The sequence below is a fragment of the Paralichthys olivaceus genome, chromosome 7 (genome assembly GCF_024713975.1).
Source record: "Paralichthys olivaceus isolate ysfri-2021 chromosome 7, ASM2471397v2, whole genome shotgun sequence".
Classification (NCBI taxonomy): Eukaryota; Metazoa; Chordata; class Actinopteri; order Pleuronectiformes; family Paralichthyidae; genus Paralichthys; species Paralichthys olivaceus.
The window spans coordinates 14,461,928-14,715,181 of record NC_091099.1 but is presented as its reverse complement, the minus strand read 5'-3'; the positions used below and the strand labels follow the sequence as shown (position 1 = coordinate 14,715,181).

The 253,254-nt window shown below is 41.2% G+C and overlaps 14 protein-coding genes, 1 long non-coding RNA gene, 7 other non-coding genes and 1 pseudogene across 34 annotated transcripts; 16 read left to right on the top strand and 7 right to left on the bottom strand.

Annotated features, from left to right (window-relative positions):
* Window positions 1-5,374: 5,374 nt before the first annotated feature.
* On the bottom strand, window positions 5,375-25,032 carry smad6b (SMAD family member 6b). Its single transcript, XM_020078891.2, has 4 exons — window positions 23,429-25,032; window positions 20,514-20,570; window positions 19,802-19,876; window positions 5,375-6,277 (listed from the first exon to the last, which is right to left on the bottom strand). Exons 1-4 carry the CDS (start codon window positions 24,225-24,227, stop codon window positions 5,736-5,738), a joined length of 1,473 nt encoding a protein of 490 aa, XP_019934450.1. The 5' UTR covers window positions 24,228-25,032; the 3' UTR covers window positions 5,375-5,735.
* A 55,143-nt stretch (window positions 25,033-80,175) lies between these two features.
* On the top strand, window positions 80,176-82,551 carry snapc5 (small nuclear RNA activating complex, polypeptide 5). The gene is made up of 4 exons (XM_020078894.2): window positions 80,176-80,336; window positions 81,045-81,173; window positions 81,263-81,346; window positions 81,912-82,551. Exons 2-4 carry the CDS (start codon window positions 81,084-81,086, stop codon window positions 82,101-82,103), a joined length of 366 nt encoding a protein of 121 aa, XP_019934453.1. The 5' UTR covers window positions 80,176-80,336; window positions 81,045-81,083; the 3' UTR covers window positions 82,104-82,551.
* Window positions 82,552-83,354: 803 nt separating this feature from the next.
* lctlb (lactase-like b) lies at window positions 83,355-88,462 on the top strand. 6 transcript variants are annotated; one of them, XR_011243358.1, is made up of 16 exons: window positions 83,355-83,498; window positions 84,255-84,442; window positions 84,567-84,727; window positions 84,832-84,919; window positions 85,011-85,120; window positions 85,204-85,332; window positions 85,441-85,536; window positions 85,622-85,676; window positions 85,758-85,919; window positions 85,999-86,276; window positions 86,384-86,510; window positions 86,625-86,824; window positions 86,953-87,016; window positions 87,255-87,325; window positions 87,832-87,876; window positions 88,060-88,155. XR_011243358.1 is itself a non-coding variant. In XM_069527780.1 (15 exons), exons 2-15 carry the CDS (start codon window positions 84,316-84,318, stop codon window positions 88,173-88,175), a joined length of 1,758 nt encoding a protein of 585 aa, XP_069383881.1. In that variant the 5' UTR covers window positions 83,355-83,498; window positions 84,255-84,315; the 3' UTR covers window positions 88,176-88,462. The 6 variants fall into 6 exon arrangements, 5 of the variants coding, with proteins under 5 accessions (XP_069383881.1, XP_069383884.1, XP_019934448.1 ...); XM_069527780.1 differs by lacking the exon at window positions 87,255-87,325 and having other exon boundaries at window positions 88,060-88,462; XM_069527783.1 differs by lacking the exon at window positions 87,832-87,876 and having other exon boundaries at window positions 88,060-88,462.
* On the bottom strand, window positions 88,232-93,842 carry zwilch (zwilch kinetochore protein). 2 transcript variants are annotated; one of them, XM_069527779.1, is made up of 18 exons: window positions 93,501-93,842; window positions 93,337-93,379; window positions 92,540-92,632; window positions 91,975-92,132; window positions 91,682-91,872; window positions 91,502-91,581; window positions 91,267-91,422; window positions 91,057-91,128; window positions 90,874-90,967; window positions 90,733-90,785; window positions 90,537-90,639; window positions 90,368-90,447; window positions 90,030-90,186; window positions 89,738-89,766; window positions 89,522-89,658; window positions 89,317-89,412; window positions 88,965-89,086; window positions 88,232-88,851 (listed from the first exon to the last, which is right to left on the bottom strand). In XM_069527779.1, the coding sequence occupies exons 1-18, from the start codon at window positions 93,548-93,550 to the stop codon at window positions 88,763-88,765; spliced, it is 1,803 nt and encodes a 600-aa protein (XP_069383880.1). In that variant the 5' UTR covers window positions 93,551-93,842; the 3' UTR covers window positions 88,232-88,762. The 2 variants fall into 2 exon arrangements, with proteins under 2 accessions (XP_069383880.1, XP_019934447.2); XM_020078888.2 differs by having other exon boundaries at window positions 88,965-89,080.
* Window positions 93,843-94,020: 178 nt separating this feature from the next.
* Window positions 94,021-97,942, top strand: LOC109624328 (large ribosomal subunit protein uL4B). Its single transcript, XM_020078893.2, has 10 exons — window positions 94,021-94,176; window positions 94,870-95,041; window positions 95,167-95,273; window positions 95,537-95,675; window positions 95,944-96,068; window positions 96,519-96,648; window positions 96,983-97,139; window positions 97,348-97,431; window positions 97,619-97,739; window positions 97,820-97,942. The coding sequence occupies exons 1-10, from the start codon at window positions 94,174-94,176 to the stop codon at window positions 97,889-97,891; spliced, it is 1,110 nt and encodes a 369-aa protein (XP_019934452.2). The 5' UTR covers window positions 94,021-94,173; the 3' UTR covers window positions 97,892-97,942.
* On the top strand, window positions 95,349-95,447 carry LOC138411010 (small nucleolar RNA SNORD16). The gene has a single exon (XR_011243653.1). It is a non-coding gene; the product is annotated as a small nucleolar RNA SNORD16 (small nucleolar RNA).
* On the top strand, window positions 95,766-95,865 carry LOC138411009 (small nucleolar RNA SNORD16). The gene has a single exon (XR_011243652.1). It is a non-coding gene; the product is annotated as a small nucleolar RNA SNORD16 (small nucleolar RNA).
* Window positions 97,198-97,268, top strand: LOC138411006 (small nucleolar RNA SNORD18). The gene has a single exon (XR_011243649.1). It is a non-coding gene; the product is annotated as a small nucleolar RNA SNORD18 (small nucleolar RNA).
* LOC138411008 (small nucleolar RNA SNORD18) lies at window positions 97,480-97,547 on the top strand. The gene has a single exon (XR_011243651.1). It is a non-coding gene; the product is annotated as a small nucleolar RNA SNORD18 (small nucleolar RNA).
* map2k1 (mitogen-activated protein kinase kinase 1) lies at window positions 97,645-108,664 on the bottom strand. 2 transcript variants are annotated; one of them, XM_069527785.1, is made up of 11 exons: window positions 108,395-108,664; window positions 103,822-104,032; window positions 103,193-103,339; window positions 102,986-103,063; window positions 102,762-102,813; window positions 102,040-102,164; window positions 101,376-101,583; window positions 101,169-101,233; window positions 98,635-98,693; window positions 98,476-98,521; window positions 97,645-98,397 (listed from the first exon to the last, which is right to left on the bottom strand). In XM_069527785.1, the coding sequence occupies exons 1-11, from the start codon at window positions 108,475-108,477 to the stop codon at window positions 98,284-98,286; spliced, it is 1,188 nt and encodes a 395-aa protein (XP_069383886.1). In that variant the 5' UTR covers window positions 108,478-108,664; the 3' UTR covers window positions 97,645-98,283. The 2 variants fall into 2 exon arrangements, with proteins under 2 accessions (XP_069383886.1, XP_019934451.2); XM_020078892.2 differs by lacking the exons at window positions 97,645-98,397; window positions 98,476-98,521; window positions 98,635-98,693 and adding exons at window positions 100,280-100,738; window positions 100,817-100,862; window positions 100,976-101,034 and having other exon boundaries at window positions 108,395-108,659.
* Window positions 98,437-100,283, top strand: LOC138410777 (large ribosomal subunit protein uL4A-like). Its single transcript, XM_069527786.1, has 4 exons — window positions 98,437-99,485; window positions 99,694-99,777; window positions 99,965-100,085; window positions 100,166-100,283. Exons 2-4 carry the CDS (start codon window positions 99,701-99,703, stop codon window positions 100,235-100,237), a joined length of 270 nt encoding a protein of 89 aa, XP_069383887.1. The 5' UTR covers window positions 98,437-99,485; window positions 99,694-99,700; the 3' UTR covers window positions 100,238-100,283.
* LOC138411004 (small nucleolar RNA SNORD18) lies at window positions 99,544-99,614 on the top strand. The gene has a single exon (XR_011243647.1). It is a non-coding gene; the product is annotated as a small nucleolar RNA SNORD18 (small nucleolar RNA).
* LOC138411007 (small nucleolar RNA SNORD18) lies at window positions 99,826-99,893 on the top strand. The gene has a single exon (XR_011243650.1). It is a non-coding gene; the product is annotated as a small nucleolar RNA SNORD18 (small nucleolar RNA).
* Window positions 108,665-119,937: 11,273 nt separating the features above from the next.
* Window positions 119,938-196,977, top strand: megf11 (multiple EGF-like-domains 11). 5 transcript variants are annotated; one of them, XM_069528716.1, is made up of 27 exons: window positions 119,939-120,227; window positions 136,518-136,647; window positions 140,020-140,127; window positions 141,247-141,348; window positions 141,753-141,853; window positions 146,943-147,035; window positions 147,198-147,218; window positions 169,757-170,003; window positions 170,168-170,288; window positions 171,160-171,296; window positions 173,192-173,404; window positions 173,887-174,061; window positions 178,092-178,212; window positions 179,806-179,969; window positions 180,074-180,176; window positions 183,055-183,201; window positions 186,365-186,499; window positions 188,950-189,078; window positions 189,603-189,731; window positions 190,247-190,375; window positions 190,515-190,643; window positions 190,746-190,979; window positions 191,316-191,479; window positions 191,565-191,628; window positions 193,162-193,206; window positions 193,850-194,056; window positions 194,782-196,977. In XM_069528716.1, exons 3-27 carry the CDS (start codon window positions 140,021-140,023, stop codon window positions 194,955-194,957), a joined length of 3,393 nt encoding a protein of 1,130 aa, XP_069384817.1. In that variant the 5' UTR covers window positions 119,939-120,227; window positions 136,518-136,647; window position 140,020; the 3' UTR covers window positions 194,958-196,977. The 5 variants fall into 5 exon arrangements, with proteins under 5 accessions (XP_069384819.1, XP_069384817.1, XP_069384816.1 ...); XM_069528715.1 differs by having other exon boundaries at window positions 190,743-190,979; XM_069528718.1 differs by lacking the exon at window positions 193,850-194,056 and having other exon boundaries at window positions 119,938-120,227; window positions 190,743-190,979.
* Window positions 155,665-160,768, bottom strand: LOC138410854 (uncharacterized). The gene is made up of 2 exons (XR_011243476.1): window positions 156,549-160,768; window positions 155,665-156,416 (listed from the first exon to the last, which is right to left on the bottom strand). It is a non-coding gene; the product is annotated as an uncharacterized lncRNA (long non-coding RNA).
* Window positions 183,208-186,350, top strand: LOC138410853 (uncharacterized; annotated as a pseudogene).
* A 2,914-nt stretch (window positions 196,978-199,891) lies between the features above and the next one.
* Window positions 199,892-199,963, top strand: trnaq-cug (transfer RNA glutamine (anticodon CUG)). Its single transcript has one exon. It is a non-coding gene; the product is annotated as a tRNA-Gln (tRNA).
* Window positions 199,964-203,501: 3,538 nt separating this feature from the next.
* On the top strand, window positions 203,502-228,317 carry dennd4a (DENN/MADD domain containing 4A). 2 transcript variants are annotated; one of them, XM_020079388.2, is made up of 31 exons: window positions 203,502-203,692; window positions 207,974-208,305; window positions 208,501-208,747; window positions 208,840-208,909; window positions 209,010-209,179; window positions 210,580-210,818; window positions 210,902-210,968; window positions 211,117-211,175; window positions 211,282-211,426; window positions 212,125-212,300; window positions 212,665-212,765; window positions 213,824-214,042; window positions 214,441-214,586; window positions 215,209-215,229; window positions 216,629-216,762; window positions 217,045-217,177; window positions 217,530-217,736; window positions 217,848-217,976; window positions 218,080-218,224; window positions 219,420-219,542; window positions 220,204-220,314; window positions 221,014-221,091; window positions 221,194-222,032; window positions 222,121-222,337; window positions 223,248-223,339; window positions 223,447-223,622; window positions 223,958-224,327; window positions 225,153-225,270; window positions 225,549-225,711; window positions 225,797-225,861; window positions 226,527-228,317. In XM_020079388.2, the coding sequence occupies exons 2-31, from the start codon at window positions 207,998-208,000 to the stop codon at window positions 226,661-226,663; spliced, it is 5,205 nt and encodes a 1,734-aa protein (XP_019934947.2). In that variant the 5' UTR covers window positions 203,502-203,692; window positions 207,974-207,997; the 3' UTR covers window positions 226,664-228,317. The 2 variants fall into 2 exon arrangements, with proteins under 2 accessions (XP_019934947.2, XP_069384549.1); XM_069528448.1 differs by lacking the exon at window positions 215,209-215,229.
* A 387-nt stretch (window positions 228,318-228,704) lies between these two features.
* On the bottom strand, window positions 228,705-233,740 carry LOC109624251 (sodium/potassium/calcium exchanger 1). The gene is made up of 9 exons (XM_069528449.1): window positions 232,554-233,740; window positions 231,974-232,033; window positions 231,606-231,714; window positions 231,184-231,264; window positions 230,325-230,398; window positions 229,944-230,189; window positions 229,775-229,864; window positions 229,191-229,357; window positions 228,705-229,105 (listed from the first exon to the last, which is right to left on the bottom strand). Exons 1-9 carry the CDS (start codon window positions 233,598-233,600, stop codon window positions 228,856-228,858), a joined length of 2,124 nt encoding a protein of 707 aa, XP_069384550.1. The 5' UTR covers window positions 233,601-233,740; the 3' UTR covers window positions 228,705-228,855.
* Window positions 233,741-235,848: 2,108 nt separating this feature from the next.
* On the bottom strand, window positions 235,849-238,888 carry LOC109624512 (sodium/potassium/calcium exchanger 1-like). The gene is made up of 6 exons (XM_069528218.1): window positions 238,748-238,888; window positions 237,396-238,468; window positions 236,923-237,180; window positions 236,754-236,843; window positions 236,339-236,499; window positions 235,849-236,210 (listed from the first exon to the last, which is right to left on the bottom strand). Exons 2-6 carry the CDS (start codon window positions 238,359-238,361, stop codon window positions 235,994-235,996), a joined length of 1,692 nt encoding a protein of 563 aa, XP_069384319.1. The 5' UTR covers window positions 238,362-238,468; window positions 238,748-238,888; the 3' UTR covers window positions 235,849-235,993.
* Window positions 238,889-239,069: 181 nt separating this feature from the next.
* On the top strand, window positions 239,070-245,127 carry ints14 (integrator complex subunit 14). Its single transcript, XM_020079236.2, has 12 exons — window positions 239,070-239,190; window positions 240,048-240,334; window positions 240,424-240,531; window positions 241,359-241,514; window positions 241,867-241,985; window positions 242,082-242,224; window positions 242,315-242,407; window positions 242,586-242,730; window positions 242,842-242,975; window positions 243,294-243,409; window positions 244,159-244,224; window positions 244,324-245,127. The coding sequence occupies exons 2-12, from the start codon at window positions 240,113-240,115 to the stop codon at window positions 244,555-244,557; spliced, it is 1,536 nt and encodes a 511-aa protein (XP_019934795.1). The 5' UTR covers window positions 239,070-239,190; window positions 240,048-240,112; the 3' UTR covers window positions 244,558-245,127.
* hacd3 (3-hydroxyacyl-CoA dehydratase 3) lies at window positions 244,789-248,602 on the bottom strand. Its single transcript, XM_020079237.2, has 11 exons — window positions 248,461-248,602; window positions 247,892-247,934; window positions 247,726-247,799; window positions 247,466-247,630; window positions 247,280-247,325; window positions 247,002-247,112; window positions 246,768-246,895; window positions 246,552-246,664; window positions 245,787-245,893; window positions 245,571-245,702; window positions 244,789-245,475 (listed from the first exon to the last, which is right to left on the bottom strand). The coding sequence occupies exons 1-11, from the start codon at window positions 248,536-248,538 to the stop codon at window positions 245,399-245,401; spliced, it is 1,074 nt and encodes a 357-aa protein (XP_019934796.2). The 5' UTR covers window positions 248,539-248,602; the 3' UTR covers window positions 244,789-245,398.
* Window positions 248,603-248,674: 72 nt separating this feature from the next.
* ppcdc (phosphopantothenoylcysteine decarboxylase) lies at window positions 248,675-252,738 on the top strand. Its single transcript, XM_020078687.2, has 5 exons — window positions 248,675-248,966; window positions 249,885-249,980; window positions 250,369-250,497; window positions 250,589-250,757; window positions 252,068-252,738. Exons 1-5 carry the CDS (start codon window positions 248,823-248,825, stop codon window positions 252,205-252,207), a joined length of 678 nt encoding a protein of 225 aa, XP_019934246.1. The 5' UTR covers window positions 248,675-248,822; the 3' UTR covers window positions 252,208-252,738.
* Window positions 252,739-253,254: the final 516 nt, after the last annotated feature.

Genomic DNA, 253,254 nt, shown 5'->3' with positions numbered 1-253,254 from the left:
ACTCTTGTTTAATGAGAGCGAGTGCAGACCACAGTCCCGCTCACATTCTTTCACTGAATCAAATACGTCCCACTTTTTACAGAACGGCCATGTGTGTCATTTTATGTGGAATCACTTCACATTTGACCACTTTTTCGTTTTAAACACAGGATGATAATCTACCACAGGATCTTTCTGAAGTCCAGCGTTGGTTACTAAAGGAATAGATCAACATTTTAGGAGAGAGAGAGAACTAAGAAGAGATGATTGAGATCACTGTCATGTCTGTACCCTAAATAATGACAGGAAATCGACAGGAAATCAGTGAGAAACCCTCTGTTTCTCACTGATTAATATCAATAATAATACATGTCACATGCATTTTTGTGTAAAATAAAAAGTTCAGGGTTTCTGTGCGTCTTAAAAAGTAAAAAAAAAAGTCCTAAATGTGTTAAAATGTTATCTACTAGGTCTTAAATGTGTTTCTAGGTCTTAATTACATAATTTGTGTTTTTTTAATGCTACTTTTGACCATATGCATAGTTTGTGTGCTGTAGTTCTTTCTCATCCATGCAGATATTAACCCTCTATAGTTAAATCACAAACAGAAATTATGGCAGCACACTTTGGCTGGGGTGAAAACTTTATCTTCAATTACAGGGACGTGTAAATTATTCTTGGACTCTGATATTCCTTCACATCTGTCGCATTTGACTTAAATTTCATTCATTATGGTCTTAAAACGTCTGAGGTTGCAGTTTTATTGTGTTAAATGGTGAGCTTAAGAGCTGTTGGTAAGAAGATTTTCATATTTTCAGACAGAACCAGGCTGTTCCCAGTCCATGCTAAACTAAGCTTATCTACAATAAGCTGCTTGTTAAAGACGTCGGAGTGGTATCAGATTTTTCATCTGACTCTTGGCAGGAAAGCACATCAGCGAGTTTCACAACATGTCAGCCTATTTTTCTGTGTAATGAACCGGCAGAATGATTCAGCTTTCTGAAAGTTACACCGTGTCAACTAAAGTGTGAGAGCAGGCCTGAATGAAAGTCGTTGCTCTGCAGTCGACATGAAATGGGGCTCCAGTGCAGGCAGAGAAACATAACACAACAGAACCATCGACGTGGACATCTCGGCTCCTGAGGAGCAGAGGAAGAAAGCCCACATGGCTGAGCCTAACCACCTCGGCAGCTCCAGCAGCCCAATCAGCCCCAGTCCACAGAACCACCGGCACTGCAGGCCAAACCTCAGACTGGAAGCTTGGAAGGCAAAGCAGTGTGACTGCATTTCCTGAGTCCACCCCATTTAAACTCACAATATGGAACATATTAGGAGCCCTGCAGAAAAAAAGGGGGCCGCGTTCCTAGATCTTCTCTTTTACAGCCCCTCGGAAAAAAAAAAACTCTAAAAGGACAAACTGGGCCTGTGGAAAAAAGTTGTTGAGCTCTTGGAGAGATCAACAGGCACGACATACTTCAATATAAAGGATAACTTCTCAAAACATGTGAGACTCTATTCAGAGAATCACATTTCCAAAAAAACAAAATCAGGCACAACCACAACCATGCAGCCATAAAAATATGTATCAGCAGAAGTGCAGCACACTGCATTTATGTGCCACTGCCTCAAAATGTAGATGGAGGGGTTTGGAGGGATTTGATTAGAGCCAATAAGGCAACTTTATCAAAGGCTGGTATTAAATTATAGGGACTTCTTTAGACAATATCACACAGAACTGAGCAAATACATATTTTCTTCTTATCATGAAAACTCCTCAGGCGGACGGACAGAGGAAGACAAACCCTCTGTCTCTTAAGCCTGAGTGAAGCTTTAAGTAATGTCAGGTAGGATGTGTTATAGTAAAGAGAGAGTGTGACTTTACTCTGCCTGCTTCAACTTATTTATAAGCAGAATTTAAACAAGTGATCATCGACATCAGGGTTTTGTAGAAACGTCTGGTAGAATCAGTAAGGACGACTGTGTATCTATGATCTGGGTTTGACGGGGGGAGGACGGAATAGGCTGATAAATGTTGTCAGGATTGAGCCTAAGGGAGTGTGTGTGTGTTTGTGTGTGTGTGTGTGCCCATGTGCTCACTGTGGCATTCTTTTAACCTCTGTGGAAACTCACTAAAATAAATCCTTTTCGTACGTCAGAGAGGCCCCTGTGCACCCTGTAATTACCGAAGGGAGGGTGGGATCTGCAGAGGAGCATCACAACCGCGCTGCTTTTGGCTTCTGAAAAAGAAAAACCACCTAAATGCTTACTCAATGGTCTGTTCCAGGCTCGGTTCAAAGAGGCCTGCACAGTAGCAGAATCATGGTTTGCCATCAGGGAGACGCAAAAACACGAAAAAATTTCGTCCTGGAGGCAAAATGAAGCAGCGGGGGGGCGTTCAAATGCTGCCTCTGATCAACGTAGAGATGAGATGCACACCTGAGTAGGAACGCAACCCACACCAAAGCACAGAAACATCAGACACGCCACGTCCCATCTGCTGTCTTAAACACAAGTCTATTAAAGGTGGAAAAGAAAACCACCCAAAAGAAAAAGTCGTTCCCATTTCCCAACTTACCATCACGCCGGCCCATAATCCCCTCTGAGAGCGTGGATCCCCTGTGCACTGGCATGTGTCAGCACGCCCTGTAAGTGGCTAGCATGGCAGCTGCGAGGAGCCGTAATTAACACCCTCAGCCAAGGTGAGAAGACTTCCATGGGCCGGTGTTCACGAGAGAGAGAGACAGAGAGAAGAGAGGGAGAGCAGGAAGTGTTTCAGGAGCTCTGTGTAATCTCTGCCTGTGTTTCAAAAGGTGCTATTACCTCACTGTGCTTTTACTGGGGCCAGATGTGCAGGACGGGGTTAATCAGATGGAGCGAATAGAGGCGAGCTGCAGTGGCTCCACATCGGTCTGGCTCCAACGACCTACTAACTTTTCACCACTGGCTTTTGTGTTTGTTTTAACTCTTAGAAAACTATTCCAAATGATTCTTCTTCTTAGTTTCATAGTTATTCTCACATTTAACCGAGTTCATCTGCTCGCCTTTAATTCAAAGGGAGCAGATGAACTTAGCAACTTGATTGTTGCTATCAGAACTCAGTGCTTTGCTGCCAACTGTGAATGCAGAACCAGGCCTTAGGAGAAGCTCACAGACAAGAAACTACAGTTGGAGGAATGTAATGAGGCTTTGGCAGGACACAAGCCATAATAACAGGGTTTCCAAATTCAGAGTTTAAAAAAGACGTTGTCCGCGCACACACTCAGACTCATATTTGCACACGGACATGCATAAATGCAGATATATGTCCCTGTGTAGCATTTTCGTGCGCTTCGTGTTTTGCGTTGCTGTGAAAAGTAGCAGCCACGGTTGTTTTCTCCCCGACATCCGTTTCTAATCAGTGCTGCGCTGCAACTACAGCTCTGCGTATCATAAACAGTGGAACAAAATGGCGGCTTGGGGTTTGGAGGGCCGAGAACGACACAGACCGACTTCTCCAGAAAATGATTGAGAGCTGCAGCCTGTTAATCAATACCATTCCTGAGCTCATGGAGCGCACAAAGCTGCTTACATGGCTTCCCCCCCACTCTCCTACATCTTGCCCAGAGTTGCAGTCGTCCTGCCACAACTATTCCAGCTCTGGAGAGGAGTGGAGCAGGCGCCTTCCCGGAGATGCAGCAGCTTCAGTCGATGTGTATTGTCGCCTGGCCTCTCCCCCAGGCCTGCCTAATTAGGCCCCCTCTCATACCCTCTGTGGTGGCTTGTGTAATCTGCCCACTATGTGTCTTAGCTTCTCGCCACCCCATATAATTGTCTGCCAGTTCCTCTCCAGTGGTGATGTGGGCCCTTTTCCCATAACAGAGACACAAAGGAGCGGGATAATGGCCCCCAGTTGCAGGGAAGAGAGCGGAGGCAGAGGCGGAGTGGAGCCACTCCTCTCTGCTGTTTGAACTCTGCACAGTCTTGGCTCCAGACAGGCAGCGGGCCTGGAGGAGGCTGTCTGAGCCCTCATGAAGGAGAGGAAGGACAGAGACGCTGCACTCAACAGCACACCTGACTGGAAAGCAGCATTTTCAATGAAAAAATATGAGAGAAAAAAGAACCTCTTCTCGTCATCTCTCTGCTCGACGCACGCCTTTCACAAACTGCTCACATAAAAAGCTCATCCAGCAGTTTTTAATGCCCACTTCTAAAAAAAAACGCACATCCTTGTAACGGCACAGTTCAGCGCTCATTGAACCAGAATTAGTGTGTTACTGAATGCCTCTATTGCTGAATGTTGGCAGAGACCTCCGCCCCCCTCCTCCTCCTCACTACCACCACCGCCAATCTGACAACCCAACACCAGCAATTATGAAGGAAGCCAGCTAAAACCACATCCACCTTGGCTGTAGTTTTTAAGATTCCAGTAGGCTTGTAAAACTCCTTGGTTTCTCTGCATACATTCCAGTATCACTGCGCCGGTTTCACGGTGCCGCATCCCTGCTCGGTTATAACACCATCCATTGTCAGACACGCTGGCTGCAGAGGCCCGAGCCCGGCGACCGCGAGCCAGCGATGATGTGCTGAATTAGGAACACCTTTGGGAAGCATGGCCTAAATTGCTGAGCTCGAGGAGTTTCATCATTTCCTCCTACACTGTCCTCTACTGCTCCATCTCCTTAGTCCTCGTTACTTGGGCTCCTTTGGACCTCAAGGACATGTGGATCAGCTGAGATCGAAATATAAACATCAGTTATCTGCTTTGGTCTTTTTATTTACCCCTCTGTACCTATAACTACTAACTATATCACTCTATTGCTGAAAATAATCATCCTGATTAAACACCTCGGATCGTTCTCTGACTCGCAAAGTTTAGTAGTTCAGCTCTGTTCTTTATATCATCTGCTCACACACTAAGCAGGAAAAGATGATCTCAACCCTTGACCTACATGTCACAAAAGATCATCCACTCTGGACATCCATCCTGCTTCATCTTCGCTTGAAAATGTATAGACTCTGCTGCAGATATGCGTGGTGTCCACACTACTCTGGAGTTTTAGAGCCGCTAAAACAGAAAAGCTTGGAAATGCTGCTGGCCCCGTTTTAGTTTGAAATCTCTCTTGGCTCCATTTTAGTCTAAACGGGAAGAAGGCAATCACTAGCTAATTGGGTCTGTTTGGTTAGGACATAGCCTTCACTGATTCATTAGACTCCTATCACACGACGTGGTGGATTCCGATTTGTGATGGTTTTCATTTTAGACAAATCACAACAGGTAACAGGTTAGTATACTGATGTCTTCTAAAATTGTACATACCAATACGCTTGTTAATGTACCTTGAAAAAAAAAAAAAAAAAAAGTAAAAGGTTGAGCATGTAATAAACCAAGTGCTAAAGATACAGACCAAACAAAGTATTATTATGCGAATACTTTATTATCAATGTGTGAATGGTGTTAGCTTTTTGTCTGGATATTAATAGTATATGAAAACTATACATCAAATCCAGGCTCATCCTAATTTTGCTGTATAATTTCTCAAGTTGGTATTGAAAGATTCTTTATCTTTATATATATTTATATATATAATATATATAAGCCAAAGTGCATTTTCCATTTTTTTCCTCTTGTCCATATACACATTGCACCATACATAAATAATTACATTGTAAAAATGACTCCGTATTTACAAGTATAATATATATTTCATATAATATATAAAACTTTATATTAAATCTAGGTAGATGATATTTGGGATAGTTTATGGGGTCCGTCTGTGTTATCTATGGTTGTTGAGGAGGATCTCCAGCCAGCAGGGGCAGGAGGTGATGAACTGTCTTGAGTAGCAGGGGCCCCAGCCCTTAGCAAAGCTGATGCGCACACTGTTGGGGTCGTAGGGTCCATCCAGGAGGTCCGCCTCTGTGGTGTGCCTCAGGAGGCACGAGCGCTCATAGTCAAATACCTTGATGGAGTAGCCTGGCATCACCTTTCGCACCACCAGAGTTCTGCTGTTGGGCATGTCCAGAGTAGGGGAGTTGACGAATATAGGGTGCTCGCTGCGGTTATATGCCCACACGCCGTCCGGCTCTTTGCTGAGGAGGATGCCGTAGCCGATTTTGCCTCGTGTGCGCTGTACGGTGCTGCTCCGGTGTTCCAGGTTGAGCTGGCCCAGGCAGAAGCCCGTGCCCTGAGGTAGATCGTAGAAGATGCTGACGGAGTGCTCGTACACTGTGTAGAGGCGACCCACACGTGTGCGGTGCTCCCAGTACGCCACGTTACACCAGTGGCTCTGCTTAGGGGCATCAGGCGACATACTGGCATCTAGAGGAGCCACAGAGAGAGAGAGAGAGAGTCATTAAACAAAACATAAACAAAAGCAAACAGGGCCAGTAAAAAGGAAGGCTTGAGTTTTAAGGGATTAGCTATCTCTTTTTATTGTTCAGAGCAGATGACCAAACTATAAATACTGACGGAGGCACTGTATTGAAATCTAAGCCTTGTATAAATACCACTGCATGCACATCCGTCTCACACACACTCACACACGCAGCATTCTATACATATCCTGGCGGTGGAGGGTGTAGCGAGGTCAATCTGAAGTCCTAAACTTCCTTGCTCTGCCTCAGGAGGGCACTGTAACGATTAAACTCTGACCACCCAGCACAGAGCCCTGTTTCAGCTGCTCACACATGCACTTTCAAAACACATCATGTTTAATAGAATTAATTCAGGATTACACTCAGTGTTTGGACTGAAACTTGACAAAATAAGTAACTTCAGTTGTGTGACAGACTGACGATGTTCTTACTGTCAAATCTTTAAAAAAAACAGCATTTTGCCTGTGCACTCTTAATAAACCCTGCACTGTTCAAAACAAAACACACTTTTCTTTTTACAGTGGCACAAAGTTGGCATCTCATTCCTAAACATCTCTGTCCAGTAAATTAGCTTGTTAATTCAGTTTTCATGGCTGCAGTCTGTGAACTCTTTTCAGTGACAGCCCCCAGCACTTCACAGTGAGTTACTGCTCCCTAGGTAGACTTCTATTTTCAACATTCTGAACAGACACCACTGCTGACTGCTCTCAGACGCTGCTACAGCCGTCATACACTCATATCGCTCATAAAGATCTGCCATATTGCGAGCAGAGAGAGGCTGGAGGATGAGGAAGAAAAAGTGAAGGAGTTCCATGATCTCACATCCGTCTCGTCACCCTTTCCTCCTGGAGAATGAAGGTGCCTCTTTCTCCTCTTCCCTCATCTTCTTCACATTCCACAAGAGTGGGGGTGACGGCAGAGGGCCAGGCAGGGGGTCCCCCTCCCCCTCCACCCAGCTCTTCCCCCTACTGTGGGCCCAGGGACGGCATTCAGCTCCCTGACAACTTAGCACAAGCCCGTGACCCGCTGACCCCCCAGCCTTCATGCTATCAGCTCCCATTAACTCACACACAGAGTGATGCCATTATTTTGCTTCAGAGAGTCTATTGGCACAGAGGATTTAAAGCCTGGGCCTGTGGCCCCATTCCTTTCAGTCTCTCTGCTCTCAGGGCTTAATGACCGCCCGCCCCATTAACAAACGCCTTTAAGGTGGAGCATCACAGATCCACACAGAAACCAAATGTCTCACTCACCTCCCACCCAACTAAACCTTTCTGCTGAGTGACCCACACAAGTAAAGTTTATTCAGAGATTAGCAAAAAACTTTGACCAGACCTGCACAGACAAAGAGCCAGCTGGTTCAAGGCTCTCTGTGAGTGAGTGAGTGACTGACTGAGTGAGTGAGTGAGTAAGTGATTGGGAGAGACAGAGAGAGAGAGAGAGAGAGAGAGAGAGAGAGAGAGAGAGAGAGAGAGAGAGAGAGAATGTGTGGGGGTGCGGGGGAAGCTGCAGACAGACTCTCTGTGTGTTTGCGCACACAGTGATGGCTGAAATGACCCCCTCTCTTCAGGGGCCCCAACATGCATGTGCCATTAGTGAATTCCACACTCCAGCTCCTGCACTCTGAGCTCAGCTTTTACTGCAGTGTGGCTCGGCCGCTCAAAGAACTCAGCCCCAACTTGTTTATGGCCCTCTATTGTCTCAAATCAAATGGAGCCCACACATCAAGGTAAACTCACTTTGAAACTGTGCACACAAACACAAAGAACCAAATGGCTACTGTCTCTTCCTTTTTTGAGTGGGAAGACTAAAACATAAACTATTTGGTTGACACTATCTAGTTTTCACACGTAGCCTGCAACGGAGGTAGCCAGTGAGACTGCGAGGACCAGGAAGAGGAATGAGCAGGACAAAGGTTAGAAATGTACCTAATGTTAAGCCTGAGGGAAGACAATGAGCACACCATGAGCCAGGCCTTTTCCTGTCGCTCTGTTCTGTCGAGCGTCTACGTGTGCCTCTGCGCACATGTGTCTGTTTGGATGAGGAAGAAAATCAGCCAGCGTGTTTGTGTTTTCATCCTGAACTTGTGTGTTTTGTCTAGGTGGGGGCGCTGACAGAGGAACTCATTAGGATCTATTTTACAACACAGAGAGACCATCAATAGTCAGGCTGTTTGGACAATATCACCACAGCAACTAATGCCTCCACGCCAGAGCTCACGCTGGCTTCTGCTCAGTCTTCTAGGTTTTTAAGGAAGCATTGTTTCTTCAGCCATGTTTGGCTGTTCGGTAAATATTTATCTCCTTTTTCCAAATTGACACAAGACAGTATGAAGCCAGGTTTAATTATGAGTATATGACGCAGATATAGGTTTGGCGAGGGCTCAGACTGAATCAAAAGTCAGACATGAGGCAAAGGGAGGGCGTGCATCTCCCTCCTTCTGACCACAGCAGCGACACCCAACTCCCTTTGACTTCATGTTGGGCTTTTTGAGGGTCTGTTTAGGGCGGAGCCACGATGGACTGGAAGCAATTACTGGTGCTCTGCATCCATTTAACCCTGCCACCTTTTAACAGCTCCGTTTACCCATTAGAATAGTGGCGCATGTTATTATTGTTATTTTATTCTCAAAAGCCTCTTCTCTTAGTGTCACTCTCAGAGTCAATGGATGCAGCCACAACATGGCTGCTCCACTTCCTCTTCCTGTAGTCACAGGCAATGATCTGAACTCAGATCAGCTCCCACGGCATTAGTATCACAAAACTGTAGATACATACAGTAGCTCTGTGGCTATTTAGTCTGAAAGTTTCCATAGCCATACTGATTGCAGAATAAAGTGGCTACTAGTGTTCTAGCACCATGATAAGGACAGTCTCTGTTTGGCTTCATTTAAGTGTTAGGAAATAAGCAAACACCATATAAAAAAAGCCCACTCACACATTTCATTGAATTAAAAGTAGCCTTGGATGCCTGTAGCTGCACGTACTACATGTCTCAGTACAATCACACAGTAAACAAGAGATATTTAACCAATGCTACTCCAGCTACAGAAAGCATTCGGTGTGGGGCGTTTGATTTTCATGACAAGGCATGAACTCCATGGAAACCATGTGAAAATGTTGATTTTTCTGTTTCCCTGTGGTCGGCCTGATTGGAGGAATTCAGAAAATCAAAAGCAGGAAATCAGATCTGACAACAAACACACAGAGAAAGCAAACAGTGACACACGCAGAAAGGATTTGAAAGGTCGGCTACAGGTGGTCTAGGTTTAACAAGTCACTATTCTGCATGAAAAATAGGAGCACACAAGGAGGTTCAGATTAGAGCCTAATTTATATATTGGTATTGGCATTTATTGTTTTTAAGTTTATTTTTTCAGTTTTTAAAACAGAAAAAAATAGGTTACATATATTGTATTTGGTTACATTTGTGTTTCTTTTTATTTATTTAAACATTTGACCACTTTAGGATAATACATTTTATGGTTAAACTGTAAAATATCAAGCCTTGATCCCTCACTTCAGTAGCTGCACTGTCCTATTACAAGATTACAGTTATTATTATTTCTTTAAATCATGAGACAAAGACCAACATACCATTAATTCAGCCCTTAAATATTTCTCTGTTCAACACAACCTGCCCAAGTCCTTTTCACATGTTTACATGTTGAAATAGGTAGATCACACAGCTATGAGTCCCTTGCACTCCAGGGCAAGTCTAGGAAGTACTGCTAAGTACACAAAAATGGGGGTTTGAAAGTTTCAATGGCAATCCTTGATGATCATCCAGTAATGCTTTTAAAGACAGCATGAAAAGGAGGAGGGGGAAAGGGCAGGGGGAGAGGCAGAAAAGAGCTGCCCCGGGGTAAACACAGCTCTGCAGCCTTGGAGTGAGATGAATGGGAGGCCGAGTGTCAGGGACAGGCAGACAAACAACAGCTTCCCCTCCGTGCTAACATTTCCCCACCAAGCTCTGGGGCCACCTCCATTATACTTCATTTCTCCTAATCCAGAGCGGGGAGCAGAGCTGAACTCCAAAACTTTGCTGAGGAGGAAAGCAAAATAAAACCACTATTTCCAGTCCCTTTAAGCAGCACATTCAAGAGGAGGGGAGCAGCAAGGAGAGAAGGGGGAGCAGCAGTCTCTCATCCTGTGCCAAGGATTAGATTCCCCTTCAGCTATTAGACTCGACCAATGAACTGGTCTCGCATAGCCGGACCTATCTCCATAGCGCTGTGTCAGCGCTAGAGAATGATCTGACTGCACCCAATATCATTCTGCTATAGAAAAAAACAATCTGGCTTGTTTGTATTTCTTTAAACCAATCAACATGCAGGATGCAGTGACGGTTCCCCTGCAAAACAGTGTTGAGGTGGAACTTGTTCAGGTGGAACATTTGCCCTTGGGGAGGTGAGCACTTTTGTAAAAATGCCTGATTCCTCACAAAGAAAATAGCAAACAAAAACCAGTACAAGACGTATGCTAATGGTGTCATTGCACAATTCAAATCTACAACCCATCTTGCAATCGTCAGTGTGTAGGTTGTTAACTTGGAGGTTGATGTTGCTTCTCAAGCAAAGAGGATTTGATTATGCTGCCAGGCTGGAAGACGAAGGGGAGGATAATGACACCTGATATAGGTGCAGGCTTATATGCTTTGGATAAACTGAGAGGAAAACTGTGTCTACGTTTTATTATTTGTTAGATTTTACCTTCATTTACAAGCAAACTACAAAGTGGAATAAAAGCAAAAGCCCCCCCCCCCCCACAATACCCGAGTATAATATGCCTTTAATTCTGCAGACAAAGGTTCCTACAGACTGACTGTAACCCCTGAGCAGGCCACATTTAGGCTGGCGTCTGAGCTATCGCTGCCATCAAAGTCGGCTTTATCAGACAGACACGCTAACTGGAGCTGCTCTTATATGTCTATGGATTTTTCTCCCTGAGGTCTGGCCTTTCTCTGCCTAGAGAGGGAGAGAGAGATAGCAAGAGAGCGAGAGAGAAAACACTGTGGGAGCCCGAGAAACTGAATCCAGTCACTAAGCCTGGCTGGTCACAATGGGAAAGCTTTACATTGTCATCCACTTCCTCTCCACTTTCCCCCTGTTTCTGTTTCGGGATGACCCCATGAGGGAGGAAAAGTGCTGTACCCTTGATAAGAGATAACAGAATCCATAAATTAAATCAATAAACAACGGAGAGTGTAAAAATCACAGGAAGCTAAGGAGGCTAATATGGAGGAGCCGCCTGGGTGCGTGAGGATAAGGCCGCTGGTTTGAGGGTGTTTTGAGGCGCTTTTTATTTTAAGGGGAATAGAATGTGCTACTCATTTCCTCCAAAGCTCTGCAATGTGTCAGAGACACAGAGCACAAGTGATGGTGGCAATGCAAGCAAGGCCTTATGCGAGTCTTTCAGGGCATGTAAAGGCTCAGTGAGAACTGTGGGGGATGTTTGTGGATGTCATATCCACAGGCAGCGTTAAAGGCCAGTGGAGTCTGCGAGAGCACCGAAAGCAAAACACTCAGTGAACATCCTGCTGGGTGGCTGTGCCCTTTCACCTCCTCATACAACCTATCTGCTTGTGTGTGCGTGTGCACGCGCGAGTGTGTTTGTTTGTGAGCGTGTGACAGAGTTTCTAGCCAAGTAGGCTGGAGTGTTTGAGTCGTGGAGACCATGCACATTCCTGAACACCCCCCCCTACCTCCTTCTCTCGCTGTGCCTCCTAACTTCCTACTCTGGTTAGGACTGTGGGGGGTTGGGGTGCAGCAAGAAGGTTGCTTACTTTCTCGTCCTTCAGTCGCCTTGTTTGGTGAAAACATCTCATCATATCACTACATGTGAGAAGATGCGTCGATTGTTTGGTCTATTAACTATTCCTCTGTTTTAATTGATATTTGTCTTCAGAGTAGACACACTTTTCTTCTGGGAAAAGCACGACCCTACAGTAAGGGAGGAAGCCAATGCTAGCTGGCCTGTATACTCAAGCTATGTTCAAGACTTGGTTTCAAATGAACAATAACAAGGAACTCTATCATTACAACTTGTATTAGTCTGACTAATTTAAGGCGAAAGGCAGGTATTTGGTTTCCACCGGACCGGGAGGTGGAGCAGCTATGATGGACAGAGTTGCTGTTCAAACAATGGTTTCCTATTGATCGGCCCAGTGGATCAGAGTCTGTGAGGAGAATGTGTTCTGTCAGGATAATGTGGCACCAGAGTTTCTGTTTCAATCACAACACTTGCTGGGCTGTAACCCACACTGCTCCACCGCGGGCACCCAGACACCAGCTCCCCAAACAAAGACAACTGTTTCCCTCATCTCCGACAAGTCGGCCCGTTCACGACAAGCAAGACATTCATTAAAAATGCAAGAGTGAACATTTCCAATAATTCACAAAGTCCTTCCCTGTCAACATCTGCAAAAAATCTTGAAGTTAAAGGGAATGGCAGGATTTCATTAAGTAAATTATGTGCTGGCAGTCACAGAGAGGGGAAGAGGGGGAAGCTACAGCCAGACCTCTAATCTAAACCGTACCCTGAAATGCGACAGCCTGACTGCACGTACTGAGCTGCACAGCCAAGACTTCAGTAATACACACAAATAAAAGATAAGTAAAACACACATTACAAAAGTCAATGCGATTTTCCCTGGTGAACATTATCAATGAGAAATTTCATATGAGCATGTTTACGACTTGTTATTACAACTCCCAAAACCCTGGTCCAAGAATATAATTTACTTTGTCGAGTTGTACTATGTGTAGAACCTGAGGACACAAACAGTACATACCCTTGAACGTTTCCAATACCTTGGGGTCAAAAGTGAGGTTAGCCACTGTAAACAATGTATTATCAGCATTGATTTGTTGGACCATCACTCAAAATTAAAGTTTTCTGTGAAGATTTAAAAGGCTTCAGCTTTTAGGAAAAAGATCAAAGGGAAATGATGTCTATCATTCTTGGCTCCATGTTCGGACACAGGAGTGGAATGAAGACAGCAGATCGAGTTCAAGATAAGGACAGAGAAAAAAACTTGAGTCACTGTCTCTCAGTTTACACGTGTGTAGTGGTGAGAAAATGAACCAGACCTCGATATGCTGGGAGTTTACTGTTCATCCATCCACAATGAGCTCCTCTCCTTTCCCTCTGGCTGTAAAAGGCTTGTGTAGAGATGTCGAATGACATGGGCCCCTACAGTTAATCCACACACAGCTTTCTGGAGGCTCAAAGAATGCACTGTCTATTCTGAGTTTTAAAAATACTGTCAACCAAAGGTTCAAGCACAACTGTCAATGCTCCTCTGGGGAGAAAGGGGGAAAAACATCTTAAATCTATTTTCACCGGCAATCAAACCACAGGCCTAAATCATAGCTGGCCAAGGCCAGTGTCTGGATTTATAATTGTGGGTAAAACATTTAGAAAAAACAGCATCCACAACTGGCATGTCCTTCACTAGTCTTTGCCAGTCAATGCAAGGCTAGAACATTTACAGTGGCGAGCTCAAACAGAGTATTGTTCCCCCTCTCAGTCTTGAGAGGAGGCACACTATAACACTAAACCAACAGTTGGACATTCCATACATTTTTAATGGCATTGCACGCTCCTTATTTGTTGCTGTAACCCTGTGCCCTGAGCTGAATGAATGGGGCTATTGGTGGCGGCTGGAGCTGCGCTGTGGTGTGAAGAGGGAGAAGATGGCAACAGCAGTCTTCCACAGGATGAGCTCACTCACTTTGTTTGCTAAGGTAGAATATGGGGCAAGAATTATAGCCCGAGCACACGTCCTGTTATTTCTACTGACTGTATTTTCTCTCTGTGTGGCAAGTCCCAAAATGAAACACAGTCCACATTATCCTGCATGAGCACAGCACACTGTGCAAATTCAGATGACAAGCACAACACTGTGAGCCCAGACTCACAGGCACGTATGAGGCTGTAGATTAATCTTTATTAATCTTGAGCCCTTCAGAAGTCAAACACCCAGCAGCACTGGCACCACACGGGTTTGCCAAGCAGACACAGATAAATACTAAGCTCAGCAGGTTCGTTTCTGTTGACATGTAAGTTTCGGGCTACTCTGCTTTAGATTAGCACGGCTTTCACTCTGCACATAGAGGTCACATTACCTCACCACGTCTAGGAACTGAGTCGCTGGTTCTGACGGGAAAGTCAACTCGAAGAGCAAATTTAGTGTAAAAAAACACAATGACGAATGCACTCCCGCCTTTCAAGTCTATGTGACAATTTAAGATGATGAAAAGTGCTTAGTTCAAACTCACATTTCCGCCATCTTGAGACAGACAGCGCACACTGTAAGTAATTTTCATCTATAAACCTTAAGTAAAGCTTGTTGTAAATACCACAAAACTTGGAGCCTTTACAAAACACAAAAAAGGGAAGCAAACTGCACTTCAAAAATATAAAAAACACTTACATTCATAAAAACACATATGTACCCCCCCTTGTTATCCATATTATTAATGAGCTAATACGTCACACATTTTGTTGGGCACCCTGCGGAGGATCTTCAATGTCATAACACCTTCCTGAAAAAGTTGAAAGTGGATTTCTGACCCTATCAGACAATGCTGAGAAAGGGAAAAAAAAGTGTCCTTATCGCTCTTATCAATGGCACTTTTTCTATGTGTATGTGTGTTACATAAGGGGAAATGGAAGCCAGCCTCCCAGGAGAGGAACGGATACTTAAGACGAGGATTGTGGGTACAAGCTCTACACCACTACAGAGCGAACACAGCACAAGACCCTTCAGGATGTAAAGCAACAATGCTCCGCCCTTAAAATGGACTCTTGCAAACTGGATATGACAAACGGGTGAGGAGAGCCCCCTCACGTCCCCCGAGATGCTGGCCTTCTCTTCAACATTCCTCAGTCTCCCCCCGCTGTCAAAGGGGCAATTCACCGCCCTGCGCTGCTACAAAACCCAGGCAGCTTTTTAAAACAGGATGTTTGTCTGAGGCCTCCTTCCCCTCAAATAAACAATCCGCAAAACCTGATTTCGGGAGGCAGGGTGGAAGCACTCGAGTCACATTATTTCCACATCCCGTATCCTGGAGCATTGGGGCTCCTGAGGGAGTGTGGGCGGCCAGGCGCTGGGAAGGCTCAGGGCTGCGGTGGAAACCTGAGGCCATGTGCCAGGCTGCAGGGGGAGATGAACCCAGGCTGCATCGCTCTGGGGTCTGTGGGACAGAGGAGGGGGATCATGCCTCGAGGTGGGGAGGGGGACATTGCTGACATGTTGATGCAGTTGTCACTCCACCTGATCGTACCGCTGCCTGCGCATTGCAGAGTCAGAATACAGCCATGGCAAAAAAGCATGTCTGCACAATGGGAAAGAGAAACCGTTTGTACTAACACATTATAAATTGATGCACAAAGAATATAGTTACAGGATGACTAACAGTGGTATTGAGCTGAAGATGATGGTTCCTGAGCTATAAATGTATCATTATCCCACCTTATGTCACTCAGCATCACACTCACACCCAGAGGAGACATGAAACAGACTTCAAAGATCCATTCATAAAACACTGAGGCCCCTGCAACAAACTGAAGACATGATCTGACATGGATAAAGCACAACAACATATTTCAGAGCAAATTAGAGGTGCAATCTATCCCAAATCTTTTCGGATGTGTACAGTAGATATGGTATTTAATTAGTGCTGTGCAGAAGTGGAATCACATGCCTTCAAAGTCAGATCAAAAAGTACAGGTCCAGTCTAATCTGCCTCAATCAAGAGAAGCATCACATGCCTTAATTAGACTGTCTGATTATTCTTTGCATTTTCACTGACTCTGTTACAGACAGAGGGAATGGTTTGATGTTTAGTGCTGGCCTCTTCCTGACACAGACAGGCGGGCTGCGATTAGTATTGACTGCACAATTTAATTTGCTTTGCTCTTGCTTGTGAATGTATGTCAGTATGCATCTGGACTTATATGAGGAGCATAAGGAAGAAACATGAACTTAAAAACGTATAAACAAAAGCTTTACAAATGTGTTTTTGTTGTCCCAGTGCCTGCATAAAACTGTACCTTCCCTGAGCAAATGGTTAACCCCCTTATATAAGGTCCTTCCCATCCATCTGCTAACTGGCTTGTTCTGCCTGGAAGAACCAGTCAATACCAGAATGGACCTAACATAGTGTCGGTCTGCATAAGAGACATCCAGACAGACAGCGCTGACCCCTTCTCCAGAGACTGGCCAGCATATGGAGGAGAGCGCTGTATGATAACTGTGTGGAAACCCTGACTACCTGCTGTTGCCCCTCTTGTATTAAATATAGTCTGTGAGTTTGGCTCAGGCTGCAATTTTCTGTCTGAACCTGTCTGAGCCCGAGAGAAAACTAACCGAGTCTGAAACGCACTCTTTTTTGTGTGTCCAAACCCGACTTGAGCCATTCTCTTCCTCGATTACAGGCATATACAGTGTAAAAAAGAGTCCTGGTGGGCTCGGGTCAGGTGTCCACACTCTACTTTGTGTAATCTAAGTTGTGCAACTGTCATACTTCCACCTCTCTGGTCCAGAAGAAAATAAGAAAATATGAAATGGAAATTGACTCAGGTCAACATGCAGTTACTCTGTTCTCTTGATCCTACAAATCTCAGTGAGCCCTAGATTCTAACCTGTGATGTAAACTCACACCAACATGTACGCAACTGTAATGCTGACAAATTCCTCTGGGTTGATTGAGGACACATCCTCAGATGACAGAAGACTGCAGTCAGCCTGGAGCCATGATCTTATACTGGTCTGAGCCGGGAACAGATGAAAGCTCTGCATCATTAATAGTACATTAATACATTTAATAAGAGTAATCACTACACAAAGTGACCCACATCTTCAAAGCCTGAAATTCTTAAGTAGAAAACACAAAGTCATCTTGGCATGGCTCCTCATAATAAAGATAATGAAAACATAGAAAGGAGCTGACCAAAGCAGCATTGTAATGAAGAAGAGCCCCCAATGTCAGAGACAATATAAGTGACATAATGAAGTTAGTGTGTAGGGGGAAAACACCCCCTCAGACAGTCATACAGGAAGCAATGAGACCTGCTTCAAAGAGCTTCACTCTGATGACCACACAACCAGGCCCAGGCTGTGAGGAAACAGGTGTGTGGACAGACACCAGCACAGCCACATTCCCTCACACACAGCACTGAGCTACTATTGCAAAGCTGTGCCCTCTCGTGACGTAAAAAACACACCACAGAATGCCTGGTGCCGGTGTTTGTGACACAGCAATGTTTGAATAAATAATTGGGCATATTCCAAATGTGCCACACAGTAACTAAAAGTATGAGTATTAAGGTTAATAAATTAATAAAATAATGTGCACGTGAGGAAGCTTTTTAAGGCTGCATGCTTAAGAACATTTTTAAACAACTGTAAGAATCTGCCAGAGGAAGCAATCTAAGCTTAACTCTAACATTAACATAACACTATAAAGAGTATTGATTTCAAGGCTTATTTTTGTATTAACATGGTACCAAGTGATGCAAAGCAGCAGGAAAGCTACTTTTCACATTTCCATGAAATGATATCTTCTCGACACTGACTGAAGCGGTAGAACAAGCTTGTCTACAAAACCATCCCCTCTGATCAGTTTCTCTTCCATTGTGTGCTGCTCAGTGGGTATTTATGTAGCCCCAGGCTGCAGACTGAAGATGATTATTTGACTCCAACACACCCACCCACCCAGTGCCCCCCAGACTTGCTTTTAAGAGGTTTACTTGTTCCTGCACGAGGGGTGGAGTCTGGATCCCATACAACTCTGGTTACACGCCCTCTCTACTCGTGCTGAGGGGGAGATTCACAGGGAAAGTCATCTCCAGCTACACGCATTCAGCACAGGATAACCTGAAAATATGCACTACAGGCCTGCATGCTAAAGCAGAAATAAGCAGGAGACTTCAGGCTCCTGGTTTGGCAAAACTGGGTGAAATACTTAGTAGGGATTCTGCATCATGCTCATGTTTTCTTTCACTCAACCTGGACACTCTTTTTGTATCTAAAATCAAAGAACTGTCACGCAGTCTAAATGCAACACGATCAGAGACGAATTGACTACACAAATTAACTCGCAGCACAGAAAACTGACACCCCGCAGAGTGCTGGTCATTCTCTTTCCCTTTTCCAAGTTGCTGAGTGTGTCACAGCCGCTGCAGAGCGACCTGGCCTCTACAAGCAGCAACACAGTTGGAAGAAACCAAAGCCTAGCATGTCTAGATCCTCCCTCCTCACCACAGTCTCTGAGGAATTGTGGTGCGGGCTCTGACAAGCCCCTCATTTGTTGACTCAGGGAGTGTCGCAGAGCCATGCTGAGGTGGTGACAGCATGTGTACCGGGGAGGAGGGGGCCCTCGCTGACTGAATACTTCACTGCCAGGTAGCCATGTCAACTCCTCAGTGTCGAGGCCTCGGAGCCATGGCAGGAACTTTAACAGCGAGCTCCAAAAGGAGGGCTCTGACTCCCCCTGTCCACACGATACTATGCATGCTGGCTGTGGCCCTAGCAAGGAGGTGGGAGGCGTGCTTAACTCTTTGCCATGAGAAAGGAGAGTTTCATTTCAAATCAGAGGACAGGACTGTTTCTACTCACTTCCTCTGGTGTGGCCCCATTCACAGGAGCAACTCCATTTCCCTGAACCCACCCCTCCCTGCAGCCCACTTACAGCCAGGCTAGATAGAGTTGTACGTGTGAGTGTTCGTGCACATGCACATGCATGTGCACAGCTATGTGTGCTTGTGTGTTTCTGAGTGAGCTTGGATCTTATTACAGTTTGATCCCACTCAAATATTTCTGAAAGAAAAACAGAGGAGGGGAGCCCAGCTCTGTGGCCAACGCACACGCCCCGCTGAACCTCTGCACCGCTCACAATGAAACCTTTATCTTAAAAGCCGGGACTGTTCATAATGGCCCTTAATGAGAAAGAATAAAGAACAACATCTAAATGAAATTACCATTGAAAATGTGCGCATTCATCCAGATACACTCAACAGCTACACAGAGTGGAGCTCTGAACTGTTATTAAAGAACACTGGGAGAGGATCTTAATTCCAGCCATTTAAAGAAAAACAAGGTTCTGGCATGAATGATTGATAAATTGCTTACTAGTTTGTATTATTCTTACTCGAAAATCAAGTTCATGCAAGTACTTGTTTGTGTAGAAATGAACATGTCTTTTATTACTCAAACTATCAAGTTGTTGAAATATTAACATCAAATATCCCATAAACACACTCACTTCTATGCATCACATATAATGCTAAATTATACAGCATACCAAGAACAGTTACAACGTAAAATTGGCTTCAGTATTTACAGACGGGCTCTTCTGGGTTGATAAACCTTTGGTAATCATTTATGTCTATCATCAGAGTGAAACATTTCGGATATAAACTCCTTATATGGAGACTGACAACGGTTGGAGTAACACACCCACCTGAGAATTCCCCCGGTGTGTTTGGTGAGCTGGCGGCCTCAGTTTCAGTGTAAGACAATGTGGAGTCTGACAGATCTGTGGAGGAATAAAACAGAAATTAGCCCTCCGTTTTCTGACAGTATCATCTGCTTCTCCTAACAAAGTGGTTACTCCTGTGTACGTCTGACAATGATTCTTATTTCCTATCAAATTCAAAACAATTAACACCATGTTGGGCTTCATCCCCACAGTGGATAACCTGGCAACTTCCCTGACAGGCTTCACCTGATGACACCCTCCACCAAATGCCAGCAGAAACCTCAGCTGTACTCAGGCTTGCAGCCCCAGCTCGCAGCCAGGCTCCAGAGTCCCAGCAGCCCACAGTACATACTGCCCACACCATATTGCCCACACTGGCTCTGGCTGGCATGCTGACATTATGCCACATGCTGGCCCAGGTCTCATCTCAAAGCTACCATGCAGTTAGCTTCTAACTGTGCCCAGCTACAGCCATTAAAATTCTCCACATTGCTCGTATGCCTGTTTCTTTCTGTCGCAACGGAACAAAAGACTCATATTTACTTCTGATGATTAAAAATACAAGAATCAAGTAATTACAGCTCTGCAACCTATCAAATATTAATATCAAATCCAAATGAAAATCAATAACACAGGATGAGATGCAAGGCGTTGTTCAGGTGCCACAGAGTTTGTCTTTGTGTTGGTCGCTTACCCAGTGGCTTGTGTTCTTCATTGGGGGAAAGCCTCGAATATGGAGGTGGGGGTGACTCTGTAACGGAAAACAGTCAGGTTAAACTCACGCCCTGATATACATCAAGACACACACACGCAAGCACAAACACACACACTAAAAGTTGAAGTGTTTGAAAGTCTAAGAGGAGCGATCCGACATATGTTTATGCGGTGAAATCCTCAGTCTCTGGTAAAAATATTCAGCGGCTGATTAACTTTGAGATAACTTTGATAAACGTAGACATTCATTCCTGCTATTGTACCGTCAACTCCACATTGTACTTGTGATTCATACTGCAGTAATACAAACATAACCGAGTATTGTCTTGATATCTTGTGTGAAGTTATTGTCAGAAGTCTTTGACAAATGCCAACAGAACCAGCCACAATAGGATCTTCAACTCACAACAGATCCATTTCAGAGTCGACAGCAGGACACATCTTAACTCTTATAGCCTTGTCTGCACCAGATCATTTTGTTCAGAATCTAGTTAAAAAAGCTAATAAAGCCGACACAGAAGTGCACGTCTGCTGCTGTTATTTAATCTCATATTATTTAACCGAAGCAGTGATTACTACGACCACGCACTAACCACAACTTTTAGTTAGTAGTTTAGTAAATCTGAGTCAGTCTCTGCTTTTTAACTTCACTGTGTTTAAAAGCCTTTGACTTTATCTCATAAAAAACAGGCGAAATGAAGAGAATAACTTGCACAAGAAAGAAAAACTTTGCGAGCACACTGTGACCTCGCCTACAGGGAAAAGGGGAAGGAGAAAAGCATAATAGCAGCGGGTCCTTTAAGAGTGGCGGCAGTAATTGCCAGGATCTGAACTCAGTCACTCAGATACACAGCTAGTCAGTCTGGCGCCAGTAGTATGCAAACTGTATATTATCACCACTCCTTCACCTAAATAGCATGAGGGGACCTTCTTAGGACAAAAGGGCTTTTAAAGCGCAACTTGAAACTGATCTCATTTGAAAAGTATAATGCCTGGCTAAATAAAAGGAAAAAGTTTTTGTTCGCTTTAATCCAAGCTTTCTGCCTCACATTGTAAACTGTTTAATTCTTTTTTATATGAAACTGATGCCTGTGGTTCACTTTCAAATAATTAAAAAACCAAACAAGTAGATTTAATTACAGTTGAAAATGTCTTGTTTTTAGGAGAGGCTTGACTTTGTTTCACTAAGAGTTAAAAGGTTTTACAATTAAAATCTGTCTCATGAAATGAGTGTTATTCTTTTACAATTCCATACTTACTTTCCCTTGTGCAAACAACGTAAAAAAACAGTGGTTAAGGTCTTGATTCACAGCCCCCCTTCTTGAATAGCATGAAAGAAATACCAGCTCTATTGGGCCACGCATGAGCGCATGTGAGCTATGTGTACTACAAGCCTTAGTCCCAATATGGGGTATGTGCTTCTCTCCCTCTCCTTATAATTCATCTTGCTAGTTTCAGTGGAAAGAAACACACACAGCATCGCCTGACATACACATCAGTAGGGGCACTAACCAAACCCTCCGTCTATCTAACGCAGCAAACACCGCACAACCTTGGAGCTCTTTATAATCCCATCCGATAAATTTGTACTGTGCACAACATACTCCCCACATTTGCATGCTCCAGATTCTGATATTGCTGGACTTCTGACTTTTAAGAGCGTGTCGCTGCCAGCTGGCCCTAGAAAACAGGAATGTTATGGAAAATCCTCCTCCCGTGCCAGTGAGAAAGCAGAAATACTGACGCTTGCGTCTTTACACATGATACCATGCGTTGTCATCAGGTCAGTGGGGTCGAGTGGCCCAGTGTTTAAGGTGTGCCAAATCGCAGGCCTGTCCCCTGCCAAAATTTAATCTGTTTAATATAGGTCAGGAAGGTTCTGCCATAGAAAGCTCATTGATGGTGGAAAACAAAGCTCTGCTCTTTCACCACACCACCAACTACACTGACACATACGGCACCGAATCTCAGTGTGTGTCTATACATTCAAGTAGTATACATGTCATACCCTGTTGATGGTATTGGCCTACCTGGCAATTACCCTTCAGGAAGGAGAGGTAAGAACAGCTGTATTGACAATCACACTCAAAGACATATTCACATATAGACGTCATGTACTGTGTGTTATCAAGGAATTCATTGAAGATTCAAACAGAGGAGCTGTAAAGACAAGACAAAACCAACACTCCTTATATGAAGGGTCCAGTCGTCACAGGGCAGTGTGACTGATACTATTCGAATGCAACTAACCAAGCAGGTTAATTTAAAAAGAGAACTTATCGTCTTACCTGCATTTAGATTTTTTTCACTCTCAAATATACCGAACACGAATACTCCAGACAGCATCAGAATAATACCCAACTGACTGTCTCATGGTTATTATGTCAACCTTGGCTCAGAGTGATATTATTATTACCTTGCCATAAGGATAACCTTAATCATTAACTATCTAATCAAATGACCAGCCATTCTCTATCTAGGGGTGTAAAAGTAAGCCAAACAATAGCTTATAAAACAGCATAGGAGAAGACTGCCTGAATATATATACATTTTTACATCTTGAAAAGTTCATTTCTGCCATGGAGTGATTAATATGACCTTTTGAGTTTTCTTTGTAACATCTCGGGTGTGATAATTTGGAAATATCTGAAATGCAAATGGACCTAATTGGCCTGATGTAAAACTGCATCTGTAGGATTTACTTGTGCGTTTCTAGAACATGAGCATTTTAGAATAAATGTGTCCTAAATGAACACTGCAAAGAAAGTAAGAGGAAACCTGGAGCAAAACATCATATACCCAGAGGCCTTCCAGTTGTCTGTTGTTGGGACTATGGAAACAGCATGGAGCTGGGTGCTGCATGCAGACAGTGTGTGTGTTGGCTGATGCTCTTACCTGGCCCACAGAGCCGGCTGTAGTGAAAGGGGTTGCAGCAAACTGTCGGACTGTCCAAGGCCCCAAAACTCTTACACTCACAGAGCGGTTTGAGCTGGGCCGAGTGCTGGAGGTCGGACCAGCGGTACAGTTTACACACGAGCAGCTGTGGGGATGCCACATGGCCGCCCAACCTCAGCTCTGTCCGGGCTATCATAACACAGTCGCTCGGCATCCCTCCCCTGGACTCCACCGCCTCCAGCAAGGTATCCAGCGCCCTCTCCTTTAGCCGCTTCAGAAGAGAGTATGTGGCTGACTTCAGTTCTTGATCCAACACCGTGCGCGGCATCGCCTCCTGCGCCTCAGGAGCGCCGCTATTCCGAGGTGCGAGGCTCCTCAGCGCGAAGTGACACGACCCCGGATCCGCGGTACCCTGAGCCGTCTCCGGACCCCTGAGCTCGGAGTGGTCCCGGTCTTTAAACAAGCAGCACGTCACTGTCCTGCACTCGCTGTCCTGCACGGATCGGGGGCTCCCTTGCTCCTGGACGCACACCGCGCCCCCATCTTGGTCCGACGTGACCCCCGAGCCTCTGCTCTCCGCGGGGCTCCGAGTGCACACACCCCCCGTGTCCCCTGCGTGAGACCCGCTCGGGGTCATCGGTCTGAGCTCCGTTTTGGGAATCTTCTCCGGGTTGTTGCCGAACAGATCGTCCCTGCAGCCCTCACCAGTTTGGCCATTTCCATCTTCCCCTTCTCTATCTGGGATCAAACGGCTTCTCCAGAGTCGCCGCACAAGACCTGAGCGTTTCGTCCTGAACATACGACAACTTGAAAATCTAGATGTGGTCTTTTTATTAATATTATTATTCTACAGATATCCGGATATTACAGACACTTAGACGGTCGTTGCAAAACATTAATGTGTGCGGAGCGCCGTGCAGTGCATGCACAGCCGAGCGACGAGCAGTGCTGGCAAAGCCGCAACATTAGACTCAAGGCTGTTTTGTTGCATCTACAACAACACAACCGCGCAATAAATGCACCGCAACATTCCGATCACAATGCATTCATTTAGCCGATTAATCCGATTACACCCAAATCGGCTGAAAAGTGTGATTTTATAATCCAGGACCGCAGTGGAATGGACTCGTTAAACCTCTGTTACGCACGAATGAAAAAAGCAAAGTACACAATAAGATAACATAACACACTTAGAAGCATGATCCAGAAGCAGCAGCCTTCACCGTGAGACCAACTCGAACAGTTCAGGACTTTTAACAGCCCCAGGATCTACTTTCTAACCGGCACGCAGCGCATGAGGTACTTCGAGGAGGTTTAATCCCTGGAAAATGCACTAGAAGTCCGGATCCTTCAGAGGTCTGTGCACCTCTTCTTCTTCTTTCTGAAACAATCCCAACAAAATATCCATGCGAGCTGAAACTACACGAGGAGGATCAATCCGGGGCCGAGTCTCGCTCCTGCTGCTCCACTCAGATCTAAAGCAAACTGCAGCACGGATCCTTTCTTTCTCCGTTTCTCTCTTTTTCTTTTTTTCCCCCACTCTTCCTCACACACACGCATGCACACGCACGTACACACACACTCGCACACACACATACACACACACGCGGGGCCCCCGAGGAGAGCGGTGGAGCCATTGGCTGACTACCATCATGTGCTAGTCTAGACACTTTGGCGGCTGTGAGCTGCACTGATTGTTGCGCAAACAAGGTTTCAAGTTTCTTAACTCTTAAAGGCGAAACACCCACCTCTCGCGTTTTAAGTTAAAGTTTCTGAAACTTATTTACATCCACTGCATCCGCTATACGTGTAGGATGTGACAGGATCTGAGCAGGGAGGGGAAAAAACCTTTCAAGTGGAGGAGTGTGTTCTTTTTTTTAAAATCACCACTGAAAATGTGGAGTTCATCATTTATTTTGTACTTAAACTTTAGGTATTGGTTGGGAAATGTGGAAGCAAATCTTTGTTTTGGTCATGTAGATTGTTTATTTAAAGGTTTTTTAATTGATTATGAAGAATTAAACAAATGAATAACAAATCATGAATATATATTAACAATACACTTCAAAGATAGCAATTACATTTCATATTTCTCTCCTTCAACCCACTGAACTCATGAAAGGACAGTGTGGATATTGTGTTAATACTCTTATTAAAATACCCTTTAGGTGTGAAAATATTTCTATAGTCAATTTTAACTATAAATAGTGAATAATAGTCATTTTAACGACAGGCCCAGGGGTGCAGCTGAAATCTGAACCTCAAGTGCCCCCAAAAAACAAACAACAAAAAAACGTAAAATAAATAACAATTTGTCCAAAATAATTATTTTTTAAGTGTACCTCGAAGTCCACAATGTGCTTGAACAAGGAACAATTTTAGAGTATATTCAATGATGTGTGTCTCTGCTCAAATTCATAAAGCCAACAGTTAACAAGGAATGACTTAAAATCTTGACCTTACTGAATGAGCAATTGTGCATGGATGTCCGACATATAACTGGCCCCTCTGTGTCAATTGTGGCCCCTTAATGGCCCCTGTTGTAGTGTCTCTGTGTGTGTATGGCACAGCATTTTTTTAAAGAATAGTTTAAATTGAATAACGCACTCAAATATACATGTATATGTAGAAAGCACCAAGAATTGTGTGATTTTTGCAATTGGGAAGAATGAGAAATGAGATCAATTTCAAGTCTTGCCCAACAACACTACTGGGCTCTGACTCCTCGTAGTGGCAGTACTAGCTTGATCATGCATTCAAATGAATAAAAGTAATATGGCTAAATGCGTCTTCTAGCTGAAAAACAAGTGTAAGTTCCCGCAGACAACCGTATCTGCAATCTTGCCTGATGTGTGGACCCTGTGCACGTAGCCTGAAATGAAGGTCAAGAAATCAAGCAAACAGCAAGGTCGTCATCACGCTAACCACGCATGGCTCACTGTTGCTCATTGGACTGTGGGAACACTGACACCATTCATTTTCCGCCTCCTTCTTGAACACAACATAATCAGATATGAAATGTACATGTGTTCGCGTCTGGGAAGGCACATTCAAATGGTTGTCACCGCAAAAGTGAGTCCTAGTGGTCGGTTGGGGTTCTTCTCTTGTCGAGGTTCGGTTAAGAGTGCGAAGTAGAGGCAAAAAATTTATTGATATAAATGACAATGCAACTACTTAATAATCAACACATTTGGCATTTCTGTACTGCAAGCTTTAGTAATTTATTGGTTGACAAATATGCTGAAAGGTTTTGCAAAAAGCTAACATCAGACCAACAGATTTATCAATCGGGCTCCACTGTAAACCTCCCTTCCAGTTCAGCTTATTTTTGGCAGATGTTGCTGATGATAACCGTACAATAAATCAGCAAAATGAGATTATTTATCTCCTAAGTAAAGAGTTAGGTGGACTTGGAGGATGTCACAAATTGGGAGGAAATGAGGAACGATAATATTATCGTTAAAGATATTACTTTCATGCCTTTCCTATGAATCAGAAGTACAGCAACGTAGCCATAATGTGAAAAAATTATGTGCGTCCATATGTGGAGGTGGGAAGAAACTGGCGTATGCACTGAGACGCTTTAATTGATTAATATTGGCTGCTGTGCTTGGATCCCTCATCCATTGTTTCTTACATCCTGGAGGTAAATAAGCAGGATACTGTAGGTTGCTACAGAGCAAAGTAAAGCTCTTCAGTACGATAAAGACGTGAGAGGCTAAAGAACAAGAAGAGGCCTGCACCAGGTCAACAGCAACCTACAGTGACATAATAGTGACGACACAGCATTACTATGTTATCACTACCGACACAACACACAATAGCATATTTCAGAGTTTTCCAGCCCCTACAGCAGCTTTAGGTGGCACAGAAAAAAACAACACTCCTGCCCTTTTTACCACTGTGAGAGCCAACAGCCTTTATGGTGGCTGGAGACACAACAGGTGAACTCTTGCTTATTGATGTCTGCCTTCACCTTATCTCATGTGACTTGTTTTATCAGGGCAAACAGTAAATAACAGGGAACTCCAGTTTCTGTTCTCTAGATCACCAGCTACTGATTATAATGGACATGCAAAAGACAACATGCAAATCTTATATTCCATCTGGTACTAAACAGTCTGAACTACATGTGTATATTATGGTGACAAAGTGAATTTGAGTTCTATTTCAGGACTTCACTTGAATTGCCTTTGCCCTTGTAAGAGTTAAATGATCCTGGCTCAGAACCCAGCAAGGCAAAGCCACACCCCAAGATATATTAACATGATCCAAGAAGCAAATGTTCAGCAGTAAGCGCTGCTGATTGGTGGAAAGACCTTGAAGCCTCGCCCCCTGGTGAAAAGCAGTCACACCCAGTATTGAATTTGTAAGTTGTCATGAATGAAATGTACTTATTTGATTTAATCCCTGGTGACGTGAAAAATATATTCCACGTAAAGAAGACTCTTCTCTAATGTTACTCTTATGACATCTATTTTATGCTGGTGAGTCTTTGAAGTCTGTAATCTGTAACTCTACATATAAAACTGTATCAGGAAATGATCATTGCATGTGATGCCTACTGAGTCAAACCCTGAGGCTTGGATGAATTGAAATGAATCCAGTATAAATAATGAATGTTTTGTACGTTTCAGATTTGGTGGATAGGAAAGATGAATCTTAACGAATGTTCTAAAACACACTAATATACATTTATATTGCAAACATGCTCCCCCACTGGCTTCCAGAACCTCTCAGGGTTGCACCAGTGGAGACTTGGAGGGCTGCAGCAGCACGGTGTGCCAGTGTCTGAACTGGAATCAGGTTTCTCTGGCAGGCTTGGGGCTCAGGGGCAGAGGGAGGTTACTGAGGGTGGACATGGAGGCCCTCATGCCTGCACTGTGTTAGAGGCACCTGTTGCAAATGCATTCCCCTTTGTAACTCAATCACATGTCAGACAAGGAAAAGAGAACTGTTATTACAGAGTACCGCTTCATTTAAATCAGTGTCATGCAATTTTCAATTAAGTCAAAAGAAAACCCAGCTGGCTCATAAGTCACTGAGGCTGTCGGCTCTGCTATCCCCGCCATTGGAAATGATTCACGCGAGACAAATGTTTGGAGGCATCAGCAGCGAGCAGATATATTAGATGCTCTCGATCTGGTACAGCATGAGTTACATGCAGATGATCCAGCGAGGGGGTCTCGACTCAGTCACTGTTGCAGTTAGCTGAGTGTAAACCCAGCACATAAAGGGACAAGTACAGTTTGACAGGCTGCTCAAAAGTAGTGTTATTAAAACAGAAGCAAATGTATGAACTCCAAACAAATCCTCATATACAATAATTCAGGTGCAGGATCCAAATTTTATTCAGACTGAGGCTTTTTGAAAATAAAATTTACTCTGACAGTCCCTGGCCTCCATTATTCAATGAAAAACTGGTCCAAAGAGCTTTGGGCTTTTATCAGCGATGACAAAACCTTGAAACATTTTTAATATTTATCATGTTTAAAACATGTTAGTTCTGAATAAAGTATAAGTATGGGTCAATTTAAGTTCATACTATTTTGAGCCTGTTAAGTCATGTTCTTAGTTCTAAGTTCTTGTTGTAAACCCCTGAGCCTCTGAAGCAATTATGGATGAGAAATCCAAATTTGTGCTAAAAGGGCATAAGTAGAGAATATTTGTATTTGTAAACATACAACACATGAATAAAATCAGTGAACAAGTTGTTGAAGAAACATCTGTGTGCTAATGCAAAGCAGAAAACGGTGTCAAAAACCCAATAATTCCAAAGTGTGTGATGCTCAAGTTACAAAAATCTGAATTGTGACCCTGTTTGTAAACATGAATGTGACTGGGTTCATCACCTTCATCTGTGCTGCAGGTCCTGACAGGCTGCAGCAAATTTTCAAGATGATGGCACAGGCTCCTCTGCAATCTGTTGGTTTGCAAACATACAATGTTTGCCATCATTTTCAACATCATCGTGAAACATTATTTAATCACACATTTTATTCACAGTCTCTCCTTTTTAAAATAAATACAATAGAGTACATATTCTACAGGATTACAAAGTTTGATTTACAACTAGTAAATAAATAACTAATGATAAATAAATAAAACATTTCCCTGACATGCACTTTTTTAAAGATATGCAAAAGGTGGAATAAACAGCTACTTTCTGAAAACCTCCCACCACAACTATGCTGTCTTTGCTTTCGAGGTTTTGCTGATGCGAAGGACAAAAACAATAAAAAAGATTTTGGTGTAGCTTGAAATGTTGTAGGTACATCAGCTAAAAAAATGATTTGTGAATCAGTGATAATAACAATAACTGATAATAAATAAAAGAGTAGCAAAATAGACATCACTTAATTTTCGATCTTGCAGAATGATAAAATAAACAAAGAACCATTAAAGCACCAAGACGGATTGTAAGATGGAAACATTTTGTGGTTTCTGACATATATTGGAATTCCTTTATCATGTAGTTGACACAGAACTGTAAAGCTAACCATTGCTTAAAATAGAGTTGAGGCCATCTCTCCGAAATGTTGCTGTGGCAGCTTAGTATGAATGTACAATCTTTTGTACCACATGTGCCCCAGTGTTACAATGCAATGAAAACCACTATGGCTGAAACACAGAATGAATTGTGGTTCTACAAAGAACTTTGTGGTTCGAAATTGGACGATTATGAACTGACAACTAGTTCCTGTTGCAGCAAAGAGACATATTTTTCAAAAAGTTTTTTAGACACTAATGATTCTATAAACTCAATTTGAAGAAACTTTGAAGAGCCATAATTTTTTGAAAGTGCATTTAAAGAAAAAGAAAGCCACCAAAACCATCTGGCTCTTTTTTAAATTGAGAAATCAAAGTTTAGGCATTTGAACTTTTCATCTTGCAGCTATGCCTGAGCCATACTCCACTAATGTGAGCTGCATGTGTGAAAGTGTGTAAGGAAAGACTTCTTCAAAGAGTAAGACGTAACTGAGTATGAGGATCTAAAACAGGGCACAGCTGTTCACACAGGCCTGTCCCCTTGTCTGCCCCTCTCCCTGTGAAGGGCCAGGCCCACGCACCCCTGTAGACTCCTGGGTAATAATGCAGTGGTCACGCCAGTCCAGCTCCCGACTGACACTTCAGACAAAGTTGGTGAGCAACTCAAATTAATCATGACTGAGAGATAGAATATACAAACTGAGGCAGTGACAAATCTAGGAAAAGCCTTAGAAACAATAAGTACTGTTTCTATTATGTCCTATAGTCTAGTGTAAAACTCTTTAGGCCAGACTAAGGAACACACTAGCTTTGTGTAGCACCTGATAATTAGTGCTTTAACCCCATTACTGCAGTGACTTCATCTCTGTGACTATTTGTATTCAAAGCAGGCCTCTGCTCCAAAACAAATCTCTTAATGGAAATATAACATACCATCTTAATGACACTGTATGCTGCTGGGAACTGAGGTGATACTGCAGCAACAACAGAGATACTGGTGCCAAACAGTGATCCGAGTCATTAAAAGCATTAACCTGTGATGGAAGGTGAATACAAAGCCACAAAAAGCTTCTTTTACGAGAAGAACATGTTCTGTGGCAAAACTGTGCTGATGAAATAAGAACCTAATTAACAGGCAGTTCATTTGAAGGTGATCTCAGCTCTGTCTCACTAATTGATCATCTATGTTAATGTCCTCTTTGGAGAATACAGTAACATTAGACTGCCACGCTTGATTGAATCCATGTTAAACTAGAATGACACTCAGTCGAGCTCCACCAAGGCCCAACACAAAAACTGAATGTTCAAAGTTCTTTGCACAGTAATTTTTTGCAATCCTGCTAACTGACAGACAAGCAAATAAACAAACGCAGATGAAAACATAACTCCTTAGTGGAGGTAATGATAGCAAATATGCCTCAGAACACATAACTCACCTACAGAGACTCTGAACAACATTGTCATTTATAAATTTGAAAAAAAAAAGTCTGATTAATATCACACACGAAAGTCATTACTATTCCTTTTATCTCGGTAACTAAGTTAAATGGCTGCATGTGTGGTTACAATTAACAAAATGTATCCAATGTCCTTATTCATTTCATAGCTGCATATGATTCATAAATTGTGCCAAATTATATTAATTCATCATGGATGTGACTGGCAAACATGCAATACTACAATTTATTCTTGCTTCCTAAACAACAGTGCCGTGCGAGATTTTAAAGGGAAAGAAAACCAATGAAATAGACAGAATTAATGATTTATGGATACAGAATATTTTACAGCACATGTGGTGAAATACAGACGGATGAAATAAGAGCGAGCCCGACTGACACGGCTCCTGAGGATCAAGGCATTGCAGAGATTGTTATGTGGTTAAAATTTCCAAAGTACTCAAACTATGGATGAGTGGCAGTTTGAAGAGTTAGGGGCACTTAAAAGGGGTGTGGTTTAGGTAAAATTAGCTTTGTAGATACATTATGTGTGGTGAAACATTAACATCTCAAAGCACAAAACTGTACTGCTTGAAGACGATATCTTTATAAGTCGATCATTGCTGTTTATTGCAGATCAACGCTGAATTTTTTCCATAACTCATATTTATTACCTCTGCCAAGGAGGTTGTGTTTGTTTGTCTGTCTGTTTGTTTGTTAGAAGGATTATGTAAAGACTACTGGATGGATTTCCAAGAAACGTGGTGGAAGGATGGGGTATTGGCCAGGAAAGACACCATTACACTTTGGTATTTGTGAGTGTGTGCAATTTGTTGCAAATCCAAATAAAAAATCTTGATCTGGTGAATTCTAATCTAGTTTCATAAGAGGACTTGGGCCTTCGCAGAGGTATATTCGAGTTTAACTTATATAACCATTTCTTTAAACGAAATTCTGGTATAAAACACATTCACAAATAATACTTTGTAAACATTATGAAACTTATCTAATGTCTGTTAATTTCAGTGCAGTATTCTTGTATCCCAAAACTGCAGGGAGCGAAGATGGAACGCCGATGGGAGAGAAGTATAGTTAAATCTTTAATTGGAGGCAATTTGATTCATTTAACTGTGTTGGAGACAAGGAGTCCGGGTAGACAGAGCCTGAGGCAGTGTTTTTGTCATCTTCTTTTTGTATCAGTCAGAGTAATTCATGTCCCCAGGGGCCGGCTGTCAGTAGCAAGGCTCCATGAACACATTCCTTCTGATCCAGCCCATTATCGGGCCCATTCAGCAGCGCCGCAGCCTGCTTACGCGGGCCTCTCTCCGGGCTGACCTTCTGGGCCCTCGTCTGGGCCTGACTCAACACTCCCACTAATCCACACCTCAAAGACTACACACACAAATTTTGATTAAAGTCTGGGGATGGAGTCACAACCAGCCACATGAGCACAACGTGATCAACACACAATCCTGTCCATAGTCCACAAGTGTACACACGTACACCCTCTCACACACACACACACACACGCTAAAAATAATAACCTTGGCAGTTGTCAGTCATTGCAATGACTTCATACCATGAGAGGGATCCTGACAATGTTCTTGTAATCATGGATCAGATGTGATGTAATGTGCATCATGTGTATCTTTGTCTTCCATCAGCAGAGCTTTGAAAACACGATAAAGACAAAACTTTATCATTAATATTATTGACAATAACAAGAGAATCTGTTTCTATCAGCAGTTTTTTTTATTCCAAGAGTCAGAGAGAGAGCTTTATTATACATGTATTATATTCAATTTTCTTCTTCATCACTGCTACATTCCTCTTGGCTGCAAATTAGAGGCGTGTCTGACAGCAGAGGTAACAAGACCTGTGGTGGGAGCCACACCTCGTCTCGGCCTAATACAACCCCCACCCTTCTATTATTGTTTTGGAACATCTCCATGTGGTTAGAAGCTTTTATGTCAATATGAAACATAATCACTGGCTGCCACATCCAAGTGGTGCCACAGGTTTTCTCGTGTGGGCGCCATCTTGCCCCAAGGGTCCAAACTATATCCACAGGGGACTTTCCTGTTTCAGGCTGCTTCCATCAAGCCCTCACTTAACAGCACGCTCATTGAAAAGTATTAAACCATTGCCGATGTTATGTATTTTTAATATGTTTCTGTAACTTGCCTACAGCAAATAGGAGCTGACTGCAATTACAAAATTATAACCAACACGGGATTATAACAGGCTGCATATTTGCACTTGGTTCATTTGAACTGTCTCAATGTGCTTATTGCATTCATTTATTTCTTGTTGGATCGCCTGTGGCCCTCCACACATGCCATGTAAAAGTAAAAATACAGCTCCCAAAGAGAAACACTTGAAACAAAACCATGTGTCAGTGAGCAGATTTTCACACTTCAAGAAGACATTGTACACCCACATTCACATGCAAATACTCTACTGCATCATTTCCACGTTTACGCTTGACAGACGATGGTGTTTCAAGAACAACGAACTTCAATCCTGCTTGAAAACACACTTGGTTTTTATCTTTGAGCTTCTTTTATATATGTTTTTACTGCTCTGCACCAACAGTGGCAGTATATTGCATGAATACACGAGAGGGTCGGGGATTCACTACAGAGAGCACAGGCACTTAGTGTGAACCACTGTACTTTTTTTTTTAATGTTTCCCGAATGCTAGTAAATCTAACCCTCCTAAAATCCACAGTGAAACACTATTCCAAGTATGACATCATCCCCGCACAGACCCGTTTTATGAATTTTAACTTCATTTACAGAGACCAGGGCTGGGCAGGCCACAGAGTCCAGTTTAAAACTCAGATGCCACATTAACGGCAGAGAGGAGTCATTCACTCCAGATTTGACTGGCAAGCACAAGAGGTGGGAGAGATTAGTCGCTGTTTTCTCATCGTAGTTTGTTGTGCTCATGTATAAACATCTGCTGGAGTTTCAGTTAAGTTCAGTTGTGGTAGAGTTTCTCTATTCTTACTAATTACCTAGAGTCAGACAAATGCTTTGGTGCTTTTCATGTGTGTACAGTTTAAAATTTCCATTGTACACTGTTAACCTCACTCTGCTCAACTAACACGTCTATGTCAGATCAAGAAGGCCACAAAATACACCATGTCCAATGTGGAGTGTTTAATACTCTGTAAACGGTAGCATTAACAGTATGCTGTTGGCTGGTGCTGTTGTCACATGGTCAGTTTGTGTGTGTGTCTGTTTGTGTCTTCCTTATTGAGACGAAAATCCCAGTTCCCAGAGCATAAAGCAAGTTGTAGTTATTAACTAAGTTTATGTCAAGTCCCCAGGAACTGAATGCAAGTGAATGTAATGTTCCCTGAAGTCATTTAGACTCAACTGTGTGTATGTGTTTGTGTGTGTGTGTGTGTGTGTGTGTGTGCGTGTAATCATTGCAAAATGTTGTCCACTTTAGGAACTGTTAACAGAATATACCAATCAGCTGCAACATTAAAACTGGTTTTAAAGTTGTGGCGTATTGGTGTATTTTTGAATAAGTTAAGCCATGAGGCCATGGAAAATAACTGGAACCACAAAACAAGTTTTAAATCAAATTACCAATGGGCTAGAATGAACTCTTTCATAACAGAACACAGGCCACAGTTATACACTGATCGACCAGTTACTATTTTTAATGTAAAGCTGTAAAATCTGTGTAGATTTCATTACTGCAATAGCTAAACAACTGTGCAAGATCCAGTCAGGAAACTTTGGTGTGTAACTGAGATAAAAATAATAATAATAATGGTTCCCCCCAGGAGTAATTATGTAAAAATATGGTAAGGATTATGTAGTAATTATCAAAGAATCTATTAGAAATTTAGTCTTTGCAGCATATCACAAATTAGTGACAAAAAAACAAAACAAATAAGATCTTAAATCCCAAGTTAATGTCTTTGAATTATTAATTTGTGTCGACCAACAGTATAAACACCAAAGAGGTTCAATTTCTCACTTAAGACATTTTAACCAGTTTTCTTTGTATTGAGCTTTGTAAATTACTTTTTTAATTGCATGAAACCTGTGACTATTGACATAAACATACAAGATAACTCCATCAGTGGTGGAATTATCAAGATGTGGCAACTGGACTGAACCTAAAACTAGAAACGTGGATTTAATTTATATGCTCTAGACGTCATCAGAAACAAGCCTATGTGAAAGAGCATTTATTCAAAGATAATAGTTTGTTGAATATTTTGGCAAGTTAATGTTTAAGCTTTGTGCCATGCATTCTTTTTTTTGAGTTCCTTATGCCATTGTATATTGTTGAGCTGGAGAAATAACTTGCATTCTCTCTTAGATGGTGTATTATGTGGAGTATTTCCTGTTCTGTCAGGACCATGGATAATAGTGTTATTATTGTGCTCTGTGAGCCCCCCTCCATTTCCCTGTTCAAGGATGCTCATTAGAAGACCAACTAGCTAATCTGGTGTTGGGGTCCTGATAACCGCCTGGCTTGGCGTCACTCTAGTAAATTGCCATGGCTCCCTGTTAAAAGCCAGCAGTTGATAGCAGTATCAGGAGACAGGCTGCGTCGGGGAGACAGAGTGTCCGGCTCCAAATGACCTCCGAAAATAGACAAGTGCCTCAAGACCAGGGGCCACAGGCACCTCCAGCTGCAGCATGGGAGCTCAGACGAGGCCAGCTCAGGAAGAACATTTCATCAGAGCTATTGCTTTTAATGGCATGCAGATATTCAAGAGAGGCGGCAGACGCTGAGTGACCCCAACCCTCAGTCTCCCACCGAGCAGATCCTTGCCACACCACAGACAGGTCAGACGTGGTGCCGCCTGTACATAGTGGGAGCCACTCACTACCACAGAGCTGATAATGATGATGGCCAATTCACTATTACTAACAGCGTGAGGCCTTCTGTCTCCACAGCATTACATATGCTGACTGTCAACATGCCGCTCAAATATGTTGAGCTACGATGCAAAGCTGAGACAGTAGGGAGGAAACAGTTACGAGTTTCATGGTACACCGTAGTAAAGTGCCTGATGGTTACTTGCACCAATTCAATAATTACAATGATTACTGTGGTGATTTGGTTGGCACTGTAACAGCATGAGCTGCTAGTGCTGTGACCATAGCTTACGACTGCTAGGATCCGCATTTGTTTAGCAAACTGATATTTTGTTGTGACTCTCAGACATTGGGGGTTCACATCTTCACTTAATGTCATCAACCTTCTCTCCTCTGCTTCGGCTCCACTGTGCTTGTTTTGTGTTGTAATTTTAAAAGTCATCAACACTGGGCTCTTTTTGCGTATGGTGTTATTGCTCTTTTCATGCACAAACTTAGTTCATAATGCTTGAGTTGATTTTATTAAGGTTTTATTTAAATCTTTATTATGGGAAGTTTCATATGGTGTCAGTGCTACATTATAATTTTTTATTGGTAGTAAATATATTATTTAAATATAAAACTTGGTGAAACTACTGCAGTTATCAGTACTTTTTCAACCTTTTAAGAAAATCAAATCGTAACTTTTAACACTGTCTCATATTTTAGTGACAGCAGCCATGTCTGACACATAGATGGTATGATTCAAGCCTTGCCGGTGCAACACGGTCAGCTCTGTGTAAGAACCATGATTTAATTGTGCACAGAGGGCACACTTTCTACCCTGTCCAAGCTCTACCTTGTCTTCGGTCCTCTATTCTAAGAGCAACTTGTTGAGGCCCTCACATGAGGGCTAATTACGGTCCCCAATGCTACACTTCCAGAACCAGTCTGAAGGCGTAAATCAATAAGAGAGGAGAAAAGAAGGCGTCAAATACAAGGCAGCTCCAGTGTATTCAAAGTGGAGCTGTGTGAGGGTCTGAGACAGGGAACATGAGAGGAAGTGAGTGAATGATCCCTGTGAGTCCCTCTGACAGGTCTGAGAAGGACCACATTGTGGACGACCCTAACAGCAGGTTTGAAAATTCCTCACGTACCTGTAGCTCAGTTACACATTACAGATAAGTGAAATTTAATGTTCCATGGCAATGGACTAACTCAGCAGATCCAATGAGATTATACTGTGAACTCGTTCCAAAAAACATAGCGAATACTGTGACAAAACATATGGAATTAATTATTCTAAATGAAGCCCTGTGCCAAGAGGGAAACTGGAAGAGTTATACCCAAACTCTTTCTCATTTGGTGCAGAAAACAAAAGGTTATTAGCCTGCATTTAAGAGTTTAAAGCACTTTTCTTAAGATTTGAAGGAGATGCCTTTACAGTGTGTTAAGAGCACACACCCATCACTGGCAGTTGTTTAATGCGATATCCTCACAGATCCAGGGTTAAACAACACTAAAACTCTGTGTGTACAGTCAGATTACAGTAAATCAGTTCCATCACATCTTTTATAGCAGTGCACATTATTCAATGACTGCATGCTAAACCACTGGAATCTGGGTTTAATGGGTTCAGGGACAGAGAATTGAACCACAGCAAGTTTGATCCAAGGTGATTCCTTGTGTCTTTAGTGTACAATACCAGGATGGAAATTAAGTATGAAAATGTGTGATACTCACTGTTGCTATAATTCCAAATTCCAAAATTTGTAAGCTGAGAAAACACTGTCCAATATCCATCCTGTTAGCTACAATGCTTATTCTTTGATGGTGGCGGGATGAAGCCAATCCCAACTGACAATAGGCAAGTGGCTACGAACACCCTGGGTAGGTTGCCTGTTTATCAAGCTAATTCCAGAAATGAACTGAAAATTGGTTCTGGACGTTGAGTAACACAGCAAGACCTTGTACAGGTCAAACGTCTTCACAATAATAGGAAAATGTCTAGGTTGAGAATTGGCGCCTGAATGTCATTGTCACTCCAAGTTGACATCTTTGTCAGCATTTTCTGTGTATGGCACAACTTTTTCATCCAGAGTTATTACTTTTTGTGTCGTTTTGTTTCTTCAGTTTTGCATCTGTCGCATGTTAAACATCATCAACACACCCAATTGCTTGCTAAGAATTTTCTGAAAAATGTTCTTGCTGTATTCTCACATGTGCTCAATCGGCTAAAATATCTGGAATAACCAACTCAGATTTTTCATTCTCCCATGAAGCCCCTCTTCAGGAAAATGGACTTCAGTGCATGTCTTAAAGCATCTCCACAAGAGCTGACGCATTTAGACACATTGACACCTATGGGCAATTTAGAGTCTCCATTTAACCTGCATTGCTCTGGACTGTCGGAAGAAGATGAAGTACCCAGAGGAAACACAAGCACAGTGAGAACATGCAAATTTCAGAGAACCCCAAACCCTCTTGCTGTGAGGAAATGTGCTAACCACTGAACCACCACGCCGCCCACTGTACAATATAAAGACTGATTACAACACTGAAATGACTTGGCAACAAACTTTTAAGACTGCTCTGGGAAAAATAAAGCAGGTAAGATTAAAATCCCTGACCTCCCAACGGGGCCTCAGACCCATGAGAGCTGGTGTGACCAGATCAAATATGTTTGATATTTGATATCAAATGGAGGTTATCTGAGTAGTTGATCCTGTAGTTATAGTTGATCATTGATGCAAATGTAAACATAAATAGCAGTAAACACATTAAATGCAAGAGCTATTCACCAACATTGAGGCTTCTGAGGGTTGTGTAGTTTGTTTCCAGCTTAATGTGAGATTTTTTTTTCCACAGATTTAGAAACCGCTATGTAGTGTTCTCACTTGTCCTGGCAGCAGGAGCAGCAATGTCCAAATCAGCTAGTTGTCATTACAATCTTGTCATTGCTCGTGCTTCGGGAGATGAATCTCCATGTGTCCATTCCAACAAGCTCCCCTGACACTGCCAACGAATTAAAATCAATTGGTTTGTCTCTTGTCTTTATAGCCCTCGGCAGCCTGTGAAAAATGGATCCTCTTAAGAGGTAACACAGTATCCATGTGGGGCATAAGTCCAGAGCATGACTAATGGAGCTCCAGTCTATATGCTAATGCTACATAACACAACACTAATACTGGCTGCATTAAGTTAGCCATGATACCAGGATGATATCATGTTTGCTGAAAGGAGAGCCAGTCGATGAAAAACGGATGATAGCACAAAATACCATCTTCATAATGCTCCTTGTCTCAGACATAGCTGTGTGCGGCAGGGAAAGCAGCAGTGGTCATTAAGAAGCTTAAAAGGTAAAGACTCCTAACTCTAATTTACTTCATCTCCTATCTTGGAGGAAACCATGGATCGCCTGCCAGTCTGGCGCTCTCAGACTCCCTGTGACCTCAGAGAATAAGCCTGTTCAGTGCTCACAATAGGTGGCCCAGTGTGGCCCACGTCCCTGGCGCTTCAGTAGATGACGGCCTGGAGAAGGGAAGGAAATCCTGGTAGGGAGCATAGCCGGAAGACTGTAGCCATTTCAGTTTTTCAGGTCTGTCCTTAGAGGTCAAACTGAGCTTTTCCCCCACGGGCCTCCACATAGTCTCCTTCCCCTCAACCCCCTCCTCCTCAAAGACATTCCTTTCTCTAAACCTTGTTCAGATCCATCAACATCTCAATACTTTCCCCTTGTAGGGCCTTTCTCTTGGTTATAGCAAAACCATGGTAAACATGAGTGTTAATGTCACAAGTGAGACAAACATACAAGCAGAAAAACATAAGTTTTCATGAGCTGGATTTTCCCAGGAGGACGTCCCTCAGAGACAAGCATGAAAATAAATTTGCTATGGAGAGAATATATGTTTGTAATCATAGTCACGCATATGTTTCATGGAATTCAAACATGAACATCCAAGCTATGACAGACGTAACTAGTGCAGGTCCTCTGGAGAGATCTTAAGAGAGTGCAGAACAAAAAAATTGGCCTGAGGAAAATTATTGATCAGCAGGATACACAAGAGGGAAGCACAGTATAATACACTTTTCAATGAGGAGTTGCAACAAACTTTTCTTTGCAATGTTGTCCTTGAGGCCATCTCTGTATCCTCAAACCAAGGGTTTTCCCAATGTGTCACCCACTCGAGGGGTATTAGTGTTTGTGTTACAGTATCTCTCTGTTCTATAAACAATGTGTCTCTTGTGACAGTGAATCAGACACGGCCTGTCGGCTAGCCTCTCCAGCATGAGGCCTGCTTGCCAGAGATTGGTTGGAGGACTGCTGCAGAGCCATGCCATTTGTCATGCTGTATATTTACAGGCTGTGTCAGCACAGGGCGGGTGGAGCGAGACGTCTCCGCTCTGCGCCTGACTCCATGGACGCCAGCCCCAGAACCTCCCCTCATTCATCTGTTTACTTTCTAAATAGGCCTCTGTTTGGACTTACATCAGTGGGTAGAGAATATCTAAGAAAACGAGGAAGGAAATCTGTGGAAAACAAAGGAAAGGGAAAGAAACTCTCTGTGATAGAGACTGCCCCTTGCTGTTCCTGATTACGGCAGAGTTGCAGAGCGCTTGGCGCCATCAAAATCGGCCATCCAGGCAGCTGGGCAGGCCAGACAGGGGAGGAAGACTGGTGGTGACGCTTGCAAATACCAAGTAGGGGACCGTTAGGGAGCTCTTTTGGTGTTTATGTATTTTAGATGGCTGTTTTTGATTTTGGTAAGCAGAAGAAAGATAGACGCCTCCCCACCGTTAACTGGTCTGAACATCTTATTGTTGAGACATGTTGTCTTAATGTATATATTGTATAGGATTTGGAATCACATCAAACATTATAAGCAAACAAAGGAATCCATGTGCATAAATAAATTGGACTTGAAGCAGCTACCTGCTTTTTAGCCACCAAGCAAGGAGCTTTCCCAGAGAAGATTTTTTGAACCTGGTTTTGGAAATTAACTTAGAGAAGTAGAATTTATTTATGCATGTTATTTGGTCTGAAACACATGTTAACTTGGTTAATAATTCAGATACATAGCCGCTGAAACATACTGTGCATTTTCCAGATCTGATCTCAGACAAGGCAATTTCAGTGTTATATGACAACTGATGGAAAAAAATGCACCTTGCTGAAACAGCAGAAACTGGCTGCTGAGATTATTTTTTAATATATGCCTTTCAGGTTATGTAAAATCAATAAGTGCAGAGACCATTAAACGTTTTACCAGGCTTAAAGTAGGTTACTTATGGTCATGGAACTTGCACAGCATTACAGGGTAAGCACAGCACACTAATGTCTAACCACAGCTGAGAGGTTTACAGGTTGTACTTTGTAAAAATCATGGAGTCGGCATAAATGCTCTGAAATACAGGATATCTAATGTATGTGTGTTGTCTGTGTTCTCAAAAGCTCTTGAAGCAAAATGCGATTAATTATGCAAAATCTTATATACTGTTCCAATATGGTCACTTGTTTATGCTTGGCACAAACGACTTGTCATACACATTTATGGTCAATGGTTATTGTCTATAGAGTATGAAGTATAGGAGTGGGAAGCTAGAGGAGAATGACTTACAATCTGACACTGAACAGCTGAATGTTAAAGCTATATACCAATATAACTTCCTATTGCTCAACAAGTTCCAGAGCTACTTCTTATATGAACTTCAACCATTTTCACTTTGAGAAGATACTCAAGTCTGTCTGATCCTTCATGATAAACCACGTACTGTTAAAAAGCTGAGTCAGATGGAGACCCCATCATCCCATAGCTCAGTAATAAACCTGGAATGTAAAACAACAGAAATGTTGACCAAAATTATTAAAAAAACTATTCAAGTTATTCAATTCAATTCAAAAAATGTGTTAAACTGTAATTAACACTTCAAATGCTCAATATTACCTCATAACTTCAGTGCAGTTTTTGTATATTTTGCTGCACATAAAAAAGACTTCAAACTGCAGTTGTACTTTTTTTCTAGACTTTTTTGCTCCTGACTGAATTATATTGTTAAAACAGAAACAGTGTTATTCATGTAATCAAAACATGTCATTTGACATTTTTGAATCAATTATTAAGAATCCTTTAATAATTGTAGTTCTAGTTCCCTGATTAAGAAAATCTTCAAAAGTTCTAAAAAAAGGCTGATATTTTGTTGCTTATCACTTTTGCGTGCATTCAACCCAGCAACGCTTCTGTCTCATGTGTCGCCACAGCAGCTCTATCTAATCTCTATTAAAACAGAACAAGAACACCAAAAAACAACAGGACTGGCTGGGGCTGAGGCAGGAGTGAAGAGAAAATCAGCAGTAAAGATTTGAAACAGGAAGAGAGTGGCGTCAGTACAGGCGGGAGATAAGAGCACAGCGCTCCATACACAAACACAGGGTTTCTGTGGCTGAGTGACTCCCAGCTCTCTGGGCGCCCTCACAGTAGCTGTCCTCTCCCCCCTGGCTGGCTCCGGACCATGGCCCGTCACCCAGCCTTGCACACAGCAGATCCAGAGGCCTGATACACTCTAGGTGACTCCGGGGGTTTTAGAGGGATTTGTGCAAGTCCAAAGGACTGACGGCCCCCCCAGGCAAACATGGGGGAAACATGATGGGAACTTCTATTGCATGCTGTATTTTAAACAGCTCCCTTGGTTACATGTCATTACAGCTAAACTCCAATGTAACTAATTAACACCAAAGCCTTTCTATTTCTTATTATGTTCCCGACTGTGACAAGCTGAGAAAGGTAGTTTTTTAAATCAATACTACAAGACAAAGTTGATTCTTTAATAAAACCCCAATGGCTTTTGCCAGAGTGAAACTAATCACTACTCTTCACAAAACCTAAACTAATTGGCTCTCACATGATCTGATGTTTCAGGAATAAAAGAAGAAACATCGTCATCTTGGTAGCACCAACAGAAAAATAGCTTTACAATGAAGTAGGTCTGTGGTGTGAATCATCAGTTGGAGACCAATCAGCAAACTGAGTTTCTTCAAGTTTAGCATTTTTTCTGTCAGACAGTGTGCTTATGACATTTTGGTTCCTCGTACTTGGTGCAGAGTGAGCGCTCCTCACTTTCATGCTTCTTTACAACATAAAATCATTCCACTTTCTCAAGTCGTCCTGTGCACTCGGTGAAGATGTTGGCGACAGGTGTGGCAGAAGGAAGCAGCTGCTTGGTCACTCTCAGAGAAAACTCTATTTTCAGCCTTTATATTGAAGTGGTTAATTAACATCTCATAGCCTCCATGTGTCATTACTGAAGTTAGCACAATTAGGTTGAGGGGACAACTTGACTTGTTTATCATATTGCAGTAATGCTATTGTCACCCTAAATGCCACACCAATCTTTGATTTAAAAAAGGAACAAATCATCAAGTATTAGTACTGTACAGCTAGATCTGATTCAAATGACAAACTTCTTAAAGCCCTGATTTCACAAACGGCTGCTGTATGAACATACAGGAGCTACATCACACACTAGTTTCCTTCACCACAAAAACCACGATCTGTTGCAAGCATGCTTCAAATCCTATTATCGGAAAATCCTGAGTCAAATATCCTCCCCAGTGAATCTCAACAGGGTCATCATTCAGCAGGGCTGTGTGTGTTGTGACAGAGGTAGAGAGAGAGCAAAGACAAACAGCGGAGCAGACAGAGGAGCTTCTGCATGACACATATAAACAGCTAAAAGGGTTATAGCATCTAAACCCCATGTTGTGCAACAGTTTTGTTCTCAATTAACCTTGCTTGTGAAAAGAGCTTTGCTAATTTTCTCACTGCCACGAGATGAGAGTCTCCAGAGAGACACCAGCATGCTGCTATAGGTTCCAGGCTCGACATGACGAAGTTTTTACCAGACACAGTGTGGGCGTGTGTGTGTGTGTGTGGATGAGAAACGAGGAAGCCTTTTGGCACAGGGTTGAAGGCTGGGAATCCTAGCCGGGTTAATAAAAGTGGCCCGTGGGGCACTGTTTTTCCAGGCGCTCTCTGTGATGTTTGAATGTGAACTCAAACAAGCCTTCATTATGTGGCTACAGCTCTGGAGCCCCTGGTGCTGGGAGAGAGGCCCTGCCACTGACAGCCATGGCCTGCTGGCGGGTGCAGACGCCTTCCTCTCAGCTATGTCTCTTTCTCCTTTTTCACTTCCCCCGGCCTCTGATCCCTTTCTCCACACTGCTCTTAGGCTATAATCCTGCACTCCCTCTCTCCTTCCACCTCAGTCCCTTTTATACCCCCCCACTCTTATTCCTCCTTCACTACTCTCTCTTTCCACGCATTTTTCCAATCATCCTCCATGAAGCACAACTTTTACAGTGGCCCTTGCAGAACCTGCAAGCCTCTAATCCGCCATTTTTGTCTGTGGGTTAGTTTGGTATGAATGTAACTTCTGACCATACAATGACAGCTGCCAGAGGTGCACGGCTGTATGCGTTTGGAGGTACTTCAACATGTTTGGTGGTCGACAAAATGCTGACCCCTGCATAAAGACCAGCAACTGATTTTTTTATATCACACACTCGTCCATCATAGTTTGGAGCAGTACATCATAATCTCAAATTGACACTGAAAACAGCCATTATTGCTCAAACACAACATTATCATTGGCTTGGTGTGCGGCTGCAGATGTTGTTTCCTGAACAGATTGAAGCTGAGCCACGGCTTTCTCTCTATGAGTCAGTTTCTCCAAGATCTACAGTAGAGCATTACAGTGCTCTTAAAGACTGTTGTTTTCGTGTCTAAACTAAAAAAAAAAGCCACAAAACAGCTGAAACACAGAGAGAATGGAGAGATCTGTAATTAGGACCATCTTTTTTGCCCAATGATTGCAGCCCAGTGTTTCCCCAACCAGAGGTAAAAATAGGCCCTCCTCCTCCTCTAGATACAGAGAGACACCCGCTGGGTGTCTCAGGCCACATTCAGACAGAAATGGTTTGAAGCACTGACAATATTACACTTCTGGGAAATAAATATAAACTGATATGACATGAACGACAGTGTGTAATTCACTACAATATGTATACTTTTACTGAAACATCTATTAATCTAGTATACCTACTGGACAGAATAATGTATATAACACAATCTTTTATGACATTATCTTGAACTTGAACCATTGAAAACAGACATTAGTCCCTTTCATTCAGAAATCGGAGCACTTGGCCTAATAACAGGATAATCTGCATGCTATGATGAGAACTTAAAACCACTGGAGCAATGCTAACACTTGCATACATTGAGTGACACTAGCCTAATCCTGAGTAAAATGTCTAACCCTTATTGAGGAATTCAGAAGAGGTTACACACACAAAAATAGTCTGTGGATACACTGTGGGGTGTGGGTTTCCGTCTTAGGGAGAAACTGTGGTTTGTATGGTGCTGCCTCAGCAGGTAACAAGGTAATTAATATTAATCTACTCATGGTTTTCATTCCTGTGTGACTGCACACCACCAGGAAATTCTATCAGTAGTTTTTTCGTGATCTCGCTAAAAATCAATAAAATCAACCAACAAACAAATGGACTGGAACAAAATCCTAACCACCTTGGCAGAGGTAATAACTCAGTGAAGCTAATGCATATAACATTACAGCAACATGCTCTGGACACAGGTTAAATAGTCCAGCATACAGTCACTCTCGGAGCATCAGAAATGAATGTACTGTGTTGAAAAAACCCATACAAGACCCAAAGATCATGTACATGGGGTCAATTTTAGTGGATACATGTGCAGCATGAGTACAAGATGAAAAGGAGTGACGGCCCATATAGAAGGTCAAGGGGTCTGAAATTTTGAACTCCACTATTTTCAGATCAACTCATTACTGTAAAAAAACATCCCACGGAACGATGTCATACCACACTATAATTCCGTACAGTGTTATTTTGCCAATAATACGTAGTTGCTTGTTATTTGCAAACACCAAACTACTGTGCAGACACAGTTAGCAGGGTGCACAATATGATCTCGCAACATTGATAGTACATTGATGGCCAAAGGGCCATTTTCCAAGCGAAGTAATTCAGGCTACATAATGTTATCTTGGGCAGCTTGTCCAATTGTTGGTTAGCTCTACTTTCCCTGTCACAATTCTTGAAACTTTGGTCCAATACATCCTCACCCCTACACTGGAATTAATGGAATTTGATCAAAGCCAGTGTGTGCATCTATCTGTAGGACCTCTGTAATGTCTATGTAGCCAGGGGCAGCAAACAGACTTTACTCTACTCCACATAGCTCTACAACAACAAAATGATTCATTACCATAGAAACCACTAATGTGAGTCATCTTTTGAATAATCATCAATTATTCATGGAGCGAGGCTCTCAGACGGTTTTGGCTGCTTTGTAAACACAAAGTAACTAACTTCCTCCGTTTGGTTACCAACAATGAAACAACTGGCTGGTCCGCATCCTGCTCTGATTTCACTGATGGAGTTTGACTGAAGTGCTTAATGAGAATATATATTGCCATACTTTTTGTCCACATTTACTCCCTTTAAACCCTAAACAAGCCTAATCTCTACTGTTACTAACTCTTCTGACTCACAGTTAAATTAGATTTTTATGCTATTTTCATGAATTTGTAGCAAAAGAATTATGTATTTAACAGTCATGTCTCCTTCCTCTGGAGGTTGGGACACAGCAGCGGAGTGTTTGATTCGTAGCTATGCTGAAACTGTGAGAGCTGTGACACCTCCTGTAGTGATGAGTCTGACTGGCATGGAAACACTAAACACTCTCCAGGAATCTGAAACGTGTGTTTCATCAAGTGGTGTTGATAAGTCAGCATATTCTGCCATGAGGATCCTGGGAGTATCGGTGTCAAAGCTCTCCCACTGTGCTGGGTCTCGCATCGGGCTATTACAAGGAATCTTGCTGATCTCTCCTGTGGTGAGCACTTGGGACAGGTCAGCTAAAAAGTTGGGGTGAGTACCACACAGGAGTCTGGGCAACGTTAAGTCAACACCACTGAACAGTTTGTCCTGTTGAGAGGTCAGCCATCCTCACTTCCATGTGACCTCTGACCCCTGACTCCTTGCTTCCAGCACTGCTTCGTCTGCTCTGCCTATCTGTCAGTCTGCCTGTGTCAATCTCAAACAAATCCACAAGCTTAACACAGACTGAGATGTATTTCACTCTGAGCAGATCATCTCTAGGAACAAGGATAGAGGATTGGAAAACCAGCTCATCTAGAGAAAAGTCTAATGTCTAATAAAATGCAACAACTTGTATTATACTTCAGTGATGCTCAAAGGAATAAGAGGAATTTGTTCTCATACTTGAAATGAAAAGTGTTTCTGTTTTTTATTTCCAAAAGAAGTTGTGTATGAATTGTCTCAGGCTAAATTAGCCTTTCAAAATATGTTTTTCTTTCCTCAGCTCAGGGCCAGGATGTCTGCAGCAGATTTAATTTCTGCATGAGGAGTAGGTGATTTCCTTGTGTATACAGAGACATGGCCCAGTTAGATAGCACTGTCTGCACAGGCTGGAGTCAGGGCTCCTCAGCCTGCAGATAAGAGAGGGATGGTTTTGTGTGTGCATGTTTGTGCGTGTGAGAAGAGAGCACTCACAGATCCTGCATATCTGAGCAGCCCTCTGGACAGGCCCTAGATTCTGAGTTTTCTGACACTAATGGTTATTGGAAATAAGGACAAGAACTGAATAGAATTCAGCATTTCTGGAGACTACTTTCATCATTGTCATGTTTCTCCTCTCTGTTGACAATACTGAGTTCTGGCCAGCGCCTTTGTGGTTGGTGAACATTTCTATGATAACCAAATGATGGTAACGACAGAGGTAACTAGTAAGTAGAGTTTCTCAAGAGAAAATCAGTTCAACTGTTTGATTAAGTTCCTTAAAGTCTAGGTTATTAATTCAACAACAAAGCACATTGAACCTCTGGGTGAATGCTGTGATTGCCATATCAATGCAGCATTTTACTGACTGAGACACTAATAATGAGTAATCCCAGATCATTATTAAGAAAAGCACCTCCAGTGGAAAGCACCTCTAAATGTCTAATTCAGGGATAAATATGGATGCATCATGCTGAAACTGAATAAGAAAGGGGTTTTGGTGGAGGCTGCTGAGGAGAGGTGGGGTTGTTGGGTTTGCAGTGTCGGACAGAGCTGGGACACTGTTGCCTATTGATCTGTACCCCTGGCACCTCTATGCAGACTGTTGTTGAGAGCAGGTCTGTCGACCTTTTCTTTGCAGAGCCGGGCAGATTTGAGTGGTGCCGCAACCCAGCGGCTGGGATGTGCAGTGAATACAGTCTGCACAGATAAACAGTGCTTTGTTTAGCCGTTTCTTTGCCGCTGCTGAGCCAGCTGATAGCAGTGGCGGGAGGGCAGGCAGCCCTTGGCGGCAGTGGACAAGGCCTGGGGAGGCAGACACTCTGGCAGCAGCAAGCTCCCTTCCCACATCCCTCACTCCCCCTCCCAGCATGACTAATCGCACCTCTATTCTGTCTCTTTTCACAGAGGAAGACTGCATCAGTTAATAGCCATGTGAGTGGGATCAGTCAGCATGGTGAGCAGACAGAACAGAGAGTGAAGGAAATCCAGGAGGCACTCATTTAATACATCCTCACACACACACACACACACGCACACACACGCACACACACGCGCACACACGCGCACATGAAGAAAAGGTACATTCATGTAAAGGATTTCTCTGTCCCAACAAAAAACATTGCAATAGAAGGCATTTATTGGGCTATGGTGTTTTGAAAGCGACTGATCTAAATACCAGATGGAATTATGTTCATTTTGGACACAGTTGGCCTCCATGTAGAAGTCTGAGAAACAATGTTACTGTGTAGAGATGTCTAGTGGGGACCCACAGCACACAGAAGAAAGATGGGAGTTGAACTCTCCCTCTCAACACCATAAGCTATCCTCTCATTGTCTTGGCTCAGTACCAGGCTCTGGAGTAATTGCAGCAGTGTGGCATTGTGGGGAATACTTTGCATTCCTACTTTCACAAGGACGTTGTTCTTCTCCTCTCACACTGCAACCTGCCACTGATAAAACGTGTCTCCAACAGTGTTGTTTCCACTATCGCTTTGAGACAATGCGGGCATGTGTGTCTTTTTTTGTGTGTATTTGGGGCAGAAGAGTAACAAGAGTTTCCTCCTACAACAGTGAATCCCATGTGAAAAGTGGAGGAAGTGATGAGTGAGTGAGTGTGTGCGTGCGTGACTATGGGTGGCGGAGGTGGTGTCAGGATTATCAAGAGTCACAAGAGATTAATAGAAAAAAAAGACATAAAATGTTGGGGTGTGGCGTATGAAATCTCTCAGTGTTTTGGAAAGCCTGTTAACAGCCTTGGCCTCTAATTTTAATGGAGCAAGAGTAATATCAAATGCAATAAAACAAAAGTAGGAAGTAAAAAACAAGCTGGATGAACTCTTTATTTCCCATATCTTGTTATGAATTGAACCCAGTGGTGTTTTCCATTCTCTCGTTCCCATCTACCGCTTCCCCCTACCATTATAATTTATCATCTCAGCCCTCAGAACCCTGCTGATAGCCCAAACATACCAGAGGATCAGCAATCAATAATGGGGGAACGTTTTTGCCCAGAACCCAGGCCCACCCCCCGCTTTCAGACTAACCCCCACCCCAGCAGCAGCATCTCCCCCATATTCTCAACTTAAGAGGCCACATCTGCTTTTAATATCCTTGCCTCTTTGCTACAGAGTTACACAATCACGGTCAAGTGTGCTTTCTGAAAGGCTGAAACACTCACAAATACAGACAAGGATTCACGCCAATACCAACACAAACATCACCCTTTTATGGCACACCAAAGGAATAAAGGATGAGATGACACTGTGGTCACTGGCTCGGTGGATAGCAAGCACATGGGAAGTTGTCAGACCCCTTCAACTTTTTCACATCTTATGTTGCAGCTTTAATTTGAAACTAAAATGAAATAAAATCTACACTCAATATGCCCCTGGTGACAAAGCAAAAACTTAATTTTAGAAATGTTTGCAAGTTTAAAGGAAAAGCTATCTGGAGGAGATGATCAATGATCGAATTGGGAGAACATGTTTTAATATAGAAATGAACAGATCATAAGCTGCAAATGAGGATGGAAGAAATGACAGCTTCCCAAAAGTGAAGCCAAAGCATCATGATTGCTACCTGGTGGCCGCAGTGTAGATCATAAACCACACCTCTTCCATGTTAGTGGACGGGACATGGACCAAACTAAAAAGTCACAGTACATTTTAAATACATATTTCTAAAGGTGGGTTCTGTCACTTTTAGTCGTTCTTATAACTGATTTATGTGTTCATGTTTCCAATAAGTTTGGTTTGCTACTAATTCTACAATTACGTAAAAACATATGAAACATCACACAGTTGCACAGTCTCACACAAACGGCAGTGTTCGTATCTGGGCTATTTTGGCTTCATTCCTGGAAGTGGAGATGAGTGGTCCATCTTTATACACAGTCTATGGTAGAGACACTGAAAGTGTTATGACACTGGTGGAACAGTGTTTTTCAATGGATGTTGAAGATTTAACTTATTTTCCTTGTCTCTGTTTTTGTTATTAACACCAAGGGAGAAAAATATATTCATGAAATTATCTGCCATTGATATTTCAGCATTACAATTAAAATACAAATCCCTGGTGGCCTAGGGTGATTCAGAGTTATGATTTCCACAAAAGATAATAAATGACTAGTAAGGAAAAGAGAGGAACAGAGGCATCCTGTTGCACTTTGCTCCTTGTCCTATCATCAACATTATCTTAGTTGTTTTCCACATTTTAAAACCATTTCATTGGAAAGAATCTCTGACTTCAAATTCCCTGATATGTTACAAAACTGGAAAGATGCCATCAGCTGGTTGGTCCTAGCTCTAAGCTACTCAAGCGCGGTATGACAGCCGTTATGACTCCAGATCACCTTACACTGCACTTCCCAAGTGGCTCCAGGATTCCTGTACTTACACTTGGATGTCAAACTTATGAGCACCTTGGAGAGACAGTGGAATTTTTCAAGAACTTGTGTACCTCACTGGGGGGTGCTGGTATGCTTTTGATTACCACAGCTGTAGATGAAGATAATTTCACAGCACAATATTTTACTCTGGATTCACAAGTATAAAGCAAAAAGGTCCAAAGTCATTGTAAGTTAACCAAAACAAATATATAAAGAAGCTGGACAATAAAAGAAGTTTCATTCAATGTCTATACAAACAACAGTTAACTAATAGGTACTGGTTACTGCTCCTGACATAGCTATGGTGACCACATTTTTGTGAGTTTTCCTCTCCTCCATTGTGATCCTATGCTGGCATTCCTTCGGCTCTTTTAACGACCATGCCAGCTCAGACTGACTCAGCTCTGCCAAGCACCGACACAGCACTGTTGGTTTATGGCAGTCTCCTATTCTGTACAAGCACTCCATTATAATTATCAGTGCAATTATCTGATTCACAGCATTTTAACACTGTGCCTTTTGAGATTTTCTGTCTCAGTGGGAAGATATTCAGCAAAACTCCTCTGGTCCTTTGCCGTTAAAGCAAAGTCATGATCCAGAGACTCATATGCATAAATTACACCGTCTGGAGGAATGCATCACACCTTTCCATATTTCATGACTCATTTGGTTTGTTGTGACAGGCACACAGGCAAACACTCAAAGATGTTGCCTTTAGGTTGGAGCCCCTTTTCCAGTGCTCAAAAATCCACTTTACACCTGCTAATATCTGGCTTTTGTCTGCAAAGAGAATGGGTTTGATCGGCCTTCACTCCCAGGTCAGGGGGCGGAAGAGAGGGAATTTTTCTTATGCAATGGGAAAGGGGTCAATCATCCTGTTACCTGCTTTTAAAAAACCTGCTTACACTCGCTGATTTTGGTGTCTAAAAAGGTGTGAAAGATGAAGAGATTCGAACAAAGTGAAGTGTGCGGTTTTTTTGTCCATGTGTGCTACTATACCCCCCCAATCGCCCTACTCCAAACCTGTTAAAAGGATAGATAGCAGAGAATATTGTATCTTTTAAGTACTAAAATTGGATCTTACACTTTTAAAAGATTAAATACAAAGTTACATGGACTGGCTCAGAAAAAGAAAATCACAATAGAGCACCTCATACGTAATTTCTGAAGAAGTTCAATGCCTTTGCCTGAAGTCTAAGGCTAATAATTACCATAGGATTCACACGAAAACAAACCTGCTCGTCCACTACTACCAGGAATGGGTGCTGGCCATGATTCATCCCCATGAGAAGGCAAACAATGACCTGACCTTGATGATGGAGATAGAGTTAGTATGTCACTGGAGGCTGGGTGATAACATTCGTGACCTATGCCTCTGGCCAGCTTTGTGGCTGGCTGGCGCTCTGCTGGTGCCATTCTGTCTTCTGCTCACCGGCTGATTGAATGCTTCTTGTCTTTTTCTCACAGCAGATTGCAAACTGTCTAGCCATCCTTGAATACACCCCCCCCCCCCCACGCCCTCAACTCCACCCATATTGCCACGCACGACTGCACACTGTGAAGCAGCGAATGCTCCCTGTGCTATCTGCTTCATCAGACCCTGATGATAGTGTACAGACTGGCGTCTGAGCTGGCCGATAGCCGTCGGGTGCGCTCTGTTCATAAATAGACATGTGCAAGAATGGAAAATTATCAGGAATCCATCCATTCTTTCCAGTCTATCTCTACTGCCGTTTCATCATCCGTACATCATTGGCACATTAACCTTAATCATGGTTTGACTCACACATGATCATTTTGTTTTTATGTAAAAAGGAAAGACGTAAAAAATATTGTTACAACCCTAAGCCAAAATTGTTACAAGCCTGCTGGACTTCATCTATCTCCAATGTGAATTCCAATAAAAAAAAAAACTGTGTGCACAGGAGAACGTGCGTGTCTCCATGTGTCTCTCTTCCTCTGAGTTGAAAGGTGAGGTGATTGCAGTTCAGTTTGAGTACTGGTGTGCTCTGCATGTGTGCTGCTGCTTCCTGTCGACTGAAAGTCTACTGGTAGTCTGACGAAGGGGTCACCGCACAGGACTTTGCATTCAAAGCGGAGAACAAACAGCAGAGACCTTGACCCTCCAGACCTTCCCCCACTTCACCTCAGTCTCCTTCCAATGACAATGCTCATGTTCACGTCAGCGAAGTGTGTGGGCAGTGACACTCCTCCCTCCATTCCCAAATGAAGGTTGAAGAGCAAATGTTTAAGAGAATTAGCCTTATTCCAACAGCTTCATTAGCTTATGAAAAAAGAGTGGATTTGTTGTGAGATAAATCCACAGCAACTCTGCAAGGCAGTGAATCTTTAGCTTTTCCAGCTGAGTGGCTGCTCTGAGTGTAGCCATGCAGCAGGGTCAGTGGAGACTCCCAGTAAATGGCCGTGTCGCCAGTGCTTTCTGCTGCTGAGTCGACTGACGAAATAATGAACCGCACAGGCTTGTTTGATTTCCTCTGGAGACAGCTCAGCAGGAGTCTGATCCACATACAGCCCTGGCTCCCACTAACCCAATCTGCTTCACCCCGCTCGTTCTCTCTGTCTCTGACTGAGAGACGGCATCTATGCGAGCTTTTTTTCGGGTACATCTATTCACCGTGATTTATCGTAAATTAAAAAGCTGGGAGCTCAGTTGCACAGCTAAAACGCCCTCTCTGACTGCCTGGCCATGCTACATGCTGTCTGAGCTGGTTTCCATTTCCTCTCATGTTCATTTAGCTTCCATTGTTGCAGACGAATAATTCATATGAAATTGTGTGTTTCCAAGGAAAGGTTCTTTTCGCTCTGGTGTTTTGCGGTGCATACTGATCATTACTAAAATTACACAGCTAGCATGTATGAATATTTTATACACCACAATATATCATATCCGTACATATAGACTGTACTGTTATAGATAGATATAAAAAGTGAAAATAGGGATTTTTGGAAAGAATACACTCCACCATGGTCAGTGGTGTTACAGTTAAAAAAAATCTGAAAGACTGGTAAAGGCACAGTCGTGAAGGGACACTGAATCCAGTATTTTTCTGGGAAACAAGGACACTGGCTCACATGCAGGCAGTCAGTGGTGATGTGTCTTGGCAGGCACAGATAGGGGCAGTGTAGTCATGGACCCAGTCATCATCATTTGGCCGCACATTCCTTCCCTATCTGTGCAGTAAACTGGATCTCCTTCTCCCTCTTATCAGCTGTCAGGAATTTTCTATCAGAGGCCCTCTTTCTCTCGCTCCCTCACTATCTATTTTGCTCTCTTACTCTGACTCCCTCTCTCTTTTCTCTTTTCCTGTCCCTTCCTTGAAGCTGTAGAGCTGACACAGAACAGAAACGGTTAATGGTCATTAAGATAAGGAAGCAAGGAGAAGTCAGGTGGCTCCTAGGACAGACTGGAACCCAAACAGCCCTTGTGCCTCTGCATCACTATGGCAGGAGGCAATCTGCCATCAGGAAGCACCATATTATTATATATTCATATAGCACATTCATTGGTATACATATGTATTTACATAGACACATGTGCGGTGGACCTATTAACAAAATTACAGATTCAATTGAAGTAAAATAAAATATGAACATTTTATGAAGCAATATTAACCCATTAACTCCAAAAGTATTTTTTCAAAATACTGAATAAAAGTTCATTCAAAATTAAACATTTAATTGATTTTCTTGTTGTCGTAAATAGCTGTGGTTACATGGACTAATTTTTTAATTCTCACTGAAATCATTCCGAGTTGATATTTTCGGTTGATGAATGAGATGACGTCATTGAACATGGTCTGGTGTTTATTTGCAGTGTATTTAATCGAAACAGCTGTGTGACATAATAACTGTATTTGTATAGCACTTATCGAAACAAAGTTACAAAGTGCTTCACAAGAAAGGCAATGTGTCCTATGTCATGCATTCGTCTTTCTTGACAACTATCTTATCTCCATGGTGTGTGTTCTGTCGTTGCTCCCTGAAGATCTTAAGAAAAAAGTAATCCTGTAAATCTTTTTAACTTGATTCATTGTTTGCATGGTAGCATTTCCTTTGGACAGGTTCATAAACTCTCACTTGGAAAAAGATTGAAATTAACAGTTGAGGCCTGTTTATTCTGATTTAAATGTTTGTATGGAGGCTTTGTTAACACAAGATTCTATGTCTTTAAATCACTTAAAAGCTAATTTAACTGCCTTTACAAAGAATTGTACCATCCAAATAACTGTGGGGCCAACTCTTCTTCTTCTGAGATAAACGCTCATGAAACGAAATGATGCATGCAACTTTATTTCTAATCCTTCTTATTTCTTTGTTCCACCTCAAAAGCTATAATACACAGCTATAGAAATGAATAGCAATATTTGATTAAGCATTTAAGAACTCAATGTTGATGTAACTCCAAAACAGCCAGTATTATGAAATCTTCACGTTTAAATGCAAATTAATGAACAATCATAATACATTTTACAGTACAACTTCATTGAAGTTCATGTTTATTTCATTGTAACTATTCTATTACTTTATTAATGGGATTAAAGGAAACCACAAGAGAAGAATTTAAATAGCCCACAAGTACAACCGGAAGTTTTTAATTCATAAAATGGATATTTTATGTGGGCATTTCTGTTCTGCACAAGTAAAACATATTGTGTACCAATTCAATATACTGTCCAGGTCTGCATGTCATCTTAACATCTGGTCTCCACACACAGCAAACTGAAATATGGCTACAATTCATGCCACTGTGCCTATAATCCTGTAGTATCAAAGCACAGGCAAAGGGGTCTCTCTTTCCTCCCGCTCCCTCCCAGTCACCCCCCCATGTGATGACAGACCCCTGAGAGGAGCCCTTTGTTGGTAATTGAGCTTACCTCATTTTCAAAATACCAGGAGCCCTGCTGGATAATAAAAATGTGCCTATACTGGGGTACATATTTCTGGCAGAACCCAAACAGCTCTATGTACAGAAGACAGAGCTCTACTTGTTGAATTAGACTAGAAAGAAGGAAAAGGTTTATTTTTTTCATTCCCCGACTTTTCTTTGGTCATGACTTTTTTTCCCCTGCTGCCTAAACTACAGTGGGAGAGTGGCCTTGCATGGAGTCTGGATCACTGGGACCTTAGTAATATCTACCAGGGAGCCTGTAATTACTCAGACAGCACTGCTGCCATCAGGCCACGCCTCCAGCACTCGGCAGGCCTGGCAGCCTGAAAAACGTGTCAGTGGCAGGATGTCCCCCTTCTTCTTTCATACACTCTTACACACAAAAGGGAGGTCAAATACACTTCATCAAAGAACACAAAGTAGGGAACCGACTTTAAGTGTTCACTTACTTGTGCTGGATGCTTATAAACTGCAAATATACAGTCCTTTATGTCACTTCTTGCCTTTTAAGGCTCATTTATGCTTTACGTAGAATGAGAAATACATTCAATTCAAACAACGTAAGCCCAACACAATGTAACTCTGCAATACATCCACTAGACAGCACTGCAGAGTCGAGATGTTCTGACAACAACACACATGGCAAAAGCAGCTGTTTGTAGCCACGGGCGAAGTAACATCATATAGAGGCCTGTACTTCCTTACCGACTCGCAAAGTTCCCTCCTAAAAATGTTCTGCCATTGTTTATATTTTTTCCTCATGCCCTATGGTCGTCTCGCTCAACCTATTGTCTACACTGCCCCCTGCAATTTCCAGTGGTACAGCTCCATTGCATCTATTTCAGCCATAACCGTAAACTTTCAGAAGACCTACACAATACGAATGTAATTAGTGCAGAGTGCGAATAGAAGCTGTTGATATTTATTGCAATGCTAGGTTTGTACCAAGGTGACAACAGCTCCTGGGTCATGCATAAAATAAATACACAAAAAATTGTCAGGAATGTTGAAAAGCAGAAGAACAGAACACATTGGAAGGAGAATATCCTACACACTACTGATCCAGTGATAAAGTTTTCCATGTGATTATACATAGGGACACCGGAATACTTTTCTCCCTCTAACTTGCACACAGTCTAGAAGTTCTGGCTATCTTACCATCGCTGTGGAGGCTGGCAGACACAAGTCTTTGAAATGCGATCCTCGCCGAGTCCTGCCTCTCTGTACCTAATTGGATGATTATAACCAGAACAACATTATTTTAACTTGGAGTGAGACGGGGGAGTCTGTTAATGTTGAGTAAATTCCTCTTGACTCACTATTTGTACCCAAAGAGTTACCAGCTTCACACTGTTAAACTAATGCCAGACTGTTTGACTGTGTTAAAGAAGGATTGATGTGCCTCCAAAGCCTTCGCGAACACAGCTCCTTGGATTAAGTCCACACGTGAATGGATGTGGTATTCTATACACGGTTTATTTCAGATGAGTATGCGATAAAGCAACATCTGGCCACAGAAATTGTTAGAGGTTATTATTGTCCAGTTGCATACAAGAGGATTGACATCACACTTTAATCATATTCCTCAGCATGACACAAGGTCGCCTTGGAATGCAGGATGTGTGCTGTGCAAATGATTCCCCTCATAGCCTCAAAGACTGAAATATTGTCAGTGCTGGTCAAAGTGCACAGCTTTTTTCTTTACATGAGCTGGCTCTTTAGTGGTCTAGGGAGAAGGCAGATTGCAGGCCATCTTGGTTATTCAAACATTCATCTGAAGGCCAGGTCAGAACTGGGAACAAAGCGAGGCTTCGCTGGGCCTCGTCAGCACTTTAAGTTATTTCAGTGGTCATTCGTATTTCAAAAACTCCTAAAGACAGACAAAGCCTCTTGAATATTTGCTTAAACTTTCAATGCTCCATAATCATGCCAGTAATGATAGTGTGTTTACTTTATCCAAACACCAGGGGCTCTATTCTAAACACACAGAAACGCACGCATACATACAGACATGGTGACGAAGAAGGTGAAAACTCTTTACTCACCATTTGTCCCCGCCATATTAAATGAACACATTACACTATTTGTTTCGTCACGGTTAATTTTACTCTAATTTACCATTGCTTTTGTAACATTGAATGTTTGTGTTTTGCAACATGTTACAGCTGACATTTAAGTACATGAGAAGATTGAAGTAAACACATAGAAATAAGATGATTGATTAGAAGATACTTCAATTGCTTGTTCCTTTGTTCAGATCATAGACTGTATATAAAGATTGAAGATGCGTCTTCACTTCCTCCTACTATTCAGAAATGAAGCCAAAATTTCCCTGACACTGACGCTGTTAACTTATCACATAGAGCCCACAATCTAGGCGGTAGCAATCAGAGGATGGAGTCACATTATCCAAATCCCACAGACACACGTGCTCAACCAATCACAAGTCATTCTCAGCTAACATTTATAACATTTCACACTATTATTATGTCATCAAATCACCACTAACCAAAGTTAAAATAAAAATTTGTACTTGGGCATACATATATGTACTACCTAAAATAATAGAAACCATCTTTTTAACATGTTGGACTTTTTAGTTTGGCCAATATCCTATCCATTAACATGGAGGAGCTGGGGTTTATGACCTCTACTGCAGCCTGCCACCAGGAGAGGATGTAGACTTTTGGGGAGCTGTCATGTCATCCATCATCATATACAATCTATGGTTCCTACTTTAAACATGTCCCTTTGTTCAGACCCAATATGCAGGACTATTGTTTGGGAAGGGGCCATCCAGCATTTCCTGATATTTATACTCTTAGTCAGGCCAAATTAAGTTTGTATTATTCTTTTGATTAGGATATATTTTTTTCGTTATATTAAGGAATTAATTGTAAACATGCAGAAATATATGAAATATGAAATATACTGAAATAGTGGAATAAAATATTAGCAACTAGGATGGCACTTGGTAGAGCACATACCTCCACCAAGGCCCAACAGTCCCCTTAAATCAAGCTGCACAAAATTACACACACATATATATCAGTTCCCTAAACATGCCTAATTTATTCATCAAGATCCATGATTTACTCCCTTGGAAATTGGTAAAGATGCCAAAAAAAACTCTACTTCTCAAGGTTTAAGAAAGAAATTTTTTTTCCTGCATCCGCCCCCTTAATCGAATCTGCTCCAAAAGTTAATGGGTCCTGTCTTGGCCCATAACCCACCCTTCCACAAAAATTCAGTAGTTTATGTGTAGTCCTGCTAACAGGCAGACAAACACCAATGAAAACAAATGCTCCTTGGTGGAGGTAATCATAAAGTTTGCAACATGGGCAGTCATTTGTTGGCCGTTCGAATCACTCAAAAGTGACACACACACACACACACACACACACACACACACACACACACACACACACACACATTACTTGAGTTATGTTTTCCTACAAGTCATCAAATAACTTCATGCAAGTGTTTAATATTCTTTCTAATGAGAAACACCCTGACGTTATATGGTCCAGGGATGCAAATACATTTGACTCAGTGGTAATGTATTCCTGAGTTATTTTGTTGGGAGACATTAAAAGCTTGAATAAAAAGAAGCTGAAATATCAAAGGCTTCGGTTAAGAAAAAAAACAACATCTACCCGAAGGGGAAAATTACCTACAATGTGCCAGGCTGCTTGCCAGTTGAAAACCAGATCATGGAAATTGTACATATACAGCACAGAGAACAGACAAAACCACAGAGTTACATAAGCAGTCCAATAGCATTGTCATTCTTCATTTAAAAAAAGAATCTGTTTTGTTTACGATGCTCAGAAAATCTGCTGAGAGTCAGTGTGTTTTTGAATTTGTGTGTGCAGTGGCATACAAGCAAACTTCAAGTCATGCACGGTCATTTCCTTGCTGTTGATTTAAGTGAGTCAGAATTAATTATAGTGACACAAACACATAAGCTGGATAAAACCCTGCTGTATCCATCACCCTGTCACCTGCATGCAGCCTGTATCAGACTAAAGTGTGCCAGGTCATTAATATAACAGCAGTCTAAAACTATGCTATAACCTGGTTTTCTAATTAGAGCGCGTCGCTCAACTTAGTGTGAGTGAGTAAGAAAATGGGAACTTGTTTCCTGAACGCTCCACAAAGGGAATTAAAATTAACCTTGTCACGAGGTCAGGGTTCACATCAGGGCCACGATAGCAGGAGAGAAGTCACATGACCGCCTTGCTGGAAATGGACATTTGAGGTTATTGGCTGCCACGGCCTGCCGCAGGTGAACAAACACTTCTCTCAGTATTCTTCATAACATGCAGCAGCTTCTGGGGAGGTGGAGCTGTCATCACCTGGCTCAGAGCTGGAGGTAACGCTGCTTTTAAAGTAACATTTTCTCTCACATTCAAAATTTTCCTAGTGGGTCTGTGTTTAATTAAGATTTAAAACCCTGAACCTACTATAGCATCCTAAAAGGCAAACTGCTAAATATTAGCAAGATGGATCTGGAACTGGATGGATAAAACAATGAGCAGATACAAATATCCCATCTGCTGCATAATAAATGACCTTCAAACCATTTTCACACTGTAACTATGTTTTCTTATCCAGACATAGGTGGTTGCCAGAAATGACTCGTGGTTGTCCAATATCAACCAAAATGTAAAAAATAAAATTATATTTATTTATTAACAATGGCATGTAACTGCCTGTATTATTTTACATTTGAATGAAAATGGCAGCTAAGCAAACACAATAAGCGCTCAGAGACTGTACCTCTTCCAAGGGTGATATCCTATCGCACCTTGTTAAAGAAAGGGTAAAAAAAAAAAAAACTCCCTGTATCCAACCATTTAACTGGGTCTGCTCCAAAATGTAATAGATTCTTACTTGGGTAATGCGGAGTGGTTTGCGGAATCCTGCTGATGAAAACATAACCCTCATATTATTAGCTATGATGTAGCATAACTAAAAAAGCTAATGAGACTTACTACATATATTCATATTAAATCAACAGAGTAATGATGAGGCTGTCAGTGCAGAATAATATAAACTCACATGTGTACTGGTTGAGTAAGAACCATAGCCAGTATTGAGGTCTTACGGATACACATGCTTAATGAATCCGGTCAGTCTCTGCAGTCAATCGTGACGTTTCACCCAATTTTTAAACATAAAATAAGTAATTAAAACCAGACTCATTGAAAATCTTCAGTGTGATAGAACTACCTAAAATGACAGACACCATCTTTGAGAAACATATAATTTGACATGTACTTTGACATCTATTTTGGCCTACCTTCCATTCACCAACATTGAGGAGACGACATTTATGACCAAAAGTGCAGACAGCCACAAGATGGCGATCAAGATGCCTTGATTGTACTTTTGAGGAGCCGTCATGTCGTCCATCTTTACATTTAGCCTATTGTAAGAACATATATGTATTAGGGTGGTATTTTCTGTGACTGCAGCACTAAGAATCTGGCTCAATGGGCACATGATGCAGAGCAAAATATTAATCATGAGTGAGGGCCTATATCGACTGAAGAAAATGTCTGTCATTCATGGCCTTGTTTGTTTGTACTCTTTCCCAGGCTGGCTGGATTCATTAACACTTAGCCTTTGGCAGCGCCCACTTTGGCACAGGGATAAGCTGGAGTATGACCATGGCTGTGCAGGGTACGCACAGGAGGGGATGAGGACATGTTGTCTCCACTCATCCACACTCAACCTTACACCACCCTGCACAACTCCCTGCTCTGGAACATATCAGTTCCCTGCACTCTCTTGCCAGTACAATCTGGCCAAGTCCTGAGGGCAAATGTATTGAATATTTGTATGCTTTGGTTCAAAAGAAGAAATTAATGCTGGGTAAATCTTGAGAAAAGTCTGCAGATTTTAGATCACAGGCACAGCAGACAGGGAGGGTGTTGGGTGGGAGTAGACAGGCATTTACAGCCCAAGTCCATAAGATGTTGTGTTTCCAGTCATTACTGCCTTGCTTTGTCTAAACCCCCTCAGCTGGCCAGGTACTCCCCTCCTCCCATCCTCCAAACCTTCCATCTCACCCACAATGCACCTGGAGCAAGGCCAGGGCTGCTGTTAATTTGGCCTCATTATTAAGTTAAATGCAGCGCGGGCGGCGGTGCTGGAGCTAATGAGCAGTGCAGAGCTGGCTGTGCTGCTCCCAGCCTCCTGTCCCAGCCATTAGAAAAATTAGAGAGTGGAAAATGAGTCAAGGGTTGTGGAGGCTTTAATTGAAGTCTTGAATGAAACTGTCTCTGATCTGAGTAAACCCTGCACTGACGTGGAAGGTCTCAACCCTCAGAGCCAGAACAGCTCCAGTTAGGGGCAGAATGTACACTTATGTCAACAACATCAGCTAGATTTAGGTCAAAGTGGTACAGATATATGATAAAAGCAATGTTTCTATGTATCTCTGACCAAGTAATTAACCTACAATATCTTCCAGTGAATGTATGTACATATGTAGTGTATTTGTGTGCGTTAGAGAGACCCCTTATGCTTGTGTTTGCGCATGAGATGGTATCTTAGCTGTGTGGGTGGCAGGGTTTTTGCTCAGGGGGATCTGTGGCTGCAGAGGAGGAGCTGAGAGCAGGGCTACTGCAAAAATACACTTGTGAGACACAAACAGGGCACTCAGCATATAGACAGACAAAGTAACACTTACGGCTTTTAAACAGTGGGGGAAAATAGCAAGTTATATGCCATAAACTCTTCAAATCTGTCCACTACTCATGAGTACTATCCATCTTAAGTCACCTCAGAGATTGTCTATCATCTAGCCACTCAGTCAAGACTGTGAGAGACTGGGAGGTTGAGGAATCCTTGTGTTTAGATGACTTTGAGGGTTCTTACTCCGTAGCCTTGCTAAATTGTCCAAACACGACCACACTGGCATTCATGTGCACTTCATCCCAACACAGCTTATCCTGACCACACAGGGACAGTGTTTTTCTGGGAGATACTGCAGAGATAGCTGGCCAAATCTTTGAAGCCAAAGCAGCAGCTTACAAAGCAAGGCTCCATTTCGATATTAAAAGAGAGAAAGATCAGTTCTCTGTTTGGGTTTGGTTGAACTCCACTCAGATGAGAGAATGGCCCGAGGTTGGAGGGGATGCAGATAATGACGATGAAGGCGTGTGAGTATAGTTTGTGGGTGTTTCCAAGAATCTGACAGACATCTCTGGTAGAATTGTTGCAAGGGTCAGAGGGTTTGGTAACTGAGCTGTATTCAAGTGTCTCATCCAGCCTCTTGTCTCCCTCTCCCTTTTGCTCCAGTGCGTGGTCGGGGACAGTGTGCTGCAAATTCCTGTCACAGTATTGTCCTGCAGCAAGCCTGCTCCTGATGGAGAGCACTTAGCCATGTTTATAGCTGTACAGGTTCAAAGAGAGGCCAGCAGCACAATGGAGCAGGGCAAGTTGGCTGCAGCACCACTGTGTGGGAAACATCATCACAGGCCGAGGAATCAAAACAAAGACACAGAAAGGGAAAAAGCTCTGTGAGGATTAAGGAAATTGCCATATTTTCCCCATTCTTTTTCTGCCAAGTTTCAATTCTGCAGAAAACATTTCCTCAACACAACAGCAATATTAGCCAAGAGGTCATGTGGCACAATAACGCACCTTTAAGAAAACTGACAAAATACTTTCAGTTCATTAGTGCATCAGTGCAGGAACCTTTTGTATTCAGTCAAAAATATTTTCCAAGGAAATGAAGCATCTTACTGATACAAAAGCTGGTTACTTATTGGGAAATGCCTTCTTCTCTGAGAACTATTTTGGCTGAGTAGATGGGGCCATAACAGCATCTATAGGGCAGTGTTCAATGACATTGTGCATGACACTGCTGACCGGTTGTAACAGCTCTCACTTTATATTGGCTTCCCGTCATAAGAACAGAAATCTATGCATACTTGGCGTCAGTGTAGGAGAAGGGCAGACATGAACTCCACATTAAAGGGATAAAACTGGAGTTTGGGTTTTGAGTAAATGTTTGGCTAGCTCAGCTTCATCACATGTCCAGCATTTAACTAAACAGTGTGCTGAAATTGACCATCACATTTAATAAAGGCAGCCAGTCTTCTCATGGTGGCCTTCTCACCCCAATGAGACCCTGTGACCTGTCCTTCAGCCCCATCCTCCAATGGTTTAATCCAGCTAACCTTGTCAAAACCACCAGACCTCATTCAGAACAAGCAGATGACTCTCTGCACGCCAGTGGCCTCTATAAATAGACATTTCATTGAGAAGCAGCAGCCTGAATGGGAGGTATTGTAAACAGTGAGCCAGCCTAAAGCCTTACACAGGGCTAACCTGGGAAACTGATGGAAAGTGGCATGCTGCAACCATGAGGCAAACAGCACAATAACAAACTGACACCACCGTACCTCTGCCCTTCACTTCCCATATTAAAAGTTTTTACCTCTCACTGCCCAAACCCTACCAGAATAAAGCATACTAAGAACATTATTTTGATGAAGCAACAAAACAATGTGGTTTATGTTTATTTCTAAAGTCAGAACACATGTTTATTTATAAAGTCAGAACTCTGACAGTTTTCAACTTTCAAATCTTTCCTGTGACCCCCTAACCCAATACAAAAAAATGTAATGTTTGTGGGAAGACAAAGTGGACTCTCATGATGCATTTTGTATATAAAAAAAACAAAACATCCAGCATACCAACCTTATTTCTCTATGACGCAGACAACTTTTCTTTAACGCACATAATATGTCTGGTTTTACTCCATAGATAATAAGTAAACAGTTTTTTATCTACAACTCTAAATTAACAAGTTTAGGGTAGAGACCCAGCCTGTCAGTGAGCTTCCCAATTCCATTAATTCAATTTCTACTTTTATTTTATATATGTGGCAGTGTAACAAGCCCATTCTGGCCAGGGTTAAAAGGTGATGCTTCCTCTGGAGTGTCATTCAGTGATGTCAAAAACTGACTGACAGCTCATTCACTCAATTTAGCTATTTGCAATGATGGATGCTGAAGTCTCACATGACAGACAAGATGATAAAAAGGCTGAGTACAGTAGAGTCAGCTCAGCCCATAATATCTGTGCAAACCCGACCACGGCAAAAAGGAAATTAGCCAAGCCTGACCGCAACAAGCATTTTGTTGTTCTTTTTCCGAAACTGACCCCCGCCCGATATTTTCCCTGATTATAGGCATGTGTAGAGAGTCCAGCCAGTGAGAGGTAACCCCACCCAAACCAGAAAATCATTTCAAAGTTTTTATCTGGACCTGCCCTAGTCGTCAGATATAGCTTGAATAATAGCTCATCTCCTGCGCATGTAAGAAGTTGTATCATTGTTTCCAAACATCTCAGTTTCTGCCCTTCAAGACTAAAACACAGCCCTGGAGTAAAATTAAAATGGTGCCAGAACTGTTTCCAAACTTTCCTTTTTAGCGGCTCTAAAAATCCATAGTAGTGTGGAAGGCAGGTGCATCTGTAGCAGAGTTGTTGCGTTTTCAAATGAAAACATAGTAGTATGGATGTAGCCTGAGAATTTTAGGATCGTTAGTGAGGAGGCATTCTGTAGATTATTGGTGCTTCTACACACCCCTGGTTCTTTTGTTCTCAAAATCTTTAACACATGGACAGAATAAAGGAGTCAGACAGTCACATATCAAACTACACTGAGAGAGAGAGACAAGGAGAGAGTGGGTGCGAGAGAGAGAGAGAGAGAGAGGCTGAACCATTTTTAAGCCACTCATTTGATTCACAATTCACACACAGATCCCAGCCAGGGGGCAGGGATTTTGAGGAGGAGAGATCAGTAGCCAGGCTTAACTTAAAATGTCAAATGCTTTACTTTGACTTCATGGAAAAAAGACAGTTCAGAGGAACCGACAGACCACATGCTACCAAGCGTTTTTCTTTCCTTACTTAAAAAAATCTTAGAAGCAACAGGTACAGACTGGCTCTTTCACACAGCTGTAGCAAAACAACGAGGTGCTTCAGCCCTGAAGGCCGGTGATACCTGATCATCAAACTGCCACCAATTAGAGCATTAGGAGAAGCCATTTATTTTGCCTATGTTAAAGGAGGTGCTAAACTCCAGAAAGAGGGATATTTAGGGGCTAAGTGAGAGGATGGCCCTGGAGACCAGCTCGCCAGAGTAGACACTGCCAGTCCCAGGGCAGCCCAAGAAACGACAGCCCCCCCCTTCATCATTCCCCCCTCTCTCCTCCTCCTTTCCTCACAGGCCAACTGGGGAACTACAAATTCATTGTTCACGACAGAAAAAGAAATGTGTATTCTCAGTACAATCGGTCATGCAGGGGCTGCCAGAGCAAAGGGGGATGGAGGTTGTGACTGAAGCCCTACTCTTTTTCAGTCAATGACCTAATGCAGGTAAAGAGTGAGGCTTTGGTGTTTGACTGCTCCCCTCTCTTCAGCCCCACACCCAGTTCTCCCCATTTAGGTATTTGTTGAACCTCCTGCACTGAAACCATCGCCTGTACAGGAGCAGATTGGGTGATGGGCAGCGCACACACATTTCCATCCATGGCAGGAAAAGAAAGTAGAGCTCAATGAGCTTTCAGTCAACACAGCCACACAGCTATTGAGCCATTTTCAGACATGAAAGACTAATGGGTCCGGGCATTATCCAAACTTTGCCTTTCACATATGAACTACACAGGAGGAAATTGTCCAGGTCAGAAAGAACGTTCAGATGAGGGGTAGAAGCTGTGCAGAGCATACAGGAGGCAGGACATAACGTATAAATCACAGATTTTTTACACCAGCATCAGCCCCCATCCCCAAAAACTCTTGAATCTCGTATTTACAATTTGACGTCTTCATTTGCGTCTTTGTATATATATATGGCATCTCTTTTTAATCTTTTTGCATTTGCTGCATGTTAGAATTGTCATCCACGTACCCACTGGCTCACAGTGAATCCTCCGGACATGTTCCTGCTGCATTCTCATATGGGCTCATTCTGACATTCCTCTGGAGTTTTTACTGAGGGACTGGCAGGCAAATCTCTGGCAAATCTCAGGAGCAACTGACTTAGACATTTGTGTTCTCACATACTGCCCCTCTGGATAATTTCAGGAGAATATCTGCAGTTCAGTGCATGCCGGACAGTAGCTTTACCAAAAGTAACAAATTACAATAACAAAAATAAGCAGCCACTTCGGTTGTTTAATTCAATAGATCTGTCAATATCATAGCATAAAAAATGTTAATAAACTATTGATTTAGTCCCAAATCAACGTTTAGAAATGGAAACTCCAATAAGTGAAAACACAATGAACAAACCTACGTGATGGAAAGACAAATTATGGAGTGGCTGCAGGCTGCCAGCCTGTGTGTTTCAGAGGAACAGGAAATCGTGTGTTTGCATGGTATCTCATCTGAGTGGTGTTTCCAGGTGCTGTTCAAGTGGCTTCCTCTGATTTAGGCACCTGAAGCTTGTCAGCTAACACCTCCGCTGACGTGGGTTTACCCAGCTCAAATTAATACATCACCCATCACATCCTCACACTGAATGTCTAACCCAGCAGAGTGAAGACAGTTGTATCCTGACTGCTGCAACTACCACATTTTGTCAAGTAAAATACTTTCCTCATTGAAACATCAGCTTATTTCAGTCATTCTTTACAAACATGCTGCAATTGGTTCACCCCTTTCTGATAAACAGCACCCTCTGCTGCTTAGCCTCTGAGCTATCTATCGGTTCTTTTCTCAAACAATGTCAACTGTTCATGTTCAAGGGGCTAGAAGCCTTTAAGGCATTGGGTGAACAAGTGAACAACTCATCAGAGAAGTTCACACTCATATTTACACTAATTTACTGAATTTGTTTTGGGGGAATTCCGACAATGTAAAAGAGGGAAACATGTTTTTCAAAGCAATAGTGCTATAATTAATTTCTGCAATCTGATAATACAGGCCAATTAAAACATATCAATGTTGCCTGAAAGCTGTAACTACATGAACATGTTTAAACCCTCTCATGACAAACAAAAACACACTTGACATTTTGTCCTCCCTTTGGAACACCATCAATCTCAATTCTTAGAAGAGAGCAAGACAAACACCCAGAAAATAAAGTCATATAAAGTACACCTTATCATTATTGACAAATCTTATTAGTTATGACATCCAGGTCCAAGAGCAGAAATCTCTGGACTAGTGGAAATCTGTGTAATTGTCATTTTTCTCTCATTAAAAGCCGCAACAGACATGACAGACATATGTCGGTCTATCTTACTTTAGTCTGAATTGCTCAACAGGATTTGGCATGATTCCCTGCAATCAAAAGTGGTGCTCTTGTATTAAGAGTCAATCCCATACAGGGGGAAGAGGATATTTCATCCTGCGACTCTGCACAGGGATCCAACAATAACACCTCCCCAGTGAAAGGAAATTCCTCCGCCTCCTCTGCTCTCGGCTGGAACACACTCTCTTAATCCTGCTCTGGTAATGAGGTCATTTCACAATATAATTTGCTCCCTTCTTTTTTTCCCCCACATTTTAACAAATTAAAATCTGAAGTTGTGCAGTTGCAGGACCATAACTTTGTGACTGATCTTTACCTTTAACATGATACTTTCCTTACAAAACTATAACTGATTAAATTATCTCAATAAAGTCATATGTCAATGTGACAGTCTTTGGTCCTCTAGATATAGTCTTTCAGAGCCTTCGGTGAGGAGGGAGTGAAGGAAGAGGAGGTGGTGTGGCAGTAATCGAACAGACGGAGATGTTGCTGAGAGCTGTGCTGCCAAAACTAACTGTGATCACTGCTCTGAAACCATCTCCCAGGAACAGCCAATCTGGCTTCAAGTGAGGGTGACGGTGTGTCCGGGAGACACGTTACAAGTCAGAGGAAATTGGAGATAAACAGATAAAAGAATGCAATCTCTGCTGGAAGTAATAAGGCATAGGGGGCAGGAAATAAACCTGTATTTAAGCTGATTACCCGAGCTGTGTCCCAGGCCCCTTTCAGCAGTTCTGCACAGCCCGGCCTCACCACTACCAATGTTATTAATTAGAGATTGGCTAAAGGGAAAAAAGGCAGCCTTGTCAGACTTGCAGGAGTGTTAGTGATGGCTGGCTGGAGGGGGACATGCAGGGCTCTTAATTGGGTCTGTATGCTGTATCGGTGGCTGGCCGGAGCACTGGTGATGATTGCTGTGAGCAGGTGGCCGTGGTGGCAGCTCCATGCAGGCCGTCCAAGGCCAGCCTGTCTCTTCTCGTCAGGACCTGGAACACTGAGCAGACAGCTCCTGAGCCTCACGCTCATTACGTCAAGTTGCCCACCCCGTTGCCTAGCGACGCCCTCATAGCCCCTCCACAACACTTCCTCCCTCGTCCCACAATGTAACCCGCAGTCGTGGAGGACTACTGCCAAGCTATGGGAAAATAGGATGAATACACTCCTATGTAGCACATACGAGCCATAATTCATTAACTTTTCCTGTTGCAACCAACAATGTAAAGTAAATAGTATGTCTGTACCACTGGAAATATAAGCTGCAAAACCACCCTGATCATTATTTATGAGAAAGCCTCTTTAAATATATTGCATAAGCTGCTACAACAGAAAAATGACGTTGAGGACTTAAGAGATTCAGAATCCACTCCCTTTCCTTAACTAGTACATGTCTGGATTTTAATCAGGCAACGTCTCAGACACGCCACAGCTGGTCATTCACGACATTTGCGATTATAATCTTGGTGCTAACAGGACTTCAAACACACAAGCGTACAAATGCAGAGAGGAACATGTACACGCTTCCACGCACACACAGGAGTATAGTTAAGATCTTGGAAGCATTCTTGCTAAATCTGCTGCCGTCTTTTTCTGGCAGTAATCTCCATTTGCACCAGAGTGTAGCGAAAGCAAGAGTGGGGGGGGGGGGGGGCAACTTAACTGCTTGTGACTTCAACTGCAATCAAGCAACCTAATACATGACTGTGGAGAAAGAAATGCAGCCGTCTGAAAAACACAGACGTACACCTTTTCCTCTTCATGCAGTTCTGGTGACAATATAAGACTTGTGAGCAATATTTGAATCTCCTAAAATTTTGAGTGACACCACTCGACCTCCTTAGGCAAAACATTTTAATGTTGGATTGCACTTGGGGCAGAACATTTTCAATGCGGCAGATTTGTTGTCTTTGTATCAACAAATGTCCTCAGATCACTGGGGAAATCCATGTCCCACAAGGGCAAGAGTATTTCTTTTGCTGTGGTTAGATTACTTTGGACAGTAGTCAGCCCAAGTTTCATGATTCAGTGAAAGTTTGATGAATGCTCCAAATGAAGTGTAAAAGAATCAATCATGTCAGGCTTTGACTGGATGGACTCTGGAGAAGGGCATGTGGAGCTGTGCCCGAGCTGGAAAATGACAGGAAACTGTAGAATGACATCAGCTATGGCACACTGCGAGCCCTGTTTAATGAAATGGAGAAATCAGTGGGCTTCTATAATGCCTTTTAAAACATGTAGCGCACCTCAAGGTTCCAGTTGTGAATTGAAAAAGAACATATTTCATTCGACCACTGAAGAAATTGGAGTAGAGTTGGAGTCCAATCAAAACCAACATCACCCCCTCACACGCAGTGACTAATCTGGCAGTGGTAGATGTTATTTTCACCCCTCTCTTCTTGAAACTAAAACGAAACCAACTCTGTTTTGTGCAGTACCTTGGATATAAATTATTTGGCTGATTTAATCCAGTAAACAGTCCAGTAAGTGACACAGAGTCCTTACTGTCAGTGCACGCTGTCCGCTGGTGAAAAGGTCAATATTAAATCATCACCCCACCCTGGAGGCTCTCTCGAACATAACAGTCCACAGCAGGACTCTTCCACAGCAGGAGTGAGGGACAAACTCTCAGCTCTAAACCCTCTTCACTGTGCCAAGAAGGCCGCAGCACGCCAAAGTTGAAAACCCAAAGGGCGATCACTTGTCACAGGCAGTTTGCATGTCTGGAATGTCTCAGTTTGTGCACTCGGAATATCTAACAAGATGGGTGGTGTTCTTTGAGATCATGGCTGCCCTCGTGTCGAACGAACAAAGTGAGTGCGGCTGGAGCTTCACCATTCGCACGCAGCTGTGTCTTCCCTTGGGTTGCACTTGGGCTGCGGGTGCTAGATCTCACCGTGGAAGTGCCTGAAAATAAACGGTTTTGTCACTGTGTTCACACATTCCTCCAACCAATGGGCCTGCTCTGCCTTGTACCTCCATTAGGCTGCCATCCTCACAGCTGACTGGTGACATCACCTCCTCATATACACATGGACCTCACAGAGAGGAACGAAATGATACTCAAAATATAACTCGATCATTTAGATGGCATGGAAAGGGACTCCACTAATCTCTACTGGAGCTAATGTTCTACAGTCTTTAAAATCATTGTTGAAACATTGTTTAAACATTTTGGGAAATAATAATTATCATTCAATTTCTGCAAAGAGGGAGAGGAGAAGATTCAACAGAAACTACAGCTCTGAAGTTATTGTTGACAGCCAAGAAATCATCCAATACCTCCTAAATCCACAACTTGCAGTGTTTACACGAGCCGGACCAACTGAGGATTTTAGTGAATGCTGAAATACTTTTAGAAAGAGAAGAATGACATAATGGCTGATATTTGAATGATATGAATGAAAATGATATTTTCTCTGAGCTGTAGTTTCTGCACTTCATGTTTTTGTACCAATTAAACAAATGAACCATTAAGCGTTGATGAAAAAGCTTTAAAAAGTATTTGTGTGTGAATTGTGTTACCTTTGGTCAGGCAGAATTGCTGTTTCCACACTTTTTAGGTCTTAGTGCTAGGCTAACTTACTTAGCTAACTGTCTTCTCACAGGAATGTCATATTTAACACTCAGATATAAGAGCAATATAACGCTCAGAACAAACATAGATAAGTAAATTTCCAAAAATACTGAACTACTTCTCTAAATGTCACTATAACCTCAGCAAAGGTGGTGGACCTCTGTAAGGCTTTGATTGAGGTATCAAAACAGGAGCAGAGCGTTTAGTTAATGACAGTCAGGAAATAAAGGAGAAAGTCAGGAGTGCAGTGCCTGTTCTAGGAATTCAAAGAATGGCCAAACCTCTGCAGTCAATATTTGTTTTAGATGAAATGACAGGGACAGCTCAGTCTCTCACAGGCAACAACTGCAATGTCAGCCAAGAAACGCGTACCTGCAAAACTGACTGCAACAAACAACAACAACCTGTAAATAAACAAGCAAAACATCAGTCTCACACATTACATTTAGAATATGACACATGCACAAACACTGATTACATTCTAGCTGCTGCTATGTCATGATCACACAACCAGTCCTATGGGAGTAATCTGACCTGCTCCAAAACACTTTCACCACATCTTGTAGGCATTTGGATATTTGACATTGAAAAGGCTCAGCAGGACAGGAACACCAGCCTGTGGACTTACTAATAATGAATCATTATGGAAAGAAGAAATGACAGCAGAAAAGGTAAACACAGTGGATTTCCTTCTGGCTGGTCCGACATTACAAGGATGTTTAACTTAGGGCACAGGGGGAGGCGGACAACACAGACCAATACACCAGGCTCTGGAGAGCGAGAGACTGAGCAAGAAAGAAAGAAGGGGGGAGAGAGAGAGGAGGAGGAAAAGGGAAAATGTAATTAATCACACTACAGTCAGATGGCCTGGTCTGGTGGAGGTGTTCTCAAGTTCTGGGTTTGTTTGTGGGCCCTGAGAAAAAAGCCTGTGGAACAGGAATGCTGTGTATGGGTGGTCAATTAGTTTACAAATCTCAGCTGTGACAGAAGCATTCTCCTCAGCCCTGGCCCCAAACTCGCCCCCGCCGTCCCTGACCAAACCACATCATATCAGGGCCCAAACCTCATGCCGTGATCTGAGGCATTCCCTGGGCTGCGACATAAAGAAGCTCACTCCATTTAGCCCAACCTAAATCAACAGGCTTTTACTGTGGTTTCATTGGATTGCCTTACAACCAGGATCTGCCAGAGCTTTTAGCCTCTTCAGTTTTCCATGCGTCCTGACGTACTTCACAGAACCAGACCTCCACGACACTGTCACTCTGCTTTTTCACTTCCATGGGATGACATGTACATCCACTCTGATCGAATGTTCTTTCTTTCTGGGCAGGTCATTTTAACAAAAGCCAAACAAAAGCCACATGAGCAGACTGAAATTAAATCTGAACACGGGATAAATACGCTTTCCCGAGCTTGTCATGAATAGGACACTCAATCAGGAGTGTGTCCTGGAACGCAAGCGCTTCGGATAATAAACTGCTGACGGCAACGATGATCAGGTTTTCCAGTTGGGCAAGGGAGTAATGCTTTTACTACGCTCGTTTGACGAATGAGGATGGCATCATAGTTGCAGCGGGCACCGAGCTATACACTTACACACACACGAACACGCAAGTGTTGATAGACAAAAACCGCACTGTGGATCATGCCATACTGCTGTGGGTAATCTGGTGATTAACACTATTATCAATCATGCTCTGTGATCTGGTGACAGTGTGCCCGATGGGATTAAGCATCTGACCGATTATTGTAAAAGGTTTCGATGCGCCAAGAACTAATGCATATTGGACCATTACTCTACATCTTCACTTGCATATAGATGATTTCACTCACTGCTGACACTGTACACAGCATGAAAGGGTGTGATTGCCTATAGGATTATTTTTAACCACATAATGTAATCAACAAAGTATGCATCCATATCTGTCTGTCTCCGTGTACGTGCAGAACATTGTGCTGATTACAATGAATGAACTTAATATATCTGTCCCACTGTGTGTGTATGTGCCAATGTGCATGAACGTGTGTGTGTGGGAGTTCAGGACGGGAAATGTAAAGGTTGAGGTACTTCCTTGGAAACAAAGGCTCCAGCATCTCCTCGTGAGTCCTTTCCTTTCATAGGCGCCCGAGGCTCCTGTCTAGCTCACTGTAACGCTTAAGAGGGAACATCCTGGAACGGCCACCCCCACTTTTCCCATCACCTTCTAAAAATGGAAAAATACAAATCTTTCAGATTAAAACTCTTTTCATTCTGGGTGCCTTGTCTCTGAACCAGTGAAGAATGATCGTCAATGCTGGTTTTCCTCAACTGTCACTGCAAGAGAACCCACAATCCCACACTCACTCATGACCCCATTGACCAGGGTTTTCCCTCTTATTATTACACAAAGACACAGCGCCAAAGCCCTTTTGCTCAGCACCTGAAACAAATGAACAAAACTTTGCTAAAACATCTCTATTCTGAAGAAAAAGGAGAATGTTTTACCTTTGTGTCAGGGCCAGAGTATTACATGTTCTTTCATTACATCAGATATTCTTTTGCAATGAAGGGTGAACTGTGCTTATAAAACACTTCTAAGGCTGATTGAGTCTGAAAGACTTTCTGTAGATAAACTTGAAAACACTCAGTAGCCTAGCAACATAATGAGGATACACATAACACACAATGCATGACTGTAGGTACACAGGAGGTGTACCATTTTCTGCTGAGACAGGAGAAATAAATTAATGATTCACAAAAACAAGCATGCGCACCTCAGTTGACAGGCGCAAAGAGAGGGCTGGTAAAGAGACTGAGTGAGCCAGTAAAAACTTTACAGATTTTTCTTATGGTCCACCAGGAGGAGAAAAATCTGCCAAAAGATTATTGAAAAAAGTTAACTCTCAGGGAAAATAATTATATCAGAAGAATGAGAGAGAGAGAAGAATCAATTCAATACAGAAAGTTGATGAGCCAGTGAGCTGTGTACAGACTCAGACAGAACAAAACTCTTGGTAAGCAGCCAAATGCTGCTTTATTGTCAGATATGTAAAGATAAGAAAATTGCATTTCAAATTATTATAAGTCTTGTTTTACCAATGTTGTTTTGGATTATGCAAAGTGTGATAAATGGGAAAAACCCATCAATTGATTTTACAAACCTCTGCTTTCTGGCAAATTCTGGGCCCCAACATATTATCTTTTCTTTTTCTCCATCTTTCATCTCTCCTCTATTTCAGTGCTCTTGCTCTCTGTTTTATTGCTCCAAATGAAAATTGAGTCATAACTTCCTGACGGCACTGTTCAAAGGTCTCCCCCTCCTCTCTCTTTCTCCCTGTGTACCCCACCCCCTTTCCTCCTCCGCCTTTTTGGAGGCCCCTCATCCAACACGCCTTGTGCTGCATTCCACAGACAGTGGGAGCATTTTCAAACACTGCAGAAGCACTGCAGACCACCACTCGCAGCGGCACGTAGGGCGGATGAGCTGCGGCCTCAGCTGCCACTGGGCCTCACCAGGCTCAAAGCCCTGCCATGGAGAGATTTGACTGGGGAGAAATTGCAATGTAGAAGCAACTAAGTCTATGTGATGACAAGGAGAAAGCAACTGTGCAGCTTGAGGAGGAGAGTGATAACTGTACAGTATTAGCCACCTCCAAGCTGCTGATACCAGCTCCAAGTAAAACCCTCGTGCCACAGTGGGGCCTCGCATGTCTGTGCCGGGAGGCTGGCAGCTGCGATAGTGGGGCGCAGGCCTCACAGCACCTTTTCGTCTGACCCCCAAATCCTTGAGGTCTCTACTAGACTGACACACAGCTCCAGTTTCTGCCTCCCAAGACTCTCTACGTGCTTGGCCCTCAAAGCAATAATGTTCTTGTACTCAGTCAAATTCCACAACACAGCAAATGCACAGTGCTGTCATGAAAATTACATTGATCCATAAGTCAACTGGCACAAATTGAATGGATTCCCATTCTTAACCATTTCCTTAGGTAGCAGCAGAAAGGCAGACACATCAGAAATCTCACAGCACCTCTTATTTCATAATAAAGAACATGAAGCATTTTGTGTTGTTAACTGCTGTGTTAAAGCTAAACTTACTGGAAGCAAATGACCTCATCTTTTCACACAGTATTGTTTATATATATCTTTATAGTAGATTTTAAGAAATGAATTAATTAAGTCATAACATGACAGCATATACAACCATACATTTGACATAAAGGTTGCACTATAGTACTTACATACTATAGTATTTCTTGGTTAAATTTTAAAAAGGCACCTTCCACCCCAGCTGTAATGACAGGAATATATCAAACCTGTATGAGATACCTGGGGCCTGTGCTACAACAGCGAGTTCAACATACCCAGGATATCTTTCCGAGATCCAGCTGAACTTAACCCAACAATCACAGTCATGCTAAGCGTCCACACGAAGCTGGTTATTATTAACTCGATAAGTCAACCCAGGTTTTCCTCATCAAGATCTGAGTGGAGGCAGATAAAATGGGCGGTGTTTACTGCATATGACCAATCACAACTGTGAACTGACAGCAGAGCCACATAATTCACAAACGAGGAGCAAACTGTTACATTAGAAAAATATGAGGAGAAAAAACATTATCCAGACTAAAATAAACAGTTACAGCTGCTAATTGCAGAAATGGCAACTGGTAAAAATCTCTGATTTTGTCAGTGTGTACGTTAGAGGGTGCCCTGGTGAGATTTGGGAAAAAATATATGAAGTGACCACAATACAATAATGCGTGGGAATGAGATAAATAACTCAGGACCACAAGATATGAATCGTTCCTGTTCTTTACTAACGAGACCTGTCAAACTGAACTGAACTGAAGAAGTCACTTGGATGAGACATGAATCATTTCACTTAATCACATGGTCACAAGGTAAAAACTATCCCCCATTCCAAACAAATATTACATTTCATAGAATAAACCTACTTAAAGGGAAGAATAAAAGTATAAAACTATGTCTGGTTATCCTGCTGCTAACACACCCAGTAAATCAATATCAGTAACTCCCACAAGTAAAGAAACATAGATAAAAGTGTTCAGTGTTACTGTGAGCACATTGCTCTTAGTGTCAGGTTGGTTATATTCAGCTCCAGCAGTTAACAGAGGTTTATCATTCCCTCCAATGAGAATCTATATCTTTAATAAGGATTATTTTGTCATTCTCTGAAGACCCTTGTCCTCCAAACCTAGCTCCACAGGATCCTCTTCATGTTATTGTTGTTGCTCCACAGGATCCTTTAAGAACGGTGCTGTTGTGTTTCAATGGAATTGATTGATGAGTGGACTCTGCTTTTATACTGCTTGATCTTTTACCTCCAACTTAACCTGCTCTGGAGCAGGTTAGCCGTTCAGCATAAGTTACCATGGTGATTTACCCCGATAAGAAGTGAACGAGCTTCATAGGAATGAAAACCCTGAAGTAAACCAGGAGTTACCCTGATAACTGCAAAGAGTTAGTGAGTAAGTTTCAGTTGGTGAATGTTCAAATGTTGAGGTGCTATATGAAAAGTGCTGGTATATTATTGTAATTATATATGATATGTATGTATGTTTATTTATATTTTTACATATTCCATTTAAGTCAGTCCGATATGAAGATACTGAGGTTGATCTAGTATGTTGGATGTGAAGAGTAAATGAGCAATATCTTAACATTTTTTACAGATTCACTGCTTGTTGGATAAGATGCACCATCACAGTTTGATGGTCCTGGTAAAACATTTCACCACAGATTAATGTGCGATAACACAATAACAGAGGGGATCTGTTCTAAAATTTGAGGAACCTCTATCCTACAGAAGTCATTTTTTACGTGTGTGTACGTGTGTGTGTGTGAACAGAGACAGGTATTTCTCCTGTTGGCTGGCCTCCATTGTTGGTCTCCAGTTGTGCCTGGGTGCTGTGATTATCAGTGCACACATCTGGATGGACTTAGTCGAGGAATTCTATAAAGAACCTAATGGGCTCTTCTAACATTTTTTAAGAAGCCTGATTATGAGCCGTTTCAGATCTTAATCACATCAATCAGTTCCATCTGTGATTTATTTAACTTTTCACTGAATTTGTTATCTGTGTTGCTCGCTCCCTCTCTGTGTAATGGGGAGGTGGGGGTGGGGGGGACTTAAGGTGGGACTTGCATGCTTTGGAGGTAATGTGCAAGGCTGCAGAATATTTTCTTATGGGGCAGGTCGGATACCTGGATAAACACAGGGCCGCTCAGTCACTGACAAACTGAGCATGCATGGAAATCCTGGGTGTTTCTGTGGCGTGTGTATGATCCCAGCTTCTGTAACATGCATGCAAACGCTCCAAACTCCCTCGGATGCCGTCATAAATCTGGATTTAAAAAGAACCTCTCCTTAAAAAATGCTTGCAAACCTTTTGCTCCTGTTATACAGAAAATAAAACCCATTTCTTCAATCACACCAGCATGAATGTATTCTTAGCACATTAGCTGCCTGCACACAGTGTGATGAGACGGCAAACAGAGGCAGGTTTTAAGGCCTTTTTTACCTTCCAGTAGTGTGACCCTTGTGCTTTTATGAGAAAGACTAACACCATGAACTACATTTGTTACAAATTAGGCTTCCTGGTGCAGTAAAGTTGACACCTGCCACTTCAAACCTCACTTTGGAGAGGAGGACGGCCACTGGGGCCTTTGCTAACTGGTAGAAATACGTTTATTAGCTAAATGAGCTAACTCATGTTCACCTGGTCAAACTGCTACTGGCTGCTGGACTGCGGTCAAGCCAGCTTCGACTCCAAAAGACACAGTCAAACTAGCCCCTGCTCATTCTGTGGTGGATATTTTCTCTAAACATTACATTACAGGCGTATGAAGCATTATATTACAATCACGTTAAAGTGTTTTCAAAATAAAGGTGACCATCCTGTAAATGGGACAGGACACGTGAACAGTTTGTGCAGGAAGGAAATATTGAGGGAACAAAATAACAATAACAATTGAAAAAGAAAAATACAGAAGAACTATTTGAACTTTATGAAGATGTTTACTGAAACAGATGACATATTGTCATATTGACTTACTTGGGCACTCAACCATCTTTTTATATAAAACAATCTTTATATTTGAAACGCATGTAAAGCTTTCTGAAATTCCGATTTAAGAAACTTAATTTCGCTTAAAAAGTGTTCAACACCATTTCTTTGAATTTTCATTTTTCATTCACAGATTTAGCAAATCATTTTGTGTAAGCACTGAATTTCCTTTAAATTGCAATATACACTATATTTGTCTGAAATACATTTTGTATTTGCTTTATTTGAAAGTAGTTTTTTTTATATTTTCCTTCTTTTATCTACAACGTGTATTAGGTCAACAGAAAGAAAACATAATATGTAGCTGAAGACATTTTACAAAAAGCTGCAACAAAGAATATAAACTATACAAAACACAGAAATATAGTTCAGGTCATTTAACAACTGATAAATGGTTTAGTTGATATATTTGGCTCATTTAAGCTCATTACAGAGTTATCAGTGTTGTTGTATTTTACAGCTAATATATAAGAATGAAATGTAATTACAGACCTTACAAAGATATGTTTGCATTATTCGAAACTTTACACACAGATGCATTGTTTATCCAGCAATGAGATCTCAGTTATTCTGTCTCAATTCACTGGTTCTAATTATTTGATGCAATCAAATGCTTTCTCTATAAACAAGTGTCCTGGATACTGTGCAGCAGCCTTGGGTGATTTCTCTTCTCCTCAGACAGTAAAACACTGACGGTGGAAGTACATTCTGTGACATTTGACAGAAAATGCATGAAATGGGAAACTTTACGTCCGCTCTGATCTTGTGTTTAACCACAAGATGTCGCCAGAGGTAACGTTGCTCCCACATTAGTGCTGCCTTTACGTAGTCTGTTTATGAATATGAAGACACGCGTGTGATATGTGTGCAACTTTTACACCTATCTACCGCTGAATGATGAACAAAATGTTGAATCGAACCAAATTATAATAAGTCGGGGTTTGATGAGTTTATCATTCTTCATATAAAGATATTTCAGTTAAAGTGCCGTTATCTCATAGAACACTTTGTAACAGCAAATAACTTCAACAGTCTGACGTTGTCGTTCGTGGTTGTTAGTGAAGTTTGTCACTGAGGTCAGTGAAACCTCTGACGGTCCTATTTCACCACATAGTTCGAATCCGGGGAACACACTTACATTTCCGACAGCACTTTAAGGCAACATTGACCCGGATATGACATCATAAGCGCAGGAACCAAACTTTAGCTTGTAGCACAGCAGCTAAATAAAAGCATTAAGAAGCTTATTCTTTTTTACGTTTTACCGCCCTCGACATTGATATGGAGTTCAAGATGGATTTATAATTAGAGGTAATAATCTCACTTTACGTTTTACTCTGGAAAATGATTCGTGTCTCGGGACCGCGACTCAGACAAATAGTTTTTCCATAGCAGCTAGCTAGCAGCTAGCCAGCAGCAACAACACATAGTGTTTACCTTTATTTAATGGACGCAGCGCTGCTGTGATGAGTATCACCGATCTGTTCTTAACTTTCATAACTGCTCTTTGAAACACTCAGTTTCTTGTAGCTGATCAGCAGATCTGTCGCCTTATCAAATTGAAAAATGTAATTTCTGGAGATGTAAACAGTAATGGATGGATGGATGGATGGAAATTCTTGTGTTACAGCAGCAAGGTATCAGGCACGTCACACTCCCTATTCGCTATAAGAGTATAATAACTCACTCCACTAAATCTATAAAGTATAAAAGTCAAAGTAAAGTAATGTTCATAATATAATCCAGTAGTTGAAATAGTGAATTATTCCACACAGTTTGGTCTAGAATACCATACACGTGATGTGTTTAGTAAAGATGCTTGCATAAGATAAGTAAATATAAAAAGTTAGTTAAAAATGTGAGTAAAAATAATATATTATATACAAATAAGTATAAATAATGCTATACATACACAAGGCAAGATTGCACAACTGTCAGTAAAGTAGGTTTTGACAGGTTACCACCCCGATCTGTGTTTAAATAATAAAATGGCATGTTACTGATGTCTCTCTTCTTCAGTGCTGAGGGAATGGTCTGACTGCTGCAGCACCAACAAAGATGCACAGCCGCCTGCAGGAGCTGAAGAAGGAAGAGGAGACTCTCCTCAAAATCAAAGTGATGCTACAGGACCAGCTGAACAGACTGAAGGTGAGTGACTGAGTGTTTAGGATAGAGTGGGTCAATATTTGTTTATGTATCCTGGGGTTTATGCATCCTGTATTCACTTTGTGTTTCAGTTTGAAGAAGGGGCCTTGAAATCTATCATCAACGCTCAATCAGAAGAGGAAGGAGCCTCTCAACGCCTGTCCCCAGAGCCTGAGGTAAATGCCTACACCAGGAACAACCTTTAAAACGGCTGTCACAAAGTGCTACACAATTAGCAAGACAACCAACCAATAAATGAAACAAACAGCCCTGATAAAATCAGGAAAGCCTGTCTCTATGTTTTGAGGTATTTCTATTTGGTTTTGTTTTGAAATCTTTATGATCAGAAAATCAGATCAGATTCTTTCAGTGCATTGAAAAACACACAAATATTTCAGGACTGTATTTATTTCCATTATTGTCTTTTACTCAGAAATGCACATTCTTAAGATGCTTCTTTGTGTCATTTAGCAATGTAGAGACTAAATTACATAAATGACGGAATTCATTTTCTACTATTAACATCACAACACTTGTGTTCCCTTTGAAGAGTGTTGGACATTTTTTCCTCTGAATTAGAAACATCTCTGTATTCTGCTACTAACACACCATAAAATAGCTTTTCCTTGGAAATAAAGTAAAACACATGATGATGATAGAACTTTATTTCAAACATGTCTATGTCTATTGACTAACAGTTGAAGACTTACATTGTCACTAATGACTTGTTTTATATTTCAGGTTCAAATTAACCTTGATGATGAAAGCGAAATCAATCAAACCAAACTGCTACTGAATGCCGCTGTAGATTATGACATGGAGGAGGAAGAAGAGGACGAAGATGATGATGAGGATGATGAGGAAGATGAATTAGAAGATGACAATGAGCTCAGATTTGTGCCTGAGGAGGACGAGGATGAAGACGATTATTGAGATGTCAGCATTTCATGGGCTTCTATGTTTGCACCTCTGAATACAGCATTTTCTTTGTTCACCTGTTTTGTATGATCACTTGGTAGGTTTAATTTATTTGGATGAAGTGAGTTACAGTTTCAGTGTAATGACGTGCCGTAACAGTATCCTCTCCTTTGCCTGATTTCATTTCCTTTATTTCAAACATGTCAGAATTCATGTGTCAAACTTTGTGAAAAACCTTGAACTGTCTCACTGAAATGCAGTCAGATAGTGTTATTAGATGCTTAATAGCTTAGTGAATATGTTGTGCTAAAGATAAGAAACTGAACAAGTTCACTTGAGAATCACATGTTAAGATGTGACTGTTAGCATGAAAATGTATGGCTGGGCCATATAAGAATATAGTGTGTATGCATTATGGAAGAAATGATCATTGTAAGCACAAAATAAAATGTTTTGAATAGGGTTCACTGGACTGATCTTACAATGAATTCTTGTGTGGATAAAAAGACACCATCCAAAAATGACAGGTTTCCTTTTTAAACTGCGGTTAACAAAGGACTTCAAAAATATTCTAAAATGTAAAGAGAGTTTCTCTTCTGAGACACTTAAAGAAAGCAAAGAGGTTAATTAAAGAGGCCTGGAGAACAGCGAGGCAGACTGGATTAGACCTTAAGAATAAAATAGATGAATGTAATCATTGTGACGTGCTTCAGCTGAAGAGGAATCCAAATTATCTCGGGGACAAACGCCAACTTGGTTCCTAAATCCATCCATACAGAGAATATCAGATGATAGTCAGCCATACAAAAGAAAGAAGTTCTTCCTTCTTCATTTTGGGAAGTTGGTGTCCACTGTCTAGTGATTAAGGTGAATAAAACTGAACGACCAGATTAAATGTGCATGAAAGGACATTAAGGACTTTAAGATACTGTGCTGATGAAAACTGGATAAATCTGTTAAAGCAGTAATTCTGAATGTAACTGGACCATCAATTTGTGCACAATCCTTGGAAGTGTGCTGACTATGCAACGTTATTTATTTTGATGTCACTTACACAACATTACTTTTTGTTGACTTCTTGTCCCGGACATATTGTTTTCAGTTTCCCTCTCAGATACTCCGTTAAGGTAATACCTGTATATCAAACTGTCCTAACCTGACCCAGGCCAATGGGTAATGCAGTGCAAACACTTTCCACTCGCAAACCATTCAGCATTTTTCCAAACATGTGAAACAATGCATCGAGCCTCACAATGAGGCCAGCTTTCACACTGACAGCAGGGACAGCTCTAGAGACTGCACCAACAGATATATTCAGCTTTCTACACGCGCTCTGCTCTTCCAGGAGGGCTCACATACACCCACCACACTGGCTCAGCACACACCCGCTGCAAATGAATTCTTCATAAGGTACACAGGCTCGTTTACATCTTATTCTGTACATTTGATATTGTGAATCAAATTCAATGGAAATATGATTAGAGATTGTGAGTAAGTGCTGGTTATGTGAAAAACTTAATTGCAGGAGAACAATGAGAAAAAATATATAATCCTATATAAATCGATATTTAGCTGTCATTCTGCAGTATCAGTTGGAATCTTATGCATCACAACCATTTCAGGATTAGATTAAAGATTAAAATTTAATGTGTGAAACAAATTATAGTTAACTCTGTTGATTCTCTCCAAGTTGTCAGCATTTAAATATGGATATGAATCTTCACTCTGCAAAAAGGAATTGCACATTTCCTTCTAACTGTCAAACAACACCGTTTTGGTGTAAAGCATTTGGTCTCTTTGTGTGGTGAAGTCCATCCTTTGTCTCGTGATGGTGCAGCGTAAATATATCAACCTCTCTAACGTCAACTTTGCTTACAGAGGTGAAACCATAGTTTGTATGGGATCTGTCTGCCTCAGCAAGATGAGCTCACACCCCATTGAGTTTGAATAGGGGGCATTTGGCTCTGCACCGGGGAACGTGGAATCCTCGTAGTGCATCAGGTTGGACACTTCCAGAGAGTTCAGAGTGATCGTATGATTGTTTTAAAGTAATAATTATTTTAGATCATCTCAGGAGAGAGGTTTGTTAGCATTGTGTATTTGTGTTCTGGATGTACTGCAACATGTTCCGTGAGTTGATGCTGAATGTTTTTTGTGTGTGTGCAGACGTTTTTTGAGGGACTGGAGGAGAACCAGACAGTGACCGTGCTGCAGGTTCAGAAGTACCATGCGGCCCCGCTGTGCATTCGCTGTGTGCCATGTGTTTATGTTGGTGCTGTGTCTGTCTGCGGCTGAGGACTTCGACTGGACAAAGAACGACCACAGCTCCTTCTATTATGGCACTTTTCCGGCTGGTACTCCATGTTGTTTTTTTTTAACCTTTTGCAGTCACAAATACTGTTCATTTGAATTATTCAGTAACTGGTGATATCGTTCCTCTCAAGAATCAGAGTTGAACGGCTGATGTATTTTTTTTAGGATTTTCGTGGGGTGCCGGCAGTTCAGCCTATCAAACAGAAGGAGCCTGGGACAAAGATGGAAAAGGACTGAGCATCTGGGACGTGTTCAGTCACAAGAAAGGCAAAATCCAGCAGAATGACACAGGGGATTCCTCCTGTGAGGGCTACTACAGAGTCAAGGTGGGGGGGGGGGGGGTCAGGTGTGGTGCGTCTGAGAGAGATGGAGAGAACAGAAGGAGAGGAATGTCAAATGTCTCACTGCATTGTGCTTGTGTGTTGCACAGGACGATGTTTCTCTGATAAAGGAACTGAAACTGAACCACTATCGCTTCTCCATATCGTGGCCTCGACTCCTGCCCACCGGCATAAAGTGTGAGTCACTGCAGCTCCTTCAAAACTCAAGATATGTATTTGCCAACTGCTGAATCTGAACATTTATCTTCATTTTAATCACAACCTGCAGCTGACCATGTCAATGAAAGAGGAATACAGTACTACAGTGACCTGATTGACCATCTGCTGGAAAACAACATCACTCCCATTGTCACTCTGTATCACTGGGATCTTCCCCAGGTTTGGATGCAAAACACTGATGAGACTCAAATTAAGCTGCAGATATGTATTTTACTGAAACTCTAAACTTTCTGCTTTTCAAGGTCTTACATGAAAAATACGGCGGATGGCAGAATATAAGCATGGTCAACCATTTCAATGAATTTGCCAACTTGTGCTTTGAAAGATTTGGTAACCGAGTCAAGTATTGGATCACTTTCAACAATCCGTGGGTAGGTTTGAAATGAACACCCACCTCTACGCATGTGCATTTACATGGTTTTTGAATAGTTACTCTATTGCATGCATCGTTGTTGCACAAACACTTTTCTCGACCACAGTCAGTAGCAGTCGAAGGCTATGAGACAGGTGAGCACGCTCCGGGGCTGAGGCTGAGAGGAACTGGTGCATACAGAGCTGCCCACCACATAATCAAGGTACATGAATGCAGAAACAATATTCAATTAAACACCAAGCAACCCATGAGTAGTTTTGACTGAAAGGTAAAAATCTTTTCCACAGGCACATGCCAAAGTGTGGCATACTTATGACACACAATGGAGAGCTAGGCAAAAAGGTAAGCAACAGCTTTGGGAGTAAAACACACTGTCTTGATTCAGTATGTGTGAGCGCTGAGAGCTGCTCTTCACACCTGCAGGTCTGGTCGGCATCTCTCTGTCCGGGGACTGGGGAGAGCCAGTGGACATCAGCAACCAGAAAGACATCGAAGCAGCTGAGAGATACGTCCAGTTCTACCTGGGCTGGTTCGCTACGCCAGTCTTTCACGGAGACTACCCCCAAGTGATGAAAGACTTTATCGGTGAGTTGAATTGTGAGCAGTTAATCCTGAAATAAAGTGTGTCATTAGTTTAATGAACCGATCGCTGGTTGTGATGCAGGAAGGAAGAGTGTGCAGCAGGGCCTCGGGACGTCTCGCCTGCCCACCTTTTCCCCCCAAGAGAAGAGCTACATCAAGGGGACCTGCGACTTCCTCGGCATCGGCCACTTCACCACCCGCTACATCACCCAGAAGAACATTCCATCAGGCCGCAGCAGCAGCAGCTACTTCAATGACCGTGACCTGGCTGAGCTGGTCGATCCACGGTGGCCGGACCCCGGGTCAGAATGGCTCTACTCTGTGCCCTGGGGTTTCAGGCGCCTGCTCAATTTCGTCAAGGTGACAACTGGTGTAGAATGTACAGTAAAGGAAGCACAGCTGAAATGTTGACTCTACAACCCCAGTTAAATCTGTCTGTATATCATTCTCATTTATTTCCTATTTAGACTCAGTATGGAAACCCAGCGATCTATGTGACCGAGAATGGAGTCTCTGAGAAGATGTTGTGCACGGAGCTGTGTGACGACTGGAGGATACAGTATTTTAAAGACTACATCAACGAAATGTTGAAAGGTGAGTGAACTCATGCATATTTTACAACACGATTAAATATAAGCCTATTCCTTTGGTCGAGTAAATTAATTCCGTGTCTAATCCAACCTTTGTGCTCCCTGTGGTGTCGCTCAGCTATCAAAGACGGGGTCAACGTGAAGGGCTACACGGCGTGGTCCCTGCTGGACAAGTTTGAGTGGGACGAGGGTTACTCCGAGAGGTTTGGCTTGTACTATGTGGACTTCAGGAATAAAAACAAACCTCGCTACCCCAAAGCTTCTGTTCAGTTTTACAAACGCATCATCAGCTCCAATGGATTTCCCAATCAGAGAGAGGTGAGAGAAACGATGCAAACATAAACATAAACTAATTTAATCTGTAATTAGGGTTTGTAGTTTAATTGGTTAATAATCTATGTATATAAATCAGTGATAATGTGTAATTTTATGCTAAACCTTCACAGGTTGAGAACTGGAGGAGGAAGGCAGTTGAGACCTGTTCTTCTAGCAACCAGCTCCTAGCAGCAGGTAAGTTCATCTCTAACATCCCTGACTTTACCACTTATCAACTAGCTGGGGTAAACAAATAAAGATTTTGCACTAAATGTATCAAAGACAATATAATTCGTATTTGACCTGAATGTGTGTTCTTGGAGCACCTCAGAAAATACATGGACAAATTATTAGTTAATTCTGGAAATATAAAACTAGATTAAGAGAATTATCCACAGAATATCTGAGATATCTTCTTTGTTTGCCCCTCCAGCTAGAAGAAAATCCAAGGAACATGCAGAAATGCCAAAGGTTTGGCCAGTGCATGACGAAGTTTAGAACTTGGTATTTTTCTTCTGTTGCTTACATTTTTTTTTCTCTTGCTTTGCGATTGTGGTTTAAAATGTGACTAACAGAGTTGTGCCGCCGCAGTTTAACACCAAGACCTCCCTTTCAAACAAGCTTGTGCTCGTCAGAAACAGTGTAACTACCTCTTTAATTGTGATTAAATCTAATTAAATAGCCCTGATTTTACAACATCTTCGACATAAACATAAAACTGATCAGTGCCATAGAGCAGAACTGTAAATTTAATCAAATAGTGAAACAGTCTGATATTTGAGAATTAAATTTAGATAATATAACGTCAAACTAAGTTTTAGGAACAGGATTCAGCCATGATTGCTGATGACTGCTCACAATACACAACATTTCAGAAGATAAGATCAGATTTAGTTATTTTGCTGTGGTACTAACGCTGCCTCCTGAAATATTCCCCAGTAGCTTCATGCAGTTCTCAAAGGGTTAAAGTGCCGTTAATCAACTCTGAGTCATTTCTCTCTTTTTATTAGAGGAACAGCGGAGTACTGCTGCCAATATTCTAAGACTTATACATGGTAAGGAATCACTCATTCCAACTGCAAATTATATCGAGGGTGATTTGATTTAGAGGGGGGGGAAACAATATTAACCCTTTGAGTGCTGTGCTTGAGCATGCAGACTGGCTTAATAAGTGTCTGAACGATATAACAATGCAAGGGAGTTCATGTGTGTGCATCTGTGTGTTTTGTGCATTGCAGATCCTCTGACCAGCCACATGGAGATGGTAACTGAGATTGTTGTTCCCACCGTGTGCACCCTCTCTATTCTGCTCAGTGCCATCTTCCTCATGTTCCTGCTGCGGCGGCGGAACTAGAAAGTGTGCAGGTTTATAATAACATTAACACACATATGAACACACAGACACCCCTGTTGTAAATGCATCATCTCTTTAATAAACGTGTGAACATAAATGCATTATTTAAAATGGAAGAGAAGAAAATGAGGGACTTCATTCATTTGACGTGTAAACAGTGTTTGCTGTAAAACCATTGGTTGAGCTGATAATTAATTTAGTTGCAGACACTCACACTGTGTGAATAGCCCTGTAACAAGTTGGATTTTCTTATTAAAACTGCTGTGGAATAAGACCATTGCAAACAGGCCTGTGATCTACTGATTTTTTGTGTTATCATTTGGTTGAAACTCAATCTCTCTGTTGAATACAAAAAAACAGCTGATGTGATAATAATCACAAAGACCCTCACAGGGTCAAAGAACATATACAGTATACAAAGGACTGAAAGTTGTTCATTGAAAACATGTAACAAGAAAGTACATCATATTAACAGAAACATCTATAGTGCCCGATGTAGGTTTTAAATTGAGTATGTCTGATATTTTACCAATGAGAATATCAAACATGAAAATAAACACCCCCCATTTGCATTTTGTTGTGTAAGTTCATGCAAAGTTGACAAGACTGCAGCACACCATGGTGGAGAAGAAGGCTGGGTCCTCACTGTCCCCATTCACTGTTTCATTTGGGTAATCTAAAGACACGTCAGGAACAAAAGAGTTAGCACTGCTTTACTTCACGGGGGGGCGGGGATTACTACTTGCAAATGAACAGCAAAACATATTTGGTGCAAAGCATGAAAATCACCTGTTTCAAGCATGACATGATCAACCAGTGGTCTGTCGCTGAGCTGTAACGACGTCCTGACCTCACGAGGACCGTGGCCACTGAAAACCTCAGCTCCCCACAAAACCGGTTGCTCTCTGTGGCTCATTAAAAATGAGACATTGGTCCAAGTTACACAAAATGCATATTGGGTGATGTGATCACAACATGACACCTCAAACTGTAATAAGAGGAGCTTCTGTGAATGCAGAGGCACCAGCAGAGTCATGAGCACACCTGAATAGTGTCATACTTTTTGTTTTTGACACTTTATTAAAACAAACAACTAGTTTGTGTTAAAACATAAATGACTGCGAAAGGTTCCACGTCTTACTTTTGGTAAAAGTGGCTGATCAGGGCTGGTTTGATTTGGAGTTTGAATTCGTGTTCCTCATCATATGGGATTGTTTTGTAGTGCTGCAAACACGATCTGTGCAAGAGGAGAGGACACAAGATGTTCAGTTACCTCATCTGGACGTCACCAATACAAACAGATATTTTGGATTCTCCTACAAGAGAAAACTCTAAACTTTATTTACTGTGTGAGAAGGAACAGACGGTCGAAGGGCAGACTCAGAAATGTGCTGCAGGTCACAATTATTTCCAGCAGGTGGTGCAGTTTTCTCAATCGGATCACTTGCTCCTGTAGATCAACCTCAGTGCTCAGGTAGTAACACTGGAGAGTAAAATACTCAAAGTCAATATTTCATGAACAGTCATTTTCAAATAGCTGTCAGTAAAAGTCTTAAGCTCACCAAGTGGTTTAGGGTTGCCAATTCTTCACCTGAGACAAAAGATAAACAATAGTTGAATGACAAAGCAAATGTTGTGCTTGTTTATTTATAATGCAGTTAAATAATTATCACTCTAAACACAAGAATGACACTCAGTGGAGCACATACCTCCACCAAGGCCCCATAGTCCCCTTATATTCAATCAAGCTGCACCAAATTTCAAACACTCAAAGATATCAGTCCCCGAGGTGTGCTTGATTTTTTTTTTCCATGAAGATCAATGGATTTTTCTCTGAGATAAATCACAAGTTACCAATGAGGTAGTTAATGTAATCCTTTCTCATCTTGTCCAAACCCATCTCCAGCAGCATGTGGACGGGTGTGACTCCTGTGAGAGACACGTGGTCCATCTGCTGGTGGTAGGACTGCAGGATGAGCTTGCTGAGGGAGCTGTTGCTGTCTCTGTGAATCTGAGAGAAGTGACACGAGACAAAGCAGACAAGTTCACAGACAACAACCTCCAGTCTTTTATCGGTGGAGAGTAGTTTAAATGTAAAGTGCCTTGAGATAATGTAAATTATGAATTGGCGCTATATAAATAAAATTGAATTGAAAAATTGAATAGTTTCTAGAAGCTGCATTCTCCCATACCCATGGTTTGATGTCTCCGTATCTCAGGGCTTCGATGACAAGTTTCAGACAGTCTCCAATGTCTTGATATGAAGTCACACCTGAGATGGAAAGAAACATTAGAAAATGATTGTTGTTGCCTGATTATAATGCTACATCAAATTATTTTTTGATTTGGAAAAGGACTCACTCTTTCTCATGCGAACCCACAACTGTTCCACAAAATCCAAATCTCCTCGTTCCAAGAGAAAGTTGAAAATGGGAGTGTCTGTCCCAGACTTCATCTTTGTGCTCTTTAAGAAATTATGAAGAAGATGGAAAGCTACAACATATATTCTGAAATAAATACATTATGGGGAGGTCTATTGGTTTGAATATTATCATACCTCAGCTGTGTTTGGAGCCTGATCCTGTAGATTCTTTGCAGTATTCTGTAGCTCTGAAAGAATAAAGTGAAAACTAAAACATTCTCTTAATAGACTGTTAATAGTGGAGAATCATACTCATTCATATAAGAAAATAGAAACCTGATAGGTAGGCCTTGATGAGATTTACAGCTGATGTGCTCTCCAAAGGTTCCATCCATTCAGTCTCACCAGTTCTCAAACCATCAGCAAGAGTCTGAAATAACAGGAATCTGATTTATTCACTTGTTTATTTGTGCATTGATGTTCAGAGTCACTCATCTCAGATCACTGAAGGACTCAAACCTGAAGAAACTCCATCTCCCTGTACATCTCAAACATCGGGCTTCTCATGTCTCCACTGGTAACTTTGATATTCTGCATGTGAACAAATATACAGCAAGAATCATAGTTTGTGCAAAACACTTAACTTTATTTTGAATATGATCAAGAATTCACTTAAGTATTTTGTATATTATGTAAGAGGAGTATATTCTAAGTGTTATTGCAGCTTACCAGTGTAGCTGTAGAAGAGAGGGGTGGGGTCTCGAGGATACTCTCCACATGACTCCATTTGAAATCCACTGTCACGCTGCTCTGTGACTCAATCACTGTGTTCTCCACAACAGTGGAGCCAAACAAGTGGAACCTGGCACTGCCCTTAATTCCCATCTAGAGGTAAAGACAGATGTAAGTGAAAAAATGTTCATTCACACTGACTGAAAAGAGAGGATGTACACTGCACACTTACCGAGGAGGGGTGATGCCTTTTCTTGTGCTCTTGTTTCAGCTCATCCAAGGTGATGAAAGTTCTTTTGTCCATCGCTGCACCTAAAAACATTGAATGAAACATTATAAACAAATATTCACTCATAGTGATAATGATCCATGGGTGGCTTAGTGAAAGAGGCATGGAGCAATTGAGTTATACCTTTGCAGGTAACAGAGTATAATTTTACACCAGATACTTTATTGCCGATGCAGACTGTTTCAGCCCCAAACCAGGTTGTTTTAGCAGGATCTGACATGTCGCATCGCACCCACAGAGGATTTAACGCAGGGTTGTTGTCCACAGCTGACACATTAGCATTTTGAGCTAATGTGTACCAAGACAGTAACTGCCTGTAAAAAAACATTTTGATATGTCAGCTACAGTTTATTAGACACAAAGGTTATATTAACCTATTTGAATTGATTCAAGTTAAGTTTCTTCACATTGATTACCTTGCTTTCGTGATTGTGAGAGGCTGTGGTCCCAGGTCTGTTTTAAGTACACTAGCATCATTAGCATCATCAGCATTATCAGCATTATCAGCATCATCACCAGCACAGTTGGAATTCTCAGTTATTTGATCATCATCAGCTTCACTTATTTTTGGGACCTTGTGAAGAAAGAAAGATAAACATGGTCCAAAAGTGAGCACTGGTGAGAGGATTGACCAGGGTGTATGGAAAAACAACGCACCACTGGATACTTGTATCTTGAGTTGCACGATTTTGAAAAAAATTTAATCATAATTTATATCTTGAGCTACATCCAAAAAATTAAAATACATTATGGGGCGCTTTAGAGTTTGGGAATGTTTTGATGCAGCTGATCTCAAAAATTAAAATGCATCATATGCATTCTCAGAAATGAGATCACATATGTGAGAGTCCAAATAGTGCATTGTTCCACACATTAATGAGAAGAGTAGAGTTGAATGAATGGCTGTTAAACTGAGCATTTGATCTACATGTGACATTGTATCACAGACACATAGTTAATTAATTCCATAACATTACTCACAGCTTTTTGACAGATGAAGACTGACTGGTTACCACAGTACATATTCACCACAGCAACTCTGTCTCCATTCATCTTTAATATTTGGACATCCTCCTGAAACATATGGGACCATTGAAATGTTGCATTTTGCATTAATAATCACTGAAACTACAAATTAAGTATTAAAATAGTTAGCTATTCATTTCCTTTTAAACTTCTAAATGATCAATCGACTCTAATCAAAAACATGCTGTAACACAGACATACAACGGATCTTCTGAAGTCCAAAAGATGAAATATTTGTATCTTGTGGGAACAAGTTACTATCTTGTATAAGAGAATTATCAACAAGATATTTATCTTGTGTGAAGACTGCACAAAATAAATAAGTTACACACAGAGTTAATATCTGCGTAGTAAAGACATGACTGGCTGATGATTTGAAGAGAACACTAAGTTGCGTTTATAGCTTTTAAGAGTTTGTTAATTTCTCAAGTGTTATGATCGAAACGTAGTATTATAAACGAGCCTGTTGTCCTTTAGTATGCGCAGCAAAAGATTCCTGAAGATCCTGTGTCTCTGTGCAAGAGCAACAAGAACTTCAGGTGAAAAATATAATAATAATAATAATAATAAGCTGAGTTTGATAAGCTGTGTGCATCTGAATGATTAAACACAAACATCTTATCCCAAGATAAATATATTGTGCACCACAGCATAGCAGCTTGTTTACACAAGATAACAAATATATAATCTCTAGGAACTTCAGGGTACACACCGATCTGTGATAGATTTTATATTAAATAAAAAGAAATTACCTCGTGTGTAAACGGATCGTCGCTTTCCTCATCTTGAAGAGATCTGAAAACAGAACTTTACTTCAGCGAGTGTTGTTGTGCTTTGCCAACTGTCTAGCATCACTTGGCGATAACGTTAGCTCAGAAATAAGCTACGTTAATAACGTGTTAGATGCAAAACTCACCGGAGAATATTAAAGAACTCCTTTGCGCTGCATATCACCTTAGAGCCCATCGTAAATAACACAGCCGAGCTCCTGCCACCGAGCAAACTGTGACCAGAGGAATGAGCCAAAAACACCTGATCTCAAACAGACACTAACTTTCTGCTGCTAATGTTGATGTTTTGACTCTCGCGCGCTCGCTCTCAAACTGTGACGTCATTGGGTCAGAGGTCCTCACTCTGTCTTTTTAAATATACAGAAAATTAATTCATACACACGTTTGAAAGTTTACAACAACTCTAGGCTATATGAAAATATAACGTAAGCAAATTAAAAAATATTCTGCCAAAAAAATTGGTGAAGAAAGTAGTTCGGTCTTTACGCTCTGCCTTCGCCAACACGGAGTAAAGAAATAGTCCCAGCTGCAACAACAAACTTTGGACGTTTTGTTCAAACCTGAGCTCTGCAACAGTGAAAAAAACACCATTCTTACTTTATGCAAAGATTTAAGTTGTATCACTTATCTTTATCTGGGGTCAAGAAAATTATAGTCGAGACAACGCTCTTGACGGAAGTGGTTTGCTCTGAGGCGGAGGCATAAATGATTCAAGGAGCTTCACCAACTTCCTTTTCACTGTGGCCGCCATAGCGAGAGGAGCGTGGTCCCCGGCGAGCCGAAAACTAACTAACGAAAATGGTGAGAATTCTGCTCATTTTGCTTTCAACACACTTCACAATACTTATGTGTCATGTCGGTGTATGAGCGAAGCGAAAATGGCAGCACGGTCTGGCCTTGTTTACACTTACATTCAGATTTAACTGAGCAGTGAACGTGGAAAGCTCCCGGCTAGCTAAGCTAACACGAGGAGCCATTTTGGACGAGGCGCCTCGGTTTCGCAGTTACACGTGTGGCTTCAGTGGCAGAGCGGACACAACCAGTCACAAGTTATCACACGTTTTCACTGAGCTTGCGTTTTTATTTAAGTCAACTAAGCGATGTGCGATGACTGTTTTCGTGCCTTAGGCAGTCACAGTAATAAACAATGAAAGGTTAATGTAAAGATAAGCTTGCTATGTCACATTAGCATACTTGAGCTAAGCTAAGGAACCTCAACCCCGGTCATTTGTAGTAATACGTGGCATCAATGAGGCTGCGTTGTAACTTGAGGTAGGTGGGGGTTTAATATCAACAGTATAATGACTTTTTATACCCGTGATTTGTAAACAATTTCGTTTTCACATGCTATATGACCTGATGGCCTGCAGCCTCAATACGTTTCTGGAGTTAGTCATTCATTGAGATCAATTGCAACATGATATTACGATGTGCACCTTAAATTCATCATGCAGCTGTCTGAAGTTTAACACTTGTTTCCTTTTTGCTGCCCAGGCCTGTGCCCGACCCCTGATCTCGGTGTATTCCGAGAAAGGAGAATCATCCGGCAAAAATGTTGTCATGCCGGCTGTGTTCAAGGCTCCAATTCGCCCTGATGTTGTGAACTTTGTCCACACCAACATGCGCAAAAACAGCCGCCAGCCCTATGCAGTCAGTGAACTGGCTGGTGAGTATTTCACTGCATTACACTGAACTGTAATGTTGGACCAACTTGTATATGATAATGAGGACCTTCTTGGTGTGCTTCATTAAAACGTTTCACTGATTTAGCTGTGTAATTGTGTATCACAGGTCACCAGACCAGCGCAGAGTCCTGGGGCACAGGAAGAGCTGTGGCCCGTATTCCCCGTGTGAGAGGTGGTGGTACTCACCGATCTGGCCAGGGTGCTTTTGGAAATGTATCCTTTCGACCACAATAGAAGCTGTTTTAACTTCCATTTATATCACTGAATGTGCAACTAAATTGTTAGACTTGCTGTGATGGTGTAATTTGCGACTGACTCTGTGACCAGTGACAGAATGCCTACTGTCATATGCTGGCTCAGATGGCTGACGAACATTGAGTCTGAGCAGGTTTTGAATAGTTATGAATGTACTTATACTGTACATTAAAGACGTATTAATCTCCGGCAGTTGTCAAACCTCCTTGACTTTGGTTAAGATGTGTCGTGGAGGTCGCATGTTTGCCCCCACTAAGACTTGGCGCCGCTGGCACCGCAGGATCAACACAACCCAGAAGCGTTATGCCATCTGCTCTGCCCTGGCTGCTTCCGCTCTTCCTGCACTTGTGATGTCTAAAGGTACCACCCAGCAAACTGTTTTTGTAGAAAGTGTGAATAGACAGCCATCAAAATGTTGTTGCCATTATTTTTAAAATAGAGATAACTGCTTGCCATGATGGTGTAATTTGCGTCTGACCCGGTGAACAGTGACAGTTGCCTGCTGTCTTTAAGCTGTCACTTGGAATTGATGTGTGTTAAATTCTGAGCAAGCTCTGGTAAAACTTACATCTGAAAATTACAACTGTTTTGGTTCTATCTTTGGTTGATTATGATTTTTGTCTGTTAGGACACCGCATTGAGGAAATCCCTGAGGTCCCACTGGTGGTTGAAGACAAAGTTGAGGGCTACAAGAAGACCAAGGATGCAGTGCTCCTGCTGAAGAAGCTTAAAGCCTGGAATGATATCAAGAAGGTAGTTTTACTTGGACCTTAAGTGAAAGGATTTAAGGCTTCAACAATTATGTGATTTTTAGGATGGCGATAAGTCAGACATTCAGTTGTCTTTACACTGACACCATGTCTAGAACTGGGGAAAATAAACTTGAACATCAAAGTTTTAGCTTAAATGATTTGTGATTTTCATAAAAATACTGTATGGTCAATATGGGACTATAGCACTTTTCTACATGTAGTGTCCTCAGTTTTTGGAATATTAACACGATTACATATCTTGATTTTGATATAAGTTGTGAAGGTAAAAAGCCAAAGGCCAAGTAAATTTCAGGGAGATAAAATCATCTATGTATTGTGTGAAAACATGAGACATTTTTAGTCCTCTGCAAGTGCTATGTGCTCAGTGATGACATGTATATTGGTCTTTTTATCAAACATGAAATAACATTGTGCATATACTGTTTTTTAGGTCTACGCCTCTCAGCGCATGCGTGCTGGTAAGGGTAAGATGAGGAACCGTAGGAGGATCCAACGCAAAGGGCCATGCATCATCTACAACCAAGACGCTGGTGTCACCAAAGCCTTCAGAAATATCCCAGGTGTGATTGACTGTTGTATCTAAGCATTATCTCAACACTCTTTGGATTTAGTTCTACTTAAACAATATATAATCACTCGGCTTTTGTATCATTTTCTAATATTGACTTATCACAAGAAATATCTCTCACCTATGTTTCATATCCACTGATATGAAACGAGAATGATGCATGTTAGTGGTTAAGTCAGTGCCACTGTGCTATTCTTCAAACACAAAATATATACGTTTGTCTTAATGTAGCTGTCAAAGTTGAAATGTAAAACTCATCTTAGGAAAGTTTGAAGATGATGCCCCATCAGCCTCTGTGCTAAATGTACTTGTGCTGTAATCTGCAGGCATCACTCTGCAGAACGTGAACAAACTGAACCTCCTGAGGCTCGCCCCTGGTGGTCACGTTGGACGCTTCTGCATCTGGACTGAGAGCGCTTTCCGCAAGCTGGATGAGCTGTATGGCACCTGGCGTAAACCCGCCTCCCTTAAACTCGGTTACAAGTGAGTATTGAAGTAGTGTGTTCACCCTGTGACACAAATCAAACTGGTGTTGATCATATTGCAGTGATGAGCTTCCACTTCATGGTCCGTGTTTTTGAATCTATGTGATATTAAAGAAGTTCTGAGTTCTGGTAACATAAAATTGGTCAGTTTCCTGTTAGTATATTGTTTCCATCCATTAACATGCTGTCAATGTCCTTTTTTTCAGCCTCCCAATGCACAAGATGACCAACACAGACCTTAGCAGGATTCTAAAGAGCGAGGAGATCCAGAAAGCACTTTGTGCCCCCAAGTAAGCACTTCTCTGTTTATACGTTTGTCTAAATGTATCATGGCTGGTCCAACATGATGATTTACTACTTCAGGTCCGTGTTTCTGAACCCTGATAATAAACGAAGTTCTGAGCGACGCTCTGGGTTAATTACAAACTTTGTGGTTTAGTAGGTCATAGTTAAGAATATGTTTTATTGTCATTACAGCAAAAAGATCAACCGCAGAGTGCTGAAGAAGAATCCTCTGAAGAACTTGAGGATAATGCTCAAACTGAACCCTTACGCCAAGACAGCCAGACGTCATGCCATCCTCAAGCACGACCCTGCGGTAAGAAGAGCATCATATCACGATAGAAGCAACAATCTTAGATGCGATTGATGTGACTCTAACATTGTTTGTTCCTTTAGATCAAGGCCAAGATGCTGAAACCCAAGAAGAAGCCTGGAAGGAAGGGAGCACCTAAAAAAGTCAAGGCATAAATTTCTACTTAAAGACTGGAGTTCAGTGATAATAAAACGATTTCCAATTCATGAGAAGTCCATTAAAATTATTTTCACACAATTAGCATAAAAGATTAGAATGTTTTGGTGCTGAAGGACACTGGGGCAAAGAGGAATATCAAGCACAAGGTAGAGCAGCATTTATAGTTAAATATTTGATTACTAGAAAAAGATGGCTTTTCAGGCAGGCCTGCAATATTGCCCAGGTAAGTGTTCCATACATGGGTAATTCACATGGCATGTAGCTTTATACACGTAATATAGAACTATTGATTACACAACCAAAACCAACTGAATACTCAATACAAACATAGAATGTACACATAAAACAAATCCAGTCAAAAGAGGACTGTGGAAAAAGGCGGCGCTGATCACATTGTAGTGCCGTGGGTGGGCGTCACAGGCTGGTTGAGTCCAATGGTGCTGCACAACCAGCTGGTGAAGTCGACCTGCTCTGCCTCTGACTGCTTGATAAAAGGATGCACCTGGAGGAGTGAGTGTTAAACAGTGTCAACTTGTTAAAGAGTAGAAAACGAATCATTTGAATGTTATTTCACACTTACCATCAGCTGTTTGAGGTCTGCCCTCTCTGCAGGGTTTTTAACCAAACTGAAATGGAAAGATATCCCTGTAAATGTAATGCATTTTCTCACCAGCAGATGGCAAGATGTTTTATATGTGGACAATCCACTGTTCAACAGCAGTAAGACGTTGCTTCATACCATTTGTTAACAAAGTCCTGAAATTCAGAGCTGAATATCCCAGGTAGCTTTGGTGGAGGCTGGAAATGGTGAAGGAAAAACATGATCATCACTGAATGAGTAAAATATGGCTACAAACTGCAGGCTAAGGCATTAGCACAACACAGCAGTGTACAGGCATGTTTATCAAGTCAAGCAGTGAGCTCTCATGCTGGTAAGGGTAAGACAAGGAACTGTCAAAGGATCTAATTTAAAGGGCTGTGCATCATCTACAACCAAGACGCTGGTGTCACCAAAGGCTTCAGTAACATCCCCAGGTGAGATTGACATTTGTAACTTAGCATTATCTCAATATTTTTTGTATTTAGTTCTACTTGAACAATGTAAAATCACTTGTCTTTTGTCTTAATCTAATATTGACCTATCACAGGAACAATCTGTCTCACCTGTGTTTCATATCCACTCATATGAAATGAGAATGATGCACGTTTGGTTAAGTCAGTGCCACTGTGCTATTCTTCAAACACAAAATATACTTTTGTATTGATGTAGGTGTCTGGATTATAGAATTGATCAATTTTATGTTAACTGAACAGTCATTTCAATTGTCACTTGGTTTTAACTATAGCTTTAAATGTGAAACTCATCTTAGAAAAGTTTCAAGATGATGCCCCATCAGCCTCTGTGCTAAATGTACTTGTGCTGTAATCTGCAGGCATCACTCTGCAGAACGTGAACAAACTGAACCTCCTGAGGCTCGCCCCTGGTGGTCACGTTGGACGCTTCTGCATCTGGACTGAGAGCGCTTTCCGCAAGCTGGATGAGCTGTATGGCACCTGGCGTAAACCCGCCTCCCTTAAACTCGGTTACAAGTGAGTATTGAAGTAGTGTGTTCACCCTGTGACACAAATCAAACTGGTGTTGATCATATTGCAGTGATGAGCTTCCACTTCATGGTCCGTGTTTTTGAATCTATGTGATATTAAAGAAGTTCTGAGTTCTGGTAACATAAGATTGGTCAGTTTCCTGTTAGTATATTATTTCCGTACATTAACATGCTGTCAATGTCCTTTTTTTCAGCCTCCCAATGCACAAGATGACCAACACAGACCTTAGCAGGATTCTAAAGAGCGAGGAGATCCAGAAAGCACTTTGTGCCCCCAAGTAAGCACTTCTCTGTTTATACGTTTGTCTAAATGTATCATGGCTGGTCCAACATGATGATTTACTACTTCAGGTCCGTGTTTCTGAACCCTGATAATAAACGAAGTTCTGAGCGACTCTCTGGGTTAATTACAAACTTTGTGGTTTAGTAGGTCATAGTTAAGAATATGTTTTATTGGCATTACAGCAAAAAGATCAACCGCAGAGTGCTGAAGAAGAATCCTCTGAAGAACTTGAGGATAATGCTCAAACTGAACCCGTACGCCAAGACAGCCAGACGTCATGCCATCCTCAAGCACGACCCTGCGGTAAGAAGAGCATCATATCACGACAGAAGCAACAATCTTAGATGCGATTGATGTCACTCTAACATTGTTTGTTCCTTTAGATCAAGGCCAAGATGCTGAAACCCAAGAAGAAGCCTGGAAGGAAGGGAGCACCTAAAAAAGTCAAGGCATAAATTTCTACTTAAAGACTTCAGTGATAATAAAACAATTTCCAATTCATGAGTCCATCAAAATTTATTTTCCACACAATTAGCATAAAAGATTAGAATGTTTTGGTGCTGAAGGACACTGGGGCAAAGAGGAATATCAAGCACAAAGGTAGAGCAGCATTTATAGTTACATATTTGATTACTAGAAAAAGATGGCTTTTCAGGCAGGCCTGCAATATTGCCCAGGTAAGTGTTCCATACATGGGTAATTCACATGGCATGTAGCTTTATACACGTAATATAGAACTATTGATTACACAACCAAAACCAACTGAATACTCAATACAAACATAGAATGTACACATAAAACAAATCCAGTCAAAAGAGGACTGTGGAAAAAGGCGGAGCTGATCACATTGTAGTGCCGTGGGTGGGTGTCACAGGCTGGTTGAGTCCAATGGTGCTGCACAACCAGCCAGCGAAGTCGACCTGCTCTGCCTCTGACTGCTTGATAAAAGGATGCACCTGGAGGAGTGAGTGTTAAACAGTGTCAACTTGTTAAAGAGTAGAAAACTAATCATTTGAATGCTATTTCACACTTACCATCAGCTGTTTGAGGTCTGCCCTCTCTGCAGGGTTTTTAACCAAACTGAAATGGAAAGATATCCCTGTAAATGTAATGCATTTTCTCACCAGCAGATGGCAAGACGTTTTATATGTGGACAATCCACTGTTCAACAGCAGTAAGACGTTGCTTCATACCATTTGTTTACAAAGTCCTGAAATTCAGAGCTGAATATCCCAGGTAGCTTTGGTGGAGGCTGGAAATGGTGAAGGAAAAACATGATCATCACTGAATGAGTAAAATATGGCTACAAACTGCAGGCTAAGGCATTAGCACAACACAGGCATGTTTATCAAGTCAAGAAGTGATGATATCGTGACAAACACTCACCTCATTCACTATATAATCAAGCAGCTCAAATATAGCCATTGGTGGCCTGCTGTCAGGTCCGTATGCTACGACAGAGAAAAGATAATTTAAGTGTTGCTTCAATTCACGTTACTCTAGATCATCAAATTATTTTCCTTCATATACTGTTGAAAACATTTCCATTAAACTTCAAAAACTCAGTTTCCTCCAATGTCATGTCAGACTTACAGCTCCCTGGTCTCCCAGGAGGCTGTGGCTTTGGCGAGGACTCGCCGGAGGCTGACTCTCCTTCAATCAGGAGGCCAAAAATCTGCTCCAGTTCCCTAGCATCAGGTGGTGGGATGGGGAAGCGTCCGATGGCCATTTCCACCAGGGACAGACCCATACTCCAGATGTCCGACTGAACAGAGTAGTGGGTGCCCTGTAAACGCTCAGGCTGCACACAAACAGAAATATAATTACTGCAATTAATTTTTAGTGAATAAAATATATAAATAGTAATGTCCAACCACATAGAAATTAACTCTAAGTGGAGAAAAATATTGTGGATCCTTAACAAAATTGAATAGGTTCTTCCTTTGGACAAAATTTCATGGCAATATAGATTGGGTAGATTTTGCGATATCCTGCTGAGACGTAAAAAATATTAAAACACACAATCAAAAAGCCGGTTTGTACTTTGACACAGTAGAGAAATAAATCCAGGCGGTACAGGGCATATAAATGCACAGATTGACTCTACATGTTTACCCGCTTTTAACAAGAAAAGAGAAATGACCTCAACATGGAGCCTTTTTTAAGTAAGACCAGTTGATCAGGTCTGTGTGACAAAAATCCTAGCTAATGTGTGACTGAATACAGCAGGGAAAGATGAGTGTCTGTGTAAACTCACAGACATGTAAGAGCGAGTGCCCACAAAGGAGTTGGCCATGGAGTCTATGAGCTGTCCGCTCACTCCAAAGTCACACAGCTTGATCTCACCGCGGGAATTCACCAGGATGTTGGAAGGCTTGACATCTGAAAGAGGCACATGCAGCATTTAGGAGAACACAGTGGGTAAGTGCTCAGCAGGGAGCAACAGGCAGCATCCAACATCTTGTCCATGGATCTGAAACAGGGAATTCATGTGAAGTGACACTGCACACTTGTTGCCTCAAATAACTTAGAGAAAAAGTGTTCAGGACTTTTTCATGATGAACCAAGTGGAGCAGCCCACTGTAATAATTCCTCCTGCTTATACAGACCATTAAAATCTTTCCCTACTGTGCTTTCAATGTAAGTGATGGCAAACGACATCCAGTCTGCTCCACAAAAAAATGATCTGGACCTTGTATGAGTCTGCCTTGGATTAATCAAAAGGACATCTTCCAAAGTTACAGCCTTGTTAGTACAAAATGCTCTTTTATTGCAACATGGATTTTTGTAATTTTGGAGGAAATCCACTCAACTAACTCATCCTGCCAAAGCTTCAGATTAACTAAACTTTTAGACATATGTTTTTACACACCAGCCAGGTTTCTGTCCCTCCAGTATTGTATTTACAGTGTTTAAAGGTGATGTAAAAGGCCAAACCGTATTTAATGTCCAACATATTTCAGTAAATTAGTGACTGACCTCTGTGCATGATCTTGTGTTTCTCCCTCAGGTAGGAAAGGCCTTTAATGACCTGGAAAGACAAATATTTCATATCAGCAGAGTAAATACACAGATTCTTTGGCAGAGGGTTACATATGCATCATTATGATTCCAGTTTTATATCCAAAAACAACACAAATACAGCTGTAATGTGACAACCAGAGCACAACACTACAGAGGATCAGGTATTAGGAGCTCCTCACAGCGATGCTGACTTTGCCGAGGATCTGCTCTGGTATCTTTCCTGCTTTCTTCAGCGACTGGTCCAAGGAGCCGCCGTCCTATAACCAACAAGAGACAAAAATCTGGATCAGCATCTAATGATGAAAAAAAGTATTGTCACTTTCTTTCAGTGCCCATAATGTTGACCATGGAAGAAACAGGTACTGGCAGCCATATTAATATTGTACCATGTGCTCCATGCAGATGCTGATCTCTCCATCACTGTAGAAAGCTCCGTAGAAGCCCACGATGTAGGGGGAGTTACACTCGTGCAGCACCTGCAGCTCCCTGATGATCTGGTTCCTGATGGCTGGTTTGATCTCCAGGTGGATCAGCTGGAAGACGGTAGACGTCAGGTTTTATTCATATACACGCAAACACACATTAGATACCGCACATGTATCAATATCTGACATAAAAGACTGAAGCGCTTTTGCACAGACTGGTCTCCGTAATGCTTTCACTCAAAACCCTGCGCTCGCACTCAAATATACTCAGATGTCCTGTGCTGCTTCAGCTCTTGAATTTTTTTGTGCACCGTGTCTATCAAACCTCCTCAAACAATCAAATCAAGTCCTGCTCTCAAACTGAAAAACTTGAAAAAAGAGGAAAAACAACCAAATTCACACCTGTATTCCGTATTGTGCTCCGAGAACAAAGTAAAGATCAATGTTTGTCCGACGTACTGGGAGGAAAACTTCATATATAGTTATGTCAAACCACAGTACACATCTCTACTTCTTTCTTAAAGCAAAAATTGCTTTCAGAGTTTTCACTAAACCACTACCTACGACCAACCATGAGGGCCACAGCGCACCTTCCTCGCCATTATCAGACCGGAGGGTCGATGTGAGACCTTGAAGACGACTCCTCCGTTGCCGGCACCCAGCTCACAGATCTTCTCGAAGTCATCGTCCTTCAGCTCTCCCACCTTCTGCTTCTGTGTCAGAAAGGCCTCCAGGCGTTTCCGCTGCTGCTCGTCCAACTCAAGCTCCTCTAGTTTCTTCTGCAGAGCCTCCAAGTTTGTTCTTACAAAGAGATAAAGAGAAGGAGAGATGAGTCACTTGTGTTCTTTCCCAAATTAAAGGTTCTTGAGTTCATTCAGACAGTTTCTGCAGATCTGTGTCTGTTCCCTCAGGTGACGTGAAGTAACTACTGTATGTACATGTCATAGTGATTCCTCAGAGGGAACACTGAGCTGAGTGTGTCAGCTACTGCTGCACGTGCTGCCGGCAACAACTGAAACGACAGAGGCAGCTGGACGACAGAGCCTTGTCGCAGGGTGTGTTTCAGTGTTTGTTCCCTCCCAGCTCTCCTGGCACTGTTGTCATGGTGATGCATTTCCTTGACTAGTCAGTTGTAGCTTATGCTCCACACACCTGCCGCTCTTTGACCTCTCCTCCTCCTCCTCCTCCTTTGTATCAAAACACGACGCACTGCAGTAAAGTGTGAGAATATAAAGAGTGGTTATGTTATTTTAACTGAATAGATTGTGAAACCTTGTGTTAGTTTTTTGCTATTAAAAAAAAGTTAAAGGTTTTGTGTGTTAGATTTAGGTGATAGGAATCTATTGGGAGAAATTAAACATAAAATAATGATGTTTTCATGAGTGTGTTTCATCTACGTATTTTTTTTTTTTTTACCTCTCTATAGACGCCGCCATGTTTTTTACAGTAGCCCAGACTGGACAAACTAATCAGTTTTTATGACAATTAAAGGCTACCACAGGTTCTCCTTCATGTTTGGAAGGGGAGGGTGAGGTGAGGGGTGTTCAGCTGCAACATGCAACTCCAGCACTAGATGTCACTAGACTCAGCACACTGAATCTTTTAAATAATCAAAAATGCTCCCAAATAAGCATTAAATTACAAAATACTTCATCCTGCAAATGACTAATGAATCAAACATAAATGTGCATGATTCGAGCTCATCATGTCTGCACGTGTTCTTATTCAGAAAGAACACGTCTTCTGTAAGGTCCCTCATCTGCAGCTGCTGACTCTTGCTATTCTTCCATGTTTGGAATAAATTGTATCACAATCATCTGGAGATAACAAGGTGCTTTTTCTTTGTTTTTGTCACGACTCAGCGGAGAGCAGCCATGGCAGCAGAGTATGGTATGCTCACCTCTCTGTGGCTCCAGCAAAGAGAGGGTTAAGTGGTTGTATTTTTGACAACAGGCCTGCATATCCATGGAGACAAGGTGCCTAGTTTGAGTTGGCTGTGGGCGGCGTGGGCGTTTTGTCGACTGAAGAGCTGGAGGAGGCTGGAGATGGTGAGGAGAGGAGCGGGGCTGAAACACACTCCACACTATATGTGGGAGGGACTGTACGGCTGCTGCACACTGCAAACCACACACACACACACACACACACACTTACACACACACACACACACACACACACACACACACACACACACACACACACACACACACACACACACACACACACACACACACACACACACACACACACACACACACACACACACACACACCTCCATCCTTTAGGTGTAAGAGGAAGTGAGCACGGAGCAGCACTGGCCCTTTGTGCCTTCATCCACACAATGTCCAAGGACGAGCAGAAGTTGAATACAAGAAATGAAATTGAGCGAGAGGAAGAGGATGACATCGCTGTTACGTGTTATAAGTTACATTTATCAGAAGCTGTGGTTCCTTCATTTGTGGATTTGTATAAACCCTCTACAGCCTATACAAAGAAAATTATAACAATACTTTTCAAATAATAAACTCTGAGAGTTAGTCTAACTTAAGTCCCCTAAATATTTAAGTGTCCGCGGCGCTATAGAAATCTACACTGTTATTATTATTAAACAGTTCTCTCAGTTATTTATATTTGTCTGTAGACGTCCTCTGATAATGTCACATGACATTATGTGGGCCACTGAACAGCTCTCCTGTGGCTGGACTGGCAAATCCTCCTCGGCAGTGTGGAGTGGACTGGTTTTCAGAAAGAGACTCGTCCATTGCACTGAGCTCATCTACACATTATGCAACACTCATGTCTGAGCAATCCTTCTTCCTGTGTGCAGGTCCAGATCATTTCTAAGTGAGCTGTTTCTCTCCCCTGCATTCAAAACAACTTGTAGGTTTTCTTAAGATAAAGCTACAATATAATATTTTTTATATACCACTTGTAATTGTTGGTGTCTATACATCTATGTACAGAATATCACGTTTTGCAAAGGAAAACTGTAGGAGAGCACCAACCGTGACTGAGAGCTGTTCACAAAGTATTGTATTATTGATACCGGCCATGATCCTGGCAGGTCGATAATAGTGGAATGCTGTAGTCAGTGATTCAGCAGATACATAAACTGCATCTTTGAGCCCACAGAGACCAGCACAGCAACGATTCATCTCCTTCCAAAACCTGTAAAATCTTGACGAAGATCCTGGGCACCTGAGGAAATAGCCATGTCTTGGTCCTATAGGTTCAGATACCCTTTCATCACCTCAGTGCAGCAGACATAATATAATTTCTATTGCCTCTTCGTATATGTTAGACACTGTCTTTTCTCATGAATGTTTTAAATATTGTTCTTTTGTTGATGTGCTCTGTTACACTTGACATGTATTGCACTTCACTCACTTGCGACTTCCCCTTGTTAAAAGGGTTTTCCTCACTCTTGTCAGAGTTAAGAACAGAGGAAGTTGCATCTTGTTAAACCCTGTGAGGCAAACTGTGATTTGTGAGTTTGGACTGTACGAATAAATCTGATTGATCGATTGTCCCTCTGGGTCTGGAATGGTTAAGTCTTTACTGGAGGCCATTAATAGATAGATAGTTCCCTTCAATTTCTAGTTTACTGTAAAATGAAATGTTACAAGTTCTTGGCACCGCTGAGAGGTTTTCAACTCAGCGTCAGCTTGTGTCAACTAAGTCCTGTCACAGAATTAAACAATTAGTTGATTGCTTGGATTACTCCATCCCCTGATTCTGATTAAATGTGTGAATGTGTTATCCAAAATAATAATAACAATGTTTTCAGGCATTAAATAGGCCAATAAAAAAAATTTAATTTGAAATATTTGTAACTGTAGAAAGTAACAAATGGATTTTATATTTATTAGATTTTACAGTTTCACAATTGAGTGCAAAAGACACAAAATGGCCACACTTGTATGATCTAATGATGAAACAACGAAGTATTCTGCGTCCACAACACATTAGACAAGCAGCCATTACCCGGGATGACATGTTATGTAATCCTCATCTCATCTGATGCAGCTTGTTGCTGGACTGACTGAGCTCTTCTCTGTGAACTGAACTAGAGCACCATGTCCCAACAGTTTAAAGTCTCCATTAATGTGTTTTGTCAAAGGGCAGTGGGAACAGGCGCGCACACAAAATGTCTACAAAACACAAAAACATCCCTCTACATGCTGCCGCCCTGCTGAGGTCAATGTCTAAATAATCACTGTCCACACACAGTGTGAAGTTAGACGGATGGATGGAGTGGTCCACACGTCAGTGACACAATGAAGAGACGACCTGAGGACCATGTTAGAGCATTTACGTTGGGGATGACTAACAAGGTGCATTCATGAAGGTTTGGCTTCGGGAAGCTGTAAAGATAAACTGAAATCATTTCAGCCAAATATTTTTAGTGCCTGAAATGAATAATTGATCGATAGAAAATCTGATGATAAATTAACCGCTTGCATTCATTCATTCGGACAAAATGACAATTTACTGGTTTCAGCTGTTTGTATACGATGATTTGCTGGTTTTTGCTGCTTCACATCTGGAAACAATTGTTTTATCTTGTGTCAAATTATTATCTTTGTTTTGGACAATTTGTCTCATTGACAATATTGTCTGCAGATCTTAACTTGAGGTTATGAATATCTTTCATTATTTCCAGAGATTTTAAGGTGGTATAGGTGTTTCGAGGTGATTTCTAGATTTATTGAAATAAAAACATTGACTCATAAATCAACAATATTGTAATAATTGCTTCTCTTGTATACTGCACCATATATGAACTCTGAGAACTTGGAAATCCAATGATAATTGGATAATCAATTATTCAATGGATGAAAATCATTAGTTGCAGCCCTAGTGTAAAACCTTGTTGCACACACACACGCGCGCGCGCGCGCACACACACACACACACACACACACACACACACACGCATATATGTCTCTCTATAGTTGTAAGGACACTCATTGACATAATGCATTCCCTAGCCCCTTACCCTAACTTAACCCTCACAACTAAACACCTAAGCCTAACTGTGCATGCACTGATCAGCGTGCACGGTGCTGCCAGCTGTCTTTGGCCTTTACTGCACATTCAACATCGATCACGTATCGATGGTCGATCAGTGTGAATGGGTGGAAGATGAACGCTGTCACTCACTCCGTGGCTCCGGTGCCGTTGATAGTGTTTCCATCCGGGATCGGGTTGAGTTGGATCGGCTCCGGCTTCCTTCTTTTCTGCATGTTCCCCAAAGAAGACACACACACACACACTACAGCAGCAGAGTGGACGGATGAGCCGAGGAGCACAAACACACACACACACACACACACACACACACACACACACACACACACACACACACACACACACACACACACACACACACACACACACACACACACACACACACACCTTCTTATTAATGGGCGGATGGTGGATGTGAATGATGAGACGTCACAACATTCACACTCCTTCCCTCTGCTGGCCATGGGTGGTATTACAATGTAGAAACCAAAGGAGAGCAGGGGTGGGAGCAGGGATGGAGGAACCAGTTTGAGAGATTCTATTTTCAACACATCATTTTATTGTTCATGTTCATTTCCAGGAGGCATTCACTTTCTGCATGTTTCAGATTCAGGAGGCTAAATAAATAGCAATAAAAAAGACAATAATTAATATGATAAATTCACAGAGATAAAAGATGTCATTTAAAAAGTCTGCTGTCTGAGTTTAGTGGCCTGACACCCACTGAATATGCAGCCTGGGGTTAGGACGTGGTGTTTACATGTACTGGTCCCCCATTACGTTTACTACAAAAGTAACATAAAGTTCATGCATTCATTTTTAGAGTTACAAAAAAAGTACATTATCATCACCACCAGCAAAAATGACTTCGTTGTGCAGAAATTGTCACTGATCTGTTATTATACATGATAATAATTGTTTGCATTTACATATACATTGTTACAAATGGCTTTAAATGAATGCAATGTTTTTAAATGTGAATAAGTGAATGAGCTCTGGTGCTCTTACCACAAAATAATTGATATCATACTTACAAACAGCTTTTATAAATACATTTACCCTTGACTTAAAGATCCAGTGTGTAAGATTTAGGTGAAAGGGATATATTGGCAAAAACTGTAAAATAAAATAAAATATAAAATAATCTTATCAATGTTTTCACTAGTGTGTTTCATCTAAATTGTACAAATTATTGTTTTCTTTACACTAGAATGGGATGATTATATTTAAATACTTTACTATATTTATTCAACTGCAACATGCAACTTCACCACTAGATTTCACTAAATTCTACAGACTGAACCTTGAAGTTATCGTTGTCCTGTTGCTTGTGTCAGTGGCAGTAACATCCCTTTCAATCTTAAACTGAAGTTCACACCAGCATTATGAGAAATGTAATCATCAGGATTTATAAAATGATTTGTTAATCTCCTTATCGCTGACCCATCTGTGGCACTGATGAACTTCCTCCTGTCTGTTAATATTATTGCTGACAGACATTAAAAACAGATACAGTCATTGGTTCTTCCCAAAACTCTCCAATGCCAACAACATCAGAGACTAAACCTGGACTGAATTCAGAGGCACCACTTATGACTGGTGAACGTTTAGGCAATGAAGAAGCATCTGCAGCGGTGTGATTGGGAAATCTAAATCAAATTAACATCAATCAACTGACAGCTCCATAATAATCACATTACTGACAAGATCGACCATGGCTGAAGCTTTTAATCACCATTTCTATTCGAATGGCCTTCATGTCTCCAGATTCAACTGTGGACAGTTACCACATCTGTCCAGTAGAGGGAGTCCTCAATGCATCTTCCAAATTTCCCTTTAGTTCTGTGAGCAGTGATGTTAACAAAGCTCAGTTTGCATTTAAAACACGCTGCAGGTAATCTTGACAGTTATCGTCTTTCCCTTGAATCTGTCACGTTTATCTCATATCCTGAATCTGACTCTTTAACATGGATGACTCCAGCTTTGTCAAAGGTGGTGACATCTCTGAACAACAACTCCCAATCCATAAACTCCCTTCGTATGAAAAACACTAGACTATACAACCACACACATTTATTGATTAGTTAATTAAGCTGACTAGTTGAAAATGTTTAGTATATACATGTTTAGTATATTTCTATGCAATGTTGAAAAAAAATCAAATAAACTTAAATCATGAATGCACTGTAAAGGTTGAGTTAACTTCATCCTCATTCCCAGAGCACAAAAAAATTAAAGTTGAAGAATAATACACTTTATTCCAGTACTCTTATCGCACCATTATATTCTCATAAATATTTAACGTATTCAAAATTATAAGATTGCATTTCTGAGAATCTCCATCCTGAAATCTATTGTTCAAAAGTAACAGTGTTTCAGGTAGTTCACATTCTTACACGTACATGATGTATTCATATCAAGAGGTAAAAAGAACTGACTGGAAAGATCGTAAAAGCACAAGGAATACAAATATTAGTTTGTTTTATGTTGGCTGTTTGGTGTTTGTAAAGTAAATGCTTCTGTTGCTGATTTGAAGAAAGTTTTTCATGCGATTGATTCATTATCATTCATTTATCATCAGGATGGAATACATTTTAGGATCAATGGCACTTTATAAACTACGCAATGTTTGATGTTTTCTGATGTGAAGATCAATGACACTTTATATTACCGGTTCTTGCTAATGTCTGCGTTCATGAAATTTGTATTTTCTTTTATATGAAATGTTTCTATGCACCAAGTGGAGTGGCACTATAAATTCTATTGTATCATAATACAATGACGATAAAGGCTTTTCTATTATATTCTATTCTAAAAGATGCCATAATCGTAAGAACTCTTTTGGCATTTTTTGCATTTAAAGCTATTCCACGATTTCATCCACTGCTCCCACATGAATCCAAACCTCCAGCGTTTTCCTTTCTTACTGAGTTTCTCAAAATCTGATTTGAAGACAGCCCTTTAAAAGGATCCTAACATTTCAGGCTATCATCACCCTCTCTGACATCCTGTACATGCTCTGCACCTTTTTTATTTATTTCAGTCCAGAATCACCAGGGCTTCAGCATCTGATTTCATCCACAGCAATATCCTCCGCTCTCTACACGTCGCTTACACATTTGGCATCTATCATTATTGTTGACACTCGCTGTGGTTGTTCAGAGGATCAAAATAAGCTTTTGAGGATTATTTTCATATTGTACGAGAGTTCTGAACTCAAGTTATGTGCTCCGACGTCCTGCACTTTTTCTTCCCCCGACAATGTCCTCCTCAGCATCTAAATGTCTTTAGACTGTAGAGACTGCACCAATCAAACGAATGAATATCAAAATAAAGACATTGTCCATCAAAATTTCTGATCTATTCTCTTCCTTTTTTATGTACCACATTGTTTGACCTCTGTGGAGAAAAAACCCCCAATTAAACAGGAGCTCATCACCCTCTCTAATGGATGATGTGTCAGCTGTCAGAGTGACCTCACAATGCAGATTAGATATCAAGCGGAACATAAACTGGCTGCCATTTTTAAAATCTGCTCCACACATTGTTCTGACAGACACAAGGCCACTGAGCCGTGCCCAGTTTACCAAAAGCATCATGCTGCCAAAATCATCTTTTTCTTCATAAACCAGGACTGACAGAGAGGAAAGATTGGTCGTGTCCTATCTGGGGCCCATGGACAGGAACCGTGTGAATTCTAAGTTGCTTTTGACAAATTGGCTTGTGGCCACTCAAGCATATCAGACCTGACTACAATCCGGGTCTCCCACACGGACCATAAAACATCTACACCGCTGGGTTCTCTCCCTGGGGGTCTCGACTGCCACAGCTTGTTGCAAGATGATTATTAAGGGGCAAGAAAATATGAGAAAAACAAAAAAATAGCAGCTCACAACTTATGAGTCTGTGATGAAGGGCTGCAAGTACAGTGGCTATCGGTTTGTATTAGGGGTTTAAAGCAGGAAATGTTGTAAGAGGAGTACAATTTACTTTATATATTATATATATTTCAATACATTGCACCTGTGGGGATAGTGTTGCAGTAATGTAAGATATTGAATATTTTCTAACTCTTTTCTATTGGTTTTGTCCACACTTTTTATTCCTCCATGTCAGTGACAGCTGTTATGTTTAGCTTTCTTAAGCTAATTCAATTTCAGCGGTTGCAGGTCAAGGGTCAATAACTGTGAGTGTAATATGTCAGGAGCACCTTGACATACTGAAACTACACTGGTTGGCTGCGTCATACAACCACAGGACGGTCATTTATGTTTTTCTCTGAGCTTCGGTGTTTTCAACTTCCAAGCTTTAACTTAATTTGCATTTTGGCATCTCTTTAACATATGGATAAGATATAGGCTTTATTGTCTAAACAAGACTAGAAAAATAAAATCTTAACATCCTTCGGACTTGACTACTGTGACGCTCTCCTCACTGACCTCCCCAACAAGACCATTAGACAGATACATCTTATCCTATTTGGAGTAATAGGGTCTTTTCATTGACATCTAGTTAGTAAGAGGCCTGATTTCAACGTCTTACTTACTGTCAACACTAATTGTGAGGGCCCTGACAATATTTCTGAAATGTCTGATGTTGGCCTTGTAGGTGTCATTCAGCTACTATGCTGCCCCCTGCTGGAACCAGCACTAAATAGATACACAATCTTTTAAAACCATATCGGGCTCTAATAAGAAGCTAAACACCGCTCACTTCATCTTTCACTTGATTCACATTACCTGTTTTTGTGGCTGAATACTGTTTGCAAGCAGATTTTTTTATGTTTTTAATATTATATCCTTATTATTGTTTTTGATGCTTCTTTGATTTCTGTGTATGATTACCATCATTAGTTAGCTCACTCAATGCGTGCATGTGTGTCGGGTCCAGGTTTTACTCATGTTGTTGGGACCTAGATCTGTTTACATAGTCACATTATGGGGACTTGTATCAATGAAATCAATGTAAGTCAATGTAAAGCCCTGTGGGTGTGTGTGTGTGTGTGTGTGTGTGTGTTTGTGTGTTTGTGTGTGCTCTTTGTAACTGTTTCACATCGACTCCACAACCAATTACCTGTTGTCAGTATATGAGCAGCCAGTCTTTAAAAGCTCTCATATGAAAGGGAACAACCGAAAAAAAAAAGAAACCAAGGAGAGAGAAAACAAAACTTCAGGAGAGGAGCTTTTTTTTAAACAAAACAATAGAATGTACTGTTATGGATTTTTATATTTATTACAGACCATAGTCTCCAGCAGCCATTGGTGATGAGAAGCTGGAGCTGTGACAGAGTAAAATATGAGCTAAAGCAAACAGTGTCTTGTGTTACAATTAGGCACATGTGGTTGATCAGGAGCACACTGAGGATGTCATGCACTGAATGTGACTGTTGAGGCAAAAAAGGTTCATGTAAATGATTGAGACATCAACACACACACAAGCACACACACACTTTGATTAAGGGTATATATAGATTGACTAATTATTTTTAAACACGAGTTAATGACAAACGCACACTGACTGCATCCACCTGGGATTACCTGGTTGCAGTAGTGAAAAGTAACTGAATATATTCGCTGTATTTCAAAGAGAGTTCTATTCCACCACAATTTACTAGGAAAATATTCTTCTTTTTACTCAAAGTACTCATGTGGTTATAACACTTCTTAAATTTAGATTGTAAATATGCAAAACATATGAGAGTCCTATATGATTGTTTTAGTTTCAACTATACAAAAATGTGTTAAAACAGAGCTGAAATGACGAGTGGATTACTTAGTGAACTGATAAAAAGATTAATGTGCAGCTCTTATGATAACCTATTAATAATTTAAGTCATTTTTCATTCAAAATGTCAAACATTTGCTGCTTCTCATATGTGAGGTCAGGCTCATTTTAAACTGAAGTAAAGTGGATGAGTTGTGGTTTTGGACCATAGTGTTGGGGCAGGGCTGTATTTGTTATTTGTTGAAGTACTGGAACACACTAGTGATGCATGTTTCTAATTTTCCTAGGTAATAACCATTCTTCTTACCGCAGCAAGTTTACATAGAACCCACATGATTGAATGGTAGACTAATAGTTCCCAAAACCATCAAGTTTCAACTCATTTATTTACAATAAGAACAGGTTTCAGTAATGCTGCCATAGTGGATCATGTCCATGTTTTCTCAGTGTCTTCTCATCAGTCACATGACTATTAAATTGTGATCCAATCAAGTCTTTTATGTAATTTAATTAGTTGCAACACGGCTTTGTCAGACCCCAGCACTGATGGGCCCGTGTGCCTTAATAGCAAATCAGAAATCAAATCTTCATATATTTTAAACCTTATTTTGTGGTTTATTGTAGAATTGTAGTTCAGTCGCTGTTAATGAATATTGATTCACTGTAGTTGGTAGATGAATCCAGAATAAAATGCCAATAAACTTTAATGGAAAAATAACTATACTGCAAACAACTGGTCTATTTAAAATGGTAAAACACATGACAAAAGCTGGAGCATTGGTTTGTAATTTCACATCATTCTTTGTTATGGATATATATCCCTGTCAAATACATAGAAAATACTTTTAATAATAAGATGTATAAATTCAAGAATGGCCAGAATGTTGGTTCACTAGAACATGAGTCCGTTATGGGGCCAGCATGGCTCCAAAATCCATCAGTAGACAGGATGGTCTTTACACGCCTCAGTATCCTAGTTTATGTGAATCCCACCAGGCGTCGTCACAGCCTGGGTTCAGGTTATCTGCTTTACTGTAAAACAGGAGAGGGCAACACAGGACATGTGGGACCTTCCTGATCACAATCAAACTCATAAATGCAACACCAACATTTACTATCACAATCATCTATTTTCAATTTAAAAATAATAATTATACCATAAAGACTTATTGCTTTTATCTATAAATCAACTTGCAGATAGATTGTAATTTTGTAGATTAAGATAACAAAGATAACTGCAGTGCAAATGATTAGAACTCCATTGTCTCTATTACTTTCATATTAATGTTTATTTTGTGGTTTCATGAGCCAGGAATAACATGACTGAATATATGAGTGAAATATCAATCACCTCCTGTTCATCCAATCAGAGTTGATACTGGAGCTGAATGCAGGCAGGTACCATCCAGACCAGGAAGCAGTGACAAGAAGGAATCCATTAGAGCACTTCTATTGAAACTCAAGGCTGAAGTCAGACGTTTAAAAACAAAGACAAAGAAAACCAGTAGGAAAGACTTCTGTTTTAAATTAGGATCTGAGACTCTGATAAAAAAGGAATTTAGTCCACAGACTTGAAGAATTTCAACAGCAATCACCATCCTTCTCCTCAACGATTAAAAAAACAAAGAAAAAGAATCCCTAGCTCATACTAGAAGGGTGCTCAGTAGAATTCATTGCTCCACCAAGGCTCATCAGTCCCTTAATCAAACTATTAAAATCAACTAGATATTTGGATCTGCACCAACTTGCACACAGACATACATTTCTATCTGTCTGTTATTTAGCAAGAATTGAAAACTGATAGGTCAGGGAAGAATTCAGTTCAGGTGCAGCTGCAGATGGTCCAGAAATGGGGTTTTTTCACATTGGTTTTTATTTATAGAGAATAATTCATGGATCTTGATAAAAAAACATCAGGCGAATTAAGGGGCCTGATATTTATGAGCATGTGAAATCTGGTGAAGATCCAAATAAATATCCAGAGCTAGTGAAAGTAAGTGTAGTTTCAATGGGGGACTGATCATGGGGCTCTCTGAGCGCCCTTGTAGTTCTATGTGCTGTCTTTCATTTCTTCTGTCTTCATTCACAGTCTATTTTATTTGTATGCCCACTGGGAGATTGGACCATTATGCAACACGCAATGCTTTGACAATGAATACCTCTGTGCATGCTTGTAGTTTGCAGGCCATCTATGGAGGTAAGCATCACGTGTATCGCTCTAGTATAAACAAGGCTTTACACTTCATGGCCCCGACCACAGTGCGATATAAAATAATGAAACAGAGGATAAAACACAGACTGGTAGATAGATGCTGTAGAAAATGGGTCATGTTGTTCCATATGAGTCAACTTAAAAGGGCAATTGTACTGAGGAAGGTACACCTCAACGTATGACTGATTGAATCAACCTTGTCATGAATCAGCAGCTCTCATTATTTTCCTCATCTGGATAAAGCTTTGGAGAACAACCTTCAGAGAACATCCTTCAGAGAACATCCTTCAGCGAACAAACCATGCTGAGGTCTCCTCTCCGTGTGGCTAAAGATTTTGTACGTCCCCAGTCTCCCAACACACTCTCACATGTTCAACTTCCGTACAATCTAGGCGGCAACTCTCAGTCAATCCTGAGTCATGTGTGAACTATTGTTGGGATGACACAAAGCATCCCAAGAAAAACTGTCACGAGTGTCCAACTTTTCAACCCAAAAAATGGAAATGGCTTAATCTCCCTCATAGTTCTTACTAAAGTGATGTAACACTATTCAAATTAAAGCTGGTATTGGCACATCCAATATTTTATTTCAGAATGAATATGCTCAATCTCAGAGCCTGACTGTATTTTTTCAAATCAATGCATGTAAGGTAAAGATATGGTCCGTGCATTTTGAGATGAGCATATTTCCCTCTGACTTTAAACTGTATTTCAGGTGAAATTAACAATGGGATCATGAGGCTTAATCATCATAAATCCAGACAAGGATGATGTTACACATAATCATTCAACAAGTGTAATTTCATTCAGCAATATCCTAATGTCCTTGTACCACATTAATCAATTCATATATTTTTTACTATGTTTTTTAAACCTGAGAGCTTTTCAGTTACTCTGGAAACGATGGCATTGTAAATGACATCCAAGAGCTGAATGAAATGTACTTTCGTTGTAATGTGCACCTGTTTTGTATTTGGTCTGAATTAAGTGAATCTTGAATCTTAAGGGGTAAAAAGAATCCAATAAACAGGATTTCATCAATCCCAAGGTTCTTAGAGTAGAGAGAGTTGGGGCATACACACACACGCACACACACGCACAAACACGCATACACACACACACAAACACACACACACGCACCCACACACCCACAGTCTGTTTTGGTCCATCTTTCAGTTCTTTCAGTCTGAGGCTCTCATCCAAAATCAAACACAAAATGTAAAATGGCTCACAAATATATATAGTTCTGTTTTTAATGAAATACTCCGTACTCCGGAGGTGGTTTTTTTTTAAATATCACTAGAGGTTTCTTTGGGGACTATTTGCAGCCCTGGAGCTATGTTTGCTGTAGCAGGACTGTGTGTGTGGGATGGACTCTACAGTGTCCATGTTCATTGTAAAGACGGAATATGTCACACAAAGCAAAGTTGTGGTTTGCTGCCGTGTTTTTGATATTTTAACTAAAGAGAGATGAATTAAGGTAAAGAAGATAAAGATTATTTAATTTTTAGTCATTTTAACCTTTTTGCTGGATAAAAAAAACACATAGCACCAGACTTATCCCTGAAATCTATTATTTTTCAGGTAACATTATTCAATAAAAGAAGGAACCTTTAGAGTAAAAGGTCTGTCCACTACAGCCGAGACCCTCTGACCCCCCCCACTGAGAAACACACCTCTGTTAAATGTCATTGTAAGAAACTGTGCAGGTTTCAAATCCTCCATGTGGAAAAAATCAAAAGGGAAATCTTGTCTGTCCTTGAAAACAACAGGGTTGCAAAAGGTGTTTTTTCCCAAGCGATGCCAAGATTAGAAACCTTGCTCAGGTTCACAAATGAAAAGCCCGTCTGCCATCAATCAACTTCCTATCTAAACTGGGGCATAAATCCGTCATAGGCAGATGACGAAATGTCAGTACAGGTGGATTTTTGAAAAATCACCTAAACACTGAGGCAAAGCCTTATTCTACCTGATCAGCCTGTATATGTAAATGTATATATACTGGATATACATATATATACATATATGTATTTCTGGTCCAGAGGAGAACTGATGTGTTGATGTGTTCACCCTCACAGAAAAAATATAGGATGTAATTATGATAATTACCAGGTAATTTACCCACTTTCAAATCATATAATTTCAAATGTTGCAGCCAGGTTTGGGAAGCAGATGGAAGATCTGTCATGGAAATGGAAAAAAGAAGGATCTATATCTACAGGAGGTAGAGCTGGATCACCACTAACCAGAATCTCTTTGGTTTGGTCCCCAGCTCCTCTGTGTCCTTGGGCAAGACACTGAATCGAACCCCAAATTGCCTCTGATGCCTTTGCTGGCAGTGTGGGATTGATGTGTGGTAGAGAAAGATGCATTGTATGAATATGTGTGTGTTCATGGGTGAATGGCATAACTGCACTGTGACGTGTTATGAGTGTTCACAGAGACCAGAAAAGCTGCTTTATAAATACAAAACCATGTATTTCTTTTTTAAAGTTATCTACAGGTTGTGCACCTGTGAAAGGTCTTTGTCCAAGTTGCTGTTGAAATCTTGTTGAGTTATGTTTCCAATAAGATGACAGTGTGAGTGTGTGTACTTGTACTTTTATCTTTGTGTGGACAATTTTAAGCATAGACTTTATGAAATGAGGACATTAGAAATGAGGACGTTTTGACTGCTCTTCACTTTGTTTTTAATGTTTTTATGGTTAGGGTTAGAAGGGTAAAGGTGTAGGGAATGAATATTGTGCCAATGAGTGTCCTCACTAAGATAGATTGTGTACGTGTGTGTACTTGTACGTACATCTCTGTGAGGACCATTTTCAGCACAGAACGTATGGAGTTGGATTGATGACATTTTTGGAAGGTGTTAAGACTTGTTTTAGGGTTAGGGTTAGAATTAGATTTATGTTTGAGTTATGAAATGTATTAATGTACTACCAGTAGACCTCATGGGGACCAAAACCTGGTCCTAATGAAGCAAAACGTTGACTTTTACAGAAATTTTTCAGAGCCTACATCTCTTTTTCTTTGCAAGTATTTTTCCCACAATATTGAATTCAGGTTATTGTAACAAGTCTGTCCCAAAATACACAAGCCAGGACATTTTCCAGCATAAACACTGACCTTGTCAGATGTAGTGGACCTCATGAGGACCAAAGACCAGTCCCAGCCCTTATCTGAAAGACATCATTTCTGAGGTCCTGGAGAATATTGGTGGTAAGATGTGAATTGTGGTTATCGGTTGAGGTTAAAGTAAGACATGAATTGATCATGGTTAGAGCTGAGGGATGAGGTTTCAGTTAGGCTGTCCACATTGAATGGAAGCAAGTTCTTATAAGGATTGCAGTGCAAACCTGTGTGTGTGTGTGTTCCTGTATTCCTGCAGAGTGAGGTCATTTTTGGAAAGTGGGGACATTTTGACCGGTCCTCACTTTTTCAATGGGCTGTTTCAGGGTTAAGACTTGGTTGTAGGGTTAGGGTTAGGTTTAGGTCTAGGCATATAGTTTGGATGGTTAAGTTTCAGGCGAGGGGCTCGGGGATGCATTATGACAATGAGTGTCCTCACCAAGGTAGAAGTACAAACACGTGTGTGTGTATGGGTGCACTGTCCAGGGGTGGGGGGTGGGGGGGGAATCAGCATCAGCGCCCGTGACGTCATCATAGTTTAAAGTGGGCCGCGCTTCAGCCAGAGAAGAAGAAAAGGAGGAAGAGGAGGGAGAGGAGGGGGAGGAGGAGGAGGAGGAGTAAGAGGAAGAGAGGAGAGGAGAGGGAGGAAGCAGTGTCGGGTTCCTCTCTCTCTCTCTCTCTCTCTCCCTCTCTCTCTCACACACGCACTCATACACACACACACACACACCTGACTGCTGTGCGTCGCTGTGTGTCAGTAGAGATGATGTTGGTGTGAACTCGTGCACAAACTCCGGCTGCAGTGACCTGTGTGAGTTCTGCTGAGATGATGGAGGACCGGACCGGAGCCGCTGGTGTCTCTGTTTTCTCGGCGACAACTTTAAACCTCTTGTCTCCTCACTGGTGAGTTCAGACCCGCAGCGTTGTGTGTGTGTGTGTGTGTGTGTGTGTGGTGATACTCAGCTCTTTGCTGTCAAACATGGTGTTTTGTTGTTGTGTAGTGTTTGTGTTGTGTAGTGTTTGTGTTGTGTAGTGTTTGTGTTGTGTAGTGTTGGCCGCAGTCTAAGTTGGATATCGGGTCTGGAGGGGGACGCAGTCTCGCTGGCTCGTGTAAAGCTGCTGCTTTGGGGCTGATGTGACAAATTGTGCTTTCTATTTAATTAGGCTATTGGCGAGTCTATCCCATGGAAATGTGCGCACTGTGCCAACAGAAAGGGGCTCTATCATGCTGGAGAGTTTTATAATCCACTGCTGCTACCTTTGTGTGAGTGATTGTGTGTGTGTTTTTTTACACAGGCTGCATTTTCCACCTGGAAAACTAACCCATTAGTTCCTGAAAACGTGATTTACAAGCTTGTTTTGCTATGAATGATAATGATCTGGAGGGATGTTGCAGGGTGCACAAGCTGGTCTTTACTGCTTCAGTGGGCTTTAAGTTTAAAATACAAATCAACGGTCATCATTTCATATTTCTGATATTGTTTCCTTGCTTCTGATAACTTTGATGGCTGACCACCACCTTTAATTTCTAGTCTAATTTATAAAACATGACTTTATTTAACATCAGTTCAACTGGCACCTACACAACCCCACTGTCCAGTTGTCTTCCCCTGTGAAAGATGAATTTACTCCACAAGGATTTAAAATAATCTTTTGTCCTTCAAAGTCAAGGGTGATGAGTGAATCCAGCAGCAGTTTTGATTCAGTCCAGAGTACAGATTCACATTTACTGTGTCGTTGTGTCATCTCTGTGCCACTAGATGACAACAGAGTGCAAGCTAAAGCAGCTGATAAAACTTGCATTAGTCTATTAGTCAATGAGCAGATCTGCACCACAGTTTTATAATGAAATCATTACTGCTGTTGATTTCCATTGTGGAATAATAAATAGACCAGGAGGCCCTTTTTGTAAAATCAATGATTTTTATCAAATCACTGGCAGAAACATTAGGAGACACACAAACACACACACACACACACACACACACACACTACTGCATACATTGTTGCCCAATGCGCCGCATGGGTTCCCTGCATTATAGCAATTTGTCATAGAGTCATTTATTATAAATGCACCTTGGCACTCCAGCGGTGCAGCTTTAATTCTGACCCTGAGACTGACACTTAGAGTGTGCTGAGACATCATGTTTGCAGACGTTACGATCTGCTTTGTGTTTCCTTTTGATGACTTTATTTCTCTGTATAAAACGGCTGCATATTTACTGCGCTCGATAACTTCTCGGTGTTGACATCTCATATTCTTTTCTCCTTCAGACAACGACACGAACGCAGCGTGTTTGAATTAATAGATAAATGATGCTCATCATGCAAACTCGCATTTAACTCACAATTACAGGGTGCTTTATATTAAGAAGGAGGATGAGCAGTTGCACAATCAGAGCAGTTTAAATGCAATGAAGTGATAAACAAAGCCAGCTGTGACTCTGGACCATTATGGCCCCACAGAGTAGTCTTTCACATTTTCATTTTCCTTTTGCATGTGACTTCCATGTTCACATAATCCAAATATCCACATTTTTTTCAGCCAATCCAGTGAGTTTTTAAAAATATTTTATAAAGAAATAACAGAGTTGTCTTATTCTTGTCTGTCTGATGAACTCTATATCATTAAGTTTATGTATAAATAGTTTTCTTTGAACAGCATCTGAGTTCAGGAAGCCATCTCATCATGATATTATGCACACAGTGTTTATTTACTATAATGCAAAACATTTACAGAAACATACATTTGTGTAGACATTGCACCTAGCGTAGTTTTAGTCTGTTGGGATATAATATATTATGCACTTAGAAGTACTGTAACATGTTCAGTGGGCTTTAAAGTTATTCCCCCTTCTAGTAACGTGGCTGTTCATTAAAACATATGATCTATAGGCTGTTGTTGTGCTCCTCCTGGGCTTAGGATGGTTCAAGCGGTTTCATAAAATCTTTGTGAAAGGTCAAGCTCCCAGAAAATAATCTGATGCTCGATGTGTTTAGCTTCAGTTGCTTCAGCTCTGAAGACGAGGACGACGGTTCCACTGAGACACCGAGACGCCATGAAATCAGACGTTGTATAATGAGAAGTGAGCAAACACGTCTTTGTCTCGTATTTCCGATCCTTCAAGGACACATAAGTGGCTCATGCATTCAAGTTTTTGTTTTGTATGTGTGTTTGCACTTTACAGTCTAGTAAATCCTTTCAACTGGAAATGTTTGGCCCAATCAATATATTTAATTAGTGCTGATTAATGAAAGTGTGTGGCTGTGGAAGGCTGACGGGTTTCTCACTTCGCAAGGACACATTCTATCGGCAAGCGAGGAGAAATTGCTTTCAGTGGCATGAATTTGATTTTACATAGCCATTCACAGTGTAAATTAGACCTAATAAAAGAATATAGAAGATAAGAGTGGTACGTACAGTTTGCATATCTCTTTGATTCAGATGAAGCACTAATTCATTCTTTAATTATTCAATAAATGTAATTAACTCTTGATCAGTTGCTGGTTTTGACCCATGCAGGCTCAATAATCTTTTAATCACATGCGAATTTAAACATTTTGAAACACTTCAGCTGCACAAAGTGGTTTTCCCCACACAGCAGACATGTTGTTGGCTGCGTGTGTGAGTATAGTCTCCATGCAGCAGGGGACTGGTATATACACTATACTGTCAGTGTGTTGTAGGATAATGAGTTGGTTGGATCCAGTTCACAAGGGCAAATCTTAATAGTCCGCTCAGTATCGTAAACTTGACACTAATTCTGAGAAGTACAAGTGAACCCGTCATGTCTACTGTAATATTCCAAGGCAGAGTTTCTCCTGGAGTTTTCTGTTTTTACTCTATTCACCATTTAAACCCCACAAAAGTAACAGCTCCAATGACCTTTATTCTGCAAATTAAGCTGTTTTTGCTTCACACTGACTGATAGATCTTATTATTTCAGCAAAAGTGCATTCAGCATTGAGCAAACACCCCGGAGCCACAGCAGCTACATTAACAAAATTTAATGAAATATACGGCGTCGGGACCTGGACTTTGCTTTACTTTTGAAAGCTGTGGCATTTACATTTTGCACAGCTATGGAGAGGGAATGAAAACAATGTAACCTAGCACCACCCACATCTTTTCTCCTACTTTTCCATGTTATAATATTTATGCTGCAGTCTATACTGTATAATCTGACGGTAACCCTCAGACACCGATCTGTTTCAGCCCTTTTTGTGTCTAGATTGTTGGAAACGTCGTGGTCGTGCATGTTTTGCATCACAACAAACAAATGCAAAGTGATGCTAAATTTTTTAACAGTGCAAGATTTTGCTCCAAAACAGCACAGCTAGCTGACATTGGAAAAATAAGACCGAATCTGCAATTTAGATTCAGCTTTAATTCTACGTCAGCTGTCCCAAAGGTCTGGAAATGTCTGCACCTGATTATGCTTGCATGCATTTAATTAATAATCAGACAATGCATGGCATTGATGTTGGTTAGCCAACAATCTGCAGGGGGAATAGATTGCCTGAGCCTCCAGCCACAGACTCTTACTGAAGGAGCAGAAACGATGAGCTCAGGCAGATTTCAGATACAGGAGCTCTGGTGTGGAGCTGTGTTAATCCCCCCTCCATCCCATCCCCTCTCCTTCCTCAGGTGTAACCACTCCTGGGGTGGAACACCGCAGACCAGCTCACCGCCACCAATGCTCCGCCGCGCTCTGATTAATGCACTCATCAGTTCTTTTCTTGTTTGTTTTAATAACAATCGTGTCCCTTGTGGGAATCTGGTGACTTTTTGCAAATACTGCTGATGCATCTGCTTTCACCTGACACTCCCCCACCCCCCATCCTTGTCTCGTGAAAGGACGTAAAGCCTGATTCTTTTGACATGACTAGGCTGACAGTTACAGCGCAGGGAACCACACGACACATTTTTCCAGCGGAGATACAGGAAACACATGAGCCGTAGAGATGAGTGGTGATAAGGTATCAGCGTGTTGGGATGTGTTGTACTTTGTTGATAAGGCTATTACTCATCATTATGCCTTCGACAGCAAAAATCCGCTCTCCATCTCAGGTAGATGCTTTGTACGCATAGTTTACTCACTGCCGTCTGCCGAGGAGCTGAACTGACTTTTGTTCCAGCGGATTTTGAAAAGGATTTAACCACTTATTTACACTGTAGAGAAACCAAAGACATTCAGTGAGCATCTTAAACCTTGACGACCCTTTTCTTCCAAAGACAGAGGCTGTTGGGCAGAAGCAGAGGATTAAAAATACGGTCCTCTCAGAAACATGCAGAAATTTAATATTTAATGTTAATTTGACAGCTTGAAAGGTACTTGCAAGCCCTTAAAGTGTTTTCAAATGTTGGAGAAAATCTGCTAAAGCCAATGTGATATATTTCATAAGAGTCCCATGAAATGTTACGTCAAAGACGATTCATTGATCAAAGACTGAGGCCATTTTTAATAATTGATAAATAAAAATCCCAACAAATCCCTTTTTCTATTTAAACCTCTTCCAATGGTGTGAACTTTGCATGGGTCCTACTCCTCAGATTGTTTCCTCAGTTTAAAACCATATTCAATCAGAAATTTGATGTGCTAACAAGAGAGTCCTATCGTGTGAGCGTTGAAAGGTAAATTCAACATTGATCTTTAAAGAACACGTAATTAATAAGAAACTCTGACCTGAACTCGATCTCTCTTGAGATTGGTACGTTGGTGTTAGAGTAAGTGCCACAGTGAGTCCTGTATATCACAGGTTTAGCAGACATGTTAATTATTATTCACATTTCTTCCGCAGCATGACTGATGACGAATGATGATAATCCTGACAAATGCAGACGGGGAGGAAGACGTGGTCGTGCCACCTTCAGCTGCCTATTTATGTGACCGACGATTAAAGTGGACAAACGATTTACTTCTTTCACTGTGTTCAACTGTCTGTTAATACTGTCATGGCTGTTAGTGTGATACCTCGTCTCTGGCACCTCTCAGAGAGGGACCTCATCATAGTATTTTTTCATTGTCTGTTTCCTGTATATACGCGTGTGTCAGGCTCATTTTGTGTGTGTGTGTGTGTGTGTGTGTGTGTACATGGGTGAGTACAAATATAATCACATTTCAGCAGTTTTTTCTGCGGAAGTGTAATTTGATTCACACTCAGAAATGCTTACGTACACACACCAATCTCCACTGCTACGTTGCATGGCTATACCTGACACATCACACATTACTGCCACATCTCTGTCACACGCTGCGCTGCGCCTGTTGTAAATGTTGTAGATGCATCTCCTGTCAGCACGTCCGATCAGTTCTGGCGAGCAAACCTCTGGACCGTTTCCAGCGTCTGGGTGATGGATCTTTGTGTTATCAGTGAGGTGCTTTGAGCCCTATAACATAAAGCCCCCTACGCTTATTCAGCACCTGTGCATGCTGTGATCAATAGTCAGCAGTCAGGACAGTGAATGGAGCATAGATTGAACCACATCTGGGATTTGGATGCTGAATAACTGCCCACTCAACAGGGGCGACTCATGCATAATGCACCAGCCAGCCGAGAGTCCCATATCCTTTGGCCCCTCGCAGGCGATGCTCTCACACTCAGACCTGTCCAGAGAGCAGAAGGTCAAGGCACAAATAGTTGGCACCCCCAGCTCCAGCATGAGGCAGTGCTACCTGGCACAGGGATGGGAGGATGCAAAGAATAATGGAGTGGAGGCAGAAAGAGTAGCAAGTGAAGGTTGAGAGCAAGTAGAGGAGATATGACATGTTTTTAAAGCAAAGCTTATTTTGAGAAGGTTTGTTTGCAGTACTTTTATAAAGAGACAACACAGTATGCTGAGATGGCAGAGATAACTGCAATGTTGTTCAAGCCATATAAAGAAAGCAGTGACAGGACTGACATGACTGATATCATATACCTGCACCCAGGAGGTTATCTTTTCATCCCTGCCATTTGTTTGTTGGTTGGTTTGTCTTTTAGTTTGCAAGATCATTCAAAGACTATACAGGACGGATTACCATGAAACTCGATGGAAGTATATTGTACAGGTCAGGGAAAACGCCATTACATGTCTGTCAGCAACCGGATCAGGTGGTGGACAGTTTTTTTCACTTTCACTTTAACATTTAACATAATTTTGTAATTTCTCAGTAATGGATCATAATGAAAATCAGGCTTGTTTAGTGGACTTAGTGGATATTTATAAGTGTGTTTAATTTGGTAAAAAATCCAGATCTCGTGAATTGAAAGGTAGTTTCACAGGCAGACTGTCAGACCTTGGCAGAGGAATGAAGTCGCCTGAGTGCCACTCTAGTTTCAGTTGTACTCAAACAACATGAACTCTCAACAGGTTTATAGTACATGTTGTTTGTTGGCTCGTAATTCCACTGCATATTTTATCTATTTTGCATGTTGGATTGCATTGGGATATTTACCCTATTTTGATATATGACGCAATTAAATGCTAGTTTTTCAAACTACCGAGAATTGCAGATGACTTTTAACAATGTGAACCTCTAATGAAGCAGATGATTTATAAAGAATTCACCTCAGCACATTGTTGCTGTGGCCCTGCAGCAGATATATTCTCTGTCCTTGTAATGGTACAAACAAACACATAATGACTGTTATATGTTTTAAAATGCATTTTTTCATAATAATTTGGCTTCATTTCAGTCCGTCACATCATTTTCTCTTTTGTATTAATCGGGCAGGCTGGACACACACACACACACACACTCCACTCTCTTGTTCATTTTTTTAATGCATTCAGTCTAAGTAGGCATATTTCACTCATGTGGATTCAAGGACATTTAAAAGGTCATGGTGGCAAAAGTTGGGCATACATCTTTAATGCAAATCCGACTGATGGAGCTCTCATTTCACCAAATTGAGATCACCTGGTTGCACAACAGCCAGGCTTAACATGCAGCAGGAGCATATTTTCAGATTTAATAATCATGGTGGTACATCATTCCTCTCAGTCATTGACTAGCGATCCACAGGGGTTAATGTGCCATGCTAGCAGAGGGGCTAAACCACTGATCTGCAGAGGGATGTTAGAGATATTGTAGCTGCTGGTGCAGACTTCATACTTTATTTTAATGGGTTATTGTAAGAGCAAAACAAATCACACACATTGGTCTTGTGAGACATCCCACAGCTTCATCAGTTTCTGTGAATTAGCAGTGAAGTTTGGGCTGAATTTTACTGATTAGATTATATTAACAGGGGAAACTATATTTATATTTTTATTTATATTTAAGGTGTGATTGCATCTGCTTCTTTATACTTGTACACCACTTTAAGAGGTAAATATTGTAATTTTTACTCCATTGTCTTTATTGTATCTCACTGCCAAATGTGCAAATTAAATATAAATAAAAACACATGACGAGGTTAGAAAATGCAGCACAATCAAGAGGAAACAATTGGTTCCACCTTTTTGGTCTTTGATCCTATAAAAGCACTGTGAATAATATGAATCCTTATTATGTTTCCAATGTCAATGAGGTGTGGGCAGTTACACTATAACGACAATGTCCCTCTAAATTACTCACAGGACAAGTAGGGGTACCAATACATTTTTTTTTAAATTTCATTTAAGATCATTCAGTATATTCGCTGATGCAAAACATGACATATAGATAACATTAAGCACCACTGCTGAGGTAGAAAAAAATAAACCTGCATTTCATGTGTGACAGCTGAAAAGCTGCCTTGACATACAGTTTATGTTGTTGTTGGCCTTTCAAATTAATACTAAAATCACAAATGTTGCACTGTATTGACTTTGATGTCAAGACTCTCTCAGGATCCCCAGCTCTGACTGACTTCCAGTGTCCCTGTCACATGGGTTTGAATTTCAATAGTTGTTTGAATTATCTGATGTTTTACAACAAATCACATCAGCCCTTTGGAAGTGGCCTTGACCTCCCGAAAAACCACTAAACTGTGTATATAGGGTAATGAACATTAACGAAATGCTGCACTAATTGTTGCATATATTGATACTCACATGGAGGAATCTTACCCCAGAAACAGTTTTTTTTTTTCAGTACATTTTGTTGTGTTTATTTACTTCTACTTAAGTATGCTATGATTTTCAATTAATAAAAAATGTAGTGAGGTATTTTAAATTGATGTCTTGTTGTATGAAGATGGGGATGTTTTCCCATGCAGTGTGGTGAATCTGAAGTTCAGACCTCAGAGATTGTCTGTGCGGAGAGCGAGGTGTATCCAGGCGCAGTGGGCTTTTCTCTTCTTTGCTTGCCCCTCGTCTGCTTCACACGCCGCTTACTCTGCGACATTTGGGACGGGTTTCTCACTGCTTGGCTTCTCACATCTTGGACATTGACACAAAATAAATTAAGACACAAAGAAGACACAAGGTTCAGAGTTGGAAGCGGTTGGTGGCTGAGGTGTGAAACTATTGGGGTGTAAAATTGCCCTGGCAGCCGTGCTGTTGTTTCAGCATTTCATGGTGAGCTGCTCCGCTATAGCGCTCCTACTCGCCTTCTCAGTGCCTTCTTCCCTCCACCTTTTTGTCATTTGTTTTTCTGTCCATGCCTTCACCTCTGCTCCGTCCCTATATAGCTCTGCAGAAGCTGTAACTTTACGAAATGCAGTGATAACCATCCTACCTGCTTATTATGCATAATAATTGTGATTGCTCTTCCTTGACCAAATAGCTGCGTAGTAATAAAGAGTGGTGCAGTTCTGTTCTCCTCTAAAAATGATCCTGGTGGGAGAGAGCAGAAGGTTCAACAGGCTAATATTCGCACATTAATTTGTCCTAAGATGTCCAACTGTTCTCCAGCAGCTCTCATTACTTGCAATCAGTCACAGGGCGGCTAATTGTCTGTGCGGGGAGGGAGATCCTTACTGGTGCGAGGAAGGAGCCTGAGCGGCGCTTCCGACTGGCGGCGGCAGGGGGCCGGAGCTGAGAGGACAGACGTAGCTCAGAGGGCACTGCAACACATTTGGCTGTCAATATGATGCCCAGGGTTTGTTATTAGAAGCATGGGGGGAAACGTAGTGGCTATTCTAAGCAGCAGGGAGAGCTCTGTGACATCAGGCACATTATTATTTTGCTTCATTAAGTGGTGTTGTTTCTCTAATTAGTTTCCCTACAGTAAGTGCAGGCCTGAAGCTGGTAATTGGTGACATGCTTTTGATTTTACATTCTGTGGCTGCTTTGTGAATCAGAACCCAAATCCAATTAATTAGAGAAACAAAGATTATGTGTGACAATTTGAAAAAAAAACACATTTAAATTCAGGGCAAAGTTGCTATATGCTCTATTCCATTATCTATATTTGATGATCATGCTTACTCACATTAGTTTCAAATTTTCTGCTCTTTCTTTGAACCACTTCTGAACAGATGGCTCGCCTGGCTCTGCTGCTCTGCTCCCTCGTGTGTCTGATTCTACATTCATAAAGCTAATGTTAGACTAGATTAGTTCTTCTGATGTCCGTGAAGCATTTTCTCATTATTGCCTGCGGTTCGGAGTGGGCAGACTCCTGACCGGGAGCGTGCGGGACAGTGTTTGTCTGCCCTTATGGAGGCTGCAGAAAAGTCTTTGTGCCCAGAATGAAGGAAATAAAAGTACAAGGAGAGTCTCCCTCCAATGGCCTGTGTCTTGTGTTGGCCTGCCCCGCGGTAAGGCAAGGTTATTCAGATGAAAGATGGTGTTGAGATTAGTGAGCCCTGCCCGAGCGCATGGACGTCCAGCATGCCGCACTGCGTGATTTATGAGAGTCGTGATATCAGCAGTCGCCACATGAATAAACCATGTGGCCAGAATTAAGCTCCTGTTAAACGACGCAAAGCATTTTCCCAGGTGCCTCGGTCTCCAGGTGGAAATCATAGTCATAGTTGCTGTTGTGTTTATAGTTTCATGAGAAAACTTCTTGGATGGTCCAGTGCAGCAGCTGCAGAACAAAGCGTTTTAAATCTGTGATGTCTGATCACTTTAGCAGAGCTGTCACCTGAGGGTCGGATGGTTATAAGTTCATCAGTGGTTGGAAGAGTGACTTGAAACACTAGGATTATGATGGTGACCCAAAATACACCGCATACAAGATGATCAGGTTTGAAAACTAAACACTAAATAATTTTGTACCTGGTCAGATTGAGATGCTTGAATTATATTATCCTCCTTTTAAAACATACTTGTAACTGATGATTATTTTAATTATCAATAAATTATTAGCAATTTGTGTTAATTGTTGGTGAAGTGTCTAAAAATAGTGAATAAAGCCCATTAACATTTCCTAAAGCTTAGATGTTTTCAGAAAGTTCCATTCCTCTATCCTTTTGATCGACATTCAGTTTACAGTTATCAAACACTTGATAAGTTCAAACCAATGAATGTTTGGAAATTTCCTGCTAGAATAAATAATGTAATGATATAATATATAACAGTTCTTCATTAAAATGTCTAAAAATGACTATTTGTCTACCAATGTAATGTATTTTGTTTACTTGAAATGTTTGCAACAATAATAAAACCCAGAGAAATGTTATTCAATGTAATGGGACTTTAATTTTTGTCCCCTTTTAATTGCCTGAGATGTTGCCCATCTCTGCTATAGCTTCCTGGACAAACGACGTATAAAACACACATAAAGAATGCTAACCAGTTAGCCAGTTGGCTGTTTTTCCTTCCACTATTACTCACTTGTAAATGATCATGATATTTTATTGCAGTTTGCAGCATAACCTGAATAAATCTAAATGACCTCATCTGTGAGCATGATTTATGCCTGAGTAGTGTCAGGTAGATTTTCGTCAGCAGAGGTGGTGAAGACAACAACTTCCAAGATCCAACTCTGCTTCACAACATCATCAAACTAGGGCTTTTATATTGTTTTGATTGAGAGACCCCAAGCAGCCAAAGTTATATATTGCACATTCATGCAACAGTCACTTATCAAAAATAATATCCAGTTAATTCTCTGCCGATTGATTTAATTTCCTCATGATGATAAATGGGTTATTTTTACAATCAGTATCTCCACCTAAATCAGAAAGATGGCCAAGAGTCAATTAAAGGCACAAATCAGGTTGATCTGACTAAGACTGATGATGTGAATGTTCACTCAATCAAATTATAATCTGTTTTTATGTAGTTCACACCTGCAATACTCACACTTGTTGGTCTTTTATTCTGTCACACAGCACAGTGTCGGTAACAGTCTGTGGTGAGGTGGTTTAATAGTTTAGAACTTTTTCTTGGGAAAGTGACGAACTGCAAACGTATGGACATTGCACATGTTAATAATATGAATATTGCAGACCTCTCTTCTGTCTGTCCTGTTCGTTTTCACTCTCAGCTCTGAAAATCATATGCAAAAGAAAAAAAAGCCCACGGCTATAGCAGGATGGAATATTCCTCCTGTCCTGTATAAAATTATCTGAACTCTTTCTGTTCTGTGTCCTGCAGTTCAACTCAAAAATGAGTTCAGCTCACAAAAGAGCCCATAACTGTACCTAAGTAGAATTACAGTCACCGAGTGTCCAGTCCGGGAGTGAAGTTCATCCTCAGCCGTGTCCTGTAAAAAAACAGTGTTCCTAAACACTGAGGTGTAATTAAAAGTAAAGTGTTCACCAGAAGAGTTTTACTGAGATCAGGTGTTCGACATCGCTGCCTTAGCTGCACTTCATGCTGTCATTATTACTGCAATTCCATAATGCAGCGACAAATACCCTCTTGGGTTTTACGACTTCAGTCCACTTGATGCCGACTCGAGTGTGGGGTCCCTTTAAAAGTCGTGTGTAAAGAGAGGAATAAAACAAGAAATCTGAAGAAATTAAGACAAAACACTGATGAGGGACATTGTTTCTATAAAGAGCCGGAAATCATCACACCAGTGTGAGGAAATAATATGATTTGTCTTGTGTGTTTTTGGGTCCAACGATGTGAAAAGGGAAAGTTTTATTTTCTGATCATATGTTGTGCTGGATAAAAAAAAGGAACCAAGTATTAGCAAGATAAAAATAGCACAGGTCTTAATGGGATTTTTCAGCACAGTCAGTAGGGATAGAAATATTCAGATACTTATGAAACTATACTAAAACTATAGTATACCAGTACATCTTGATTTTAATGAAGTACAGTACTTGTAATTAATCATTTCTTCACCATTCACGGTTGAAACATTTGATCGAAAATTCAATAGAGATTTTAAATTGAATTTTAATTTTCATAAAAAAGATTTACTATATACTTTTGTGCAGTTTTGCTGCACTGCATGCCCCCACAACACATCTTCCCCTCCTGGGCTCTAATGTGTCAGACACTAAGGCATGTGGCTGAAACCAGTGGAGATGGTGTCTATGATGCACCACATCATGACCTCTCTAATGAGGCCTGACTCTTAATGACTCATAGCCTCCAGCAGCAGACAGGGATGGCCAGTGGTAAGGCTTATCTCATTGGCACTCTGTGCTGCGTGGTTACACCTGTAACCTTTAGATCACTCTAAATTAGGTTGCTCCAGGAATCCTTCAGTAGTGATTACAAAGTAGATTGAGTGGCCGGAAGACTTCTCATAAAAATTGTATATGAGCCCTCAGCTTGAATTTAGAAGAGGGGTAATGGGCTGATTGCGCAAAGACATGTTCCACGCAGAAGCCCACAACTGATCAGGCATTCTCTCTGCTGCTCCAGACAAGATTGCAATACCAAGCCACGTTTCTGTTGACTGCTTCCTATTATGTACATGTAAATGAACACAAGCAAGACTAAAAACTAAGCATTGTGATGAATGAGCGCATAAAGCGGTAAAATGAGCCCAGGAAGCAGCAGGGATATATCGATGGGAGGTGAGCCTTTGACTTGTGCCAGTCAGCCATGCCTGCTGAGCATCATTCACGGGAGAGTGCATGAGCTGTTCAGCCAGGGGACGGGGTGGTTAATTGCATCGCACTTTAATAAGTCACACACTAAAGACTTGTGGCTTTAATCATGCAGATGTCTCTGCTGATAGGAAGCACAGGGGACATAGGTGTCTCTGTCTCATCAGTGTCAATGTTTCTGCAGGCATTTGTCTGATGTTAACCATGCTGTGCTCATGTCAAGAGTCAGAAGTCCTTATCCTCACATACGCTACATCCCACACCTGAACTCTACACCGTGCTTCTTGTACTTTTCAGTTGTGTCTCCATCGGTGGCCTAAAAGAGGTTGCAATTTCAGCAGTTTGTCGGCACGATCAGATGCTGCAGCACATCTATTGAGAGGGTTTGGTAGTTGCAATAATCAAAGGAGCAGGAGAGACATTCATTTAGGGTGAATATGGTCTCTGGAGGATATTTCGCTCGGTGCAAAGTGAAAATGATTGAGGTGGAAACAGAAACAAACTTTCAGTAGATGCAGGGAGGAGGCATACAGGAGAGCCCCAAGTGAGGAGTGTCACATCGATCTGATTTATCCGTCTTATGCAGGGCTCTTTTGTTCATGCATGTTGTATGCAGAATCAACAATGAACAGAAGTTCTCCCAGTGTACCAAATGGATTATTTTTGTCTTTAAAAAAAATCAAATGAAATCCACATTGCAGGAAATGACTTATCTGTTCTGTCAGGGGAAAAAAAAACTATATCAGATTTATAAAGGATGAATACAAATCTGTCACTGGACAGTGACCAGATCTAACAGGGTTTAATTTGACATTAAAGATAGAATTTGTACCAATCCTTCATTAAAATGTCTAAAAATGAATTACCTGTGTTATAAATTTTGTTTGACTTCTGTACTTGCTTTAACCAAAATGTTTCCAACGATTTTCAAACTCACCTTATATTCACTTTTTAATTGCTTTATAGCCACTTTACCTGTGGCTTGTCACTTCTCTGCTGTCATGTCCAGCATAGATGACGTATGAAGAAGGAAAAACACACCGTCCGCCATGTGGCTGTTTTTACCCCACTGTTTGTACTGTGCACTGGTAATAGATCATGATTATGTATTGTGGTTGCTGCTTAAAATAATGAAAAAAAACTTGAATACATATCCTCATCCGTGAACATGATTTACACCTGAGTCACATTGGGTAGACTTTCACCAGCAATGATGGTAAAGACAATAACCCCCATGATCCCACGCTGCCTCATGACGTGATCAAACTAAGTCTTTTTTCATTGTTATGATGAAAGATCCCTTGTCACCAAATTTACATATTTGTACATTTAAATCATTGATGGCACATCAGTGACCATACACCATAAACATAAAGTACATACTTTGTGTGTTACTTGACAATATTGTCTTTCTTTTGGCTAGAAATGTATTCAGATCGGCAAAGGCTTTCTGCCTGCAAGGTGTTGACATATTTTGACAAAGTCCTCATATTGGGCAGGTTGTGTTGCATGAATGGTTCAAACACTTGTACCCAGGAGACTATAGTTTGAATCCTGATTTATCCTGGAAAAAAAGTTCTTGTCTCTTAAAGCTTCTGTGAAAAAAAGAAACAAAGCCAACATGTCAAAGCCAAATTCACTAATCTGAAGGATTGTAAATTAAGCAAAAATGCTTTGTTGCATCTTTTAGGAACTTCATTATTACTTTAGTTGAGCATGAGTGAAATGCAAAAACAAACTTTTACTGTGGCTGGTGTTAAGTGAAAATAGGTCACAATGGAGAGGCTGAATCTAAACCACTAATCCAAATATTAATTATTCTCTATTAATAAAGCCATGCTTGTTGTGGTGATAGTGCAGTGTAGTGTATTTGCGTGCTGTTTGATCACATCTCTGGATACTGGTCAATTTAGGTTCAGTTGTTCATATCAAACAGAAAGTATGAGTGTAATAGACATTTAGGGTTTATGAATCACAGATAGCTAGAAACAGTATCGGCTGATACTGATCACCATATTTATTTCCAAATATCAGAATCAGTTTACCCCCGTCAGAAACTAGACTGTCATCTGATGATTTACAGGTAATTGGATTCAATTTCATAAAATCTGTACTGGACTATTTCCAGTGGCTTGTGAAGTTTTTACACCATGGTCAGTCCCTTTGGTTTTCTTTAGAAGCTGAGGAAAGCTCTGATGTTGTCCTTCATAATAAAGCTGTTGACATGTATATACACAGTCTGGTTTAATTGCAGCAGGCATACATCAGTGAAATATTAATGACCTGGCAGAGTGTAGCATTGATCCAAGTAGCACATGAGTTGTCTGAACCCCTCGTCTTGTGATCAAGGAATATGAATTCCATTATTTTGGCCGATATTTGTGTTGGATGTTTTCCGACCTTGCTGTAGCATTGCTGTTGTTGCTGTGTATTTGTTACCTGAATGACTGAGTTGACGTCCACCTCCCCAAAAATCAAGGCGACGCAGACCGCAACAGATGTTAAGTTGTTTTTTGTGTATTCCTGCAGACAAATAGACAAACATAACCTCCTTGAATTATTTAGACAGTTTGTCCTATTTAGAAAGACGATTGTCCGATAACAATCTGTAGGATTGATCTGAGCCCCCTATTAGACATAATGATTCACCTTCAATAATTCCCCAGTATTGTCTTTGTCCATGCAGCTGGGCCTTAGCAACAGTTTACATGCAGAATAATTGAATAATTTATATGTCCAGGAACAAAAACAGGCACATTATTTTGTTGTGCTTGTGTTTACATCTTAATTCAGAATTCACAGCAAATGAGGGGCAGAAGAATCTGAAACCCGCCCTCTGACCTTCTGGGGGAATCATTAAGAGCAGTGTAGTGAGAGTGATGATAAACACATCAATGTTCTTTTCATGCCTGCATTATCATCGCACTAACCCTTGTGTAGGCTTTGTTAATGAGTACAGATAACACGATCTTGTCACATTGTGGACAAGCCACTTGTAGTGTTTGAAGTGTGAACAGAGTTCATTGTATTAACCCCTCTTGAGTTAATGTAGGCGTTTATTCATGTGGGTAACTTTAGTGTGTCTGTGGATACGAGGTAGGAGGCAACACTGGAAAATGGAATAAAAACTGTGTGGTCGGATGTGGAGGCTGTGCAGAGTAAATTGGCCTTTCAAGAGCAGATTTTGTGAACTATACCCCTGTTGAGATTCTTGATCCCATAAGAAATGTATGAGTTTGTGTGCACGCATGCGTGTGAGGGCAAGGAAGGAAACGTGTCTTCCATGTGTCATCATAGGCTCATTATTTTTTTTCTGTCCCATAGATCTGTGACCTGTCATCACCTTTCGCAGCGAGTGTGTGCGACTGAACACAGCAGCACTTCTGTCACTTTGTGCTTCCAGAGCCTCCTCAGCATCCACAAAACACCCAGGTACCACAGGCTGTAGGATTAGGTGAGTTTAAGGCCACGTGCCTGCGGCTATTAGATCCATCACTGTGTTTCTCTTCAACGGCTCTGTAGCACTATAACTTTGCAAACAACAATTATTCCCAACAACCAAAACCCAATGATTCACTTCATCTTGCCACATATTCAGAATAATCCTTATTTTATTACCTGCTAGTCTCTTAATGCAGACTTGTGACCGAGGCTACATCCACACTATTATGTCTTCATTTGAAATGCATCAACTCTGCTACTGATATAACTGGTGTCCACACTACTCCAAAGTTTTAGAGCCGCTAAAACTGAAAAGTTTGAAAACGCTGCTGATCCCAAATGTGTTTGAAATGGATGACGTAGACACTCATAACAGCTTGCTGATTGGGTCTTTTTGGTCATGATGTAGCCTTTGCTGATTTGTATCACATGACCCCCTTTCTAGAGGAGAATAACCAGCATTAGCCTCGGCTACCGGTGTAGAACGCAACATGGAGAATCAATCACAAGCGTTGCTAATCCTGTTGTCTTTGCTAACAGTTGTTATGCAGTTAAATTTTACAATGACACAACTGCTTACATGTTTAGGAGGTGAGTGGTCATGTGATATGCATTTTCAGGTGTTGGTATGGATAATGCCCTTTTCAGACAAACGTTTGAATGTATTCGGGGCCATGTGACATGTTGTTCAGCAAAACGACAGAGGGTGGTGATACTATCCCAGGGGCAATAAAATCTTCCTAGTCAATCAAGCAGGGCCCCTTGTAGAATTTTACCAGCATCATTTGACAGAAGGGCCTGAATATGAAAGCAGCTGTTGCCTGTGAAAGCAGCATGTGTGCATCTTGATTAATCATCCTGTTAAGGAAATGAACATGGCTTTAACCTCGGCCTGCTCAGATGAACTGCTACTTAGACGAAGTGGAGGCCTGATTGATTTTCTTTCACATGTGAGTGAACTACATGCAGCTATCAATGCAGAAGATTAGCTGAACATGTGAATGCCTGTGTTTTTAGATACAGTCACTCAGAAATATTGAACACATCCACTCTAACATCCCCCCCGAAGCACATGCAGAGTACGAACAAGCTAATGTACATGCAAACGCACAATCCCAACACACTGAATGTACATAGTTGCAAAAACAACTCAGGGGTCAGTTAGTTTTTATTCATTCTTGTGTGTTTGTTGTTAGTAATACAACACTGTGTAAGTTTTCTTCGGAGGCCACATCATGGTCAGGGTCCAGAGACCGATCACTGTAAATAAGATACAGTTAATGGCGCCCAGGCATGAACCTACAGCATGCGATACGCTGTGTGTCAGTCATACATGAGTCATCCATACATTCTTTATCTTGGCCAGCGGTTTACTCAGTTATGACCTGAACATTCTGCGAATCCATCATCATACGCTCTCTTGCTATGCCTGTGCATCTAATGAAATAACCTCTGAGCAAATCAGCATCTCAGTCACTGTCACACAGCGGTCTCATCCCTGCGGCTGCTCACCGAGAGCACACATGTGGCTTTTGAAGGTCTCACTGAAGGAGATGAACACAGGAGCAAATGTTAAACAAGCACGGGTATATATTTAGATAATCCCAGGCTGCGTAAAAAAACACTTTAAAGTCGCCTGAGAGGTCAGCAATCATACACGTTTATTGCAAACCACCACACTGTGTGATATGGATCTAATAAACTTGGGTAGGACATTAACTTTGATGCATGTTGACTGTCCGATGATAAACCCTTATCGAATCGCAGGCAACAACACAAGTAAATTTACACTAATAAAACATCTTCAGCATGCTTCATCCAACTGCGCTGCTAAAAACAATAGAGCTAAACAACGACTGAGTTCTTGCAATAGAAGTATTCCATTCCTCTATTATCTATACCTCTTATACTTTAAGGGTTGCCGTGGCAACATTGAGAGAGGTGGTTACAACCTGGACAGGTCCCCTTTCCATCATAGGGCTGACATGCAGAAACAAGCCATTCGCACTCACATTCAAATGGGAAATTTAGAGTCTCCAATTAACATAACCTGCATGGAGGTTGGACAGGGAGGAGGAGAATATGCACCCAGTTATATGTGGGCTTAAGGGAAAAGAAGTATGTGTCAGTTCATTTCATATGTAACAATGTCAGAGTTTTGTCTCAGGCTATCTTTGATCTAAAGTCTATGACACCAGCCAACTTTAATCCTCTCTCATAGGGCCACCATTTTGGATCCATGACCAAGGATATCGCAACCTTTCTTTCACGTTGGTCATCTTTCATCTGGGACAGCTCAAATACACACAAGCTTATTCCTCCCTTAAGAAAACGGCTTGGTATTTTGGAAAACAAAGTCTGCCTCAATGTGTTCAGAGAGAAAAAGCCAAACAAAGTCCACCTTGCATCATTTGTGTGAATTTGACCTGAACCAACTGTGCAGTTTATTTTTCCCAAATACCCAATTTACCAACTGCACACAGTCAAGCTAGCTAACAAAGTTTGTGTGTGTCACTTGTGTACTCCTCAACTTCTCACTGATATCTGAAGTCTTTATGAATTCTGGTCATTTTCCTTGTGTTTCTCTCATCACTGTACATGTATGAAGCAGATTTCATGAAATGACCTCACATGCCCGTAGTGAACATTTACTGTGTATGTCAACAGTTGTGTTTTCTCCGAACACACTGTAAAGCTCACTAATTCAATATCTGATCTTTGGAGGTTGGTTTATTACTTTTTACCCTTGTCTCTTGCCCAGCCTATAGATGAACGAAATTACATCTTAAAAAGTCTTAGTACATTTCAATACATTTTTCTCAAATATGGTTTCTGTAGTTCTATGTAGTTCTTATCAAACTAATATATGTTCAATGGTTGGTTTTAACTTTTGATGCTATAAAAAAATGGGTGAAACATCATGATTGACAGCTGAGACTGACTTACGATTGTTTGAACGCATGTATAAGTGGGACCTTTTTGGCTTAATCTCTCGATCACTCCTGCAAAGTACCTGGCTCCAACTGACGCCATTGGCCCAAGATGGCAGCATTCGTATCCAAGATATGTTGGCCTCATTTTTGGAAAGTGGGATGAAGTGAAGATGTGTTGTCTATCTTTTTAAACAGCAGGAGCTACTGCTGACTATTATACTTTACACTGCACAGATAGAAGATTGATATCTAACCTCTCTTTAAGTCAGGGGAAGAAGTTGAATAAGTTTTTTCCCAAAATGATGAACTATGTCTCTAAATATTATTGAATTACCATAGGTACACTTCTTCCATGCACAATTAAGTTGTTATTGAAAAGGTCAATATGAGAGAGGCTCCATCTATCCATTAAACCATTTATCTTTATTTCCTGTCACCCTCTCACTGTGAAGGATGGGGTCATCTGTTGCCCCGCTGGCCCTGGTCCTCGTCCTGGGCTTTGCCTCTGGTGTATGGAGTCTGAACCCAGATGACCCCAATGTCTGCAGCCACTGGGAGAGGTGAGCGTGTATCCTCTTGTGTTTACCTCAGGACATTGAATTTTAGATTTGAAAGATAATCTGCAGTAGTTTGAGAACACTGGCTCCCAGCACTGACATTGTCGATCCTGCAACTTTTTTCCCCCTGCACCTGAAACAAGCACGGTGTTAACCAAAGTTCCAGACCTGTTCTCAACGTCCAAACAACAGTATCGATCTCAAACAGCTCAAGTCGCCAAGCACTGAGAGATTACAGGAGATGCAGCTTCAAATGAAATACGCAGGCAAATTGATCAGCGTACTCTCATTCCAATCAATCATGACAGCCATAGAGCCTGAATAATTATTAGTTGTGCTGGCCAGTGTCACTTTTGAGAAATAAGGAGGAATAATTTCTCTCCTCGATGCAAAGGGGTGGAAAGAAAGCTGTGAAGATATATGATCTGGATTATTGCTTGACCAAGGTGAAGGTACTTAGGTATCATTGTTCTACTTTGCTGGCATCAAAATAAATTCCCTAAGTGTTCCTGGCTTTGAGGTCCTCAGACTGCTGCTGGCTGCATATATCAATAATATGAATCACCTCACACCCTTTCAAGTCTTTCCTTTGCATATCAAAGTTATTCTATAACTTTATATGAACAGTATCTAATGACAGGACCTGTGTGCTGTTTTTTTATTTCAAATATCTCCAAGGACCATGCAAATCTATATTACTCACTTTCACTTTCGCCATGTTTATAACAGTTTCTTTCACCTGTGTATTCAGATCCCCCAAAGTACAGATTCAGTGTTTGAGTATGCTTTTGGAACTGTGAGCAACAGCTAACAACTAACATGACAAGTGGTCCCAAATTAACACCACAGGACTCACAGGCCACAAAGGCCAGGAAGCACTGGATTAATGTTTCACAAAGCTTTGAATTTTATGTCATATATAAATCTTAATCTGAAAAGTTACTAGACGCTATGGGTGACAGATTGGTGAAGTAAGTCAGAGGATTTATTGGGTAAACTTGAATATGCTATTTCCCTCTGAATTGTGGAGCTGAAGTATAAAGCAGTTTAAAATGGAAAAAAGTATATTACAGGAGTCACTTCTTCCTTCTACCACTATTATATTTATCCTCTGTCTTTCAGCTATGCTGTGACTGTACAGGAATCCTACGCTCACCCGTTTGATCAGATCTATTACACCCGGTGCACGGACATCCTCAACTGGTTTAAATGCACGAGGCACAGGTACGTTTACAAGAGTCTTGTCCTCACATTTATTACATCAGTGGCCTCAACCTTTACTGTCCCCCAAAACCACATCCAAGTCCACCAAGGTCACAATAAATGTACTCGTTAATGTTCTTGTGAAGGAGTCTGAGCCAGAATCGGACTGTAATTATTTTGCAATAAATGTTCAAATTACTCTTAATTTTTATAGTGAGCATTGAACTAAAATATGTCCCAAATACTGGCTTTTATTTTGTGGGTGTTTTACACAAAATTTCACTGGTTTTAATTCTTCTTCCTCTGTCGTACCTTATAAACTTGCCCATAAAAACAAAATATCATGGTACACTTACCTTCTCCTACCCTTCAGTAAGGGTTGCTCTTTGCATTATGTCGCTGTCTCTTTGTGTCTGTTTCCCCAGGATCAGCTATAAGACGGCTTACCGGCGGGGAGTGCGGACCATGTATAGGCGCCGCTCGCAGTGTTGCCCTGGTTACTTTGAGAGCGGAGACTTGTGTGTTCGTAAGTAACTCCTTTGTCTTAGACAAAAGCAGTAAATATTATGATTGATCAGCGCAGCGGCTTTACAACTCCCTGCCAGGCCACTGCCACCGCCACTCCAATCTGATCCAGTTTATCACAAGCGTCCCATGCGATTCCACCACAACATCCTCCTTTAGAATCCATGAGAATCTATTGACTTTTAAGATGATTGAGCGTGATTTAACATAAAGGAACACCGTTTTACACCATAACCTGCTCCCAGCTTTACTCTCCCCACAAGAGTCATTTAACTGAAGTTATATAACAATGAGAAAAATTAACGAGCCAAGAGGGCCCTAGTTACAGACTGAGTGGTTATAGCATCCAATGGAATTCAATAACATAAAAGAAGCAGAAGCCATGGAAATTGGACCATAGCAATATGCTGATTACAATCCTTCACTGTCATTTTATACGGCTTCGTTAACGGTCATCAATTCTATTTTTACTCGCACACATCAAACTGCATATTTCTGTATGTTGGCCAAATAAAGACAGAACACATAGCTCCACATAGTGTTTTTTATATTCTCGCCTTAACTAATGTTTTATTCTCTTTTAAATAAGAATAGACTCACATTTTAATATTTTCCTAGATCTTTTGCAGCAGGAGGGAGTCACTGGTATGTTGACTGCAGCCATGCAGGTTTTTGCTCTTTGACCACAGTGCTGCGTGCCCTTGTCTATATGGCTTCACTCGCCTGCAGGCTGCGGAGCATCGAGAAACCAGCCAGCCAAGAATAAGAGCTGGTGTGATTATCAGGGGGTCTTGAGCAGGAAGGCGCAGATTGATCAATAATGTATACATTAACCATTTGGCTGACAATGAAGGTATTTGTTCATTAATAGTCTTTTCAGGGTGTTAACCAGGTGAATCTGTGAAAATGGAAGTGCCTCTCATATGTGCCCCCCCCCCATTGTGGGAACAATATATTTTTTTGATATAATGCTGGACTGAGGGTGACAGAACAGCCAGCCTCCCCTCTAACCCTCTTCCCAATGAAGTGGTGAGACTGCGTTGATCGGGGCCGAGAGGGCAGTGTTTGCTTTCTGCTGTCTCTGCAAACTGTTCCACCCCTTTTAATCCTAGCACTCTCACTACCAGGATTAAGAGATTTGTACTCCCAAAGCTGTTTTGCATGTAGCGACCAAAGGACGCCCCCTTTTGTGAGAAGTAAATTGATCCAAAATTTTACTCAAGTCGTCTATTTCCGGACACTTTGTTGTTCACTGAATGTAAAATATCCCTCTCCCTTGTGTATTGTTAGTTTACTGTAGCTTCCTCCATAAATTCTGTTTCATTAAAAGTCAGAAATGTTTGAAGAGTGTTTGCCTTTTAATCCTGCTTGTGTGTTTTTTTTTTGTTATCATCATCAACTCTTACTGTAGCTCCAGTGAGAGCTAGAGTGGCTAATGAAGCTGGGGACGTGAAGACCTTGAATGAACCCAAATTATCACACAGATACACAGAGGGAGATGCTAAATCACCAACATAATCTTTACGGATGTTTTTACTCCCAACAAAGAGGTTATGTTTTCACCCCTGTCTGTTTGTGTGTTGGTTGGTTTGATTCCAAGCAAGATTACATTAAAACAACTGTACAGATTTTCATGAAACTTGGTGGAGGTATGGGACATTAAATTTTGGTATGGATCTGGAGGTGGATTTCTCAGGGGATTATAAAAGAAAATCTGCTATGTTTAGAAAGTGATATTTTATTTGCAGATTCAAATAAAACTGTATATATAGTGGTTTTATAAGTGGTTTCGTAAAGCCGAGTTCTCTGATGACCATACTACATGATCTTTTACCAGGAGAAACCCTGTCGATCTGTCCCCAAACTATGTTTAATCGTAAAATCACAAGCAAGAAGAGACACGGTGGTTATAATCCTCCAGCTCTTCTGCGTCATCCTGCTACAGAGTGACACATCAAGCTGGAGGAGGTGAAACACTTCAGTGGACATCAGTGGTAAAGAGCTTTGTTTTGTCCAAACCCGTCCGAGAGTCACTAACCAAGCCAATTACAGACCTGCAGAAATCAAGGGGCATCTTACCACTACATGTACCTTCTCCACTTTCATCAGGCTGGCCGGAGTTGTTACCGACAGGGCTTTAAGCCTAGTTTACACTAAGGGAAATGTTGGGCCTTGGCGGGAATGTGTCATTCTAGTTTTGTTAAGTTTATATGCGAGATGTCACATTTTCGGAGCTTTCCTCTATACGTTGAACTCTTTCCTGTTAACTAGCACTTGAAGTTTTCGACATGAGCTCTTAATTAATTCTGTTAAATGATATGTCGTGAGTTATTACCTTAATCTGTAACTAGCCTATGTCTAGGATATGAAGAACTCGTTTCCCTCCTAATAAGCATCATTGTTATGGTTGTGCTTGAGGAATTAAGTGGAGCTCGCTAATGACAACAGCTTGTAATATCTTCCGAGGCTGACGGTCTCTGCAGGGCTGTGAGTCCTCTCTTTCTAACAGAACACTTACTCCAGATGACTCCCGCATGACTCTTGCCTGTCCAGCGCTGCTAATTCTGAAAATGACGTTCAGCGGCAGAATTAGTTGGGTTTTGATAAAGTTTCAGGCGGTGATACGCGAGCACATTTCACATTTGGGTTTTTGATGATCGGGAAGATGATGAGATTTTTTTTTCTTCAGAAAGAGAGTCTGAGCTTTTGATTTCTTTTTCATTTTGGCTTTGTTGCATTTTTTTTTTTAATGCTTCAAAGATACAGTTTTAAAATATATCTTCTCGGTGCCAGACGATGGAGACATGTGAAAGAAGCTTTGGAGGGAGTTGTTTGATATGTTCTGCAGACATCACTCTTAAAATGATTTAACCGTCATCACAGTAATGTTGTACCACTAAAAACCCATAAATAAACAGCATTGAACTGGTAAGTCTTTTCTTCGTGAAGTTCTCTTTTATCTAACATTTTAAAAGATTGTAGTTTGACTGTGTAAGAATATGAAATGTATTAACACTGCATGACAATAACCAATTAGCTCCATTGTTCCCTGTTCTGATAACACCTCTGCATAATGAGTTAGATGAGCTTTTTATCTAGATGAAAGACTCAATTTTCCGACAGATTCCTTAGACGTGAGTTAAGCAGAGTGATTCATGAATTTCAATTAAAATGAAAGACCTACCTCCTACTTTATTATGCCATCCCTTTAGTACACCGGTTCAGATCTCAGGAGAAGGGTGCACTTTATCCTTTCTCCCATATTCAAAACTTCATTTCCATATCCCTTTTTTTCCTAAGGATGTGACACATTTGCATTTCCCTGTTCTCGCTGATCAGAATTTGCTGATTGAAACCAAACGAAATCATCTCATCATGGTGACATTGAATTCGTCTCCTCTTCCCTTTGAATACTCGGCATACTGTGGACTCATTGATTACAGGTAGTCGATGTCACACCTTCGTCAGCACAAATGTTCAAGCTCCCCCCTTTTCTTTCTGCTGTCTTACTTAAATTAGACATTTTTCCTGTCAGAGTACTGATGCCTAGAAATCTGCCTTGAATTATCTTTCAATCTCTGGTTTACCATTTTTGCCTCTGGAGCATTTCTGCGATTAGCACCGGCTTGTGAGTGTTTGGGATTCACTCCTCTTTCTCCTCTCCCCGCTACATCTCTCTTCTGGCAGTGGATCCTAATCGAAGCCTGATTGAGTGATAATCTATAGCAGCACTTTTCAGGCCTGCAGCCAGCTCCTGCTGACCTCTCTCTATGCCTGCAGAATGAGCGCCATAGTGTTGCACACAGAGCTGCAACATCCCCTCAGGGCTTATGGTGTTTAAAAAAACAAAATGTAATAGATGGTGTCCTTGTGCCCCTTTTTTAAATCTTTTTTAGTTGATTGAAAGAAGCTGTAGATTGTGTTTCTGATGTTTTGGTTGCAAAACCTAATGCATTGCTACACTACATGATTACATGTTCTGTGATATCATGATGACATAATTCCTACCATATTTTGTGACTTCTTTGTGACCTCTTCTCATATGATGGGGAATAATTTTCTGAACAATATTAATTTTGGATTGACTCCATTTTTTGTTAGAAATCTTAGATCTTAGAAAATTTGGTTTTCAAAACATATCATCTGGGAAGTAATATTCCTGCCAAGTTTGGTGAAAATCCATTCATTGAGTTGTTTTGTAGACACACACGCACAATGAAGTCCTGGATGAGGTCTGATCAGTTAATAGGAAGGACTGTCTCTCCTGCTGCCCTTGGGTTGTGTACCATTCCGCTTAAGGCCATGTGGACTCCCGATTCCCATCAGACGGGGTCTCTCTCTCTCGCTCTCATTGTATTGGCCTGACTGTCTCCTTCCTCAGATAAGAGCCTGCATGTTTCAACCCTGCTGGCCAGATGCCCTTGCCACAGATTTATTCATGCTAAGTGATTTTGTGATACTTTTCCTTCACGCACAAAACTAGCACTGTAGGAAAAGAAAAAAAACCCCTCCTTGTAGGTCACTTTATTATCCAGCTAAACCGAACATCCAACTCTTTTTCGAACACGCTCCCACGAATACTAATGTTGACCCAATCAATCGGGTGCCGTGTTGCTCGATATGAATGATCAAGAAAACTGCACACTTAGTAAACACTGCGGTGCCTGGACCAGCTACATTAAAGCATCACCATATGACAAAGTACTGGCTGATCATATTAGAGGGGATTTACAGCTTGTTCCTTCACAGCTCAGCCTGCTGATAACAGCTCATTGTGCAAAGTAAAACTCTGTGATAAACCAAGATGTTGACCAAGGATTCAATCTCCTCAGAAATCATTTAGCCCAGTGTCAAGTAGAGAAGATGGATGTTGAATATGAGAGCCACAGCTAAGATTTAGTAACTTAAAGGCATTGGAGAGAGATAGAGAGAGATATTGAGCGTTGAACCTTAAGGGCCATTTTCTTTGAGCTGTTATCTTGGTGGTTTTTATTATGCTGTTTATCGGTGGTGAAATGATGTTTTGCACTTTGTGTGTGCCACACTAATTATGCACTGCTCTGATGAGGGAATGTCTCTGTGTGTCTCAGCTCTTTGCACAGAGGAGTGTGTCCACGGGCGCTGCGTGTCTCCGGATACATGCCAATGTGAGCCCGGATGGGGCGGGCTGGACTGCTCCAGTGGTGAGTGCAATTTGCTTCTAAACCTACAATCAGTCAATTTAGAGTTATTTATTCCTAAAAGGTGTTCACAGCCAGGTAGTCCATAAGACTTTGCTGTGAATCTGTTTTGCCTCAATGTACGTCTACCTCAAAGCTGCTCAGCTTTGTATCCTCTCTTCTTAGCAAACACAGCCAATGGAACAGGTAAGTCACAATGAATTCATTCTCATTTGCTGGAAGTGGAAGTGATTTGCTTGATGAATATAGCGGATGGATGGATGGTTGCCTCCCCCTGTGTCTGCACAGTTCTCTGTTATGGTCTTAATCATGATTAGACTGGTGCCGAGGACTTGTTCAGTGGAATGATGAATCGCTGCAAGGCTGAAACAAACCGTGGCAGTGGCCTTTATGTTGACTGGGTTTACCTCAGCTTCCAAAGCAGGATGGGAGGATGGAGTTAAATGTATCCACCCTGCAATCAGCTAAATGCTGGAGTGTCATTGTGGCCAGGCAGGAGGAAATAATCCATTTATACCTTTTGATATTTATGTCTACAGTGAAATATTGAACGTGCAGACAGGAGGCCCTTTTTCTCAGGTCAGGATAAAGATAGCAATGATCCAGGCCGCCATGTACAGAGTCAACCTTCCTGACCCCAAATTCTCCACCTGACTTGTCCCAGTAGCATTTTACTCTTATTGCCTATTGCATATTTAGGAATGAGTAATGGGAGGTAAAATGAAATCAGTTGTGTTATTGTATAGATCTATGAGTTTTCATTAGCAAGAGAGCAATTCAACTGATTAGCAACTGTGTGTAAATCAGCTGCTCTCACTGCAGTGCCGGTCCATTGGAGGTGGATTCATGGGCGTAAGTGACAAGCCTGAGCTGTTTGCCGCTGCTCGCTCCCTGCAGACATGGTGAGGGTCCAACAGGGAGAATGCGAAGTGCAGGGCCCCCTAGGGATTCTTGTCCCGCTCTCGGTTGGTTAGGGTGCAGTGGCGTGTGCCTTTCAGCCTTCAGGTGCTGGGCTAATCCGCCTTATTAAAACAGACTTGATGATTGAGACAGAGGCATTATTCATAACTTTAGATTTCCATACCAGGCATGATTCCAGGCTTTTTCATTTACGAGCTTTCATCTGTAGAAATGAGGAATGTGTGCCAATTTTTAAATTAAATCTGCACTCTTTTTCCTTAGTGTAAATGGTTCTGCATGTATTTTTTGTCTTTCATTGTAAATCGTACTCTCACCCAGCACTGACAGGTGAGGCGAGCTTTAATAGAATTCATGTAAGTGTATGCGACTGTCATGTTTTGGCTCACATGGGCTGAAAAGTACATAATAACATTTATGTAGTTCCAATTCAATCAATCTTGTAGTTGTGGTATTTGATTTTGCATCATAAGAGCCAGCTCCTTGATATGATAGCTGGTGAGAGGGCAGAGATGGCTGCTCACATGACAAAGGATGTGTGATAAAATAAAAAGTGTGTCACCCAGGCTTGGAGATGAAGCGCAGCCGTGGGATGCTGAGCGGCCGAAAGCTGAAGTGACAGCCTTTCAGCCAGTGATCTGGAGCTGCATCAAAGGCTTCGACCATGTTTCTGGAGCAGCACCCACCAGGAAGCAGTTTTGTATATGGGTCAGGTGGTGAAAATAAAGGAGTTGGACAGTTTGTGGCCAGAAAAAAGAAGGAGATAAAGGTGGGAGGGATTTGGTGTGTTGTGTCGGGAGAGCGGTGATGAAGGCTGAAGAAAGATATCGCCTGTTTTTCACCCGCTGGTGTCCACCTGCTGTAGCCAGAAAAACATTTCATCCTCTTTCTCGGCCTGAGGCAACTGTCCCACTGAGACCAGACCTGCCCTGTGACCTGTGCGGAGTGCTGGGGTGTCTTAGACTCATCTCAAGGACACACTGTTGGATGTGAACCACAGATAAAACAGCACTACAGGATGCTGTCTGTTGTTTACTGTTGTTTGCAAATGATGTCTCGTTCGACATCTATCACATGTGAATTTGGAGCACTCTGCGTTGAGGTTGTGTTCTCTCAGTAGAGTGATGAATGATTAATTGCTGCTGTTGTTTAGTGTGATTGCATTAATGCCCGTGTTTCGTGTTTGTGGAACGTGCCCTTTAACATGTTTCTCTGATCTCATGTTATGAAATGATTACAGCTTCGGACAAAAAGAGAGTGTGATGACATGTACCTGTTAATGTTTTTCTCTGCTGTGCTTGTGTTTTCTGTTGCTTTGCCTTCTGCTTGTTTTTTTAATAATGAAATATACTGTTTGTCTTGTGTGTGTTGCTATGTATGCTGTGTTTGCCATTTGCGCTGGTTTTCAGTAAAAATCTAACCCTATAAAAAACAGGGTCTTAAAAAATGTAAAAGTCTAAAATATCTAAGGCCTTAATCTTGAATACATTAAAATATTACATATTTGGTCTCTAATATATTTAGGTAAGTCTTAATTATGTTAATGTTAATGTTAATGCTTCAAAATGGTTTTTTTTAAAGAAACGTTTTGGTAGCATGCATAGTTTGAAATGTCTTGTGTGCTTTAGTTCTTTCTAAATAATACAGTTATTATCACACTGTACTAAAACTACAAACAAGAACAACATGGAACTGATAACTGAGTCTACAACAGTCAGAATTTATCTCAGTACACTCAGCTTGGCTGTGGGAAAAACTTTATACACATACTGTCTCTGCCTTCTTATCTTTGCTCATAGGGAAGTGTTAGTAATTCTGGGACTCTGATTTTCTGTCATTTCTGTCATACTTAGAAGCTTAGCATAGACTGTATATAAAAATGGCTGACATGACAGCTCCCCAAAAGTGAAGCAGAAGAACATTGGTCTCACGTGGTGGCTGGTTGAAGTAAAGGTCATAAATCTTGCTTCCTCCATATTAATGGATGGAACATGGACCAAAGTAAAAAGTAAATTGTTTATCATTTTAGCTAGTTCTTATCACACTGATGTTTGTTCAAGTGTTCATTTAACAGATGAGCTTGATGTTAATTAGTTATTTAAAGGTACAGTGTGCAGAATTTTGTGATATCTAGTGTTGAAATTGCATGTTGCAGCTGAACACCCCTCACCTCACCCTCCCCTTCCAAACATGAAAAAGAACCTGTGGCAGCCTTTAGTTAAAAACTCAAAAGGTGTTAAGTTTGTCCAGTCTGGACTAATGTAAAAAACATGGCGGCCTCCGTAGAGAGGGTCCCCTCGATGTAAATATAAAGTATTTAAATATAAAGGGCCTTTTCTAGGGTAAAGAAAACTACAATTCATACAATTTAGATGAAATCTAAATCATCATGAGGATTATTATCCATTAAATATCTGCCAATAGTTCCCTTTCACCTAAATCTTACACACTGGACCTTTAATGCTATAAAAACTGGGTAAAATGATTGACAGCTGAAACTGACTCACAGTTAGGTCAAGTGCATGTATATTACTACTGTGGCCCCATCCCCTGATCACTACTGTGCAAACTCTGCATTCAAATACTCAAGATGAAGGTATTCGTATTGAGGATATTTTTGCTTCATTTCTTGATAGTGGGAGAAAGTGGAGACGAGTCATCCACCTTTATAATCAGTCTATGTACTTGACATAGGTCTAAAGTTAATTACTATGTCTTAAAAAGTCACTTTTTGAAACCTACATTTACAGAAATAAATGAAATAAAACCAAAGTCTCAGTAAAATAGAAAAAGCAGCAATCTTTGCCAAGGCAGTTCAGGTCGATGGAGCTCTGCTTATGTGTCTGAACAATATAGTTTTGTTCTGCAGAAGTATTGTGTTTTAACAAAGTAGTGAATTTATTTGTTGTGGTACATGTTGCTGTAAAAGCCAACATTGTGGGATATAATGTGCAATAAAATCATTATAAACCTGTAATTTTGGAATATAGAGTTTTTCTGGTATAAAAGTAGACTTTGCTTTTCTCAAGTTGTACTCCCTGCACTTTCTAGTAGTCGTGATTTAATCCCTCCTGATGAGCCAGGCACACAGGTTCCCTATATACTACAGTAATAACAGCTTTCAAATGCAGACAACGATAAAGATAGTTGTATGTACAAGGTATATTTAGTTATGACTGCCGTCACTTGTTAAATATTATGTGCAATGAAGCACTATCATTGATTTCATGTGCTTCAGTTGGATAATGACATGTCCCCCTGTGCAGAGAGCTGTGCATAAATATGGAAGTCTGATTTATTTATTTATTTTTTTTATTTCTTCCCTCTGCCTGATCGGAGTGTGCTTCTCCTCATTGTGGGGGAAATGTTCGCCCGCTTGTTCAGAGACGCTGCAAATCAATGCTACCGAGATAACGTATCTGAAAAGTCCAAGGAGTAGTTTAGCTTTGTTAACCACTGAGCATCCTTTGTGTTCCAAGAGGAAATCTATCACACTTAATAGCCAAATCTAATGTGGTTGGTCAGCTGTGGTCCATGAGGTAACATATTCCTCCCTAATGTATTCAAATGGGAGGCCAGCCTCTGCTGCGGGTGCTGTACATACACATGCTTAATTGATGAATGTGGTCTGTGAACGCCTGTTTCTGGGGTATTGCTCGAGACACGCTGGCTAAATTCTACTTATTTCATGTTAATTCTCAAATAGAACAGTAAGATTATTCATTATTAAGGTTTTTACATCAGTGATTGGTTTCATTAGGATTTTTAACTCGCTTTGTTGAATAATTTGGTCGGGGTCAAGCAGAGATGGCAGATATTTCCTTTAGCTTCACTGGCTCATTTTCTTGCCCCAACAGGCGTAGATGTAATGTGAAAGAGTAACCAGACCAAATCTAAGCAGTTTAACTTCATTTTGGCATGAAGAAAAAAAAAACAGGACTCCCTCTGGCACCTGTCGACAGTACTTGCACATTATTCTCAGATGTGCTTGTGAGCCAGATGGTTCCTCCTGTATCCCACAGCAGCAGGACATTGACATGCATCACTGTCAAAGACTAAGAGAGTGTGAATTACAGTGGAAGGGACAGAGATGCTAACACAGATGTTGATACATCACTTTAAATGTCTTTGTACTATCCTCCTTAAACATCTCTCCCTATTAATAAACCGAATTTATTATTTGTGTGTGTGTCTGAATGGTTACATCACTGTAAAAGCCACAGGTCACTTTTAGAGATTATAGTCCCATATAAACAAAAAAACAAAAATGGAAAAGTGGGATTTGCTCCCCACATCATCTTTTGAACAAGAAGTCGAAATCGATTGAGTTCCTCATTATACAAGCTTGTAGAGGAAGACATTTTGGGAGAACTATAAATATTCTAACTGCATCATTGTAAGGGGGTTCCTTGCTGCTTGTAACAGTCGATGCCGACTGCCTCATTCGTTTTGACAGATCAAAGAATCCAGGATGATATTTCTCCAGGGGACAGAAGATGGGCTGATCTATAGAGCCTCATGGAGCACACTTAATACTCTATATGTGCGTGTGTATCCATCGAGCCCTCCTGCGTTGACAGAGCTTTGTTTTTGTGTAGTTCACTGGGCTCCTGGGGAGCATTGCAGCCAGTTTATTTGCTGAGAAGTGCGTGTCAGTGTTTTTTATTTCTCCAAAGCAAATCCATTGAGATAGCAACTCATTTCTGACCCTATATAATATAGATGAACTGGAGACAGTGGAAGTTCAAACTTTACCTTTAACATGTGTGTGTGTTCATAACAAGAACAGCCCTGCATTAAAACAACATGAACGGCTGTAGTGTGGATATCGTTCATCAGGTATTGATGAGGCATACATTAGGATCCACAATATCAAATTTGAGTAACAGAGTCACGTGTTTGAGGCTTATCAGATACCAAAACACTATTGTAACTTCAGTTTCAAACTACTGAAACTACTCACTCAAAAATTGTGAGGTAAATCATTCATGTTACAAAGTCATTTTATTGGTTATCCAAAGTGGAGCCAGGCTGAACTTTAGCTGGACAGCAGCACAGCATCATTTGTCAAGGTGCTGTGGTTTAGGCTTTGTGTTATTACACTGCATTTTATTATTTGCCAAAGTCCACTGTAATGACAACCTGCTGCTGTACATCTCTGGATTGGCTGCATCCATTTACCAGAAATCTTTATCTGTTGGACAGTGTCTTGCATATGTCAAGAACTGTTCATCCATTCTGTTTCCCACTGCTTTGAATTGTTAATGGTCCATGGGAGTGCAATGTTGAATTTAGTTAAGGGATAAATTCAATTTTAATAAAAATCGAAATAAACAGTTGACCAGCTCTCTGTAGCAGCAGTGGCTGGGACTCATCAACCTAAGTGACGTTGTCGATGACGACAACAGCGCATTCATGACAGCAACAGCTAAATTCTCGGGGTTGTGCATACTGAGTCAAGCTTTTACTGAACTTTGACTAAACAGATGAACAGCTCTTTGTGCAGCAGCTGTGGGTTCTGCAGACTGCAAACGACAAAGCTAAAATTAGTTGTTAGTATAATAATTTTATGTTAAAGAGTAAAATGCAGTTTGATATTGTAAAGTCATTAGATTTAAATTGTATTTCCTCAATAAACGCATACCTCGAACATTATGTCGAGACTATTAGATGAATTGATCACATAACATTGATTTACAGACAGCTGCTGGCTGTCAAACAGAACAGACTGAACCATGTGAATGTGGACGTCACTGCTGTCACTTTGACAGAGATGCTACAGGATGTGTCTTGGACAACATGCCTCTCAGATCGTTTCCCTGTCTGTCTCTTCAGTGACTCATGTGACTTATATGTGGTGTAAATCACCGTGCTGACTGACTGATGGGGAGTCCACCCAATGAATTGTGCTGCACACATTGAAGCAGAGAGCCTAATGTCCGCTAACACACAAACACACACACACAGATGCTGATCATGCACTAAACATTATTATATTGTCACAGAAAGTGACCAACTCATTCTTTTGAAAAGGTTTTGCATCAGCTGGCTTGACACAAGCACACATGCACACACACACACACACACATACACATATAGAATCACATATGTTTTAATGTGAGTCTATGTGCATACATCTAACATTTTCTGTACATATTAGCCTCAGTCTCCCAGTATACAGATTGACTTTGTCGGCACTGAAGATTTTTTGCACCATCCCATTAAGCAAGATTTATTGTTCCCCAAGAGCTCACTGCTCCATTACATTTGGGAGGATGCCTAAAAGAGTGTGTGTGCTTTCCATTCCACACACACAACCTGAGCACAAAAAGCTGGTGCATATCATGACACATTGTGGTGATGGTTAGTGCAATACAACAGTCAGTCCCACTTGTCATTATCACTGTGATGCTTGTCATTAGTCTGCGAGGGAGAGAGAGAGTGAGGAGCTCCTGGAACACATCACCCGTCTCTGAGACTCTGCATAGATGGCTTGATTTAATAAGGACATTAAAAAGCCTTATCTCTTGTCCTTAAGAGAAGGTCAGTGTGTCTAAAATAACTGAAATGCTATGATAACAGTTTAGAGAGATGAGATACCCCCTGAATACTAATGAAGAACAAAGATGTTTCAGGCTCCTTTCACAGTCTATAAGTCACTCTTGATTTTGTTGGGCCATTGTTGTGTCTATGAAATTTGTTTCCCGAGATGAAATTGATTTTTACCGACCATTGGCTTTGATGAGGGTTTTTTTAAGAGTTCAGTGTGTGGTAGACACAATCCCACACATCAGATTTAGGCTGTCAGTGTAAAAACACAGCTCAGTTTAAGTCCCTCCAAATTCCACCGACAAAATGTCTCTGTCAATGTTGGATTGTTTGTGTGTCTGTTTGGACCAGTGGCACATGCTTTCTAGTATGTGACCTTTAAAAGAAAAGCTATGAAGGCTTGAAGAGGTAAATCAACTCTCTTACACATGATGAAAATTCTATTAGAGAAAAGTATTCTGTGTTGCAGAAAATATTTTTTTTTCTAGTATTTTTATTTTTATTTTTTGTGCTTTTTTTTTTGATAATTACCTTTGGGGGCTAATCAGTCAGGTTTTTTTGTTTTTTTTTCTATCCGCCTGACAAAAATAGTCAAATCTTTATGGATGGCCACGACCATTGGCCACCAACGCATGTAGGATTTCTCCAAAGGCTGCCAATGGTCTGTCTGACTGTGACAAACAGTCAGCGTGTTAGAGTGGGAGAGAGAGGGAGAGAGAAGGAGAGAGAAGGAGAGCGAGGGAGAGAGAGGGAGAGAGAGTCAAAGGGCAGGATTACCATTTGGTTTTAACTTTTGAAAATAAACAGCCAATCCCTTGATGTAGTTATGAGCACTAACAATAGGATGTTTACCTCCACCCAGGTTCTTATGTGCACATGCAGCCCTCTCTCTCAAAGGAGATGGCTGAGAGGCAATGGCAGTATTGACAGATTATTTAAGGGGATGCTTTTTTGATATAAAGGGGATGATTTCCCCCTGCATCCCCCTACAAATTGCCTGCTGGTTTTCTTAACACAAACAAATCAATGTTGTGATCCCTATAATCAGTTTCATTAACTGAACAATTATGATCAGTTCAATCAAATTGTTTTTTTTTGTTTGAGTAATTTTTTTTAATAGAAAAGCCAAAAAAATGCCCAATATGTCACAAAAAAGAAAACTGAATAATAGGACAAAACATTTTTTGATTTAATATCTTTTCAATGCATTCTCAACCCCTCAGCGTGAGTGTGTGACCCTTTGTAAGGTTCCCAAACCTCAGACTGTCAACAACTGATTCAGTACATGAAAGTCAACATGTTATATATTTTTTTACAAATGTTTGTAATAGATACAAATATCGTCTCCCAGGACATTGTGGTCGTGGTAAATTTAGTCAGAATAACATCCTGGGCTGTACCATTCTTCTTAGGAATCATCACAGCCTTTTGGGTTCTGTGTTGCAGTGTCCTTGGTTGCTTTGGGAGTGGGAGCATATTAGCAGTCTTTCTCAGATCCTCTGGTGCACCTGCAATCTCCTGATGTTTAACCCTGGACTTCATTGGAGTGTTGCAGTGATTACAGGCCGTCCTGAGGGACATCGATTGTCCTGCTCCTCCTAGGCAAGCCCCACACAATGCTGACGAATGAACTCGTGGCCCTGCCAAGTCCAATTAACTGTCAGTGCCGCATCGACGAGCTCCTCCGTTTGTTGAGAGTGAAGAAAAACAAACTTTTAATCAAATTTGCCTCTGGGCCCTAGGGTATTTGGGGTTGTATTTTGCATTCCACTGTGTTCTGCCTTGCCTGCAGTTGTGCCACCCTCTCAGAAGGTTATATTGTATGTTGTTTGTGTGAGATAGTAGAATGCCCTGCACCTTCCTTTAATGACATCTTTCCACTGATGAATGGACTGATGAATCATCTATCTCCAGTATCTTATTATTATACAGCCACAAAGCAGAATGACAAAAGACTAGGAAACCAGGTCAACTGATATAAAATGTATTCACTCACAATGTCATTGTTTTATATTAAGCACAGAGCTTTGATCTGTGAAACTGACTCACTGAATTGTGTATCTTCACTGAGTTTACTGCATTTAGATAACAGAACATACTTTCTCCCTGAAGCCTGAGTGCATGTCAGTGTCTTGAATATCTATAAGCACCTTTGACTAGTTGATCAATAAAAGCTTAGGTTGCGATCTTGCAGAATACTTTGGGTTTTTTCCTTTTTTTTTAAAGCATTAACGTCTCCACAAATACCCTCTGCTAATTCTACCAAGGTCGAGATAAACAACTCTACTCTCCTCGTCTCTGATTAGAGTAATGCAGACATTAAAAGCCCAGAAATTCAATTAAATTGGTGGCTTTTGCCACAGTGAAAAAGGAAAAGGACGAAATGCAAAAAGACGCTATCACATAGCTAGGGCGTACTAAGTGGAACAAAGATATGTAGCCTGGGATTTAAACATTGACAAAAGGGCATCTGGATGATAAGGATCAAAGGAAATTTTAGAGGAAATGTAATCATTACCAGACACAAGGATGCATTCATAAGCATCCAATCTGTGTAGTGCAGAAACTGATCCAAAATGTGTTGTAAAACCAAAATGAAAAAAACAAGGTCAATGCCATTGAAGTCGTCTTTTTGGGTGGATCAGCTGAGCTTGTGTCGTATGCGATGTTAAATCTGATCTGAAAAAGCAGAGCTATAGGAGTACATCATGTCCTGTTGTGTGCACTTCATTAAGACCTTTCAATTGAGTTAAGATGGATAAAAGTGAGAAAAATGCTGACTTCAGATTCAGGCACCCCTATCCTGAAAGTGATGAATCTTCCCTGAGAAATTAGATTCGCAAAGAAACTTGACACAGTGTAATTCTCTCAGCCTCACACTTTAAACATTAGCTTGTATTACGATTCTGGGACTCACTTCCATTCCAGGCGCAGGCATACTGTAGTATGAATGACAAAATCGCCCTCCGCCACAGAACAAAAAGGGGGTTAAGGTCCATGGATCAATATCACCGGTCCTTGCCTTGACTCTGAAATAAGGTTTTGAATGGAAATTTTTTCTCTTGTATCTTCTGTTTGCCCTCAAACGAGACTACTTCAGTTTAATCAAAAGTGACCAGTGATTAAATCTATTGTTGTGCTTGTTTTAAACATTTTAAACGCTGTTCCTTCTCTCATAGTAAATGTCATGTCGGCTGTAGAATCAGGATTGATGCTTCACAGTGACAAGGGCTGGCACCTCCTGCTCTTTCCAGAAGGCTTGATTCATTTCCAAACTGCCCAATTTATATAAATACAGTATCTCCTCTCCATCTCTCTCACTTACATACACACACAATAATCCATAAGTTGCTGTTGTATACTTTTCACTTTACTTTGACTTTGAGAATCGTGGGAGAATACTTCATCGGCCTAGAGAGTTTCAGAGACTGGAGGAACAACACTGCTTTCAGAGCCAGCAGTTCATTTGAAACGAACTCGGGTGAGAAGTCTCCAAAGCGTCTGCATTATCCTGGAGAGATGATGGTATAAAAGAAAAACCCTTAATCTACAGTTTTCTGTGCAAATCAAAGGCTAGATGTTTTCCTCTTTCTGTCCTTTCATATTGCACCAGCCATCTATCCATCCAGCGCCGCAGCTCTTCATACCTAATTGAGCAGAACGCTGCGGTTTCCAAACTTCTATTTTTCACGTATTTGAATATTTCACAAGATCCAGTGCTAATTTATTAGGCTATTAAACACACTGCTGTACCACATTTAGCCTGTTTTTAGATAAATATTAGTGAGTTGGCAGAATTCTGCTCAAAAATAGTTTTCTGGAAGTTACAATTTTACCTTCCAGGTGGTCTTCTGCTTCTTTCTTGATGGGTTAGATAATTCAAATGCACAGGAGTGCAGTTTATAATTGCACAGATAAGTAGACGGATGCCAGTAAAAGTCTTTGCCTCAACGTCCCTCACAGAATATAATCCAGTGTGTCAGTCTTTTGGCATGGCTGGTGGTCAGACAGGTATAAACTCCCTATAAGATTTATGGCTCCTTGATTAGAATTTGCATAATGTGAGATCATTAAAAAGTAATTATCGTTGTTTATGTATGTGTGTGCGTATGCGAGTTGGTGTTGTTGGGATTAATATAGAAGGTGGGTAGGCGCGCTGATTGTCAGTATTTAAGCTAAATCATGTTTGTGTTTACAGTGAGGGACAGATCCAATACGCTGTGACATGTTAGATGCATAACTTCATTGGTTTGAGTCAACAATCGACAAGGGCTGTTTGCTCACACAACACTCAGCAGTGGGAAATGGTCATAAGACTCAATAGCAACTTCAACTGCATTTGCATTCATATAACTGTCCGTGTTTGTCGATAGCTTCTACAGTAAACCATGTACAGTAACCCGGAGGACTGTATGTAACAGCAGCAATGAAAAAGAGATTAGGTTTTCTAACTATTCTTCAAATCCATTATAAAAATTGTAAAATTCTTATTTCATTTACTGTTGGAGCTTAGATCTCAACTTAAAGGTTCAGTGTGTAGAATTTATTGACATCTAGTGGTGAAGTTTCATGCTGCAGCTGAATATGCCTCACCTCACCCTCCCCTCCCAAACATGAGAGAGAACCTGTGAAAGTCTTCAGTTGTCATATAAACTTGGACTACTGTAAAAAAACATGGCGGCTTCCGTATAGAGAGGACCTCCTCCTGAAGTAAATATATATGTATATAAGCACTTAGATATTAGGGGCCATTCTAGAGCCAAGAAAACAACCATTTGTACAATTTAGGGTGTGATAACATCACTAAGATTATTTTATATTAACTTTTTGCCAATAGATCCCTTGCACTTAAATCTTACACACTGAAACTTTATGTTTATGTTTATATGCAGGTCTTTTTTATTTTATATTTATTTTCACAGTTTCAATATCTTTTCCAGTTGTGTTTGAATTTTTAAGTTATATATGGTTCAGGTGTTTTGTTTTTTAGCATTGACTGATGGTTTACTTGATGCACTTCAAGTCCTGTACACATTATTGATGAATAACTTAGTTAAAATAATATAGCAGCATGGTAATTTAGTGTTTAGCACTGTGGCATCACAACAGGAAGTTTACTCCTCTTCCTGTGTGGAGTTGTCCTTGTATCTGTGTTACTCCAGCTTCCTCAGGTTCCTCAGCCCAAGTCCGACCCATGTACATGACTGGATTATGTCTGACACTCACACAAAACATCTTCCTGGCAGCCAGCAGAAATCTGCCCACACAATTACTTTTCATGCAAACCAAAAGTTGAGGATTTGGTTTTTTTCCTTTTACCACTGACGAAATGGCAGGTTGTTACTGAACTTTAGTTAATTAATACAGTGGAACATTTCTGGTAAAGAAAGTTATGGCATGGACTGTCTCAGTTCCTCCTGTAAAGAGCAATCAGTTAAATGTTTGACTGATCAATAGTTAAAACATTCTTTTGTTCCTGGAACTTGATTTTGATAGAAAACAGACTTTTACATCTTCTAAAAACATAACATCGGAAACTATCATGTATATTTGGACAAACCAAATTAAAAATGAATTAATAAATAATCAAAAGAAAAAAAATTAACAGAATAATTGAAAATGAAAATAATTATATCTTAGCCTTAATCATGCCATAAAACAAAACAAAATATGTTTACTCTAGTTTAATTTTAGCTTTCTAACTTTCAAGATCACATTTTTCTTTGTTGGATAAGTGTAACTGTATATTGTAAACAGAAATAACAACAGAATCCTCTGGTGATTTTATCGTGTTGTCAGAGAAAAATGATTTGAAATATAAAAATCTTAAATACAAGAAATAATCAAATATGTTTTAAAAGTTATTTGTATATGCTGAGCTGTGTATTTAACTGCATGATTGTGTTTGTCTTTTGTGCATAATGGTAATGCTGAGATTATGCTATTCTGTTGTGTGTACTGTAATGTGCAAGTCTTTGTGTGTCTGCTGCAGGCTGCAGGATGTTATTTTTTCTGTACAGTGTGGCATGCTGAGCTGCTGCTGATTTTTGTGGTTGTGTTTGATGATGCCCAAAACAAACCTGCTTTTAAATCCTGCTATTTTCAGTGCAGCAGCCTGGCATGTACATAGATAATTGATGTCACCACCTAGATGTTAAAACAAACTCGGTTTAAAAAATCTCTTTCAAGCTCACACCCCCCAGTTAGCAAGTCCTAGAGTCACCTATGCTGTGTCTGCCTGTGGTGTGTGGAGATAAACACATTAAATAAAAGACTTCTCATACAGAAATGTTTACAGTAAATCTGAACCTGACTGAGTTCAACTCTGTGTGTGTCTGGTACAGGACTTAAATCTTGTGATGCACATAGAGGTGCACTAATTAGAACCATGTGTACTAATTTAACAGCTTTGTCTGGTATTGTGCCTAATTTGTTAAGTCCACTCATGCAAATAAAGTTAGCCACTTTTCTAATTGGACAGTAGACCCTCACTCACACGATGAGAGAGCGCACTGTGATTTTACCAGTGTGATTTTACCCAGAGGCCATGAGATGACGGACTGACGTCTCACTTAGTAATATTTATCACATCTCGATTTGACGTTTTAATTAATTTAGTATTAGTTATTTTTTAAAACAGGTTTTTGTATTGCTCATGTAGATTTTTATTCAAGCATGTTTTGTACATATGAACAAATAATATGACAAGCCTCTCAAGATCCAAGGATGAACCTTCTTTAAATGTGTTGTACTAACGATCTGACGGCAGAAATTTAATAATAAAATCATTTTAATGATGTTTTCACTTGTGTGTTTCATCTAAATTTCTCTTTACCCTACAATTATTTTTTTATATGTTAATGCTTTATATTTACATTTGGAGCGGGTTCTCTCTATGCAGGCCACCATGTTTTTTTCAGTAATCTAGACTGAAAAACGAAACGCTGATAGAGTTCTTATGACAATGTATAAAGTAACTTTAAATGGATGTATAGGAGAAAAATACCTCAAAGTTAAATGTACTTGGTTACTTTTCACCATTGTTTCCCGATACATATGTGAGGGAAACTCTCTCACACACAATCGCACCAGCGCCACAGGAAACAGGAAATATTCCCATCGAGGAATATTCCTCATGATGCTGATGAGGACGCCCAATCTGACATAACAAGAGCGTTCATCAGTCTGCAGTCTGTAGCCGCACCCCTTCACATCGACTAATGTTGCCCTCTGGCACATTCTGCTTCATCCTAATTAGAATTAATAATTGAAAATAGGAAATCAATTTGTGCAAATTAAGTGTGGTAACAGTTGTTTTTATCGGGTTGACATTGTTTTTGAGCAGCCATGTTAGTGCCCATGACTGATCTACTACTGCCTTGTGTTACGTCTGTGATGCGCAACAGTCGTGGCTTCATTATTGTTTCTACCCCAGCCGCTGAGTGTTGGTGTATACTGTAGATAAATGTCTACCTCTGCTGTGATTGCTTTTTTGTTGTCGTCTTGTGGCAAGAGAGCAAATGATTTGTTTTCTGCAGGACAGGGTGAGGGATACATTATTAATTGGATGGAACAGTGGGCTGTGTAACAATTTGCTCTTCAGCTCTTCAAGTCACGTCAGGTTCAGTTGAACAAGTGACTGATGTACTGCTCTGAAAGCATCTTTCACAGTCTGCTTGCACAGATCAACACACAAAAAAAATATTATTCGATAGAGGTGCTTCTCTTTTAAGTAGCATCACCTTCAAGTGCTGTTAAGCATCAAGTACAAAATGACCTGCCTTTGGCCGACCGGCGGCCCTGTTGACCACCTTAGAGCGGCGCTGCCGGGGAGATGCCTGGCACCTGCAGTGCTCATATTGATTCAGGTTCACATCCTGAAGAGAAGTTGGACAAATGATCAGATCCTCCTCCCCAGGATAAACAACCAGGTCAGGCTTTTTAATCAGTAATGCACACTCTTAAAAGAATTAAGTTACTCACTCATTAGTTTTGTGGTTCCAAATGGGCAATGGTCAGATTGTGTTACTTCTTGTCCAACTGCAAGGTGCAATCAGGGGGAGCATTTTCAGTGAGCTGTGTGTTGGGGGGGAAAAACTCTGTTGAGAGAGTATCTATGCAACGTTGTGGGCTTGGCGCTGTGCTGCTATATTCCCGAGGGGGATGTGAACACACAAGGGGCTCATCTAAGATGAATTAGGGCAGGACAAACGACACGCCCTGAAGCAGAAACCAGCCGCACACTGTTATTTCAATTCAGCAGAACTGCCCCCATGACTATTGGCAGTTTTTTTTCTGTATATTTAGAAATTCATTTGTCAAGCTCACAGGGATGTATGTAAGCTGATGTCTCGGTTGGCTGAGGACTAATAAATAACAGTGAAATAGGTGTCAGCAGCAGATAGAGGGGACAGTGCATTGGGGCCGTCCTGTAGCATATTGGTAGCTTTTACAGCCGCAAGTTTAATGACTCTGAGAGACATTTGTCACTCAATGCAGAGGCAGCTACTGTTCTGCACAACAATCATCACTTCCCTTCAAGACCCTAGTACCAGTTCTCTCTGCTTTTCACTCAGAGAGGCAGAGAGATGTGATAAATAGCTGAGTTTTTCTTCTAATAAAAACTTCCTGTAACAAATGGCTCATAGTGACTGAAGAGCAGAATATTACATATTCCCCTGTCAGTTAAATTGCAGGCCAAAATGTTTCATTGTTCTTTAGAAAATGATCATTTAACATTTAGAATCTCTAAAGAACGCTTGTCTCCTTGTGCCGTTTTGAAAGAGTGACTTGTCGGTATTAATTCTGGTCATGAATTGTAATTTGACAACTGATCTTTCAAGGAAAGCAAAAAAGAAAGAAGAGAACAAAGTTAGTTGCACAATTCACGAATGAGACAATATAACACTCGGAGGTGCAGCCTTCTCATGAGGAGCTGCAGAGGACTCTTTATGACGGTGTGTCGACAGTGGCAGAGACGCCTCACACAAAAGCATTAATGGGAAACACAAATGCAACAGTGACAACACAACTGCAACAGTCACAACATGCATGTAAAAGCCATACATTGGAAACACAACCACTTACGTTGTCCGTGACAGTGGAACAAGCAACTTATCGTGGTCATGTCATGGATGTGTGGGTCAAGTGCGCCGACGTTTGTGAAAACTCTGACAAGTCAGTTGCCGTTTATAATGAGACACTTGTCTATTTGAAGTGTTACAGTATAGGTGCTTAGAGAAACCAAAAACAAATGAATGCACCTTTACCGTAACATATCAAATAGACAAATATTTAATTTTAAGTAGCGACTGACTTGTCTGGGTTTTGACAAATGAATGTTCACTTGACAGCAGTAAGTAATTTTGCACATTTCTCGGTCAATATCCGTTGTCACTCACTTCTGTTGTGGTTGTGTTTCCATTGTGTGGCTTTTGAATTTCTGTTTTCCATGAATGCACTTCTATGTCATCTCGGCCACCGTAAGCAATGAGTAAAAGACTCTCAGGAGCTGGGGCAATTTGTCTAGTATGTCTGGTGCGAGTTAAGTTATTCCTCAAGTGTCGACAGCGTGTGTTAATAATAGTTATGTGACAGTGAGTGGCTTAGGCGGTGGGGGAGTGAAGTCGGGCTGCGAGCCAAATATTCCAATCGCAGTAATGTGGTTTTCCCAGTTAAGAGCTGGCAAAGCAGCGAGTGACTTGTCTGCAGCAGCTAAATGGAGTGGTTCATACAAGTGCAGCCCTGATTCTAATTGAAGTTCTCCTTTGCCCCACGTCCAGATGAAGAAATGAAGAAGAAAACTAGAATGACATTTGAATGGTGTGAGACATTCTTTGTTTAAAGAGCTTGAGTCAGGCACCTTATTTTAAATTTAGCTTTGAGAAGCTTACAGCAGCTTTCTGTGGCACCAGACTCTCCCCTCATGCAGAACAGTGACAAAAATTTTGCTGAAGAGGCCAAGTTCAGGAGAGTTTTCAGAATGCAGTCGGCTGCTGAAAGCTGTTTGGTTTTAATCCTGTTGCAGCCAGCCCCCGATCATGCCGAGTCCTGAGTACACTTCAAAGCTGGGCGCCACTACAGTGATGGCTCTCTCAGCCCAGTCTTTGGACATCACCTTGAGAAGTTTGCTGTCTGTCGGTACCCCGCAACGTGATCTGTTTTGTTCCAGCCGAGGGAATTAGCACCTTGGGATTGGACCTTTCCTCGTGTGTGAGGTTATGCACATTCTATCTGTTATGTATTATGTGCTGTGAGAGTCCAGGCTCGCTGGTGAATGTGTCCTCTGGTTAGGGCTCACTGACCCAGGCCAGACCCGTTAATGGGCTGGACTGCAGCTTCTCTATAGTTTCAGACTTGTGTGGGATTTGCTGCCTCAACACCACAACCCGTAGAGGGGGGCTCATCGCCTCACACAATTTAACTTTACTCTCTGGAGGCTGATGCCTTATGCTACATGCTACACTCTCATGCTGTTTCTCTCTGTCTTTGCCCACAGCTCATCATGATCTCTGACTCCTTAATCACAGTTAAATGCTGTCAAAGCTGGGAAGTGAGAGACTACTGGGTAAAGTTTGAGAACCTCTGTGTAGGAGACAGACAGCGAGATAATGGGCTTTGCTCTCAATGTGCTGAGGCCTCTAACTGCAAGCTAAAGAAGGTTTAAAACTTCAAATAGTAACATTTACTGAGCTTCTAAGCACCGGAAACCTCTGCAAATTAAGTTTTGGATAGATCTTGGTTTATTTCCGTTTATTTCTGACACTTGTTTTTTTTTTCAAACATCATATATTCATGTAAGAGTGAGAAATGTACCTCTTTAAATGTGGTCAAGTAAAACCAGAGGTGATGATACCTCTATTTGTCTTTTTCTGCTGTTCTGAGGGAGCACTGTTGAGCCGAGGGAGCTCTGATGAGTACTTTCACACTGCTAACCCAAGTTGCAGCTAAATCGCTCACCCATTAGCGCAGCCGCCAGCACACACCTACGATTTAATGTTCTTGAGTCGTTTGCGTGGCAGCAGCTCAACCTTCAGGGAACATGTTCATGCCAGGCTTGAGGCCGGGAGCAGATTAGATCAAATCAATGTTAGCCCTGTAATGTGGCCTCTAGTCTTTCCAACCGTAAGAAGCAATACTGCACTCGCCCAGTGTTTCTGGACCCCCTTTAGGGCAGACCTGTCTCTACCAGGGAAAGGCTGATCATCTTCCAGCTGCGCACATGGAAAAACAGACTTCACTGCCGAGAATGAAACAGGGTCCATTAAGCTCTCACTCTAGCTGATGAGAGCTCTGACAAAGCGAGCATACAAGGAGAGGGCGTAACGTCTTTACATTTACAACTGGGTCTGCGATGTGAGAATCAATAGTGGAATAGTCACCGTCCTGGTTGTTGTGCTGGTCTGGACCTCAAGCTGTGCTTTTATGTGAGGCAGTACAGCTGCTGCTGATGGAGAGACAGAGACAACCTTACCAATCACTTAAATCACCACTAGATCCCTGAGAAAACAGGACCCTGGTGAGAGTAAAGACAGCCCACTACCCCAGCTTAATGCAGCTTGTTCTCCACATAAAAGCTGGTTGTTCATTTAACCTTGAGGATTAACTCTTTTCTTGTTTATGAGGCCTATTGAGTTATTATAAAAGACCCATCCCATGAGGAATGTGGAAATTGCTTGTTTTACCTCGTCCCCTTAGGTGCCACTTAGTAATGTCACTGAGCTATTTATACTAACCCATGTAAAGCAGCTAGGTTATATAACTTAACCAATTTTCTTGAGTGCCAATACTAATATATAAGCTGGGAAGACTCATTTTGCTGCTCATCATTACTGAGCAATGATACCTCTGGGGTATTTGCAGAGTCGTTACAGAGGATGAAGGTTGTCTTATTCAGGTGTTATTCCATCAAAATGAAACTCTCTACAGAATTGGTTCGCTACAATTAGTCAGTTAAAAGTTGATTTTGCAAAATTGCAACAGTGAGCATTTATGAACAACAATCTCACTGCCTCCAGTACCTATAGATTTACTTTACTCTTCACCATTTCGACAGCTGACTGCAGAAACCTGAAAAAGGTGTGAAAAGACAAACAAGTAACAAACTGTTATATACAGTATGAAGACTATCTCCTTCGTTGTGTTCTTAATCTTAACCTCCTCTTTTGCTATACCCTTTAGAGGTGTGAACAGCTTGCACATTTGCTTCCCTTTTGCAGATTAATTTCAGGGTGTTATTAGGACCTTTCTCTAAGATGTTGTGGTATATCAACATCACATAGACTCACCCTGATCCAGTATATTTGCCAGTTTCTTAGTAAGAGAACAATTTTTTTTCAGCTGTTGGATTTTATTTGTTGATAATGTAGAGTTTTAGTCATTCTACAGTTGGGAATTTCAAATAAAACACATTTAACCTGCAAAAATGAATGAATGAATCTAGTAACTCAGTGTTTAGGCTGCATGTAGTGCCATAATCCAAGTTCACACAAGATTGCTGTATGATTTACGCAAAGTGAAAAATTATTAGCTGAATAATCAATAAGCCAATTGATAAACAAAGTATATTTGAAGCAAGATTGTCAAAAATGACTGCTGATTAACAAGTGATACGCTTCTAATCCTTCTTTGATTGTAAACTTACAGTAATATCTTCATGTTGCTGTTGGTCGAATAAAACATAGAAATTTGATGATTTGGGCTCTGGGAAATCATGGTGGATATTTTCCACTACATTTGACACATTCACTTCATTCTGTCAAATTTACCAACAAAACACTCAAGTAGTCTATATCTTAGCTGACAGAATAATAGTAGTCTGCTGTCAGCCTTCAACCTCTGCTAAACCCATTGTGAGCTGCTTATCAAGCACCAACTGACGGGCAAAATAAGCTTTCATTAGCTGCATCAAAGTTAACTTTGTAACTTCCTAGATACACACAGTGTAAAAGGGGAGTGAATATTGAGCATCAGTTGATCTGAAAAACAAGTAACGAGGCCACTGTCACTGCTAACACATTAGCTGCATGGTTGTGAGAATAGAAGCTGTCCACTTTCTACTAATATTGTTTTACAAAAACTGGCAGCGATAGAGAACAGTTGTGAGATCATTGTTAAAGATTTGGAATTAATGGAGCTAAACTGTGGGCTATATATAAAGATGGATGACTTGCATCTACTTTAGCCAATTAAGCTAAAATATCCAGGATATGGTGCAGCCATCTTGTGTTGGTGACGTCATTTGGAGTCAGCACAGTAGCCTAGTGATAGTGGAATGGAACCACAGCATCAGCGTCGACCATTTAGGAGTCTCAGCTGTCAATCATTGTTTTTATAGCATCAGATAACTAATTAAAACAACATACCACAAATAAATTATGCTTGACAAACATCAGTGTAATACAAACTACCTAAAATGACAGTAAACCTTTTTGTAAAAAATATATGTAGTTTGTTTGGCCCATCATCCACTAACATTGAGGAGACAGGGTGAGCTATACTATAGCCAACCACCAGGGGGCGATCCAGATTATTTGTCTTCAATTTTGGGTAGATGTCATGTCATATGTCTTTATACAGTCTATAGACAGTAAGGAAGCAAGATATCATAGTGAACAAGTATGTTTTGGCATGTTTTGGTATTTTTCTTCCCCCTAGTGATGAAAATTGAGAAACGTAATAGACATCACAGCTGCAACCATTTAATCAGGCTCTCAGCATTAGCTTGTTTTTAGCAAGAGAAAATTACAAAACAGAACCTTCGAATGATGTATAGTTTGTCTTTCTTCAGTCTCTTGACTGAAATACCAACAGGTTTGGGTGAAGCTTGATTGATGCTTTGGCAGACGTCTATTGGCAGGAGACGTTCATTTTGCTCTGCAGTGTTGCCTCCTTTATATTGGCCTTACAGAAGCTTTTCACATACTGTATAGAGCAGTGTTTGTAGGTGTGAAACAGGCTCAGTGGTCACACACAGTCTCAATTTGATTTCTAGCTCAGATCCTTCCTGTGTGCAGTTTGCATGTTCTTCAAGTGTTTGTGAATGCACGAGTGTCTGTCTGTTATCTTTTAGCTCGGTAATGGAAAGCAGCATTTGTAGGGTGTTACTCCACTTTCTGCTTAAGGCATGCTCAGATTCTCTCTTGCACCTTATGACTCTTAGCAGTATAGACAGCAGATTAAAGATGAGAGTGGTTATATCCAGTATTTTTTATCATTGTAAAAAAAGATTTTTCTTTGACTACGATTGACTGAACATTTCCATCTGTCAATCCTTCTGTACCTTATTGTCTTCGGCACTCAGCCCTTAGTCCATTTGAAGATGTGAATCATCTTTTACAAGGCTAAATAACCTTTTAGCTTTTAGAAAAATAATTAAACTGGGGAATTTTGTGTATTTCAAGGTCCTCTACTGAGTGTTTAGGTAGAGCAGCGGGAGGGTTGATGCAGGACTGGCAAAAAATGAACTGATAACCAGTGCACATGTGGCTGAGGTGGTTTAAATCGTTTTTGGAGAACTAAGCTATATCAGGCTTTGGCTGCACAGATAATACCAAGATGAAGTCATGATTGGATTTGATCATTTAAGGTTTGTAGGTAACAAGATAAAAGACAACAAAAAGAATAATTTCAACGTAATGACATTTAAAACTGTGACATTTTATTGAATTGATAGAAAATGAATAAAATCAACAAGAGCTGAACATGATGGCATGAACATCAAGCAGCACTGTGAGAAAGTAGCTATTAAACTATAAAAACATCAAAACAACAAAACAAAAATTTATTTTAGTTTAGACATATTTTCGACCCATGATAAACAATGTAATATTCAGGATTTATTTCAGTGATTATTACTTTCTTGGTTAATTTGTCGTGTTATTATTACCTCTGACAGGGAGGCTTGTTTTCCATCTTTCTTTGTTTGTTTGTCTGTTAGTTAGCAGGATTACACAAAATTTAGTTGAAAGCAGCAGAATCGGTCAGGACATTTTGGTGTGGATCCACAGTTTGATCCTGGATTTCTTTTTTCATTTTCTTGGTTTTTCAATAGTTTTGTTGAGAATAATTCATGGATCTTGATGGAAAAAAAACTGCCATCTTCAGGGGACTGATATTTTCAAATTGACTGATATTACTACATCCAATAAAAATTTGGAGTGCCCTTTTTGTTTCAGATGTTTTCGAGGGTAAATCCTGGTGCAAATTCTCCTGTGTCACTCTTCCCTGTCTGATGCCACTTCTCTCTGTGCCTGCAGGTTGTGAGAGCGACTACTGGGGACCTCATTGCAGTAATCGCTGCCAGTGCCAAAATGGGGCTAAGTGTAACCCCATCACAGGTGCCTGTGTCTGCACTGATGGGTACCAGGGATGGCGATGTGAGGAGCCCTGTGAGCACGGATACTATGGCAAGTTGTGCCAACTTCCCTGCCAGTGTCTCAATGGTGCCACCTGCAACCATGAGACAGGAGAGTGCATCTGTGCACCGGGGTACTCAGGGGCTTTGTGAGTACCTGAAGCATGTTTACTCCTTTGACTTTTTCTTTGTGCCGTCTATGGAAAATTGTGTCTTTTGTTCTTTGTGAGTGTATTTTTGTTGACGCAAAGAACTGCAGGCGAACACAAGTTATGTGTCTGAGACATTTAACTCTTGACATGTGCGGTGACAGCTGTGGAGAGCGCTGCCCCTCCGGGAGTCACGGGCCTCAGTGCGAGCAGCGCTGCCCCTGTCAGAATGGGGGAACCTGCCACCACATCACCGGAGACTGTTCCTGCCGGACCGGGTGGACGGTAAGTCACATAATAAGCGAGGTTAGGAAAGAAATAAAGAGGAAAGGCAGGAGAGAAGAAAAGGGCTGAATATTGTTATTGTTCTGGTCTGTAATGTAGTTTGTACTGACACGCAAGACTGACATGTTGACACGAACCTTAAGATCAATACGCTGTGTTCAATTATAAATGAGAAATTCCCTGCACCTTGCAAGAAAAACTTCTGACTCCAGAGGTTGATTAATGTTTTCTTTAACCCCAGTTCACAAAATAATGTCAAGTGAACACTGCCACCCCCAGTTTACATTAGAAAGTGTTACTAAAGGAAAATCCTTGTGGACTTGTAGTTTAAGGTTGTTATTCCTGGTCGGTGTAGTTTCGAGCAGTGTTTAGTTTTAGGTTATTTCTAAAATGAAATGAAGTTAACTAGTTAACTAAGGTTCAGGAGCACGGCCACGACTCAACCACACCTCTAATCACATGCCAGTCCACATGTGCCCATCACTCTCCATTTGTCTCAAAGTCTTCAACTCACCCTTTTTCCTTCCTTGATGAGAAAAGAAGAGAAAAACAAGACAGAAGAAAAGAAAAAGACTATCCACATCCCTTTTTCCTCTTTCCCTCATCCATATACCCTCATCACTTCATCCTCCTTCCCTCATCCATATACACTGATCCCTTCATCCTCCTTCCATCATTCCTACCCTCATCCCTCAACCTCCTTCCCTCATCCCTTCCCTCATCACTTCATCCTATTGTTGGGGCGTGGTCCTTTTTAGTGAAACATGCCACAAACAAATATCTTCAGCAGTCAGTTAACTATCCAAACATTGACAAAGCGTATGAGGGCAGCCACAGATTCTTCATACCTTTGGTGGCTGTTTCTTTTCAGGGTTCAGTTTGTGCCCAGCCCTGTCCTCTTGGCAAGTACGGCAGCAACTGCAGCAAGGACTGCTCGTGCCGTAACGGCGGAATATGCGACCACATCACGGGGCAGTGCCAGTGTGCAGCTGGTTTCAGTGGACGCAGGTACGCAGCTGACACCCACCCGAAAGCCTTTGTAAATATACTCTGCAAACTTTTTAACTTCAACTTGTAAAATAGGTCAGACAATGGCATGATTTATTGATATTAGTATTTAATGAAAAGGGATGGTTTCATGCCGACAGTTACACATTAAACAGTCCCTCATTGACCTATTCTCTTTGTTGACTTCCTAATAAGTCAAACCTGGATGTTCTTTTAAAAGAGAGTAAATGCTAGAATAATCTCAGACTCAACAGAAACGAGTATTTATAAATGCCCATTAGACCATCTGAGGTTGGATGGGAAACTCTTAATAGAGCGTTTATGTTTAATTAATCTCGTACTTCTTACTGGCCAGCAAGGTTTCGTGTCTTCGGCCGTCATCCTCCTCCGTTCCCAGCCCGTCCATTGATCTCACCATGGCCTACATGCTGTTTGGATTCTACTCATTAATTATAAGTAATGGGCTTGTGCTAAGGCCTCATTGAAATCCACAGATCTTTTAAGTTCCCCATGGCCGCCAGAGCGGCCCAGAGCAGCCTGGGTTTATTAGTTCAGCTAAACCAATTGTCTCGTGGATGGAAACACTTCCTCGACGAGACCTTTCTTTTACTTTATTATTTTGCGAAATTGCCCTCATTCATTTTGTCAGTGGCAGGTGAATTAACCTGCCAGGAATAATCTGAGATTGTGTTAGCCCCCACCTTCTCCTGTCTCCTATAGTAATACCTTTGTCCCCTGATAAAACTAAAGCCAGGGTAATTTAAACATGAAACATAACTTGACCATTTTATAATGTAATTGAGCTATTTGTAATAGCTTTGTTAGACCCCTGAGAGCGATAGTCCACCATGGTTGTGTAGTTAAGTCAGTATATTTAAGTGAAGAACATATCCCTTTTCAGTTTTATCCTGTAAAACTACTCTGCAGTTTTAGGCTCTGTGGTTGTGTGGTCACTAAGTCTCATCCTACTCCTGCAGAGAAACTGACATCCTGACGGAAGACAGCCGGGGGCTGGGCTCTGTGCTTTTTCATGTTCTTGGTGGGATTTGACTATGTCAGCCTGGGATTTAGGAACATTTTTTTCAAATTAAATATTCATTATTTCAATGAAGGAACATAAAAATACTATTAATAATGTAATAAGTTTTACTATAATACAGTAGCTGCTGAAAAGTTGAAAAATGTAATAGTCTTTTTATTTAACATAACCTTGTTTTGTACAATGTCATTGTGTGTTACGTGTGCAATTCAACTTATTATTGTCAACATAACACCCCTTCTGTCAAAATAGGCAACAATAACAGCTTTTGAAACAGAATTTAAGGTTGAAAGTTTGTCAATATTTCCTATTGTCAGGCCTACACTGAGTGGTAGTGTGATGAAAGAGGCAATATTAAGGCTTTATTCTTACGTTTTATAGAATATAATTATTATTAGTTTGTCTTTTAAGCTCCATCATAGCTTTGAATAATATAAATTGTGTTGAATTTTGAAAGGTTTCAAATGGAAATGTAAATTTTCCAAAGTTGCCATTATGTCATTGATTTAATAAGTGGCCTACTGAATATATATAATATATACAAAAGTAGCACTCATCATGGTTTCCCACAATTGAAGGTTCATTAAAAAATTAGAATGTTCATATTTGAAAAGCTGGAACCAGAGATCAATGGGGATTGGATAATAAAATAAACCATTAATTTATAATCAAAATAGCTAAACTAATTGATTCATCGTGTAATTTTGTAGCTTTAATTCCTCAGTGTATAATTTCCAGCTGCTTTTAACCTTTCAACTTCTCGATTTCATGTTTCAAGCCCTGGCTTTAATTTATATACTGGACTTGGCATTGTTCAAGCACCGATTTAAAACACAGTGTGTGTCATTTTCCACAGGTGTCAGGATGACTGTCCCGTGGGCACCTTCGGTCCACAGTGTAACCAGAGGTGTGAGTGTCAGAATGGAGCCAAGTGTCACCACATCAACGGAGCCTGTCTGTGTGAAACAGGGTTCAAAGGGCCTAATTGCCAGGAGAGATTCTGTCCCCCGGGCCTCTACGGCCTCATCTGTGACAAGTACTGCCCCTGTAATACCACCAACACTGTGAGGTAAGTGAGACATCAGTGCAAAGCCACACACAGCCTTACACTGGCCAAGCCCAGAAGTGAAGCCCCCTGCAGCTCCATCTGAATAAAGACTCCTCCAGCTCAATTTCTACCTCCTCTGAGCTCTAAGCCAGCTCTCATTGTGAAGTCTGGACACCTCTTAGCCGTGTCATCCAGTTAGCTTTTAATCACAACCTTTGCCTCATCCATAATTTTCTCAGCCACATTCATAGTTAATGCAGTGTTAATGCTCAGATTCCGGCCGGAGTTGCGCACCGACCATAGAAGTCATTACAGAAAGAAGGAGAAAATGGTCATGTCATCCATCAGAAACAAGCACGTAGGCACACAGATGGATGAATTGCTGTTGGCGCAGACCTCACATTTTGACCCCGCTCAGGAATCAAGTGTTGATATTCTCTCCCGAGCTGAATCTCTTTTTCTTCCCCGCTGTTGTCCCATCTTTCTTTCTCATTATGTTGAAGCTGCCACCCACTTTCTGGTGAATGCAGCTGCTCAGCAGGATGGACGGGGCTTTACTGTAATGAGACCTGCCCGCCTGGATACTACGGCGAGGGATGCATGCTGCCTTGCAGCTGTACCAACGGAGCTGACTGCCACACTGTCACAGGTGCCTGTATATGTGCCCCTGGGTTCATGGTGAGTCTCATCTAACTTTGCTGCTCTTTAATTGTACATGAGTCAGTGGGTCTCATCATAGTGATATTTTAGAAGTTATTTGTTTTATAGTTATTTCTTTTGTTTTTATTTGATCTTCATGTGGACACATGGTCTCACGACATCAAAATCTTTTTTTCCGAGTCCATCATGCTGAATGGCAGCAGAGTTATAATGCACAATTAAACACAGAGCCAATAACATTTACTAAAGGAAGAACAATAACGACAAGAGGAAAAAGAGGAAAACAAAAGAGAATAAATAAAGGGGATTCAAAACAAGTAAAAAAACGGTTTAAAGAATTAACACTTCACTCTCTATTTTAATCTAATCTCTGGTTTTTACACTTATAAATATACTATTGGTTACATTACTTGTTAAGCCATTGTTGATTGTGATGCTTTCTCTTGCAATCTTTGTCACACTAAAGAAATTCAGCAGATCTACTTAATAAGGATAATGATGCAAGGAGAGTCCAGTAAGGGTGTCTCATGTCACATGCTATGAAGCTCTTCATCCTCCCACAGTGTGAGCTTTACTTTGAAAGGTTGTAGTATTGATTTATGTTTCATGTTATTTGTGGCCGTTTGTTCGAGTCATTGTGGTCATAATGTGCTGGAAGTTGTTCCAGTGTTACTTTTTTGTACAAAGGCAGCCAGCAGCAGGGTGAGATATTTTCTCATTGTCTTATAATGGATGTGCTCCGATGCACCACAAGAAATTCCTTTCTAAATGATTCATTCTGTGGTGCAGCTGCGTGCAGACATTAATATTCAGTCGTGTTTATTTTATAAATACGCTCGATATGCCTTAATTGTAGCATAAGAGAAACGGGCAGAGAGCGTGTTTGGATCTATATTCCTGGAACGATTGGGAGCAAATTGAATCTTTGAACTATATATGTTTCTGTTTTAGTAGTTTTTCTTTTTCTGTAGCCACTTTGTCCCTTTTACAACTGTCAAATTAGTTGGGCAACTTCAATCAGTTTTTCCATTGTACTTCTTGTCTTGCAATCTGAAGTTACAGAGCAACAGAGACCGGGAGGGTACATTTCTGCCAACATTACATTTTAGTGGAAATTGCCTGTGTCTTACAGCGGAGCACTGTGGTGAATTGAGCTACCGAGCGCGGCCGCAGACTGTGTCTTAATTTGCTCCACCTGTTCTCTTTGGCGGCTGCTTGGAAGGGCTGCCAGACCCATTAAACAGACCTAGAGGGCAGGAGCTGGATAGGAAAGGAGGCAGTCAGATGGGAACCGACACACCTCATATGGAAGATTGGTGTGTGTGTGTGTGTGTGTGTGTGTGTGTGTGTGTGTGTGTGTGTGTGTGTGTGTGTGTGTGTGTGTGTGAGAGGAGGTGAGCACATGGTAGTTTTTTTTTTACTCTTACAACAAAGCTGCTGTGCAAGCAACACTGATGGCTTGTTAGAAATCTTTTTGTCACGTGTGAGCCTGTCGATTATTATCACTCGGTGGGATTTTTTAAACCTGGCTGAGGATGGTGTTGGGGCCGTGATTACTGGTGAAGTAATTTCTGCAGGGGACAACTGATAGGACTAAGCCTTCCTGCTGCATCTTTGTTCTGGAGCCCCATCAGGGGGTAAACTAAGCAAAGTGTTGGAGCATACTGAGCTCCTGCACGCTTGATTTAGCTCTAGTAATTGGACATGCTCTTTTTGACTGGGACAAAGTGATTACATGTTACCTATTCAGGCATTGTCCCTTGCAATTTGCAGCATGTACTCATAGCAACATTTCACCCCAAATGTCTACAGTTTATATAGATTCTCTTGACGCTGCAGTATCTGAAATATGAATACATTAGTGATTGCTTCCAGTCTGCATTTGTAGACAGTAGAAAAAATAATTTTCCCATCTCTCTGGGCTTTCTTTCCTCATCGAAAGGTTCAGAGGTTCATTTTCTGTCTTGCTTGCATGAATTTTTAACTGCAGTCACTCATGCAGCAGTTAGACGAACTGTTAAGGAGTGAGACTGATTGGTAATTAGCGGTGCCACTTGCATCTAGTCTCACTAGGTACCAGGCTGATCAATATTGCGTCAGTGAGAGGCTTTCAGGGAAAAAAAGCTCTCCGATTACATTAAGATACTAATAGGTATGAATCTGATGCCTTGGCCAAGGATGACCTGGCTGTCTCTCAGCGGCACAGGTCTGGTTGCTGCCTCCTTCGGCTGTATAGTTATGTAAGGTCCTGCTGCTCTCGTGCGATGGACTGACAGCCCGTGTATTAATAATGATTCTTCACATACAGACTTCTATCCTTCACAGCTCAGAAAGAATATGAATCAGTCGACTAATGAGAGCTCTGCCTTTCCCCTCTTGAGAGCGGACCAACCGCTGGTCTCTGTGCCTTGAGGGTTAAACCAAGTGGAATCTGACGCAGCCATGGATGCAACAAAATCCATGTGGTCATTTGTGGCTGCATGACGTTTTATCCATGAGTCCAGTCACCAGTAAATTGCCTCTGCTGTGAAGACAGTCCGAAGCCAAGCTCCCCCCCCCCTCCCCCAGCCCCCCCAGCTGGTCGAACTTCTCCCGCACTTAACAACTGTTACTGAACTGCTATTGTTAGCAGTCTTGAAGCTGTCATTTGCAGCAGAACAAAGGTTATCGCAACCGATTGATAAAAATTTCATCCACAGACAGACACTTTTATGTGATGTACGGGGAGGAGAGATGTTTTAAGATGTGTGTTCTGCCCCTGGCGTCCACTGGCACATCTCCTCCTGTCTCCTGTTTAAACTGAGTTCAAAATGATAATGAGCGCAGTGAGCAGCCGGCAGTCCCCCAGTGCTCTGGTGAGTGAAGCGAGAGCCACTCAGGACTCCTCTGGGCCACTAATTGGAACTCTAAATCATTGTGTCACCTGTCACTCAAGGCAGGGTTTGGAAAGGAGGATGTGGGAATCCATAGACCGGCTATGATCTCAAGCTTAGGGAAGGACGAGACTTGTTGAGGTGGGCTGTGCTCAGCCTTTAAAGCAGAGAAATTCTAATTACAGGCGGCTGCAGAGGACAAGGAAGGAGTACTCCATGTACTCTAACAGATTGCTTGCTTTAATGTGAAGGCTGAAGGCTGCAGCAGCATGGCTGCCGATATTCCATTGGTGAGCTTTTTATGAGAAGATTGCGGGTCTGGTGGTACATGTCTGTTAGGGACATCTCCGGGATCCATGTGTCCTTCCACTTCAGCATGGAATTTGTTTGGCTTTTACATCCACCACAGGTAACTGATGGAACACGACCACCAGTTGCTTTTATAAAGAGCTTCACTCTGAGGCTCAAAATGTGCACAGTTTGTGCCGTCACCTGAACCAACCAATAGGGCGACAATGACATGACTTAAAGACCGTCAGCTGTGTCCTTTGGGATACCAGTAGTTATTGTGTAATTCTGCTAACTAACAGACAAACAAACAAGATGTGATGAAAACACAACATCCTTGGCTGAGGTCACTAAAATTGACTGAAAAAAAGGAGATCTGAAAGTAGCTTGTTTAGGAATGGATGGGGGAAGAGTTGTTTGTTCCCTGGGTTTGGATTTTCAGCCAGTCTGATTGAAATGGGGACCCCCCCCCCCCATGAGAATAAGGGAGAAGGAGTGAGAGAAAGAGAAAATGAAAGAGAGTGGAGAGATGGGGGGGAGCAGGGTTGCTAAAGGCAACGCGTGGCTGGCAGTAAGGGCTGTCCGATTATTTAGACTGCATAACTGGAAGCTAGGAGGCGATAGAGTGGGGTGATCGGGAGTCGTCCTTCTTCTTGAACTTCAGTAACCATCATACATCCATTCAGTTTTACAACTGCTTTTCTCCTCAGCCTGTATACAGATATGATGGGTCAAAAAAAATCGATATAGCGACGTGCATTGAACCGTCCCCGTCTCTCTGTCTGCATCTGCTCAGACTATATTATTTCTGTTTCAGGACTGCCCGAGTCAGCATTTATTGCCATGCTGATTCTATGCCTCATGACTTTGCATTATTTATACCACAGGGTGAGGACTGTGCCACAGTGTGTCCCCCTGGTCTTCATGGACCGAGCTGCATGTCCACCTGCTCCTGCCATAATCATGCATCCTGCTCTCCTGTCGATGGCTCCTGTGTCTGCAGAGAAGGTGCAGCATTACCGTCCTGTGGTGGAAGTTTAAAAGAACTCCTGAACACTTGCATACATATTTATGGGCTGAGTTAGCCTGCAGTCTGTACTTAAATATAAGATGCATTGGTTCTAGTTCAGACACAACTTCCAGATAAACCCCTGATGCCTAATGACCTATTCTCAACTTGTTATGTTCAGTTTTCTTTTTTAATGAATTATGTGTATTCCTAAAATGAGTTAGTAATTTTGTTTAAGGGACATTTGGTGATATGCGTTTCATTCATAAATGTGATTGCAATATAAAGTACTATACAAGCAGTGTGAGCAGTGCAAAATGAGACAACATCTATATGAGGCCCCTCATCTTTGGTTACGACCTTAGTTCAGATTTGAGTTATGAGCTCTTCAAAGTACGAATATTTTTACTTCTTAGACTATGTTTTTGCTGAAATCTTTAGGTGGCCGTGAAGAGTAGAATGTTTATTATATTTCAAAAAACCCTGATTCTAAAAGAAAAGCATCATCCATGAACTGCAACATCCCTGGGTCAAGTCCAGCTGTTGTTCCCAATCTTTTCTTGAAAGAAAATAATTATTCCAGCAAAACCATCTCAGAACAAGAGTCTACAACTATGCCAGCTGCTCCGTCGGGATGTACTTAAGTGGTGCAGGGAGCCAAGTACTAACACATCTTTGTTTACCATGTGAAAATACTAACATTTTTGTAATCATTACTAAGTACAAACTACTGCGAATGTCACTTGTTTTTCAAGTATTTTGTGTTGGGCAGTTTATTTTTGGCTTGATGATTGTGCTAAAGGAAAGTTTGAAGTATCACCACATTTATCACATGGTATCCAATGTTCAGTGAAACAAATCAGAACCACAAACATCAAAGTTGTGGTGGCACGAGTTGAAAGGTCAGAGTATCACCAAAATCTGTAGTTCTCCAGACCTGTAGAAACATTTCATCTTAATCCATCCAGAAGGTGATGAGATTTCAGTGTTAACCACCTAACAGAGCCTCACATGGCTACAAATAAACAGGATTTTTATAAATTGCATATCCTCTCTTTCTTTCACATCCCTTGAATCATGTTCCTTCAATAGACCTATTTATCTTCAAGATTCAGAATTCCAGGTTGGGAATATTTGCAATCACTAAACTAGACCATCATTTTAATCTGTGTTAAATTATTAACTTTAAATGTTCAGTGTGTAAGATTTAGGTGAAATTGCATTGGCAGAAATTGAATATAAAAATATGTTTTCACTAGTGTGTAATCACCTAGTCTGAATTGTTGTTTTCTTTACCCTCGAATGGGCCATTTATATTTAAATACTAGTGACTCTTCTCTACGGAGGCCGCCATGTTTTTTACAGTAGCCCAAACTGGACAAACCAAACACCTTTTGAGTTTTTATGACAACTGAAGACTACCACAGGTTCTCTTTCATGTTTGGAAGAGTAGGGTGAGGTGAGGGGTGTTCAGCTGCAACATGCAATTTCACTACTAAAATCTACACACTGAGACTTTTATGCAATGTTTTATATCCATAAAACTTAAATACAAATCTGTAAAGTAGAGTCTGTGTTTTCTCTCTCTCCAGGATGGCAGGGAGTGGACTGCTCCATCCTCTGTTCCAGCGGTACATGGGGTCTGGGCTGTAATCAAACATGCCTATGTGGCAACGGGGCAGCGTGTGACCCTATGGATGGCATCTGCACATGTTCTCCAGGGTGGAGAGGAGAGCACTGCCACGAGTCCTGTCCTGTAAGCTTGACTTCTGACTTAGAGACTGCGGCATGGATCCAACTTGTAGTGTCTTAATTGTACCCATGTGAAATTTGAACACAGTGAATCTATATAATTGTCAGGATGGCACCTATGGTCTGGAGTGTCGTGAGCGCTGTGACTGTACCCATGCTGACGGTTGTGACCCAGTGAGTGGCTACTGCCGCTGCTACCCCGGCTGGACAGGTCAGTACTGCATTCTCAAAAGAATAAAGTGGACTTTCAAAGCAGTAGTAACACGTAAGCTCTTATCCCCAACTGCTGAAAATAACAGAGATCGAATGCGAGTCAGACTTACTTATTCACCAAAATGGAAAATATGTTGTTGTGTGTGTTTTACAGTGTGTTTACAGAAAGTCTGAGCAGTGCTTTCTTAGTTAAGTGTTCAAATAATTTTGCCATTGAGCCGAATGTGTACGTGAAAGAGAAAGGATCAGAAGTGAGCATTTAATTAATTCTCTTGACTGGATGCTGGCAGTCATGCTCATATTGCATCCATTATTGGTTACACACAACTTCTGATGTGATTCACCAGATTAATATTTGGAGACGGAAACAAATTATTGGCCCAGAATGCTCTCAAGATTTTCAAATGCAGCCTTATGATATTTCTTATTTTCGGCTCTGTTTTTCATTTAAAGTTCCAGGTTGTTGTGAATTCTCACTGAACCGGCTGCCATATTTATTCATTAGAGGATTCACGCTTTCTCAAGCTCTCCTGTTTGAACTCTGATCCCCTCTAGACCCATATTCTCACTTTTTCTTACGTGAACATATGTCTGCTCTTTGTTTCTTGTCGTATCAAACATTTGCATACAGGGAAAGAACAGGAGGGGGAAAGAGTGAATGTCACAGCGAGGGTGAGGATCATTATGCTCAAAAATGAAGCGCTGCATCTGAATGTCAAATGCAGGGGGTTAGCTGAGGACCAGGTCTCTGTGCCTGGGTGGAGAGGTGCAGCCAGGGAAGGAATAGATTTTGTAGGAAAGGTCAAGCCTCAAGTTCTCAGTAGCCCCTTCCATTCAGCCTCCTGAGCTTGGGGCATTTATTCTGGGAAACAATGTGGGTTTTTATTATCTGCAAGAGCGGTTCCGGCAAAACGGGGCTCTCATGCTCTGAATCCTGCACAGGTCTGGACCATCTGTCAGCCTTAATTGTGTCACCGGGGTGCAGGGCTGGGGGCAGCACGCAGCCCAGTGGGCCCAACAATCACATTCATATTTGAATTCTCCAGGCTTGATGGTAGGCTCTCTGAAGGAAAGAGCACTTTGGGTGAGGACAATATGGGATTTGTCACAGGACTAAATCAGGAATAGAAAGAAAAAAAGGCTTTTTACAGAAACACTATTATAATTTTTTTTTGCTGTAAACACTGTCATATCACTGAGCGTGCTTTCGCCCCAGAGTTGGTAAGGCCCTTTACTTTGCTGTCAGCTCACTGTTTGTTTCATCGTGAGGTTTGTGTAAACTGTCAAGAAGCTTGACTCTGGGAGTGTGTGCGGGGAAGTGGCTAAGCCGTCTGTGACCCACACAGTGGTTGCTGGACTGTCGTAAGCCTGACATCAGCCAACAAAGATTTAAAACACGGCTCTGTGAGCAAACACTTGATGCAGGGGCTTCGTACCATTCCACGTTAAATAGGACTTTTATTTCTGAAGAGATGTTATGGTCCATGTCGTAGAGCAGGTGATGTGTGTATGTGTGTGTTTACATGCATAGAGAGAGAGCGTTAAAGAGGGAGAGAGAGGTTTGCTTTGCTCTGTGCGCTCTGCACAAACTGGATAATGGGACCTCTGGCACTTCTCAGCGAAAAGCCTCCTTTTGAAGAGATTTCAGTTCTGGCTTCTCTCACTCTTTCTTCTTCTTCTCCTCCTTCTTCTTCCTCACCATGCATCCAGAACCCCTCTGTTTGTCACCATTAGACTGAGAAGTGTGATGCAGTGTCTGCATTCATTCTCTGACAGTAAAAGGCAGTCTCTGTGTGTGTGTTTTTTTCTGCCTGGCCTAGCAGAACCTCAAACACACTTGCACAAGCCTTGCCCTCCTTTTGAAGTCCATGGCTTGGCTTCTGACTAAATCACTGCTGCCGTGCCCCCTCCTCATCAGCACCAACATTTCCTCTTGGTGTGCTCCTTCATTCGAGCGTGGAGGCGCCCTGGTTACTGTATAACATTGGTCCCCAGAGTTTAGTCCAGGTTTAATTCAAAGGTACCGCACTAATGCTGCTTTAATGGCCACACCATTCTCAGATATTCTCACTCAAAGAAAATTTCAAATGAGGCTGCGAACTACAGGCAGATGCTTGAAAGGTTGCCAAGTTCGAATGCTTGTGTGCATGTGTGTGAGTTTCGTCCATGTGCATGTGTGTAATTATCTGTGTGTGCAGCGAACTATTTTATGTTATAACCCTGCACATATATACAGCTAGGTACATGTGATCTTGCCCCTTTAGTTGTTTTTTTTTAAGGCAGAGAGAAAATGTGCCGCTCTGTTGGATGTGCTAATGCATCCATGTGCGCAGTCAGAGCTCTTGTATGAATGCTGTGTTTTGCGTTTGTTGGTTTGGAGCTGCGCCCAAACACACAGTGACACTTCCAGACTGTGCTCTTGTAGCCTGAGTACTTCCCTTCGGCTCTGCACACTACCCTGGTTCTGCTGAAAGAGAATGGCAGACAAGCCTGGCCTCTCCGGAGACCCAACCCTGTTAATCAACACAGTGCACTGGCAGGGAGCCCCAGTCAGATCAAAAATAAAATACATTTGGAAAGGAGAAACAGAATCTGAAAGGGTGGGCTGAACTAAAAACACACACACACACACACACACACACACACACACACACACTCGAAACTGCAGCTTCTACATTCAGGACTAAAATCAATCCAGGATCCATGCCGGGTGAATAACCCTCCACAGAGCTCCTGTGATCAGACATTATGAATGCTCTCGTGTGATGATGTGTTTTTTTTTTACAAATCACACACTATCTAGGATATTTCATCATATCAGTCTTTCCTTCTTTGTGTGCTTTCACTGAATATCTGTCATTGTGATGTGCCTGCAGGAATCCACTGTGATAATGTGTGCCCGCAAGGCTTCTGGGGACCCAACTGTTCAGTCACCTGCTCCTGTCAGAACGGAGGCTCCTGCTCCCCAGAGGACGGCACTTGTGTGTGTGCACCTGGATACAGAGGGACCTCCTGCAAACGAAGTGAGCTTCTCTTCCTCCTTTACAACCTCCATTTTTTAAAAGCAATACTGGCACGAGACTGCGAGCGGCGCCGCAACAAACCCAATCACAGAACTGACCTTGTTTTGATCTTTAAAGAATCAGAGCCTGCAGAGGAGAAGCACTTTGTTGTTGGTCATAACTGCCTGAGTGTAAACCCTTCATCAATGCTATCACTTAATAACACTGTCTTTACTCCTGCAGCAAGCCCCCACACACACAGACATATGCACACACATGCACACACACTTGAACCCCTCACCCTGTCCTCAACAACCAACTCTCAGTGGGAGTCTCGCAGTCTTCACCCAAGGCTCATCAGAGGGCGTGCTCACTGGGAGAGCCATCTCTGGTTTGTGAATGAGGTCCGTCTGAAGCCGCTCTCAAGTGATGAGCTCACTGATTGGAAGAGAAATTCACAGTCACAACCTGTAAACATCAGTTAGACAGTAAGGAATGTTAACCCTTATGTTATGTTAAGGGTCAATTTGACCCATTTCAGTTTTTGTGTTGACCAAAGTGTAGGTTATCCTTATTTTTTTTTCATGAAATTTTATGACTTTTCCTCATCTAGGGTCATGAACTGCTGTGTAAAATCTGGACACTTAGATGTGTTGTGGAGTGTCTGCACAGAGTTTGTATACAAAGATGATGTTGCGGGTCATTTTGACCCGGACACAAAGTAGCTGTTAAAATCCAAAATAAACATGTCTCTTTGATAAACTTTAATTTGATTGCCTCTGAATAGCCATTCAGAACCAGGTGTGTGTGGAAGAGGGACTTTCTCTCCCCTTTCCTTGTCACTGTTTCCATGCCCTTTCTTTGAGAAATACAACAAAAATGAGCTCCAGACGATTTACAGCTGAAGAAGTTTTATCGCAGCTTATGAACTGGGAAAGTAATGTAGAGGAAGAGATTTCAGAGACAGAGGACAATGCTATTGATGATCCAGATTGTCAATTTTCCCACGATGAGGAGGATTCAGAGGAGGAGTCTGCCGGTGTCCCTTCATCAGATGAAAACCAAGAAACGCAACAATTGTCATCCACAGAGGGGACATGTACATCTAAAGATGGTAAAATAAAATGATCAACATCACCACACCAAAGCAGAGACAGATTGTCATCTTCTAATGTCATCAAAATGACTCCTGGTCCGACAAGATTTGCTGTCGCAAGAGTTGATGATATTGAATCAGCATTTCAGCTCTACATATCCAAACCCATAGAGAAGATAATCCTCGACAAAACAACACTTGTTTCTTACTACCCAAAGAGAAACAAGAACAAGTTCATCACAAGTTCTTGTGATGAGCACAATGCACAAAGATGCATCTCTGAGCACAAGAGAGGACATGAAGCAGCAAATTATCCTGGATTACAACTCCAATTGGTTACAACAATTGAGTTGACAATCTTGACAAAGTCACAGCAACAGCAGTGGAATGCCAGCAAACTGTACCGACGTCGACTTTTCCTGGAAGAACTAGGCAAAGCACTCGTCACTCCCAAGATCCAGAACCGGGCCAGGCCAGATCGATACCCAGCAGCTGCAGCTGTCACTGCAAAGGTCCAGGGCAGGGCATCTGACCAACCCACAATGGATCCTTTGGATACAGGTGCAAAGAAACGCAAAAGATGCCAAGTCTGTCCCTCCCGAGATGACAGTAAAACAAGTACCTGTTGTGTGAGGTGCAAGTGGTACATCTGCAGAAAGCACACAGTCACATTCTGTCCATCATGTGGGGAACACTGAAAATGTTGAACATTGAAAATCGGGAAATAATGGGGCAAGTTAAATGAAAAAAAAAATGTTCGTGAAGAGGGAATAATTGAAATCAGGAGCTCTTTAATATATTGTTGGAATTGTAAATCTCTTCTTCTCATCTCTTATAAATGTTTGTTTAATCTAAAATTAAGTTCTCATTGGTTTAACTTCATTTTTGACTGTTTTGAGTGGATTTACACAATACGGGTCAAAATGACCCGCAACATAATAAATGTAATTTTTTCTCAACATAATACAAGGGTTAAAGAGAGACTGAGGCTACATCCCACATTTTAGTTTTAATACACATCAGCTGTGTTTAAGAGCCGCTAAAACAGATAAGTTTGGAAGTTTGCTGCTGTATTCGTTTTATTTTGAAAACTCCAGGCTGGCATTTTCGTCTGGACGTTTGACATTGACATAGACACTCGCAACCACTTGCTGTTTGGGTCTTTTTGCTTACCATGTAGGCTTTGCTGATTAGTCAGAGTCAACAAGCAACATAGGCCTCGGCTACCGGTGTAGAACGCAACATGGATGAGCAATAACATGTTTTGTCAACTCTGTTGTCTTTGCTTACTGCTGTTGTGTAGTTAAAAATTATTACTCCTTCATATCTACAGATTTTCTGGTTTTGCTGACGAAACTTAAATTGAAAGATTACATGCTTCTGCGTTGGCTAATTAAAGTGCATTACACCCACTGCTTTAAATAAAATGGGTGTCAAACAACAACTCAAGGTGTCGTTATAAGTTCCCAACAGGTTCATATTTCTGAAATACCTGAAACTCCTGAGAATAATGATATCAGTGCAGGTTATGAACATAACAGAGACTTTCAAGGTTCTCGCTGTACTGAAATAAAAATGATTTAATAATAATTGCAGCCTGATATCATGGTTGCACAATTAACACTCTTGGTGTAAGATATTGGCACAATTATCTGTGTAACGCCTTAATGGTTCACATTCTTTCAATAAAATCCATGGTATTAACACACACTTGTGTGTTTCCTGACATTTATAGAGCTACTCTCAAGATATTACATAAAACAGACTTTCACAATTCTCTTAACTCTTTTACTATTCCATCTCTGGCAGCAGATGAAATGAAGTAATTACAATACAGACTGACTTATCCGCTTCTTCCCACCCTTTGCTCTCTCTCTCTCTCTCTCTCTCTCTCTCTCTCTCTCTCTCTCTCTCTCTCTCTCCCTCCTTGTCTTTTCTGCTTTTTAATTCTTCCGAGCCTTGATTTTTTTTTTCTGTAATCCCTTGATCACGCTTGTCACTTTGTTTCATTATTATAAATCTCTTGTTCCATCCAACATTGTCAACTGATTCCCTTTCCCCCCTTCTGCCTCGCTCTGCCGGCCACAGTCTGCTCTCCTGGTTTCTATGGGCACCGCTGCAGCCAGTCGTGTCCGCAGTGCGTCCACAGCACCGGGCCCTGCCATCACATCACGGGCCACTGTGAGTGCCTGTCCGGCTTCTCCGGCTCTCTGTGCAACCAAGGCAAGTAGCCCTCTGTGTCCCTTTGACCTTTTCCTGCTGTTTTACTAACTGTAAAATTCATTCACTGTGAAGTTTCTGTCTTTGCTGCTGGAAAACGATAAAGTACAGTTTCTATCTGAAAATGTCTTGGCATTTTGTCTTGTCATAAAATACAAAACTCTTATTGAAATGGTTGGTAAACTGCCCATATTATAAAAACATAAGTTCTAAAAGTTATTATGTGCTGTTACCTACAATATCTCCTAATATTCTGGGGTTTATTAGCAGGATAGTGAACCTTTTCTGTTACAGTATTTTGTGAAGATGTCTGCACTTTGTCTTAGTCCTTGCTGTGCTTACTGGCTCTAATAAGATCAAGTGACGACCTGCCACCTCTCCCACTGACTTCTTAGCCTTAAAACATGGAATAATGACTATTATCAATGCAAGACCAGAATGAAAGAAAAAAAACAAGATCAACCTTCAACAGAAGCCAGAATATTGCTGAGACCCAATTTTTCCAGACAAAGGAAACATGAAGTAATGTATCTGTGCCTCATCCTAACTCTACAAAAAGAGGTGAATGTAAATAGCTTTTAACAAACATGGAGACAAAAACATGGCACAAGCCAGGACACAGTTCATTAATTCATCAGTTAATTAATTTCAAGGCAGCCAGGCAAACTTCTTTTCTTTGTGATTTTTTTCTGTAATGTTTGAACCACGTAAAAAGATGTTGCTGTTAGAAAGCATACAAGTTACTTCTGTACAGTTCGTTGTTTTAGCTCCAGACTAGTTTGATTTGGATGTTACACTTTTTTTTTAACACATCTGTGTCCTTCTAAGTCAACATACATTCTAAATGGAAGACATCTTTTCAATCAAGGGCTCAGGAGTTTGAGCGGGTTGTTTACTATCCAGAAGGTTGGTGGTTAGATCCCCAGCTTCACCAGTCCACATGCTGAGGTGTCATTTCGAGTGGTCAGTAAGATTAGTCAAGTGTGAAATGAAAAGAAATTTACAACCAACGATTTCTCTATCATGCTCATTCTCTATATGTATCTTAAGAATCAAAGTTCCACACATTTTTTAGGTGCCATCATTCATTTGTTCAATAACCAAAATATACCAGTTACCACTATATAAACATGAATATCTACAATACACTGTAATGCAGAGTTTTTTCAACGACTTAAACTATTCGTATGAGACACCCAGAATAAGATGCTGGTGTATTAACTGATAATGAATGAAAATAACACAATGCTAATATATTTCTTTATTGTAGAAAATTAGTGTTTTATGAACCTAAAATGTTTTTTCTTCTGCTTATAGATACTAAAGAGTTTATTAAATATTGACCATCATTGGCCATAAAGTGCATTAATAATCTGCTCTCCATCACTGCTGAGGATACATACCTGCAATATACTGTAGATTTTATGTCTAATCATTTTCTATTTTTTTAGAAATTACAGAAAGGCAGCAGGGGGACTTTTGAATTCTCTTTCATGGCTTTGAGCAATGTCTTACAAATAAAAGTTTAATAGGTTAGCTCAAGGAAAGGGGGAAAAAAGAAATAACGAGAGCCGCTCCTAATTTGTCTGGACTGTAATTACTGGTGAGTGGGCATGAGGCCATGAGGGATGAAGGTGGCCAACAACATGCACATTCTCCTCTTGTTGAGCCCCATCGGCCTCCTCACTTGTCCTCTGTCCAGCTCACAAAATCCCAGGCTAATGAAGCTCTCCTGGTGTGTGAAGGCTCAAATCTCCAGAAGCAGCAGTATGGGGGAGCCAACCTCGTGGCCTAATGACAACCTGCTTGAAGGAGCTTAAAAGAGCTCTCAAGAAGCGGGGAAAGCCAGTTGAAATGTAATCATTAAAATCACCCCACATGAAAATGAGTTGGACCCATCTCTTTTACAGCCAGCTAGCTACCTTATCTGATATTTCTAACGCGGGCCATTCTCTTTATATGAGACCTTTTGATGTATGTGCTGGCATGGCAGCTCCCTGATCCTGGTTTTTAGATACAACTTGGTTCAATTTGTCCCACGGTCCAACAAGAAAAACACAATGGAGGTTTCATTGGAAATGACATCTTTTATTGAATAGTGCCAGGGAGCATTGAAATATGAATTTCATAAAAAATGCATACACTGGTCTGTGTACATGGTCTATTTTAATTCTGTGGCACATCACTCATGGTGAGTGGAAATGGGGCAGTTGTGCCACTGGAGGCAGTGATCGACTCCTTGTTTTGTCTACAGACCGCTTCCCTTCATGTACACTCACATAGAACAAGAGCATCCATTAGAGGAATATGTTTACCCAGCCTTTCGCAGAATGAGTTTGATTGTATGAAAGTGTTCGCAATAATCTAAGTTTGATGTTGTCTTTGCATGTGAGTGATAATATGGAGATTAGAGTTGTTTCTCAAAGTGAGGATTTGTGTTTTGTGTGTTGTAGTGTGTGCGAGCGGCAGGTATGGGAGGGCCTGCGCCGAGATCTGCCTCTGCACCAACAACGGCACCTGCAACCCCATCGATGGCTCCTGTCAATGCTTCCCCGGCTGGATAGGAGAGGATTGTTCTCAGGGTACGGCCTCTCTCCTTCTCTCCTGTATTTGAATTCACTCTTTAATTGCCCCCCCCACCTTCTCTCATTGTCTGTCTCCACTCCTATTTTCTCACCTACCTTCATACACATGAATAATTTTTCTTCACATTCCAAGAACTACCCTGGCAGATGTAAAACACAGCTTGTTTAAATGATTGTCTTAATGCATTATGCTCTTTAATTTACAGCACTGTAGGCCAAAGATCATTAGGAATCATTTGAGTAGCCATGCAGAGGGAAATTGATATGTTTTTTAGATTTTTATTGTATTAACTGCTCTAAAGAAAAAGATACATGTTGCATTTCCATTGCTTTAATTTGGGTTATTCATCCTTACACCAGTTTCTATGGGCTTGTTCTTTAAAGAATACTGTGGATGATTGTATAGAACATTGCATGTATGTATGGAGAATATCTTGCATTTTCTCTTTTTTCTTCATGTACACGTTTGTGTTCCATGGAGTGTGTGACCATGAGCTTGACTTTGTCTCTGGTATTTGCAGCTTGTCCTTCTGGGCTCTGGGGCCCTGATTGTCTCAACTCATGTAATTGTCACAACGGCGCCCAGTGCAGCGCCTACGACGGGGAGTGCAGGTGCAGCCCCGGCTGGACCGGACTCTACTGTACCCAGCGTGAGTCTCTTTACATCCAGTCAGTAGACACACACTGTCATCTACTGGCGGTGCAACAGAACTGCTGCAGATGACAAATGAAAAACAAGTTTTGTTTTCGCAGAGAGAACTGGATGATATTAGGTTTTCATTTACAAGTTTTTTTCAGTGGGAGCAACATCACAATAAAACTAATGGTCACTTCATTCTTTTTCTTTTTAAACATTCCAGTCAAGAATAATGTAGGTCATCAACACCAGTCCACTAATATGAATTCCATTATCTATCACCACGATGCTTTATTCACTTCTCTTCTCTGTTTTTTTGTCTTTTATATCTTACTATTTCCAACTGCCTTGTTGTGTATCACCACCTGTGTGGAAATCTTTCATTTCCACACATTCTCAGTGTCCTTTATTGAGATAGAATGGTATTGATTTTTCTGTTCTCTAGCAATATGACCTTGACCCTGTACATTGTTGTCCCCTCCCTTTGTTTTATCCGCACCTCCCACCCTAACATTTTATCCATACCAGGCTGTCCTTCAGGGTTCTACGGCAGGGATTGCTCTGAGGTCTGCCGCTGCCAAAATGGCGCAGACTGTGACCACATCACAGGCCAGTGTGCTTGCCGAACGGGTTTCATCGGGACGAGCTGCGAGCAGAGTTGAGTAGGCCCAGCGTTTTAGCTCTGTGCAAAATTACCCTGTGGATGAGTGTGGTTGCGTTCTATAAACACTTTGGCTCTTACTCTTGAAATGCTTTAATTTTGATGGATTTAGTAATGGACCTCTCTCCCATGCAGAGTGTCCTGCTGGCACATTTGGATACGGTTGCCAGCAGCTGTGTGAGTGCCTGAACAATGCTACCTGTGACTATGTGACTGGAACGTGCTACTGCAGCCCCGGATATAAAGGCATCCGTTGCGATCAAGGTGAGAGGTGATCGAGATGATCGAGGCTCGTGTATGATCACTCAAACACAGATGTGTATGTGGTGTTTAAACAACTCACTCTCTGTGTTTTCTCTGTAGCAGCTCTGATGATGGAGGAGCTGAACCCCTATACCAAAATTAGCCCCGCGAGAGGCTCAGAGCGTCATTCGGCGGGGGCCGTCATGGGCATCATCTTCCTCCTCCTCATCATCATGGCCATGCTCAGTCTGTTTGTATGGTACCGACAGAGGCAGAGGGACAAAGGTCACGAGATCCAGCCAAGCGTGTCGTACACACAGGAAATGCACATCACCAACACTGACTATTCCCTGTCCGGTAAGATGCTTTTACAGACTTACTTACTATGAATAAATACAAACATTTATTCCCTAATTAAATATATATTTCATTCATTGTATATAATTTATGTAGGTTATAACCATAAAGATACCTAAAATGACAGAAACCATTTTTGAGAAAGATTTGATGTATAAAAATGTTAGTTTGTCCCATTCTCTAACATGGAGGAGGCAGGTTTTATATTTGGCTTCACTTCAGGTAGTCCATCTTTATATACAGTCTACAGTAAAAACAAACGTGTGGAAATCTCTATTAATTTCAGTGCTTTTAAGATATATTTCCGTCTTCTAAAGCTGTCGTTTGAACCCTCAGAGTGTGGCAGCACTGTAGCAATGAGGACCAGTGCTGCAGAGGTCAACCCGAGCCAGAGCAGCGGCAGTGGCCAGTGCTTCTCCAACCCCAGTTATCACACTGTGGCCCAGTGCAATGTTGTGTCAACCATTTCCAACAACCTGGATGGTACCCTGATCCTCAAAGTATGACAGCTCTGTGTGTTTGCATAGAATTCTAGCAACATGCTACAGTATGAAGCAACACCAAACTGTGCTCTTCCTTCCGCAGTCAAGCACCCTGAAAAGCAGAAACGGTTCAGAGTGGAGAGCCTACTGCAACCTGAATGACCTAGGTCAGTTTCTCTCTGTCTTGTCATGACACACCACATATACACTGTGGATTTGGACTGTACAGGATATAGGAGTTTAACTTCAAGGACAGAAACGCTTGTGTCGTTAGTGCGAGCCTTATGTTGCCGTCAGCCTGGACATATCTACCCTGCTGTGAATGATGATGAACCGGGGTTTCTTGTTAGACGTGACCTTTGCTCTAGTTTTGATAAGATATGCGGGCGGGACAGAGAAATCAGTGGAGCAGAGGTGAGAGTGGGTCAGTGTGAGCTCATTACTCTTTTTTCACTTCCCCCGGTTGCACATTTCTCTGTGATGACTTGCACTGGGTCAAACAGTTCTCTCCCGCTCTGTGGATTATGGAACATTAAGTGTGATCGTAAAATGACTTATTAATAACTCACATCTCAACACTTTAGTCTGACACCCCCCTATTTAACATCTATAAGCAAATATATTAACATTCAACAAATTGTCTATAACACACAATGGCAGTTGTATGAAGACAGTATATTTGTGTTTTTCTGTTTTGGTCCATAAACATGCTTATTGACAATATAATAGTAGTAGTTGCAATGATACAACATTTCTTGTAATAGGAGGAGATATAATTGTTCGGAATTTATATTACTTGGAGACTCTAATTGACCATAGGTGTCAATATCTGCAGGGATTGGCTCCAGCCCCACTCCATGACCCTTACAGGATAAGCAGATCAGATGTCCTCAATTTTTTTTTTCTCAGCCAAGGACCACCTTGAATATTCCACAAAACCCCTCATGAATGTCCCTTGACAAAGCCAGATTTTAACACTAAGTGAAAGAAAAACACAGGACAGATGTATTAAGGAGATGTTAGTATGTATTTTAACAGGTCAACAACCATATATCATGATAATTTTAATGGAGGAATTTAGAAACTTTTTCGCGAACCTGGCAGTGGGCCACAGACCCCGTTTTGTGAATCACTGGGATGGATGATGAATGGATGCATATTATTGTTGTTATATGTTAATATACTGTTTGTAAATGTAAGTAGAGGGGATTTAAGTTAAGTTTTACTAAGATTACACTTTAAACACACAGATCCTGCATGTCGTCTCTTATTTTATTTATTTTTACAAGAGATTATAAAATCTCATTACAGCTACACCACATGCAAAAATCTAAATATCTACAATTGATGCTTTGGCATGCTGGACTTATAAGTCAGACTGCACATTGATCTCAACTTTCCCATTTCTGTGTGGAAGCACAAAGCCCATCAATCACAAGGACAAGCACTGCTGTGGCCTTAGACAGACTTCTATTCTATTCAGGATTTTTTTCACAATTGGTTATATAAGCTTGTACGCCTTGGGGGCAAAATGTGTTAATGAGCGAGTGAAACATTCAATAACGCCTCACATTCACATTCCTCATATTCTCCCTGAGAAAACATCACTGTGCTGTAATGAGATATTTCCTGTCAACCTTCTCACATTAAGGGAATTCATGTGAGATGTCTGACTCTCATGTTTTGACATTTTGTTACAGATGTTCAGCAGGGGGAGACACAGACACAGAGAGGGTCGAGAAAAGGTAAATAATTAATTGGAGCAACAATGTGTGAGTGTTCTCCATGTGTGTGTGTGTGTGTGTGTGTGGAATCCTGTTCAGCTCCACCAGCACCAATAATACATGCTCAAAGCCCATGTGTCAGCTTCCCCATTCGGTTTCTCTTCCTCTCTCTGAGCTCCAGAATCCCATGTCCTTATATCGTCTATGATTTATGTGAAAACCTTCTGCACTCTGGACAAGGATCATGGTGGGCTGAGGTTTTGTTCCAAGGGTAATTGCTCTCCGTGGCTCGGTGCCTGGTACGTCATTTTGTCTCCCACACTGCAGTCGGTGGTGAATGTGAGGGACCCGGGGGTCTAAAGGCGCGTTGCTGCGGTCTCTAATGAGGCCTCTTATCAGGCTGATGAGACTGTTATGGATGAGATGAGTCTTCCACTCTCTCCCCTTTGTACTGTGATTACTATATACCACCATTAGTCACCTGTCAGAAACAAAAGAAGTACAACTTGTTCAGAAAGGCGACGAGTTTCATTGCAGTTCTCCAGGCCGCACTGTGACTGTTTTTAAATTCCCAATCGAGCTTTAAATTCCACCATTATAATTAAGTGACGATCTCTTCAATTTTGCTGATACTGAATATGTCTTTGTGTCGTGGCTACTGCAGATTACATCAAGGGCTCCATGTGCAGCAACAGCTCCTGCTCCCTGAATAGTGAGAATCCATATGCCACCATTAGAGACCCACCAGGGCTCGCTTGCAAGCATACAGAGAGCAGCTATGTGGAGATGAAGTCCCCCTCCCACCGTGAAGTGCCCTTTGGAGGCACTGCCACCCTCCTGGGCAGTGCGAGCAGGAATGTCTATGATGTTGGTGAGTGTGTTGTTGCTGTGATGTGTGGAGCTCTGCAGGCTACCGCACCTCATGGCCTCTCTGGTCACGCGCCCCCTGCTGTGAGCCTGTACGGACTTTGTAAGAGGAAGTGTGAGCTGCCTCTCTATTGCATGCACCTCCACTTTCTCTCTTTTTCTTTAGCCTATCCTTGTCACTCTTTAGCCGTTCTTCAGACATTAACTCCAGAGAATGTCCGCGCAAATTGGGTCCTAACAATCTCCTGAGTTTACAATGCGTGTGAACAATGCAGCGTGTGATTCTCCGCTCAGAAACAGAGAAATCTCCTGAGAGTATTAATTCATATAATTCCTCTGCAGAGATCACATGGTTTTGTGTTTTTCCCTGCACATCATCACTGGCTTCGGTTCTTATCACTAAACCCTCTCTTGACACCTTGGTCTGTGTCTTCTTCATGTATCGTGCCCCTTTTTCATCCTGCACATATTTGTGTTCTTTTTGTTTTTAAGGATCTCCGTCAATTTTCTCGCACAGGCTCACTCAGACATTATCCAGGGTTTAAGTAGGGGGCTGGCAGCAGAAACTCCACAGAAAATCAGGATCCTCCTACTTGGAGATTTGCGTTCTCACATACAGCCCCTATGGACAATGTCAGGAGATTATTCAGATCTCAGTGCATGTCTGAAAGCAACTCAAGTGTCACACACTTTAACTATTTTACCCTCTTCTTTCCCACACTATCACAGAGCCGACAGTGAGCGTCCTGCAGGGACCCAATGGAATGGCGACCGGCTTCTCCCAGAGCCCCTACGACCTTCCCCGTGGCAGCCACATCCCAAGCCACTACGACATACTGCCCATGCGTCACAGCCCGACACACACACCTCCTCCACCCCCAGAGAGCCCCAGCTCCCTGCTCTAGAGGACTCACTGTGCACCTGGCCATGACAACGTGCCAGCATCCAGGCAACATTCAGCCAACTTTAACCACTGGCCCTCCCTCTGTCTCCGTGTGTTTGATTTTAGATACTGAGATGTTGAGAAGGGACAGCCACAGCTCTTCTGGACACTGCTCTCTTTGGCTCCCTCACTCATTATCTTTCTGTGGCCCTGAAGGAGGGATTGGGAGGAAAGAGTGTCCCACACACCAGCGACCATCTGTCCGTTTTATTTTCTTATAGAAACTGATTGCTCAAACTGCTGCCCGGCCTCTTTATGGACCTCCTGAAGTGGAACATAATGGATCCAGACAGCATCAAGGGCAGCATATATGGATTGTTTGCAGAGATTATTTACAGGGAGAGAGCTTTCCTCCAACTCATTTTGGCCCAATGCTCTAGGTTTACTATTAAAGGGCAGCCGAGTGTTCATAATATCCCCCAAAGTGATTTCCTCCACTGGAAAGATGGTACAGCAACCTTGACCATATCAAAGAAGGAAAGGATTTATCACATAGAGACATCAGAGTTTATGGTTCTTCACTGTGTGCAGCAGCTGCACTCAGTACAGCTGACATCAAGTGATTATGATCATCTACTCTGTGGTAAAGAAACACCCAGTCATATAATAGAGAACACTGTTAGAAATGTTAAACATGGGAACCTAGCTGAGAGTGAACCGAGTGTGATAAAGCATGGATAAATAATGAAATATTGTGATGGTCCTTTATTCATTCTCACTCTGTAATGACCACACTGATGATTCTAATGAGATCTGTGTCAGGTCAGGGTTTCTTTTTGAGTTACAGTGGAAACTAAAATATCACTTGGTAGAGCTCATATCTCCGCCAAGGGCCAACAATCCCCTTAACTCAATCAAGCTGCACCAAACTCCAGTCATAGAGATAATTTCCCTAAATGTTCCCTTTCTCACAGTGTTAAATAAAGCAAAATAAAATCCTGGACCCCCCTCCTGATCTGGATCCACACCAAAATGTAATGAGTTCCTCCCAGACCCCTACCACATCCTTCCACCAAGTGTTAACCCGTTCATTACTTTTCATTTAATCTCGCTCATAAACAAACATAGAAACAAAGGGACAGGAGTGAAAACAAAACCTTGGTGGCAAAGGTAACAAGATAAAGGATAATAAATGTAAGATGCAAAATTAAAAACTGGTATTGCACAGATTGGGATTTAAAAGTCATTGTAAATGTACAATATTTTCAGAATCAGGTAAATGCTGAACTTTCCGGAAATATCATTTATACTATCTGCTTTCTTACTGGCCAGAAAGGCTTTTGTGTAATCTTACAAACAAACACAAAAAACAACAAATAGGTGAAAACATAACATACTTGGCGGAGGTACTGAGGCCCAGGGTATCCAGAGCTGTATTCAGGTCAGAAGTGTTCTTCAGTTACTGCATTACTGAGTAACACACACACACACACACACACACACACACACAGTAGGTCTAAAGTTTGGATTTTACCCCACACTGATGAAGTTATCAGATCTTGTGTTGATTTCTATGTGAAAGTATTTTCTTGCAAATGTCTTTTTGTTTACATTTTTAAAATATTGGGTGTTGAGACGGGGGATTGCTTTGACCTTTTACGTTTTGTATTTATAAAGCTAGTTGTTTATTTATTTATTTATATTAGTGATGGTGAATCTTTATCAATGTGACACTAGGATAAAAAAAAAGATGAGCATGATCAGATAATGGATACCCACTGATGTAGATAACACACAATTTATCTTCTTGTGAGATGATCAGTGTCATTTTGTGAACCGTTTTTGAAGTTACTTATCATGTTCTGTCTCTCTCTGTCAGACTGTAAATTTAAAATAAGATTTCATCCGACCAATTTTAGACCTACAGATACCTGTGCAGTATTTACAAAGGGTAACCATGTGTAAAAAGTCCATTCAAAAAATATGTTTTATGTTTGTATCAGGCTAATTAGCTTATTTATTAAACTGAATTTACTAATTCACCTTGTGAATTCCATTTCATCCTCTGTAGAAGCAATAACATGTTGACAATCGATGCCCAGTCAGTGCTTCATTAGTGCTGGACATTATCTCTACCATCTTTGAACAGTGTGGTGACAGTGAATCATACTTTATGTGACTGTTTTTCCTCCCAGGAAGGTTTTTCCAGTTGCTGTCATATCAATGCTGCTTGTTGTTTTGGTACATACATTTCAAATTAAAAGCCTTCTCTGCCATCAGAAATCTGCTTCAGTCGGGTTAATACCCTGGTGGGACAAAAGAGGAGTTTTAATGAATTAACATCTCGTGTCGAGCGTTCGACGGGACGTGTCTCTCTTCATCTGAATATTAAAATGTCAACACAATGAATGTTGACAAGACTGAGTGATGCTGGTGAATGAAGAAGTCCACTCTGAGCAACAAATTAATTTTATGCAGGTCTATAATGGAGTGTTTACAATTTCTGACCTATTTCTGCCTGAGTTACACAGTATCAGTGTTTTGACACTAAAGGATGTGGAAAATCACATTATTTTTGTTGAATGTCTTCCAGATTCTTGAATGAATCACATTCATTTTTAGAGGTGACAACTACAAGATTAGTCTTCACAGTTCAGAATCTCCCTCATATTTCAAACGTTTTAAAAGAAAAGTTTCCCACACACAGTCGGCCCCACCCGTATTGAATTTATAATAATCTTGGGCTACGTCCACGCTTAAATACATCATTTGGCCACATTCACACCTTTCATCCACACTAATCCAGATTGTTAAAGCCGCTTAATGTGATACTTTGGTCCCATTATATAAACTCCAGGTCTACATTTTGGTCTAGTCTGACATTTGCCTCTTATGTATCCACCACAAGTGGTCATTAGTCCAATAAAATAAATCTGAGGAGATTCCATAAAACACTTATCCAGACTAAGATTGTTTTCATATTGATGCTCAGTTGGAAACAAACTACTAAGATTGTTTTCATATTGATGCACAGTTGGAAATGAAAACGTATACGTGTGCATAAAGCCCTGATGATGATGAATGTGGAAATGCACTCCTGATGTTTCTTTGAACCACTGTCAGTGATGGGTGGGGTTGGGTGGAGCTGGATGCTGCTTTGTTGTAGTAAGCGGTGATTCAGACTGAAAACAGTGCTGTGCCAAATCTACACCCCTCTAAACACAGTGTGTGTTGTTGGTACTGCTGAGACAATGTAATCAGATCCAGGAAATCCAGTTGAAAAAGTAGTGTAATGTGTTATCACTTGTTAATCAGAAAACACTAAACAACAGTTTGTACTTCTAATAGATAGGAGTGTACAACCTTATCACAGCCATCGTTAACTAAACAACAGAAGTACAGTGTTGTCTCTGCTTAAAATTAGGATATTCTGATTACGGGAGGTGGGCAAAACTCCCTCGTTCTGGCTCGGGTTGGTTATTGGGATCTTTTAGCTCCACAGATGATGGACATGCTGCCTGGATGAAGGCCAGCAAGCTCTGACTGATGCCCAACTGAAGGGAAATCCAGCCACTAAGTCACAGAGCTAATGGACTGAATACAAGCGAGTACTTCAGAGAGGGTGAGAGGACCCGGGAGAGACGAGGTCTTCAGCGGCGTGAGCAATCAAAGAGATTTACATTTGTGTGCAGTTTGTTCAATATCCCCTGAAACTGTTTGATTCCTCACCACTCAGAGAGAGAAAAGAGATAAAACAGGGATTTTGTTAAAGTTCTTAGACGTCAGATTGAGATGTGGACAGATGATGAAAAGGTAGAAAGGGTTCAAACTGTGAAAATCAGATGCTTCCCTACAGAGTGACATTTCCCTGAAAAGGCACCAGAAACACAACTCCTTTCAGTATAAAGATATGAATACTCCTGGTCCTGGGTCACTGTGAATCTGTATTTTCTGAGTCTTGACTAATTGCTCAACCATTCTGTAAAATGATTGATCGGATTTCATTGCAGAGTAACAGGATGTGATGGACCTGAGCAGAGTACAGCATTAGACAAAAATAAGAGAAACATGAAGATAAGGAGTGTTGCTGGCAGCATAGTTACCTCAACAGTATCTGCTCCAGGTGAAATAATATTACAGCAGCTGTACATGTAGAGGTTTATCTGAGGCGCCTGTTTCAATGGTATCTTGTATTTTTAAGAAAACGTACCCACTGCAGTCGTCCTGCCTTCTCAGGTGTAGTTAGTGGTGAGGTGCTGGTGATTCATTTACTGTGGCATCGTCATTATTTATGGAGAAACATGGACAGAATTAGTTCATACCAGGCATTGTATGCAGATACATCTTTGATATATGTAAACCAGTCATTTTCCATGACATGGGCCCACACAGGGGTTATTATTTATTACCCTGCTTATGACCGTGAAGGCCAATATTTATCCAGCCCCAAGTCCTCTCATGAATTTACAGTCTACTGATGCTGGTGTTAAACTACCACGTTGTTATCAGGTTTGTCGCCCTTGGTTACAGTCACACAGATCTTCTTCTTATAATAAATCGTCCAGTTCAAACATGGTGTTCAGTCATCAGAAGAAAACCCTCACAATCTTCCAATGAACGGACGAGCTCGTGTTTTAGTGGTTTAAGTTACATATGTGCAACAAACATTTCACCATATTCTCCATTAAAGTCAATCAACACCACTGAAACTGTTTTTTATTTCTTTTAAAACCTTCACGCATGCAGGAATACACTCTGCTGTTCCTCTTGTTCTCCAGCAGGGGACAGTGACGCTGACAGCAGCGTGATACAGTGAGGGAGAGTTGAGGATTGAAAGCAGACATAGTTTATACGTACGTTTTCTGGCTATACGTATTTTCGTAACAACTCAGCAAAATGTATATAAGAATATAATGTGAGTTTATATATCACTTGTGACAGCTGCAATCATCACGTGGTTCTATGGTGTAATGGTTAGCACTCTGGACTCTGAATCCAGCGATCCGAGTTCAAATCTCGGTAGGACCTGATTTTTTGGTCGCTGATCAATCTGTGACTGATTTCTCCATATATGAAATCCTTTTGTGGCTTCTCCAATACTAAGGAAGGAACCTAATGTTATAGCACCATTGAGCTACTTATTCTCACTATATCTCACTTTTTATTTTATTATTTTTATTCCTCTTATTTTATTGTTTTTTATTTATTTAGTTGTTATCCCACACTACTATGAGCCATTTTACTTTCAAAAAATATTTATATTAATTTTACTTCTAATTAATTTACTCCTCTCTTTATTTTTTTTTTTATCTCCATATTACTGCCTGTGTTAGTCTCAAATTGTATTTAATGGTTTGAATTGTTTCTTTTCCTTGCTCCTGTTGTTTTTGTCTTAGTATCATATTCTCAATCATATGTGAAAAAGACTAAATAAACTGGTTTGGAGAAAAACGAAGAAAGATTATTCTATGGCCTTTGTTTCATATTTTGTTATCCTCTTATCTACCTCATTCTGACCTGCCTGCTGTTGTAACTGAATTTCCTCGGTGTTTGTTTGAATAAAGTTTTATCTTCTCTTATCTTATGGGAAGCACTTTGGACTAACCTGCATGAAAGGGTCTATATAAATAAAGTTTGACCGACTGCTTTATAAGCCTCACATACTCATCAAAGTTTAATTTTAAAAAATCATTATAAATTCTGCAATAAGTTGTTATTTGTAAAACTGAATCATAGAAAGCCTGCTCTAAATTACCATTAAAGCTTAATAAATGATGAATTTGTCTGTAAAACACAGACCATTGTGAACACAAAATTACAGAATATTTTTACTGATGACTTGTGGGTAAATCGACCCATTATTTAAAAAGCAGTGCTGTCAAAACATTGAGAAAGACGTTATGAGCTGGTTAGGCTGGTGCAGTTTACACGACCAGCCAATGGTTCTGAGCTTGGTTTTTGATCATATGTTTTTTAATATTATGGATTGTTACTTTAAACCAGCAAGTTCACTGTGAAAAAAAACATGTTTGGTTTCCAAATGTTCTCCTACTTTTACTTTTTTTGTGATTTGTGATAATTACTGACACAGTGGCTCTGAATTGTTAGTGATGTTTGCGATGTCACTTCCTGTGTGAAAGTTCCATTGGACGTTAACAGGACCTCAGTCTGCATCAGAAAGTAATTTCATCTGTTTTTATCATATTTCACAATTCAGGTACCAGTCATGACAGACTGGTTTACACCTGTACTGATTTCAAAGGTTGAAAATAACCTTTGCATTAACCATTTACTTTTAACACAACATATTATGTTTTTCATTGTAGCAGCTTGTAAATATCCTGAATGAAAACAGAAGATGCTGTTCCTGTCTCTGTCTGTCACAGGTTACATCCCAGCGGCTGTTCATGTTCTTTTGTTTTAGTGAATACATGATCACTGTGCATGCTCTGTTTTCATTTGTGTGACAGTAGCTGCAGTTATCGACAGGCCTCATCCCAGGCTCCATCATGACTTTCTCCTTGTTGTGTGAGTGAGTGGAACACCCACAAAGTCTGTCTGCTGTGTGTTTGATCTATAGTGTCACACTGAGCCGTACGCTGTGATCAAAGTGTGTCATGTGACGTCTTCACTCGCTCCCCTCAGCAGCCAGGTTCAGGGATCGTAGAGTCAGTTAATGAAAAACACCCTGGAAGCAGTTTAGCTTTTCATCAGGCCACTTCAACAGAGCCTACGCTCAACCCGTTAGGATCTGAAAAGCAGGACCAGATGAAGCTCAGTTCTTCTTACAGCTCTTCACATTTTGTATTTGACTTTCAAATCACACATCCATCTTTGGCAGTTTGATGGTTAAGTTCTTTCAATGGCACCAAATGTGTGATTTCATTGAAATGAATGAGTTATTTTAGGTCACAAATGATTACGTCGTGAACTTGATGTATATGGAACAGGAGAAAAAATGATATCAGCTAACGCAGATACATAATAAATAACCATAGTGTTCATAAAGTGATTTGGTGACCTCTGCTGAATTGCAATTTGTAGTTTTGTCAGACTTGAATGACTCAAACTCTGCAGCACTTTAATATTTCATGAAAAAGCTCTTAAAGACAAAGGATGATGATTTCTTTTTGTTTCTGCCCAGACGTTGTGGACTTAAGTCGGGGGCTTTCAATCTGTGCATGTTCCAATCTCACACAGACAAATGAAAACTCAGACAATGTCTGCTGCTGCTGCCTTTACAATCAATTTACAGCATTAAGGCTATCATTCAGACTCTGGGTTAACTCCTGGATTTATATTTTCCCTTTTTTTAGTCAGTCATCATTCATTGTTTTATTCCACTCAACCAGTCATATCTCTTATTTTACATCTATAATCATCCCTCACGTTTCAACCTCTGAAATCTCTGTAAAGGTGAGGCCATGTCTAACACTTTTGACTTAATGATCGTCATGAACAGTTATTCCACAAAAATGCAGCACAGATACTTTCTATCGTTAAGATTTAAACCCAATTACAGCATCAGACGAGACACTGCAGACTCATACATCTGGGCTGGTGTTCAAACATGATCGTCTGTAAGGAAACTGTGTGAGTCTGGTTAATCACCACATGAGGGCAGTAGAGAGTGTGAGGACAGACCATGTCACTCACGTCTGAAAACAACAGTTGAGTTTCACCAGCGATGACTCACAAGATTTCCAATGCACGTCTGATTGATGAAATACGATTCGGAAACTGTTTTTCTTCCTTCTTCTTTCTGTCCTATTCACTAATAACACGTGACTTCAACTGAACTAAAACTGTGCAACATCACTAACATGTTAAATGATTAAAAATGGTACCATCTTAGAAAAGCCTCTCCTATTGAAGTGTGGGTTACTTAATGAATTAAGTTCTGTGTCATTTAAAAAACAAGCAGAGACAGATGCAACAGAAGTGAGACTCCTGTGATCACTGCAACAAATGTGTCTACTCTGTGATTTCCTAGTTACATGAACATACTCTAGTTCACAAAGAGACAAAGAACACTGAATTAAAAGATTCCTTTCAGTCATAAGAAGCTTTTTAATATCACATGGATTCAGAACAAACTGCAAAAATATGTTTTTAGACAAAAAAAACTGAAAACCCTCACGAAAGAGAATCATCTGTTAAGAATAAGAGAAAATCTGCAGAGCATGTGTGCGAGACTGGTTCCATTCTTACCTGCAGGGGGGGGGGGGTCTACTCTGGACATAAGAAAATCAGACTTTTGTTGCAGTTTATTCTGCAGATATGAACAGGTGGATGGAAAATAATTACTTTGTTTTATTTAATAATACATTATGATAATGATATAATTAATAATGATAATAACGATAGTTGATATTGTTATATTAATTGTGTCTTAAAGGAAAAGACATTCGGTATATTTCACCTTAATTAATGGTAAAAAAAAAAGATATATATTTCTTAATTCATCCCGCGTGCGTGGTTGTTCCTCTCTCACAGCTGCCAGCAGCGTCATCAGTGACGTCAGTGACGTTTGTAATCAGTCACGTGAACGCGCAGGTCTGGATGTAGCGCAGCTCGCGACTACACAGGCTGCTCGTCCGCGTCCATCACACTGCGCGTGGTTCTTCATGAGAACACATTTAGAACAGAGACCTAAATAACAGAAGGAACAAACACTGAGGACGTTTCTCATCGAGGGGCTCTGCAGGTTTGGTTCTGCAGCTCGTGTTCGACAGAGTGATCGTCGTGAACCTGAGAGTGAGTAGATTTAAAAACACGCTCACACACACACACACACACACACACACACACAGAGAGAGAGAGAGAGAACCTGTATAATAATGCTGTTTCCCTGTGTGTCTTTAATTTTGTGGAACTGGTTTTATTGGAGCTGATGGCTGATCACTTTACAAACCGGATCATTGGAAATCTCATTCTAATGCGGGCTGGCTGCTGGATATTAGGATTAAAGAAAACACCATTATATTGTTTCCATCCAGCTTCATGCATTGCGGTGATGATTCAATGATTAAATGCATTGCTCCCTGTGTGTGTTGACTACATGTGCGCTCATTGGTCACAGTAAAGTCAAACGGAGGCTTATTCCGTTGCATCCCGTGTAGATGCTTCGTAAGATGGCCTCTTGTGATGTGATGGGAGAAAACCCCTCTGTATTATTGTGGTCGCTGTGGTCAGTTGTGTTTTTTATCACCGCGAGGTTTCTTTGTTCGAATTCAAACAATTTAAAATCATGTGTAAGATCATGGCTCAGGGCTCCTCCAGTGTTTAATACCCAGCACCACCTTTGTATATTTCGCTCTTCATCTTTCTGCTGTGTTTATCTTGGGCGTGTGTGGTTTCCTCATCATGCAGCCTGCAGGGTCCCCCTACCACCCCCCTGTCAAATGTGAGGAATGCAAATGGCTGATGTGGGTGAGGGTTGTCTTCATGGCTAAGAGGGAACAGATGCTGAGTGAAATGTTGTGGTGGTTCCCTCCCCACGATCAGACTGCCCCCCACTGCTGTTAACACAGCCCCTCATAATCCCAACACAGGCTGTCTGTCTGACCAGCAGCCGCTGGGATGCTCCCATCAAAAGTCAGAAGGCTTGTACTGCACATCACCCAATCACACAGTCAATTAGGATTTATTGTTAAACTTCTGCTGTTTCAGGAAGAAATGTAGTAAAACATGTTTCTTGCATGAAATATCCAAAATACATGGAAGAACACTTACTTTGTTTTAAATAACAAAAGCTATTTGCCTTGAAATTAATCTCAACCCTGTTTAAAAAAACCTTTTCTACCTTTAAACAGCTTTTCATTATTTGTAGTTTTCATCCACATTTAACCTCAAACCCTTTCGCACGTCCGTCTTAACAAAGTAACTCTGTAGATGTGCACTGTTAAAATACCATTGGAATTGGGTTTATATTATTTTATACTCCAAAGTGTTCATAGAAAGAAAACATGTTCAGCAGAACTACAAGGGAGTGTTTAAAATGATTCACATTCTTATGTTAAATACTGGAAATATACAGAATATGACATGTTGTGTTTTAAGACAGTGTGGGAGTTTTTGCGGCTCCTTGTGGGGGTAAATGTTGGGAACAATATTGCACAAGTATTGAAGAAATTATTGCGAAGCTGCCGGTCAGAGGTGACTCATAACAACAATAGTGGATGTGAATGGGGGAAGCTGGAAAAAGAGGAAATCCTCCATGTCCTTATTTGTGTAAAGTGTGGTTAATGAAATGATTGCAGTTCTTCAGTGTAGTACTTCCAGTGTTGTGGTAACATATGCATTAAGTATGATAGTGGGAAGGTAGTGGAGAATAAGATGGAAAATAAGAAGAGATCTTGTCAATGAGGTTATTTATTTTTAATTTTTTTGGTAAAGCAGATGTGAAAGTATTAGTGTAGAAGATGAATCTTCCTATTGATCAACACAACAATCACAGTGATGCATTGTAGAAACCAAACAGTGCGAGACACGTGGCAGCGGTAACCTTTTCCTCTAGTGCAGCCTACATCAGTACCCACCTCAGACACTAATGGAAAACACACAAAAAGCTTTGCTAGTTAAAAAGGGAATAACTGTGGAAACTGAGAGGCGACCTGAGTGAGTAGTAGCTTCCAGGTCAATACAACATAAAGACCAGTAACACGGAAAACATAAACCACAGAGAGAAACTGGTGTTCATGTCATATTCAGGGTGTATCTGTTAATGTTATTTTTCTACATCTTTGTATTCTCTGTCTCTCAGAGGCTCTGAACTTATGAGCACAAAAACAGCGATGGTATCGACAATGCCCAAATTAGTCGACTTTTAACCACAACAACGTTCTCGGCTCATTTCAGCATCGCAGTGAGAAATATTCAGTTCAGTTTTAATGTTGTTGCTATGGTGAGGATTAGATATTATTCCAGCCCTCTGCTTCCTGTTGAGGGGGAGGAATAGACGCAGTGGATGTCGTGGTAGTTGGAGCTGGAGATTACATCTATATTTAATCCTGAACCTTCCAAGTATTGTGTGACACATCTGCGATGCCAACAGCTGTATATTTAGCTGCACCCCTGCAGTGCCTACTGAGAGCAGGGATCTTTCTTTTATGAGTTTTGTCACATTAAATGAAAGGTGGATGAGCAGGATAGTTTTGGCCTTTAATGTTCTGTGGTTGTTAGGTTCCATATTAAATTAGAAATATGTCTCCTTACCATAATCAATGTCTTGCAGTGTAAATTAGGTAAATTCTTGTGAAAGCTCTCACACTCTAGTGATGATGAAAAGTTTGTAAACCTTTTAACAAATTGTCTAAATGTACAGTATAGTGCATCAACTCAAATGATATTGAAACAGCTGCACTGGTGGTGACAGTAGTGTGAGGTGTCCATCCATCCATTATCGGTACCATTATCCCTCCAGGGTTTCAGGGGGGCTACAGGAAACAAGTATTTATTTTCTTTTATAGACAAATCAGTGTTGAAAGATTAAAGGCTGTTGAGTAAAAATGGCATTTGTCAAAGTCTTGGAAAGTACAACAAGTTGAGAATCATGGAAAAGAAACCAGTTAACTTAAACTGACTAATTAAGCAACTTGAAATATTCTTCATTTTCAAAAGGACAGAAAGTGTCAAATTCTGGACTCTTGTTTTTCAGGAAACGATTGTACATCTCCTAACACTTTGACACGAGCGCAGGAGTGAACTAAGATGCCAAGGAAATATAGACACCGTATGAGTGTGGGGATTTAGTCACAAGGCTTAACAGTGCAGAGTACAAATAGCGTGCATCCAAACTGCAATGAGCTAACCAGAGAACATTGGAAATAAAGTCAACCAGAACATGTGCGATGAGTCATGTTTGAAAATATCCCTGCCACTGATGCACAGAGCGAAAAAAGAACAGGAAATATATTTGAATGTTGTTGGTGGTTTGTTTTGTTTGGTCTTATGGTTTCTATGCTCAGATATTAAAGTAAATCATTCTGACCGACCAGTCACAGCTTCTCACCCCTCAGCATGACGCTGGAAAAGCTGTAGCGTGTGTTCTATATTATCTTTGTCTTTCGTTTTTTTCTCCAAAGTTCTCATGTTAAGGCCAGTTTCACCCTCTAAGCCTGTAAGCAGTGCTTAGCTTTCTGTCACATCATACGGCCACTGAGGAGGAACGCAGCACAGATCCTTCAGCTTATTTAAAAACCAAAGTCCTAATCGGACGAGATATGGTCACCGCTTCTGGTGTGCCATGGTTCCTGGAAGCGACACATGTATAGCGCAGGAGGAGCGGGGGGTAACTTTATTCTAACTCCCTTAATATTCCAGTGTGGGAAATAACAGGCAGCTGTTTATCAGTTTGTTGTGAGTGTGGAGGAACTGCTGAGGGAGATAAGCAGGCTCTTCAGCTGGAGCACGAGCTGGCTCGACACTCAGAGGACGGCCTGGGCTCCATGCGTTGTGATAAAGCTGTAACACGCTGACTCACAGGCACTGCCTCCACTCCTTTCTTTTCCTCAACATTGTTAATGCAGAATAATACACATGGTATGAATATCACCTCGCTAAAGCCCCTAAAAAAGCTTTCTTGTTCTACCTTCTCTTCATTTCTCGCAGCTCAATTATATTCTGGTACTTTTCCTCTCCACTCAGGCATGTGTTTTACTTTACATAATCAGTCAGGTCATATAGCAAGGTCAGCGTTCTAAGGCCCTCCCATATATCTTTCTGAAATATGGTGTTTTTGCAGACAGGAATGCATGTTAAATGCTTCCAGATGCTCCCATTATATCTGGTTATTTGCGCAGTATAGAATGTATATTCAATGTAGGTAATGTCTTTTTTTTACATGTTACATGATGTTTAATTCAAATGTAGCAAGACAATTCAAACAGTGTGTTTGTAGAGAATGAACACTGTCATATTCATCCCATTCTGGTCCATTTTCCTGATTGCAAAGTGCCACTTTCCTCTTTCCAAGCTGCACCACCTCTGTGATATGTTTCAAATGCATAATGGAAGCCCTCCCTCTCTCCCCTTCAGCCCACAGTGTGGGAATGGGAAATAATGGAGGATAAAGGCCCTCGTGTAGCCGACTACTTTGTGGTTGCCGGCCTCACCGACTCATCCAAGCCTCTGGAGGAGGAGCTCCACTTTGACGATGCCGGTCCCAAATCTGTGACACCCAAAGCCCCCATCACAGACGTTGCTTTGGTGATCCGCTCCCTGGGCGAAGAGGTACCCCCGGGTTTCACCTGTGTGGAAAGCACCCCCTCAGGCCTTTCTGCGGAGCTCAATGGAGCCAGCCTCAGGGGCCCGCAGATCTTCTTGTGCTTCAAGCGAGGCAGAGATAAGCCTCCACTGACAGATCTTGGGTAAGCAGTAATCCTCTATCTGACCCTTTACTCGCCCAGCACCACTAATCACCTCTCTGCCTTCGGTCACTGTAATCTGCTTTTAAACACATCCTTTAGTATGTCATCACCTCAATGAATACATCATCAATACTCTCCAGTCAAAATATATATTTTCAAGAATGTCTTGCTTCAAAACTCTGCCTCGTGTTTCAGTGTTCTGTACGAGTGGAAAGAGAAACTGAAGCCTGGATGCCACCTCGTCCAGACCACGCCCTCAGGTCGTCCTGCCAACATTAGCAACTCTTCCTCCCAACGCATCTACATCACCTACCGCCGTGCTCCGAAGAGCCAGCCGCACACGTCACTCGCTGTCACTGATGTCTGCATCATCGTCCCCGGCAAGGGGGAGATACCCCCTCACACCTTCTGCAAGGTGGACAAGAACCTCAACAGCAGCATGGTGGGACAAAGTTTCATGGACAGTTATACCTCATGTGCAAAGATAAAGTTTTTACTGATGTGTGATGTCCTTTGTCTTTTCTCTTTTTCCAGTGGGGATCCTCAGTTTACCTTTGTTATAAGAAATCTCTGGCTAAAGCAAACACAATTGCATACAAAGCAGGTAAACTAGTGTGAGAGAGTGTGTATTGTGGATGTGTCAGTAATTGTCATATCATCTTGCCTCTATGTTCATATGTTATACTCTGTGTGTTCGTGTCCAGGTCTGCTGTGTCGGTACCCTGAAGAGGACTATGAGTCCTTCCCGCTGCCGGAGTCAGTGCCTATGTTCTGCCTGCCCATGGGGGCCACGATCGAGTGCTGGCCGGCACACACCAAACACTCCCTGCCTGTTTTCTCCACATTTGTGCTGACGGGGGCCTCTGGAGGAAAGGTAAAACCACCTACTTACACGGGTGTCACCAACATCTGTGCTGCTTTGCCTTGAGCTTTTTTGAGTTCGACTTTTGTGAGTTTCACTTATTTATGGATGTTATTCTTTGTCATGTAAAACACAGAAACAACACAAGCTTGCGTACTGATATCCACCACAAGCGTCAGAGTCCTGCTCAGTTTCATTTACAAATTGTCCACAAAGTTGGCATCTGTTTTTCTGCCCTTTAATACAATGATCCTTAATTGCTCCATTTGGGCCGGTGTCTCCATCTTTACCTCGGCCTCTCTCTGTGCATTAGTATCCCTTATGGAGTAGTTTGTTGATGAGCTGCAGTGGTATTTAATACCACTCTATTTGAATCAACTTCTAAAGTCAGACTGGAATCAGAAATTGTCTGAAGGCTGTGTGTGGAATACTTCATGCCCAGTCGGCTTTTAAAGCAATGCAGCATAAAAGATTTTTTTTTTGCAGCTCATCTTTTGAATAATGGATAAATCATGCACCACTTGGGCTCGCACAAGTTTTAAATGCTGAATGACTCAGTGCTCTCTCCTATCCTGCAACCTCGAGTCTCAGGCGAGTCTCCTGGCGCTTCATGCCTGGTGTGATTTGTTTAATTATTTGGGAGGAATGACTTCAAAGGGCTGAAGATGATTTCACTGATTTATCATGATGAAAATTCGTCAGAGGAGCCGCAAGGACATTTTACCTGAATAAGTTCTTTCAAAGGTGCTTTCACTACACTGTGGTTTGAGTCTCGATCCGAGTTTTCAGAGAAGTCTAGATGATGTCCAGAAAATTTGGTCTGGACATTGTCCTGACTTTGCCTTTCTCATATGAGTAATGCAGCAGGAGATTGTCTTGGTCAGAGGCGTTCACAACAACATGATAATATTCAAGAGGTGGCGTCTGGGTAGAGCATAAAGGAGAAAGCTGTGGATATCACGTGTTTTTGTTACCAGCACATCGACACCTTATCACCAAAAGCTCTCGAATCTCATTTTCTTTTCAAGTTGACTTCATCAATCGTTTTCTTTGTTCATTGCTTCTCTTTTTCATCCTGAGATATTTGTATTCTTTTTCAGTTCTGCCTCCGTCGCAATGTCATCAGTGCACCCGCTCGCTCACTGTGAAATCTCCAGACGTTTTTTTGCTGTATTCTTATATGGGCTCCCTCAGACATTAACATTAACATGCCGGGAGCAGCTGAATGCACATTTGTAATCTTGCATACAGCTCCTCTGGAAAATTTGAGGAGAATATCCAGGGAAAGCAGCTAGAATTAAGCTGAATATCCCTTCAGGGTTTCAGGGGGGCAAGCTAAATAATTATTTATGTGTGCAAACATTTCTTGAATAGATATATGCATAATCAACACATGATCCATTTATGTGCAGGTGTACGGAGCAGCCATCCAGTTCTATGAGCCTTTCTCAGAAGAGAACCTGTCTGAGCGTCAGCGCTCACAGCTCAGCCTGCCGAGCGCTGACCTCGGACCTGACGGGACCAGAAGTGTTTACAGCAACAAGAGCATCTGTCTGCTCTCCCATTGGCCCTTCTTCCAGTCCTTCAAGAGCTTTCTCACTTTCCTCTACCGATACTCCATCTCTGGACCACATGCTCTGCCTATTGAAAAGTAAGCAAGTTTTACTTCTATCAGAAACTGGTTAATTCTTTGTCTCGGTGGGCTTGATTTATTCTTTGTCTTTTCACTTCCAGACACATCTCTCACTTCATGCAAAATGTGCCATTCCCCTCCACTCAGAGACCACGCATCCTCGTTCAGGTGAAACTGAAATGTGAAATTTGTTTCGTAATGACTTCAGTTCTTCAGTGCTTTATCCGGTTTGACATTAATATCTGTAAACACGCTACACTCATGGGGAAAATCCTCCTCCCACTTATGCTGTAATATTCTTCTGTTTCTTCTGCAGCTGTCTCCACATGACAGCCTGATACTGAGCCAACCTGTCTCCTCTCCACTGCCTCTCAGGTGGGGAAACATCTGAGAAATATATAATCATGACATGAAGACATATTCTTGGTTGATTTTGTTTTGGAACATTCTTTTTATTTATGCCTGTGTGTTTGTGTGCTAGTGGTGGAAGCCTCTCCACATTGTTGCTGAATCTGGGCCCGAAAAACGCTGCCACTCTGCTGGTGCTGGCTGTCACAGAGCACAAGATCCTGGTTCATTCCCTGCGTCCGGCTGTACTCACCAGTGTCACTGAGGCCCTCGTGTCTGTAAGTGCTTTGCTCTTTTTTCCTTTCCATTGCTCACAATAATAGCACTAAAGAGGGTGGTACTTAATGTGATTATAGGTACAATGGTGGATGAGGTAGCGCAGGGCTGTGGCATCGATGAATCACCCATAATCACATTTAAGAAGACCTCTTAGGGTATTAGGGGCGTTCAAGAGCAATTACTTCTAAAAGTAAATTTTCATTAAAAGGAAAGTTTCTGACTAGCTCGCTGTTTAAAGCTGCTGTCAGACATGCACTTAACTCCGGATAATCTTCTGACATTCTCAGGAGGGGCTGTATGTGAGAACACAAATGTCAGAGTAAGAGGATCCGGACTTTCTCCTGCCGGCCCCAGAGAAAAAACTGAGGATAATGTCCAAGTGAGCCCATGTGAGAGTGCAGCAGGAGAATCTCCGAAGGAGTCACAGTGATACCGAACTGAAAAAACTGTACACAAGAGCTTTTGGCGATTAGGACTGACGTTTTGCGCTGTGTTGATATGCTGTTAACAGAAACACATGATTTCTGTGTTGTGAACGCATTTGAGCGGGAAATCTCCTGCTGCATTGTTTGTGTGAAAGGCCAGGGCCTGTGGACATTCTCTAAAAAGATGTCAATGTCTGAAAATAGCTTAAGTCTTTTTCATTTTTGCAGTTTTGTTGCTGCATTGTTCTAATGCACGTCTATTCCCTTTTCAGATGATCTTTCCCTTCCACTGGCCGTGCCCCTACATCCCTCTGTGCCCACTGGCCCTGGCCGACGTGCTCAGTGCGCCCTGTCCTTTCATCGTGGGCCTGGACTCCAGATATTTTGACCTTTACGTGCCCCCAGCTGACATCAGCTGTGTGGATCTGGACACCAACACAATCTCCCAGTAAGTGACTTCTAACTGTGGCTGCTCCCTGATAGATGGCCACCTTCAACTTTGAAACACCCAAACAAAAATCATCTTCCCTTGGTTTAGGTTTTTATTGGTCTGACAACTTAAGTTCCTCCCAAGGTTATCAGTGTCTGTGAGTGAGAGCCTGTCTTATGTAACGATAAGAGTTGGTATGTGAAATATTTGCACGATATTCAAAAGCACATGTGGTAAATGCTGGTCTCCCACATTGTTTAAAAAGCTATTTTGTAATGTTTATTGTAGTTGCTCATGACAGTAAATTATTCTCCCTCCTTACATAATTTTGTAATGTTTCTTTACTGTCCTCCTATGTAATGAAAACCACATGTGCTTTCAGAAAAGAAGACAAGAAGGCTTTAACATGGAAAATCTTGCCCAGGAGAGCTTGTAAAAATCTTCTGAACACTCTGAATAAGCTCTATCAGCAGCTCATTGAGGGTGAGTCTCGTCTGATGCTGTGTCATTGTATATGTGTTCTCGTGAATAATTTAGGCTGGCTACTTGAGTCTGTTGAGTCAGCCTGTACAGTCAGTTTACAGGAAAACTCATTAGATGCTTACATTGTTACATAAAAAAACAACCTGTAATGTGTAGTGCATCCCAGGAGGAATTGTGGAATATGTGTAATTGAATCTTTGTGGTACACCCGCTGCTGCTCTACCTGTCTCTTTTACTTCACTTCAAATAGTCAGATACTGTGATTCCCAGAATCGCTTTTGGCCTCTTACTCAAGTGCAGGGCTACGGGCTAATGTCGTCTGTTTGATGAGAAAATAGAAATATCTGCCTCATCATGGTCACAGTTACATATATCAATATCCCTGAAAAAGAAAGTCCTTTGTTTACAGCAGATTATCTCCACCAAGGAGGTCATGTTTTCATCGCTGTTTGTCTGTCTGTTAGCAGGATTATACAAAAACTAATTGAAATTAGGTTAATTACTGTATATAAATAGGTACATTAATTTATGGAACAGATTCAATTCAGTTTAACATGCTAAACAACCTGCTAAATGTTAGCATGTTACATACTTACAATTGCCTTATTATTATTATTATTATTATTGTACTATAAACTCTCATTTATACATCCTACCATGCACAGACACTAACACACTACTCACAACATACACTACTCCTTCTGTTATGCAAACTGTCCATTTACCTGTCAATTATTTACTTTATATTTTTATTTAAAGGATGTATTAATTTTTGTCTTGTTTTTTGTTTGCCATCATGTCTTCTATATAACTCCTTGTCTATTGTATCATTGCACCAATAAAGGAAAATAAAGAAACATGTTAGCATGCTGACATTTGCATTAAGCTCTAATTATAGCAACTCTAGCGAATCGCTGTATCTTTAACAGGTTAGCGTAGGCCATTGTGGAAAGAGTGCTTACATTGGCTACAGCACTAAAAAGTAACTTATTCACTGTCTGTAGAAATAGCTTGTGTTCCCATGTTGTTCATGCCCTACGATGGTTGTGTGTTTCCAGGTGGTCAGGTGAACCGCGACGACGTGCAGACGGAGCACACAGTGACTGACAGTGAGCTGAACGGGGGGAAAAGCCTCCACACACTGGAGCTGGAAATCCAGGAGGCCTTCCTGCGCTTCATGGCGGCAATCCTACGAGGCTACCGCTCCTACCTGCTGCCCATCACCCAAGCCCCCTCTGAGACGACCACAGACGCTAGCTCCCTCTTTGACCTTCAAGGTAGGCACCTAAGTCTATCACATGTTTTATTATATGTAATCATAAAGAATGCTTATAGGCTGTTGTTGGCTTGCCTTCATGTGATTTAGTGTTGCAGTCGGTCAGGGGGTTAAGTTCCTCCTAAATCACTTTTGTAATGACTGCGGTGATTTATCTTAAGCCTCCCTGGAAAATAGGCTTGGATGACAAGTTAGAGGAACGGTCATGAATAACAGCACTATGTCCTCACACATCTGTGGGCTCTTATGCAAGCGGAGCAGCAGAGAGCGACTTGTTACGCAGCACAGAATTAATTTCCTGTGGTCTGTGTCCTGTAAAATGAAAATGCTCTCAACAGCTTTGAGAGATAAATGTCCACCTGTCATGTGTATGATTTCATAGAACCCTGTGTTTCATAGGTTTCCTGAAGAGCAGAGACCGCTCCCACCAGAGGTTCTACTCCCTGATGATCAAGACTCAAATGTTCAGCCGTTTCATTGAGGAGTGCTCCTTTGTCAGTGATAAAGACGCCAGCCTGGCTTTCTTTGATGACTGTGTTGATAAGGTGAGGCTCACAGCTCTTCCTCGTCCACCTTTCTGAACTAATCTCCAGGAACTTTTTTACCAATCATGTTTTGGCAGTCATTGACTACCTGTCAGCTATTTATTCATATGCAGTTAGCTGCTAATATAGCTTTTGTCTAGGCCTAAAACATCTGCAAAAAGAATTGCTGGCTGTAATTTTTGTGGAGCAACGTTGTCATGTTGCCAGTCAGAATGCGTACAACAAACGAAAGATAATGTCTTGGCCCTGGATGCTAATTTGTCATCAGTTTTGAGCTGATTGATCCAAATTGCATCCATTTGCACATAAAATGCTGAGGGGTGTAGAGGAACGATTAATCACTTGCTGTCCTCTTAATTAAGATTTGTAATTTAGGTCCTCTCTTAATTTGAAAGAGCCAAAAAGCAAATAGTGGAAACTAATAGAAGGGAACTAACAGTCCAGCATCTCCCTTGAGCCTCTTATTAACATCAGGACTAAGCTTCTATCACCTATAATATTCCCCTGTTCTTTTCAGCTCTTTAAAATGTTTTTCTTCTTCTCTTGGTCTTTTCTTTTTCTCTGATTTCCTACATTTGTCTTTCCCCTTGCTGCTTTGCTTGTTCCCATCGCTGCCTGGTAGCTCTTCACCACTGGAGGCAAGGTAAGCTGCTAGAGCCTGGCTTAGTGCGTACATGTTTTTGCACATTTTCAGTAATGGAGGCATGAGGTAGAATTTTCCATTGTCCTCACAGCATGACTCAGCTCCACATTTGTGCGTGTACTCTTTATAGATTAATCACAGTGAGGTTAAAAGGGAGTGCAGTGTAGAGGTCTTAAATGTCAGGATGTGCATTAGACGTCTGTTTGTGTCAGCGATCTGCATTATTGAACCAGGTACTATTAGAATGAACCACACAGAGACGTTAGCCAGAATTAGAGCTAGAGACTGAGATGTTCATTATTTCTGATATTTCATATTCTGATAGTATCCTGTGCACTGTCCTGACCTCTGTGAACTAGAATGTACTTTAATAAAATGGGAAGACACATTTGTCAAATTGTCATTTTAGGGATTGACAGCTTCTAGTAACACATCCTGCCTACACATGTTTTGTAACATGCACAAAAAAGACAAAACATCCTCCAAAAAAAATTGTGTGCTTGCAAACTTGTGAAATCAGGAAGTCACATTTACATCCTGCACGAACATTTCCGAGCTCTTGTATGAATGGCCGCTGCGGTTATTATCGAGAAGTGGAAGCATTGATTCACTCATCGTCACTGATGCTGAGGTTGACAACAAGTGCGTGATTGGGAAAGACCTCTTGGGTGTAAGAGGAAGAGCAACGAGCGGAGAGACACAGAGTGAAATCGAAGCGAGGGGCAAACGGGTCAGTGACAGTCAGTTGACTGAATCATGTACTCGGCTGAGTGGAACAAATGTTGTAGGGCGGTGTCACTGGGAAGTTTTTCAGCTACTGCTGTAATATGAAGGTTGAGATGAGCTGGTAATCGAATCAGATGAGCCAAGTGACTGCACATCAGCATAGCAGGGTTTTAGGATCTCTGTTATCCTAAAAACTTTACCTTTACTGTTCTCTTTCATGTTGGTCCTGTTGTTTGCAGACAGGGAGATGGTGGGTCTTTGCACACTCGTCCCGAACGAGCAGATACATTGGTCACTTTCGATATGAAGGAAATGTGGTGGCTAAGTATCAAGCATCGTTGCCAAAGCAGTAAAGTGTAATGATTTCATGTCCCTAGAGCATTTTGTTCAGGTCACTGCAGCCTAGATTCATTTAGTCTTAGAAGATTCATAGGCTCTAGTCCCTGTGTTGGCAGCATGCTCGGGACACGGGCCATATTTCTGATGTTGATGGACTCATTAGTGACATCTGTTTGTCCTCACTGACCCTCGTGTCTGATCTGATCTGAGAGCTCATACAGTATCAGATGCCTGAGATCCTCCACCCAGCGTTCGCCTATGGATTTTTGTGCAGAGCTACGCTAAGAGGAAAGATGAAAAGCATTGATGAAAGTGTGTTTCTCTTTCAAACCAGATGGACAGTGAGCGGCCAGAGGACACTCGGCTGATCGAACTGGATGAATCCCACCGCAGCGAGCACACAGTGTATATCAACCCCCCAGAGCTGCCCCCGCTGCCACAGGGAGAGGAGTATCCCCTGTGCTATAGGTACTACACTGTGACTCAGTCAATAGATACAAAACAGTATTGTGCACTTCAAGAGCACTTCACAGACTCTGGGTGAACACAATACGGCTTACAGAGAGAGTGTAAATTGCTTAAAGCATTTGTCGTTGCTGCAGAGCTTATGCTGAGCTGGAACACGTCGCTTTTGGACTCTTTTGTTGGTGCTCGAGCTTGGAGGATGTGATACTGCGATGCCTGTGCATGACTTTTGTGTATGTAGTATTATGTCTGTTTCAGTTTCTGATACACAATGTCTCTCTGCAGCTACTCTGGGTTCCCTGTACTGAACGCTGAGCTCCTGGAGCCACTGGAGGGACAAAATCCTCCATCGGCACACGTGGCCTCACGCCACAGCAGCCCAGCCAGCCCGACGGCCATCTTCAGACGCTCCAAACAGGTCAGCCTATGAGAAGCGAGCTTCCTTAGAAAACAGACAAAAATAATGTATTATTAGCATCGTATACTAATAACACAGTGGTAGATAATCACTTTCTACTCATTCCATATATAAATTAACTTCCCCTGTTACATCTCTCTAACCAGCTTCTGCTGTTTTGTAACCATATAATTCTAGATAAATTGTATATGCATTATTTGAGATTATATTCTTATTGATCCCAAGCTCGTTTTACTGCTGCACTCATCCTTCATAGTGATGGATAAGGGTGTTAATTTGAATGTGAAATGCAAATCAGTGTCTTGATGAAGATGAATCATCTGTGCGTTTGATGTGTTCCTTTTAATTTCAGGAGATCAAATCGGCTCAGAGGATGGCCAAGACCTACTCATCCATGCCTCAGATGTGGTCCAAGTGTCTGCTGCGTCACTGCTATGGCCTGTGGTTCATCTGCCTGCCGGGATTTGTGGGGACCTGTCATTCTAAAGTGCGAGCTCTGCGCACGGCTTACGACGTGTTGAGGAAGATGCAGGAGAAGAAGCTGCAGGCTCCCGATGAGGTGGCAAACTAAATCAAAATATCCAGTGCATGTATTAATTATATTAATGATTATTTTTTAAGATACTCTGCACAGTCTTTAACATGAAATCCTTGTTGTGTTCTGTCAAAGGTGTGTTACCGTGTGCTGCTGCAGTTGTGTGGTCAGTACAGTCAGCCTGTCCTGGCCGTCAGGGTGCTGTTTGAGATGAAAAAGGCAGGAGTCCAACCCAACGCCATCACCTATGGATACTACAACAAGGTGTGTGCTCTTGATATAAACTGTATCAGCAAATAGTTAGTAATAAAAAAAAGAAGATTAAAGTTTATTTAAATCTTACATGACATGCTTGTTCATGCTCCAGGCGGTGTTAGAGAGCACGTGGCCCTCCACCACCAGAGGAGGCTACTTTCTGTGGGGAAAGCTCAGGAACGTGGTCCTCGGCGTGCTCCAGTTCAAGCAGGCAGGGAGAAAACAGCAGACTCTGCACAGAGATCCTCAGCTTTCAGGTAAGAAAACTAATGTCCTGGCTCTTTTATTCGACTTCTACTGACACCTGATGTCCGTGGTTGTTTTGGCAAATAACTATAGTGATATTTTTTATTCTCACATAATTTCCACAAACTTATAACTTAATGTTTCTAGATAACTTTTTGTGATTATTAGAAGCTGAAATACGCGTCTTATATCTCCTTTACATTATAAAATTAGCGAGTATATGCACGATTTCTGAACACGGATAAACCCGCTAAAAACAGGAGACTCTCTCCTTGGTGCATCATGTTCGACGTCATGAGCACGCCAACAATTGAGAACTGGCCACCTTGCTAAATTAGTGCATTCATCTGGGTTTCTTGTTTTCATCACTACCGATCAGAGCCGATTATACGCTATATAAATACAACCATGTACCATTTACCATTTAAAGTTCTTTGAAATGCACAGAAAATTAGATATGAGCACCATTGATTTAGAATTTAATATCTCATCCTCCACCAATACCCCACACTTTGAGATATTCAAACATACACCTGTAGTTTATTACTTTAAATCCAAGACTTTTTTAGCTCCTAAATTGTTTGCATTAACATCCGTCATAATAGACTGGCAGGAGCTTTTCTTACTTCCTGTAGTCCTAAGAGAATTGACATGTAAATGAGTGTGATCCTGAGGGAGCGGTCAATTTCCTGGTTCATCCCAACTCTCAGCTCCTCCAGCAGATTGTTCCCATCCTGCATTCCTGTAATAACATTAATTAACCGGTGTGAAGACGGTTTCCTCCCCAGCAGTCCGAGATGTCAATCCCTAATTTTCAGCCCACATGTCATGGCCATGATGATGTGTTGTGTGAGGGCCTCCAATGAAAATGCTTACTATACTGTAATGTAAAAAGAGGATTCAAAAACCAGAAACGTGCTCATGTTGAGTAACATGATCCTTGTTTGTTATATGTGATACGTGATTTAATGTGAGTCATTCAATGCTCTGATCCTCTGAGTTAAAAATAATTTTCTTTTAGGGCTCTGAAATGTTTTTATGAGGAGTAACGGCCTCATATGTTGTCTTCAGAGCATCCCTGTTTCTTTGTAGTGGATGATAATGGTTTCAGCTTTATTAAGTGCTCTGATTTGAGCTGTGCTCTGGTCTTATATCTCTGCTGGAACTCTGTAATTTGTTGTAACCTCTCTTCCTCTCTCTTGTCAGATGGCAGTGATCTCGACACAGTCAGTCACGGGAGTTTGGACAGTGCTAATGACTCTGCCGAGCGCACATCAATCGACACAGACTTCACTAAAATGGACTCCAGTGATGATGGATTCAGTACAGGTAGGAAGCAGCAGCTCTGCTTTGTTGTTTCTCCAACTGTTCTCTCTGATCGTTTAATTGTGTCTGTGCCGCTGCTTCTCTCAGCTGCTTTCTGTTAAATTTGATTTGATCGACTACCTAAAAAGTGCCTGAACCACATCATTCTTGTTTGTCTTGTTTCTATTTGCTTGAATGTCACTTCACTCAACTGTTCTGACATCATTGTATTCTGCACATTCTGCTTTCTGTCAATCATCCAACTCCCACAGAATAAGAAAACAAAAGATACCAGGAGCAAGAAATGCCTTAAACATCATGTCACTTTATATATTATGTCCCATAGTGACTAATGTTACATATTATAAAAATTAGAATAGCACTGAGCAGAGCGCATATCTCTGTCAAGGCTCAACAGTCACCTGAAATCCTGACCTTGTGGACATGATGCAAGTTTTCAAAGCCTCTGTCACTCTCCTGCTTCTCCTGCTTTTCTATTCTGGGAGTGTTGTTTTGCTGGAAGCTGTGAGGGAATGGCACCGAAAAAAACCTCTCACATCAGCTGTCTCCTAAAAACGGTCCATGGGGACTATGTGACAGTTTTTCTTTTGTGCTTGGCTCTTTGTGAAAGAGAAAATAAAACAGCAAGAGGAAGTATTAATAAATCTTCTTATCTTTTTTTCAGGTGGACAGTCAGACCAAGGTTACGATTCTCTCTCCAAAGAGGAGGAGAGGATGTGCGGCAGAGAGAGTGACAGCACGCCGCTGGGAGAAGACAAAGGGCCGAGGCAGTCCAGTGAGTTATGGATTAGCTGCTATCTCTAATCTTTGACAGTTCTTGTGACCATGTCTGCAGAAATGAATCCCTGCTCACTGTCGGCATAATGAACTACTCTCTGTGTATCTCGTCACAGTGTGGGGGAAATGTATTCTCTCCCCGTCGTTTTGCTGATATATTTTTTTGGGAAACAGATTTGGCTGATGGATAAATGTGTTACATAAGCAGGCGATTGTGTGCATGACAGGATTGGTTTCAAAGCCTGTTGTTATTTACAACAGGCTTTTCATTGGCACAGACAATAGCCCTGTGTACATTAATATATTAGAGCCCCACCATTTATGTTTGCTGATATGACAACTTTTATTTTACAGAAAAGTAGTAGTAGAAAATTTTGAAAATATTCTTAACATTTAAATCAAGTTTTATATATGGTAGGTATTTATAGTTAAACAGTAAAATATTAAACCTCAAATTACATTTCTTGTTTTTCTTTGTTGTAACTGGCATCGTATGAGTCATTGTTAATTTCTTATTCTAGATATATCAGCCATTACATTTGTCTAGAAAATGTTTTACTACCTTATTGTGGCAATACCCAAAAAATACATAACACTGACAAAATGTGTGGTTTTCTATATTAAATGCATTTTGCAGGGAGTGAAGTATGAAGAATGTTTTATATCATTAACAATTTGATATGATTTGATTCTCCAGCCCCTGAGATTGAGGTTCCAAACAGCAGCAGCATATCGACTTCTACTAAAGGTTATAAATCACCAGACACCAATGCAGGTGAGGAACAGACTGACATAAAGCCATGATGGTCGTGTAAAACAGTTCCACAGAGTGTCAGTGTATCAGAGATTAATGTGTTGCTACATGTTGTTGTCACAGGCTGCAGCAGGCTGGTTTCAAGTCCATCTGGTGACACCATTCTGTGTGGAGCTGTGCCAAAGACAGAGAGGCCAAAGTCTCTCGACTTGTCTGGTGGACTGGAAACCCTGAGGTTCAACGTGCCTCATCTGGGCTCAGCAAAGCAGCATCACCTAGCTGCTGACAGGCTGCACGGAGTAGAGGAAGAGGAGCTGGAGACTGATAAACACAAACCACTGGTGGAGAGGAGTGTGAGCTGCAGTGGAGTCGTGGAGAGGTCAGGCGCCTCCAGGGAGAGGAGTGTCAGTCTCAGTGCTGGGACTGTGAGGAGGACAGGTATAGAGACAGGGTTTGACCCCCTGTCACTGATGGTGACAGAGACTGTACAAGAGTGTGACCAGGACGACTGCAGCACGCCAACCACTCGCCGCAACCTTGCTAAAGAAATCGAGACGTACATGAACACCTGCAACAGCCCCCCAAGCTCCCGCACACCCAGCATGGACCTGCGGCACCCTTCCAGCCCCTCGTCTCGAACCAACTCATCTCCTCACACCTCACCGAGACCCTCCAGTCTACTGCGCTCCAACACGCAACTCCAGCTGCCCGTCAAATCCAAGGAGAGGCTGAGACCATCACCGTCTCTTCCTCTGGGTGTCTGTAACAAAGACAGAGAGAGACCTTCCTCATTAGTGTCACCCTCATCACCCACTCCCTCCACCTCGTCCTTCTCCATGGACTCTCTCTTTACGCCAACTCTGGACATCTTCAAAAGCAGCGTCATATCGGCAGGGAAAGGTGTGGCTGAGAAGGCCAGCCGCCTTTACTCTCGTCTGTCTTCCCAGACTTCATTAACACAGGTTAGCAGTGCAACTTTTGCAACTTTCACAAATATTTCTGGAGATGATGTGAAATTCCGTCCATAATTAATCTGTTTCTTTCCTGCAGGATTCAAACTGTGACCGCATCAGTGTCTCGTCACTGACATCAGCAGAGGCAGACTGCTCCTCGCTGCTCGATAATGACTCCTGCCTGGACGCAGATGGTTTTACCTCCCCCCAGCACGGCAGCATGTCCCGACTCAGGAGGAGCCCTGTGGTGGGCCACGCTACCCTGAGCAGCCCCAGCACACCCAACAGAGTGTTCAGACACAACTCCTTCTCTGGTTTGTTTCACATCATTTCATTCAACTGCGTCATCAATTTTGTTGTAATAAAGCTGCTATTTTTGGTTTTGCATGCAAGTAATTAGCCATCTTTATCTAAACATTTCCAATACTAGAAGAGCAGCAGAGAGCACATACCTCCGCCTTGGCTGACTTAGCCACATAATCACCTTATTGCATATGTTACACATATTGAGATCAGATACATATACCATGTACACAGACATGTTATGCAAACTGCTCACATAACAATAATAATAATAAAACTTAATTTCTATAGCACTTATCTAAAGAATCATGAAATGAAATGGTTTAAATCAATATTTGTTACAGGACAGTTAAACCCCCCAAATTTGATTTTTTCATAGATATGTGCAAAAATGTTGAAAAATGCAAAATTATAAATGTTACATTGTGAAATAAATCAGAATAGTTATTGTGTTGAACCAACAAACAAATACAAATGAAAGCATAACCTCCTTGGCGGGATATTAAGAAAGTCATTCCTCACGTCCATGCTTGTTGTTTTGCAGTTTTAGCTGCAACATTGTGTTGGTTCCCGGTAAAACACCTGCAATCTATCTAACCTATACAAACTAAAATTAGAGTAAGAGTGTGAGAGTTGGTGTGTTGTGTGGGAAACTAGGCCAGCAGGCATTATGGCTGCCTCAGTGTGTGGGCTTTTCTGCCCTTAGGCCCTATATGATAAACATGTACACGTGTACATACACACGTGCATGCACACTCACGTGCACACAAATGTGAGACATGGATTCACTACACCTGATTGCACACTTTGAAAAAAGTGTGCTGTTTTGTTTCAGTCTTTGTACAGCTTTGATATTTGTGCTAAATCTTGCATTTTGCTTTTTCCTTTCTGTCTTATTATATAATCCTCCATCATATCCAGGTGGTTTGGCACTTCCCTCTAAAACTCCTCACACTCCAGATTCCTCCCCCGACACCAGTCGCTTCCAGCCCACTCCCAATTACACCATAGAGGTAAGTTACTCACTTATGGAAATCCCTTATCAGAGACAGATCTTTAGACTGACTCAGACTCTGCACTGCATCTGATTTCCTCCACATCCTGATGATTCTTGTTGTAGGTGCAGATGTCCAGTTGTTCGCTCTGTAAGACCTGTGACTGTCTGGTGTATGACGAGGAGATCATGGCTGGCTGGACGGCAAACGACTCGAACCTCAACAGCACTTGTCCCTTCTGCGGCACGGCTTTCCTGCCTTTCCTCAACGTGGAAATCAAAGATCTGAGACCACAGAGCGGGTAAATCCTCCCTTCACACACAACAACACAGTATGGACAAATTCTATATTCACGTACTCAAACACTTTAAATGATAATCATGATTTTATGCTGAATAATACCATTAGGCATAATGTCCATGCTCTCTTATGCTAGATTGTCTTTCCTCTGAAATTTAATTTATTGGTAGTGTTGTTAGTAACTAGTTTAAAAAAAAAAGAAATTAAAAAAAAGGCCTCCCCTGGCCCCACCAGTCTGTTTTGCTGTCAGGTACTTTCCTGAACAGCACTTTCACAAACTCAGACCCAACATCATTTATCCCTGTGGCCTCTTTAAAAAGGTGTGTCTTCTTTCAGGTCGTCTAAGGAAAGTCATCCTGTTATAGAGGAGGACACATCTGCGTCACTCAATCCTGAGGCCAAAATGGCAGTGACTGACTGTGTGGCTCAGTCATCTACAGCTCCCCTGCAGAGGCAGGAGAGCAGTGGGACGGCAGCACCAGCATCCACTCCGGTGACGGTGCCCTACCTGAGCCCTCTGGTTCTGTGGAAGGAGCTGGAGAGCCTGCTGGTGAATGAGGGCGACCAGGCCATCTCCTCCCCGAGTGCTGTTGACCAACACCCCATTGTCTTCTGGAACCTTGTGTGGTACTTCCGGAGGCTCGAGCTGCCAAGTATCCTGCCGGCTCTTATCCTGGCCTCCCAGCACTGTCGCCACAGTGACCAGGTAAATAAGTCTGTTCAGCTCAGTCACATATATTTGTCTCCAGATTAAACCCATTTAATATAAAGTCACTATTCAGTCACAATTTGTTTTTACAACTCTATATAAGGAATAGAATTTTGAATTTATATAACTTTTAAGTTAAGTTAGCATGCAAACATTTTCTGATGAGCACTAAAAACCATATAAAGATGGACAACACCTCCACTTCCTCCCACTGTAGAGTTGATATGTGTAGCCACGCTATCAAGTTCCCACTAATACACACGCTCGACCTATCGCAAATCAGCCTCACCTGTCAATCATGATGTTTCACCCCATTTTTCATCGGCATCAAAAAACTAATTTAGACCAAACTTACTGGAAAAACATCAGTGTGATAAGAACTCAAATAAAAAATGACAGATAGCATCTTTGTGAAAACTTTTATCAAACAAGTACATATCTTTGGTCTATGTCCCATCCATTACCGTGGGGGGAGGTGGGATTTGTGATCCATATGGCAGCAAGCCACCAGGGGGCAATCAAGATGTTTGGCTTCATATTGAGGAACAATCATTTCGTCTCTCTTTAAATAAAGTCTATACTTATGCATGGGATGTGAACATTTCTAACATCGGCGACTCCTAGTGGTTGGAAATTGTTGAAAAACACACAGACCTATAAATCGTTTGAAAGCAGCAAAAATGTTCCCATGGAAAAATGTCATAAAATCTCTAAACAAACAGAACCAAGTAATTTCAACACTATAACAGCATTCAAATTCTGCCCACCAGGGCTGCAAGATCCAGAACAAGGATTAATCCTGCACACTTTTACTCTCTTCAGACTCCTCAGAGCGTTTCATCAGACGACAGTAAGCAGGTGCTTGTGAGGATTATGTGGGACAACCTGAAGTTGCACCAAGACAAAGTTCAACCCTGTTACGTCCTGTGGAACACACACTGTAAGTCGTTTCAGCATTGACTTGAACAGACTGGTAGATATCATGTATCAGAGGGTAAACTGACTTTCAGAAAGTGATGGTAACACTGCAGAGTTTCATCGAGGTCAGATATTTACATGCATATTAAATCATGCATATGAAGTAACTTGAAAACCATGCATTATTCAGCTCAGGACTGTTATTAGTCATTCTGACTGTATCAGCGCTACACTTTCACAGCTGATTCCGAGTGAAGGAGGGAAACGATGAAGGTGACTTTTATCGCTCTTGCATTTCAGGTGCCAACTCGCTGGTTCGCTCTGGGCTGTGTGAGGAAGGCCAGCTCTTCACTGTGGAGCTGCTGCAGGGTTTTGTGAGGAGCATAAAGAAGAGTGATGTCTATCAGCCCATGAGTCAGATCATCCAGCTGCTGGGGCCGGAGCTGGGTTTCAGGAGACAGAGGTGAGGAAATATAGATGTCAGCGTAAATTAGTGAAGATGATGTGACGAGAAAGTTTAACACTCCATCTTCTTTTTTCCCAAACAGGAGCCTCTACAGAGATTTACTGTTCCTGGCTCTAGTGGCTTTGGGGAAGAACAACATTAATATAGGTAAGTTTAAAAGCCTAGCATCCTTGCATTACTACAGCAACATGGGATGGAATGTCAGACTTTGTTCCAGATTTAAACATTTCAACAGCTATTAGTTTGATCGCCATTAAATTTGGTACAGATATCGGAGGTGCCCTGTGAGAGACTCTAAATGCCTTTGGTGATCCCTTGACTTAAACTTTAGCACCACCCGAAGGCTACAATTTCAATTAACCAATACGTTGATCTGTCATTGTCAGACAGTGTTTATAAAGATGACGACCTGATAGCTCACCATTGATCACCACCTGGTGGCTGGCCTCAATATAGGCCACAAATCACACCTCCTCCGTGTTATTTTATAAAAAGTTCAAATGTAAATTTTCCTGGTAATTTGTTATTTGGTGCTATGAAAAACGTTGTGAAACGCCATGATTGACAGCTGAAATTGACCTTGACTGGCCAAGCATGTATACTGTTGAGACAATGCTAACACGGCTCCATCCCCCGATCACTACTGTGCAGACTCCAAATGCTCCATTCATTTCTGGATAGTGGGAGGAAGAGGTCCATCTTTATATACAGTCCATGGTTGTTAGTGCTGATTAGGAAAAGTTATTATGGGAATTTGCTAAACTAAGTGAATATTCTATCCACATTTTTTACTAACTAATCTCTCTTTGAAGATGCTTTTGACCGGGAGTACAAGTTGGCATACGATCGCCTCACGCCCAACTTGGTCAAACTGACGCACAACTGTGACCGGCCCCCTGGACCTGGGGTCATGGAGTGCAGGAGAACTTTTAGGGAGCCCAGCCTGTAAACTACTTCTCTTCTTCTGTCCCAGGACGTTTCTCCCTCAACTGAGGTCACTGCTTTCTTTTCTATCTTTTATTTTGGACTGATCTTCAGACTCAGGACCATCTCACCAGGCTGAGGCACAGAGCTCTTTAAAGCACAACTTTTACACTTAATGTAAAGCTACTGCAGCTTCTTATACTGATAGAGCTAAGAGGCATGATGGGACAGTACTTGTGTTTGTAAATATTTGAAATTCCACTGTATTTTCAGTATAACTATAGTCAGTTATATATACAGTTAATATACAGTCTATTTTATGACTTGTAATTCCTGTTAAAGCTGTGAGTAAGTTTGTCAAAGTATATGATCACGTTGTCTAAAGTTCTCAGTGGTCCTGGTGACCTTGTTAAGACTGTTGTTGAGTGTGTGCGTGCGTGTGTGTGCGTGCGTGCGTGTGTGTGTGTACAGTATGTACTTAGCTTTTAGACATTCATGTTTTTACAAAGCACTTTGACGAGATGAGCTCTCGCTGTTCATTTTCAGAAATGTGACGCTGTGGCCCAGCAGCAGACACTTAAGTGACTTTTCTGTTTGGCAGCCGCAGGACTCACTGTCTAATGTTTCCATTACATGCAGTTCACAAAAAGCAAAGAAATTCCCCCTGATCTGCACCTTGTAAATCTGACAGGGTCATGTCCTTATGCCTGAGTAGACTTAAGTATCAAAACATTTAAAAACAGAATTTCTAATTAAAAAAGGGAGAACTCAATTAATTTACATTATATGCACAATGTTTATTCATGTATAATTTTTATGTACAATGTACCAAAAAAACAAAAAGGGAGTAATACTTCTAGGAATAATTTATGTTTCATTTTAATGCAATACCTTTTTTTAAAATGAAGACTAAATAAAATGTGTGAAATATGGGACCATCAAGGATAAATGTCCTTAAAAACGGTACAATCAAACTATATCAGACAAATAAAATAAATGTTTTTGTTGATTTAATCAACACAAGTTTTATAGAGATTCATGTATTGACCTAGTAACAGATTTATGAAATTGTATTTGATTCTAGTATTTTGTATTTTTTTTTCACTCTGTTGTAGATGTCAGTTTTAGACATTTGGACAACAGTGCACTGTTAATGGTCATTTTAGCTACTTAAAATAAAACTGACTGTTGAAAAAAGTTAATTTAACAGATGACAGTGCAGGACTGTTACGTGTGATCGACAGCTCTGACCTGCCCTGATTCAAGACCACGTTCAATAATGAATGTGTTTATTCACTGTGCTGATATTGTTTCTCACTATAAACTGAAAAAACCCTGCTGATCTCAGCGTGACGCAGCTGCACGGCTCAGAACTGAACTTCACAGTTACTCCTAATGATAAGATGCTGGATTAGACACAGCTTTCTGTTCGGAATAATCACCAGTCCCACAGAAGCACATTTGCATTTTAACCGCAGTAACAAAAAAATACTGATGACCAAAACATCAATTGATGTCTACATGTTGTTTACGCTATTTGTCAATTTACACAATGTCTTTGATGTATTATTTATCATTTGTAACACAGATACTAATTTGTATGATTTTTACCTAAAAAACAAAATCTGTCTGGATCTATACTTTGCTTTGATTTATGAATAAACACATTTTTTAATGGATGTAAAGTAATTTTTTCCAAAACATATGTTCTATGATTATTCTTGTTTTTTAAAAACGGATGTGTATGTGAGAAGAGTGAGGTTCTCTATACTGTTATAAAACAGTCGTAGGAGCAAGTGTGAACTTACATTTCATACAAAATCTACATTTAGAAACCTATATTTTTCCATTTTCTAGATTTGGATTTTCATTCTGTGAATGCTGTTTCATAACCAGTGAAAAAATTGTTGTCTATTAATATAGAATATACATTTTTATTGCTATAACTGCACATTCTGCCCTACATAAGACAGTAGATCTACATCTGCTGATTTAAATAGAAAAGGTAAAAGCTGCCATTTTTACTGGAAGTGAAAATGTAACAAGGTCTAGAAAATGTATAAATAGTATATGTAATGCTGCGAAGAAGTGAGACCAGTGTCACTGGCAGCAGCTTTCTGCAGTGTTTCTTCAGATATCCAGACCCATGCTGATGTGACCCATGCATGTAAAGGTTCAGAGTTGTTGGAAAGTACAACAGCCAGGGAGAACGTCTGTTCAGATGGAGACAGGGCAGATGATGATTCGATCCTCCAGCATCACGCTGAGCACCAGGAAGATAAAGTAGAGCAGGAACATGGTGAAACCCAGCACCTTATTCATCTTCCACTTACAGGAAGCAATGGAGATGATGACAAAGAGCAGCATGAGGAAGAGGAGCACGATGGCACAGAAGAGCCCATTGCTGCTGACGGCCACAGGGGCGAAACCGTGCATGGATGAGAACAGGAGCCACGGGACTGGAAGCCTTTAGAAAAACAAAGTGACAGAGTGAGAGAAACAGTAAAAACTAAAGACTAAGAAAAACAGGTTTTCAGGCTACTGGAGCTCACCCAACAGTGATGTCAAAGATGTTACTGCCCACAGAGCTGGACACGGCCATGTCCCCCAGGCCTTTACGTGCCACAATCACACTGGTTATAAGGTCGGGGATTGACGTCCCTGCAGCCAAGATAGTAAGGCCCATGATCTCCTCTGAGATGCCGATGGTCTCACCCACCTACAGGAACCAATCACAGATTTTCAATTCATAGTTAGATTTTAGAGGAACCTGAAATTGATTTTCAGTTTCATACAACTCTTCGTAAACACAAAACAGATTATTTATTTCATTACCAGCACCAACCAGATTTGTTCTGTATAAAATGCCACACACACACACACACAACCCCTGCCTGAGCTTTGAAGTGTATGGATTGTTTTCTAAAATGTCTTAATGTCTCCTGAATATTTATTTATTATTGAGAAATACAAACATTTTACGTAATCTCTTTTCATGGGTTTGTTGAAAAAATATATTTGCATTTGTGCATTATCTCTGGTCACACTCATTTATATGGAAGATGCTTTGTTATTTAAAAATGCAAATTTCAAATCTCATCTCAAAATGTTATCATATACGTTTTAAGTAACTGACCTGATGGGCCCACCACACCATGAGGTAGGAGAAGATAGCGATCCACAGAATGGAGCCCAGAAAGGTGATCACAAAGAATTTTCTGGATTTCTGTTGTAAAAGCAAAACCAGTCAGTCTACAGTTATCTGAGATCCTACAGATGATCCCAGAGATGTGTGTGTATCTCACCTGGTTGCGAACATCAGGAACTGTGAGCCACAGAGGGAAGACTATGGGCAGCAGGAAGAGGTAGGTGGCTTGTTTATGTCGTGTGTCAGGCCACTCTAAAGACAGAGGCTCATCCTCGTTCTCATCTTCCTCTTCATCATCATCCTCATCTTCACTGGACTCATCGCTGTCTTCATCGCTGCAATTCTCATCACTGTCAGAGTCCTCTGATCCCCCTGACCCATCATCTCCTGCCGGCACATCCTCCTGACGTGTTGGGTGAAAAAGAGAAATAACAGCAAAAGAACACAGGAGCCCAGACAGGCTTTAAGTTGCAGCTACAGGCATCAATGACTGACTTCTGGGCTTTGTGATAATCACCAGGATTTGGTTGGAGCTTACCTTCTTGTCCTCCGTCTGCTCCTTCTTCTCGACAGCCTCTGGCTCCTTGGTCTGCTCAGCTTTTCCTCCACCATCTGAAACAGAAATTCCAAACATGCAGTGTGTTTCCATGGAGCTTTTTAATCAGCTATCTAAAATAACTCCGGTGTCGTTTTTCACTTTCTTCAATATTGTGAGGTAGAGCTTTCTCTCTCTTTTCTGTTACATTTTCACCAAACAAATTTATTGATCTAGGTGAAAAAAATCGAGCACATTTAGGGGACTGGGGTTCAGGAAGTAGAGCAGGTCGTCCACTAACCAGAAGGTCGGTGGTTTGATCCACTCTGTATGCCGAACCTGTCCTTGAGCAAGATGCTGGACCTCAAAACTGTGATGTAAAGAGGTTTGTCATCAAGACTAGATAAGGGCTATATAGATACAGACCATTTACTATTATCTGTGTATATATCTATAAGTGTGTGCAATTTGGTGCAGCTTGATGTAATTTAAGGAGACTGTCTTGGTGGAGGTATGTGCTCTACAGGGGGAAATTCTAGTTATAGAATATATTTTATCCATGTAGAACTTGATGTATTCCTTGTGTAATGGATAGTTGGATGTAATGGATATATTTCATATTCTAGTGCAGGTCACCCACCTTCTACCAAGTAACATGAAAAGATGATAAAGACACATTTTCTGTTGGTGGCAAAACAAAGTTATCTTATTACATGATGGAAGGCATGTTTTATAGACGTCTAATCTTTCTAAAGTCACAGAACCTGACTCATCTATGGTTTAATGAGAAACAGCACAGACAACAGACAGAAGAATCGGAAAGCTTAATGGATCGGATGACCATCGCATGCTTCCATGTTACCTTCACTTTTGTCTTGAGTTTTGCTCTCTGCCTTCCGGCAAGCCACATTATTCAGAATCTCAGCCTTATCCATAAATTTCCCTACGAACAATCACACAAAGAAAAACACACTCAGAACGCTGTGGTGAACCATATGATGACAATTACTCAGTGACCAAAATAAATGATATATATACATATGATTTTAAAAGAAATGTATGCAACACAGTTTTCTATTTGGGAATTTTCTTTATATTTGACAGTGGGCCTCTAGATCCCTCTATAGACCGGCAGAGGTATTTATCTGCTTAGTATCAATCTGGACTTAGTGCAGCTTCATTTGCAACACTAATCTATTTTATTATGAGAACAGTCATAAACCAGTTGAAAAGACACGTAGTTATCAGGCATGAGGCTTGTTGTCATGGCGACGTGGTACTCACCCTCTCCTAGAGGGTCTAACGTGTGAATCATGAGTTGGAAGATGGTGTTTCTCATGGTGCTGTTGTGTAAGGAAGCGGAACTTCCCCCTCGCTGAAGGGACGGCTTCAACTGGGGAGAGAGACGCCTGAGGTCAGGACAGCTACTCGCAGTAACAGACAGGGACACACCACTGTTAGATAATCCTGTCAGACTGGAGGTCAGCCCTGTCTATTAATTTGACAAGTGCATTTACATGTGATGGATGATGGCTTGTTTAGCATGATGCTAAGATAAATGGGACTGCAGAAATGTAAGAAGCTATTACAAACATAATCTGGAGATATTGTTCATTGTCTTTTTCTTGTCAAATGGTTAATTGATTTCTTACCTTTAACCGGTTCTTGTCCTGTTGAGCAGGAGGAGCATTGTCTTCATCGTCCCCATTTGTCTGCATGCAAGAATGTTTGATCAGTGATAATCAACCTTGGTTGAGATAGACCAAAGGCATTGAAGTTAAACTTTCAGTTTCACTGAAGTTTCACACTTCAGTTAGTGTTACATGACAATAAAAGAGATGTGTTAATAATGTTGTTTGACTACAATTACCATCCCCCCATTAAAAACACTATAATACTACTACAGTATATTTAATGTGAAGTAGCATTTTAAACAGATTAACTAATTACATTAGTTCATTGGGGACCTGGCTCCAATAGTAACCTGTATCCAGCCCAACAAAAGCCCTCTAGTGTACCTCGTGTAAATAAGGCCTCAATCACCTGTACCAGGGCCACACACAGTGAATGTTGATGCTACAGTTTAAACAGAGCTAAGACTCCTCCACGGATCAGTTTTTTGGTGCAATGTTTGAGGTTAACAAGATAAAACACCAACATAAATGCTGCCAATAAATATATAGAAAGCATCACAAATAGCAACAGATCACATTTTGTCCCAGTCGTGCTCACCTTGTCAGGTTCTTCCACAGCAATGATTTTGACGATATTCTTGTGTTTGTGGAGTTGGCTCTTGAAGGCCTGTTCTAATTGCACATTAAACTTCATGAAGATCACATAGAGAGAGTAACTGGTCACCAGCATCATGCTCTCCCACCACATTATGACATTATCCAGGAAGAAGATGATGAGTAAGATCAGGTCGAGTATGTAGAAGGACACGTCTCTGAAGAGTGGCCACCAGGTGAGATGAAGCACCTCCCGAGACAACAAAGCGCACATTCCAATCACGAACAAAATGTTGAAAACTGCTGAGCCAACTATCGTGCCAATGCCCACGTTGCTGTGGGCGATGAAGACCCCTATCAAGGAGGTGAAAAGCTCGGGGGCAGATCCTCCAGCCGCCATGAAGGTGGCTCCTGCCACATCGTCAGAAATGGCTAACTTGTCCGTGATTACCCCCAGAGCAGGAACAAAGAACTCATCACACACAATTGCAAGTGACACAAACATGTAAATCATCCCAAATATGTGGAGGGCCACCCAGCCTCGTCTGCGGTCTTCTATAGTAAAAACATCTTCAGGGTATTCTCCTTTAATATGTGGAGCCTCACCAGGAGAAGCTGGAGTGATGGTGGTTAAAGGAGGAGCTGGAGCTGGTGTGGGGGTCTCTGGTGGAGGCTCAGGGGCCACGAAGATGCAGTGCACAAAAGTCCGGTTTGTGGTTGTCAGTGTTGGATATTCAGTGGGGGTGGATGCTTTCAAATCTGACGTTGTTGTATCCAGATGTTTCACTACATGCACCTCAGTCGTCGTCTGATCTGTTGGCTCTAATTCATGAGTTGCAGTGGGAGGTTCCTCCAGTGCCTGAGTCTCCAATGTAGCCTCATCACCCCCCTCTGTTGAACCTTCTCCAAAGTTGTCTCCAATCTGAGGCATCGGTGGAGGCTCGTACAGTCTGGCACTGATGGTCAGCTGGTAGAGGGTGCAGAGGAAAACCCCAGAGAGGAGAAACACAACCCGGCTCAGCTGCAGCCTCTTCCTTCTTGTACAATGCATGGTCCTCTGAAGTAGTTACTGGCTATGTCGAATTAAGCTGCATAAATGGGCTTTGGTAGAGGACAAGTCCTGCTCGCTCCCCAGCACACCATGGAGGGACTGAATTCAAAACTACACTGGACTGATTCATGTCACATCCTCGGCTCCTTGGAAAAGAAGAAAAAAATTTAAAGAAGCATCATTGATAAGTAATGTATGCTTCCAGACATCTGAATTGTCCATGCAATGCACTTCATGCATAAGCTGTCGTGATTATATTATTTACACATTGTATGGTTTTATGTGTACAACTTAACCACCAGAAAAGAAACTAAAACACCAAGCAAAGTCAGTGTTTACATGCCAAGAGAAATTAAACCTGTATGATGATTAAAATAAACAGACAATGTCGTATGATAATTTAATCACAAATGCAGACTTACCTCTGAGTGAAGATTTAGCAAAGTCTCCAAAAAAGCAGATTTCTGCAGCTGGATATTGTGGCACAAGCAAAAGTCCAAACTATTGCAAACAGTGGCCACAGAGTTATGTAGGACACGGGACAAGTCTTCACAAAGGATCAGCATAATACATAATACCTGAGGTCTTCTAAGAGGATTATGTGCATTGTCTCACTCTCACTTTATCGTGAGCCTACCGTAGTAATATTTCATTGAGAGCAAAATAAAAGTGTTGCTTTAGTTTGATGGTGTATTGCATAGGTACTTTGGCATTGGTGGTCTATAGGCATTTACATTCAGGGAAATATCATTCATGTTGTTTAAGTTTACATTGTGCTCTAAGAAATATAAATTAGGGGCATTAGACAGGGAGCATTGTGTTTGCTGGGAACAGCTCACTTCTGAGTTCCTTTGTCGCTTCTCGATTAATTCAAGGCGGAAAGGCTGGTGAAATGAAAAGGGAATTAATCAGTTTACAATTTATCTTGATTCAAGTTGAAGTTGTACTTGTATTATGACTTGTAGGATTGCTCTATTTTTTATTCTCCCACCCACATCTAATACAATTTATTGCTGAATAATACAAGGAAAGATTATAGTCAAACAAGAAACAAATTCATGTGAAAACTCAAGTTAGTGATGGAAAATGTGACATGTTCCGAGTTATTTTTGTTCTGTTCTGTACCCAACGTATGATGAGACATTTAGAGCTACTGTATAATGTTGAAATTATATTTTGAAGTGCAATAGCACAGTGTATCTGTCAAAGTCAACAGGGAGAGATTTGTAGAACAAGGACTAATGGATATAAAAGTGACTAAAACAAATCTTAAAAGCATTGGTCAGATATGCTGTATATTATAATGAGATTCTCTTCAAGGCAAATAAGACACAACAGAGATTTTACTGTGAACATCAGGGGCTACCCACACTAAAACCCTGGACCTCCATTTTAAACCATTGTTTAATTTCAATTTAGAAATACAAATATTTATTCACACATCATACATGAAGAAATTAAAATGTTGGCAATAAAAGGAATTAGTTTTACATAATTTAATATGTAGACAATTAGACAGATCAAATATGATCTTTATTGTACTTTTTCTCAGCTTAATTAGGTAAGGAAAAACATTTAAAAATCACAAACAAACAAAGCAGTTTACAAAGCGACAGAGTGAACAATTTAATTATTGATATTGGCACAAAATACACTGTAGAGAAAGAGAAATAAATTGCAATAGAATTATCAAAAATCAAATATTTTGATAATATGTGAAATTATACATATATGTGATAAAAAAATATATATTTCTTTATGTCAGTATACAGTAATGTTCAAGTGAGCAGTGTGTGTTAGTCAGCTTGCATGTGAACATGTACAAATAAACTAATTAACAAAATCTAACAAGCTCTTATCTTTTTTTAAATACAAATATTCAGTGGAAAAATACAACATAAAATCTTTAATATTACTCATAAGATGAACAAACATGTCTCATCTAAACAGCTACTATATTTCATTTGAATCAGGTTAACATCACAGATCTCTGGAGCAGAGGTTTAAGATGAGAGGAGAAATAAGAGTTCTGTGTAGAGTTCTCTGTGAGTTGTCTTCTTTATAACGGTGCAGGCTGCAGAGAGTGTCCATTAAGGCACCTTATGTTGGCAGTGACCAGCTGACTCATATCCAGCATTCCTATTGGCTAATCCAGAATTGAACTGTGCTGGTGTGTGTGTAGAAACAGAAATTGATATAGGATGTAATTTGATAATAATTTGTTTGGACATTATGGTAAATTTTGCCTTTTAAGTAGTTATACTTTCATCTGTCTGTGAGCAAATGAAGGAGGGGTATGCACACTCAGAAGCAATTTCATGAGCGTATATGATTTAAAATGCACAGAAGATTTAAGGCCTTTGACCGACAGTAACAGGCAAGTTAATGTTGAGCTACTGAACCATGAAATGAAACATCAGGAAGATGAAGTAGAGCAGGAGCATGATGAAACCCAGCATCTTATTCATCCTCCACTTGCACGACGCAATGAAGACAACAAAGAGGAGCATGAGGAGGAGGAGCGTGACGGCACGTAAGAGCCCTTTGCTGCTGACGGCCACTGGAGCTAAACTGTGGATGGATGAGAGCACGAGCCATGGGACTGGCAGACTTATGAAAGGAAAAAGATGGAGCAGGGGGAACAGACAGAGAAAAAGAGACAGAGGGAGGAAGAAACCTGTCAGCTGTAGGTCAGGATTTCTTTTTCAGTCGTGACACATCAGAATATTACAGCTCACCTCACAGTGATGTCAAAGATGTTACTGCCCAGAGAGCCAGACACAGCCATGTCCCCACGACCTTTACGTGCAACTATCATGCTGGTAATGAGGTCGGGGGCGGACGTCTCTGAGGCCAGGATGATCAGAGTCTGATGTGAGATGCCGATGGTTTCACCTATCTACTACAGAAAACAAGTGTTCAGATCAAATACAGTCTTCACTCAGTCTCTGTAAATATAATCGACTATCAGGACACACAATATAACTTAGGATAAACTGTTTCTGAAGGATTTCTGACACAATGAAAAAACTGATGATTTAAAGTAGAAAAGTGTGCAGCCTATGATAGAATATAAAATAAAATAATTTTATATGCAGAAAACAAAGCAAGTTATTTCAAATGTCACCTCTAAGTATTACAACCCCCACTGACCCGATGTGCCCACCACACTATGAGGTAGGAGAAGACAGCAATCCACAGAATGGAGCCCAGAAAGGTGACTGCAAAGAACTTTCTGGATTTCTGTTGGTCCAAAGCAAAAACACAGTGTTCAGGTATTTGTGATTCCACAGAAGATCCCAGAGATGCGTCCGTATCGCACCTGTTTGCGAACATCAGGAACTGTGAGCCGCAGAGGGAAGACTATGGGCAGCAAGAAGAGGTAGGTGGCTTGTTTACGTCGTGTGTCAGGCCACTCTAAAGTCAGAGGTTTATCCTCATTCTCCTCTTCTTTCCCCATCACTTCATTCTCATGATCATTTTCACTTTTACTGGAATGATCGCAATCATTTTTATCTTCATCATTACTGTCAGAGTCTTTCACGTCTTTTGACCCACCCTCTCCTGCAGACATGTCCACCTAGGAAAAATAGACATTTGGTGAGTAGATCAGTTGTAACATGCAATATATCCAGATCAACTTTGTTCAAATGTCTACTAACTTTGTCTCCAAACATTTCTCTCACACTTGAAAACAAGACACAGTAATAATGTCAGTTAAGGAATACAGGGACATGAAAAATCATCCATACCATCTGATTTTAGACCAGAACAACATTTGTCAGTTGTGCTCACCTTGTCAGGTTCCTCCACAGCAATGACTTTGACGATGTTCTTGTGTTTGTGGAGTTGGCTCTTGAAAGCCTGTTCTAATTGCACATTAAACTTCATGAAGATCACATAGAGAGAGTAACTGGTCACCAGCATCATGCTCTCCCACCACATTATGACATTATCCAGGAAGAAGATGATGAGTAAGATCAGGTCGAGTATGTAGAAGGACACATCTCTGAAGAGTGGCCACCAGGTGAGATGAAGCACCTCCCGAGACAACAAAGCGCACATTCCAATCACGAACAAAATGTTGAAAACTGCTGAGCCAACTATCGTGCCAATGCCCACGTTGCTGTGGTCGATGAAGACCCCTATGAGGTAGGCAAAAAACTTTGGTGCAGATCTTCCAGCCGCCATGAAGGTGGCTCCTGCCACATCGTCAGAAATGGCTAACTTGTCCGTGATTACCTCCAGAGCAGGAACAAAGAACTCATCACACACAATTGCAAGTGACACAAACATGTAAATCATCCCAAATATGTGGAGGGCCACCCAGCCTCGTCTGCGGTCTTCTATAGTAAAAACATCTTCAGGGTATTCTCCTTTAATATGTGGAGCCTCAGGAGGAGCTGGAGCTGGTGTGGGGGTCTCTGGTGGAGGCTCAGGGGCCATGAAGATGCAGTGCACAATAGTCTGGTTTGTGGTTGTCAGTGGTGGAAATTCAGTGGAGGTGGATGCTTTCAAATGTGATGTTGTTGTATCCAGATGTTTCACCACATGCACCTCAGTTGTATATTGATCTGTGGGCTCTAATTCATGAGTTGCAGTTGCAGGTTCCTCCAGCGCCTGTGCCTCTGATGAACTGAAGTCCTCTCCAATCTGAGGCCTGTAGAGTCTGGCACTGGTGGTCAGCTGGTAGAGGAAAACCCCAGAGAGGAGAATCACAACCCAGCTCAACTTCAGTGTCTTCCCCGTTGCACAATTCATTTTCCCAAATATACACACATGAGGTCCACTCCAGCTTCCTCACAGGCAGGGCATGGAGTGAAAGATTCCAAAACTTTAGTCGAGTGACTCTTCACATCCTTCGATCCCTGGAAAAATAAAACAGCGTGAAGTTGAGATTAAGTGAAATTTATAAAGCACATGGAGCAATTTTCTTCTCTTCAGACATGGCAGCACCAGCAAAATAAACACTTTTAATCACAGATGCAGGTTAGTCAAACATCTCCAAATACAATGCTCCTTGAGTCTTAAAAGGATTATGACAGTCTCCTCCGCAGACTGAAGCTTTGGTTCTGCAGCCTGACAGACGTTTACTTTATTTATTTTATTTATCATCAAACACAGAAACAGTGTGAACTCTGTCTCACCTTTAGAAATGGGGCCGAACGTCTTCCATTATTTTTTATTTTAAACACAACAATCCAAAATCTTGTTTTTTATATCCAGGGCTGAAATGGGGTGGATCAATCCTTCGTGTCCGATGTTTCCTGAACTGAAAAGACAAAAATGTTGTTTCTTCTAATGTCGATCAGTTGTTTTTCCAGCACATCACATTTAAACACGAACTAACATCCAAACTCTAAACTCGAACTTATAATGTGCACGAGTAAGCACGAGTATTGTTGAAATGACTGATAATACTCCCGGCTTGTTTTTGTGTAAATCTCTTAGCGCACAAACATGGTTTTTGTTTTACCTCCCATTGGAACCATGTGTTAAAGGAATACAGCACACTTGTTTCACCCGGACGGAAATAGCGCTGCTCACTCCAGCACAAAACAGAACTGTATGGCGAGCGAAACACTGAATGGCATGTATCTGTCTAAATATATGTATTTATTTGTATGTCTCTCTGTTAATTCATGTTCACACAAAGTTTTAACCGTGTGTCTGTTTATTTTCTTATATTCGTTCAATAGAAACGAGGCCTTTATTTACTTTGGGCTTTTGGGCTTTTTGTTGCAGGGTGCTAGCGATAATTAGCAACTGTTAGCCACCAGCTCTCTGCTGCTGTGATGTGTCCTTCACTTTTTAGCTTTTAACGTCATTGAATGTTTGTTCTGTGATGTCGCTGACATTAGTGCAGCTACTGCTGCGTCATATGACAGATAACTGACGACTGCTCATTTCATATATCAATCAAGTTCGGTTTGTATAGTCCATATTTACAAATCACAATTTGTCTCAAAGGGCTTAACATCCTCTGTCCTTAACCCTCAACAAGAGTAAGGAAAAACTACACCCAAAAACCCCTGTTAACGGGAAAAACGTAGAAACCTCAGAGAGAGCCACATGTGAGGGGTCCCTCTCCCAGGACAGACAGAAGTCCAATAGATAACTGTAACTGAGGACATCAGCAAAATAACAGTATTTACAACATCGATAAGAAGAAACGGTTTGTATGAATTTAAATAGAAATAATTGAGGATTTATGGTCAGTAATGATAGAGTATGTGAGTAGGTGTATTTTATGTCAAGCAGTCTTGTTGTAATCATAGACCACGATAAGGATCCACCATGATCATCATCCTCCACCACGATCATGATCCTCCACCACTATCCATGATCAGCTTCCATCTGCCATCCTAATACATGATGAGAAGCTCATAAACATGTATTGTGTTTTTGATGTTATCAACTTTGTCATCTTCTTGTCTTTTCCTTCAGTGGGAACACACTGGAGGCCACTTTAAGTCCACTGCATTGTTGTGAGTCTGTATAAGCAGCGAGCCATGCCTACCGTGGTCTTGATGGACGTGTCTCTGTCCATGACACGGCCGGTGTCACTGGATGGCAGCGAGGAGTTTCAGAGGAAGAACCTGGCTGTGCACGGGCTCAACATGTTGTTTGAACACATGGCCTCCAACTACCGCCTGGAGTTTACGGCTCTCATGGCCTTCTCTTCCCTCTGGGAGTTGCTGGTGCCATTCACCAGGGATTACAATGCACTACAGGTGAAGTGTGCCTCATGAGTCAGAAGGAGCATGTTTTCCTCTCCTGAGCTGTGAGGGAATATTTAATTTACACATCTTTTCCTGTGCAGGAGGCTCTGAGCAGCTTGGAAGACTATGACAAGACCTGCATTGAATCAGCCCTTCAAGGCGTTAGTAATGTTGTCCAACAAGAGTGGGGCAGTGCCTGTCCCTGTCAGGTACTTTGGAAAGCTCTCTGTACAATTTCATCACACCTCTGAGTTTGTTGATCAGATAAAGCTGATGTACCGACTAATCTTAAAAAGTCTTAAAAGTATTAACTAAATGTTAAGCCTTAAAAAGTCTTAAATATGTAAAATATTTCATAGTAGATCTTAAATACATTTTTGTAGGTCTCAATTATGTTAACTGTCATTAATGCATTTTATTTTTAGAGAAATGTGTCAGTGGCATGCACATTGTTCAGTGTCTTCATGTGTTCATTTTCAATAATACAGACTAATAAAACCTCAAACAAGATCAACATTAAAATGATAACTTAGTTTACAAACACCCTGGTCAGAATATATCTCAATACACTCAGATTGTGGGAAGGACTATAGGTATTGTCTCTTAATCTAGTTTAAGAGATGACTTGCTGTTTCAAGGGTTATTCTCTACAACACTTTCATTTTCTTCAATAATGAGGATGTGCAAGTAATTGGATGTAGCAATAGTTGTTGTCTTTACCCTAGAATTGGCCCCATATTTAAATACTTTATATTTACAGTGGGAGCGGATCCTCTCTGCAGAGGCCACCATGTTTTTTAAAGTAGCCCAAACTAGACAAAGTAAACATCTTTTGAGGTTTCATGACAACTGAAGGCTACCACAGGTTGTCTTTCATGTGTGAAAGGGGAGGGTGAGGTGAGGGTATTCAACTGCAACATGCATTTTCCCCCACTAGATGTCACTACATTCTGAACACTGAATCTTTAAGTTGTTATTTGCAGAAACCCTACGAATATTGATCTCAGTTTGTATTCCTCTCTCTGATGACCTCTAGTTGATGCTGATTACTGATGGATCTCTTGGCATTGGAAAGGGTTCCCTACGGCACTCCCTCCAAACACTGAAGCACCGTGGGGATGATAAGAAGTTCCCACTTCCTTTCCCTTTCCCCACCAAACTGTTCATCATGTGTGTCGCTAATGCAGAGGAGGTACTGATAACATTGTTTTGGCTGCCTGCTCAACACTTATTTTCTCTTTACTTGCATCTTTATCCAAATGCACTACCAAGGAGGAATTTTGATCAGAAACCATACAACCTGAAGCAGCTGTTATAAACGTGATCTAAAGTGATGGCCTATACTGAGTCTTTATTTATTATTATTTATTTAGTACTAATGTACTGACACATAATGTTTATTAAAATGTCTTGAGTGTTATGTGTCTCACATTTGTGTCCAGTGCATATCAGTTTTTCAAATGTGCATCCCTGTATAATTTTGGCATTTTGCGATACATTTGTTTGCTGTTTCAAATGCAACTTCCTGTCTTGTGCACCTGCAGTTACAGATGACTGATGCCATGGACAACCTGGAGGAACTACTTCACCTCAGTGGAGGGGATGGACAGATCTTCACTATGGAGGGACCACTTTGCATGAAGAGTGTACAGGCCATGTTTGGGTATGACTATTACTGACGAAATGAACAGTACTTTTTCTTATTTTATTCTTTACTAAAGCATCTTTTATATCATTTTACATCTGTGTTTATCTCCAGGAGGCTGATTGATTACGCATACTCTCCTTTCCATGCGGTCCTGCACTGTGGGAACCTGTCGTCGGATGTTCAGGTGTTCCCTCGACCTGAGCCTATTGTGGTGGATGAAGAGGTGGAGCCCATGCCACGAACAGTCAATACAGGTACCCAGCCAGCTTCACATTTATTCGTTTAGAGTTTGATATAAACTATCATTCTTCAGAACAATTTTCATTCTGTTATGCATGTTTCAGATTTGGAAATTGTGGGCTTCATCGAAATTGCCGATATTTCCAGTCCTCCTGTTATATCCAGACACTTGGTTCTGCCTTTTGCTGTAAACAAAGGTTAGTGCTGAACATTTTTATTTCTCTTTTAATATTTATATATTAAACTGCTGGAAATGATGCCCCTTTGATCATATTTAAAATGTGCACATCATTTTTAATTCAAAGACTGAAATGGGCTCGGTATACTACACTTCAGATCTTATTAGCAACATGTATTATTTCTGCTTAAATTCAGAAGTGGATGAAGTCGGCACAGGAGCCACAGATGAGCCTGAGGAGGAACCCTCTGCCAGTCAGATGGCAGGAAAGAGTCCAAATTTTTGTGTCCTTTTACACGGCAGTTTGAAAGTTGAGGGCATGGTGGCTCTGGTCCAGCTGGGGTGAGAATCAACAAAGCTGATTATATTTAACATATTTGAAATAAAATAAAAATACATGAGATGACACATTTCCATGAATAAATAGCCTAAATCTATTTTTTTTCTCCCAAGGCCAGAGTGGTTTGGTATGCTATATTCTCAAGCAGACAGCAAGAAGAAATCAAATCTGATGATGTCTCTGTTTGAGCCTGGTCCAGAGCCCCTGCCTTGGCTCGGCAAGATCTCATATTTGGGACCAATCTCAGGTAAACTGTCGCAGACAAACAAACAGAATGATCCGATTCACAGGAAACTTTTGTCTCATTAGCACACTGCTCATAAACATCCTAATTCCTGAAGGCATCATTTTAAGTGCTTATGACATTTTTGGATATTGTGAAACTGTATTTTCATGTAACTTAGGACACATTACCCTGTGCATAGGTAAATGACTGCCTATTCCTGAAGGACTCTTTGTGTTCACAATCAAGCTGTTAATGATTTACACAGTTGTTAAACAAAGTTGAGCTGCTTTGATTGCGATACCGTAGATTTGACGTTTCCTAACCTCTCTGGTATTTCAGAGGCTGCTGAAAATCCCTATGGAGAGGATGATAAAAGTCCCTTTCCTGTGCAGCCGTCGGCCAAAAGAAGCTACGCCCAGAACGTTACTGTGTGGATAAAGGCCAGTGGACTACAGGTATACTTAAATCACCAATGTGTCACAGCACTATTATCTTTGGTGAAGTGACCAAAATAGTGGCTTTTGATTCTTCTGTAAGAATTGGACAAAATACCTTTTCATAACATGGTAGTGCAAATATAATATCCAGGATTAGTGTCGCAGAGGCCATTATTAAGAGCTCCCATAATGCATTGCCACTAATATATTCACAGATTGAGCCCAGACATGTTAAACTACCAACATATGGATATAACACTAACGTTTGTGTAGGAATTCTATCAAATTACCTGAAAACAATATAAAAAATATTATAGAAAGTTTAAACATCATTGTCACTTTGCTTCAGACCTCCTTTAAAGTGATTTGAATTTCAGCTCAGAATGGAATGCAGTTTTATGGCCCAAGTCTGTGATATCTCCATTTGATAACACAACCTGCCCCCCCCCCACCTCTCTGCAGTGGATCTTGGGTAATGCTCACTCATGAGTCATGTTCTCGTAGTTTTTTGACTTGTAAATACTGTTGAAACAAATACGGACACTTCACATCAGGAAAGTCGCTGGTAAAATGTAATGACTCCCAAAACAAATAAATATGGTGCTAGTTTGTCCTTTCACAGTATTTTCACCCTCACCGTTAACTGTTACTGAACAACCGTTCATGACCACTCGCAAGTTGTTGACATTAGAATTTCTTATCTCTGCTATAAATCCCATATGATGTGATATAGTAATGAGTCTTAATTATTATTCTTCATTTTACAGACTGATGTGCAGAAGATTCTGAGGAATGCAAGAAAATTACCAGATAAAACTCAAACTTTCTATAAGGTAGGTTCGACTAAAAACTGCTCAGGCTTGAAAACACAGCTAAACTTAAGATCTTTGCTTCACAATTTAAATAACTGTTCTTTATTTTTAACTTGTCAGGAGCTCAACCGTCTGCGGAAGGCTGCCTTGGCTTTCGGTTTCTGGGAGCTCCTGAAGGGAGTGGCTGATCTGCTGGAGAGAGAGTGCACTATGTTGCCCGACTCGGCCCATCCCGACGCTGCGTTCCAGCTCTCCCACGCCGCACAGCAGCTCAAACTTGCGAGCACTGGGGATTCCCAGTATGCTGCTTTTGATCAAAATATTGCCCCCATGCACACAGACTTCTCCAGCTAAACCACGTGTGACTTGGTGATAATGGACTAGAATATAGCAGCTTCAGCCTGTGTGGACCACGTGGAGACTACACCTGGACACGCTGGATGCTGGAAATTATTTACACATTACAGAAACTCCTCTGTGGCACTGCCTGAACATGGCAAAAATGTAGATAATTTTGTATTTGTAAAAACATTTGCGTGTACATAATTTTTTTACATGTTAGTTTGTAGGATCTTTTTTCACAAATTAACAAGAACAAACTTCAAATTTATTCAGTGTCACATAACTGCCACAGTTACAGGAAACCAGAGAAGTGACTGTTACTGTTTGCCTCCGAAACTGCACATGATCTGGTGAATCAGAATGAGGAAGGGACACAAATAAAAATGCTTCATAGCAGGTTAGCATTGAGCAGAACATGACTGTTTCTGTATTAAAAGTCACCAGTGTCATTTTTCCTGAGGTTTGTGAGATGGATCAGAAATCTGGAATGATAACAAATAAAATACTTGTCCTGATCAGTGCTTGTTGCAATGTATTAAACCAAAAATACCACTGCACTAAAATAAACAAATTAACAAAGGACATCAAAGTCTATGTCTTACTACAGTTTTTCACTAATCTACTAAACTCATATTAGAAATCAATTACCAGTAAGTGAGACTGTCAATGCAGTAATTAAATATTGAATAATCCTTAAGATGTTCATGTTAACTATAACATAGACAAGCTGGGGATCAGAAAATATTTTCTTAACATCACTGATTTGGTCGATCACTGTTAGGATCATTTAAAAAATATCTCCAGAAATCAACAGGCAGCAGAGGCGTTTGAGGAATGTTATCAGTGTTGAGACTCAATTAGCTTTCCTCTTCTTGGTACGGAAACGCCTCTTCCTCTGCTTGTAAAGATGACGAAAGTTTATAAAAAGCCCTGAGGAAGACAGAGGAACAACGCGGTATAAAAAAAAACCGTCTGACATTAGAACATAATATTTGTCGAGAGATTTACACAATGTTCTAACTTACCCAGCACCATGAGAATGAGGTAAACGTATAGGACGTAGTGGAATTTGATGGAGGTGCCGATCGCCTTAGGCAGAGGAATGCTGAAGAGTTTGCTCTCGTAAAAGATGGGAATGGATTGTATGACAGCCACAGCTGCATGAGAGTGATAAATGAGATTAACTTCAGTTTATGTTTTTAGGAGAATTGCATAAATTCACAAAATGTGGGGAGACTCACCTTCAGCTAGAACACCCAGTGGGTAGAGCGGGATCCATATTGTGTACCGCAGCCACGTGAGGGTTTTCCACTCTGTATTACAACAGCCCAGCATGTAAAATGGATACCTAAAATTCAAACATCACGCTAGTTTTAAGCAGGAAACAAGTCGTGTTGCAAGAATCCATCCACATGATGATGTAACATAAATGACCCACTGACATGTTGATCCTAAAAACAACAGTTGCTCTTATCTGTTGGTTGGTAAACATTAACCACTCCTCTGTGAAGTTGAGTCTATGTTTGGCTTTGATGTGAAGCGGCAATGTGAATTTACATATAATGGTTTCACTGACAATGCTTCTTGTGTCAAAAGTTGAAGTCGTTAGTTGCAGAACTGGTTTTCTTTTAGAGGCAAATGTTTCTGAGGGGGAAGAGTCTACAGCTAAAATTACAAGATGTATAAGTGTCTGCATAATGTGACTAAGGTCAGAATATTATTCTGAGTATATTCAGCTTAAGGTAATCAGAAAATACTGTTTACATGTGTGTCTTATTCAGACCATTGTCTTAATCAGGTTAATATCAGAATATTGGTGTCCAAAAACGTCTCACTGACAAATTACATTAAAGAGAGAAACAATTCAGTAGCAGAACATTTAGAGGATTTCTGGATTCTCTGTTTCCGGTGTGTTGGGACTCTGACTGGAAAATAACCTTCATTCTTACAGAGTCCACTTTCATGACTGCTCACCACGAACAATGAGGAGGCAGACGCATATGTACCTGAAAATCTCGATGGCGCTCCACAGGTAGAATACGAAGAACACGATTGGCTGGTGGTGCATTTCCTCCAAACTCCCAAAAATGATGAAGAGGATAAAATTCCTTCCAACCACCTTGTAAAAGAACAAAAGCCCTGATTAATATATTTGTACTCACTCTAAAAATGAATTGCAGTACCTCTGTGACGCCATATATATTTTTTAAATTTTCCTATACCTGTATAAGAGTTGGAACAACACCTGTTCTGACTACACCAAAAGCAGCATTGAGGACCTCTACTGATGCCAGGATCTGGCAGAAGAACATCACGTCCGATATGGAGTTGAATGTGTCATAGAAAGACTCTGGAATGAGAAGAGTCTTATAAATGAAAGGTCTTACCAGGTTTTTGTGAAGTAAGTGATGAATGAAGGAGAAATAATGAAAGACTTTCATGTTACAATTTCTCACCTTGGCCAAAGATGAAGAGACGCACAGTCATGTTAACAAAGATCCATGAAAAACCAAGAAACTGCACCAGGTTATATACAAACAGATATCCTGTTTTCAGACTGACAAACCCTGAAACATTAAAAAAGAGGAACTTGATATGACAAAGGTCTGAAGCAAAAATTTAAAACATCAAAAATATAAACAAACTTCAACCTGATAAAAAAAAGTTTCACATTAAAAACAGGTATCAAGCTTTTTACATAAACCACAAACTAAAAGTCAATATGTGTATTTACCTTCATCTTCAGGCCTTGCAGCCTTCAGCCTGTTCCTTTTCTCCTCCTTTCCGAAATAAAAAAACCAAACACATTAAAACAAACTTTCATTTAATTTTGTACGAGTATGCTATTTAATCAAAACAAAGCTGCTAAATGCACATGGTGGTGTGTTCAAGATACAACTTCTCTTTACTTTTTACTTACCTTTTCACGGATCTCCATCTCTGCGTCCGACTCTTCCAGCCAGCGGTCAAAATCAGGTGTCAGGAAAACAGGTTTCCGCTCCTGCACAGTGAGTCTCTCCCACCAGCCACGCTGCTCTTTCCGCACTGTGATATTTACCTGCCGTTGTGTGGACTTGTAGCTCACCTGCGCACAAAGGGTGATACAAATGAGCACAGTCAGCAAAACTATAAATCATTAGGAAGAAAGAACACAACATATCTTTTCAAGTAGATAAATACCTCTGGCTTTACTGGTGACAGAAACTCCAAGCTGAACTCATATTCATTTTGTCCTTTTGCACCATGGCCCTGGGCTACACACAAAATACCAGACATGAGCAGTGTCACAAGTGAGATGTAAAAAGAATACATTATTCATATCAGATGCACAGGAAACATATTTCACCTCTGAACTGAAGAACCTTTTCTCGCACATGGACGTCAATAATCTGCAAAAACAGAGACAGATGATAAGATTACTACCTCATGTAGTTTGAAAATTCAGACGTCACATTACTTCCTGTCAATGATAGCACAGAACAAAGATAATAATCAAACACTTAACAGACAGATAAGTTAAGCTAGGGTTACAATAGCAACATATTATCCAGCAATAACACTTAATAACACTTTTGGTGAAGTAACAGATATGCTAACCACCTTAACCCCATCTGTGTGACTGGCAGTAAACACTACCATGTCTTTCTTTAGATGTGAGGCACTCATTAAAGTAATGCCACACACACACACACACACACGCGCACACACACACACACACACACACAGAGAGAGAGAGAGAGAGAGAGAGAGAATCAGAAATACTTCATTAATTAAACACACCACCAGTGGTCCTGGTTGCATCATGTGTATATGATGGTATTATTTAGAATACAGTGTAATATTGACTCTTGGAGACTGCAGCTGATCACTGAGCAGTGTTACCAGGGTCTGTACTTCACACACACGTTCTCTCACCTGAGCGTCAGTCAGCTCCACTCGCAGGTAAATGTCCTCGTGTCGCTGAGCCCAGTAAACGAGCGGTGTGAGCGGCATCGTGGCTGTAGTTTAGCTAAAGATGGACGGAGCTCCTTGCTTCATGCTAACTCCTCATTAGCCACTAGCTAGAAGCTTCTGTCAACGAGCGCGCTCACCGGGCGTCAGCGTAGCGACGTGCTCGCGCAGGGGGGCAGAGCGCGTCAGAGTGCGTCAGAGCTGTTTGTTGTGCTCTCCTCTGATTGGCCAGCCGCGAGTGTATACGGAAGTACTGAGGTGGAGGTGGTTTGACGGGATCACCGCACAGTTCGAGCCCCAGCAGCTCTTCTGGTCCATGTGAAAACATGCAGGCGGAGGGCCAGGGCTGTCGGCCAGTCAGTGACTTGGTGAAATCCTCCGGGAGATTCCGTGTACTTGTTGGTGTGACCGGAAGCGTCGCAGCGTTGAAGCTGCCTCTGTTGGTCTCCCAGCTTCTCCAGCTCTCTGAGGTGAGCTGCTCCATATTTGTTGTTGCACCTCCGTAAGAGCAGATTTGTTTTATTGCTTCCTGTCTGTCTGTGATGGACCAAACTAAAAACTCAAAGTACACGTTAAATACATTTTTTTCCAAAGATGGGTTCTGTCATTTTCGAGTGTTCTTGTCATAGTAATATAAAAAGTGTTAATTTTGCTATACCAATAAAAATGATAAGAACAAAACTTTATTTATATTGCACTACACAAAAAGGACCACAAAGTGCTTCACAGAATGGAAAGAATTATGTGTAATGTCATGAATGACAACTGAGACTTACTCTGATTAGCCAAGCATGTTTATTGCCAATTTTAATGCACCTTTTAATTTCATGGCACATTTCCACACGTTTAAAAATCTGATAGCACAGACTCTGAAAACACATCTGCAGCTTACTCTTTTACAAATCTTTAAAAGATAAGCAGATTCTCTTACACATTAAAAAAAAGTGGATTGATTATGCACACACAGAACACAACAAGAAAGACGAATGTCGTCAGCTCACTGATGCACTGTAGGATGTTCAAGTTGGATGTCTGAAGTTATTGCTGCTAAGCTTCTCAACCTGTCCAGTACATTGGCGCATCTGAACCACGAGATGGAGGTGTTGCATCTGTTAGCCAGTAATACAGCCACAGCCGCAACACTACAGCAATGCGGTCTTGTTATTATGGTTCATGTGTCCATGGGATAACTGGTCACAATTTGAAGATATTCCCTAAAGGCAGACTTGAGATATCACAGGAAAGGATTCTCTTGGTGCCTTTTTACACACATCCAACCCCACAATTCTGTGAGAATTGCTATATGGTATGTTAAATTGCAAATCCTTAATGCTGTAAAAACGTTTTTTTTTTAAACATCCCTGTGAATGTCTTGTTTTATGGTTTAGGTGGAAGTAAGAGTCGTCACTACGGAGCATGCCAAGCACTTCTTCAATCCTGCAGAGATTTCTGTAAAAACCTACAGCGACAAGGATGAGTGGGAGGTAAAAATGTCTTCATTGTTCTAGTAATCCATTATCCATTAGTCCTCTGACATGATTGTTGATATTTTTATCATTTGTATTTTTGATTAAATATAAAAATGAATGAATGTGCTCTATTTACATCTATCATTTTCATATTATTTGAAGCTCCCGTCAGGCCCGTGGAATTAAAATACAATCTAATCTCACACTCAAAACCACATTGAGTGAATTAAAGTGTGGGATCAGTGTAGTGACTTTACGGCTTTCCAGATGCTGAGCCACAGGAGAATTGTGAAACATGCACAAAGGACAGGAAGCATTGAGAAACTCTAAAGGCTCATACACTCAGTGAAAGAAGTGTCAGTCAGTTTCTGGTCAGTTTGGTAATCGCTTTTTTCTGTTTTAGCTGTGGACACAGAGATCCGACCCTGTGCTCCACATTGAGCTCAGGCGCTGGGCAGACCTTCTTGTCATTGCTCCCCTGGATGCCAACACTCTTGGAAAGATTGCTAATGGCATTTGTGACAATCTGCTGGTGAGAACTTTCATCTGCTTACCTACAAATTATAATGTCAAACAATTCTGTGTTTATTATATGATTTCTGATTGGTATTTGTTATTGGCAGACGTGTGTGGTGAGAGCCTGGGATACCACTCGACCTCTGCTCTTCTGCACTGCGATGAATACAGCTATGTGGCAGCATCCCATTACAGCCCAGCAGGTAACCAGGCTGAAAGAGTTTGGATATGTGGAAATCCCCTGCATATTTAAAAAGTTAGCCTGTGGAGATGAAGGTGAGTTTCAAAAAGAATAAGGAAAAAAGATAATAAAATGCTAACAATATAGTTAAATTGCAACAGTTTGAATTCGAATTGCACTCCGTACCAAGGCCAAGGCCCAACAGTCTCCTAATAGAGCTGGTTCCCCTTATAATGCCTGAATTTTCATCAAGATCCATCAATATTCACTGCTAACAAACAAATGCTGATGAAAACATCATCTCCTTGCTGATGAACTGCATTAATGTCTTTTAATATGAGGTTTTATTGTTGCTTTAACAGTTTGTTATATGCAAATCATGTACAAACAGAGTATAAGTAGAAGCACAGGGTAAAGCACGACATCCATTGTTCAATGGTGAGTAAATTGAAACAGACAGAACAGCATAGATGAAAGTTGCATAACAAGACACACTGCACACCGCAGATTAAAACAAATTGTGCAAGTGGTTATTTTGTTGTGTAAAAACAGGTTTCAAAATGTATAATTTTCACTGTTGCTGTAAATAAGCCACTTATATTTCCTCCACAGTGTTTGAACTTCACACTTTGCTGCAGTGATGCACTCAGTGTGATCGTTAGTGTTATTGTACTGTATAACACCTCTGTGGGTGTCAGCAAACATGCAATATAGACGACACATATGTTGCTCCCCCGAGAATTGCTTCAAGAAAGGTTTGGTGTGCTTGACCAACTTATATGGGAACTTTTTTAGTCTCCTGTAAGGTGTGCCTCCTACAGGTGTGTTTATCACTAGATATACAACATACTCCCACGTTCTCACTTTCCAGATCGCTTCAAGTACGGAGATGAAGGAATTTTCCACACAAAAAAAAAGCTTAAATGGCAATTGACAGTTGAAAAAACGTCAATCCATCCATGAAATGCAACCAAAAAATGCCTCCAGCATATGTATGATCATCGTTTGTAATGCTTGCACAAACCACAGTAATGAAAAACACTGTTCTTCTGAAGAAATTCAAATGTAAAGCAGGCATATGAAGATTTAAAAAAGAATTAAAGAATGATATATCAACAAAAAATATTCAAATTCAAGTGTAAAGTTTGCATCAACAGTGCAACAGTGTAAGTCTCTGCACAGGCACGTTTTCTCATAGTTCTTTGTCTCATTGATTCACTGGTAATTTCTAAACAAAACCTACCTCACACACCTGGAGATATGCAAACCCTGTGGGAGTACAGAATTATATACCTGTATTCATTAAAGTGTGTTTGTGAGAAATGTACGCTCTGTACTTTTGAATCATTTGTCCCCTCCCTGCAGAAGCTGTTTGTGGAACCAGTAATTCTTCATTTTGTTTCAGGAAAAGGCGGCATGGCAGAGGTGACAACTATCGTCAGCGTTGTCAAGCAGTATCTTCAGAGACTAGATGAGTCATCTCAGAAAATTCTTGAATGCCACGTCATGTTGCAGTCAGAAGCCAACAAAGACCCATTAAAATGAACTACAATGATTTTTCATAATGACTTGTCCTCTTGGTATTAATTGGCATCTCTTTGACTTTATTGTTGTACCCCTTTTCAACAGAGACATGTTTATACCAAATTTACACAATAGTGTATAATGTTACATTTCTGTTAACAAAGTAAAATTTCATTGTTGACTTCATGCAGCTGACACACATGAGCTGAGAAATGCAGTTCAGGCATTTAGAGTTTTTTTTATGGTCTAAATGTCTGCCACACAGATCTGCCTTGTCACTCCGACTCTGCAAATATTCACTATGCATCTCAGTCATGTCTGTTTCATTTCAAGAAGTTGGTTAAGAAACAGTGCCTCAAAAGATTGTGTAGTAATGTGCTCCTTGAAAGAAGCTTGATCAATACCAAAAGAATCACTACAGTTATGGCCACTTGTTGCACCTTCTTATATTGGAATTGTGTCTTTTTACAACAGAATGATGAATATGAATGTTGTCATTATTAATGGTAAAATACAAAACATCGGATTAAAAATACTGTTTACAAAGTTTCACCCATGTTTGTGAACATTTTATCTTCTCTTGTTTATTCTGAATAGCAAAATGGACATTGAAAAAAAGAGTTTTTGTGTTTCATTCATAGACTGTATATAAAGAGGTTTCATTGTGCGATGAGATTAGATCCTGTAGTGTGCAGAGAAACAAATGTTCACTGCGTCGCATACTGCGGGTGTGCTTCAGCAAACTAGTCATTATGCAATAAATAAATGCACGTGCATGTAATTTTATAGTGAACAACATTTTCTTTTAGCTGTCATGGTGCCTATGGGGTTAATTATGAGAGGGGAAAGCAGCGGTAAGTATTGTCCCTTAAGGCAGTTTCACAGACTGGCTTTACACATCAAAACTGTTAACTGAGGTACACATGCCTCAGTGACCATCGCAGTGCTAATTACAGCTGTATTTCAGCCAAGATGCACTTTTACTTTACCTTTGGAAAACATCTTTTCACACATCTTGGGGGTTTTTCTTTTGTTAAAAAATGACTTCAAGTATCAAAGGTGAAAAGT

Excerpts from the sequence above, each read along its gene's own strand:
- smad6b (XM_020078891.2), bottom strand. The coding sequence starts at position 24,227 with ATGTTCAGGACGAAACGCTCAGGTCTTGTGCGGCGACTCTGGAGAAGC. Across the intron at positions 20,571-23,428 it reads CAGCCGGCTCTGTGGGCCAG|AGTCACCCCCACCTCCATAT; the intron begins GTAAGAGCATCA and ends TTTCCGTTACAG. Across the intron at positions 19,877-20,513 it reads TGAAGAACACAAGCCACTGG|ATCTGTCAGACTCCACATTG; the intron begins GTAAGCGACCAA and ends ATTCCTCCACAG.
- snapc5 (XM_020078894.2), top strand. The coding sequence starts at position 81,084 with ATGCACAGCCGCCTGCAGGAGCTGAAGAAGGAAGAGGAGACTCTCCTC. Across the intron at positions 81,174-81,262 it reads ACCAGCTGAACAGACTGAAG|TTTGAAGAAGGGGCCTTGAA; the intron begins GTGAGTGACTGA and ends TTTGTGTTTCAG. Across the intron at positions 81,347-81,911 it reads GCCTGTCCCCAGAGCCTGAG|GTTCAAATTAACCTTGATGA; the intron begins GTAAATGCCTAC and ends TTTATATTTCAG.
- lctlb (XM_069527780.1), top strand. The coding sequence starts at position 84,316 with ATGCGGCCCCGCTGTGCATTCGCTGTGTGCCATGTGTTTATGTTGGTG. Across the intron at positions 85,121-85,203 it reads ATCACTGGGATCTTCCCCAG|GTCTTACATGAAAAATACGG; the intron begins GTTTGGATGCAA and ends CTGCTTTTCAAG. Across the intron at positions 85,537-85,621 it reads CTGCCCACCACATAATCAAG|GCACATGCCAAAGTGTGGCA; the intron begins GTACATGAATGC and ends TCTTTTCCACAG.
- zwilch (XM_069527779.1), bottom strand. The coding sequence starts at position 93,550 with ATGGGCTCTAAGGTGATATGCAGCGCAAAGGAGTTCTTTAATATTCTC. Across the intron at positions 90,786-90,873 it reads CATCAAGGCCTACCTATCAG|AGCTACAGAATACTGCAAAG; the intron begins GTTTCTATTTTC and ends TTATTCTTTCAG. Across the intron at positions 90,187-90,367 it reads ACGGAGACATCAAACCATGG|ATTCACAGAGACAGCAACAG; the intron begins GTATGGGAGAAT and ends CACTTCTCTCAG.
- LOC109624328 (XM_020078893.2), top strand. Across the intron at positions 95,042-95,166 it reads TGCAGTCAGTGAACTGGCTG|GTCACCAGACCAGCGCAGAG; the intron begins GTGAGTATTTCA and ends TGTGTATCACAG. Across the intron at positions 96,069-96,518 it reads CCTGGAATGATATCAAGAAG|GTCTACGCCTCTCAGCGCAT; the intron begins GTAGTTTTACTT and ends ACTGTTTTTTAG.
- LOC138410777 (XM_069527786.1), top strand. The coding sequence starts at position 99,701 with ATGCACAAGATGACCAACACAGACCTTAGCAGGATTCTAAAGAGCGAG. Across the intron at positions 99,778-99,964 it reads AAAGCACTTTGTGCCCCCAA|CAAAAAGATCAACCGCAGAG; the intron begins GTAAGCACTTCT and ends TTGGCATTACAG. Across the intron at positions 100,086-100,165 it reads TCCTCAAGCACGACCCTGCG|ATCAAGGCCAAGATGCTGAA; the intron begins GTAAGAAGAGCA and ends TTGTTCCTTTAG.
- map2k1 (XM_069527785.1), bottom strand. The coding sequence starts at position 108,477 with ATGCAGAAAAGAAGGAAGCCGGAGCCGATCCAACTCAACCCGATCCCG. Across the intron at positions 102,814-102,985 it reads TCGGCAAAGTCAGCATCGCT|GTCATTAAAGGCCTTTCCTA; the intron begins GTGAGGAGCTCC and ends TTGTCTTTCCAG. Across the intron at positions 102,165-102,761 it reads ACACAAGATCATGCACAGAG|ATGTCAAGCCTTCCAACATC; the intron begins GTCAGTCACTAA and ends TGCCTCTTTCAG.
- megf11 (XM_069528715.1), top strand. The coding sequence starts at position 140,021 with ATGGGGTCATCTGTTGCCCCGCTGGCCCTGGTCCTCGTCCTGGGCTTT. Across the intron at positions 141,854-146,942 it reads GAGCGGAGACTTGTGTGTTC|CTCTTTGCACAGAGGAGTGT; the intron begins GTAAGTAACTCC and ends TGTGTGTCTCAG. Across the intron at positions 170,004-170,167 it reads CCGGGGTACTCAGGGGCTTT|CTGTGGAGAGCGCTGCCCCT; the intron begins GTGAGTACCTGA and ends GTGCGGTGACAG.
- dennd4a (XM_020079388.2), top strand. The coding sequence starts at position 207,998 with ATGGAGGATAAAGGCCCTCGTGTAGCCGACTACTTTGTGGTTGCCGGC. Across the intron at positions 211,176-211,281 it reads TCCTCTCCACTGCCTCTCAG|TGGTGGAAGCCTCTCCACAT; the intron begins GTGGGGAAACAT and ends TTTGTGTGCTAG. Across the intron at positions 219,543-220,203 it reads TGATGATGGATTCAGTACAG|GTGGACAGTCAGACCAAGGT; the intron begins GTAGGAAGCAGC and ends TCTTTTTTTCAG.
- LOC109624251 (XM_069528449.1), bottom strand. The coding sequence starts at position 233,600 with ATGCATTGTACAAGAAGGAAGAGGCTGCAGCTGAGCCGGGTTGTGTTT. Across the intron at positions 232,034-232,553 it reads CTGTGGAAGAACCTGACAAG|ACAAATGGGGACGATGAAGA; the intron begins GTGAGCACGACT and ends TCTTGCATGCAG. Across the intron at positions 230,399-231,183 it reads AACTCAAGACAAAAGTGAAG|ATGGTGGAGGAAAAGCTGAG; the intron begins GTAACATGGAAG and ends TTTCTGTTTCAG.
- LOC109624512 (XM_069528218.1), bottom strand. The coding sequence starts at position 238,361 with ATGAATTGTGCAACGGGGAAGACACTGAAGTTGAGCTGGGTTGTGATT. Across the intron at positions 237,181-237,395 it reads CTGTGGAGGAACCTGACAAG|GTGGACATGTCTGCAGGAGA; the intron begins GTGAGCACAACT and ends TATTTTTCCTAG. Across the intron at positions 236,844-236,922 it reads TTCCTGATGTTCGCAAACAG|AAATCCAGAAAGTTCTTTGC; the intron begins GTGCGATACGGA and ends TTGGACCAACAG.
- ints14 (XM_020079236.2), top strand. The coding sequence starts at position 240,113 with ATGCCTACCGTGGTCTTGATGGACGTGTCTCTGTCCATGACACGGCCG. Across the intron at positions 241,986-242,081 it reads AGTGTACAGGCCATGTTTGG|GAGGCTGATTGATTACGCAT; the intron begins GTATGACTATTA and ends GTTTATCTCCAG. Across the intron at positions 242,225-242,314 it reads GCCACGAACAGTCAATACAG|ATTTGGAAATTGTGGGCTTC; the intron begins GTACCCAGCCAG and ends TGCATGTTTCAG.
- hacd3 (XM_020079237.2), bottom strand. The coding sequence starts at position 248,538 with ATGCCGCTCACACCGCTCGTTTACTGGGCTCAGCGACACGAGGACATT. Across the intron at positions 245,894-246,551 it reads AGCGCCATCGAGATTTTCAG|GTATCCATTTTACATGCTGG; the intron begins GTACATATGCGT and ends TTTGAATTTTAG. Across the intron at positions 245,703-245,786 it reads ACTGGGTGTTCTAGCTGAAG|CTGTGGCTGTCATACAATCC; the intron begins GTGAGTCTCCCC and ends ACTCTCATGCAG.
- ppcdc (XM_020078687.2), top strand. The coding sequence starts at position 248,823 with ATGCAGGCGGAGGGCCAGGGCTGTCGGCCAGTCAGTGACTTGGTGAAA. Across the intron at positions 248,967-249,884 it reads AGCTTCTCCAGCTCTCTGAG|GTGGAAGTAAGAGTCGTCAC; the intron begins GTGAGCTGCTCC and ends TTTATGGTTTAG. Across the intron at positions 250,498-250,588 it reads GCATTTGTGACAATCTGCTG|ACGTGTGTGGTGAGAGCCTG; the intron begins GTGAGAACTTTC and ends TGTTATTGGCAG.